Here is a 251,945-nt window from a genome sequence, read left to right on the forward strand (position 1 = left end):
AAGATCGCCATCAGGTGTACCTGATAACAACCGGGACTGATAGCTTAACGTGCTCTCCGAGGCACGATGGGGAGACCCACAAGAACTGCACAAACACCCAGACCACGTCAAACATCTGTATGGACAATACAAATGTTTTTCATTTGCGAGGGTCGAACCCGCAACCACCAGCGCAACAGCCACAAAGCAGTACTGTGACCGTTGCGCCGACGCTTCGTCATAAAAGGTAAGTGTCTAATCAATTTCACGTTATCATAATAATAGTAATAAGTTTAGAAAAATGCTATATTTTTTAATATTATAAAAATAATTACAATACTATCATAATAGATAGCGTTGTGTTACAAGCAACTAACTGACTGCTAAATATTATAACTAAAGCAACATACATTGAAGCATATTACTCTGAATACACTAGAACGATAATCTGAACCATAAAACAATTATCACGTACTGACTTAAGATCGAAAGACATCATCAGAGTTAAACGTATAGTGATCTATCAATTATTTTTTGTTCCTTAGGGCGCATGTGGAGGGGTACCCTAGCCGGCAAAAAATTTCAGTAACGTTGAATAAAAGTGTAAAATTCTTATGTGTAGTCATGTATGATGACTACGCAATGTTTAATCTATAGTCTAGTGACGATTGTTACTATTATTGCATTTTGTTTATTCATTAATTATTTTCTTTATACCTCGAATAGAACTTGAAATCAATATTTTATCATAAGGAACTTCATTACTATCTGGTATCCCACGACATCACACTTTTTTTTCTTTTTTATATTGATCAATCTCGATAGATAAATTAAACAAAGAATGTCTCAACAGAGTGTAAAACCAACACAACGGTTAGAGCATTATAATATTTCACTTACTTCAAATAACACTTTCTTTTTGATATTTCGAAATGAAAAAAATATTGCGTCATTAGCAATGAATTCACCCCGTTAACATGATTATCCCATAATACCAAACAATTTGCCACAGACTGACATCAAACCTGCGACCCCCTGCGGGACTGGACACTGCCGACGTAAAAACTCATATAGGAATAACACATAAACACCTTACTCGTTGAGTGTTATGTATATAAATTTATATGGTAAATGAACATTTATAAGCAGCGCAGATCGTATCCATATCCTATGTTTAATTAAATTAACTAATACATGGATGTGGTACTTATATTGACTTATTTATTTTTTACTAATATATTTGGCAATTTTTGATACACCTCGTAATGTAACATAAATTAAATACTAGCACAAAATTTAATTATAACAATTAGAAATATTAGAAGATACATTAAAAAATCACACATTAATTATATTATAAATTAATCATTTACTTTAGTGGTACTATTGCACTATCAAAATTAAATATAGAATTTCCAAATTATGTAAAAATATCATCAAAATTTCAAAAACCGCTCCCATAAATAAAATCCATAATAAAATTTATAAATTCCTTGTTGTAGAGAGATTATTAATTTTCTTTTTAATTATAAGAAATTATTTCAAGCATCGTTGTTTATTTATAATAAAGCTACAAAAACGTAGACTGATAAATTCTTGAAAAATAAGTCCTAAAATGGTCATAATTTTATACATTAATTTATGGACATAGTCAGAATCCTTTAAAATTTAATTCTAAGACCAAATGACTTCTGACTACACAACTTTTCGTTGCACTAGGAGTTGCAGGTTCAATCTCCACAAATGACAAATGTTTGTATCAAATATGTGTATTTGCGGGTGTCATGAACTGGATACTAGAAATCGTTTGTATGTGATTCCAGACTATGAACATAAATTCACGTCCTATTCAGGACCGACAAGTGTGAGACGTTTATACCGCACATTAAATGCCGCATCAATTTCTTATTCTCCATGTTTCAAAAAACTAATAATTTTTTTACATAGAAATTCTCAGGCAAAAATGTCGGTTTGTTTATTTATAGGTGAGAAATAATGATCGAACAAATGCGTAGTGTTTTTAGCATAATTAATTTCCGTAATAAGATGTAGAGCGACTCTATAAACTAGTCCTGTTGTGTTTTTATTGAAATAAAAATGGCAGTACAGTTTTATGATCACATCTTCAACTTCGTCATAATTTTTAAAATTTATTTAAAACATAAGTTTTTGTATTTGTATATGGATATCGTATGAAGTAATTAATATACATTTTTATGTTCGGTGTGTCAACCCTAGTTATATATGTTTTGCATTTTAAACTAATTACTCAAAAAATATACACTTGCAACTATTTTTTAACTCTTGAAATTCAGTGAAAACGATTATTTGTCACAATTTATTATTTGTCATTGTTTTTTGTTAAACACATTTCTTGTATCATTTTGTTTGTAACATTTTTTTTTTAATTTTCACTAATTTCTGTCTAGTGAATTTAACAATTTAAGAGCTGGTGCATTTTTTGCCCAGAGAATCGGCATAGCGATTCAACTGGGAAATGCAGCCAGCATTCTTAGCACAATTATACTAATATTTAGTTCCTAAGTTGTGAATTGTAAATATATATAGTGTTTAATAAACTATTGTTATACATTTAACATCATATTTAGTTATGACAGTAAAATATAGCCATAATATACTGTACTTTACTTGCTTGTATAGCCATGGAGTTTTTCTGAAAAGTTCATTAATAGCTAAACCTGCTACTCTACCCTTATTTAGATTAGCAAAAGTACATATCATTTATTTATTTTTTTTTTTTTTTTTTGAAATATTCGTTTTTGTTCACACCGCGAGAATCACTCCGTAGCCGTATTAAGCATATAAAATATTTAAAAAAAATGGTTGTCTGTACAGTTGCTTTACTGACGATAGTTTTACGTGATAACGTAATTGAAGTTCTCGAAAATTCTCGCTTGGCGGCGTTCCAGTAGCAGAACTGTTCGAACTGTTAGCTCCGACGTCAAGCGAGAAGTGAGAAAAATGTGTCACAAGCAAACGCTTTGGCTGATCGTGCCTCTCTATCGCTTGTTCCGCGATCTCACTTGCGCGCTCACGCCCTTGCGGAACGTGACACTTTTTCATGCGTGCAGCCGGTGTTCATTGATTTATAAGACATTATCACATAAAAAAATAAGATTTAATAACTCCGCAGTTTTTATTGGACCTACGGTGAACAACGTGTTCTATCCAACAGTACATTTCTGTTCAATATATTGTATATCATCACAAACATCACATTCACAGTAATTTATTAACAAATAATTTAGTTATACAGCTGTAAATTCAGCTTAGAGTTTGTATCTCTTTCACTAGAGACAAGCGTGGCAAAATATGTTACTTAGATTCAAGTGAGAAGTGCGAGGGTCGAATTGTAGTTGCAAATAATGTACTGAGTGTGCACGATATTCCTGAGGGAGTTGAGATAATGTGGATGTAATGGAGATTTTACAATGGTATTTGTATTGAAAGTCATATAATTATATATTTTTTGGACTTAGCTCCTATAGCAATGTAGAGACAGTGGCAGGTGGCATGGAAAAAAATTGGAGAATGAAATTAGGCGTAGTAGGTGTATTATACAAAAACGTACCAATACAAAAAGCAAACGTCAAATAATATTTTGATTTAAGAGTTTTAATAATATTTTAATGACATATAATTTCATTTAGGCGTTTCAGGCGGCGTTGGCGCAGCGGTCACAGCCATGGATTGTACCTGTCCCCCCACCGTGCCTTGGAGAGCACGTCAAGCGGTCGGCCCCGGTTATTATCATGTACACCTGATAGTGATCTTTACTCATAGTAGCGTATATATCCGCCAACCCGCAGTGAAGCAGCATGATAGATTAAGTTCCGATCCTTCTTCCTACATAGGGTAAACATAGCCATTTTTTATAATAAATTAAATTTACTCAATTATTTTTTAAGGAGTAAACTCCGAAAATTTATTCACTTAGACCAGTGTCAAAGCACTGTAAGCAATGAACAAAATCTAATAATTCATTTAGCGAAGCGTGTTCCCGCTAAGTATAACTCAGGCAGCAGGTAGCTGCGTACGTAGACCATTACTCACGTGAGACACTTACACCATCCATCGAGGTTAATATTTTATATAGTTGTCGAAGTATTTGAGGACTTGCTTTATAATTACTTATAAGAATACGTTTCTGTAGGAAAGTCTCATAAATGTTAATTAATATAACATTTACATTAACTGACGATGCGTTATCACAGCGGTCATACGATTGTCTGATTACTATGGTGGTCGCATATTTAATTCCCGCTCATGGCAAACATTTATATAGGCCACAAAAATATTTTTAGCAGTTTAGGATCCCACTTCAACCTGTAGCAGTCAACTGCTGGACATAGACCTCCCTAAGTTCGCGTCAAACATCCGAACCCCCGACAGAGGAATAAATATTGGGACCATTGAGTGCTATCTATTTCATTATTATCTGAACCTGTAAATATTCCAATGCTAAGGACTTCTTTTATATGAAATGATATTTATAAGAAAAGGGAAAAGTAGAAAAAAAAGTGAATACTGGTCTACTGCGGGTTCATTTATAATTTACAGTTCGATTTGCTATAAAAGCGTGTTTTTTTTGTTTTTTTAAACTGTAATTATTTTTTTTTATTTTTTAGTTCGATTTTTCAATTAATTATTTGCGGACATGTGATAGTATTGAAATGCCTTACGAAATATTTCGTAATCTAGTCATTTCGTCTAAAGGTTCACTGTTGCATGGGGTTTTTCCTGTTAACTTAGAGCAATCAAGTTCTTCAATCCGAATAGAATAACTATTCCGCGCGGAGCGAAGCCACGAACTTACGCCACGCAAAGCGGGCGGAAAACAGCTAGTAAGGAATAAACAAGGTAAAAATGCAACTAGCCTGAAAAAGTATCTGCCTCCGTTGTGCTGTGCCGAGTGCCCGAGCGAAAGAGTAAGTCCGAAACTGCAGGCATGCGCAGATAGTGCGCTAGCTTTATCTCTCTTACTTCCTTTCAGAGGATCCACGAAAGAATTTATTAATCCTGGCGATCCTAATAAGGATATTGGTTAAACTGTTATTGAATTATTGCATTCTCATCGGTCCTTGATACGTGTGCAAAGTTTCAAATTAATCAATCTTCTGGAAATTGGTAAAAATTATGCTCAAAGATTCCATTACATACATACATACATACATACATACATACATACATACAACCCAAGCTAACAAAGGCGTGACAAAAGAAAGAGAACAAAAGGCTTAAAGTAAAGAGCATAAGTAAGAAATTTATAATATTTTTTTCAACATTTTATGTAACTAAGAACCTTAAATGTATAAACATATAGTCTTAAATATTATTAATCAATCAATAAAGATACACATTATTATTATTATTTATCAGAAACTTGTAAAAAACTACTCACATAAAACTTATAAAAAATTATAATATATGCACTTTTTAATTTTATTTATTAATTTTCGTGGAAACAAACATCATATAACATTTTTATTATAAAAAGCAATGTTTCCAATGATTATTTTACGCATAATAAAGTACGTGGCGTGCGCCTTTCGAAACCAAGCAAAACTTAAGTTAAACAATTGAGATTACAGAGAGATGGTGAAATTATTCAAATTGCCGATTAACATTTAAAAACAATAATGATAAATAATTGTATCAATCAACAATAACTTTGTATTATTATCTATACTAACTAACTATATGTACTAATAATTATATTCATCCTCCTTTACGACAATTAATTTTCACGATCAAAAAAAGTTTAATTCACAACGATACACGAAACGTGTATTTCGACAAAGTGGAATAAAAAATTATATAAAGTGCCTTCACACGGGAACTGTAATCAACGCGTGCGCATGCATTAAAGCAAAAACACTGCAAATTGAATGAACCGCCATTATATATCTTGCAAATGACAGATACAGTTTGAGCATGGCGATGACGACCCTTAGAGTTAATACTTTAGAAATGGCATTAAGTAATGTAATTGATGCACTTGTAATGTAGTATACTCCTAAGTCGGTTTTTTGTCAAACAACTTCGTTCATGTAAAAATACATAGAATATCCCTAATTATTTATATAAGTAATGTAGTAGTGATTATATTTATTCTTCTGTTTTTCTATGCCTCATCCTATACTCAAAAGCTGTCTGGAATAAATCGCTCTTGCGCTAAGACCGCCTTTGTACCTTGCTTGCTTCAACCTGTAATATCCCACTGCTGCATAGGAGAAGGATCAGAGCTTAATCCACAACGCTATTCCAGTGCGGGTTGGCGGATATATTCCCTTTTATAAGTAACGATCACTATTAGGTGTACATGATAACAACCGGGACCGACGGCTTAACGTGCTCTCCGAGGCACGGTGGGGAGACCTACTAGGACTACAGAAACACCCAGGCCACGGCAAACACCTGTATGTCCAATACAAATGTTTGTCATGTTTGGGTATCGAACCCTCAACCGCCAGTGCAACAGCCACAAACCAGTGCTGTGACCGTTGCGCCAATTTTCCTCTAATTCTACTACTTTTATTTTTGTATCTTTTAATGGTGTACAAGAAAGAGTATTAATATTATCATGTCTTCTTGATATGCTTTAGCGAAATTGCTCGTGCTGTTTTGTCACTTAGTAGATATAACACTTCTAAAGAAAACCCTCGTCTGAGGTGCAATCAATCAAACGACTGTCAACTTTAAACATAAAATAAATCCGTGTAACTAAAAACTAAAATGTTATTTTTATTACAAGAGTTATTTAATATATTATGTATTTTTACGTAATACTACTGATGCGTTGCATAAAATATTTGTATCGCTTTGTTTATTAAAATTTAATAATCAATATAAATAAGACTTGAATAGCAATAGTCTATCATAAAATATATTTATTTACAACTTAGCTAAAATTATTTTGCTGTCTCCGTTTTGACAAAATTATCACTCCTATGTTTATATTAAAATACGTAGCCTTACAGAAGATCACAGCGAAGGCTACTGCTCTCAAAAAGTTTTGTGTTCCTGTATTTAGTACGGTAGCTCCTGGGGAGTGTCAGGGGTATGGTCAGCAACGCGTTTGCAATGCTTTTGGTGTTACGGGCGTCTACAAGCTACGGTAATCATTTATTATCAGATGGACCGTACGCTGGTTTGCCATCTTAGTAGTAAAATAATTGTTTGCTCAGAACGAAAAAAAAACAGACTTCAATTACATCGACTAGTAATACAACGTAGGTAGACGAAAAAATAGTCAAGTAAATACGCATTATCAGAGATAACTCACCAAGTCTCAATTAAACTCAAATGGGACCACATGACAAACACCGCCTTTAGATTTAAAGAATCAACGAAATTGGTCCTCTTGATAAAAAGTTATGAACTCCGCCCCCGCTTCATATATTAAGTATGACTTTTAGTTGCCCAATAAAACGAAGGCAAGATATAATAGAACAAGGAGGATATGCTATAATAGAGCTAGTTATAATAGAATTAGGACAATTGTAAATTCCTGACGAGCCTTTAAGTCTAAGACTTAAATGTCAAACTACGAATTATTTCAGTGGTTTTAAGTTTCATTGTTTTGATTATGAATTATTAAATAATATAAAGGAAGCATAGGATTCTCACTAAGACTATCTTTTTTTTGTGGGGCCTACAGTTAAGTTTTTTCAAAATACTTGAGTCTGATTTGTCGACCCCTTCACGACCAATAAATAGTTTAAAAAGTTGTTCTAGAAGTCAAGTCAGATTTTCTTAGACTTTTCACATTCAACCTATAACATCCCACTTTTGTTATAGGCCTCTTTCTCTATGTAGTAGAAGGATTAGAGCCTAATCCAACGCACTGTTTTACTGCGGGTAGGCGGATATGTTATATACTTAGGGTAACGATCGCTATCAGGTATTTATAATAACAACTGAGATCGACGGCTTAACGTACCCTCCGAGGCGTACCCACCGTGGGTAGACCCACAATACAAATAACCGGGAATCGAATCCGCACACGAGTTCATGCCAGTTTTGGCTCAAATTTGTGGAGGCGTATGTCCAGTAGTAGACTGTGATATGGTGATGTGATGTGGTGATGATGATGATGTGATGAATCCGCAAACCCTCGATTACTCGCACTACTACATTAGAGCAGTTGTTTTAAATGAATAATTTTCTTTTAATCGTTCTTAGAAAATGAAACAAGAAAATATCATAGCAAAATATAATTTCAAAGGTTTGGTTTAATAATATACCTGTTACTTTAACAAGTTAAAATACCTTATAAAGAATCAATTTATGGATAAATAACACACCGATAAACAGATTGTCCCGTGGGAAATTGCAAGTTTTATTTTTACGATTTACGATTAAAAAAAAATCGATTCGGTAGTTCTTATAAAATTTACGATTCTCATCACTCTTGTTTAAAGAGACAATAACAATTATGATTTTTTTAGCGGACAGCTTAATTAATTGCATCAAATTTAAAAACATTAACAGGCTAGTAAAAACATGCCCCATAAATGCTCGTTAAATATCCTTAACATTTACAGAGAATGTATAAAATCGGTGCTCAAAACCATGTTAATGTCTCCCATACATCATGGGTACACCAATTTGTCATATCATTCTGAACCTTGTGTTTTATAACTTAAGAACAATGATGTGAATGAAGAGAATTCTCTACATGAAAAATATCGGCTATTTTAGCAACTCGTTACGTTTTCGGGTGCAATAACCGTTATGGCGGGAAATTAAGTTAAAATGGCCGCTCGCAAATTTTCTGATAATTTTGGAATTCCGTTATACAACATATTATAGATTATGAAAATATTTTATATGAACACAATTCATTTACTTTTTACTGAACCTCAAGTTCAGCTTTAATGACAACAAATTTTATTTTTTTTATTTTCATTGTTCGAAGATTTTGACGAAAATGGGATTTTACCAAAATAATGACATAGAAAGGTTAGCATTGATCTTTCCTAGAATATGTTTATGCAAATATACAAGACTTTATAGTGCAACAATAACTTTTTGTTATTGTTACAGCTAAAGTCTTAGTAAGAAATAAATTCCGTCTCTTCCGACCAGCGTTTTTAGACAACGTTTCCTTGTTCCTTTTGTAAGTCATATTACACTATAGGAAATAAAACTGATAAATTCTGACAATTTATAACTTCCATTCAAACTATCCGCCAACCCGCAGTGTAGCTGCGTGGTAGATTAAGCTCCAGTCCTTCTCCTACGTGGAGAAAGAGTCCTATGCCCAGTAGTGGGATGTTCCAGGCTGAATCGTGATTTATAACTTCTTTTTTTAATATATAGACTAGCGTGTGACTACGATCTCACCTGATGGTAAGTGAAGATGCAGCCTAAGATGGTGCGCGCTTGCCTAGAAGATGCTTATTCACTCTTGATTTAAAGCCGTAGGAAGGGTACTCCAAATGTTTGCAGTGCGTATTAGGAATGAGGAAGCAAAGCGCTTAGTGCGAGATCGTGGGATTTTTATCACGTCGCGGTGCAAATTCATACGATTTCTTGTGGTTCAGTGGTTGAAAGGTGATGGCGGAACCAAATAGTTCTTGAGCACACTCTTCGAAATATAACCTGTGAAATAACAACAAACAGGCAACTTTGCGCCGATGTTCGAGACTTCGAAGTCTAGAGCTACCCAGCGATTCGTCGCCGATGAGTCTTCTGGCGCGTCGATCCACAGAATCCAAAGCAGCAAGCTGGCACTTGGCAGGGCCATCCCATAAATGGCTACAGTACTCCATGCACGATCGAACTTATGCTTGGTACAAAATAAGAAGCTGTTCCGGTGTGAAGTACTGCCTGAATTTATTGAGAATACCAAGTTTCTTACCAGCAGTTTTTGCATTGGATTCTATGCATTGTCCGAAGAAGAACAACCAATAATTGGTACAAAAAGTTACAGTTTAACATTAACATGTACAGAACCTTTTTGGCTTTAAATATCAGTCAACTGTAATCAAGGCTAATGCGTTCTTCAGGGTTTTGGTTCAATTTAAGCAGAGTTAAGTCACAAATCTTACGTCAAAATTAATATTATGACCGCGAACTTTTAAAGGGTCGTTTTGGCCGTCGAATGATTAACCGAGATGAATGTGGTATATAAGTCTTTTTGAAATTTTAAAGACGTTCTTTTAAGGGCAACTGGACAATCACACGCTGATTGCAACATATCACATCAATAAAGTGAGTAAATTTGAATTAAATATATAGTTGATAGTATCTACTTGATTAAACTTTACGAGTATTGAGCAAAAGTAAATCAGAAATTAAGAAAGCAATAAGAGATTTAAGATTTCGATAATAAAATTAACAAATAATTTACAATACATAATGCCTCTGATGACACGTCAATTGGCTGTTGCGGTAGCGGTCTAGATAAAACATTATGTTGGCAAAAGTTTCAAATAATTTATATAGATAAATATTTTGGTTGGTTTGAGCATTTGTGTTTTATGTTTGTCTGGATTATTGAGAAAAGATTTAAGGGGTTAAAAGCGTTTATTTAACTTTTAAGAAATGCGACATTAAATATTGTCTTTGTCGTTATTTTGTTTAATAATGTCTATAATTGTTTTTGCAGACAAACGAAAAAAAACCGACTTCAATTACATCGACAAGTAATACAACGTAGATCGACGAAAAAATAGTCAAGTAACTACGCATTATCAAAGATTACTCAAAAAGTAGTTATCAGATCTCGATAAAATTTAAATGTGACCACATGATGAACATCAGCTTTTCATTAAATTAAAAATTATCAAAATCGGTACACCCAGTAAAAAGTTGTTGCGGATTTTCGAGAGTTTCCCTCGATTTCTCTGAGATCCCATCATCAGATCCTGGTTTCCTTATCATGGTACTAAACTAAAGATATCTCCTTTCTAACAAAAAAAGAATTATTCAAATCGGTATATCCAGTAGAAAGTTATGCGGTATAATACAACGTAGGTCGACGAAAAAAGCGTCAAGTAAAAACGCATTATTAGATATAACTCGAAAAGTAGTTGTTAGATCTCAAATAAATTTAAATGAGACCAATTGGCATACACTACCTTTCGATTAAAAAAAAATTGTCGAAATCGGTCCACCCGGTCAAAAGTTCTGATGTAACATACATAAAAAAAATACAGTCGAATTGAGAACCTCCTCCTTTTTTGGAAGTCGGTTAAAAATGTTTTTTAAAGTACTGAAATGATCACTAGTTGAGGTTTTTCTCATTTCAAAATCTCTTACTGGAGTAGGAATTACACCCCACACACATTTTATCAATTTATCATTATTTACTTAACAAAGTCATATCAGCTATGGCTATGTTGAATTCTACATAACCTGTGCTATCAATAATGTAGAATATAGATGCAGATAGACGTGGCCATAAAAATACTCTCCACAAAAAACAATCTAAAAATGAATCAAATTATATCAAATAAATGTAAAGGTGACCTGATTAAGGTTTCTTGAGACTATTTTGTCTGTCAATTATATGATTATTTCAAATATAATCATATTTATTGCCTCATCAATAGACTAAGCGAAGATTAAATATCACTTTAGTTAATGGAATAAGAATATTTGCATAATTTTATGATAAAACTAAAAATTAATCTACTTTATATTGCAAATCTCGAAGTTATAGGTGAATTATACAGCTGATAAACTATGATTCTGACCATTCTTTGACTCAGATAAAGTTTAGTAGAACTAAAAAAATGTCTTTTTATCGATTTCTAGGATGAAAGGATGCAATTATGTTTGTATATTTATAATTAATTGACAACACTTATTACTTATACTTTATTTATACAGACTGTTTAAATATTGCATTCGATTTTTAAGATTTTTTTTACGTCTATGACGTCCATTTTGAAATACAAATCTCAAAGACAAACACAGTCCGACTGATGGTCAGCGGTTACCATAGCCTACGGACGCCTGTAGCACCAGGAGCATCACAAGCAAATAGCCAACCCTATCTCCAATGCAGTTCAACCCAAAAACTCCAGCTGGATAACCACAGGAACACAATACTAGTTGAGAGCAGTATTACTTACTTCTGTGTCTTCTTTAAAGTACTTTCCCAGTTGGACTGCTCCATATTTTGATCTAACTAAATATGAAGTAGACCGACTGGGGTAGTACCTAGACCTCACAGAAGATCACAGCTAAATAATACTGTTTCCAAGCTGTGTTGTGTTCCTGTTGGTGAGTAAGGTGACCAGAGCTCCTGGGGAAATTGGGGATAGGGTCGCCAAAAGCTTGCAATGCTTCTAGTGTTGCAAGCAGCTATAAGCCGCGCTAATCGCTTACCATCAGGTGAGTCGTACGCTTGTGTGCAGACCTAGTTATATAAAAAAGGTCACCTCCTAAATGTAGCAGTTCCCTACCTAGCCCTATGATACTTATAGTCTAATTCATTTCACAAATAGTTTAAGAATTCAGATATCGAAGTGACCAATAACATAGTCATAAACATTTCGTCATAGCGTGACAACACGAGATAATATCTATCTATGACGAGATAATATCTATCTATAACGATATATGATCGAAGTTAATATTATTAACTTCAATCATATAAGCGAGTCAGAACGCCCATAAAGGTACATTATTTTCGTATTTATCTGTTACTTTATGTTTTCTTAAGTTGTTAAAAATTATGACAGTTCAAATTAAGGTGGTCATTAAATTTATGATGCAACGACCAGTATAAACAGATCTGATATAGATAAAATTATATCGCCTTTTGGTTGAGTTTTCGATACGATTATTTTATGCAAAACATGTAAAGTTTGTGTAGGATTTATGTTTTGAGGGTTCCGTTATACAGTTAAGAGTCTAGTTCATATTGGTAGTTGTATATTTTTTTATTTAATATAATGTCTATATAATAGCTTTTCCACTTTAAAATATGATAAGAAAAGTCATGGTTATTTTCGCTAATCATAATTTAAAAAAAATGTTTGAATATTTCTACATCATTTATATTTTATCCTTGTTATACATAGTATAAAACAAAGTCGCTTCCCGCTCTCTATATGCTTAGATCTTTAAAACTACGCAACGGATTTTGATGCAATTTTCTTTAGTAAATAGAAGGATTTCAAAGGAAGGATTTTTTTGGTCTCTAACTAAATAATAAACAAATAATATCTGTCTATGACAAACTAAGATTTTCTGAAAGAGATTGCTATTAGCAATAAGACACCCTTGTACATTATAATGTATGTTTGAATTACTCTTTAATATAAAACCTTTTTCTAATTATATAAATAGTACTTTTTTAAACGTAAATTTTATTTAATAATACATTGCTATGTGTAAGAAGAGAGTAAAATTGCGAATGCACGGTCAAGAGGTCAGAGACATAACTCTCGGCACCTCGTCCTGAGCGCATGTAAATAAGGCATATTTCAAACTGAGGTCACAGTGGGCGCATCTTTGTTTAAGAAAAGTCAAAGGAATAACCTAAGACTGCATCATCACTTTGAATTTCGAATAAAACATTTTTTCGCTTTTCTTAATTCTCAAAAATGTCATCGCTTTGAATAAGCATTTCTCAAAGTACATATTACTTGTTCTCCTGGTCAACTTCGTACCGCTTTTTTCTTGTGAATATAATAATTATTTATATCGAAATAAAAAATAGACTATTTTCAATTTTTTCCTTTATTGCATCAAACTGCACACGGTGTGCAAATTTGATTAACATCGGTTAAATAGTTTAGGAGTCCATTGTGTTTATATATATTAAGATTAAACAAAAAAAATCTGATGCTGAAGTTACATTATCTCATTTTCGTTAGGATTTTCGTAGCAATATTTTAACTATACAATTAAAAACTCATCCATTAACATGTGTTCAGCTATTTTATTATACTGTTTTTTTTTTTGTTTTTTTTTTTTTTATTTAGTTTACACTGAATCTTTTTACGTATTCGTTTATAATACATCTGTTGCGACACTTCTTTGTACGATAGTCTTTATCTTAATTAATGTCAGACAAACAAATTGATGCATTGCAATTATTCAAAATATGCAAAGAAATTAACCTTTATCGGATTGAAACATTTATGAATCCTTGAATGAATAAAAGAATCATAATTAAAATCAAAATCAAAAATCAAAAACAGCTTTATTCAATTAGGCTCCAAGAGCACTTTCGAATCGTCATTTTACGAATTAAACTTTAAAAATAAATTATTATATTTGTAGAAGTAAAGCTACCACTGATTTGGAATGTAGATTCTGCGGAGAAAAATCGACAAAAAACTCCGCAGTTACTCTTTTGAAAAATAATATATATAAACTGTGTTTTAGTATAAAATTAGTAACATGTTGCATAAAATACAGCGTCACACATCTTTATCAACTATGTAATCCTGCACCGGGCTTTATCAATTTTTTTTTTTTTTTTTTTTTTAATTTTATATACATGACAATTCCAAAATTGTTTGTGGGATTTTATTATACATGCGAATACCATGACCCAGAAAGGAAACGTTTACTTTGCGCAGTCGGAAACTTGGAGTTACAATTTTGTTATTTTCTCGTGTTTACAATGCGACTATTACTATTTATTTCAAAACAATGAATATTTTGATAAATATACATAATATTGTTATAAATGTTGATCTTAAAGATCGCTTTTGCTTCATCTTATCATCAAACTGTTCTAGTTAGTATTTACAGGGAGTTAGAAATAAATAAATAAACGTTTCACACTCAATGCCCCCCCCCCCCCAGTAGGATTCGCTCATGTGTGATCCGCAAACACACGCAATACACAAACACAAACGCCCAGACCACGAGAAACATCTATATCAATACAAAAGTCTTTCGTGACCGGGGATCGAACCCGCGACCGCTAGGTTACATGTAGTTATGAATACCAAATACTCAACGACTCCTCTATTATAAAATCCTGTATCAGTAATTCTGAAAAAGAAACACAGAATAAACAGAAACGCACAGACCACAAATACGCTTCAGCCTGTAATATTCCACTACTGGGCATAGGCCTCTTTCCCCACGTAGGAGGAGGATCAGAGCTTAATCCACCACGCTGCTCCAATGCGGGTTGGCGGATATATTCCCTACTATGAGTAACGATCGCTATCAGGTGTACGTGATAACTACTGGGACCGACGGCTTAACGTGCTCTCCGAGGCACGGTGGGGAGACCCACAAGGACTGCACAAACACCCAGACCACGACAAACACCTGTATGGCCAAATACAAATGTTCGTCATATGCGAGGATCGAACCCGCAACCGCCAGCGCAACATGGCTGTAATCGTTGCGCCGACGCGGCGTCAGACCACAAATACCATCTGTATATTCTACATAAATGAAATACCCATTTGAACCACAACCTACTGTCTCCAAGTAGGAACTCATAACTCAGGGACTAAGTAAGTCCTAATAACATTGACCTAGCCTAGATCATGAATATCACTTCCATTGAGAGGCTCTATTATTCTTTAATTATATAATACAGAAGAATGTGATAGGATTGAGAGAACTTAAAGCTATACATACATGAAATCAGATCATGTTTCTTGTGAGTGATCCATTGTAAACGAAAGTTGGTCTATTCAAACGTCTTGAGGTTCTTCCAGTGTCACATTATTAAAATAATAACCACGGCTCGTGCAACTAAAATCCCGAAATCAGATTATAGCTGACAAACTCTGAACTGAAGTTGACTTCAATATGTCCAATAACTAGCAATAAAATTAACTGATAAATCATTATAAATTGTCACAGTAACCTACAAAAACGTCGCAAATGTGGCACCGCACCAAAAAACACCAATAAAAGAAATTTCCCAAAAGCAAAAACTTTTTTGTTTCAAATATACTGACAAACTCTTTACAATATATAATTGTATTAGTTAGTAAGTTGAATAAGCAAAAAGTCCACTTCATTATCGCTAAAAGAAATTCCCGTCATGCACCCTCTTTAACTGTAACTACCTTCTTCCCATACTTAACACAATTAGGCGAATATCGCTATAAATTGAACTTGTTATGAAATGTTATTAGAATTCCGTATATTTCTTAGGCTTCATTAGTAATGGGTACAGTTTCGCAATTATCGTGATATATCTTGCTGTATTTTTTTATCTCTTTCATCCGCTCATTGATAATGAGAGATAGAAAAGTAATACATTTGAAGTAAAGGTGTCGTTATACATACTTGTTAAGTTTCAAATTCTTTTATATGTTTTTTATGCAATCAATAACTTGTGTAAATAAAAAAAAAATCACAATAATCTCTTCTTTCCGAAGCAGTGCTTGCTTTATAAACTATTAATTAATTTTAAGATTGTATATTTGGCAAATGTGTACCAAATTATGCCAAGAAATTAATTTGATTTGATTTAATTCAGACATCGTATATTTTCACAATTGTTCGAGGGTATCCATAACGAAATAATATTCAAATAAATTTAAAAAAAGGTTTATACAAAATTCAATCGTCTGAACAACCATTAAAAAACCAAAGAAGACGAGATGTTATTTCAAGCTAACTGCAATCGATACAGATATTTTTTCTAATGAGGACTTTTCTAAGAATACTAGAAAGTTAAACATTTGAACTAACAAGCATTGTGGACGATTAGTGAGTTAATTGAGATGCGGCATTCCTCTGGATTTAATTAGCGGCTTTTTTCCTCTTAATAAAACGAAAGTGCTGTACTGTTATGTCACGTATTGCGACCCGTGCCGCATAATTGTTTACAGCGAAACATTGCAATTGTGAAGATAAAATTATATCTTAATTAAAAAATAATTGAATTCCATATACGAAATAATGACAATATTAGCTGTGACTTAGTCGTTTCTATTTGATTGAATTTGTGTTTAGTGTTGAATGTAATTGTACTAATAAGTGTAGCATAAAAAATAAAAATCGAATAAACTTTCTATCAATATTTTGTTTACAATTTATAATTTTAAATCAGCAAAAAAAGAACAGGAAAAACAAATAGCAAATGTCTGACTTCAATCTACAATTAATATTATAAAAAGCGAATAATTTGAAAGACTTAAGAAACATATTTATACATTTTATAACGAAGGCCTTGTTTCTTACATAATTCGTCGTATTTTCCCTGCTGTTTCCTGTCGTCTCGACAAATGATTGAAGCTAGTTCGTATCGGCCGATCTTATCGATTCAGATGGTCGACATATTGTGCGCTCCCACATTCATTTGAATCTTGATGCAACCTTGTTTGCAATTTATAAATAGATTAAAGATTTATTCGACACTAAAGTATGAAAAATTAATTATAAAAAGATAACAATGTCAACAAACATAATTATGTAATTTCTAAATTATCACGATCATTATGGAAACTATTACTTACATCGCGATTGTTATTTTCGAAACCCCGATATATCGACGACGTTGTACATGGTCACCAGTGACAGATAGCGGATTCGATCCCCACTTATAACAAAAGTTTGTATGAACCAAAAAGTTTGTCATGATTTGGGTGTTTGTGCGTTTGTCATGTATATAAATTCAGACATTTACGTCGACATAGGATTTCATTCCTAATTGGACACGGTTGAGTATGAAGCGTTTATATTGATTCAATTAACCTTCCAGAACTATATTTCACCTAAGTTATTACTGCCAAACTATTGACAGAGGCTAGCTTATTTTTGACATTAGGATCCTTTATTATGCTTCCTAAACCATATATATATATAATAGCCCTATTATTCCAAATTTTCTCATTTCTAAAACACATTTTTTACCAAAAGAATATACAAACTAGTTATAACAATGTCTATTCGAAATTCATATGAAACAAAACATAAGACTTACTTTCCTTAAATCTTTTTCCTATCTATACATATCCATACAAATAAATAAAATTGGAGTGTCTGTATGTAATATTAAAATAACCGCTTTTTACTAATTGCATATGGCTATATACACGGTACTCATACCAAAATAGCATTTTTTACAATTTTTGTCTGTCTGTCTGTTTGTTCCGGCTAATCCCTAAAACGACTCGACCGATTTTCACGAGACTTTCAGTGGCCGATAGCTGATGTAATAAGGAGTAAGTACTACTTTTATTTTAGAAATTTATTTATTTTATAACTCTGCGAACTGAACAATAACTTTTTTGTTCAATTCCACACGGAAAATCGCGGGCACAGCCAGTCCGTCATATTTCGTTAGTAGTATTGTGTGGTTTGTAACAGTACCGACCTGTCATACACTTACCTCTGACAATAGCTAAAAGATTGCAACGTGGTAGCGTTCGTTCTAGAATCGTTTCTGGAATAGCTTCTCACGGTCGCTCTGCCATGGGTAATGTTGTTTATGTCACGTGTTCAATCGGTTGGTTCATTCGTATACATCGATTTAGTTACCGTGTCCATTGTGATTCGATGTAAAACTTTGTATTGTTGTACATTATAAAAGTGAGTGAGGGACACTTTCTCGAACTTTCGCCAAATTTCACATATGATGTTTGGGATTATTGCCTTTAATGTACAAATTGTAGCGCTATTTTTAATCCTATGTTGTTAGTGTTTAATAGATTATCATATTCGTGACATGACATTTACAAAACAGATTATAATTTACTAATCATTCATAATCGTCAATTCACAATCATTGCAAATTTTTTAAGACTTATATCGATTCTGTGTAATAATATGTAACTATCAACAGATTAAAAAATAAAACTTAAAAAACTGAAAATAAAACTTATGAAACAGAAGAAGAAAATTTATTGTTATTTGTCAAATTTTGTATTATTTGCATTACTGATGGGTTCCAAGATAAATGCTTGGCATTCAGTTACAATTATTAACATATCTCTCCCATTCAGTTTAATTTATGACCATCCATTTTACAAGACATACAAAAAAAATTTTACAGATTAAACACACATTTTTCAATTTTAACCTGTTCTAGATTCACCTCCTTGATTGATTGTTTGATGATGATTAACGTACTTAGCAATAATTTAATAAATCAAGTAAATTATAAAGTTAATAAAAAAATAGAAATTAATTTATTTTACATACCTATACTCGTAGTACCTCGCCCTTATAGAAGATGACTGCTTTCAAGCAGTATTGTATTCCTGCTGATGAGTAAGGTGACCAGAGCTCATGGGAGGAATTGGAGATAGGGTCGGCAACGCACTTGCGATGCTTTCGGTGTTACAGACATTATATACAGACATAAGCTACGGTAACCGCTTAGAATCAGATGAGCTGTACGTTGTCGACCTAGATATCTAGGTATAAGGGCGAGGTACTACCCACTCACGCTGCTCCATATTTTGAGCAGGAAAATTTCCGCTTATACCTAATGAAAACGTAGCAATGGAAACAGCACTACTTCATCTTAGCTTCCATTTTGTAAATTCCAAGCTATTGGCGTCAAACAAGAAGGTTACTGGGAATCGAAATAGTATTCGTCAATGGAGACATTGTGCGGACTCTAAACCAAAAACAGTTTATTAAGAATAAAACTTTTGTGTTGTTTTGGCAATCGTTCGAAAATTATTCACGGACAAACATTTTCGGAATAAGTAAAATAACTAATTAAGGAGGGGAATCTTGTATCACATAAAATAATAAAAAAATTCTCTCGATTTCTCCAGAATCTCATTTTTCTTAATCTATATTTGATGTGCAAGCTAATTCAAGTACTATTATCTATAACAATTAAAACGTTTCCATAGCTAGCAAAAAATCCAGTAATATAGCTATAAAAAACATCCGTTATCCTAGGTCTTAGACACTTCATATATTCAGATACTATCTATAAATACCTCCAATAACACAATAGTGCATATATCAAAAGCCTAAGGCATATTAATTTGATCTTACTTTACAGAATCCGAATTCATTGCAGTATCTCGCTAACAATGCGGTGTCTAAACACACCATAACTCTCAATACTATAAAGCGCCTTATCACAAATACCTATACTGAGAAATGTTTAAGTATTTTATGGGATAATATTGCAAGCTTAGATTAATACCTGTGACAGTCGATTCGCGTAAGTTTTATAGGAATTATTCTCGCCATTAGGTGCCGCACTAAGTATTCTGTTTTAAAATTATATAAATATAACATACACACACGGTCGTCTGTTTCTATGGTAAGCAACTTAATGCTTGTGTTATAGATAACAGCCGACTGTTGAAGCTAAGCATTTTTTGATAATTATAAATAGAAATAATACATATACAGATATATAAATACACACATTAGACCCAAACTCAGGTGGGAATCGAACCCGCAGCCCGCGGAACGGAAAGCAGGGTCATCCTACTGCGACAATGGGTTACTCAATTATGTACTATATTTTATATTTGGATACAGATGTGTTATGAATTACTTTCAAAATGTAATTAAAGTATAATATATAAATATAATGAGTTAATAATAATATCTACATACTTGTGAAATAACTTTGTTTAAAACAAGTCAAACAAAATGGCAATGTAGAAAATCACTAGCTATGTTATTGTTATGGGTTATAACAAACAAATGTATATGTATGTATTATTTTAAAGTTACAATCTAAGTTTAGGGAGACAAAGGAGTAAAAAGCAAGTGATGTTTTGACACGTTTATGATTCATTACGAAAATATTTATCTGATTGATTAATATTTCATTTAAATACTGCAATATTTTCTGTCTACGATTCATCATCATCATCATTACAGCCTATACAGTCCACTGCTGGACATGGGCCTCCACAAGTTTACGTCAAAAATAACGTGAACTCATGTGTTTTGCCCATAGTCACCACGCTGGGCAGGCGGGTTGGTGACCGCAGTATTGGCTTTGTCGCACCGAAGACGCTGCTGCCCGTCTTCGGCCTGTGTATTTCAAAGCCAGCAGTTGGATGGTTATCCCGCCATCGGTCGGCTTCTACGATTAATCTAAATAAAAACGTCAACATATATTTTTGAGCTAAAGAACACGTAAATAAGTATTTTGGGTTACGGAAAATATAAAGCGCTAGTATATTTAATCATGTTTCAATTAACCCTATCATCACTACTGTTTTATATTAACCATTAATCAATTTAAACATAATTATTTTAAGGTAACTTCTCCTGACATGTTTATTAAAAAATAGCTAGCAGTAGATAAAGTTGATATCGTCGTGCAAGTATTTGCACATCCTGTTAACCACAGATTACGTATTCAATCGCTGATTAATGGTAGATAAAGGAGCACCTTATCGCAAAGAAATAAAGTTCATTTTCGTTTAATTTTCAATGGATTAAGTTATAGGACTGATATATTGTATTTGACTATAATCGCTTTGAAACGTGTGCCTTAATATTTCGCTCGAGTAAATCGGATTTGAAGTTCTGATTTATTTAGTAGATCTTATAAAAGCTTGTGTTTTTTTTTTGGTTTAATTTTGGTCAGAAGACTTGTTGCTTCAAAATATATATTTTTTATTTTGCTTGTGAGAGCTTCGTTTTGACGGCGCTTATTCAAACCTTAAAGAAGAATGGGTATTATAAATAATAAATATGGTTTAATACAAACGTGGTCGTCTGTTTCTAATATAGACTTGATGGCTGAATTCTTCGTTATAGCTGGTGTACATACAAATTACTTTCGACGCCATGTCTAGCAGGACCGGGTTCCCATCCCGGCCCGACATGGGCACAGGGGCGTTACTAGAAAAGCATTAAGTAGCGCCTCCTACGCACCCCCGTTCGTCGCCTGCGGACGGAGGCCTCGTCGGCGGCCCCCTCTCTCATCCGCTCGTCGTTCTCCTTCTGGGACATTACTGTCTCACAGAAAGAGACCATCGCCTTCCAGGACTCGTCGTCGCCGAGCATCGCGGTGATAATGCTCGGCATTGACAAGTCCCCTCCGAGGATTGTCGTCAGATCGCGACGTAGCGACATACAAATTACTTATATCAAACAGATATAACCAATTAAATGCATTACTACGAGTTTTTTAATAATTTCTTTAAAAAAAATAACCTATAAGAACACAGCTTATATTATGTGATACAAAAACCACAGCAAAGATTGAAGGGTTAAGGCTATTGATAGATTAAACATAATGTATTTTCCATTTTGTAACGACTTTTTTAGTGCAATAACTGCGTGTAAGGCAATAAATAAATAAATTCGCTATTTAATATACAGCTAAATAATACTGTTTTCAAGCAGTATTGTGTTCCTGTTGGTGAGTAAGGTGACCAGAGCTCCTGGGGGGATTGGGTATAGGGTCGGCAACGCGCTTGCGATGCTTCTGGCGTTGCAGGCGTCTATAAGCTACGGTAATCTCTTACCATCAGGTGAGCCGTACGCTTGTTTGCCGAATAGTCACATAATAGAAATATAAATACAAGTCCAATTATAATTTATATGAGCAATGAATGAAGCACTACAAGCCTAATGAGTTAAACATTAGTTTAAATAAAATAATAAATCTATTAAGTACAGAAATGTAATGATCGCTACAATAGCCACCGTTAGCGGTTTCAATACTCGATCAATATGATTTATATTGATCTTACAGATGTACGATATGTTTGATCCAGGTGCTGCTATGTGTGCTCCATTTTTCTTCGCAACATTTATACAGAAAATAAAATTAGGTTTCTAACTTACAATCTTGTTTTATGCTTTGGTATTATAGACTATACACGTCCCAATGCTGGGCAAAGACATTTTTGCAGTTAAGTACTATTGTTAGATGTGAATTAGCATCGCTCCTGCCCTGTATGTTAGCGGACAATTGTACAGTCAATACTCTTCTTTAAGAAAGGATTTGCAGCTCATTCCACCACTGCTCAACTACTGGTTGCCATTTACCAATAATTATTACTAAATCACGAGATACACAACTATCAAGTATTAATAATAACGTCAAAGATAATCACTTTATCGTTGTCTCCGAGATAGGTACGATCAGAAGATCTAAGTACTCATATATCAGAATTAATATTATCGAATCGACGACTATAAGTCTTATTGTAATTTTGTAAACATACGAGTTATATAAGTAAATCTATCTGGAATTTTAATTAACCTACACCTAATCGTTTTATTCAAACACTACCAATAATCAGTAGCTACACTAACTTACAACTGAACAATAGTCACAAGTAAAATAAAGTGCGTAAATAAATAGAAATCTTAACAAGATTCAATTATTTTCAGAAGCGAGCCCGCTCGGAGCTGCGCGTCGTAAACATGATCGAGATACGTCGGGTTCGAACCAGATCGAACAGAAGACTAAATATAAAAAAATGGAACGGATTTTTAAAATAAATGCTATTTTGGAAATTTATTATATGAATGGATATTTTAATTATTAGGCTTTTTCTAATAAAAGTTTCTTGTTGATTCTTGTAGGCAGAATTTATTTATTTTATTTATTTTATACTTTATTGTACACCACAAATATATTACAAACAAAGCATAAAGATAGTTACAGACAGTGAAGCACAATGGGTGGACTTATGGTTAGCCATTTCTTCCAGACAACCCAAACATAAAAAGGAAACTTATTATCAAAATTAGGTAGGTGGGAATTTACATTCAAAATAGTAACTTCATATTAAAAACAATTAATTTATTTAAATATGCATGAAAAGTAAAATGACAATTGAAAATTGTTTTTGATAAAAAAAATGATCAAAGAAATACATTATAATATTTTTTTAAATAGAAACATATTGAAAAACAGACAATAGAATGTAGCTTTTATATTATGATTATGATACTTAATTAGGGTAAGGCTGGAAAGCCATTACTTATAGCCTTAGACAACACGGTGCATTCTCAAGATCATTGACTACTCTACTTTTTTAAATATATAACTAGGTTGGAAAATAAGCGTACAGCTTACCTGATGGTAAGCGATTATCGTAGCTTATAGACGTCTGCAACACCGCAAGTATCACAAGCGCGTTGCCGACCTTATCTCCAATCCAGGAGCTCTAGTCACATTACTCATCAACAGGAATACAACACTGCTTGAAAACAGTATTATTTAGCTGTGATCATCCTTAAGGTCGAGGTACCCCAGTCGGGCTGCTCCATATTTTGAGTGCCCTAAAAAGTACCATAGAAATAGGTACAACAATACTTATGAACGGTATTATTTCAGTAAGATAGAGCTACTACCACAGTCAAGCTAAGCTACAGATTCGAGTTTGGTATCGCCTAGTGTGGTCTGATTCACACAATACTCGTATTATAATAAAACTTCAAATAAATTCATTTTAATTTAATTTCTATAGGCTAATAAAAATGCAGTAAGTGATTAACAGAGCTCCTGGGAGGACTGGGGATAGGGTCGGCAACGCGCTTGTGATGCTTCTGGTGTTGTAGGCGTCTGTAAGCTACGGTAATCGCTTACCATCAGGTGAGCCGTACGCTTGTTTTCCGATCTATTTACATTAAAAAAAACTTGCTTTTATGCATGGTAACCGAATTTTACAATAAAGCAATAAAATAAAGTTTAAACGTTGACGCGGGTGCAACCGCAAGGTACGTCTAGTGCACTACGTAATAAACCTTTAATAAACCACCACTCGTATCTCCCATTCTCGTATATTTCAATATCGATACACATATAAAACGAAGGACATAATTTAAACCGGCGAATAAGAAAAAACTGTTACTTTATACATGAATGAACAAATAAATTCACTTAAGCCGTATCCCATGAGATAATAACCTTATTTTGACGCTGAAAAATGCGTCCGTGAGACGATATTTTGTTAAAACAATTGGGCTCTTAAAACGGGGTAAGTTTTTTTTTATCGTTTCAACTGACCTTTAAAAATGATATACACGTCCGGGTAAGACTTTTCTTGAATGTCGTGTAATGTAAATAAGCTTTATTTATCAATATATAATTTACGTGTTGCCTATACAATAGTAGTAATAGTAAATTCTCCGTTATTTGAGATTAATGTATAACTAGTTTATAATTATAATTTGATCCGCGTTGGTGCAACGGTCACAGCCATGGATTATACCTGTTGCGCTGGTGGTTGCGGGTTCGATCCCCGCATATGACAAACATTTGTATTGGCCATATAGGTGTTTGCCTCGGTCTGGGTGTTTGTGCAGTCCTTGTGGGTCTCCCTACCGTGCCTCGGAGAGCACGTTAAGCCGTCGGTCTCGGTTATTATCATATACACCTGATAGCGATCGTCACTCATAGTAGGGAATATATCCGCCAACCCGCATTGGAGCAGCGTGGTGGATTAAGCTCTGATCCTTCTCCTATATGGGGAAAGAGGCCTATGTCCAGTAGTGGGATATTATAGGCTGAAGCGTATAATTTATAACATTCATAGTAACTGGTATGTACATTATTTTTAATTAATTACTACTCAGGTCAAAAAAGAAGTCAAGTGTCATTAACTACAATCTTAAAAATATTTATCTAAAATTGAGTAGATAAATTAAAATTATTTAAAGAAGAAATTTGTTTGTATATATGTAGAGAACGCACTAATAATAAGAAATGAAAAAGGTGAGACTTAATTACTACTACAAATGTGAGTATATGGACCCTCCTAATATTTCATACGCAACAAATCGTTAGTACAGCAGTGTGGTGGATTGTACTTTGACTATTCGTCTACGAAATGATGCATCCTGCATTGGGAAATTTCGTTGTTTGTAGTGGATAGTTTCGGGTCAAACTATACCTTCAGTTCAGTTCAGCCCATTGCAATCCACTGCTGGACATAGGCCTCCCGAAGCTCCCGCCAAACATCCCGGTTTTCCGCAATCCTAATCCAGCCTACACCGGCAATCTTACAAATAAAAAAAAAACAAAGTCCATACCTACCTACTAACAATCAACATGTTATTAAATAATTAAAGTAGACAGTTTATTCTTGGCAAATAATAAACGTTAGTTTTGCAGGAGCTAATCAATTATTTATGACAAAAATAGCAAAAGAGTTACAGCAAATAAACTATATTGCTGCATTGATGAATAATTCGCGAATGCATTATTATTTTATTAAGTTATATTATGAAAAAGAATTATTATAGGTATACATACTGACAGAATAGTTGCTATTTGTGAAATTTTATACCAGGGCTAGATTGAATCAATTACTTAGTTCTCATTTTCTTTGTAAAAATTACAATAACACCGATTCTTTTGGGTTAAAATGTATGACTAACTCTTTGATGACATTTCATACTAAAATTTGTACATTTTCCATATTTTAAAATAACACTTATTGTATTATTAATATATCCATAAAATATAATGGTAAACTTGACACAAAACAATGCAAGATTTAACGTTAAATTTTACCAAATTAGCAATAAGCGATGCCATAAACATTGACTTTTAAAAGGAATCCAAAATCTGAAATTGAACACCTCGCTTCGATACGTATCGATTAATGTTCAGTTCATTTAGTGCATAATATATAAATATAATAAAATAAACCTACACACATTGATTTTTAATAATAAAAATAATAAAATAATAATAATAAAATAATAAAATAAAATAAAAATAATATAATAATAATTTCTATAAAAAATATTTGTAATTGTTCAAGTGACATCTTGTTTTATTATTATTACTTGTACAAAAAACATAAAGCTATACATACAGTCTTTATATACCAGACAAGTACAAAAAAATATTGTAGGCTAAAGATGGTTACAAAAATAAAGCAGGGAGTCCGTAAACACTAACACAAACATTTTTTTTTAATTGGAACGGATAATTGGAATTAAACGGATCCTAAAAAAAATGAAAGTATAGGTCAACTTATTTATAACATTAAAAAATATCACTCGAAGGAAAAATTGAGAGAATAACAACAAATTGCAAATAAAGGAGACTTCACAATGAAACGTAATCTTAAGACTACTATTGAGACAAACAATCGTAACGTATTTTTGTACTCCAAAGCATTTCTTTTTTAAAAGTTAAGCCAATACTTTAGAAGTAACAGCATGCAAATCGGATTAAATTATTATTATTTATATAACATAGGCTTTGTGAACATTTGGTAAAAGAGAAATAATTCTACGTGTCGCAAATTCTCTTCGTAAGAAATAATGCGATATTACTGTCGCGCGACTGTCGTGTCTAGCTTACGGTTTGTCATTATGACAAAGGCTAGTTAAAAAGGGAGCAGTCAAAACATTATTTATACATATTCCAATTAAACATCGTCCATCTTAAAATAATTGTAGCTTCAAACGATCTATTAGAAATGTAACAGTTAGGAGTGTTAAAAAATTTATCGGATTTTAAAAGTTAATTGTATCAATTACCGAAACTATAAAATATAGTTTTTTGTTGGCATTTTAATTAAATACCAGGAGTATTTAGGCGAGTATAACAGTTCGAAATAATTTTAAGAATCGCCTTACGAAATACGAAATTGTTGTGTTCGTTTTTGTAATTGTTTTTTATCATCCTAACTTTTAAATCAACCTTCAATGACTTTAAAATATTGTGAGCAACATACGCTAGTTTTTATTTTTGTATACGTAATGAAGTATTAATCTCTGGTAAAAGACCTTAGAAAATAATATTATACTTTCGTTCACACACGTAAGAAATAAATTGATTTAAGCTTCCCTATAGGCTACAGTTTTTTTTATACCATTAGTGCAGCAAGCGGTTACCGTGGCCTACGGATACTTATCACAAGTGTGCTGCAAGCCCTACACAACAAAGTCACATCCCTAAGAGTTAATACAAAAAAAAAAAACTATATTTCGATATAATTACTTAATGTCAACTTTGAACTCGTTAATGGTAATAGATATAGACGATATTGTGATGAGAGAGATAAGTATTTTCAAATTAAACTTTTATATTATAAGATTAACACCGGGTTGGAGTGTTGGCTACTGAAACCGACTGGCAAAATTGTGGTTTATGACTCATAATATAAAAATATGTTTATAAGTGTCAATAGATATACGTTCTAGTCTTTAAATTTGTGTTTGCATCATGCAGATACAGAAAGTAACAAAAGAAATTAAGTCAATTCTGCAACAATAAAACAAATATAACAATAAAAAAAGGCAGAAATATTCCATCGATAAAGAAACCGCAAACTCACCAACTTGTTCGTTAACTGACATATTTATTCCTCAAACAAATTCTTTTAAAAACGTAAGAAAAAAAAGATCACTCTGAATGATTGGACTCGAATTGATGATACTTAATTTCACGTTCGAACACAGTGAGGCGGTAATATATCATATCGATACAGGTTAAAAATCAGTGCCCTTTCGCTGGCACAGATCGTGAAATTAATTACAGGTAGATTGTATTAACATGCATGTTGATGTTCGTTATGTGTGATGCGAGTTAATATGTGACGTTGTGTTAATTGTTTTATCATTTTATCATCGAAGCTGAGAATTGACATCTGTGGTTGTCAATGTAATATCACTATTAATGAAAAAACGGTAAAATGTAAGTAAACAAAAGAGTAAGTGATTTTGTAACTGTTTTTATTACATAATTGTGTAATATTTTTATGACAAATGTTAGTAATATTATGCATTATGTTAAAAGTATTACATAATCATACTGTTAATATTATATATAATGCAATTTTTTATTATATTTTCTTCTTAATAGTTATCACAGTATTTAACTAATATTTCGTAACTTTTCCAACTTGTATTCTCTATTACCTCCGTTGAGTTGCTCCTGTTTTAAGCAAGATGCCTCTAACACGATAAATTGTAAGTATACTTTATTTAATCGTACCGTATAGCAAAGGAGCAGTAACGAACTCTAGGTAAGAGAAAACGAATGTGACTTGCTGTTAAAATATAATAAAACCAACAGAGCAACCGAGAAAATATTGTGACAAAACCTTAATCCCAATTAATTTCCAACTGTAAATTATTTACTACGCCTCTTTGCAGTAAAGCGATTAGGTGATCTCCGATCTTCCAATTAGTCAAGGAGTTATGGCATAACTGCTGGAGCAATAAAGCGCCATAGTAACACCAGGAGCCAGGCTCTTAATCTCGGATTACAAACCGCAGACCGCATTGTCCTAGACCCCCATGGAATATAGAGAATATATTAAATAAGGTGTCAATTTTAATGCCTAAGCTAACGAAAGCTCGTTGAGGACAAGAAGAACTGAGTCATTGAAATTTTCTAATTGACTAAGCTATATTGATTGACGTTGCATAATATAAGTCTATGGCAAAAAAAAAAACTGTTACACGCAAAATTTTGTTAGTAATATTATGGTTAGCTTCATTTGATTTTTGCACATTGCATTACCATACAATTTCACTAAATTATTATTGCATAGCAAGAATTTATTTTATTTTTAGCATTGAAATCCAAGAAATATATTCAAGTTTATAAGAAAAAAATCTACACTTCAAATTATTATACCATTAATCTCTTATTCTCTCATTTTCATATTTCATTTCAGGTCAAGACAAATTTAATTGCAATAGTTGATTGTTATTTAAAAAAATGTAATTAAATAATCATTTAAAGAATTTGATTTGATTGTCTTTTAAGCATTTATTGTTAATGTATCTAATTACCTTACAATTACAAAAATACAAGATTTTTTGAAAATTGTTTTACCGTACTAAAAAAACGAATTAAAACGAATAAATATTTCCAAATATTCTTTGACCATTATTATACTAATAATATATGAGATGATTCGTCATAACCGAATAAGTGGCCTGCAATAATTCAAGACCCTTTGTGTACTGCGGCCAGACTTCCGGTCATAATCTTGGTACTGGCTTGTTATACTTTATCATTGAATGCGACATATATTACCGTGGGCTTATGCGATGCACTATTGTAGTGAAGAAAGTTCATATTTTATACAGTCATGAATATTGTTAAATATTTCTAAATGACAATTTTAGAGTTATGTTTTTTTAATCTTAGTTTATCAAATGAGACTTTATATGAAATTAGTAAAACAAATTGTCTAATATACAAAACTGAATATATATATATATATATATATATATATATATATATATATATATATATATATATATATATTTTTTTTTTTTTTTTTTTTTTTTTATTATACAACTAGTTGTCGGCAATCGGCAAACAAGTATCGGCATCATTTAGCTGTTGTCTTCTGTAAGGTCGCGGTACTTACCCAGTCAGGCTGCTCCAGATTTTAGACCAGTCAGTAAGTCAGATCTAATTAAGAAAACTAAATATAATATAATTTGCGTTATATTAATTACCTAGCAATGTCGTATTCTAATTTATATGTGTGTGGTTTGACATTTTAAAAACACGTTCATAATGCGTGTATCGACATTTGAAAAATCAGGTATTTGCCTAGTGGTAGCATATTTCTTTTCTTTTATTGGTCCATCTCATGGTAAGCGCTCGCAAGCAATATGTCTACCCTACCAAACACTATTGACACAACAGATACCCAGGTGTTTTCTCTGCCTTACTCACCATAGGAACACAAGATTCTTTGTGAGTTCAGTATTATTTGCCTGGATATCCTGTATCATGTATATAGACTTCGTGCCACATAGCGACATATTCGATGTATGATGTGTGGCAGTACGTCTATGTACGAGTTCGTGCCACGATAAAGCCACATAAAGAAATCGTAACGTCGTTTATTTACCGTAACGCTATTTATTTATTTATTTATAATAAATAAATAAATAAATATCGTATTTATTTATTTATAATAAATAAATAAATAAATAAATATCGTCGACTGCCGTGGTGCCGCTACCCGTGTACGATGGGTTAATGTGTAGGTAGGTGTAACGTCACCTATGTTGTGTACTTATAATATTCTGATGTGACACTACGAGCTTGGAACTGTTTGTGTTGTGGCAGTAGGAACATATTTTAATATATCTGCATCGAAAAAAGGCGCCTATCTACGTGGTGGTAAAGAATTGAAAAAAAAAATGAACGTAAATATTCGTTGTGTCGAATCATGTATTCACTAAGTCACGCAAATAGTTGTTGGATGTTCTAGAGTTTGTGCACGAGAAAAGCTATAGAATAGCTTTAACATATTTCTCTTTCATTTTAGTCGATCCCGAAAATCCAGCGATTGGTCAAATATAATCCGAAAATTTTACGAATTGAAGTGTGAGTGAGTGATTCCGGATCGAATTCTCTCGGTTCTATTTCAATAATCAACCTCTAAGTAAAATAACGTTTAGATATGATAAACATAAAATCACAACTTTCACACACTTTCATTTACAAACACAGAGCCGATACCGATCTAAATTAATAAAACTCGACCACGATTAACCTTTAAAATCCATAGATTTAGCGAAACCGTTAATTAGTTCAAACGTAATTATATCGGTTCTATAATTAAAACCGATATGAATGTTCTCATGTTAACTACAGTAATTAATCTACATTTTGACAAGTTCATGCGTTTTGTATGTCTACGATTATTATACATCGTACGATAATATGTAGTGCGTGATTAGAATTTTTTTACGAATGTAAATTCTAAATTGGTTTGTTACTTATTATTTATTTTTTTATTAAATATAACTTATATTTTTTTATTAAATCTTTATTTAAGAACTAATAAGCTCCACAGTTACTCTTTCTAAGAAAATAGATTGTGTTTCAATACAAAATTGGTAATATCTTGCATGAAATACGTGCTTAAAATGACAGTTTAAAAGTATTTTTAAAATTTCCTTCACAAAAAAAATTGTTTTATTTTTATATAAGTAAATAAATTTAATACATAATGAAATATTGAAAATCAATTTTGTAATGTGAATTTAATCTTCCGTTGCAAGTGATTAATTTTAAGAGTAAAAGATGGTACATGCCTTATTTTATTTTATTTTTGGTACAAAAAGGAATTTTCTTTTGTTATTCATGAGTGATTTAATATATATTTGCATTATTAAACAGTAATATAAATTTTTATCAGTGAAAATTAGCTACTAAACTTTTGCATAATTTCAGTATTAAATTAAGTTAAAATTAAATTTACTCCTTACTTTATTTTCAAGCGCATACTAAAAATGTTTATGTTTCTATTCTTCTATTACTTTCAACCTTCGATCAAATTTTTATAAATTGGCAGAATTATTCCTAAACCAAAAGTAAACTTTACAAACATTTCAGCATTTATTACCGGCCAAAAATTTTACGGCGCCCGACAAAGTCTTACTCAACAAGAGGATTAATTAGTTAATACAAAATTACACTTTTATTCAACAACCAGTTTTGTTTTATAATGCAATTAGCATTATAACAAAAGTATGTGTGTATGTCAGTTCTGACGGACGACTGGAATTTACTCCTTGAGTTCGACTGTCTAAATATGCACAAAAAAGGTAGTCTAAGAAAAAGATAAACCATATCACATGGTAAATAAACGAAACAAATAACGCCATCTATCGACGATGATCTACGATGGCGTTGTTAGAAAACGTCGTCGTCTATCAGAACTCTATTGGGTTCAGATAGATGGCGTTACGAGAAACGTAACGAGTGTTCAGTGGATTTTACTCCTCATATATTTTCATGTGCTGTGTGGCTACGGTACTAAAGAATATAGCCACCCCCTCTCTTCCCGTGGGTGTCGTAAGAGGCGACTAAGGGATAACAAGGTTCCACAACCACCTTGGAACTTAAAAAGCCGACCGGTGGCGGGATAACCATCCAACTGCTGGCTTTGAAACACACAGGCCGAAGCCGGGCAGCAGCGTCTTCGGTGCGACAAAGCCAGCCCGCCTGCCCAGCGTAGTGACTATGGGTAAAACACGTGAGTTCACGTTATTTTTGGCGTAAACTCGTGGAGGCCTATGTCCAGCAGTGGACTGTATAGGCTGTAATAATGATATTTTCATACCGGAAACCTTATATGATAATAGATTATTAAGGAGTATACTCCAAAAAGCAATTTAATTTATAATTTCGTTTAAATATAGTCATCATTTAAACGTCTTTTATCTGCTAAAAATCTTAAAGCCGTTATAAAATTAAATATTTTTAATGTGCAATTTTGTTTTATAATTGATATTGCATCAATATAATAAAAAAAAAAAATTAAAACAATTTAATTTATAATTTGTTTTAAATATAGTGTAAGTGCTACTTCAAAAAACAATTAAAGCTGATATCGTTTGTATTAATTGCAACCCATTACAACGATGACAGTTCCTATAAAATCGACAGCCTTAATTTAATAAGCGTGTCATGTATGGGTGCAATTCAATTAAGCGAATGAATTTTAACATAGAGGTCATAATACCAAATAAAGTATAGATAAACAATACTCTATATTCCGAGGCGTTGCTAAGAAATAAATCAATGTTCGGAACGTAGGTGGTCGAGGAACCGGCAATTACCAATTAAACGCCTCGTATTCGAAATTCAAATCCATTCCGCCGCCGCCCGTCGAATGAGATACACGTCAAAAATGGTAGCGTGAAATTGGCGATGTATCAAACTTGACATTAAATAATTTGATAATATCGTTTTTATTATAGTATGGAAAATTTTGGTGTAAAAAGAAACAAAGTTTTCCTTTCGAGATTTTTATTAATACTTAAAATTTTCAAAATAATATTTGTGTATTATAGTTTATGTTCAAAACTCTTGATATAACATTGATAATATATGTTACATATATCTATTTACATACATAAACACCGATGAGCAAGTATTTGTCACTACATTATAATATTGTTAATACTATAATTGTTAAGAAAAACGTTTAAAAATAGATAACATAAAATCGTGATATAACATTCGATAAAACTACAATCAAATAAATTATGTTTTTTTAAACAATTATAATCAAAATAATTAAAGCTATATTGTCAATGATAGATTTAAGGGGCATTTAAATTAAATAAATAATAAATAAATAAATAAATATCTACACAATACAAACACGGTCGTCTGTTCCTAAAGTAAGCAACTCAATGCTTGTGTTATAGGTAACAGCCGACTGGTATAGCTATATTTTTTTTTTAGATAAACATACTTATAGATAATACATATATAAATAAATATTTATATTACAACCAGACTCGGGGTGGGAATCGAACCAACAACCCTCGGAGCAGAAAGCAGGGTCACTACAAACTGCGCCAACGGGCTAGTCAATTATCGTATATGTCATTCAAATCATATTTCTTCATGTGATATTAAAAATCTAGATACTACAAGATTTATCAAAAAAAAAAAAAATATATATATATATATATTCGGTTTTGATTTCCTTCTCAGTCTCATCTTTGTTCGACTGATTGTTAGTTATACATAACCGCACACCTTAACTTACTAACTCTTTAAGTTGTTAACCAAATCTACTTTATCTTTCAAATGATACGTGATATTATCAATTGGACACACAAAAAATAAAAACAAACGTGCTTTAGACCACATGACTGAAGTAAAACTTCTGCACAATAGACCTGTACTATATCATAGATATACGAAACGTAACTTGCTATGAGAGAAAGAGAGAAATAAAATGTGTGCTCGCACTTGTCTCCCTTACTCCGTTTGCATCGCCCGATCACACTTTTCGTAACGATCTCGTCACGCATTCACCTGATTACTAACCAAGTTAAGCGTACGTAAAGAAGTTTTACTTCAAAACAACTTTAATAAATATTTAACCTTTTGAGAACCTTATTCAATTACATAGAAACATTACTGGCGCTTACAAAACTATTTGACATGTTCTATCCACTCAAACACAGTTTGACAGATATCTCTTGGATATCTCCTTTGTAAGGGCGCTGTGTTAGTTCAAATGATTCATTCAATCTTAATATTAAAGTAAAACGCTTACAAAATCTATTATCATAATATGTTGTCTTGGATATCGCTCAATAATTAAATATCTAATTTAAAAGGTATTTACAAAAATAATTTTGTTAAATGCAAATATTAATTTAACTATTTATAATAAATTCTTCATGTTTTTTTTTTTATTAGATAAACTTTTTATTCATTTTAAGGTTATTTTATTTAGTATAATATATCCTTACAAACTTTATATGAAGTAATAATATTGTTGTCTTTTCTGTTATAATCGTGTCATTGAACTAATTTAAATATAGAATCACTTACACATTCGTACACTGCGCTTGTGTTATCTGTATCAAGTGCCGTGACGTAATTAAGCATGTTCAGACAATCTCTATCCGTCTCTTTTACACACATTTCTTAAGAGCGAGACAGAGATAGCTATATGTTTCTACAATTACATTATAAAGCAAATAATTCTTATTATTAGTTATCTGTAATATCAAATATTGGTAAAGCCGCGTCAACTTTTAGAATTGATACTCGTAAAACAAACACATTGGACTTAATTAAATCAAAATTGTACAGCTTATGTTTTAAATAAACACATTGGCGTGTTTTTTTTTATTTTAATTTTATTACTAACTTAAAATAATATTTGTGTAGAAACAATTCATTTATCTATTCTCAGCGTGAACATATTCAATTTATTAATAAATATTAAAATCACAACGCAAACTATTAATAATACTTTATTCTAAAAATAAATTGCCTATAACTATACTAAAATTATAAATTTAAAGTTCATTGTATTACAATATAACATGTAAAGAATAAAATAATAAATAGCAATTTTGATTATTTATTAAATCGACATTATTATATTGAATGCTAAATTATTGGTATAGTCCACTTTACGGTCACTTTTAGTTTTATATATCTGGTTTTGCTTACAAGAGACACTTTTGACGTAACTAAAAAAAATAGCGTAACTCCAAAAAAATAGCGTAACTCCAAAAAAATAGCGTAACTCAAAAAAATAGCGTCAAAATCCCTACCGCTAATAAGCAAAAACCAGAGACAGATGAATTATATAGATATGGATACATATTGGAGTACTTCAGTACTTGAATTGTAACTAACGTTTCTAGTTAAACTAAATATAAATTTGATATAGTAGTTGTAATGATTTGTGACATCAGAATAAGCACCAATATTACACTCAGAATAGTATAATATAAAACATTTTCATAAATTATATTTACAAATGACAGTTCTTAGGCCTTGAAAGAACTAACTTCAAAAGTCTAGAATCGTAAAATATAAATACTACAAGTTGATAAAATAATTCAAAAAAATTCTATATTGTCGTACACGTATTTAATTTTATTATTAAAAATATGTATTATTAAACACATTTATTCAGAAATATTTTATATTCACAAAGCTTAAGATGTAGGGCTTTGTGATAGTTTAAAGCATTTACAATTTTCATAGTAAAGTAATACAAAGAGAAATAATTTCAACTATAGTAATTTTATCTCATCATAGTCCACCTCCAATGTTTGGCGTTTTCACAAAATACGTAATTAACGTTCCTTTGCCCTTGACAAACGTAGGTCCGCGACACTCACATGTGTAACCTGCGTTCATGAGAACTCTGAAACATAAAAAATATAAAAAATGAAAATATAAAAAATCAAAATCAAAATCAAAAAAAAGTGTGTGTGTCAGCTCCGACGCACGACAGGAGTTTACTCCTTCAAATCAACTGTCTAAATAGGCACAAAAAGGCTTAGTTAGACTAGTCTAAGAAAAATATTAATACTATATTATTCAAATAACGCCATCTATCGGAACACTATTGGGTTAACAACAGATGGCGTTAACAAAAACGTAACGAGGTCATTCGTTCAGTTAATTTTACTCCTCGTTTTCTTTTAATTCCGGGAGCCTTATATGAAAATCGATTTTTAAGAAGTAAACTTCAAAAGAAATACACGGCAAACCAAGATATATTAAAATGTCACGGTAATCGTACTTAAAATGTTAGCTACAGTCGCGACATACTTTTTTTTAAATTGTATTTTAATACTGCTATTACATTTCGAAATCTATATTTGATAACATGGAACAAAATAAAAAACTTGAAACAGTTCCTTCATGTAACAACAATGTTATCAAGTGATAAATTAAGCCGACCTAGAGACCTAGAGAATATATATATATATATATATATATATATATATATATATATATATATATATAATTCGTGCGTACAAAGTACACATGTCAGAAGTGAAACTTCTTTGGTAGCAATCTAAAGCAATAAAAAAATTTGAACACTGTTGAACACAAAATCAACAACAACTTTATTCAAATAGGCCTCAAGAGCACTTTCCAATCGTCATTTTACAAATTAAAAATTTAAAGTGATTATTATTTTTAAAAGTGAAGCTACCACAGATTCGGAAGGTAGATTCTGCAGATAAGAATCGGCAAGAAATTCCGAAGTTACTCTTTTGAATATAATATATAAAATTATTATTAAATCAAATCTTATATTTAAAAGGGAAAAAAGTTCCTAAATCATTTCGTACTATATAAAAGATCATCATCATCATCATCACATCAGCCTATCGTAGTCCACAGCTGGACATAGGCCTCCACAAGGTCGCACCAAAAATGCGTGAACTCATGTGTTTTGCCCATAGTCACCACGCTGGGCAGGCGGGTTGGTGACCGCAGTACTGGCTTTGTCGCACCGAAGACGCTGCTGCCCGTCTTCGGCCTGTGTATTTCGAAGCCAGCAGTTGGATGGCTATCCCGCCATCGGTCGGATTTTTAAGTTCTAAGGTGGTAGTGGAACCGTGTTATCCCTTAGTCGCCTCTTACGACACCCACGGGAAGAGAGGGGGTGGCTATATTCTTTAGTACCGTAGCCACACAGTACATGAAAATATATGAGGGGTAATATCCACTGAACACTCGTTACGTTTCTCGTAACGCCAATTCTGCCGCTCGTATCTGAACCCAATAGGGTTTTGATAGACGACGACGTTTTCTAATAACGCCAACGTAGATCATTGTCGATAGATGGCGTTATTTGATTCGTTTATTTAGCATTAGATATGGTTTATGTTTTTCTTAGACTACTTTATATCCTTTAGTCACCTCTTACGACACCCACGAGAAGAAAGGGGGTAGCTAAATTCTTTAGTACCGTAGCCACACTATATATAAAAGACACGTTATCCATACTTAGCGGTATCCTCGGTGACGTGTATCCGGCCCATGAGGCCCGTGGAGTCCATACGAGAGGCGACATTGACCGTGTTGCCCCAAATATCGTACTGTGGCTTCTGCGCACCCACCACTCCGGCTATCACGGGACCGTGGCTCAGACCTGGTGGATAGCCGTGTGTTTATTTTAAAACTATTTTAGAAAAATATTACGAATTTAATTATTATTTCATCTCATATGTGATACTATTGAATATATTATTTATTTTATTTACCACATAGAGTAATTTAATACAGAATTGTAAAGAAAAAAGAGTATAATGCACAATGAGACGGATCGCTCAATAGCGATTTCGTCCAGGCAAACTTAGATTATCTGTTTTTGTTTTTGTTTTTCTTTAAATATTTTCTCTAATACTAGAAAAAAATTGTTTAGACTTGTGAATTTGTCTGCTGTTTATTATGTGTAATTATGATTAGAAGGACTCTGTGACTCTTATGTCCACCGGACAAAAGTGAAGAATTGGTGACCAAATTCTTAATAGAAGAAACTTGGCTGTGAACTTAGCTTCACTTATAAGCCTATTAAAGTTTGCTGAATACACTTTTTGAAGGAAAACTTCTGTACGCACGCTTGATTTGGAGTAAGCTGTTGAATGCGTGATGAGAGCGTTACGAAAGGTGCGATCGAGTGTGGCGAACGGAGCAAGAGAGAGAGGTGTGAGCACACATTATCTTTCTCTCATAGCCAGTTACGTTTCGTATATCTAAGACACAATGCAGGCCTATTGTGCAGAAGTTTTACTTCAGTCGTGTGGTCTAAAGCAGAATGTTTTTTTTTTCTTCTTTAAGAAATTAAAATTACATTTTTATAATTATAGTCTTCTGTACTAAATATCAAAATTATCTTCTGAGTTTTCCAATTTAATTTTAGCTTTAGCTTTAAAATAAGTGTCAAAAATTATTTTCTTCTCTCACCTATCCTCAGTTTGAACCTCTGGAAGGACTCGCGATTGATTTGATCGAGTATAGTCATGAGAGCGATTGCGAACTCCACCAGTATGGCTACTGTGTGCTCTTCCTTGCTGTTGCCATCCTGAAAAATTATATAAATATAAATTTTAACGCAGATAGGGCACAGCAGGAAACTTCCTGTTCAAAATATGGAGCAGCCCGACTGGGGAAGTACCTCGACCTTACAGAAGGTCACAGCAAAATAATACTGTTTTCAAGCAGTATTGTGTTCCTGTTGGTGAGTAAGGGACTAGATCTCCTGGTCTCCTGGAATTTGGGATAGGGTCGGCAACGCGCTTGCGATGCTTCTGGTGTTGCAGGTGTCTATAGGCTACGGTAATCGCTTACCATCAGGTGAGCCGTACGCTTGTTTGCCGATTTCGAATAACAAACTCTTGTTTTCATCAGAAATATTTTAAGTAATAGTTATAAATTAATACGTAATACTGCTTGAGATGGTAAGATTGGCGTATTTCAACATTCTTGTTGTACTTTTACGATAAAAATTCTCTTCAAAGCTACTTACAATCTGTTCCTCTTTCCCAGGTCTCAAGCCCGAAGCGATCATGTAAGTGCTGCCGATGGTCTTAATCTTCTCTATGCCACTGAACTTTGGCTTTAGAAGTAGCTTTAGATAAAGATATAATTTATATTAGATATTATAATTTAACAACCAGAAAACCTAAAAATATAATTGTGTTTGCAGGCAAACGAAGAAAAACCGACTTCAATTATATCGACCAGTAATACAACGTAGGTAGACGAAAAAATAGTCAAGTAAATACGCATTATCAAAGACTACTCCAAAAGTTGTAATCAGATCTCGATGAAATTTAAATGTGACCACATGATAAACATCGGCTTTCGATTGAATTAAAAATCATTACAATCCGTACACCCAGTAAAAAGTTATGCGGGTTCTCGAGAGTTTCCCTCGATTTTTCTGAGATTCCATCATCAGATCCTAGTTTCCTGGTACCAAACTAGGGATATCTCCTTTCCAACAAAAAAAGAATTATCAAAATCGGTTTATAAACGACGGAGTTATCCCCGAACATACATAAAAAAAATATTTTTTTTGAAGTCGGTTAAAAACGAGTCGATAATGCTTTTTCAGTAGTTTCAAGTTTTAGTATAAAAATATATTTCTAACTTTTTAAAAGTTTTTTAAGACATGTTAATTTGACGCCGCGTTGGCGCAGCGGTCACAGCCATGGATTGTACCTGTTGCGCTGGCGGTTGCGGGTTCGATCCCCGCACGTGACAAACATTTGTATTGGCCATACAGATGTTTGCCGTGGTCTGGGTGTTTGTGCAGTCCTAGTGGGCCTCCCCACCGAGCCTCGGAGAGCACGTTAAGCCGTCGGTCCCGGTTGTTATCATGTACACCTGATAGCGATCGTTACTCATAGTAGGGAATATATCCGCCAACCCGCATTGGAGCAGCGTGGTGGATTAAGCTCTGATCCTTCTCCGACATGGGGGAAGGGGCCTATGCCCAGTAGTGGGATACTACAGGCTGAAGCGTAATTTGTCTCCGACCTATGGACTATATATTTTATATTTTAAATAGCCATGAACTGTACAATAAATATAAAAAACGACTGTGCTTTAGACCACACGACTGTAATACAACTTCTTTAGCTGCACCTCACTTATATATCCCTCTCAATTTCCGTTCGCCTCGCCCGATCACAATTTTCGTAACCCACTCGTTAAATCACCAACTTAATCCCCAAGTCAAGAGCGTAAAGTAGTTTTACTTCAATTAATGTATACAAACAGATATGATTTGATACCTTATCGAAATCGCATATAATTTCGTTCAGTAGTCTCAAACACTCGAGTCCCTGTTTGTTGACATCAGTTTCGTCGTAGAACTCCTTGTAATTGGGGATGGAGGCGAACATCACAGCAATACTAGAGTACCGTTCGTGGTATAACTCGTCCTGTAAGACATATGCGTCTCTAAATAAATGTATTAAAAGACGGAAATCTTATTTAAAACAGGTCGTTTTTACCCGCATTATAATTTAAAAATAATGATATTTTTAACCTATCGAGAAACAAGAACAATAACTAGTATAAATGTGTTTGCTAGCAAACGAAAAAAAACCGACGTCAATTACATCGACTACGTAAGTAGACGAAAAAAATTAACAAACGCACTAGTCGCCACTATTATTTTCGAAGGTTCCCCAAGATTTCTCTGGGATGCCATCATCAGATCCTGATTTCCTTATCATAGTACCACCCTTGGGATATCTCCTTTCTAACAAAAAAGAATTATCAAAATCGGTTCATAAACGACGAAGTTATTCCCGAACATACAAAAAAAATACATGTAATTATATACGGTCGAATTGAGTTACGTCCTCGTTTTTTGAAGTCGGTTAAAAAGACTGAAACCTTATTTAAAATAAGTCGCTGTTACCCGCAAAATTTAAAAATAATGTTCTTTTTAACCCATTGATATAATCGAATCGATTTCATTCAGGACATATTTATTTACATTATACCTATAGGCAAAAGTGGATCTTAGAGACATATTTAGGTATAGGCAAAAGTAGATCTTATTAGAAAGTGTACAAGGAATTATTACGAGTACAAGATTTAATTTAATACTCCACTTATTCATTCTGTATATTGAACATTTTTTCGAAATAACGATTGCTTCGTTTTGTGCGTGTATTACCTAATATTTATTTTAAATAAATCTACTAAACCTCTTCTATAAACGAAACATTTATATAAAAGACGTAGCCGTGTTTCATACGATTATGAAGAGTGCAAGTGCTACATTATATATCATTAGAAACAAGACTAGCTGCTGTAATATCAACTTATGTAAAAAAAATCACCATGTATTCATTAATGAAGGAAAATCTTATAAAAAAAAATTAAAATGGTAGTCACTTCAGCCTATCGCAGTCCACTGCTGGACATAGGACTCCATAAGTTCACTCACATGTTTTACCCATAGCCACCACGCTGGACAGGTAAAATGGTAGTAATTTATATCAATACCTTGGATGCAACAGATGTCAGAAAATGTTGAGCCACGTGAGCCGGTAGAATATTTTCCAGTAATATCTGAAATTAAAGTATATTTTATTTTATTTCATTAAAATATAAGATAGTATAATATTAATGAAAAAATGCGTGAATGAAGTATAAAAAGTTAGTCTTTTAACAAGTTTTAATTTCATTCGAAATAACGCCTTATGAATTTTTATAGCAAATTCGTGTCGCTTATAAATTACGAAGCATAAATATTAAGATTGTTCGGACATAAATGCATTTATAAAGATTAAAAGCTAACTTTCTGATATGTTATGAATTACTATCACTGATCTGAGAAAGGGTTACGTCGTTACATGAATTATTAAAAAATAGTATTATAATTTTATTTATACAAAATATTATACATATTTACAATTCACAACTTAAGAACTAAATATTTACAGATAGTTTTGGTATAAATCATGTCCGCGTGGAATTGTGCCAAGAATGCTGGCAGCATTTCCCCGTTGAATCGCTATGCTGATTCTCTGAGCAAAAAATGCACCAGCCCTCTTGTCACCAGTGGAGGCAATAAGGCGAGGTGTTATTTCATTTAAAAAAATTTTAGCACTGCTACTCCAAGGTCCAAGTGCTTCGACTGCAAACGGCACAAAGATGTAATTTGGATTTAGTGACGAATATTTGTGCCGTTTAGTCATTAAGCTTTTTCCGCTGCGGCTCCCGCTTTTAAGGCTGTTTCCCTGACACGAGACGGAGCAAGTGTGAAAAAAAAAATTGATATTGAACATGTAGTCTATAGAGAATATTGGCGAAAAGCACATATATCGATTTATGTGACTACCTTTTATAAATATTAAAATACAAAAGACTTTTTTCGATTAATTAACTTTCGTGATTGCTTCAGCCTGTAATATCCCACTGCTATAGGCCTCTTTCCCCGTGTAGGCGAAGGCTCAGAGCTTAATCCACCACGCCGCTCCATGCGGGTCGGCGGATATATTTCCTACTATAAGTAACAATCGCTATCAGGTGTACGTGATAACAACCGGGACCGACGGTTTAACGTGCTCTCCGAGGCACGGTGGGGAGACCCAGAAGGAACAAGAATGTATAAACACAAATATCCACTCCGAGCGGGAGTCGAACCTGCGATCAACGGTGTTTAGGCGGCGCCGACACGGCATACGTACAACTTTCGTAAAATACGTTAGAAATAAAATGAAAATTTTCTTACAAATGCTTCTAAAGATAACTGCAAACGATAAGAAATCTACGAAAATATCAATCCATAATACTTACAAAATAAATAAACCACGTCATTCAGCGTAGTGTGTCAACGTTTTATTTATATAATTAATCTAATTCATGATAATGTTAGGTAGAGGTTACATTAAGCATAATAAGGATTTTTCGTATTCAAATTTTTAATATTAATAAAAAAAAAATAGATTCTATTATCACTAACGGGGTACTGTTCGTGTAATAATAATAATAATAATACTCTTTATTGTACACCATTAAAAGAAACAACAGAGAAAAAAAAACATAAAACGAAAGATGTACAAAGGCGGTCTTATCGCTGAAAGAGCGATCTCTTCCAGACAACCTTTGGGTATAGGACACGAAATAGAAACTGCAGTTAGGAAGTAAACAAACGATTGGTGTGCAATTAGAATACTCGAACAAAGTACTAATAGACAATATATAATAATAATAAACATACATAACACTTACATATATAAAATACACATATATATATATATATATATATATATATACATAGTAAATATATATTATATCATACAAAGACGATATAGGCCTTAAAGTAAAAAAAGTGCGTGCGTACAAAGTACACATGTCAGAAGTGAAACTTCTCTGGCAAACTCTTAAGTCTCGTTTATATTTATACAGATCTAAAGCTTTAGATTTCCGTTCCAGCGCCATCGACAAAAACGTTCCCGTTTCATCAAAACGTTGTCGTTTATTCGTAATAAATTTTACCCTCATACGCTTAAAGAAGTATTTACTTATTTTTATTTTAAGAAAAATTACAACACCTTATTGATTCCTCTCATCGTCTCCACTTCTTCCTGTTCGAACTTCAGCTTATCTTTCCACAGGAAGTCCGTTCTCGAGGTGAACTCTATCTGCCGGTCTAGAATATGTAACAATAAAGCTAGGAATACTAGCACTAGACCAGCTTTAGCGGCATACGGGAGCGTCGAAAACCTGTAAAAAAGTTATTTTGGCAAGATTTCATACTGTTCTTTAAATAATACCCACAAACGAAGTGTCGTGGAAAATCCTAAAAGTAGTTAATTATCAATGTTCATATCACGTGAAATTGGCTTCAATTAGCAATATATGCTTAGTCTACTAAGCTTTTTCCTTTTAGACCTAAAATTCAATTTTTATCGTTGTTCGTTTAATGAGGTTAGCCTATTTTTAACAGAATAGACATTACCATAATGGTATGTATTGATATTTGTAGTGTTTTTCAAATATTAAATAAATGAATGAATAAACCAAACACTGTAAGGTTACTACTAGGTCACCCTGCGTTATTGGTTCATCTATAATAAATAAAAAAAACTTAAAATCCAATCAGGATTATTATTAGCGAGGAAAGATCAAGCAAAGAAGATATTTTTTGATAATGATCTAACTTGTACATCATCATCATCATCATCATCATTCCAGCCTATTGCAGTCCACTGCTGGACACAGGCCTCCACAAGTTCGCGCCAAAAATGGCGTGAGCTCATGTGTGTTGTCCATAGTCACCACGCTGGGCAGGCGGGTTGGTGACCGCAGCGCTGGCTTTGTCGCACCGAGACGCTGCTGCCCGTCTTCGGCCTGTGTGTTTCAAAGCCAGCAGTTGGATGGCTATCCCGCCATCGATCGGCTTATTAAGTTCCAATGTGGTAGTGGAACTGTGTTATCCCTTAGTCGCCTCTTACGACACCCACGGGAAGAGAGGGGGTGGCTATATTCTTTAGTACCGTAGCCACACAGCACGTACATGTACGAGTAAATACTCACTCGTTATCAATGTCCTGGATCTGATATTTAATAAAAAGTTCCGCATATGCAAACAGAGTGATGTGTTCTATTAACGTCAACAGCATCAGAAACAACTTGAGCACAAAACCCGCTCGTAGAAATACGGATATCGAGGCTAGAGTTAGTACTGAACTGTAGAGGTAGCTCTGAAAGTAAAACGGGTAAAACTATTAAAATTATAAATGGATTGAATAGTTATGAATATAACTAAGTCGGCATACAAGCGTACGGCTCACCTGATGGTAAGCGATTACCGTAGCTCATAGACGCCTGCAACACCAGAAGCATCGCAGGCGCGTTGCCGACCCTATACCCAATCCCCAGGAGCTCTGGTCACCTTACTCAAACAGGAACACAATACTGCATGAAAACAGTATTATTTAGCTGTGATCTTCTGTAAGGTCGAGGTACTCACTCAGTCGGGCTGCTCCAGATTTTGCGCTGAATATTTCATGCTGTGCCCTATCTCAGTTAGATAGTCTACAGATATTATTAGATTTTTCAAGCTTTCACGGCCACTATTAACGCTTATACTGCACGAAATGGAGAGTGCTTCTGCAACGTCGCCAAAATATCGGCAGTTTTTAAAATAATAATTGCGGCGAGTCGTCATAATTACTTAATTTTAATCTTTAAAGAGTGTATAGTAAAACTTAGTACTTACAGGAGCAGAATCGACGTCGATATAAAGCGGCATATCAGTGATAGCCGTCCCATTCAAAATGCTAATATTACTTCTGCTTTCAGACGGAAATTCTTGGATAATGTATGCTTGGAACTGAAAAATTTATTCAAATTAAAGTCGGACGTCTAAAAAACATAATAAATCTCGATAAAATCCGAAAAAAAAAATTGTTTCATTACAATATCAGAATTACAGAATTATCTCTAAGAAAGCTATAACTAAAAATGTTAACATTAAAACGATAAATGAAAGTTCGAGAAGTCAATTATAGAAAATTAATCAAAACAAGAAAGCAAGCGATAAAGTGAATTACCAAATTGATGACGGCGCAAGTGCTAATGAGAAGTACGGAGATCACAAACATTGTTAGTCTGATGTAACAGTTGTTGGCTACCACCTGAAAAATGCAACACTTAAAGTTGAGCCAAATATCAGAATAACGCGACATTTCATGATAGACAACAGAGAAGAGATATTAAAAAACAATGACTTTATGGAATGTTATTATATAGCTTTTAAAAAATTCGTAGCCATTAAAAATGTTATAAGGTAAGGTATTATTATTATTATCTTACTGAATTTCACTCCGCCCGCCCAATACATAATAGATACATATATTATAACAACTACTTATATATTATTATTATTATTATTAAGATCTTAAGACGTGTCCAAAGTCCCATCGTCACTGATACACTCAAAATGATAATTGAAAAATATGGTAAATCTCGAATTTTACTTTTTTTCTGGATTTTGACCGATAACGTTGTTTCTTTATTTTTAAAAACATCTTCGTAATCGATTATTATTGCAATTGATATACTCGTATTGAAAACCCTAACGATGTTTGCTTAAGATTTCAACTTTCTAAAAGGATGCTAATTTGAATCAGAACTTGAACTTTAATCATGATATGCTTATCAAATTCAAAAAAACGAGTGTGCTTTAGACCACACGACTGAACTCAAACTTCTGCACAATAGCCCTGCACTGTGTCTTAGATATACGAAACGTAACTGCCTATGAGAGAAAGAGAGAAATATAATGTGTGCTCACACCTCTCTCTCTTGTTCCGTTCACCTCACTCGATCACACTTTTCGTAACGCTCTCGTCACGCATTCACCAGCTTACTCCCCAAAATGAGCGTGCGTACAGAAGTTTAACTTCAACATTATGTCATATCTATTACACTATGATTGAACCTACTTGTCCTGGCTTACTGCAGTTGTCGACATACAAGTCGTCGGGAACATCGGAGAGCAAAATCCCGTCGCGTCCGTCCGACCACGACAAGTAGACAAAGACCAGAAGTGTGATCAACGTTGGACCAAACGATGCATAAATTATTACACTTCTGTAAGAAAAGATTATTTCGTTCTTTCATCAATTTCGGTTATTGGCTTCCAAAAGCATAAATAGTGATTTTATATTCGGTCTCAGCGACCGTGGTGCCGTCTATGGTGAGTCCTTTACAGCACTCGTAACTATTCAAAGTTTCACATTACAATGAATTCTTTGACAGGAGACGACATCATACTATTTTTAATTTGTACAATTTATTTTTGTGTTACCCACACATTAGGAAATTCTAAACAATTTTTTAATATCATATCAAAAATCGACCGTTCCAGCGGGGATCATCTCCGACTTACCGTGTCGGTGCTTTAGTTTTTTTTTTAGGTTGTCAAAGAATTCATAAATAGGTTTATAGAGGGAAGATTTGATTTTCTTTTAAAATAATTTCAAAAAAATTTCACCAGTAGGTAGTAGTTCTAACGTTATATTATCATCATGATGTTGTGATGATGATTGATGTAGGCTATATTTTAATAGAAGAAAATAGAATCATCATATCATACAACGACACAGCTAAAATTAATTTAGATTATAAAAATGTCAATGAAATCAATACTGTTGCGTAAAAGATTTCAGAGCCGAAAAAACATTTGTTGACTAACGATTTGGAAATAATGGCACCATACGATTTTTAACTATAACCATTATCATCACTTCTGAAACCCGAAAGATAAAATAAAGATTTCCTTTGACGACAAACAAAGGGATAATTTTGAAGGATAACTTTTTTCAGCTTAAACATAAAAAGTGTAATATTTAACAAAGCAATGGCTATAGATTTTTTTAAATTATTATTTCCCTTATAAATTAAATAGTGTTGTCACAAAACTATCTCTATTTGGCATATTAATAAAAAATAGTTATTAAAGATTAGCAAATAAATATCAGCTGAGTTTCTATATAAAATTTACCAATTACATTTATTAAATTATACTTACTTAGGAACTGTCAACAACTGTATGAAGGCTAGCAGAACAAACAAGGCAGCGGCGCAAGCTACGTAATATTTAAACTGTGCGTCCGCCTGATTCCTATACTGTCTTTCCTGTTCTCTGTTCTTAAATCCTAGTGTTATCCGTCCAAGGCCCTCAGAGTTATTGCTGAAATTTGCAAAATCTTAAACTATGACCAAAATGCAATTTCTAAGTTAAATTTTGAATTTAATTTAAATTACCTGTAATCACAGCAAGTCCGTTGTGGTAGTAAATGTTGTTCGATCATTGCTAAACTCTAAAACGAAAATACAAGATAATTTTAAATAAGCCTTTTAACGATTTAATAAAATCTCCAATTTTTAAGATCAGATCAATATAGCAGTCTTGTAATAATGGATACTACTTACTGATATTCCTATATTTTTAGCCAAAGTAGAGTCAGTTATATTTGCAAATGGTTTGTCAGCGCCCCAACACTCGACGTATTTAGTCATCTTGCTAGAAGGTCGAGATCTTGTAGGCACACCAGGAGTGGCTAAAATTGATAAGATGGATGAAAAATATTATAACCAGAGATATATAACCAGAGATTTATGGTTAATCGGAGGCTTATAACCACCAGGAAAATATTTTGTCAACCTTTTTGCAAATATCTAAATTTTATATTTAAGTGGTAGTTCAACTACGAGTATATTTTATATATATTTATCTGTTTCCACTTAAATCTAGTAAATTCCTTTTCTTTTATATCACTAGTTCGGCAAACAAGCGTACGGCTCACCCATGGTAAGTGATTACCGTATCTTATAGACGCCTGCAAAACCAGAAGCATTGCAAGCACGTTGCCGACCCAATCCCCAATCCCCCCAGGAGCTCTGGTCACCTTACTCACCAACAGGAACACAATACTGCTTGAAAACAGTATTATTTAGCTGTGATCTTCTGTAAGGTCGAGGTACTCACTCAGTCGGGCTGCTCCATATTGTGAGCAGGAAATTCCTGCTGTGCCCTACCCATTACAAATTTATTTTTCAAAATGAATTGGATAAGGTACGTTTCTAAACAGAAATTAACAACACGTGTATATAAATGTAGGTATGCATGCGTTACAATAGGATTTGGAAACTATATCATGGTATTTTCAAGTAACAAAACCACTACCTATTTTTAGTCAAATAATTGTTTCTTTGGAATTTATGAAGTAACGTCACGGGTCGCTATTTAAGTATCATATTATGGTGAACTAATTCACAATCACTTCATTTCAATGGTAGTGCTAACATGCCTATGGGGGGGATTATTAATTTGAAACTAACTTAAAGACTCCACCGACATAGTACTTAGCATCCGAAGATAAAAAGGTTGGACGATATCCTTTGGCACTGGTGAAGTTTCTGTATCAAGTTCTGAAGAACAAAGTCAAATAAGTAAAATATACTACCATTTGTCACTACTACTCCTAAGATATTATTATGCCTTTTTTTTATTAACTATACTCTTCTTTGGTTGGCTTTTGGTAAACATATACGTTTTCTTTCAACATTATTTATCGCTATAATTACGACTATATTAGAATTGACAGGTTTCTATATTTTATTTCCAACGTAAATATTAATAACAATATATACGTAATTTCCAACGTAATTACCTGTTCCCATAATCGGACTAATAGCTCCAATGATAGAACCACTTCGACTTTTTGGTTTGCTCACGACTACTCCATTTCCAAGAGCTTCGCCGGGACTTGCGGCGTTATTGTTATCAAATGCCACTGTTTTAGGTCCATCTACCTTAACTGATGCTCTTCTGCTAAGATCTGAAATTTGAAGATTAAAACAATTACCTCGATTTCTGAAGTTTAGTAAGTTTTTAACTTAGGCATGGCATAAAATTTTATTATTGTTAACTATTGTATGTTTTATACAATCGTACTTTCTTTTATACTATCAAAGTTTTCTTACAAATGTTCCTCCTAAGAAATACTACTCACTAAAATACTTTTTGAATAATAAAACACTACAGAAAATACCATAGATTCATAAGTGACTTCTTCTTCCTTATCTTACCTCCAGCATTCCTCATCGACTCGACCCTCGTCACTTTAGGTCCTTCTTGATCAACGAAGCTATGCTGAGATGGACAGGGACTAATGTTCTCTTTGGGCTTTGTCGGTGACACGTCCTGGTATATTGAAGACACGATGCTAGACTTACGGTCCACGGTGCAAACTGATAGACGTCCATTCTCGGATATCCCTAGTCTCTGAAATGTGGCAAACAAATAGGAATACTGTAGTATATCTAAACAATTTCTTAATATCTTATCAAAAATCGACCGTTCCAGCGGGGATCGAACCTGCATCTCCGACTAACCGTGTCGGTCGGTGCCTTAGCCAATTAAGCTATGGAACGATGTACCCGTTAGATCGAGATTTTTAATATAATGATTTTATATTCGGTCTAAGCGACCGAAAGCGATGTGTAGTATATCTGCTCAAAGAAAACAATATAAGTCCAGGAAGAATTAAAAGCGAACTACAAAACTAGTCTACCGTTTAGAATGATGTATATCACAAACGGACATTGAACCTGCTGCCATTACTCTGTACACACATGGCAGCATAATTTTAGTAATAGGATTGTTAATTAAGCTTTAGTTGAAGCAAATATTTACATGACAACAAATAATTATTTCTATATCAAAATCCACAACGTAATAATTCTTCAACATTAATAAAAGCAAACATGCAAATAAAGCATATTTCCCAGATGGTTCCTAAATCACTAACTTTCATATTTGATTACACGCCATGCCCGATATTGACGATTTGAATTTCACACATGCAAATAACTAACACGATACGTGTTCGAATGTTTGCGAAGCCAAAGCTATTTCCAGGTTACATCAACGTTGATCCGATTTGCATTGCTTGATGAGGCATAATACGCATTATCCCATTGTGTCAAATTAACTAAGGTAAGCTATGTAAAGTTAAATAATGGATACGATACAAAAAAAGAATAGTTTTCATTGTTCTAAATCATTTCAATTAAAACAGTTAGTAGTAAAAGTTTGTAATAATTAGGAATTGATAGATTTTGAAATATAATATTATAATGAAAATTAAAATGGACTTAATGGCTTAATAAGTGTAATCAAAAAAGAATTTTGCAGGTCTGAATTTTTGATGAGATGTGATATTGTGAAAGTCTGTGATAATTACAAGGAAGAATAATTACGGTGTTCGAATAGGAGATCAAAGGATGACTTATTTTATTTCGTACTTTGTAATTTGAGTTTAAAAAGTTACTCTATCTAAAAAAATAGCTAAACAAACAATTAACAGAGATTAAATTCATTTATTCGTTAGATTAATGGCTTTTACTAGTGTCAGCCAACAGTCTTTATATTGTAATCATCAAAAAAAATATAAAAAATATGTTTCAAGCGGTGAATCGAAGAGCTAGGCGTTTATGCTAGCCAACAGCAATCATAAGCAAGGCCAATTATTATATACGTAGCACTAATATTTTTAATTTCAGCTAAAGGCGTAAAAATACACGCTTTAAACCCCCGAATTAAATATTTATCATGTATTTTCGTTATTACAGTCATACAACATGTGTTTTACATACAAAAGCCCTGTGATAGATAAATGGATAGAGAATTTTCAATGAAAATCAAAATAAATTTAATATGTGTACAATGTAGGGTCGAAACGCTAGCGCGTAAACCCAATTACTATCGTATTCCCAGTACGTTATCAACTAGATATGAAATTTCATCGATATGCCCATAATATTACCTTGATTCGATTCCACACGACCCGACATTAGGATCAACATTACATATACTCAAAATATACGTATATATATATATTATAACTTACTAAATAACTGATATTAAAATAAATTTAAGTTTATAACTATAATATATTATGTAGATTATTTTTTAAGCTTTTCCAATATGAGATCTAAGCCACTTCAAAATTTTTTCATAATTTAAGCAGCAGTAAGAGGTTCACAGGCTGATTCAAGTAATTAAGCTAACAGCGTCTTTCTTATGATTTGTGTGTAAATTAATATTGTGTAACTTTAACTATAATTGAAATAACTGAGGTAGGACACAACACAAAAAGTATATTGCACAAAATATGGAGCAGCCGGACTCGACCTTACAGAAGACCACAGCTAAATATTACTGCTTTCAAGCATTATTGTGTTCCTGTTGTGAATAAGGTGACCAGAGCTCCTAGGGGGATCGGTATACGGTTAATTGTATGTAAAAAAATACTTTTAAACAATATTCATGACAGGTATAGATAATAATAGACCCGATATATGATTAGAGATAGCCAAGTTACTTACCTTTGGCGGTACAATCAAATACGTTTCAACTTTGTGGTCAGCCAGGTAGCCTTCCCGTGACGCACCATCACCAGGCTCCACTTCAAATTTACCACCAAGTTGGAGCATTGTAGATTTAGTTATGTGGACGCGACTGTAAGAAGAAGAGAGATAAACATCAAGCAAGTATGCCTTAGAGTTTCCAGACAGGGGGTGTATAAAAAAAAACACTCTTAATCTCGAACTTAAACTAGTACTACAGCCTATCTCTACTGCAGCACCATTTATCAGTTTGCATTCCAGGTGAAGGAAGATGTTAAGTAACTCTGCATGTTCTAAAGAGTTAGTCGAGAATTTTTCATACGTATGTACTACCGCGTGTTGGCAAACACAGGGTGGGACGTCTTCCGACGATACACTTAAGATTGCCGTTGTAGGCTGGATGAGGATTGCGGAAGACCGGGATATCAGGTGCAAAACATGGGGAGGCCTATGTCCAGCAGTGGACTGCCATAGGCTGAACTGACTGACTGACTGAAGTATACTACGATTATGTAAATATTAATTTGCAAAGGAAAAATTTAAACTACCTACTATATTTATATAATAATAAACTTAAACTATCTATATTATATTTTTGTTGCTTATTTCGTACTGTAAAAGCAACCTTAAAAATAAAAAGTAAATTAAATATTTTCACTTTCACAAATAAAATTGATTTTGCTTAACAGATATAAAATAACTCTTAGGTAAATCGTTTCTAAGTGATGTATATAATAAAATTCAATAGTAAGTTAAGTAGGTTTCTATTTCATACACGCCACTAAATAATTTAATAAATTTTTCATGACACGCCGCTTTTAACGATAAAAGCTTCCGCAAAAAACATGACACCAAAAAACAAAAACAATGTTATGTTTAAAACTGGCCGCGGTGTTTCAATTTGAACCCGTTTTTGTACTTCATGACAGGGGATTGTTTCATAAAACACCGTAAACGTTAAATATATACATAAAATATAATGTTATTTTATTACGTGCTGGGTTTTACAGATTTATTCATTAGAGTAGTCTAAAATTAACAGTTGTGAATTTTTATTTATAAATAAAAAAATCCTAAAAGAAGCAAATAATTCTGTATCTGAAGAGTTTTAATTTTACGTAAGATTATTTATTTAAAAATAAAAAAGAAGTTTCTATCGAATACATTACACAAAACATAAAATTAGAGAATTAAAAACTTCGCATACATAAGGTCTTATTTAACTATTTATTTCAAATTCTGAAGATATTTCGAGAAACTCAAATTATTATATATATATATTTAAAACATGATTGGCATTCTTTTAGAAAAGCCGCTTCGTAACGTTGGCATATAGCACTGTACAAGGTATACCAACGTATAGTACGACCTCAATATTCCATACTTGATGTGAAAATGCACGCTTTATGCATATGCATAAGCTGTAAACTGAGTTTATGCTCACATTTCATATGCCATATTTCAATACTCCCGTCCGTTTCAATCTATTTGTGATGAGTACGTGCTCGCTGGATTATCGTTAAAAGTGCATACGAAAAAAATTTAATCTATTATTTACTGTACGTGTTACATGCGAGTGTTTGAATAGAGAATTATGACAAAGTTGCATCGATTATAATCAATATTCTGAGTTCAGTTTCCATTTCACGTATGCATCTATTATTTCGATATGATATTGTTGAAAATAAAATTATACATTTGCTCCTATAATTTTTTTCAGTTGATTTCATAGTAAAATGTATATCACTTCAATTAAGAAGTGATCAGGAATTGATATATATGTAATAGAATTTTAGGGCCATTTAATCGATCGCGCAATTACTACGCGATTATTGTTGGATTGACTATTTTTAGTTAAAAGATACGTCACTTGACTGCTGTCAAGTGTGTTGCTGCGTGTATGTTTCTAGTCTCAGCGATTTAAGCCCAATTTCTTACATTTAAGAATCATCATTGTAATCAGTTAATTTCAAACATGATATTCGAAATTACTCAATTGTTAAAGGATTTTTTTGGAACCTTGCGTACTTATAATGTAATAAAAAACAATGTGTTACTTACCCAGCAATACCACCAGATTCCATGTGGTTTGCTAGTGTGACGTCATCGCTCCAGACATCGAACTGCCACTTTCGTAGACCAAGAACCCCACACAGCACATTACCGGTATGTATTCCAATCCTCATGTCAACGTTGAAGCCAGTAGCTTCCCTTACAAACCTGTAAAGATTAATTGTTATGATTGGTAGTTTTAGATACAGAAACATAGTGACTTGGCCTCTAATTCCACATTAAGGACGTCTATATTAAAATTAGCTGTATGGCTACAGCAGTAAAGAGTATAGCCACCCCCGATCTTCCCGTGGGTGTCGTAAGAGGCGACTAAGGGATAACACAGTTCCACTACCACATTGGAACTTAAAAAGCCGACCGATGGCGGGATAACCATCCGACTGTTGGCTTTTAAATATACAGGCCGAAGACGGGCAGCAGCGTCTCGGTGCGACAAAGCCAGCCCTGCGGTCACCAACCCGCCTGCCCAGCGTGGTGACTATGGGCAACACACATGAGTTGTGGAGGACGCTTGTGGAGATCTGTCCAGCAGCGGATTGCGATAGGCTGAAGTGATGATGATGATGATGATATTAAAATATATTTTTTAAGCAATCGTTGTCTCTAGGTATTTTTTGTTCTATTCTAATGCAATAGAATAAAAATACCTAAACACGTACACAATTATATACTCAAAAAATTATCCCTCTGTGGCTATTTCCAAATACTTGATTTAATGACAAAAACAAATAATAATACGCATCTAATGAGCTCGACTCAGTAACTAGCTCAACCCAAAACTGTGTGAACTTTACTACAACTAAATTATTCCTTACATAAAAATATTTTACTTCTTTGATACGAATATACTACAAAAGAACGACTGCTTTAGACCACACGTCTGAAGTAAAACTTGTTTAGCTGAATCTAGCTTATTACTCAACTTCCGTTCGCCTCGCCCGATCACACCTTTCGTAACGCTTTCGTCACGCATTCACCAGCTTACTCACCGAGACAAGCGTGCGTTAAGAAGTTTTATTTCAATAAATGTTAGGTACATATACAAAGATATTTCATACCTTATTGCTTCTATCATCTGCAGGCCCATGTTGACGCAGTTGTACGCATGGTTGGGCCTCGAAACGGGAAGTCCGGACACGCAGTAATAACAGTCTCCGAGGATTTTGATTCGCATGCATTGATTTTCCTAAAAATAAGTAAGTATTTAATAAAGAAAGTAGGAAGAAATATATTAATTTGGGGAAATTACGTAAGTCATAAACATCAAAATACATTATAATCATGATAGTTTTATAACTGAATAGAATACTCACACCTTAAATTTTACCAAAGCTTTTTTCTATCATACTCAATGAGAATAAAAATATTAAATTTTCATCCTCATTGAGTTGTTTTGGTAACATTTTAAGTTATTAACAGATTAACCCTTAAACCGGCAAATAATGAAGGCAATATTGTTTTTGTTTGAAAAAAGGTAAAAAACGAAGTGACATTTAGTATGTAATTTAGAAATATTATAAAAAATATAAAATTACCCGGAAAGTAGGGTTTTTTAATGTCCTATAAAGCGGATAGTAATGCTTACTCAATGATTAAGTTTCGTTATCAGTTGTCCAACATAGTGGACAACTGAATAACTTTTAAAGGAATTTATAAGCTGGATATTTTGTAAATTGAAAATATTAAAAAAATAAACAACCCTACAATGTAAAATACTTTTAAACATGGTTTAAGTAAAACGTTGAATTTAATAAATATACAACTATTTTATAAAAAAAAATAAAGGCGAACCCTATTTAGGGTATGTTGATATAGAAAGAATACAAATAAAAACCCTTTATTAAAAACTAGCCGAGCCGTGCCCACTTCGTTGGGCGTTAATTGTTATTATATTAACCAAATAACATACTTTAAAGAACAAATTTTATAGCACTTAAATAAATAATATGTTGCTCCAACGCCATCTGTCAAAAATCGAGAAAACGTCGTCGATAAACTAAAATAAGACTAAATTAATAACGTCGAAAGACTAATAAATTGTTTCCTAATAGCGATAGATGGCGCTAGTTTATTTACCATTTTGATATTATATTTTAATCTTTTTCTTATTTACTGAATTTTTTGTTCAATTTCAATAAAATATAGCCTATGTCACTCATGAATAGTGTAGCTTTCTGTTAGTGAAAGAATTTTCATGATCGGATCAGTATTTGCGAAGATTACCCCCTACATACAAACAAAGTTATAAACTTTACCTCTTTATAATATTAGTATAGATTAGTAAGGATTTGGTTAATAATAAAAAGTAGATCAATAATACCTAACGGATCGGGACCGACCGATCTGGGTGCTATTCAAGGCGATCTTATAGACAAACTAATGTTTGTATAAAAGCAAGTGACCTCTAAACGGTAATCGAACATTTAGGCGTTAATTGAACTTTTCATATCACTACACCAGAATGTTCGTCATCGATAGCGTCGTTAAATGGTGATATGTAAATTTAAAGCCAATAGTGTCGTGTACTCAGAGACTTGTAAATTAAATTGATTAGCTAACTCATCAAATTAGAAAATCAATCACAATTCTATTTCGAAGTAAATTTATTAACGATTTAAATACGTATCTGGAGGTTGCTGACCTTTAAATAATTAAATAGCCAGATGACGACTTATTTAAACGAATTTCAGATTGGTTTTTACTCATTTAATTCCAACAAGAGAAAACGGTTCGCGTTGATAACCTTATAAAAATTCAGTGCTTTTCTATTATTTACATAAAAATGTGATCGGTTCATTTGTGACTTCTGATAATAACAGTAAGTAAAATTCAAATGATAATCGAATTTTGGTGACGAGTGTTTATGTCTTTTTAATACAGTTGCTCAAAAATTGGCGTATTGCAGGGACGTATAGCGTTGGGGATGTGGGCTAAAAAAAGCACGAGTATGTAACTCGTGCTTTTTTTTACCTTTCCCGAACTCATGCGTTCTCTTTTCCAACTGTCAAAATAATGTCTATTAAAAAGAAAAACCAACCATCAAGTTTTTACAAAAAAAAAATCATAGAAGTTTTTATGATTCATGCAAATACGTATTTTTCTAAAAAGAAGCTACTAATTTTTTTCAATATCAGATTTAATGATTTGATTGAATGAGTTTGGTTAGGTTTCATTTCATTTCATCTCATCAAATTTCATTTTCATTTCATATCAATAAAAAACTTCTACTGAAGACTTGGCTGTATGGGCATAGTTCCCTTTGCCTACCAGAATGGGTCAAGAAAAAAAAACTCTGCTTATATTCTACGGTTGGCGCCATTTTTCAGAAATTTTCTTTATTAAATTGCTTCATTTTTTCGCAACTGTATTAAAAATAGTCGTCCAGTACACGTGCGGAACCGTCATTGCAACTTGTTCCGACTGTCAACCCTCGCCTTCGGTTGCACCTCGGCTCGGGTAGACATTTGTCGGAACTCTTTGCAATGACAGCCTTTTTCACACTTGTAATCAAATATACTATTTCAGACACAGTCGTCTTATTTGTTAAAAAAAATTACGAAGCATAATTTCTTACAAATATATGCAATATATGATAATTAATAATTCTCTAATATATATTACTATATATATACTATTTCTAAGTAACTTATGAAATGAAAAATGCCCAACTTTTTCAGAAACATTTTTAAAGATTCAACCGTGTTACCCATTTAAAAATTTTACAATACTTTTGTATTGTAAAGAAACTAGCATTTACACATAACTACTAAGACTGCTATGAATAATTTAATTGACCTGTGTTTTTATTCTTCTTTCTATAGAGAACGTTCCAGTAAACGCCCGCAACGATTGCAACACTCTCTGTATCGTTCCACATAAGGCTCGTGGTCGTCGCGAGCGATCGCTCGACATCATAGATAACGTCACTGAACGTCGCGACCAAATTGCGCCCACTTCATCTACAAACTTTTGGTGGGTCAGAGAGGGATTTCACCAAAAAGTGTCAGGGGTACTGTGAGGCTACGGCACCAAAGAATATAGCCACCCCCTATCTTCCCATGGGTGTCGTAAGAGGCGACTAAGGAATATCAAGGTTCCACTACCACCTTGGAACTTAAGAAGCCGACCGATGGCGGGATAACCATCTAACACACAGAATTGAAACGCACATGCCGAAGACGGGCAGCAGCGTCTTAGGTGCGACAAAGCCAGCCCTGCGGTCACCAACCCACCTGCCCAGCGTGATGACTATGGGCAACACACACATGAGTTCGCGCATTTTTGGCGCGAACTTGTGGAGGCCTATGTCCAGCAGTGGACTGCAATAGGCTGGAATGATGATGATGATATTAGGGGTTCGAAAAAACGACGATAGCGACGAAACAAATACTATTACAATCCTGAAACTGACAAAACCGCAACGATAAATTTACGTGAATCCATGTTGAATTAAATTTTACTCCAATCCATGCGCCTCACACTCTCACATTTTGCACGTTTTTGACTGCCGCCATATTGAGAGCACGCAGATCTCAAATATGCGTTCTATTTATAAAATTGCCCTACAATGCCCGTGACGTTTTTACGTTAGTGGAACGACAATTTCAGCAGTCATGGTCGATAGGTAAACATACCAAAAAAGATAGTTCTCTTAATCTTATTTTATTAAAGTTTTTCTGAACAAAACTTTTAATTTGCGTATAATTCCGTTCAAGTGGAAAATTTGTAAACTGGCGAACTCAAATTTTCTTAGACACCTACGCCACACTACTTAAAACTTACTATGATACATTATAAGCTAGCATCTTAAGTCAATCTTTTTGACTAGCCCGTCGGCGCAGTTTTTAGTGACACTGCTTTCTGCTCCGGGGGCTGTAGGTTCGATTCCCACCCCGAGTCTGGTATATACATAATTATGTATTATTTATACCTATGTTTATGGAAAAAAATATAGTTATATACCAGTCGGCTGTTACCTATAAAACAAGCATTAAGGTGCTTACAGTAGGAAAAGACGTTAGTGTGTGTGTGTGTGTTTGTACTCAGAATAGACCAGATATATCTCATAATACTGGACATGTTTAAATGTGAAAGTAATGAATACATTTATATCTGTTCTGTTAGAAATAAACAAATCAAGTCCAGGTACTTCCCCAGTCGGGTTACTTCAGATTTTGAGCAGGATGTTTCCTACTGTGCCCTATATCAGTTAACTTTACTTTCAACAACACTACCCCATAGTAATATTCATATCTGCTTATCATTTTGTTGACACATATTTTAATAAAAATTTATATTAATTACTTTTGAATTGCGAATAAAAAAAATGTTATAAAAACTCTGTTCTGAACGCAGCATACGATAATGTTCAAGCTATCTTTCCTTTACAGAGAGAACAATACTGTCACTCATCGTGTGATAGCACAGAGCACTAAACTTATAGAGAATTTTACAAACGGGAACCTTTTCAAGAATATCATAAAACATGCGTTATATTCATTATATATTGTCTAATCCACACAGCATCGTATCTAGCCAAAACTATAGGAAAATAATAAATAGAATATGGACTAAGCGATGTTAACAAACCTTTGTTCTGATACACATTCCTAATGAAGAGAATAACTCCTATGCGCATTAAAAATTTAAAAATAAAATATTATTAAAATTTATTACATCGAAAAAAGTTGTAAACTAGTAAATACTTATTGGCTCTACAAAACACTGTATTTAATGTGATAATATTAAATAATTGGTGGTTGGTCCAGATTACTTTCGACTGTCAATACCAAATCTCAATATCTCTGTATTGTCACAAGTCTGCAGTAAAACTCAGGCGGACAAAGACGTATTGTACGTTGAAATGAAAATTGATGGCCGATAAAATATTTTTAGACCATTCGTTTAATCACGAACTAATTGCTCTACAAATCTATTCTAATTGCACTTTAATTAAGCAAATAAAATAAGGGAGATTTATTTTACTATGTAAATTGCCACAAGTTTAATTATTTATTTCTAAATTCTAGTTACAAATCCTATGAGTGTACTTGAAGCTTAAACTTTTGAGTTAATAATCCTATTTATTGATAATGCTATAGGAATATAGGGGGTCATTCAAGTATTACGTAAACACCGAAGGGGGGTCTATGTTTTGCTTATTTTGATGACATGGGTGCCGGGGGGTCTAGATGATGGTTATGTCAGTAAAATTTATTTATTATTTCTGAATAAATTAAAAATATACATACCAATGTTTACGTAAGCATAGGGGGGAGACGGTAGGGTTTTGCTGATTTTCTAACTAAAAGTAACTGCGGAGTTTCTTGGCAATTCTTCTCTGCAGAATCTATATTCCGAATCGGTGGTAGCTTTACTTCTACAAATATAATAATTAATTTTTAAAGTTTTAATTTGTAAAATGACGATTCGAAAGTGCTCTTGGAGCCTATTTGAATCAAGCTGTTTTTGATTTTGATTTTCGCTGACAAGGATAGGAGGAAGTTAAAAATTACTAAAAATCTGCTTACGTAGGTAATACTTGAATGACTCCTAAGCAGTAAAATAAAACTCACAAAAGCTAAATTGTAACTGTTAATGACGACTTGATTAATATTAAATTGATTTCAAAAGCGTGAGTGAAACTGCCAAATCCGTCTCGTTATATACACACGCCTATATCTCCCTAATATTTTAAGTGCAAAAGTTTGTTAAGATGGATGGATGCCTGTTACTTTTTCATATTAAAACCAGTGCTGGTTGTAATGAAACTTGATACGTTGATAGTTTGCAATCTAGAATAATAATAATAACTAGTGGTCGCACAGAGGTCGAAAATCGACCATAATTAAAAATTTAAATTAAAGAAAACGCAAAAATTATGAAAATAAGGAACTTTTTTTTGAGTTAATATGTACGATTTTATTTTTGTGTTACCCACACATTAGGAATTCTAAACATTTTTAAATATCATATCAAAAATTGACCGCTCCAGCGGGGATCGAACCCGCGTCTCCGACTGACCGTGTCGGCGCTCTAGCCAATTAAGCTATGGAACGATGTACCCGCTAGATCGAAATTTTTGATATGATGATTTTTATATTCGGTTTTCGGTTTTTTTTAAGTTTTTAGATTTGACTACAGACTTTGACAATCAACAAAAAAGTATAAAAAGCGTGTGTGTATGTGTCAAATACATTGTAGTGTGTATAATGGTTTTTTAAATTAATTTAATTTTTATGCATAATTAAAAAAACTATTAGCATTCTGCACTTCTTCTTTATATAAACTGTAAGTGTGCGAAATTTCATATTCCTCCGTCGGCGTAATTTTCGTAAAAAGGGGTACGAAGTTTTTGCTTCACGTATTAATATATAGATACTTTTTATCCTAAGATTCTTAGGGGATCGTAAAGCACGCGTGTTATCACACGACATACCTTTTTTTTTTCGCTGGAAAATGCCTTTACGCACTGACCCCGCCGCCCTGAAGCGACGAAAGTGTGGGGCTCTTGACGCAGACAGAATGCGCCAGACTACCCACTAAAAACCAGCCTGACCTCATCGTCCTAGTGGGATGCCACGAGATCGCGTTAGCATGCACCGCGACGCCCCGAAAACCACGACATACCTACTGTGTGACATGTACTTCATACACACATACTCTATTCATACATTAATTCGTCTTCATACGTTCATACTCTAGCATTCCAAATGTATTGTTTGCTATGTTGTCATTTATTGTTACAAGCTCTATTTTGTTGCACGGAATTCCGGATAAACATATCTCAGCCGACTTACTTATAACAACTGTATTTCGATGTTTTTTTCAATATAAGAATCGATCTGGGATTTTAGGTTTAAATCCGGGTATCTACTATTTGCATAGAAAGTTTTATCGCAAAGAATTTAGAAACACGATTCTTGTTCGTTTTTTCTTATATTATTCCTAAACATATATAAATACGACATATTTTCTATATCATGGGTACTATCATTTTGTTTGCACTTTTGTTATAGAAACATATTCCAGATTTATATTAATTACTTATGAATTACGAAGACAAAATAATTATTATCTTAACTTGGGGAGGCCTATATTCAGCAGTGGACTGCGATAGGCTGGAGTGAGGTACCATCATCCTGTCCTCGTAAAATAAACACTTGTACCTTATTAATATTATATGCGTTACATCTTATTTATATCAAAAAATTGATGAAATAATATTATAACTAAAATTCTAGAAAAACATCGAAAATCTCAGAAATATATCTCAACAAACTTACCTGTAATGTTAATACGTAAATCTCTTACTTTGTTAATATTACTAAAACTTCATAACATCAACACAAAACTTTAATATTTGGCTGTAAATCTACCAGTATACACAAGCTCACCGGCAACAATGTTATTTGATGTAGGGAATGTATCTTAAGCAAAGTTTGTCTGAGAACATGAGAATTGTACCAAACAAGGCATGTCGTTCGACAACGCTTGCCTTAAATTTAACACCACAATGACGTATAATTATCTGAGAGAAGATCTTGGAATTAACTAGTTTGTGATCATATCAATTCTGTGATTTATAGGAACAAAATGCTGGTCTGGTTGCCTTAATAATTCAGGTACTCATTCCTGTATATGACAGGTGATAACTCACTCCCAATTCTCTGAGCCCTAGAGGAATAACACATATTCCAAGGCAAGTAACTAGAGTACAAGTAGAGTTTTTGTATCGTTACTGCTTGGTCAAATTTCTTAGAACGACTTCGGCTACAAATAAGGATAGCATGATTATATTTCTGAACCCTGTACTTCTAAAACAAAATATATTTGTCTCAAATAGTACTTAACCGAAATGACACAGTTACCGAATTTTATTTTTATATTTATACCTTAGTTTTTTATGGTTATATAAGTGGGCATAGAAAATCTTTGATTTTTCCACAGTGGTTTTGTTTTTTTTTTTTTTTTTCTTGTAAACAATAAAGTTGTAGGTAATATGATTGTGATATAAGGCATTGATCTTTTACGAGACGTTATATGCTAAGATTTTTTACTCGTATGTATTACTAGTGGCCCAGACAGACTTCGTTCTATTTAATTGTAATTTTTTTTTAATTTTTTAAATATTTTTTTAATTTTTTTAAATTTATTTTTAAGTATTAAAACCTTCCGTGAGTCTTAAGGAACAACAAAAAATAAATTAGCCGAATTGGTCGAGCCATTCTCGAGTTATGCGCTTAGCAACATACATTTTTATTTATACCTATAATAAGATATATAGATTATAATTATAATTGGAATACCAATACAAGCGCGAATGCAGTATCGCGCAGTAGTGCGCGAATGTGAGTACACGTGAAAATGCTAGAAAAACGAGTAATGTTTGGTAGGAGACTTCTTATTACCCAATAGTCTTATACTCGATTTACGAATAAACATTAAATAATTTTTACTAACTAAATTTCAATTACAATATACTTTATATATATTATACTTGTCTTTAATACCTATTTTCTTTTTTGTAATATTTATTTCGTAAAAATCAATTTTGGAAAAAAACTTTTTGGTATTATATTATTTATTAAATCACATCTCTAGAGAAATAGTGTACATACATCTAATCAAACATAACCGATACCGATACGGTAAATCAATTTGACAGTACCTGAGCAATTTGATCAAATCGTCCGAAGAGTTCGTTCAAAGTCTTCACGAGGTCAGAAGCGCTCAACCTCTCTGAGAGGGGTGTGAAGTTGACGATATCCGCGTACAAGATGCTGACGTTATTGTGACGTTGTACATGCATCTCGTGGAAGCGTGTCTGCTTCGAACTGTCCACACAGGATTCCGCCATCTTGAGCATGATGGAACGTTTTACCTGAAACAAAAAAAATATATTATTACTAAAAATTTTAGACTATTATACATCTTTACAATCCAAAACTTAAGCACTAAATGTTTATAAAACGTTGCGGTATCAATTCTGTGTGCGTGGAGTGACGAGAATGCTGGTAGCATTTCCCCGTTAAATCGCCATGCCGATTCTCTGGGCAAAGAAGAAAATTTGAAAAAATTTAAACTTCATTAAGCTTATAATTTGCAACTTTATAATTATTTAGTTTGTTTCTATCATATTTGTATAGGATGATAATTAATTAGGATACAAAACCTTCTGTTTTTATGTAATAACAAAGTACCATCTGTAACAAATATAGCGATCATAATTTACTACATTTAAAATAATGAAAACGGTCTAAGCGGAGTGAGATACGAGTCGGATTATTGAGAATATTTAATACAATAGATTTAATAGATTATCAGCATAGATATAATAGATTATCAGCATGTAAATAAATCACCAATACTTAGTAGTAACAATGGGAATTAAATGACAATCAAGTCTCGTATGGTGAAGAATCTCTAAATAAAACACTTAGGGATATAAAGATTTCTTTAAGACTTCTTCTTAAATTAAATTTAAGACGATTTTACTATTCATTTTGTCGTTGATTTTTTTTTTATGTCACTAGGTCGGCAAACAAGCGTACGGCTCACCTGATGGTAAGCGATTACCGTAGCTTATAGACACCTGCAACACCAGAAGCATCGCAAGCGCGTTGCCGACCCAATCCCCAATCCCCCTAGGAGCATGGATGCAAAATGTGTCATTTCAATCATTCATTTCAAATTCAATCAATATAAATATAATCAAAAGTATGAACTACATAATTATAAGCAGTTATAAGCTTTGCAGTTTGTACCTGTTTGGGTCTGTAGCAGATCAGGGACTAATTTAAAGAAAAGTTCGTTATAGATGAATACGTGTTATCAATTTTTATAAAACCTCGTCACATAAATCTATTACGTTACACAAAAACACAAAGTAATCAGTATATCTACGTATAGTAAGTGTATGCATAACCACGTTGCCGGACTAATCCTCGCTCTCGTACCCATTTAAAAAAAAATTTAATCAACCATTGGCCACCTGTTACAAAAGCCTCTCCTGTTATATAAAATTGGCTCTAACCCATGTTTCACTGACTGTAAAAAAAATTTACAAATTATAATTTTAAACAAACAAACACGAAGTCAACACAATATAATCTCATACATGTACTAATATAGCTACTATATGTACGAGTATAATAGCAATAATGACAGCAGTCGACTTGCTATAAAATTTTGTAGGAGTGAAGACTTCATTTAATGCAAATTACATGGGTGACCGAGCTTAGGTCGGTATTTTTAGTAAATCGTGTTTTTTGACAATTATATTTAAATACTAATTATATATTGATAAAATATGAATAATATTTTTTGATCTTACGGACATGATAATAAAAAAATATGAACTGGTAAAAGCTAAAAGTTAAGAATTTCTTAGTCTAGAGATTCATCTAACAAAGAACTCCACTCATAAATTGATATTGCATAATTGTTACGAAATTTTTGCTTAACAAAATATACCGACTCCGAGCAAGATAAAAGGAATTCTAATTTATACATAGAAAATGACGTATCGCTCTTGAAATAACAAAAGTATACTCAAGCAACAATACAGGTGTCAGAGTCGACTCTAGCGCGAACAAAGTAACAAGATTTCTCGTTACTACATCGTTATCATATAAACAAACACACAATCAACGTTCTAGATAAATCTTGTTTCAATTATCGTTGACAGATGACGTTTGGTGTGCGTGAAATTCGCATGATTCAAGACTGTTTACATAATAACCTCATAATTGTTTCACGCAAGTATCAAGACTACGTGACTAAGGACAGAGCGCCTTTCCGGTGCGGTGGATTCTTACACCACTATGTGATGACAAACGTAATGTGGGTATAATTTTAATAATTATAAGTAATATGCTCAATTATATACACGACCAATGCATCTCATAGAGATATACCAAATATCTGCCTATTGTTTTTACGCATACAAATGAAATTTTTACAACGAATATTATCAATAGAAAAAATCACAATTTTTTCTATCAAACATTAATTTTATAATCATTATTAAGTTAAGCTACAATTCATAGAAGTAGAAAATTAGCGATAGTGATGATAGAGTGGCCAGAAATAAAATCAAACTTAAATCATAACTGCCATCGCTTGACAAAGATGTAAGTTAATTATAGTGGCACTGCCAAGTATAAATACAAACGTTTGAACTAGAAAAGAATACATTTGAGTTTGATTTGAATCATCTTTTAGACTCGTGAAGTTTTTTAGTCACGCATCCAAACCGGTTCATTAACAATGACCCAAATAATCACAGATCACGTACGCTCGGAATAAAACACGTTTGTATTTCATCTGAACAAACAGCGAACTTCAATGCAAATAATTGGAAACGATGTTTTGATCATCTTTTTTATTTTATTAAGTTACGGTTTTTTCCTTTATTAGCTCGGTTTGAGTTCAAACACCTTTTTTTATTATAAAAACGATGGAATTTATTTTTGACAAAAATTGTTTGCGGTTTTTTGGAAGAATATTTTTTGAACTATCGAGTTCACTGTGATGTCATGATTCTATTCACGTATTATAGACAGTATTAAGTTTCTATTTATTAAATTTGTTTAAAACACAGACTGTATAACGGTATTAACATAAAATAATAATAAATAATCAATGATTAAATAACGTTTTCCAGGTTCTCTTATAGTAAACAAGATTATCATTTACTTGTTATTAAGATTTTGTAGGTTTATTTTGGTAATTCAAAAAGTCATTTAATGAATTCAAATTATTCAGAACATTTTTAATATTATTCTGTAACTATATTTATCATAGCTTACAATAATTTATAACCCAATTATTAAAACTAATAATTTTCAAGTTTATTAACTCCCATCCTTGTTTTATTTTGGCATTGGATTTGTCGATTACAAATTATAAAAAGGTATCCTTAACGACAAATGTCGACTGTAACAAAATCTTAAAACGATATTTCCTATCGGACCGAGAATATGCCCCTATAAAAGATGGCAGTGATTGAGCGAAGAGCTTATTTTGTTACCATTGTGATATCCTCAATATAATATATATACTAAAATATAATGATAATGACGTGATTTTGACGAAATCATCTGTGTTTTTCTGTCACTACTATAAGCCAATAAGCCAATAGAATTTGAAGAACAGCTCCTGAATACTATCGCATCTATACTAATATTATAAAGCTGAAGATGTTGTTTCTTTGTTTGCTTGAACGCGGTTATCTCAGTAACTACTGGTCCTTAATTAAAATTAATTATTCTTTCAGTGTTAGATAGCTCTTTTATTGAGGAAGTCTATAAGCTATATATCATCACGCTAAGACCAATAGAACCGGAGCACCAATGAAGAATTGTTCAAAATCGGTTTTTTTTTTCCTTTTGAGAGCTTAAGAATAGTTTGAGTGCGGGTTACAAGTTAACGTTAGCCCAAATTAACTATTCCACACGAACGAAGTCACGGAAACTCACGGGAAGAAGCTAGTTCGTTAATAAAAACATTGTTTCAATTTAATTATTACTTGTTCTTTTATCTCCTTTTAAAACGCAAAAGACCAGATAGGGCATACAAAAGGGCTATCTGATATTGGCAATGACCTTACACGTATAATAAATAACAGCAGTTACAAGGGAACTCAATGTGTAAAACTATAGGTCAGGGTGGTAGGTATAGGTGGGTCGAACTAAAGTTCATGAAAATCCTTCTTTTCGACCGACTTAAAAAAAGAGGAGTTTACTCATTTAATGAAACAAATTTTTCCGGATTTTATCGCGGTTTATTATTAACAGATTAAAGACTCAATTAGCACATTCTGCGTAGATAGGAGTATATAAGATATTGATGTATGTCGGGTAGTTTCGAATAACTTTGTAACGTTGGGACGTCTGACACCTCAGTCCTCCCGTGACCATGGTTGCTGCAAAGTATCCGAAACGTCAGGAATCAAAAGTTAATAATAAACCACGATAAAATCCGGAAACATTTGTTTCATTAAATGAGTATAATTCGCGTAAACATTAGAAAACAATAGGAGGTTACTCAATTCGACCGTATATATATATTTTATTTTTGATAATTATTTTTTTGTTGGAAAGGAGATATTCCAAGGGTGGTACCATGATAAGGAAACCAGGATCTGATAATGGACTACCAGAGAAATCTAGCGAAAATCGTAGTGCGTTTGTTAATTTTTTTCGTCTCCTTACGTTGTATTACCTGTCGATGTAACTGAAGTCGGTTTTTTTCGTTTGCTAGCAAACACAATTATAGGATGTTACATATATCTAAATCAACTCTATGAAAGATTATCAGATCAAATTGAGACAATTACTTTGGCATTTGTAAGTGTTTAGAAATGAAAAAAGATTTGAACGAATTAAACTAGTTCAATAATGTTTCTGTATGGACCTTTGAAAACGAAGGAAATTTTCGAAAAACAGCAAATTTTTTGGATATTATGATTAGCTCGTTTTTAACTGTGTGTTGTTTTTGATCGGTTGTTTGCAGGATACGCATTTCCTTCAGCATCTTTTTGAGAAATGAAAATAATGCAAGATTATATATACATTAAATAGACATATTATTTTTCTGGGTTTTCTTCTGAGGCGTTTTATTTACCATTTGCGAAATTTAACTACCTCACTTGTATGTGATGCTTCTAAAAACATTAAATGTCATCTTATCAAATGAATCGAAAGATTAAAAATTGCACCGGAACCCAATAACAATCGAGTATTTACAAAATTAGAGTACTGATTTCCTGCTTCATTAGATTAGGAGCTCAGATATGATGCTCAATCAGCGTTATGGGTTTATGACTATCGTCATTGACTCATCAAATTTAACATTAAATACTGATACGTAATACCTCTGACGAGATAACTCATTGTGCTATAATTTCTTGCCGAAGATAACATTAAAAGAATTTGATAATACAAATAAAATATATTTTTTTGTTCAGTAGTATTTAGAAGCATTTTTAAATTGTCGTTGGTCAAATTGTAAATAATTAATTAATTTAACGTTAATAAATTAATTTTTGTCCATTTAAAGCTGCCACCGATTCGTAATGTACATTCTACATAGAAGAATAACCAAAAAAATCCGCAGCTACTCTTTGTTTATTAATTTTTTATTTTTATTTTTTATCATATATCTTATATATAAAATTCTCGTGTCACAATGTTAGTTAACATACTCCTCCGAAACGACTGGACAGATTTTTATGAAATTTTGTGTGCATCTATGTCATATGTCTGATCTGAGAATCGGCCAATATCTATTTTTCATACGCCTAAGTTATAAGGGGGGGGGGGGAGTTTAAGGGTTCAATAAAATATATCGCAAAGTAACGTTTGCGGGATCAGCTAGTATATATGTTGCAGTCAGAACTCTTAACCAGTCAAAAGTACTATTGACTAGCGAAATCAGTCAAAAGTACTTTTGACTGGACAAGTTGGTCAAAAGTGGTTTTGTCTGAAAATTATTGGTTATTAGTACTTTTGACTGCAAATTCGCGGTTAAAAATACTTTTGACTGACGCTCTCCGTCAAAAGTAGTTTTAACTGCAGAAAAGCGTCAGTCAAAAGCACTATTAACTCGTTAGCTGTGAATAAATTTAGTCAAATGATCCTGATAAACCATAATAAATTTATGCCCGCGATCTTCTTGCGACTGCATGTCAATCAGATCGACTTGGTAGCGGCTGTTCATTTCAGTGTGCAGGATCGGTTTTTAAACCTGACCCATCCTTTTCTTGCTTTTCTTCCTTTGGCATACTTCGCACATTGATAAATATATATTAATCATTTATTTTGTAACATTAGCGTACTTTTTTACCGTTTCATTCTTAAGTCTATCGCGACCACCATGCCCTATAGAAATATGAGCAGCATCAATAATGTCGTAGATTTCCTCGGCCAGCAATAATATTTGACAGGTTCTGTGTTGGTAACTAATTTTTTTATACCACAAACTTCAATATGTTAAAGCGTTGTAGTCTAGTGTACTGTAATGGTGTTTCCTTTTCATTAAATTTCGCGTCTTCCACATCTATTGCAAACTTTTCAAATTTTTCTTTTGTCATCACATTGAAATGACTATCTTTCATATCTTCCATCGTTAAAATTCTTTGCAAAAAGCCTTCTTTCTTTTCGTAGTCACTCATTTTTGTTCTAATGTCAGCACGTTCTCCACTAATAATGAGTAATATAAAAGTTTATATGTGCGTTTGTCGTTATTTTTATCGACCACATAACTTTTTAAGAGTTTTGACTGCTACAGCCAGTCAAAACCACTTTTGACGGAATCATTTAGTCAAAAGTACTTTTAACCAGCTCCATTGGGCAAAAATACTTTTAACTGTTATTTTAGTCAAAAGTATTATTGACTAAAGCAAACGGTCAAAAGTACTTCTGACTGATTTTGCTAGTCAATAGTGCTTTTGACTGGTTAAGAGTTTTGACTGCAACATATATATAACTAGGTCGGCAAACAAGCGTACGGCTCACCCGATGTTAAGCAATTACCGTAGCTTATAGACACCTGCAACACCAAAACTGGTTGAGGAAAATTTCTCCTGTGCCTTACAAAAAACTTTTAAAAAACTGTCAATATACCCAAACATCTTTCTCTTTAATGTAATATTGAATCGAAAATATGACTATAGCTATTACATACTTATCAATATAAACTTTTAATAACTATTTCATTCTACGAGTATGTCAAACACCAATAAGTATTTGTTCAGTGAGTTTTGGTGTCCTGTCGGTGTACTTCATAACTTTGTTATTTTTAAAAGTTGCATTATAAACATTTGATATAAATTACACTCTTTAATACCGATATGACCTGCATAAAATTTTGTAATACTTTAAAGTCTTAAAACTTATCGCATTTTATCAAGAGCGATTGTCGCCCTTAATATGACGGTTATATTTATAAAAGCTATAACAAAGTAAATAAACATAACATGATGCTGTAACCGGGTTACTAATTTGTTTGTTTTTTAAATTGCTTAGGTTTACTTGACACGGTTTTTTTAAAGTTATCTACATTTTGATGTACGAATACGTACATGCCTCCGTTATCATTTAGGCTAGCGTGCAAACTATCTCGTAGATATTATAAAAGAGGTTCTTATCGGCCCATTTAACGTTTATTTATGGACGTACATCAATCACATTTTAGATAAAAAACAACTTAACAATTTACTGTATGAAACAAGTTATAGTAAAAATCAATAGTAGGAAGTGAAAAATAACAAATTATATGATAGCATTTTTGCGTTCTTAGAGTGTATTTGTGACCGCGTTTGACGTTCAAACGCAGTGTGGGACATCCTCCGGCCCGCTAGGCCAACAATAAACGTGAGGTCGCCGGTGGGGCTTGGATGAGACTGCGAAGAACTGGGAAATTTGGCGCGAACTTGGGTAGGCTTACGTACAGCAGTGGACTGCAAGATGCTGAAGAGGAAACCAGAGAGTGCATATTTGTAAGTATGTAGTGCAAGTACGTGTGCATGTAACTATTAAGTTTTTGACGTCTTCTTCCAGCATACCGATTCATAATATTTCTAAGACGTTAAAATATTTGTAATTGAAATTCTTTGAAAAAGCAAAAAATATACTTGCACAAACTACTGAGTATATGCGTAAGTACATAATATTATTCAAAGTGTTCAAGGATTTAAAGCAAAATGTAAACTATAATTTTGAAGTATTTAATAACTTATTTTTCCTCTATTGTACATTGTGTGTGCGGATGTTAAAAACATGTTGTAGGCAACTTGTTACAACAACTTGTATTTTTAACAGAATAGTTGCACCTCGTCGATTCACCCACATGATTTCCGATCCCGTGGGAATTTCCGGATGAATAGCCTATGCATTATTCTACGAGTATACATTAGGCTTTCTACATACTAAGTTTCATTACAATTCATTCAGTAGTTTATTTATTTATTTATTTACACTTTCGCACACTAATACAAGGTTTTAACAGCATAACAAATGGAATATAAAAATAAAATTTGCATCAGCTGCAACAGGCGGCCTTATCGCTAATACAGCGATCTCTTCCAGGCAACCTTTGGGCAGAGGACTAAATAAGAAGTGTGGGATGGGTAGTTTTTGCGTGAAAGAGTAACAAACACAAATGTATCCATTCTATCAAACTTTAACATTTATAATGTAAGTGGTGTTGTCAATACTTTATATTAAATATATAAATATATTCAAACTTTAAAAGGTACTTCTGTCGTAATATTAATTATTATTAATTATTTGAATCCCTACCAATTCAAACATCAGTACAGCCATTTATCAAATAAACGTTATGTTATCAGGTAATCACTATTGTTATCGATAAGTATAATCTTTGTAGCACTTAAAGAATCGATAAAATATAATCAAACAGAGTCGATGTAATTTTGCAAATAAACAATAATGCAGTGTTAAGTCATTTACACGAAACTGATTCGAATATAACCTTCGCAATTAAATGATAAGAAACTTGATGATAATTGTCGCGGTACTTTTAAAAACAATAAAATGTTACATTTTTAGTACATGTTATAGAATTCCTGATCCTAGTTAATAAATGAATAACGAACTCAAATCATATTCATAGTTTTCGAAGTTATACTTCTTATGGGCGCGTAAGGGAAAAATTAGAAGAGAAAATTTTTACGATGCGCGCGCATACCGTCATGAAAAAAAACGACACCCTGATGTTAGCTAGTCAACGAAGAAGAAGTTAGCAACGTAAAGTTAGCTAGCCAATGACGTATAACTTCTTACGTGCGTACATAATTACACGCACACTTTTTTTTAGATACGACAAAGTGATAAGAAAGTAGAATAAACTGTATTATTGCTGCAGTATTATAAACATAAATCAAGGATAAATAAGGTAATATTGATAGTGAGTGAAAATAATGGTTCACGTCATAAAATACATAAATCGATACCAAAATATAAATACATGAATGGGTACCAACCCGAAATTAAAATCTACATCTTCTGGTTAAGTCTGCAGATACCAAATTTGTCTAAAAATCCATAGAATATTGCGTTCAGTCCACGGTAGAGCAGGGAAAAGTCCAACTCTTCGAATCCACAGGAGCAGAGGCCTTCGTCCAGTGCCAGGACGCTTAAAGACTGTCATATTGCAGTGCAATACGTGTATTTATTAACATGATTAGCCTAATAGGTATAATAGCCTAGGTTGTAGTAGATTAACAAAGCTATGAACAAATAGTTTTAAAATATTTTACAATGCTCATAATATAATCCTGACTAGTTTTTATAGTGTCTGTTTATACGTAATATTTAATTAAAAATGGGATCTTGTAGGCTGATATGATCTTATCACTAAATAGCGATCTGGAAGAGATCGCTATTTAGTGATAAGATCACCCATTGCACTATATGTATCTAATGTTAAGGTTTGCTATGTATGCTATTTTTAGTTGCAATAAGTTGGTTTATTATTATTATTAATTTTAACCCAATTCATACTAAAGCGATATTATATAAACTAATGATAATGTCATTACAAGATTATGATAAATGATGATAATTTTAATCTTCATTTAAATTGTCAAATAATCCAAAGAAGCGAACAAATTCTTAAGAATGATCGCAAGCAAACAGTAATAACCTCTTTATATCTTGTTATTACACAATAAGATAAAAAACTTAAAAACTCCTTATCAATTGGAAAAATGTAAAAATAGATTAAAATCAACACGTTGCACTTGATTTACATCTAATGCGTCAAAATAATTACGACAATTTAACATATTAAGCTATTAATGTAATGACAAAAATATAAAAAATGTTTTTAAACAAGCACCTAAACTTTAAATAACTATGACGAAAATAATTTAATTTAATTAAAAAACGAAAACTTTCTTTTGTAAATGGTTCAAAAATAAAATAAAAAATAAAGCAACTTCCTTGAGTGATTCAATACTAAAATTTATCACAAGCATCATTTAAAATAATTTCGGATCACGATAACTCATATTACTCTATATTATAAATAATTCTCAAACAATGCCTCCGATAAAAAGGATAAAATTAATAAAGAAAGACTTCCCAATGTACTTTTGCGTAAAGCAAATGTGAGCGAAATACCAACAAAGAGTACTTGAAATCATAATAATAATCTTTAAAAAAATCAGTGCAACTGCAACAATAGTAGATAAAGGGCCATCACTCCCCACTTCAGGCGACGCATGATACGAACGAGACTCAGTTGAGTTGAGCTTGCAAGCAATCATAATCGTTGGACGCATCGACTCGTGCGCACGTGTGTTTATTATACTTATGATCCAAAATTGTGCCTTGCGGTATCCTGTACTCGGTTTCCTTAATATGACCATATTTACGTTTTCATTGTGAGTGTGTGTTAAAATTTTATTGTGTTAACATCGTTTTTTATCAAATTTTATGGAGTATAATTACATTATATTGTGAATAAAGTGAACTTCAAGACAAAATGTTTCCGAGAATTCAAGGATTGGTAAGTTGAAATTTTAAATAATTAAATGTTAAAATTTTTCTTCTCTTACATGGGGAAAGTGGCATATACCCCGCTGTGGGATATTAAAGACGAAAGCCTAGGAATTTCCTTTCAAAAATTAATATAACGTCATTTAAAAATGTATTTATCGTATAATTTTAACGTTATGCTCGTTGCATTAATTGACCTGACTTGTTTGCCTTGCTTGTTGCAATATTTTAAAAATATATTGCTTAATGTCCAGTCAAATTATGCAGTAATTCAGAAACAGGATATAAGTTATTAATAATTATTATTATGGACACCAATACAAGATAACTGTTAAGTAAATACCTATTTGGACGAATCAAATAACTGTGTAATTACGACAGGAGATCGTTAGTGTAAACGATATTACAAAATACTAAATCAATTAACAAGAAATTGCAATATTTATTCACTAAAACTAGATGGCAAAGTACAAAAAGTTACAAATTTCTCAAATAAGGCTAAGTATATCAAGTCTAAGTATACTATAGTATCGATCATAGATTAAAAATAATAGAACTAAGTACTAGACAACGTTAACAAATTCTCATGTATTATATGAAGTATGTGCATACTTATTAATATAACCAGTAGTAATAGTTATATTGTTTTTTAATGTTTAAGTTTTTTAGATGCCCGACGTTTCGAATACTTTACAACAGCTTAATAAACCGCGATAAAATCCGAAAAAGTTGTTCTAATGAGTAATATTACCTGTTATTATAGCAAGAATAATTTAATTGTAATCATTTAATAATGACTCTGGTCACGTCCAAATTTCTCATTTCCAAATACAGTTTTACGAAGTCGAATATTTTAGTAGTGAGTAACAGTTAAGATTAGTTAAATCAACAGTAACAGTCCTGACCTTAACCCACCATATAAGTTGTAGGAAGTTAATAATGGTGATTCATTAAAGTAGTCATAGAATATTTCAAATGCATATCATGCATAACTATTTGCAATTATATAAATGTAGCAAATATTGAATTATAATAAAATTTAGGAAGACTGTTGAACCTGGGGTTTACACGTGACGTCGTCTACGTATGTAATTTTCAACTGACTTCAAAAAAGGAGAACGTTTTCAATCATATTGTACTTTTATATGTGCTACCATTTTAATTGTATATATCGATTTGCTGTCGGTGCTTTTTGTGTAGTCATGTTTAAATTTTAGCGTAATCCTGGGGGGAATAGGGTCGGCAACGCGCTTGCGATGCTTCTGAGGTTGCAGACGTCTATTAGCTACGATAAGCTACGGTAATCGCTTACCATTAGGTGAGCCGCCACAAAGCGAAAAATGTCTATAATTGGAATTTAACGACCCGTAATTTGATAACATGAATGACCTGATGACTTATGTAATTTGCAACAACTTATTACTCGTGATTAAGAAATTGAATATCATGGGTCACAATCTTGAAGGGCACATGCCACTGTAAACCATATGGGTGTACAATTAAGTTTCGATAACTGTAATTAGCCAATGACATTGTATCGACACCTATCCCAAACATTTTTATGTCTAACATTTGCGGCGAGTTTTTACTGAGTAAAAAAAAATGTTTAAACCTTCTTTCTAAAAAATATATTTATTTGAAATTAAATATATAACCTTACATTATGATAATTAAGACATTCGCAAAAAATTGTAACACTAGCAAATACCTTGAATATTGCTGCATGATATCAAAGGAGACCACATATCGTAACTCTAAGTGTGTCAATTGTAATTTAAAATTAATTCATTTAGTCATTGTATTTGGATACATTTTTGTATCCTTTGTATTTAACTATATCTAAGACATTAAATGCCAGGCACACAAACTATTTTTGATCAATCCAGCCTGTAACATCCCACAGCTGGGCATGTACCTCTTTCTTCTTGTAGATGAAGGGTCTTAATCTACCACGCTGCTCCACTGCGGTTTGGTAGTTACTAATATACATCAGTTAAGGATTAGCTTGTAATTTTCGTAATTGAATTCGAAACGTATTTACTGCGAAGTTCAACAAACTGTGATGGTAACCCGTTTGAATCTTTAACACAACATAACACACAACTATCTCCCTCAACTCTCAAGCATGTGAAATACAAGATATTTATTATTCGTACTTACATAAATAAAAAAAAAATAACAATAATTGTCAAAACAAGTTCATATATTTAAGACCTGTATCCGTCCATATTTTTTTACTCGATAAGTAATCAATAACACATCACAAAATTATATTATAAGCTTCTCTGAAACATGCTGCATTTTATTGTATAAGTATTATTCTAATCGGTTCAGTAGTTTTTGCAGTATAACCGAATAAAAAAACCTACTCTCCATTTCATGGTATAGATAGATTAGCTCGCAAAGTTAGTTATGTACTTCTGAGTAATAAAACAATTACTATATCTCAACTCATTACGTATTGTAAGTGCTAATGCTAGGGAAGTCTAGCCTTTTAATATTATAATTAATTATTGTAATGATACAAATCGTATTCTTGATACATCGGCAGACAATAATAATTAAAACGTCACAGATTAACTCCGACTCGTACTTGTTTTTTATGTTAATAGTAATAATAAAGATTAATAGTTTTTTTGTCTGTCTGTTCTTTGTGTTGACTCGCTAATATTCGCTGTTCTTCGAGGTCAAATGACTATACATATTATTTCAAAATAATAATTATGACGTGTTGTATCAATGTTGTTGAGGAAAATACCCACTAATAGTAAGTTTTAGTTAATATGCCAAACTTGAATAGAACGCAATAATTTTACGAAACTAACAATCATATAATAGTTATATTCATTATGAAACATCTCCAATTAAGGTATGAACGAGGGTAAAAACGCGCGTGTGAGTTAATCTGCTATAAAAAATAGAAAATATTTCAACTATACTTATTTTTTATAATCATTAATTTGTGGTTATATTTATGTTTGGTTGCATGGGAAAAAAACGGAATTCAATTAGATTGACAAGTAATACAAGAAACAAGACGAAAAAATCGTCAAATAAATACGCGTTATCAAAGATGAGGGTTAAAAAGCAAAGCATCATGAGCATTGACCAATCAACAAAAATACAATGAAATATTAATTTCTCAAGCAATTACCAAATGTATTTAAATTAAATAGAATGTAATATGAAGTGAAATTAGAAAAAAAAAAATATGTGTACTAAGTTATGTCCATAGCTGTGTGGAGTAGAGCTAAGTCTGTTGTAATAGGGCCCGACTCTATGTCCCTAGGGGCGAGGAAAGGACGATTCTTAAGACAATTTCATACTATACTGCTCCATTAATAAACAGACAGTATTAATATCGCATATAAATTCTAAATGTAGAGCAAAAGTCTCTACGACAGAATTTGGTCTAACTTAGGTCACTCACCTGTGACGGCCTTCGGAGTATTCATAATATTATAAAGTTATTATAGTTGTTTTGGCAATTTAAATAAAAAGTTTCTGGTATGATATGATTTATGATATCGTGGGTTAGTAGCTCGTATGTCTCAAATTATGTAGTAGAGCTTCGGCCTGTAAAATCCCACTGCTGGATATATGCCTCTTTCTCCACGTAGGAGAAGGATCAGAGCTTAATCCACCACGCTAGCACCACGGGTTAGTGGATATATTCTCTACTATGAGTAACGATCTAATTTAAATTTTGTTTGATAAAAAAAAATAGTTAGACTGCTTGTAGAACTGACCTAGGGTTAAATTTCAGGAAATAAACAATGATATCATAGTTAACTGTATAAAATACAATCACTCGGCTAAAAATAACTGCTGATTAGAACACTAAAGAGATGACTAACCTCAGTATTTGAAGTGCCACCATAGATTTCATTTTTAGGAAAACTGATTCATTTGAACTCATAAACGTTTTTCCGAGAAGTTAAAAAAATTCCCTTTAACAGAACTTTTATTTGCGTTGAATGATAACAATATGCTTATTTTACGTTCTGTTTATTGTATGGTAATCTTTTTTAAGCTTACATTTAAAAATATTCTAGTGTAGAATTATTTTTGTAATCTGGCATCGATAATATCTTGATATTTAAATTAATTTGATTTTGTTTTTAATTTCAAGTGCTTACAAAAAAGTGTTGTGTACTTATGTACGTACGTAAGAAGTTTTACTTCATTGACTAGCTAACTTCAGAATGTCGGTTTTTTTTTAACGGTGAGCGAGCGTATCGTCATCGTGACGCCGCGTTGGCGCAACGGTTACAGCCATGGATTGTATCTGTTGCGCTGGCGGTTGCGGGTTCGATCCCCGCACATGACAAACATTTGTATTGGCCATACAGGTGTTTGCCGTGGTCTGGGTGCTTGTGCAGTCCTTGTGGGTCTTCCCACCGTGCCTCGGAGAGCACGTTAAGCCGTCGGTCCCGGTTGTTATCATGTACACCTGATAGCGATCGTTACTCATAGTAGGGAATATATCCGCCAACCCGCTTTGGAGCAGCGTGGTGGATCAAGCTCTGATCCTTCTCCTACATTGGGAAAGAGGCCTATGCCCAGTAGTGGGATATTACAGGCTGAAACAAGCGTATCGTAAAAATTTACTCTCATCGCTTATCCCTATCGCGCCAAAAGAAATATAACTTCAAAAGTGTAGAAATTATCAAATGAAATTTTTTGCTTTATAGAGTGAGTTTATAAATCTATATTGACAAAGAAACGAGTTAAATGAAAAAATTTATATCGGCCCAAACGAAATTACATGAAAAAGTTTAATAAAGAATGACTATTATGGTGACATTTCATCGAATACTTATCAATTGTATAAATAACGTACTTGACTTATTTACATGGGAAGTGCAATGAACTATTTTAGTGATAACAACATAAAAATACATCGAAATAAATGATAATACATTTATATTCGGTTAGTCGATTCGGAAGAATAAGCCAAAAATATTTTACAATTTTTTTAAAATATTTTCCAAAAACTGTTCAAAATAACCCGTATTATCTTGAAAAGAAATATTTCACAAAGTAATTGTTAAAATACGTGGAAGATTTTAAGAAGCGATTAAAGTGAAATGGTAAAATGTTTTCTTCTTCAGCCTTTTGTCTGATTTTAAGGCTAACCATTAATAGCAATTAAAATACGGGTGTCCGGTGTATTTTGGCTTACAATGCTATTCGCTGCCGTAAAGTCTTCCTATCACTACAAACAACTGATGTAAATCCTAAAAAGGCTAGAATAACATAATTTCTATTACGTGAGTATTTCGTTTTAATAACTAGTTTATTGAAACTAAATAATAATAATTTTTGATTACGTTTTTGTTTACTTGACTAATCATTACTTAATTTTAACCCGGGCTTATTTACAAAAAAAAAAAAAAACAATGTATGTTACTAACGACACATGAGATTAAAACTAAGGTTAGGCAATTTCCTGCTCAAAATCTGGAGCAGCCCGACTGGGGTAGTACCACGACCTTACAGAAGATCACAGCTAATAATACTGCTTTCAAGCAGTGTTGTATTCATGTGGTGAGTGACCTGAGCTCCTGAGGGGATTTAGAGGTAACGGCAACGCGCTCGCATTGCTTCTGGTATTGCATTCTAGTTGTATACAAAAAATAATCATAAATGTAGTAAGGGTTCCTTTTTTTCATTATGGGGTACGGAACCCTAAAAACAACTTTAATTGTACAAAATATCAACAATTGTTTCGTCTATATAACAACGATTATTCAGTATAATTAATGACGTCAATGAAATAGGAAAACGGCTTTAATAATACATTGCACGCAGTTACAATAAAAAAAAATACATTATAACTTAACCAAAACTGTAAAATTGTAAAAATAATTGTGTTTGCTCGCAAAGGAAAAAAAACCGACTTCAATTACATCGACGAGATATACAATAACGTAGATCGACGAAAAAATAGTCAAGTAACTACGCATTATCAAAGATTACTCAAAAAGTAGTTATCGTATCTCAATAAAAAATTTTTGTGACCACATGATAAACATCAGCTTTCGATTAAATTAAAAATTATCAAAATCGGTACACCCAGTAAAAAGTTACTGCAGATTTTCGTGAGTTTCCCTCGATTTCTCTGGGATTCCATCATCAGATCCTAGTTTCCTTATCACGGTACCAAACTAGGGATATCCCCTTTCCAACAAAAAAAGAATTATCAAAATTGGTACATCCAGTAGAAAGTTATGCGGTTTTAAATTACTTATATTTTTATACAAACAAATTTACGTTTACGATTCAGCCTGTAACATCCCACAGCTGGGCATGGGCATGAGCATGGGCATGGGCAGCCTCTTTCTCCATGTAGGAGAAGGATCGGAGCTTAATTCAAACACGCTGCTTACTGTGGGATGACGGATATGTTCGAGTAACGATCGCTGTCAGGTATTTATGATACTCGTATAATATGAGAACCGCGACTGTCGGCTTAACGTTTTGTCCGAGGTACGGACATTTAAGTTTACGTTACTTATTTGAAATTAAATATAGTTCTATGTTACACCGAGGGTATCACAATAAGGTTATCACAATGGCTCTAAAAGTGTACAACAATTTTTTGTCAATATTATTCGCGAATCGAATATTAAAACTAAAATAGATCATTCCAGAACAAACATGACGTCTAATATTTACCAAATAAGAGAATATTTTTTTTTAAACCAAAAACATTTTAATATTAAATTATTCAAACAATAAATAATACCTCTGTATTCAAAATATAATAACAAAATTAAGTAATTTTCAAGTCACTGATAACGTTGTATAACTTGAGGCTTGCGTAATAATTATCTAAGGTCAAATTTGTTTATAAACGTTTACCGGTGATCGTTTATTGCTATTTATTAGCGTTTTGGTAATGACCTACTTCATTTTTATACTAATAATTGATTTAAAATACGCCTTTTTACATACAACCATAGTTACTGGTTAATGTTACTGACTATTGTTACTCTATCATGAGTCGGTAAGTACTGTTCTTGTTTATATATGGCTTGTAATCTTCTTTAGTTTAACAACCTTAAAAATATTGCAAAAAGTATAGCATATCAGGAAATATCTTGCGCAGAATATAAAATAACCAGGCAACGGAATTGCCTTTTTTAACGTGGGTTAAATCGTAAAACACATGAGTTCACGTTATTTTTGGCGTAAACTTGTGGAGGCCTATGTCCAGCAGTGGACTGTATAGGCTGTAATAATGATGATGAAATCGTAATGGATGATGGGGGTACCAGAGTGGTTATGCTAGACTCTTGTGGGGCTAGATGGGGTCGCATTAGTATTCGCCACCTTATCCCGGCGGATATTGGAATAACAAATCTTAACCTTATGGAAGATCGCAGATAAATAATATTAGTCTGATGTAGTGTTGTGTTCAGAGTAGGTAAGCAATGGTATGAGGTCGGTAACGAACTTGTATTGCTTCTGGCAGGTGTTCATACGCTATGATAACCGCTCACCATCAGGTGGGGCCGTACACTTGTTTGCCACCCTAGTGGTAAAAACCTGGCTCCATAACTTCGATAATAATAAAACCCGTTACAAAACAAAATTATTGCAATATCTATTGTATATATGACATTTAATTTTAAAAGAACAATTACAACTAATTTAGTAATAATATTTTTAAATTAATTTCTGCAATATTTTAATTGTCATAAATAGATAGTCAGCCAATTTTATTCGTTTTATGTTTAGATTTTCTACTAGTTTAAGTCGAAAGATGAGACTTTTTATGACCTTACCAATACACAGAAAGGCCTTATGAAAGTCGTCAAAATCGAAAAAAAAAATAGGTTATAGTATTGAGGCCTTAAAACACAATATTTATAACTATTACAGTTAGTAGATTAGTATAAATTAACACGTATATTTAAAACTGATTTATAAAAAAAAAAAGAAATAGTCTATAGCGGCGTGTTTGTAACGTATTTTTGATCATATAAAATAGTAAAATATACAGTCAGTTTACGCTAATTCTAAATGCATATGTTATTATTGACCTTTAAATATTTTATCTAAATATTATTATAATTAATTATTAAAATAATCACAGAATATTTTAAGAACGTCTATGTAGTTAATGATAATGACTATTTACATCTAAATTATAGATTCTCAAAAATTTTAAAATTAATTTTTAATAAGTATTATTTAATGATACTTTATATTTTAACACAACAAAAATATTATTTTGTATTTTGTTATAACTTGGCAGTTTTTTTTTTGAAGTTAAGTTTATTAGTTTTTTTTATATGTTATGAACATAACAACTATGTACATATATGTTCATATATGTGAACATATATGTTCATATATGTGAACATACGTGACTTATATAAGTCAAAGACCTGTTACAAAAACCTACTAATTGACGTATATTTTATTACTATTTAGAGAAACCTCTTTTCGTACAGACGGTTTTATGTAGGTAAGGGCAGAAATAACGATTGATCCTGTTAAAAATAAGATTTTAAAATCTTAATTAAGAAAATAAAACAAAACAACGAAACACTATAAAAAAATCACTAATTTTAATGAAGCAGAAAAATCATTGAAAAAAATAAAACTTACAATAATAAAACACTATTAAAATAAAAAATCTCTATTTGTAAACAACAAAGTGTGAAACTATGGAAATTCATTTTTAATAAACTTAACCGATACGAACTATGATACCCATTACACAAACTAAACTTTGTTAATAGAGAACTTAGTTATTGTAAAGTATTATGTGAAGATAGTTTGAAAACTTTTTATATTAAAAATTAATTCACTCCCCGATAGTTGCGAAGGAGCTTCTAACATCGTTTTAGATTTGATACTATGGACTGTTAACTTAGTTTAAAAAAATGTATTTTTATGTGTAGCTATATTTTGGAAAAAGAAGGCATAAAATATTTTTAATACTTTTAGCGTTTTTTCTTTTTTTTTTTTTAAGTGACGTACTTAAAAATATGCACAGTTTCATCATTTTCTTTATATAAAAAATACAGTTTTATTAGAAATATATACATGAGTCATATGTCTTTTGATAAGCCAGACTCATTGACATTTGAAGTCCTCAAAATTAAAATCAAAACCAACTTTATTCAAATAGGCTACAAAAGAGTTTTCGAATTGTCATTTTACAAATTAAAATTTTAAAGTGATTATTATTTTTGTAAAAGCTACAAAGAAGTATCGGTAAGAAACTCCGCAGTTACTCTTTTGAAAATAATATATAAAATGTGTTTTAGTACAAAATTAGTAATAAGTTGCATAAAATACTAATAACTATCTTTATACAAACAAAAAAGCCATTCATAAGTCTAAGACTATGTTTTGGACAAGATTATATAAATATTGTGTAGGTTTTTTAGGCATGGCTGGTTTTGTTGGGTAAAACCTTATGAGAGTTCTAGTAAAGATATAAGGAACTCGAATAAGCATAGTAATAATAATAATAATAATAATAAAAACTCTTTATTGTACACCAAGAGTGAGCAAAATTACAAAAATAAAAACAGGAGATAAGCATACTAATAGTTCGTTTTACTTAAACCGGTTATATACATGTTTTGACATATTATTTAAATAAGATATTGAGGAAACAAAATTAATAATATTATTATTTTGTATAAAAATAAATGTCTAGAAGCATCAAACAATTTTTAATGGAACTGAATAAACCTGTAATTAATAAAAAATTAGAGCTAGACACAACTTCGTAAGCTGTGACTCTTAACGTCAACACGAACGAAACCGAGTGGATTGGATAGTCATATTATAACCCTGGTATCAACTTCGTATTGTCCTTTGCGGGTCAATAAAACTAATTTAACTTGAAAACAATTGAAGTTAGCATTTTTTAAAAAATATATAATTTTAACGCACATAAAATTTACATTGCATAAGAAAAAAAAAATTCGCAAAATATGAATTATTCATTAATGTTTTTAAATTGAAGTTTTTAAGCAGTGTTGTGTTCTTGTTGGTGAGTAAGGTAACCAGAGCTCTTGGGGAATTGGGGCAACGCGCTTGCGATGCTTCTGGTGTTATAGACGTCTATAATCTACGGTAATCGCTTACCATCAGGTGAGGTGCTTGTTTGCCAACCTAGTTATATTACAAAAAAAGATTAAAGGCAAGTACGATAATTTTTTATAGTATTTCTAGAAAAATCTAAAATAGGTACTGGGTAACTTGTTTGTAACACTTCATAATTATAATTATATATGAATTATAATAACGTGTTATTGATACTGCATTTTATACATCGTTATTTACTAGTATTAGATATCTATTTAATGTGGAAAAAACATACCGAAGAGCATACACAAAAAACTGACTTCACTTTACATGTAAACATGCAGACATGTAAACAAAAAATACGCATTATTACGTACAATTCCAAAACAACTAATCGGCGCAACAGTGCACATTGTATAAAGTAATTAGTAAATAACACAAATAAATAAAAACCAGTCGAATTGAGACCTTACTTCATAATTTTCTTTAGATTTGAAAAAGAGTTTTCATGTAAAATTGATAAAATCAAAATCAAAAATAACTTTATCCAAATAGGCTTCAAAAGCACGTTCAAATGATTTTACATATGTAAATTTATAAAGTGAATATACTTTTTATGAGTGAAGCTACTACCGATTCGTAATGTAGATGCTACAGAGAAGAATCGGCAAGAAAATCCGCAAAACTACTCGTAATATATATACTGTGTTTTAGTACAAAATTAATAGCTCGCATTTGATACAGCATCACTAAATCCACACAAGCAAAAGAATAAAATAACTGAAGTCTATTTCTAAAAAAATATATATGAAGCATAAAAAAATCGAATACAATACGAAGTTATTTGAATATATTTCATTAATTTCGCCCGCGACATCAGAAAATTGTATACGTGACCTGGCTCTTTATTATAAATATACACAGAAAAATACTCTTTATACTAAGCAACAATGTAACGAACACGTATTAATTTTAAACATATAAATGTTTTTTTGGATGTTATTCTTAATTTTGACCTGTAATAACTCACTGCTATATATATACTATACTGCTATATGCTGTGTGGCCACGGAATCAAAGAATATAGCCACCCCCTCTCTTCCCGTGGGTGTCGTAAGAGGCGACTAAGGGATAACACAGTTCTACTACTACCTTGGAACTTAAGAAGCAGACAGATGGCGGGATAACCATCCAACTGCTGGCTTTGAAACACACAGGCCGAAGACGGGCAGCAACTTCTTCGGTGCGACAAAGCCAGCCCTGCGGTCACCAACCCGCCTGCCCAGCGTGGTGACTATGGGCAAAACAAATGAGTTCACGCTATTTTTGGCGTGAACTTGTGGAGGCCTCTGTCCAGTAGTGGACTGCCAAAGGCTGCTGTGATGTGATGAACTCACTGCTGGGCATATACCTCTTCCTCCATGTAGGAGAAGAGTCATAGCTTAATCCACCACGCCGCTCAACTGCGAATGTCGAAAAAAATATTTCGAGACATATAAAATGCCTTAAAGTCTCTAAAAATAAGGTTCCTTCAACATCAGTCTTATAAAAAAATTTCTTCTCAATTGTTTATGACATCGACCACTTATGAAAGTCCTCGCAAAATCAGTCGCCATCTCAAAGTTATTCTGACCAGAATAATGAAGAGAAACTTTATTCTTTTTAACCGACTTCCAAAAAAGGAGGAGGTTCTCAATTCGACTGTTTTTTTTTTTTTTTATGTATGTTACATCAGAAGTTTTCACCGGGTGGACCGATTTCGACAAATTTTCTTTTAATCGAAAGGTAGCGTGTGCCAATTGGTCCCATTTAAATTTATTTGAGATCTAACAACTACTTTTCGAGCTATATCTAATAATGCGTTTTTACTTGACGCTTTTTTCGTCGACCTACATTGTATTATACCGCATAACTTTCTACTGGATATACCGATTTGGATAATTCTTTTTTTGTTAGAAAGGGGATATCTCTAGCTTAGTACCATGATAAGGAAACTAGGATCTGATGATGAGATCCCGGAGAAATCGAGGGAAACTCTCGAAAATCCGCAATAACTTTTTACTGGGTATTTCGATTTTGATAATTTTTAATTTAATGAAAAGCTGATGTTCATCATGTGATCACATTTAAATTTTATCGAGATCTGATAACTACTTTTTGAGTAATCTTTGATAACGCGTAGTTACTTGACTATTTTTTCGTCGATCTACGTTGTATTACTTGTCGATGTAATTGAAGTCGGTTTTTTTTCGTTTGTCTGCAAACACAATTATAAATACGTCGGAAACATTTCTATTTAGATTTTTTTTTTATTTATTTTTTTATTGAAGTTGCGGTAATGGAAGGACGTGTGAAACCACTTTTCTCTTCCACCTTCCTGTATATAATTCCACACTTTAATGAGGATCATATTACGTTATTACACATCACACACTATAAATAACTTATAACACTTCAAGTTCTCAAGACTAACAATAATATGAATAAAGTTAAAGCGGCATAATTTTTTTAATCAAACCGGTTTATACTAGAATAAACTGCTTTCGATCGAAATCACATTTAATTGATATTATTCATAATTATATTTATATATTGCTGTTATGCTCCTGTTAGTCAGGATCCGATGACAATCTATAATGTTTAATGTGGTAGATTTTTTACAGACCAATTATCGTCAAAACCGGCAAAATTCCGGTTGTAAGAGTAACGAATATTTAACAACATAAACAAGCAGAAACGTAGGTTTTTATTTAATTTCCATTTTTACAACAGTGTAACGAAAATATAATGTGCATTTTTCCAGCATTAAAAAGTTTTCCTAGACAAAGATTTCACTTTATAAGTAAAACCTTCAAAGCCACAAACAAACCTTCATTCCACTGCTGAGGTCTTTTCCGTGTCTTTATAGAGAATTGAAAGAATATCAATATCACGCGCCTAATTAGACTTGTTGGATTTTTTTTTATTTCTAAAAGATATTCTATTTATATCAAATTAATTTAACTTATTTAGTATTATAACTGAAATAAAGAGTAACAAAGACGACGAATTTCAATTAATATTCAATATGTTGAAATAATTTTTGTAACCGTTTTGCTGGAAATTTTATCTATTTTATTGTCTTTCACGGAAACCTAACTTATTTCTATAGATTTTTTTCATAATAAGCTAAACATGATTGGGTCGGCAACGCGCTTGCGATGCTTCTGGTGTTGCAGCCGTCTATAAGCTACGGTAATCTCTTACCATCAGGTGAGCCGTACGCTTGTTTGCCGATCTAGTGATATATAAAAAAAACATTAAACGTAAAAAAAACTTTTTTGATAAATTCAGATATCAATTACTTCTTTAAGATATAATTATAGCTTAAAACACAAAAATATTTCAAATTTATAGCAATATTAATATAAACTTAGTTATAACGTGAAATTAAGTTATCTTATTAAAATTTTTGGAAAACCAAATTGATGACAGCGATGAACTCACCTGACCACTTAAAAATTCAAAAAATTAAAAAAAATTAAAAAAAAGTAGTATAGCTTTCTTTCATATAAACTAATAGAACTCTATTAATAGAGCCTCGTTCAAACTTGTCGTATAATTATCATTTACACGTAATTCTTAAGCCATACAGTTTTTGTACCGTAAAGATGTCACAAAAAGTAGCATAGACAAACAAGGACCACAATGTAGGCTAGACTGGTTGGTCATTTACAAGTGTCCTGAAATAAACTAAACTAAAAAAGTTACAGTTATACTTAATTAACTGTTGATAGAAGCATACTAGTGTTATCTCGTTGTTTAACTTGAATCGTATTTTTTTTTGCTTATTCTTAATCATTGTTTATTTAATAAATAAATAAATAAATAAATAAATAAATATATATATATAATAATTTCATTAACATATAGACCTAAATAAATGTAATTTCAAACTAATTACAGTGTTATCAGCAAACAGTGCAGTTCAAATAATTAATTATTTTGTTATGTAAAGTGTGTCCCCATGCATATAATTTAGTTGAAATTTTAATTAATTTATGCATAAAACCTTGAGATATTAAGTTTTCTCAAAACACTTTTTTTAAAGTATTGTAAGTTATTTTTTCAGGTATTTCACACAGCACAAAACTTTATTATACATACACATTTTATTAAAATATCAAATAACAATAAAGCCTAAAATAAATAAAAAAGCTCCGAGAAGCCTTATACACATCATTTTTGTTAAGTATGCACACAGCGGATGCGCGGGCGCAGTCGAGTCGAAGGCAATTACTGACATCCTGCGCCGACCAGGTGCTTGTGTAACTTGGACCGTAGTGATAGGGCTCGAATTTTTTTTCACATAGGCTATATTCTTATTATAAAATAAAATAAAAACAAAAGCAAATTTTAACCGGCTTCATAGAAAGTAGGATGTTCTCAATTCAACTGTATTCTTATGTATTACCTCATGCCTTTTACTTCATGTACCTACCGGCTTAAAGATCACTTTATATAAAAAAAAATATTTTTAGATTTCTGTGCTATTTACGTTTAATGAGTTTTTAATAAAATTTCATATTTTTGTGTAACGCACACGTATAACAAGCGGTCACACTTTTGCCTACACTTTTTTCTTTTCGTTCTGAGAAGTTTTGATTATATGTTTTACACGAGAGTATATTGATCTGGTCCCAAAACAACGATAGAAACAGAGATACTTAAGAGAGATACAGTAAATTACAAACAAACAAACAGACGACCATCGTCTGTTTTTTTTTGTACAACCTGATCGTCAAAAAAGCGTATTGCTTACCTGATGGTAAGCAAATACCGTAGCCTATAAACGCCTGCAACACCAGAAGCATTGCAAGCGCGGTGCTGACCCTACCCCCAAACCCCTAAGAGCTCTTACCACCTTACTCTTAAACAGATTCACAACACTGCTTGAAAACAGTACCTATTATTAGTTTAACTGTGATCTTCTGTAAGATGCCCTCAGCTAAAAAAATAAATAAAAATTAAATTTATAATCTGTCTTCGAATATTATTATAAACTAGCTGAGCCCGCGACTTCGTCCGCGTGAAATTTAACAAAAAATTATTGTTCAATTTGCTAAGTTAACAGACAACGTACAGACAGACAGACCGACAAAAATGGTACAAAAATGTTATGTTGGTATATGTACCTGTATACATCCATGTTCATTTAGTAAAGAGTTGTTATTTTAATATTACAAACAGACACTCCAATTTTATTTATTTGTATAGATATATAATCTATAACACCAATAACTTTTTAAACTATTTCCACGCTCCTACGTAAACGGGAGAGAAGTTAAGTATTCGTCTTTAGTTAACATATGTAACAGTTCATTCGCCTTTCACATCAAATCGCGTTTCAAAATGTCGTTTGAGTCACTTAAATATTGTGTACAGTAGCGCACAACAGCCAGTTATGAAATAATATTTTATCTACAGTGTTTTAAAGAGAAAATATTTTTACCTGTAAGTAATTTGAGTTAAAAAATATCATATATTGATATAGTTACATTATTCATAAGTGTGACACGCTACACACAGCTTCCTATGACTCATAATAGCCGTTTCCACAAATTACAACGCTTGTGAAATCGTGAGGATTATTCTAGTTCCTAAGATAACCAAGTTTTAATAAATATTATGACAGCAAATAAACTTAAAGAACAAAAAAATACTGTTAACATTATTTTCATATTTCTCAGAAACTTGTAAACTAAATTACAGTACTTCCACGTTGTAACGTAACTTGCAATAACCGAAGCGAAAGTTGTACCATCATTGCTGTCACTTAGCAATTTTAAAGCAATAGCGATCGATAGTGCTGCCTCTAGTGAGCTCTTTATGTATTAACTCGTCTCCATTTCTACATGAAACGATCCGTGAGAGGTTATAATTTATGTAGAGCAATGGATCAGTAAAACGGTTTTAAGTAAACGTTATTTGGTACGCTTATTTTAAAACAAGAACCAGTTATTTTAATTTATTTTTCGATGCAAATTAATTCGTTTATGAATATTTACAGAAGCAAAATTACATTTTATCTAATTAGTCCAACAGTTCGGTACTGTAACATTTAATGGAAACTTTTATTTACCAGATAAAGCTATCGTTGAATTAATAAAAGGTATTAATAAAAAGAATGCTACCGTGGGATGATTGGCAGCTGTGAATGGGTTACGTTTTTTTGCTTCAGTAGCTACATACTAACGACGTTGGCGGTATGTTATCTTTAGCAAATGGTTGTTGTGCGTCGTTTACGAATCGTATACGCCATATTATATAAAAAAAAAAATATTATATGGAAAATAGATATGCCGACGGTACTGTCTGGTGTTCAATAGCTACCGTCTCCCATTGACATCTGCAACGTTACAGAAGTTGCTTAGCCGGCCGTTAGGAAAAAGATGTCTGTACTGACGAAGTTTGAAAACCCCTAAATTACAAAAGTTTGATACATTACATTCACTATGTATAATTATACAATAGAACTATTTCCTAGATATTCCAAATAAAATAGATATGCATCTTTAATTAGTTTCAATACATATGTATGTAAGATATCCCATCCATAATCAAAGATGAGAGCAGACTCACCCAAACAGGAAACACTCATTACCGTCTTGAGTCATCTCGGTAAATATTCAAATAAAACGCCGTACACATGGTAATGATCCGGAGTCCAATACGGTACGTTTGATAGGAATGCGAACTAAACTATGTTGAATTAGCGCAGATATACATTGTAAGAAATTTAGTTTAAGAATTCTATACACTTTAAAAAAAATTAAGTTTTGTGATTTATAAATACTATTTTTCGTAGTAATTCGTAGTAAAATCTTATTTTATGCTAAGCGTGTTTATCAAATAAGTAATATTTATTCGTGTAAAATGTTGTCATCTAGAAGTAAACGAAATATTTCTAGCCAAATAAAAATCTCGTCTCGATTGTAATCATTTGCAGTAAACCTAGTACACGTTTAAAAACTTTTGATATTTAAATTGAATATAATTTATATATGAAAATTAAGGAATATTACACAGTTTAAAAGTTTGACGTTCATTTTTAAATTTAAGCAAATTATTATAAGAATATGAAATAAAGATCATTGTGCTGTAAAAGATTATTTAAATAATTAACAGTTACAAGGCATCGGTCTTAACGTTAAAATACCATTCACACATTCGAGGTACAAATATAATTCATTAAAGAATATACAATTGACTTTTTTGTCCGTATCATAAAGGTTCCACTTGCTTATTCTTTTAATTATGAGCCGAACTACAGTTCAGGTTTTATTTTATTTTATTTTATATTTAATAAATTTTAATTCTTTCTATTGCGATTGGATAACGCTATTAGACAGTGGGTATAGACTTGTCATGGCTAGTATGAAAATAATTGAGAAGCTAAGAAGAAAATTTCAGATGTTCTATATTTATTTTTTAATTTAACCGGTTTTTTTTTTTTGTTGATTATCTTTGATACGAGTTTTGTTTTTTTTTTTTCTTTTTTTATCATTTATACTGACTGTGTATTATTTTTAATTGTTTTTATCTTGGTTAGTTTATGTAATTGCTGTGATTGTGATAATTTAAACAATATATTTCTTATTTATGACGAACTTATATACAAATCTCGCTAACTGGACTGAATTTATTTTGAAATTCAAAATGAAAGAAGAAATTTTTAAACGTACAATGCATACAATGTGCTCTCAGTTTATACGAATGAAACATTCGTATGACTAATACGAACCAAAATACTCGTCTGCCACCGTTTAAACCTAACCCTTTATACAACATATAGCCATAGCGCTGTCATAGCAACCACTCCTTTAAACTTTACGACCGCTTTTCATTTGAGTTGACTTGACAATGTATTTTAGTGTAATATTAATGGTCTATTAAAATGTAACGTTCCGAGTTTTATTGTTAGGTTAATGAAGTAAACATTATTTGCTCAAGAACTTCAATCTTTCTATAGAAATTATAATGAATAACCGAAATGCATATATGCGTATATATTCTAACGACAGCTGCACTGAATTGCACAATATTTTCTTTGTTTTTGTAATACAAGATCTGTGTAAAAAAAAGTATATCGCGAAACGAAGCTCACCAGGTCGGCGAGTGAAGAATAATTTTTAAAAATAACAAGATATTTAATGTAAAAGTTTGCCATGTATTAATTTATCTGTGCAATAAAATTAATAAACCAACAAGCCATTATCTAAAATAGAAAATTAAAAGCAGAAAATAAGAATTATAATTTAAAATATTTATCTTTCACAATAAGATTTTTTTTTTAATTATTACACGAACGAGAAAAAACAAAAAAACGAGTAAGCTTTAGACCACACTGAAGTTAAATTTCTTTAGTTGCCCCCAAATATTTATATTATACGAAACATAACTCTCTCTTTTTCTATCTTCACTAAGTTATATATCTCTCTCCACCTCCTTTCGCCTCGTCCGATCACACTTTTCGTACCGAGTGCCTAGTGCGAGTTTTATTCACAGAAACATAGATAAACGCGTTTATACGTGAAGACTATTTTGCATGGGAATTAAAACACTGCAGCCTAAACGATAAAGAATAGTATACGATACAATCGATACAGAGTCATCTAGCGGCAAACGCGATAACTAGGTTGAAATGCCGAATTTCCTATACAAAATGAAGTTAAAATTTACGCCCGTTATTGCGAAACGGATTAAACAAAACTCGCACTAGGCACTCCGTTTTCGTCGTACGCATTCACCAGCTTACTCCCCGAGTCAAGTGTGCGTAGAGAAGTTTTACTTCAAAAACATTCTTTAATGTTCTACTCCACTTCTCAGGACTGATAAATGGAAACGCATTCGTGTGTTGAAAAGATGAACTGAAAAGTATATCTACGGAGTTTCGTGTTACGTATAAATTGCTTTTAAATTTCATACTGTGTTAAAATGTTTTTACGAAGTCATTGAAAGAGATAGTATATTTTACGAACTTCGCACATCTTTAAATTGAAATTAGTTGATCTGCATGGTTTCACATATATTATTCTCACTCTTTTGTTATGAATCGTTGCGTGAGGTAAAAAAAAAAACTAACCTTTATAATATAATCATGAACAAATTTTTTATGTTTAATACCTGTGTCTAATATTTTGAATGTTTCTGAATTTCGTTCCCAGCTCAAATGGTTTCTTATACGCCTTCGCTGGAACCTACATGTTCTTTCTCTGTTGTACTGTGTGCTATTTAATCCAAATTCTCCTTCTTATTTAAAAGAAAAATTTATATATCTCGGCGAAGCTTCAAAATTAAGAACATCTCGAAGACTTATGCTGAAGCTACCCGTACATAAGTCCAAGTACTTTAGTCAGTCATTTACTGTTCAGGCTATTAAATTATGAAATAGTCTGCCCTTACACATTAAGGGAGGCTAAATCACTCTTGACTTTTAAAAAACACGTTAAAGATTATTATCTTAAGATGGAGACGATTTAGTGTAATAATGGTTCAATCTCTTTTCCTTTTTTTTTTTCTCATTTTGTTTATAATGTATGTATATTTATATTTTTATCATTTCATTTAATTGTTATCTTCAATTTACGTTCATTGCTCAAATACTTTATTATATAGAATATATATTATATTTTTATTCTTATTTTTATTTATTTATGTATTTTTTATGATAATACTAATAATAATAATAATAATTTTTTTATTTTATTATAAGTGTTAGAATGTAGACATTTGTGTGTAAGTTTATTATACATCCACACCACCAAACCAATTTTGATAATAAGTTTCCTTTTTATGTCTGGGTTGTCTGGAAGAAATGGCTAATTAGCCATAAGTCCGCCCATTGTACTTCGTAATTGTATCTTTATGCTTTGTTTGTAATATATTTGTGGTGTACAATAAAGTATAAAATAAATAAAAAATGTCTTCGTAATGTTAGTGCAATGAACTCTCAGCCTTATTTTGTGCAACGTCTGACAGTGGTCTGCTGTTCTAATGGTGGGCGTGTAATGAATCATCATTTATAAAATATACCTATTTCTCGTATCTGTTTATTGTTTTAAAATACATAAACGTAAACACATTTATTTATTTGCAATCATATTTTACTGAGAATGAAATACTTATTTTTGTATAATTTGATACAATATAAACACTTAAGAAAATAATTCTTACTCTATGACATATACAATTCGACTCATAACTGCATTCCTTCAAAAGTAGCGTTCTGTAAGTGTAATAAAGGATCACGTCGTGTGAAAAAAAATTGCTAAACTTCGTTTAAATAAACGAGCTACTTTGATAGACTCGTTCTCCACAATACCACTCGTGAGCTCGTAAACATGCCTTAAGAGGGAAATTATTACCTAGTACCGAATACAACTAAAGAAATGCGTAGTGGAAAGAATTTTTTTTCTCGTAGAATGTTATTTATTGTAAATTAAAGCCGTGTTTACGCGCTCATTGGACGGTTGTGCAGAAGAACCTTGCCAGAGAAGCTTGTATATTAAGACAAAGTAAAATTTAAGAAAGGGTTAGAATTTTTTTTTACTTGGAATTTGATCTATGACACTTAAAGAACACCCTATTTGAAGGAACGTAATTAAAAGTCGAACGCCCTATATATAAGTTTACTTTATTAATTATTAAATATAGATGCATTATCAAATATATTATAAGAGTATTAAAGCTTCTTTCGTCTGACAACAGATTTTGGCAAGAAGTATTTATAAATTCCTAACTAATGGCTAACACGTCTGTTCGACAGAGACCATCTGAGGAGTGCTATTTATGATGAACTTGATAAACAAACTAAACGGCTCACGATTGTAATAAAAAATATGTTGTCCACGACTTTGCTTGAATAACAATTTTTTATAGTCGAAACAGCCCTATGCATACAACGGGCAAATTTAACTGAGTTTAGAAACTTGAATTTTTAAGTTGAGTTACTTGAGTTGAGTCTAAATTTAGCGGTTAAATTTTGCACAATATTATTTCGTATTTATGTCGATGAAAGAAATGAATGAATAAACTAATAATTATTCTTAACATATACCCAAGCCTGTCTATTCCTAATGTAGACAGCTTTTTGTCTGTATTTTAGGTGAGGATATTACATCCACACTCGACGTGGGCATCGAAACCACAACACTGGTGAAGAAAGAAAATTAAACTCAGTCTAATGACATATAGCTCCGTCTGTCGACTAAGTGTTAAATTAGGTATTTTAACTGAGTTAAAATTTAACGATTGAGTTAAAAAAAAAACAAACATTGTGAAACAAATTATTTATGAAGTTAGAAATAATTACAGAAGTTTTGTTGGTATTACATCAAACATCAAAGAGCGCGCCAAGGTTCAATGACCTATGTGTCGTTGATTTAATGCTGCAATGTAAAAGCTTTTCAAATAACTTAAGTTCAACATTTGCGTCAGGTTCTAACTAATTGTTATTAATATATTCGTTCTAACAATAATTACTATACTAACTCTATTTTTGTAACTAAGCTCTTAAACAATACAGAAATATTAATCTTATGCGTGGCATTATCAATCTCAGCTTTTAAAGCCAGGGTCTGCCTTCCGATTAAAGCTACTCCCCTTTACGCGATTTTTTGCATCCTTCTGGGTCTGGGGACCATTAGCTCTCATTAACCACATCCATTCTTAACCACATCTGAGAGGTCTATTTCTGTCTACGTAATACACAGACCGACGCGCAGCATGGCTTGTCTACGGCCCCAGGCACTACTCTTGAAGCTTATCAGCTATGTCTCGGATACCAAGACTGGATCGGATAAAGAAGTTGCGTATGCGGTCAACTCGAGTTACAAACATTCATAGCAGTATCTTAATTTCCGTTACATGTCATAATGTGAAGCTCTTGAATAAGCCGAGATAGTGATGATCTGCGCTCGCTTCCATATAAGGGGACCGGCCGAATTATGCTCATAATTATATATGTGTCCCTTGTGCTTGATCTGTATTCTGCGATAACAGACAACACCTGTGACCTCTCACCATTTGACCCAAGCAGCGCTTATCCAAGCTTGGACGATTAATATTTCCGAACTTGTGCAGGATGGATCCAAGATACCTAAATTCTCCAACTTAACGGCTGGTTCAGGCCCTATTTTAATCATGCTAGAGTCCGGACTTACGCAGTCCATGAACTCGGTCTTCGCCACAAAAACCTATACCCAAAATATTCAACAATGTAATTTCACGTTACCCAGTCAAAGGGCGTTTTTTCAAAGGCCTTTGACAGGATCGCTATTTTACCGTGGTAAAACAAACTTTGACAATAATGACACAATTTTGATAACAAGTTTCCTTTTTATGTCTGGGTTGTCTGGAAGAAATGGCTAATTAGCCATAAGTCCGCCCATTGTACTTCGTACTTGTATCTTTATGCTTTGTTTGTAATACATTTGTGGTGTACAATAAAGTATAAATAAATAAAAAATGTCTTCGTAATGTTAGTGCAATGAACTCTCAGCCTTATTTTGTGCAACGTCTGACAGTTTGACAGTTACCCAGTCAAAGGGCGTTTTTTCAAAGGCCTTTGACAGGATCGCTATTTTACCGTGGTAAAACAAAAATAAATAGAAATATTAGGAAAGATTTTGTATTGAGCTGAAAAACGTTAAAAAATACACTAAAATAGAGTAATCTGAACACAAATAACTGGTTGAATAAATAGAAAGTATCGCAGTTTGCGTATAAGTATGATGTTTTCCTCCATCGATGAGCTCGAAATTAAAAGACAAACTATGCCAAATAATTGGTACTTAATAAAACTTATTAAAAAATTAAACTATTCACAGATAACCAGATTGACTAGCCCGTTGGCGCAGTTTGTAGTGACCCTGCTTTCTGCTCCGAGGGTTGTGGGTTCGATTCCCACCCCGAGCCTGGGTGTAATATAAATATTTATTTATATATGTATGTATGTATTATTTATAAATATGTTTATCGAAAAAAAGTGTAGCTATATACCAGTTGGCTGTTACCTATAACACAAGCATTAAGTTGCTTACTTTAGGAACAGACGACCGTGTGTGTATTGTGTACATATTTATTTATTTATATGAGCCCTCAAGCATCTGGTACTTCATCTGCAATAAACTCGACTTTGCAACAATGACACTGGTCTTTACACTAAAAACGACACTAAATGTTACCCAAATCAAAACTCAAAGTATACAGGGAAAGAGAAAGAGAGTCTGGTGTTTCAACTCCAATAAAGTCAGTTTAGTATAAATGTAATCGTCTCGATATAAACACTTAATTCAAACAAGGAGCCATTAAAGATCGTTTCAAACCTAATCGCTCATAAACTTGTTACGACACAGTGAACTCGGGATGTAGGTCGCGTTATCATGAACGATAAGAGCCGATATAGTCTAAATTAAGCAGATAACTTCGTTAAGATAAAAAAAATATTAAATTATCTATCGTGGGAAATATCATGTAGGTGATTTTTATTGATTAATTTTTAAAATATAGTCTAGGAACTAACATTTGATAATACGTTATGATAAATCTTAATTATTTTTTGATAGCTTACTACACTAGTTGTAATCTCTACATAGTACTTAAGACCTAACTAAAGACTAATGACGCCGCGTTGGCGCAGCGGTCACAGCTATGGATTGTGTCGGTTGCGCTGGCGGTTGCGGGTTCGATCCCCGCACATGGCATACATTTGTATTGGCCGTACAGATGTTTGCCATGGTCTGGGTGTTTGTGCAGTCCTTGTGGGTCTCCCCACCGTGCCTCGGAGAGCACGTTAAGCCGTCGGTCCCGGTTGTTATCATGTACACCTGATAGCAATCGTTACTCATAGTAGGGAATATATCCGCCAACCCGCATTGGAGCAGCGTGGTGGATTAAGCTCTGATCCTTCTCCTACATGGGGAAAGAGGCCTATGCCCAACAGTGGGATAATACAGGCTGAAGCGACCTAATTATTAATATATTATGAAATAGTTTATACTATCTTTATGTAGGTCACAGATCTTTGAATCTAAGACTACAATAATATCCAGGTCTCAGACAGATATAAGCTCTAGATAAGAACAGTTACATAACTTCATGAACTTGCTTCAGTCAGCCTCAATAAGGAAATGGCTCTATATAGATAAACACTTAGTATTAAGATAATATAATGTATAAGTAAATATTCACGTTAATGTACACAACTAACACTTACACGTGATTTTATTAACAATAAATATATGTACTTAATACTTTGTCGAAAGAATTTACATTATTGACAACATTAGCGTTCACGCCACTAGCTCATGACATCCGCTGGCGGTTGCGGGTTCGATCCCCGCACAATACAATAAAATACAAATATACTTTATTGTACACTAAACGATGAAATTTTTACATCGAAAAGAAAAACATAAATATGTACAAAAGGCAGTCATATCGCTAAAATAGCAATCTCTTCCGGACAACCTCAAGCATGAAAAGGACATGACACAGAATTAGACGGCATGGAGGTGTACATACATATACATATATACACATATGATATTATGTGTAATACACATAGATATAGATACATATACATTTTTACTAATCCACAATAGTATAAGAACACGAAACGCATACTAATTGCACCGATTTTGATAAAGACCTTTTTAAATTCGAAAGATTTTTTTTTTTAGATAAGTTGTATGTACTTTGTCTAGCAAATAATACCAACTGAAACGTCTCATATTACATCAAATACACCACACATTGACTGACAAAAATACAAATCACAATTAGTCTAGTGTAGTCTTAGTGTCTGCATATGTATCGTATACGTTAAGCATACGCTTGGCTTATACAAATATTCGTCATAAGCGACATAATTAAAACAATTCATACAAAACACAAGAAATCAAAGCACATACACACAATAGACAGTGTAAATAAAAAATCTGTCACAAATTGCAAAACACAACAAATACTCTTGCAAATCTGTTGATGCAGGAAACTGTGTCAGGTCAGTGAACCTTGATGCTGTAACCGTAGGGATTTGTATTCAGGCCATGAAATGTCACTTTGTAAATTAAAATGAATAAATGTTCCGTACAGTCCAATACGTTTATGGTAACTATTCACTGTTATCATTTAATCGAAATAAAATTGTTGAAGGAGTGAATGAACTTGACCGCTTTTTTTTTTTAATATGAATGTGCTGCAGACAAGTAATATGAAGCCTAAATAAAAGTCTATCATTCTAATCATAGCAATTTATAAAACATTATTTTATTTTTTATTCAAGCATCGCGAATTACAGATATAGGTATATAAATAACGTATTGACGACGCGTTGTCCATTTTTACAGTCGCAGACATTATTTTAGGCGTTTGTCCTTGATTGGTATATTTTTGGAACCCCGATAAAGGGTGAAATTCTACTGAGGGCCGTTTAGTGCAGAGCGTTTATTTAATTATTTATAACTAACTGCCTGGACAGACTTCGTTCTGTCAAAAGTTAATAGTACCTAAACATTTTTTTTTTTTTTTTTTTGTATTAAAACCTTCCGCGGACCTTAAGGAACATGCAAAAATTAATTTAGTCGAATTACTCGAGCGATTCTCGAGTTATGTGCTTAGCAACATTCATTTTTATTTATATAGATACATAAATATTTCAAACGGTCTTTTTAATCTTTTTATTATGAAAAAAAAAAGATTTAAATTCAAAAATTCTTGACAACTGTTGTAAAATTGTTAAGTTAATGTATTTGTTTCTTGTCTTGAAAGCCCTTATAACATAAATATATTCCGTGTTAGATACTGTGTTAAGGAAGTCTGAACGACTATTACGAGTCAGAAATATTGAAGGTTGTCCATACAATCTTAATTAGACTAAGTTTAAAACCTAAATTTGAACCATTTGTATGTTTTATTATTTTAATCATTTGTAAATTTTATTTTAAACTTATCATTAAAAATAATTATTAACATTTTTTAAATTTAATATTAAAAATTAAATGAAACATGAAGAGTATGAAATAAATAATGTTTTTCGACTTTTCATTTCTTTTAAATAACATCTTTGTTAAATAATAAATGTGGCCATAATTAAAACCTAATTATCATAATTCAAGTTATAATCAATTAATTAGTATTTTTCGTTTACGCATATCTGTGGGAACAAGCATCAGCTTCATTGGTTCCCATGTTGCGTCTAAATAAAAATAACAACCATTGTTTCGGAAACAATGATCGTGGCGTACATTTTTATTGCGTATCTATTGTTAAATCTTTTCTTCAACGGATAGTTTACCACAGATAGCAAGCACGGCTGGTTGTGTCCAGAGGAAAAACTCACAGCTAAATCGACGAAAATTCGTTTCTCATTTTGATGGCCTTGACGTTTTTGTGCGAGACTTTTATTTTTAAATTGGAGTTCGATATTTAAATTTGATTTTTGTCGTTTGTGTTCCATTGTTATTTGTGCGATAATTCAAATGCGTAGACGCGTGTATAACGTCGGTTCGGACGAGATGGAATGTTACGGGTCCCGAGAGTTCCAAAGTTTGAGGCGGGAATCGAAAATGCTTTTATTTGGAAGGATGGTAAGATTAAATTGCCAATAAAAATTATTTTGAAAATTCTATTGCCATATACCTACAATATACTGTCGTTATAATTTTTATTGGTCTTACTAATCCCTACTAATATTATATATTTTGTTTGTTACGCTTAACTACTTAATATGAAACTTTAATAATGAAACTTTGTACACATATTCTAAGAGGTATTAGAAGTATCATACGATAATTTTTATTAAAAAAAATTCAATGCGAACAAAGCCGCGAGTAAAAGCTAGTTAAAAAATATATAGAACTTACTTTTAAATACAATACGATTAGCATTTTAAAGTAATTTTTGTATTAAGGACGGCTGTAATTATTTTTGATAAGAATGTATAGTTTATATTTAGATGACTTTTTTTATATAATTGTCCTCTACCCAGTCAATAAACTACCTCGTTAGTTTATAGCGTCAGCTAGCTAGTGAATCGTAGCACAAATACACAAAAATATTTATGTCCGCCCAAAATTTTAAAGATTTTTAAGGCAATTAGTGTAACAGTGCAATCTAATAGCTATATATTACTAGGTGTAAATATATGTCTTACCGCTGATAAAAAAAATTATGTTCCAATAATTGTGTTTGCTTACAAACGACAAAAAAACCGTACCGTACGTATAAGTAATACAACGTTAATAGACGAAAAAATAGTCAAGTAAATAATAATATAGTCGAATAAATACGCGTCATCAAAAATCACTCAAAAAATAGTCATCAAATTTCGATCACATTTAAATAGAAATACAAGACAAACATCAGGTTTTGATTCAAACAATAATCATCAAAATCGGTATATCCCGTCAAAAACTATGTGATATAATGCAACGTAGGTCGACGAAAAAGTAACCAATTAAATATGATTAAATTAGATATAACTCGAAAAAACTTCGATCTCAATTAAAATAAAAGGGGATCACATAACACGCAACACTTTACGATAAAAAAAATATTCGAAATTGGTCCACCCAGTCAAAAGTTCTGAGGTAACATAGATAAAAAAAAAATACAATCGAACCTCCTCCTTTTTTGGAAATCTTAATCAACTACGCTGTCGGTTGGCGGATAATTCACTCACCATGCAGCCCGACTGGGGTAGTACCTCGACCTTACAGAAGATCACAGCAAAATAATACTGTTTTCAAGCAGTATTGTGTTCCTGTTGGTGAGTAAGGTGACCAGAGCTCCTGGGGGGATTGGGGATTGGGTCGGCAACGCGCTTGCGATGCTTCTGGTGTTGCAGGCGTCTATAAGCTACGGTAATCGCATACCATCAGGTGAGCTGTACGCTGGTTTGCCGACCTAGTGACATAAAAAAAAAACATATGCAACAATCGGTGCCATGACAACCGGGAACTGTTGGTGTTTGGTGTCTACGCGCACCACTGTATCAGAACATTGTCAACAGTAACATGCACTCATAAGATTATACCGAAAATTTTGTTTATATGTTTGAACAGTTTAAATAACAATGTACAAATTCTTTTACGTAAAGCCTATTTCTTGATAACGTTTATTGGCTATAAATCATCACGATACGATACAGAGGACGGTGCCTTAAACATATACAAAGATAAGAACATTGTAATGTATGCTAATGTTTTTATTACAAATAAAGTAACAGAGATATATCACGTTTTGCAAATATAATAAAGAAATTGTTTACATTTGTCGTTAGTATTGTAAGGAGATGGTCGTGCTGGTGTAGTAGCGGCAAGTTCTATCTCAATCCAAATGGTAAAAGTTCGTTTTGCGCTCGAAGCAAATATATATAGGTGTTTTTGTATATATACATATATATTTGGTTTGGGTTCTTTTTCTTAACTGTCTATGCTATAGAAGTAGAGAACAGCAAGAAATATCTTGCTCACAATCTGGAGCAGCCTAACTAATTAAACTCCTCAATTGTATAGAAATCAAATATTAACTTACATATGGTTATAATGAAACAACTTTTTCGGATGTTATTGCGGTTTATTAAGATGTTTAGATGCCCGACGTTTCGAATACTTTACAGCCACTATGGTCACGGGAGGACATAATATTACGTATCGTTTGTAATCTTAGCGTTTACAAATAGCTGATCGAGTTCAATCGAATGACCTCATAATGATATTAATTAAGTATTATTAGTAGTAGTTAGTCATTATTAGTAGTTATTACTGAAATCCGTTGATCATGAACTTTTATTACAGATTGCTTGATTGGACGTATTAATACATACAATTCGTACGGTCAACCTTTTTTCGTAGGGGAACCCATTTACGGGTGATAACTGTATGTCGGCTTCAGCACTTGGGGGTGCAATACCGACCAACGTCAACCTACGTCAATGTATAGGTAATCGATAGAAATTTTTTCGACTTATTTTTAGCTTACAGGTCCAAATTCACGTTCTCTTCAAACAACAACTTGTTTTATTTCAACTATCTTTATTATTACATAGGCTATTTAACATCGAAATTTTACACAGAAAAATATCATTAAGCTTGGTACATTCGTAGATTTAAAAAAAAACATATTTTGAATACAGAAACGGGCGTATAATATACACGCAACGGTTGCTTAGCAACGGCTGCTTAGCAACGATACCTTTGATAGAAAACAATTTGTTGATATCTTGGCGAATATTTGTTGCTATATAGATATCTGCCGTGGTCTGAGCGTTTGTGCTTAAATCTAAGTGAAGGCCATGGAGTATGAGCCGAAAACGATATCCAGCGAACCGCAAACGATACTTAATTCCCATTTAAATGACAAACGCTAATAAGACCTATAAACCACACTGGTGAGAACGGTGACAAGTTCATAATCAATAAAAACCGGGTTTTACTAGTTTAATAAAAGTCCAGTTTGATCCAGTTTCGTTAAAATTAAACGCATCTAACAAAGATTAACCTTCGGTACGTATCTTCCAATTGTATCAATGAAATCACGTGAATATATTTTACTTATACAATCAGAGTTAACGTTGTTTCTATATGAGATCATTTGTTATCGACCGATTCAGCATGTTACATGCCATTTTTGAGTATAGGCCCTTTGGTCCATGTAGGAGAAGGGTTGGAATTGGCCGATATGTTGCCTACTATGAGTAACGATCGCTATCAAGTATTTATGATGAGAAGCGGGACCGACGACTAGTGCTCTCCGTGCTAACGTGCACGGTAGGGAGACTCATAAGGACAGACATTCAAAACAGAAGAAACATTTGTAGAAATACAAATAGTCATCCCGAGCGGGAATCTAACCCGAAAACTGTCAGTTGAGGACTAAATACCAACGACACCAGACTATTTACATTGTAATCATGCTGTAACTTGAAATTATGCACACGTGAAACACATTTATGTACATAAACTCATAAAACAATAAAATAAATCTTGATGCTAGGTATTGCTATAAATTAACATTTTATACGTCAATAGTATATAATTTCGCAAAAACTAATTAACATTTTAATAACTGTAGACAAAAAACTATAATTGCGTCACGTCTTGCAATAAATAAATAAAAATATTAATAATAAAAACTTGTATAAATTAATAATTATAACAATCTTGTACATCAAAATCTGATAAATAAAATCAAGGTGTCTGTTTGTAATATTAAAATAACCGCTTTTTACTAAATGCATATGGATACACGGTATACACGGTAGATACATATAATAAAATTATGTTTTTTACGATCATTGTCTATCAGTCTATCTGTGTATCTGTCTGTTTGTTGCGGCTAATCTGTGAAATGGCTAGACCGATTTTGATGGGACTTTTACTGCTAGATAGCTGATGTAGTAAGGCCACTCTTATTTTAGAAATTTATTTATTTTTATAACTCTGCGAACTGAACAATAACTTTTTTGTTGGATCCCACACGGACGAAGTCGCGGGCACAGCTAGTATCTACATAAAAATGAAAATACGTTAATAATTGAAAGCGTGAGAATTTTGAAAATAATTTATGTGGTCTAAGTTATTTAAAAAGTTATTTTTTTTATCAATAAGTAATTTCTTGAAATATTTATAAATAGGAATAAAATATAGCAGCGCGAGGTTGTTGCATATAAAATAGCCATTAACGCTGGCTTCAATCGGGTTAAATCAGGAACAGAGTAATTTAGAATTAATAATTGTTATATATTTTTATATAGGAATTTTATAATGGATACCACGTTTGTTTATTACGAAAATTGCTCGAAAATTTGAAAATTTTCAGAAAATCTTGATGCAAGTAAATGAATATACATATTTTTAAGAACATAAACGGATGCAAAAAAACTTGTACTGTTTTTTCGTATGGTTTTGATAAGACATATTATTTACATTTTAAATGTCATTATTCGAAAATTTGGTCTAAATTACATATTTTGGTTTATTTTAGCAACAATAATTAATGTATACTTTTTTGTTCACAGTTCCAATCAGTGACGGATAAGAGATCACAGAATAACGTCTGCGGTGAAAACAGCATGACGATAGTGACAGAGAGGAAAATAGATGATGACGCTTCTTCTAGCGGGGAAAATGTAGATATAGAAGGTAAGGGGCATAAAAGACAGAAGAACATACAAGACTCAAAATAAAAACCAAATATTAGGCTTTGAGGGTACTTTTATATCATTTTACAGATTATAATTATAAAATATATACCTACGTTATTTTATGTTATCCTCTATATTTCCTTCCGAAACAACTTAGACTTGTTTGCTTATGTTTTAATCTGCGACCCTCGGTTGATCATCTCGGATAATCTTATAACGTTTTACTACAAAATTAACTTATAATAATATTATAAACATAATCTCGAAATTAACCAGTTTGATCACAAAAAAAAAATATTTTTACATTTCTTCATATACAATCACGGATGTTTACAGGGTATGAAATATCACATTTTAGACCTGGACAACGATAAATGCGGGTAAAACAAAGCGGACCGTTTTGTTTTAAATAAGGAACTGACTTGAATTCAGTGTCATACATTAAAATTCTTAGGAGACACAAACATTTGACGATTTAATATCGAAGTTTTAGCTTTTGTATCTGATTCGAATTTTAAAATGTTATGATAAAATTATTATTTCGTGTGGGTGAATGACATTTAACAAAAATGTTAGTGTTGCTTTTAGGATAAAAATATTATAATATTTAAAAATTAAATGCATTCAAATTTTCTCTATAAAGCAGCAGGTTTAAGCATTATTACTTAAATGTTTCTAACAATTTTATTTGGTTTATTGTTCAGCTTACGTATACTTTATATGGCCTATATAAATGGTTAAATTAAATTGTTTCTAATTACAGATCATAGGCGGTAGTTATTTAATTGCGTGTTCTCAATTCTCTAATACCGATTACACCGCAAATAATCAATAACATTTCAAAGGTGTGTGAGTAATTTAAAACTGTGTGAAAATATATACTAACGAAACTTAGGTTTTTGTTACGCTGGTTTGAGTTTATGTTTATGTTTCAATTCTTGAAAATCGTTCTGGTTTAGTTGTGCCTAAAGTTTTAAATTTCACTAAAAATATTTAATTGTGTTCTAAATGTCTTATCTTTATAAATCAGTATTTTGATAATTTTTAAGATAGTTGATCTCGGTTATTATCATTAGCATCTGATTACGATGAATAGTTATTTCACACTGGCACAGACACGCAATATAACTGTCAAACAATACTGCTTTTATTTATGTGGTGTCCTTGAGTGCGTGTGTGTATGTCTATGGGTGCATGTGCGTGTGCATGAGCGTGTGCGTGTGCGTGTGCGTGTGCGTGTGCGTGTGCGTGTGCGTGTGCGTGTTCGTGTGCGTGTGCATGTGCGTGTGCGTGTGCGTGTGCGTGTGCGTGTGCGTGTGCGTGTGCGTGTGCGTGTGCGTCGTGCTTATTCATCTTTAATCGTCGTGATTATTGTGCATTTCGAACGTTCTTGAGGTTATAAATTCGCAGTTCAAGAAAGAAACATTTAAATTTTGAGATGTGGCACAGTACGGCGCAGTACCGTACCACGTCAATGACATCGCGCGATGACGAAGCCAATCTCTCGCATTAAAACCAGATTAAATCACGCGTTTTTATATTTTGCATTTTACTTATAAAATTGTAAATTCTTTTATATAAGTACCTACTTTATTGAAATTATCTAATTTACTCATTTTTTTGGGTAATTAACGTTAATGTTTTAGATATAAAAATTATTCAATAAATCAAATAACTCCATCTATCGGAATTCTATTGGGTTAACAAAAGATGGCGTTAGCAAAAACGTAACGAGGTCATTCGCTCAGTAAATTTTATTCCTATTTTTTTTCCTTATATGAAAATCGATTTGTAAGTGGTAAACTTCAAAATAAAAACTTTTTTATGATTATGTCAACAGATCATCCTCAGATAGACTAGCAGGTAACTTACAAACACGGGAACACAACTATAGTTGATTGTAGTCTAGTTTGGTTGTGACTTTATTTTATAGTTGACGTTCTTTCCTTGTCAACTGCTCGCGAGAACCTAAAAATTTACAAACCAAGACAGAGAAATGAGCTAGTTAAGCACAAAACATTCGCAAACATACACATGTTGTGGTCAACCTTTTAAATATGTCAAATACATTATCATTAACATAAATGTGTTTTGATACTAATCTTTATTTGCTTTTCAAGCAAGTTTTTTAACTTTAAAAACATTTTCGTATTCCAGACTAAAACAATTTGCTAAACTTCTAAAAACAATAAAATTCAAACGTTAACAAAGCAGAAGAGCTTATTTGTTTATGTTAAAACGAACAGATTCTACAAATTAGAATTAAAAACATTAAAAATATATAATACTAGCTGTGCCCGCGGCTTCGCCCGCGTTAAAATCAGTGTGTCACAAAATTTTCCCGGCAAACTTCCAGTGAAACTCTCATCAAAATCGGCTTAGCCGTTACGTAAACCTTCCTCTTAAACCGCATGAAAATCCGTTCAGTAGATTTTGAGGGAATCTATCACATACCTACACTTTTGGAGACTTTGTTTTATAATACACTAACTGTTGCCCGCGACTACATCCGCGTGGTTATAAAGATATGCATTACTATTAAGATGTTTAACGCAAATTATTGTTTTATTTCAGTTACTTGAAATGCTTATCACACTGAGTAACTTTTTAAAAGGCACAATTTAGTATAATTTAATAATTGTTTTTATAAAACCTCTCTATACACCACATTCTTAGTTTTATTTTCAGGCAGCAGTATAAATAACCTATCAGGCGAACTTATATGTTTCTTACAAACTATCAACCCCAATTAAGCCCCTTAGCGTTGGAATATCGCAAAATCCGTTCTTAGCGGAGGTCTACTAACTATAATCTACCTCCCTGCCAAATTTCATCTTTGTCCATCCTGGATGGATGAACCCTCCAGCGGTTTTTGAGTTCTCGTGATGAGTGAGTCAGTGACCTCTCTCTTTTATATATATAGATTACGATGAATTATTTGGACACCATCTCATCATCTATAGAGCACACATTTTACATTTCAAGTCTCTTACTTCAAAAATATAGAACTTTCATACAAACTTCCAACCCCCGTTTCCCCCCCTTAGGGGTCGAGTTTCGTAAAATCCGTTCTTAGCAAATGTCTACGACCTATAAGGAGCCTACTTGCCAAATTTCAAGTTTTTAAGTGTTATAGTATCTGAGATTTCGTGATGAGTGAGTAAACCTACCATCCCCCGTTTTAACCCCAAAAGGGAGTTGATTTCTAAAGATTCATTATTTGGACACCTCATCATCTATAAGGTATACATTTTAAATTTCAAGTCTCTTACTTCAAAAACATGGGACTTTCACACAAACTTCCACGCCCCGTTTTATACCCTTAGGGGTCGAATTTCGTAAAATCCGTTCTTAGCGGATGTCTACGCCTTATAAGGAGCCATCTTGCCAAATTTCAAGTTTGTAGCTGTTATAGTTTCGGAGATTTCGTGATGAGTGAGTAAACCTACCATCCGCCGTTTTAACCCCAAAAGGTGGTTGATTTCTAAAGATACATTGTTTGGACACCTTTTCATCATCTATAAGGCATACATTTTAAATTTCAAGTGTCTTACTTCAAAAACATGGGACTTTCACACAAACTTCCAACCCCCGTTTTACCCCCTTAGGGGTCGAATTTCGTAAAATCCGTTCTTAGCAGATGTCTACGCCTTATAAGGAGCCATCTTGCCAAATTTCAAGTTTTTGGGTGTTATAGTTTCGGAAATTTCGTGATGAGTGAGTCAACCTACCATCCCCCGTTTTAACCCCAAAAGGGTATTGATTTCTAAAGATACATTATTTGGACACCTTCTCATCATCTATAGAGCATACATTTTAAATTTCAAGTCCCTTACTTCAAAAACATAGGACTTTCATACAAACTTGCAACCCCCGTTTTACCCCTTTAGGGGTCGAGTTTCGTAAAACCCGTTCTTAGCGGATGCCTACGTCTTATAAGGAGCCTACCTGCCAAATTTCAAGTTTGTAGGTGTTATAGTTTCGGAGATTTCGTGATGAATGACCTTTCGCGTTTATATATATTATAGATTATGTTAAATAAAAATATTCACTCCTTATAAACGATTATATATTTATTCAACTTTATTGTAATTGCACAAATTTTGGAATTTAAGTTTTAGCCTGGTCTACCAGTCGATTCTAAGACGTATGAGAAACATTGTTATTTATATGTTATCTGTATAATTTAAAAAAAAAAACAACATTCTAGGCCGAAAACGGCACTCTGTGACTAAAATAGTAAATGGTTTCTTGTCGTGCAACAAATCAACGAATTCTGTAAGAACTTTCGATACCTCAAGAAAAATTATTTCTTTAAATTAAAAAAAATTAAAGGCAAATCGTAATTTATTTTATAAATTTTGATGTTTTTAACGACATCATACATTTACATCCGTAGAAACGTTTCCAATAACAATAAGAAATAAGAAAGAAGAAATAAAGAAACACCTCTGACATATTATGGACCTACTAAATAAATTATGCACAGGCACAACTAAAGGTCCTACAGAAAATAATTGCATTTTAATAAATAATAAACCCAATAGTTTGATAAAATCAAATCGCGTACAGACGCACAAAATTGCGTGTTTATTACGATATATTTACGGTAATTAGCTGTACAAACAATTAAACAGAGAAATACAAAGAGATGTGACGTGACGAGACGGTAACAATTGTAGAGTTGTCTTTGTTCATTTTAAACACCCGTATCCTTACAACTATGTTTATAAAATATATATAAGGTGCAGTTAAGAAGTCTTTACTATAACTAAATACTCAAAAACATATATCAGACACATCTGTCACTAACTGTGCCCTGCGGTTTTACACGCGTTTATTTAAGGAAAAATAGCCTATATATAGCCTTCCCAGGTAAGTAGGCTATCCAATCCAAAAAGAATTATTCATATAAAAAAAATCAGCTTTATAATATTCGTATAGATATAACTCGTGAACACGCACGGTTTTACTTGCATTGGCGTTCAATTTTCGCAGTCTTAAAAAAACATAGCCTAAACAGAAAGAGTTCTGTGTAAAATTATTTATTAAAACGGTCACATACTTACGAGTAATTAACTTAAACTAACGAATATATTACGATATTTGAGCTTTAAAACATTTGGAGAGTCTTAATATTCATACTCCAGTAATATATTAATATTAACAATATTAGGAACTATTAAACTCTATTAAACACAATATGGGAAAACACGAAACATTTGTGAGAATATACTTGTGTGTTTGTATAAAAGGATTTTTTTCCTTTATATCCATAAACTACATATTTATTAATAAGCTGTGTGGCTACGGCAGTAAAGAATATAGCCACCTCCTCTCTTCCCGTGACTGTCGTAAGAGGCACTAAGAGATAAATAACACAGTTCCACTACCACCTTGGAACTTAAAAAGCCGACCGATGGTGGGATAACCATCCAACTGCTGGCTTTGAAACACACAGGTCGAAGACGGGCAGCAGCGTCTTCAGTGCGACAAAGCCAACCCTGCGGTCACCAACTCGCCTACTCGGCGTGGTGACTATGGGCAAACAATATCAGTACACACACATTTACTACTACTGTACATATAAAATTACAAACAACAAATAACGTCTTTATATGTGTATACAACATTTCCAATAAAACTAAAAAACAAATAAAAGTTTTAAGCATAAATTAGAGATAAAACGCTAAAAGGATACAATAAAATTAAAGCAAAAAAAAAAATTAAAAATGGAACCACATTTAGAATATTAAACACTAATCATTGTTAGAGCGGGGCTAAGCATGTAGGTACTATTTTAAATTTTCTTTTGATAAGTCGTTGGAAGTCGCTATAGAAGCCGATGATGACATCCATGATGATGATTTTCTAATGCTTACGCCAATTTCACTCATTACAATGAAACAATTTTTTCGTTAATCAGTCCTCCCGTGACCATGGTTGCTGTGAAGTATCCGAAACAACGGGCATCAAAAAAACTTAATAAACCGCGATAAAACTCGGAGAAGTTGTTTCATTGTAATGATGTGGTGATTGCTTATAACGTATATTCGCATACATATGTTAACGGGGAAACATGATACACACCTTAAGGTCCAGAATAACATATTAGTTATTTCAATCTTGAAATTCTGTTGATATGATATATTATGTAAGAAAACCCATGAAGCAAGCTAGTATGAATAAAGAATAATATATAATTATGACAAGTATTTGATTTTAGTTTCAGTTATTGTAAGGATCACGTTAACCGCTCTTATGAATCATAGATATTCTATAATATAAAAATGAGTCGCTGAATGTGTTGCTAAGCGCAAAACTCGAGAACGGTTGGACCGATTTCGCTAATTCTTTTTTTAAAATATTCCTTGAAGTACGAGGATGGTTCTTACGGAGAGAAAAATTCTAAAAAAAAAAAATTTAAATTTCCTGAAAAAGTCTAAAAACAACACTTTTCTATACTCCCATACAAAAGATTTGTGATAATACTTATAAGTCAATTTGAACTTTAATACCATACGATAAAGTTTGTGTTAGGCGATACGAAGTTCGCCGGGTCAGCTAGTTCATAAATAAAGATGATATGTACTAAAAAACATAATCAAATTCGTGGCTTCTGTTACAGAAACAAAGAATTTATATTTGTAATAAACGTTAAGTAATCCTTAATTATAAAACTAAATTTTAAAAAATATAATAAAATTGAACTTAATTTTACTTACATATAATTTATATATTTTCCTAAAACGAATACGTGACCTTTTATTTGTTTTTATACATTCAAGAACAAGACATCGTGACTTTTATTATTACTTGATTTAGATATATATTTGCATTTTATATTCAAAACATTTTCTTGAAATAATATTATTGTATTAAGCAAAAAATACAATGCATAATATTAAAAAAATAAATACAACTAGTTGATCCGGAAACCTTAATACTTACTGACATTTTTTTTGTCGCCACATTACCGATTTTTTCAAATGACTTATTTTTAAAATATCAGTTAAGAACACACCGCCGCGTTGGCGCAGCGGTCACAACCATGGATTGTATCTGTTGCGCTGGCGGTTGCGGGTTCGTTCCCCGCACATGACAAACATTTGTACTGGCCATACAGGTGTTTTCCGTGGTTTGGGTGTTTGTGCAGTCCTTATAGGTCCCCCCACCGTGCCTCGGAGAGCACGTTAAGCCGTCAATCCCGGTTGTTATCATGTACACCTGATAGCGATCGTTACTCATAGTAGGGAATATATCCGCCAACCCGCATTGGAGCAGCGTGGTGGATTAAGCTGTGATCCTTCTCCTACATGGGGAAAGAGACCTATGCCAGTAGTGAGATATTACAGGCTGAAGCAAAGCGAAAGAACACAAAGAAAATTGATGAGAATTTTGTATAGTCGTTCGAAAGTTACGTTACATTTACATTATAGTTTGAAAATTTATTTCTATTTAAATAAAGAAAAAGAACCAGAACCTATAATTTCCTTAAACTTCTGACGAAGCTTAAAATAATTTTAATTAAAATTACGATGGATTTCTGGAAATATAAATAAGATTTATAATCTACAAGGAAATTTTCGAAATTGTTATCGCAATCTCGAATCAAATTAGCCTTTATCAAAACTTTGATTGCCGCTATGTAATTTCAAAATTGAAGATAAAGTTTTATTTTTTATTGACCGGACACAAAATATTAACTGTAAAGAAATGGCTATACCTAATCTAAAAAAAAAAATTAAAGCTTTAGTAGTCAGATAAAACGACTTATTTATACCACGTTTGTATTCTTAATAATTGCTTCATCGTTATGAATTGTGGCACAATGTTTTAACCGTTCCAGACATGATCTTTTTTTTTTTTGTTAAAGTGCCTGCCAGTGTTTTTAGTCATTAACTGAAATTTAATATAATCAAACAAGCGTATGGCTCACTGGTGGTAAGTGATTACTGTAGTTTATAGACGACTGCAACACCAGAAGCATCGCACCGAGTTGCCGATCCTACCCTGATCATGCCACGATGTTGTAATCGTTCTAGACCTGACTTTTTTGGTTAAAATACCTGCCAGTTTTTTTAATAATTAACTGAAATTTAATATAATGCAATTAAATAGCATTAGCTGAAAAAAATATCGCAAAAATCAAACTTTTCTTTATATCCTCAAATGTGGACATTTATACAAAACAAAATAATACTTCCATCTAATGTTATTTTTAGCTGTCAGATAGTCAAATGCCTCATTCATCGAAGATTATAATGTCTCAAAACCAGGCTTTGGTGTCGACTTCCGCTATTAGGATTTTATCTTTTTAAGAGTTAGTACAGTGTGTGTATTAAAATTTAATCAAAAAAGTTTTATTAAATAAAATATGTAATTCGAATCTTCAGAAATTCACCGACAACTTGTGAAACATTATTTTAATAGTTAACAATGATGTCACGATTGGCATTGTTTGAATGATAATATGTTTAAGCGAGGACAACTGTATGTTGCTATATAAAAGTTATTTTTTACGATAAAAGACAATAATCGTTATGTTCTCAAACATGAACACAGGGTCTAAAACCCTAAGTGTGAAAGGTGATGGATGAAAGAAAGGTATAGTATGAAGAATAAATGTACGAGAAGCATGAACGTGAGAACTGGTATCAATAAGTAACAGTAGACAACGAACTCCTTCCCAAACGTGTGTTGGAGGAAAATATTAAAAAAAGCTTGTAAAATTCGCCGATTAACAAAATTCCATGATTTTTTATATCGCAGGCGCATAATAAGGCGGTTAGAGAAAAAAGAAACAAACAGCATTTTAATATAAATTTTAATATTTGTGTATATTCATAATCAAATACCCAGTATCTAAAAATTCAAGTAAAACTCAAAAATCATATGAAAAAAAAAACAAGACTAAATTAAATTAAATCAAACCACCATACAATCTTAAGAATCACATAAATATGGGTTACGTAATTATATTTAGGAAGTACAGAGCAGCCCGACTGGGGAAATACCTCGAAATCACAGAAGATCATAGCTAAATCATACTGCTTTCAAGCAGTACAGTGTATGTATAGTAATGGCTTACCGCTGGTGAGCCGTACGCTTCTTTGCCGACCTATTTGTATAAAAAAAAAATATGATTTATACCAATGTTAACGTTTAAAATAATAAACAAAATAATATTAAAGAAAATAACTTTTAAATATAACACAGGTAAAGACATTCAAAAAGATATTGCATACATGCTTGCACAATTAATGTAATAGCTTGCGATCACGAAAGGATTCTACTTTTGCAAAGAAATTACATTTTGCCAAGGCTGTTATGACGTTTGAACGACCTTTTAACTGTAAGGTTGGTACTAATACCATTGTGAAAGTTACCTTGTCTTCTATGATTTCACGGTCAGACCATTAAAATAATTTTAAGCAAATGTAAATATTTAACCTTTCTGAAGGTCAAACATTAATACGGAGACTACTTAAAATATAAATTTTAAAAAGTAACACTAATTTCTTTTTAGCAGAATCTACATTATGAATTCGTGGATAACTTCGCAATACTACATGCTTAGTTAATTTAGGATTGAAAAGTGCTTTTATAACGCCTAAAGCCTACTTGAATAAAGATTTCTTGATTTGAATTTAATCTATACTAATATTATAAAGCTGAAGAGTTCGTTTGTTTGCTTGAATGAGCTGATCTCGGGAACTACTGGTCCGATTTGATAAATTCTTTTAGTATTAGATAGCCAATTTATCGAGGGAGGCTATAGGCTATATAATATTTTAATACCCCTTTTTTTTCTTAAATTGACGTGGATGAAACCGCGGTGCAAATCTAGTATTTTATGTATGTTCGCTATTGTACTTTCCTATTTAGTAAAAAAAACGTTTGTAGATTAAAATCTAAAACGGAATAGCAATAGCGCTTAACAAGTTGAATAAAAATGTTTGAACTATTTTTTTTAAATGTTTTTAAATATAACTAACTTCAAATAACTCAATTACGTATTTTATGGGTGCAATGCTCGAACAATGACAATAGTGTTTTGACAGACATTTCGACACAGTTTCCATTTTCCCTCGCAAACCAATACTAAGAGTTGACAGTTATAGAGATAAAAAAAATGTTCTGTAATCGTTGTAAACGTTACAAAACCTGTCACCATTTTAAATGTAAAACTATTTAGGAATGTAATACAAATTCTATTAATTTTTAAATACTTTGTATATTTATGAAAATTGAAATCAATATGTTTAACGGTAAAAGATTCATGAAAACTACGAGCGACAGTAATACTAATATTATAAAGAGGTAAAGTTTTTAAGTTTGTTTGTATGTAGGGGGTAATCTTCGCAAATACTGATCTGGTCATGAAAATTCTTTCACTAACAGAAAGCTACACTATTCAGGAGTGATATAGGCTATATTTTATTGTTATTGAACAAAACATTCAGTGAAAAGTAAAAAGTATACTAAATTAAGTCGGAGAAATACGAGCGAGACGAAAACTTTACTATATATTTGCATCACAAAAATAATCATTAACGCCCAACGAAGTGGACACGAGTCGGCTAGTGTATATAATATCTACTACATTTATTTTATAGTCAGTTCATATTTGTTTGTTTTTTTTTTTGTTTTTTTTTTTTTTATATATATAATACGAACTCAAAAAGTATTCACTCATTTAATAAAACATTTTAATTTCAAGCATCATGGTATTCGTTCTAAAGGAGTACACTCCAGTCGCAACTTTGCTTGGAGCTAAATTTAATTATAAAAAATAGCAGTTCTTAAACAAAGTCAAAAACAACTCGCTTATACTCGTAAGCTACTGATGATAAAATGAAAAAAATTAATAGTCATCGCATGACTCGTTTACTTCATTGAAGGTATAACAAAGATTGCATAGCGATTATATATCATTAAAATGAATCCGTCGCATTTACCAGCCATTATTACTATATTTTAACAAAACTTTTATTACGTTTCAGACATTTTAATGACGTGTTTATAAGGAAATCACGTGTTGAACTGATTCATTTGTAATTTTATTAATTATTTATTTTTGCATTACGTATTCTAGATTGATGTAATAACGCTGATAATTTATTTGTTTATCTGTTCGTTAATTTTAAAAATTATTAGCTACAAAAATATTTTTGAATTATTCACCTTTTTATCACGAAATAATAGGCTTTATAATATAACTCTGACTATAAATATAATTTGCAAGATGGGTGCAGTAATCATATATACCAACCAGCCAACGAACTAACCAACAAGCCAGCCAACCAGCCAGTCAACCAACCAACCAACCAAGTAATCAACCAACTAACCAACCAATCAAATAACCAAACAGCACATGAACCAACCAACCTATCAGTTAATTAGTTGGTTGGTTTTTTTTTTCAGTTTGGTTAAATGTTTAACTGGGAGAGAATATCACTAGACATTAATTTAGCTTTTTGTTCCATAAATTTTAAATTATTAGTCGATAGTGTTTCAATAAATAAATAAATTCGAATGATTAAACAACAAATAAAGCAGTGACTTAATAACTAATATTTCATACTGATCAACTCATTTATCACCTCGTATAAAGATATTAGAAACTCGAATCTTCGAATGTTCGAGTTATGTTTCGAGGTCATATTTCTAAACACGTGTTGCAAATTTATTTATCTATCAATAGCTGTCTCCCACAGTTTTAGTCACGTTCATTTGAGGGAAAAATAGCCTTTAACCTTTTTCAGTAAATGCGCTATCCAACACAAAAATAATTTTTCAATTCGAACCAGTAATTCCTGAAACAAACTTTTCAGCTTTATAACATCAGTATAGGTGTATAGATTTGCTCGCAAAAATTCTCGTATTGAATAGAAATCGGTTGGTTATTTCATATAGCTATAGAGACGGTAAGAACTCGCACACGGTAAACGCGTTTTTTGACGTAAATCCCTATTTCGCGGGAATTCCGTGTCAAAAAGTAGCCTATATGCTGCTCCACAATCTTCTCTATCGTGCAGAGAAAGTCCAATAAATATCCGTTCAGTTGTACCGAAGATTATCTCGTACAAACAGTAATGTCAGTAAGTCTCGTACAGACAGACAGACGAAAATATTAAAATTGTTTCTTTATGTTCTACCATTATGTAAATAACTAAATGCACTAGATAAAACACAGTTATTTTGAAATCACAGACAGATACTTAATTCTATTTATATGTAAATTATTAATGGTAAATAATACATTAATACATTAATACAATACAATAATAAAATATATTAATACATGTGAAGCAAAAACTTTGTACCCCTTTTTACTCCGCCAACGGAGGGGTCTGGAAACTTGCACACTTATAAATTATATAGAGTCGGAGTGCGGAATGCTATTTTCTTTTAAATTATGCATAAAAATACATTAAATCATTTAAAAAAAAACATTATACACACTACACTGTATTTGACACACACACGTATATTATATTCTTTTGTTTATTATTATAGAAGTATATTCTTGACACCAACTTTAATAATGTTCAAACTTATAATTGGTCGAATTTCGACCAATTGGGGACCACTAGTAATAACAAATTGATTTCGATCAAATTTAGATATTAATCGATTCAATTTTTCCCTGTACACATTTTTGAAGATAAAAATATAAAAATGTTTATTTTACATAAATTTAACGCCAATAGACACACATCCGTTTTAAATATATATTTTAATCAAAAAAAAAATGATTTATAAAAATAGTTAAAAACACTATTTTAATTAAGTCAAATTCTTGTAATAATGCTTTTTCATTTAAAGAAGGCTTTGAACAACTATCAATGTCAAGATGAAGGTTCTTTCTATTATTATTATTATTATAGCCGTAAAGCGCGTTTCACGGTCAAAAAGAACACATTTTCTTTCGTAATACAGACAGATTGACATTTCTTAAAGATCATTAAAAGAACGTGTTTTCGAAAATAACTGTATAACCGCAGCTTTTTATATAGACTAGCTCTCTGTTCGCGACTTCGCTCATTTGCATTATATGGTTTTGGTTGATCCATTTTCTACCGTTAAAATTTGTTACTTAGTGATGATGTACAATTGTATTGGTTAAAAAAGTTTCAAAATCAATAAGTTTTGAGTTTATTAATTATAAATACACCAACGCCGACGCCGCGTTGGTGCAACGGTCACAGCCATGGATTGTACCTGTTGCGCTGGCTCAATGTAACCTGTTATCATACAAATTTAAGGTCAATTTGTAGATCTATATACATTTTATATTGTATTATTTTGCAAGAGATCGTTAAAATAAAAGTCTCACGATTCATTCATTTTTGTTATTTTTTCTTAATAAGCATTTCCAAAAAAGGAATTATTGCACAATTAAAAATATTTACAAGGTCCGAACAACATTTTTTATGAAGATCATTTTTTAATGTGGGCGAAAGAAAGAGAAACCAGATATCATTGTCTCTCTCTCTATCAGATAGAATATTTAGTCTTTAAGTCTCAAAACGAAGAAACGAGTAATTGCAACCTCGAAACCTTTCACAATTATATAAAGCTACTACATTACGTTTTACGTTGCGACATTGAACTTTGATTTTTTATAAAAATGATTGTTTTTTTTTCGTCTCCGACTCTTTAAACCGAGAACGTGTTACGTGACTGCCCATAAAAGGAATGTTATATTTTCAGGGTTTATATATTTATCAACCATATGTACCGCGCGAATTCGCGTTGATTTTCAAGAATAGTTTTCGTAAATTAAGCAATCAAAAAAGGCACTAGTCCTTTATTTACGAATGTTGAACTACCATCATCACTTCAACCTATCGCAGTCCACTGCTGGACATAGACCTCCCCAAGTTCGCGCCAAAAATGGCGTCAACTCATATGTGTTGCCAATGTCACCACGCTGGGCAGACGGGTTGGTGACCACAGGGCTGGCTTTGTCGTACCGAAGAAGCTGATGCATGTCTTCTGCCTGTGTATTTCAAACCCAGCAGTTGGATTGTTATCCCGCCATCAGTCGGCTTTTTAAGTTCCAAGGTGGTAGTGGAACTGTATCACCTCTTAATTCCTTTTACGATACTCACGGGAAGAGAGGGGGTATATTCTTGTTGCCGTAACTACACAGCCCTACTGTTGAACTACCGCGACGTTATAACTTAAGATCGTTAAGTATTTTGTTCGCGACACACCGCAAGGCTTAACGTCGTGTCGCCCACTTAAAATTAGATCATCTGGCTGTATTAAATTTTTTTTTTCTACAAGAAAATTAATTAAACTTTTTGATCCTTGAAAAAAATATATAAGTTCTTTTCAAATGTGAATGATAAATGCGTACGATAGCGCATTAATTCGTAGCGTAATTTGTTCGTCTCACGATGCAACGTTCCGCGTCGTGTAGCTTACTTCAATCAAATATAACCCCATACTAATGAATTTATTTCTCTTTTTCAGATAAGTCTCTGCCAATAGTGGAAGCACCTCTCGAACCTCCGGAGGAGTCGCACGCAGCGCAGTGCTCGTGCCCAAACTGTGACGAAGTTTTGTCGAGATTTTCAGAATGCAGTATATGCTTGGAGCCATTACAGGTAAACTATTATATTACTACTATATTACTATCAGTTAAATAAATATTAATTATATGAAATTGCCCACTGTTGATACATATTGAAGGAGTTATATCAGAGAAAGTAGTTTTGTAAAATTTTTTTTTTTTTTTTATTACATCAGAAACAGATAAAAATTACATATTTTTAAAATTTCACTCATAATATTACAGATAAAGAAGTTTGCTTATTTTTTTTTTTTTGTTAATTTAAATTATTCTTAAGCTACTTATTATTGTTTTAGTTAAACTTACTGAGATAGAGAATAGCATAGCTAAGGTAGGGCACAGCATAACTGCGTATAACTTGACTAGGAATGTGATGCTTCTCGTGTTGCAGGCGTATATAAGCTACGGTAATTGCCAAGCATCAAGAGAGCCATACGCTTGTTTGCCGACCTAGTTGTTTGAAAAAACAACTTATTTTTAATTTTTTTTTTTTTATTTTCCTCTGGCGAAAGAATAAAATATATTTTATTTAATAGTATATAAACTATTTGATATTATTTAAATAAGCATAAGTGCATCAGTATGTAACCAAGTGAGTTATCTAGTATTTAAATCTAAAGTTGATTGTATTTTGTCTACCACAAGCTGTGGATTCTGTGAATGTCAATTACTTTCTATAATCCCTAAAATAACAAATAAAATATTTTTTCATATCATTAAATTATGAAATTGTGAAATTAATTTTATGTAATTGATTAAATTGTGTAAGTAAGCTCTTAAGCGTAGATAGTATTAAATATATTTGAACAAACTTAATTGTATGACTATTGTAACGACGTTATTTACATAAACGTATTTTTTCCCTATTTAACAATAACTGTATAATACCGTAAGCAGTCACAAAAGACATTATCACGATTATCTCAGAGACATATTATCCCACGAAAATCTCGAAGCTGAACTAAGGTCATCGTTTCTTGTTAATGGCAAGGATATAAGATATAATCATTGTTTTTTTTTTTTTTTTTTTTTTTTTTATTTCACTAGGTCGGCAAACAAGCGTACGGCTCACCTGATGGTAAGCGATTACCGTAGCTTATAGACGCCTGCAACACCAGAAGCATCGCAAGCGCGTTGCCGACCCAATCCCCAATCCACCCCAGGAGCTCTGGTCACCTTACTCACCAACAGGAACACAATACTGTTTGAAAACAGTATTATTTTGCTGTGATCTTCTGTAAGGTCGAGGTACTACCCCAGTCGGGCTGCTCCATATTTTGAGCAGGAAATTCCTGCTGTGCCCTACCTCAGTTAAAATGAATATAATGTTTAAATGAATTTAAACAAGACATGAACGTTATCATGCAGAGCTACGTTTTAAAATGTCACTCCTGTCTGTATGATATAAAGATCACGCTACAGTATGTGCTGCACGTACCTACGTATATACATATAGATAAGTCGTATCTGCATGGACAGAACAAACTTTATGCATTGTTAAGCAAAACATGTCCCTATTTTGATATAATACATTCGTCAAACTGAACACGTACACAGGATTACGCTGATCGTCAAAGTAATTCGCACTTCTAATGCATACGTTCTGAGATGCGATTCTGCTATGAATATCGTGTTATAATGGCATTTCAGTAGCAAATGAAAAGCTTTGTAACGAAAACTTTTGATAAGTTTTATGTAACTAATGCAACACCTATTACGAATTAGCGTTATTTTAGCGTTCTTTCTGTTTTATTTATTATTCATGTGATTGGCGAAGCCATTTATATCAAAGTAGCAAATTTTAGCACTATTCACTTCTATTTAATTTTTAAATAACTTTTACAATAAATAAATTTAATTCTAAATAATTGAATTATTAATTAATATTGAAATGTCAATTGAAGTCTTAATTATATTTGATAGCATTTCATTAAAACTATTTTTTAATACTACTAGGTCGACAAACCAGCGTACGGCTCACATGATAGTAAGCGATTACCGTACCCTACCGTAGTATAGACTCCTGTCTATCCTACAAGCATCACAAGCGCGTTGCCGACCTATCCGAAATTCCGCCCAGGAGCTCTAGGGGCAAATTTATAAAAAATTATAACAAAATCATATCCCATAATAAAGCTCACTGATCAATAGAACACGATAAGTAGCAGAACCGCATTCCTGATTGACAACTTTGTATACATGCAATTTGCGGATGTTTAACGCATTGTCAGCATTCGGCGTTACTACGCATGACGTGGGTAAAGAACGCATCCTGTTTGACTGAAGAATTAATCTTTACGTTTTCGGTTTATTTTTTCGGAAAATTTCATGATTTCATTTTATTTTTATTGTGAAGTTATAATTAATTAAAAATGAATTCGTACATTTTTACGATACCCGGATTTACTAAATTCGATGAACAAGTTTTATTATTTAAAAAAAAATCTAAATATAACGTTTTCAAAAAACTTAATTTAATATGTACATAAAATTGGATACATTTTTCGACGAAACTTTAATAAACAAATCTTTTGTTTGTAATAAAATTTATGTTTTCTCAAGGAAAACCTCGGCCAAAAAAAATTAAAGAGGTAAATGTCACCTACGCCTTAAGCTTTCAATCGAAGACAATAACAAAAATTGCACGTGCCAAAAAAAATGATAATTTAGTTATTTCCGTGATCTTTTTTTCATTATCTATGTATCTACAAAGTATTTACGATAGAAAAAATGGTTAAAATTTAAAGACATTTAAAAATGACAAAGTAGCTTATATTTACACTAAGTATTATCTATACTAATGTTATAAAGCTGATTTGTTTGTTTGTTTGTTTAGACGCGCTATTTTATTTACCGAGAAAGGCTATATGTAGGCTATTGAAGGTAATTTAATTATAGACTAGCTATGTCCCGCGGCTTAACACAAAAATAATTCTTCGATTCGAACGAGCAGTTCCTGAGATTAGCGCGTGCAAACAAACAAACTTTTCAGCTTTATATAAAATATTGTATAGATGTAACTTGGCTAAAAATATCCCTCATAGAATTTTATTTCAAACCAATTGCGATAAAAACATATTTTGACATCAGGACTAAATCTGAATTTAAAGCAAGTACCGACGGTAATAATACATTTGTCCACAGGGCTATGGGCCTTGTGTCTGCCCGTGCTGCGGGGGTGTGTGGTGTTCACGCTGCTCAAGGAAGATGTCGCGTTGTGCGTGGTGTAGAAGCACATTACGCGCGCCCGCCGCACCCTGCCTTGCACTGCAAAGACTCATCAACGACCTTACGTTGCCATGTCGAAATTATAGGTAAGATTTAAACTAAATTATTGCTGCTCGCGAAGCTGGCAGCGGGCGCTGATTTAGATAAATGAGTGTGGCCGTCGACAATGCGGTGAATTAACATTATAGAGCATGAAGATATGTGATAAATATTAATGTAATGTATAAAGCATGTAGTGTGCTATAAATAGTAATTCATAGAACATGTAGCGTGAAAAAAAACCATAGTCGTAAAAACTTATCTGAACTATTAACCTACATACATATAAATATATATTTTTCACGATCAGTTTTAGACTCACCATCGGATTAGAGACAATAAGCTTTAATTTGTAATTTGAAGAATGCAGTGTTATAATACACCTCAACGTTTTGACTTAAGAGCCAGTGGATGTTTAAAATAAACGGAATTATTTAATATCCTGCTATGGTAAATTATCTCTTTTCTATATAGACGGGTTAGAGCGTGATGTAACAAAAATGAATTTGTAGTTACCATTCAAAAGAGCTTATGGAACTTGAATGATTCTGCTTAGCTAGGTTTGCAGATAGTTTCCCAATCATGAGAACCAACCGGAATTTACAGCTTTCAGTGCTTTTCGAGTTACAATAAGTTCAATTGCAAAAATCTGCTCAAAATCAGCGAATGTGGAAATGAGGCAATAACTGAACCAGAACGATACGAGTAAATAAAGAAAAAAATGCTAGTTTTATACAACTTATACATGTATAAGAGTAAGTACTAGGCGTATTTTTATCATTGCATTATATGAATCAGCGATCTAAAATACGCTGGAAAAATCTTATGCTGATCATAATCACATTTTTACCTAAAATAAAAAAAAATGAAAATTAGGTAAATATAAATTAATATATTTTATGTTGACAAACCAATTGACAGTGTAATATAGCAGTCCGACATATTATTATCGGCATATTATTATTTAATTCAGGTAATGGATATCTAAATTACAAAGTAATATGACATCAATTACGTCAATAGACAATAAAATAATTAATTTTATGGCCTGTCATGTTTCACGACTACGAGTATAGATAATGCCTTCGAGTCTATGGACAAATATAGGCACTCTACAAAATTACAATTTAAATAATTAATAACATAGTCAAGCTTTTAAGGTCAGTTACACTTGATGTAATATACTACATAATTCCATTCACAACCCCTAATAGTTGTGAATAGAAATATCTGCCAGATGGAAAAGAATTAGTATTATTATCTTTTATCGTTTGGATACTGCAATGTGTAGGATAACTATAAATTTTTTATCGCCAACCAAACTTTGTTACAAGAAAAAAAATGATATTTTTTGCTCAAAACATATTCTCATAATCTTTTTCGACATTATAAAATGTTTTACTAATGTTTTTATTATACCGTGAAATAAAAAATATATTTTTGTATACCGTTTTAATGTACGACATTTCAGGAAAATATAAAAAATACTAAATGTAAATATGCCAGCTACAATGTTGTCGTTATTTATATCTCTTGAATTGCAAATCACGAGATACATTTGTTTATATTTATGTAGAATTTATTTAAATTTTAGTTTTAAAATGTGCCACAGATAAAAAACAAATACGATTTTTATTTTATTTTTGAAATACCTAATTAACAATTTTAGAATATTTATTTGTTATTTCAAATAATATTTAATTTATTCATTAAATTATGCATGTCTATTCAATATTAATTTATGACTTTAAAAGCACGCGTACATATACTTAAGCACGTGCGAAACTGAGAATTAATTCGTGAAATTATTTTTTCTCGAATTCAACCGAAGATTAAGATTTATTCTTCCGAAAAACATTATTTTGTAATTTGTTTTTAGTAGTTTATTCGTACACATTTTAATTGCTTATTAGTAAGTTTAATATACTTATTTACGATATTTATAACCTATTTTTTTTTCAACATTTGTATTGGCCATAGAGATATTTGCCGTGGTCTGGGTGTTTGTGCAGTCCTTGTGGGTCTTCCCACAGTGCCTCGAAGTGCACGTTAATCTGTCGGTCCCGGTTGTTATCATGTACACCTTATAGCAATCATTACTCATAGTACTCGCCAACCCGCATTGGAGTACATTGTGTTACATAGGCGATGTAAGACCTATATTACAATTTTTCACATCGTAAAATAAATAGTTATTTCATCAGTATTGGTTACAAGCGATAAAAGTTTACTGTGCGACCATAAACGTAACGAAAAGATTTTCACTTACGAAAATGTATTCAATGTCAGCATTGGTTCGATCTATAAATTTTTTACTGTATCACTATCGGTTAGCAAATAAGTCGTTAAAGTGACGATAAAAGTTCTTGGTTGACCGCAGACCGGCGACTTTATATTGGGTAATCGTTCTTTGTCCGTTACAGTTTTTTTGTTTTTTTTTTTTTTTTTATAGAATAAATCATTACTTGGAAATACAACAGGCTATATAGAATTACGCAGTGATTCTTTAAAAAAAGAAATGCGGATCAGTTGACGAAACCACGGGGTCGGTTAGTTATAAATGCAGTTTCATTACATTAAACCATGTACATAGCAGCGCCATCTGTAGATTAAATATGTACAGATTTAATGTTTTTGTACGATTCTCGTTAGTGTTCAATGTGACCTATTCGCCTATTTATATTTGCGCATATAAGATTAGTCTATTTTAATTTCAAAAATATTTCTAACACCCTGTAAGTACGAAGTAATAAGTACGAATGCATAGACTAAATATAGCTGGTTGTCATTTTTGTTATTCTGACAAGTATCCAAGTCTAGATGAATATTTTAGCAACGTCTAGGGCTGACTAAGAAATTAATATTTAATTTTAAACTACGATGTTTCCCGACTTTTCACAACATTGATAATGCTCAGGATTTGTTTAGTTTAACTTGATTAACTTTTGTAGATTACAATTCTGAATGTCGGTTTAAAATTCATAGAAAGTCTACAGTCTGAGCGTGCGATAAGCAGTTTTATTGTGGGTCTGAGGTCGGTTTTGTAACTAAGCAATCTCTTAATTAAATCTGCTTTGTACTAAGTGCAATCCTTATTTCCTTTCTAAGTTATTTATAAAAGTTCCTTAATTGCGATTCTCGTATGTCCTTTACCACGATACGGAAATTCGTTTTAATTATCTTTTACTTTTGTCTGCGTAGTGATAATTAAAATAAATCGTAAAAAGCGTTATTGTCGTATCTTATAATAAATATATCAGATTAAGGGCATATTTCATCAGTTGTGGATAACGCTATTTGATATGGATAATGAAATAAAATCGCCATATTTTACATTTCTTTTATAAATAAACTAAAAATTAAATAATGACTGATGAAATGCCATAACAGTTTAAAACATAAAATACAATTAACAAAACATTTCGTATAAGGCACCCTCACGAATTCACTAAACTAAACAAATGAGTAACAATTTTAACAATTCGTTGACCTCTCCGCACGCCTTATTTTCGGTGATCAATAACACGGACAGTATCGTAACGGAAAACATTAAGTTTTCTAGGACATAATTAAATATGTAACAAACCATAGTGATAACCTAGATAGTTCAATAGCTCTTGAACGTCTCCAGGGCATGAAAGTCACACCGGCAGTTACCGCACGTCACGTCTAACATTATCTTTGAAATACTTGACACGTTTGATATTCTCAAAGGATTGTATAGTTTTGTTTCGAACTTACCTGGTGTATATAGTCTTATTATTCATTATATTTCAAACATTCATATACAAATAAAAAAAAATGGGATTCAAAAGATTTAATCGTCATTTTTCAGATTATAATTAAATTATCTCTTGAAAAATTAAATAGGTTAATAATTTAATTTGAAGCTACAACGGATTCGGAATGTAAATATTGCAGAGAAGAATGTAATCATGTCATTATAAAAAAGCCATCTCTTCTCTCTCTCTTCATTCTTGTTTTAAATACAGCGTCACCAAACGTTGTTCTAACGATCTTAAGCAATATAGATTAGACGCGGTTTTCATTAATATGTTGTAGTAAGCTTCACTTAACATTTGGTGTTTGTTTTGCCTATCGGTTAATTAATAAAAAAGTTATGCCAATTTAAAGAATCACGTTTAATATGTAAATACACAAACGACGGTGGTTTTCCACAATAAACCAAAAGATATATAAAAAAAAATGGTGTCCAAATGTGTCACTATTCCTTGCGGACGAAGTTATGGGCACAGCTACTCAGAAATATAATCTTACTTAAAGGCTTATTTGAATTGTTTTAATAAAATATCGTTTCGTTGTCCACAGGCGAGGCTGCACAGAACTGCTAACGTCCAACAACAGAGCAAAGCACGAAGAAGAATGTAAGCACGACACAATGCTTTGTCCTATCACATCCGCCTGCTGCACTGTTTCCTTCGAAGAACTCTCAGCACATTTACAGTCTAAGCACAACATCATCGCCGTCTACTCTCAGAAGATCAAAATCTTAATAGAAAACTTCCAAACGAAACTCAAGAACACCGCCTTTTGTAGGACTAAGTACAAAATTGTCTTACTGTACCAGAAAAGCGCATTCGTAATCAAAGTGTGCATATACAACTATCATCTGAAAGTTGAAGTTATGCGACGGAAACTTGGTTATACCGCGGAAGTTAAAACTCCGAGTAGATCTAGAAAAGGTGAATATTGCGCTCTTATTGAATTTCAAAGTAAGTCGCTGTGCACAAAATCTGCCATTCAGATTGAGAATGGAACATACAGCAAAAAAGCTGAACTGCAGTGGAACAACGTAGTGCTTAAATCTGAGAACGATGAAGCGATTACAATTCACGTTAACATTGCAAGTGCAGACTTAGATCAAGATAGGAAAGAGTCCGCTGAATCATGATAATTAGAGGATCATTTTCTTGTGTTTGAAAATAAATCTTCGAGTTCGTGTTAGACATGTGAAAGACATAGTGTTTGAGTTCGAAGATGGTTTAAATACCCAATGCAAAACGATCTCCGATGTATGAAGGCCAAAAACTTAAGATGTGTCCAGTTGGACTGGACTTACGTACTTTGTAATTTTATCTTTAAGAGTAACAAGTAGGTTATTACTTTTATGTTTAGTAATCTTAAGAAATTTAGGAACGATTTTTCATGACTATCACTTATAATGTGTACCTAATATTGATACTTGAACGGAGTTCCTACGTGTCTTTTTATATTAATTTGTAATGAAATGTAACTAAAGACATTCCGTTTAATTTCGATCGATATGTGATTTAAAGTTAAGTGTAATTTATGTGTTCGCTATAAAATGACTGATATAACATTTAATAATAATTTTTGTGATTGTACTATAGATATTAAAAAATAAATTACGATTTTCAGACACGATTTATTCTTTTATTTTTCTGTTGGTTTAATACTGTATAGATAATTAACTATATCAATTATAACAAAATATACTTTTATAGCCCAGCGCCAATCCGCAGTATCCGCGAACTCGCAGTGGAGCAGCGTGGTGGATTAAGCTCCGATCTTTTTCCTACACGGGGAAAGGCCTAGCCCAGCAGTGGTATTTACAGGCTGAATCATGATACTTTTATATTTATGTATTAAAACTAAAACTTTTCTAAATTTTTGATAAGTACTCGGAAACAAAGAAGTTCACTACTTGAATTTGGATTATAATCAAATTAGGTTTTATTCTTTCTTCTTAAAACAAGGACATTTTCTAACGGTAGAAAAATAATAAGCTCTAATATAGTTTTGGATGTATAGAAAAATCTTAAAGTTTCTAATATTTATTATTCCATTCTTAAAATAAAATCTATATATGTATAATAACTATTTAACAAAAAAAATCAATCCGCCGATAAAACTGAAAGGCAAAAAATAATAAACCTTTTTTATGCTCCTGAGGGTGATTGGGGATAGGGTCGGCAGCGTGCTTGCGATGCTTTTAATTTTGCAGGCGTCAATAAGCTGGTAATCGCTTACCATCAGGTGAGTCGTACACTTGTAGTCGATCTAGTTATATATAAAAGAAATCTATTTTATATTATTCATAGGCTATCATTCTCCTCACGTTCTCTGACATCTTATAGAATACTAATCACAGAGAAAGGATTGAAAGCCGTCACGAAGGATGAAACAAATATGGCTGATTGCTCATTAACTAATATTTGATATTCGAATATTATTTCTAAGTGCTTGGAATATTAGATTATAGTTTACTCCGTTTCTGGTTTTTTGGTTCCGTTTTTGGTTTTCACTTCGCTATGAATAAATAATTGTTTGAAAACAGACCTAGTGTATTCTATGATTCGGCTTTAATCAAACAGCAAAGATTCACATAAAGATTATGATTTCCGATTTATATGAAAAATATAAGAAACTAGCTGTACCCTGCACGCGTTGCTAACATCCTTTTTTTCTGAACTCAGAAACCTTTGGGAGCTCATGCACAAGACTGCTGAAGATCATGACATAATCAGGACATATAGACAAACATTCATTTACATACTACCCCCCCCCCCCCCCGAGCTTTGGACCAGTCGGGCCACTCCATATTTTGAGTGTTTTAAGTTTTTAATATACATCGTACTATTTGGGACAAAAAAAAAGTATAGAACAAAAAATATAACTTCAGGCGTTCAATTTGGAATACGAGAAACGTACGAGAACGTATTCTGTTGTAGAAAGAAGAAATACGATTAAAACCTCCTTCATATTGTTCTAAGCATTCGGTGTTTTCGAATTTTCTCATGTATCATCCGTACAGAAAAGAGCGAGTGATCTTCAAACATTAGGGTTGACATTTAAATACAGCTCAAACAGTACACATACGTATGTATATTGTGTATACATAGACAGACTGATAATAGTATCAAGCTAAGCTAGCACGCCCTTTATGTGACAGACTTAAAAATGGCCAATAAAAGAAACGGTTCACCTTTACGAGCTCAATTCAATTACGAAAAACTAGATTACCCAATCGAATTTCTCTCTGCATTTGTAGTAAACTTTCACATACACAGATATACGATGCAGGAGCATGGGTTGACTACATGTAGACAATACAATAGACCAAAATAACAATTATTCCATATTATCGGCCAGTCAAAGTTGCTCTAAGTTATTTAATTTATATTTTTACAATAATATTTTTATCGATTCTGTATTTAAAATTATTACTTACACTTTATGGGCAATTTTGTTTGCAATAAATGATTATTATTATGTACATTAATAGATGATATAAAATAAATTAATTGCAACATACCATAAATCATTGAAGAATGTTTCAACATCCGTTGGAAATAAAGTAGATACGATTACGATACTTAAATAAGAAAGAATAAAATATATTTTCGCATGAGTCATGTTCAGTTAATCCTAAACGGTAGATTTAGAGTAGGTCAGTGATTATGGGTACTTAGAAATGACACCAAATAACTGTCGAGTAATTGGCATTCAAGTCACGAAGTTTACGTCTCCATTGTCATTAGCATCACTTTCTTTTTGTGAGTGGCGACTATCGCAGTTAATTAGCACATATGTGTAAAATAATGGCTATATTTGTTTTCAATTTAGATATTAAAATTTTACTAATCTTTCATGATAGAAGTCTGTAACACAGTCAGGCCGAACAATATAAAGTATTATGTGATTATAGTCACCTAGAAAATTCTCATGTCACTAGGTGTCGGTGTGATCCTTTTGTTTATTTATTCACTTGAAAAGAAAGCAGGCGAAAACTAACAAAAGCGAAACAGTTACCTGTTTTCAGCAAGCTACATGTCAATCTACCGCAGAAAAGTTTCATCCAGCTACAGTAGAGCTTAAAAAAAAGTGTGTATTTTCCAAATGTAATCTATTTTTTTAGAAGTTCCTAATTATATATAACGACGTCTTTGACAAGACATATAATAAAACAAAGTCATTATTTTGCAAAACTTTGATTTCATATTATAATTTAAATGTAAGGTACAATCTTCTGATCGGATTAAATAATGGAAATGGTTTTCTTAATTGTTATTCACAGTCGCTGCCTTTAGTACTATTTTTACTAACCACAATTTCATTTTCTCGGAAATTAATTTATTAACTGTTTCCCCGAAGAAGCCATTTTTAGAAATTGTTTTCCGATTGGTGACATAATTCTCCTAATCCTATCCAAGAAAGCGGTATATGATATGTACAAAAAATATTTTTTGAAAGTAATTTCTATATATTTTTAAAAAGGTTCCCAATTCGATAGTATTTTTTTATGTATGTTACCTCAAACATTTTTAGTGGGTGGACCAATTTCGATTATTATTTTTTTTTATCGCAAGATGGCGCGTGTCATTTGGTCCCATTTAAATTTAATACTTGAAATTTTTTTTTGCCGACCTACGTTGTATTATACCGCATAACTTTTAACTGGATATGCCGATATCGACGATTTTTATTATATTCAAAAGCTGATGGTTGTCTTGTGGGGCCCATTTAAATTTGATCAAGATCTGATGACTACTTTTTGAGTAATCTTTGATAACGCGTATTTACTCGACGATCGATGTAACTGAAGTCGGTATTTTTTCGTTTTCAAGCAAACACAATTATCACTTCAAAAATCGCGTCCTATAAAAAAAGTAATAAAAATAATTTCGTTACGCTATTTTACAACTTATATCTACCAAAAAAAATATAATTGTTTTGAATTTGTCCCAGATGTAGGTATGTGTTACCGAATCCGAATCCGAATGTATAAAATTTGGACCTTCGATGATTAATATAACTTATAGCGCTCTGTTCTTATGTGTCATAACGTGTAAATTCCTTCATTCCTAGAAAAAAGTGCTCCCAGTTTTTTAATTTAATATAATCAGTAATATTATTATCAGTTTTTAACCGACTTCAAAATAAGGAGGAGGTTACTAAATTCGACCTATATATACATATATATATTTTTTTATGTATGTTCGGGGATAACTCCGTCGTTTATGAACCAATTATGATAATTCCTTTTTTGTTGGAAAGGGGATATCCTTAGTTTGACACCATGACAAGAAAACCAGGATCTGATGATGGGATCTCAGAGAAATCGAGGGAAACTCTCGTAAATCCGCATAACTTTTTACTGGGTGTATCGATTTGAATGATTTTTAATTTAATCGAAAGCCGATATTTATCATGTGGTCACATTTAAATTTCATCGAGATCTAATAACAACTTTTGGAGTGATCTTTGATAATACATATTTACTTGACTATTTTTTCGTCTACCTACGTTATGTTACTTGTCGATATAATTGAAGTCGGTTATTCTTCGTTTTCCTGCAAACACAATTATATATAGGTATAATTATTTATTCCAAAAGACGTTACGTATGACAGTATACTGTCAAACGTGTGAAGTTCAAAAAATCACCGTTTTCTGAAAATTTCCGATTTTCTGCGAAATTCCTTATTTTTATTCCGTAAGGACTTTCTACAAAATATTGGGAGACTAAAAAAAAATATTTATGACGTAAATAAAGTGGTTTTTAATTTATTTTATAGCAAGACCACGATAAATAGGAGATTTATATATACAATGATTGATAAATAAATTTGTAACAAAAACTCAATCTCTCGAGTGATTTCGACCGCATTGATTTTCGACAGCCTGCATATGGTTGTAATTTTCGCATTAAGTAAATATTTAATGCCCGCGAAAACACCGAGTAGGTCGTAAAGATTACCAAGGATAACTCTTTCAAACAAAGACATACACAATGACTGCCTCAATACCTAAGTTTCACTATATACTTAATGTTAATGCTTATCTAAGTATGAATGTGAGTAAGGATTTATTAATTATCTTATAGTTAAAGAAATTTTGACATATATATAAATCAACATAATTGAAAATGTCTCGCTATAATTGTGTTTGCTTGCAAACGAAAAAAAACCGACTTCAATTACAATGACAAGTAATACAATGTAGATACACGAAAAAATATTCAACTAAACACGCATATTAATTTATTTATTGGTTGGATTAAATTTATTTATTTATACTTTATTTTACATCAGAGAGTTACAGACTGATAAAATGGGCGGACTTATGGCTAGCCATTTCTTCCAGACAACCCGAAACTAAAATAACTTTAACCTAAATTAGGCGATTTTTTTTTTCAAGTATATAGTGTATAGTGGTTATAGAAGATTCTTATGATAATGAAATGAAGACAGTTGCACAGAAAATTGATAATCAATTCTTCAATTTTGTATTAATTCACTTTTATAAATGTGGCTCTTAAGTTGTATTTCAACATAATATTTAAAAAGCGATTTAGGTACCACTACTAACATTCTGTGTCAGACAGCACATTATATTCTTATTAATATGTATAATACTTTTCATTATATTCTTATTATTGTGTATAATAACTTTTTCTAACCCGAAAAATAAAGAGAAAGTATTCGAAATGTGTAAGGAAAACATAACAAACACGCTTTCGTAAAAATGATATACTTTAGAACCGTGACTGTATATTATTTACTTAACCGATCAGCGAAGTAGGTGACCGGGCCTGATAATATTGTTCTCATAACGGAATAAATATTTACGTCAAACAGTTGAATGTGAGTCACTTGAAAACGTTTTCTCATTATACCTTATCAAGCTTAAACAGACTGTGTAACGCCATATTTTAAAATGAAAATAACTATTTCACATATTAATTCGCTGTTATGATTTCATTTAATTATTTTTATTGTACTCATGGCGAATTCGTTTCAAATATTTGGTAATTGTATTTCTTTCGCCATAAGAAATAATTATCCAAATTGAATTTTATGATCTCTCTTAAGTGTGTAGAAATAAAAACTGAATAATTAGAATAATAAAATTTGAAACACAAATCTATTTAATACATTATATTTAATGATTTTGTACAAACAGATATCGTGTCATGTCGAAGTGTTTTTAAATATAAGTATTTATAATATCAAAAATAAGTATAAGTGTCCCTTGTTGTTCTTACAGCATTTTGTTACTTGAAGCCTTGAAAGCGTGTTGTTGCCTTATTATCGAGTCTGGGTGTAACGTTTATATATGTACGTATCCATATATTTTATAGAGCAACCGGTTGTAACACCGGATAACATAATATAATAATGTAACTCTTTGTATTGTCAACTTGTCAAATGACTCATTAGTTACAATTAAAACTTTACTTTTTAGTATCTTATACATTATTTTCGTTTCAAATTAATTATGACATATAAAACTAACTATATTTATTTTGTGATAAAATCAAAACAATATTTAATAATATTATCAGGAGCGGATAAACGTACAGATTCACCGATTTAATGCTAACGCCTGCTTAAAATAAAAAGCAATGTGGCAAAAATAAAGATTTGCTATTAAAATAATAGACTTAATATTTCGTGAAGTTTATAAAATAAACGAACTGTAACCATTAGGTACTTCCATTAATTTACGTAGCTTTCTCGACTTGAAAAATACGTTCGCGTTTCGAAATATACGATTGCATGTTACATAACAGTTCAAATAGAAGTAAGAACGCTAACAAAACCTATCAAATACGTTACTGTGATAATTAAATGGAACTTTATTTACTGATACGCGTAACTAATGCTTTGTTGTGGTTCAGAAATAAATATAATATGATTATTTATAACTTGTAAGTGGGGAAAGAGGCCTATGCCCAGTAGTGGGATATTACAGGCTGAAGCGATTTGTAACTTGCTTATCTTATGTGGATGACAAGTTTGTTTCTTTTAATTTTTGTTGTATTATCTGGGGGCACGGTAGTGCCCCCGCGAAGACGAGCCAAAAAAAAGTATAGTACTTTTCTGTTATACAATAGTTCTATTAAAGAAAAAATAAAAAAAATAATAAACAGTGAATACATTTTTCACCTTACGCCCACGTGACGGTAGCGAAACGGCCAAGCCACATATTTTGACTAAGGTGTAGAGTTTGTGAAGTTAGGGCTTGTAGAGTTGGGACGTGTAGAGTTAGAAGCTTGGCTCTACATGAGATCTAATAACTTTTGGACAGTGCGAGCCATACGATCTCGTCTTGGCAACATTTTACATAAAAATGTTTTTGGTGGGATTATTTATTTACTAAGCATTATGAAAACAAACAGTCTTTTACGAAATTCAGAAATAATCAACAAATCGTGAAAAATAAACGTTTCCGATGGTTAATTAATAGATAGAGATGAGGATTAGATCCACAAATGCAATTGAGTTTTGAATGTAAATTTCAGAATTTACTGAACCATTTTTGAACATACATTAGGTTATATAACACTCTGAGGCAGACTGTTTACAATAGAGATCAACAATTTTTGATGTTACTCTAAGCATCTTTGAAATTATCGTAAACACAGTTATTAGATAAGGGAAAAACTAATAAGCCAACACAGTTAATATAAATACACCAAAAATAGAAGAAAAGTGAAACAGCACTACATCAGTACAGGTTACTTAAAAATACATTTCTGTCTTAACTACACCATAATATCTCAAGCAAATGTTAATTACGTATAACTTTGATAACTGTACCGTGGAACTTAAATTAACACATGCGCTCAGCAAAGTCTGTACTAACTTGAGGCTTAACTGCACTTTAAATCAGCTATTTAACGTTGGAAATAAATAAATTATTTATAAGTATTAGATTGTATATTTTGAGTTATTTATGCAAATAAACTTTTATTCTAAAGATGTACAGTTTGGAGAGTAAAAGAAGGTTGACTTAAACTAAATTTTTAATTAAATATCTTGGTTTCGACAAATGTTGTACACTGTGAAATATTACCGATGGATGACACGTTACTACCACAAATTTTATTTATTTATTTTATTTTTGTTTATTTATACTTTTTGCACACGAATACATAATTGACAAAATACAGAATTACAATTATAAGGCGGTCTTATCGCTAATGCAGCTATTTCTTCCAGGCGACCTTTCGGCTCTGCCGATAGACGAAGTGAATGAAGGGGAGGATGTGAAGAAAGGGGCGAAAAATTATGAAAGAAAGAAAAACAAATTAATAAAATATATCTAAAATTTAGTACAGTTTTAGAAATGTGACTGACATTCAAATTGTATACAAGCGAAATCGCGCTTTGTGTCTTGTTAAATAATATGAACGAAACAAAAGCGACATTAAATAAGACTAATTTCTTATAACTAAACCCGCTCCAATTTAAATTATTTCATTTACCAAAAAGCAAAACAAAGTTGTGACTTATCGAATAAACTTATGGAAAATGTCGACATTGTTATCGTTAATAATACGATAACAATACAGTTTAAACAAAGTCCCTAACCTTTCTATTATGCTGAACCAAATTCGGTATGAAATTAAGGTTATTTTTTTCTTTTCATATTATGTGTGTTAAATATGATCTGTTTATAAATAAATTGTAACAATGTGATCAAATCAGGTGAGAAGATTCTTTTTGTTAAAATATTTATTTTATCAATCTGAAATAATAATCAATTAAGGACATCTTAACCGACTTCAAAACAGGAAGAGTTTTTGGAAACCAGTCAAATTGTGACTGGTTTTTTGTACGTAATTTACCTCATTACTTTTTACTGGGAGTATCAATTTTGATGGTTCTTTTTTAAAACTGGTGCTCGTCAGGTTTTGTAAACTTAAGTAAGACCTAACGGGTAGTTTTTGAGTTATGTGTATTTAATTTACTTCGACTATATACATCATAACAACAACAAAGCTAGCCCTGCGGTTACCAACCCGTCTGTCCAGCGTGGTGACAATGGGCAAAACACGTGAGTTTACGCCATTTTGGCGTGAACTTGTGGAGGCCTATGTCCAGCAGTGGACTGCGATAGGGTGTGTGTGTGTATGTGTGTATACCATCACATCCTTTTCATAATATCACTCGACGAATCAAATTTTATTGTATTTTACAACAACTTACCTCAGCAGCGATGTAAGCAGGTATGACTGATAGTAGAAGGCTCTCTTGTTGTTCCCTCTCACATTCCAGTTTCACACGTTGTTCTAGACACGTTCTTGTACCAGCGAACGTGTTCCGATGGGCTCTCTCGGTAAGGGCTCGATAGTAGAGCCCAATACCACTTGCTGATAACAGCAACGCCAGTTCACAAATAAGCTATTAAACAAATGAAAACGATTATTTTATTAACCGACTAAAGAAGAAAAGGGAGAAGTTCTCAATACGACTCTGTTTTTTAATGCAGGATACCTCATAACTTGTGTTGGTGTACCAATTTTGATTACTCCTTTTTTAATTGAAAACTTGTTTGTGTATATTTTTGTGTGTCGTAGAAAACGAGACTTGTAAAAATTTTCGATATATCTGTATTATCGATATTCGTTATTCTATATTCGTTAGTTATGGACATTCGATATTCGTTAATTATGGACATTAAGGGTATTATTACTATTCAATTATTATGTATGTAAATCTTCACTCCAGACTAATATCCCATATACAATTCTGCAGATTAATATTTATAAATCAAAGAATTAATTTAAATTAAAAATGCGATTACGAAAAATGTATATCAATTAATTTTTATATTTATAACTTATGAGACTTCATAAAAATATTCCTAAAGAATAAATTAGGATAAGGAAAACAATTTTCAGCAAAGATAGATTAAAGAACATACGTAAACCAGGCTTAGGTATATATGAAGGTTATTTATATTTAAGCATATTAATATTGTTATAGCAATTGGAAATGTTCTTTTTGCAACTGACAGCTTGTCTATTGCTACAAGGTTTTTTAATAGAAAAATAATATTTTCTCTCAAAGAATCCTGGACAGCGTTTAAAACAATTTCGTACGAATAAAATTATTATTATATTTGAAAAGATATGCATATGTATACGTGGGGTTCATTTTATATCTTAATGGTTAACATTTTAAAATTATATTAAAATATTTAGTTTCTTTAATTACAATATATAATGAGACTTTGATTCTGAATCTTTTAGTTAGTTTATGTTTTTTATTTACATTCGCTTTTAATTAATATAACGATTATAAGAATATTAATATTACGTTTGTGTTATTTAAACAAGCGCCTGCTACAAAACTAATAGCAAAAGCATTTATTTCATATATTGCGTTTTAACACTTGGGAACTTGGAATTTACGCTACTTGTCACGCGATGCAGGAAATTTTATTAGTTAGAAAAATAACTTTAAGGAAAAATCAAAAAACTGTTTCCTATTTGTACTAATTAAATGGAGGTCAAGATTTAAATCTAAACTTATAGATCTAAATGTAGGTTTATAATAAAACTATAATTTGTAAAAATAATATATTTCATTGTATTTATATTTTTAACCGACTTCCAAAAAAGGAGGAGGTTCTCAATTCGACTGTATTTTTTTTTAATGTATGTTACATCAGAACTTTTGACTCGGTGGAGCGATTTCGACAAATTTTCTTTTAATCGAAAGGTGGTGTGTGCCAATTAGTCCCGTTTAAATTTATTTGAGATCTAACAACTACTTTTCGAGCTATATCTAGTAATGCGTTTTTACTTGACGCTTTTTTCGTCGACCTACGTTGTATTATACCGCATAACTTTCTACTGGATGTACCGATTTTGATATTTCTTTTTTTGTTGGAAAGGAGATATCTTTAGTTTGTTTTTAATTTAATCAAAAGCGGATGTTTATCATTTTATTTTTATATCATTTATTATCACATTTAAATTTTATCAAGATCTGATAACTACTTTTTGAGTAATCTTTGATAACGCGAAGTTACTTGACTATTTTTTCGTCGATCTACGTTGTATTACTCGTCGATGTAATTGAAGTCGGTTTTTTTTTCGTTTGCGAGCAAACACAATTATTTTCTATCAACCTATCTACTGCTGAATGTATGTATAAATTAAATTTGTCATGATTTAAGCCCTTACAAGAGCTATGACACTGGACACTTCTTATCCCGTAATTTAGTTCGGTTCCCTTGAGAAAATCGTATGTCCAAATGTATAATTGCAAGCGAAATAGCCGGTACAGATAATTAACAATAAAAATGGTTATTGTGGAAGTATCATTAATGAAAATATTTTAAGATATATTCTATATTTGTTTTATATTTAATTAAATATTTAGTTCTATAATGTACATGTAATATTTAGGGACTTTGAAACAAGTTACCATTACGTAAAGGTAAACGTAATTAGGTTTGTAATAATAACAAAGAAGAACTGGTAAAATGGTTATGATTTCTGGCATATTGTGGCCACAAATATATATAATAAAGAATAAATGAAGAAAATGTCTATAAAATATTAACAATAACCGTATTTTCGACTTATATTTCACAATTACTTGTAATTAAACTAGCAAACAGATACAAAATCATTAAAATAAATGTGCACCCAAAGTTATAATTATCTCTTATATTTCAAAGACATAATTCATCCGGGCGACCGCTTACGTCTTTACTTAGCGTATTATGTGTTCACTGTAGAAATACGATAACATCCCACGGGAAAAGTTGTTGCGGAAAGTTAGATACGATACTTTTGTAGACAATCTTAAGCTATGCTAGTCGCCAACTATTAATCCGAATCTATTATAGATTCATTACCATTCAAGCTACTAAATTGTAAATGATATTCTTGTCGTTGAAAACTATATGGCCATGAAATCACACAAATGAATTAATCATATAAGTATTTGAACTGGAATAAAACAATACTTTCATCGTCTAACTTGTTATTGTACTTTTAGTTTTTTTTTTTTTGGAATGTTAATTAATGTGAATTATTTGAAATGTTAATTATTTTAATAAAGAATAAATAAATCATATCAACAAAAACCCCAACAGCTTTGTAATTTGTTAGAGAAAAACTGTCATAAAAGACGCATTATCTCGAGAGATAGAAGTTTGAGATGATTAAGAAACTTTTCCCTCGAAGTTGGATGCATTTAACCGCATTTCTTGAAACTTATAATAAAATCAACTAAACTTTACTTTATAAGAACTACGAGTACTACTGATGACTTATTTTGTTTATTAAGCCATAATATTTTAATAAACGTGTACTTATTCGTGTCTATGTATTAAATAATATACAATATGAAGACTATAATTGGACAAAATTCCGTTATGATCGTAGTGACAATGAGGCATCGTAAAACAACATTTGTTAATTGTTTTCACCAAATTAACATTATTAAAAAATAATATATAACTATGTAAACTCATTTTATAAAAGGTATTTAAGATGATAATAATACTTCAATACTTGTATAAATACCAAAAATAAATAAATAACCAGTACCTATATGTAATGGATTAATTCTAAAAAGCTTAGTTGCTGCTATAACAATACTTCCATAATTGAAAATCTACTTTATATCACTGACATAGGCTATTTTATATTACGTTACGGTTCATATTAAAGTGATATAAAATAGCCTATATATAATATATAATGCTACATAAAACGTGATAAAATTTATAAACATATAGATTACCTGTTGATAGAACTGTCCTTCCTGGCCAGCCGGTCCTAAACCGATCGCCAAACCCATGTAAGCAAGGGTTAGAGCCGCAGCCAGGCCAAGGGCGATGGATCTTGCTATGGGCATCATTGTGTGCACCATCTACAAATAATACAAAAATTTATATGCTTATAGCAACTCACTACCAATGTTTTGGGTAATGATCCACGGAAACAGGTTTTTCAAGTAACGGATCCGCAACTCTGAACAGAATGTAGGTTTACTACAATCTGCGCTAACATTACAACCAAAATATCACTAGTGAAATATGCGGAGAACACATGATTTCATACCAAACACGAGCAAATGCAAATCAGAACGGATGGACCGATTTTTATGAAACTTTGTATCGGGCATATCGGGTATCGGTCGGTTACATCTATTTTTATATCCCTAAGTTACAAGGGAAGGAGATTAAGGGTGTTAATAATATGTATGGCATAACAACATTTGCTGGGTCAGCTAGTCTTATATAATTTCACTGTAAGAGACCCCCGCCGTGAGAGAATCAGTTATTCTTTGAAGAATTGACACATATTTACAAATTTATTTATTTATTTATTTTATTTCCGTATTTACACAACATATTCAAGTAACAAGTAACGAAAAGGAACAATCAGTTTCTAGGTGTAATTTGAACGTAATTACTATTATGATATCTACTTATCCTAGCTAGGTAGCTGAGCTATCTGAATATATTCTTTTACAATATAATCACAGCATCTCACACTTACAGCAGACAAGTTTATCGATAAACTTAATTACTAAAAAACTTCTTACAATTAACGCGCTCGAGTTGGATGAAAGTCTGAGTTAGACTCACAACATCACAACACAAACAAACGATCGGACCGGACAAAAACATTTGTATGGCCAACAACGCCTAAGTATAAAACGTGAAAGGAAATATTCAAAGTAGATAAAGATTTATTGCTGAATCGAAGTAAATAGGTAAGTATATTTATTTATTCAAACTTAAATACACAGCTAATCATAATATGTTGCGTAAAGGGCGGACTTAGATAACAGCCTTATTGACCTACCTATCTATTTATCCTAATACAGACAAAAATAAAACATAATTTAGGTAGGTTTATGAGATTAATAAATAAAAAAAAACTGAAAACATTAGTAATAGTAAATAAAAGAAAATTTTCACTACGCTTCAGCCTGTTATATCCCACATAGATGGATGGAAGATAGTTGAATTGATAAAAGTATTTATTCAGAATATTTAAATATTTTAAAGTGATTTCAGACATTTCATTTGAGCTATTATATATGTAAACATAAGTTTATTTAAGAAAAAAAAAGGTGTGTATGTGTCAGCTCCGACGCACGACTGGGATTTACTCCTTCGGATCGACTGTCTAAATAGGTACAAAAAAGGCTTACTAGTCTAAGGAAAAGATTAATACCATATCAAATTGTAAATAAACGAATCAAATAACGTTACCAGAAACGTAACTCGGTTACACTTGTTCATTTTTGCCTCAAAGTATCCATTTAGTATAATCAACTATAGCTGAAAGCTTATAATATTAAAGACTTTTGATATATTTAGCATTAAGTAAATCTACATAATCTATATATTACATTTACCTACCTATTCACAAATCCGTACAAAATTGTTAAAACTGTCTTTAATACGACTTAAAATGGCAAAGCAAGAGAAAACTTTTCTATTAAAAGCGAATTGCATCAAAGAAGTATTATTTAACGTACAGATGGACGTAGAATTATACAAACGCATTTAAGTGCTATGACTGCGGGCTTAACGAACAAAGAAATTTAGATAATCCACAACATAGAATTTCAGTTATTTAAGCTGAGAGAAAATTTGTATTAAAAATACCGTCCTTGAATTTATTTCATTTTAATTTAAATACTAACTGAATTAATTGTGTATTTGATAAGGATCATATAACAAAATCAAATCATTTTATATTAAGTAAGTAAGAAAATCGTTTCAATGGGAACTACGTCTCTCTAGTCGTTTCAAAATTCCTGATCATGCGCGGTAGTCTTTCTAGATCGTTCCTTTACAAATACTTTATAATGACAAAATAAATGTCAGTATAAAAATCACGCTAATGTCAAATCCGCCGTATACTATGGGTATCTTGCGGATATGCTTGTTTAATAAATATATAATATATGATAATATTTTATAAATTAAATACTAATAGTTAGTATATGTGTAATACATAACACTCAACGAAACTGTGTGGCTACGCCATTAAAGAATATAGCCACCCCCTCTCTTCCCGAGGGTGTCTTAAGAGGCGACTAAGGGATAATAAAGTTCCACTACCACCTTGAAACTTATAAAGCCGACCGATGGCGGGATAACCATACAACTGCTGGCTTTCAAATACACAGGCCGAAGACGGGCAACAGCTTCTTCGGTACGACAAAGCCAGCCCTGCGGTCACCAACCCGTCTGCCCAGTGTGGTGGCTATGGGCAACACACAATGAGTTCACGCCATTTTTGGCGCGAACTTGTGGCGGCGTATGTCGAGCAGTGGACTGTAATAGGCTGAAAAGTTGATGATAATAATAATATAATGATAATAATAAATACTAAGTAGCCTACATAGTTTAACTTTTTATGTTTATTTTAAGAAATAAAATTTATTTTGTAATCACAACCCAAAACTTAAATAAAAACTTGAAGAATGAAAATGAATAAATCATCGCGATCTTCGTCCCGCCATTTCTTTTTCTTGAGTATATTATGTTTTTTCCTAGTCCTGACAATAACGGAGAGAAAAGAAATATTAAATTTAATGCAGTCGTTCTAAAATTACACGCGTACATACATTTTGGATATTCATTTTTTACATAGATTTGTTTTTAATCTCTGTCCATCGTATAAAAAATCATATAATATTTTATATACGTAAAATATCTCACGATCGTTTCGGTGTAATGGTGCGTGTGCCGAGTCAGCGGCGCCAAAACACCGATATTCGCGGCTTCGATTCCCGCTTGGAGTGGATATTTGTGTTTATACAAATATTTATTTCCGGTCTGGTTGTTAGTCCTTGTGGATCTCCCCGCCGCGCCTCGGAGATCACGTTGAGCCGTCGGTCCCGGTTTTTATCATGTACACCTGAGAGCGATCGTTACTCATAGTAGGGAATATTCGCCAACTCGCATTGGAGCAGCGTGGTGGATTAATCTCTGATCCTTCTCCTGCATGGGATAAGTAGCCTATGCCCAGCAATGGGATATTTACAGGCTGAAGCAAGAAAATATCTATGAAAATTAAAACACTAAAAGAAATTCATACTAGTTGAACGAACGAGAAAATAAAACAATAATACGGTAATGTTATGTGAGATGGGTATTTGAAACCATATATATATAGAAATTGTATTCAGTGGTTTTATAAAAGTTCGTCACTAACAACATTCAACAAAGAGATTTTATGTTAATTGTGCAAGTGACGCCCATAAATAGATCTACATTAGAAGTTCTTGAGATAAAAAATGGTCTGTGCAACACTTAAATTTCGAATACCAAAATTCAGTCATCGCGTCTAAAAAAATAGAACAGCTAAAATTTGTGTAATATATGTTTTTTTTTTTTGTCATAATATAGTCTAGAACGCTACTAGGTATATTTTATGAGAGAAGTCTGAATAACGTATTATAATAATTACTTATGGTCGATAATAATAAAACAGTTAAATAATCCTTTAAAAAATGTTCATACAATAAATTCTCGTACATTTGTAAAAATCCCATTACAAATCCATACGTGATTTGTCTCGCAAAATCGTAAAGGAAAAGAATTTTCGTTGAGTTATTTTTCAAATGTATCTCTACTCGTATTGCTTCCATCGACATGTCATTAGTGAAGAGATCGTGAACCCTACGTGGGGAATTCAATTTCGAATGGAAAGTGTTATTTTTCTCGCTAGCCCCGTTCAGTAAATTGAACAGAGGAGTGATTGTGAGTGACCGAGGGCCACAGAGTAATTATTTGAGAATATACTCGTATACCTATATTTTTTTGTTTTTAAACGAAGATTTCATAAAAAAGTTTTTATTTTTAGTTACGGTCAATCAATTTAACAAAGGCAGAGGACTTATAGTGAGCAAGGACGTTCGAATAATTTGTTAAAGAAATTGGATTTGTTTATCAAAATCGAGAATCGTTTCTTTTTTTAAATTTCATTCAGTAAAACGGAACGGAAAACTGATTGTGAGAGCCGCAGAAAATTTGTTTTTTGAATAGATTTAAAAAAGGAGGAAATCCTCAATTCGTCTGTATTTTTATTTACACTTCAGCCTGTAATAATATCCCACTAATGGGCATAGGCCTCTTTCCCCATGTAGGAGAAGGATCAGAGCTTAATCCACCACGCTACTTCAATGCGGGTTGGCGGATATATTCCCTACTACGAGTAACGATCGCTATTAGGTGTACATAATAACAAGCGGGACCGACGGTTTCACGTGCTCTCCGAAGCACGATGGGAAGACCCACAAGGACTGCACAAACACCCAGACCACTATAAACACCTGTATGGCCATTACAAATGTTTGTCATGTGCGGGGATCGACCCCCAACCGCCAGCGCCACAGGTAAAATCCATGGCTGTAACCGTTGCGTCAACGCGGCGTTTTGTTTTACTCGCTTTTTATTAGCTTCACCTGTATGTTTATAACTGACTCCTTTGGACTTAATTTTGATCCACTTCAAACGTTCAGATTTCATTTAAACTTAGTAGACTTATCGAGGACCGATGCACAATACACAAATATGATAAGATTATTCCTTTTTATTTTGATTTATATATTTTTTAGTTCTATTAGTTTATAAAGAATACTTATACGCACTTTTTTAAGTCCGTACAACAAATTCAACAGCGGACTAATTTCAAGCAATCAAAATATTATATATTAAAGCTTACTATTATTTAAAAGTAACATCCTCGGGCTCTAAAATGCCCATGCCTTTTGTTGGACGTCATGTATTATAATACCACAGGTACAAAAAAAGTTATTATAAATCATTACAAATAAATAAAATTGGAGTGTCTGTTTGTAATATTAAAATAACCGGTTTTTACTAAATGCGTATGGATACATATACCAAAATAATATTTTTTATAATTTTTGTCTGCCTTTCTGTTTGTCTCTCTGTTTGTTCCGGCTAATCTCTGAAACAGCTGGACCGATTTAGACGGGACTTTCACTGACAGATAGCTGATGTAATAAGGAGTAACTTAGGCTATATTTTAGATTTTATTTTTAATCGGCGAACTGATCAAAAACTTTTTTGTTGAATTCCACGCGGACGAAGTAACGGGCACAGCTAGTATTATATATGGAAATAAATAACCATTTTCTTATTATTAATATTTGTACATTTAGATAAATTACATTCAGTTATACTTTCCTTAGAATAGAATATTAGAATAGAAAAGCTGTTTTTCATTCTAGTATTTTCTAGATTGATTATGAATGTCCGAATTCACTGAGTAGTAACAATAGATAAATTCATATAAATCTTTTTTGCTATTCAACAAATTTATCAAAAGAAAAAGTTTTATTTCTCGTTCGACCCATAAATAATAAAGAGAATTGATTGTGAGTCAACGAGAGCCACAGATTAATATTTACACAGACAAAAATGACAACGTGTTGAATTTAAAATACTGTGTTTAGTACTAAACGATAATTTTTTATACCATTCGCTGCCATCCTAGTGGTATAAAAAATAAGTAACAAGGGTACGGTCCGCTTTATATTAAATTAAAGGGTTGTTTGGTTAATATAGCGGTTACTTGAATTTGGAATCACATTAAATATATTTATTCCTCTTATCTGTAAAAAATGAGCTTAATAAAGTAAAATAAAGTTGATTTTTCTTCGTATTTCAAATAAATACATAACGCAAAATTTAGCTAATAATAAGTTTTTATCGTACAAATAAAATATATTCTTATAAAAATTAATGTTGACAGCCGACAAAATAAAACAATAAAAAGTATAATCAAGTTTTTCACTTCATTTATGCACTTTTGAAAACAATTTACAACGCAAACTTTGCACTTAGATTGCATCGTATAACGGAAAATTTATAAAAAGTTTAAGCTAACTAAATTTGTTGTACGCAAACTTTAAATTGTTTTTGTTTTTGTTTTTGTTAATCCTTTTGTCTGCGGGATACTATTTTATGTTAGCGTATTTTAGTAGTTTTATTTATATTTTAACTTTAGTATTATTAATTTTAATGAGCTGCGAAGACCTTGTGGATAAATTATTTGAATTTTAACCGTAAGGTCGCCACAAGACTGAATTTCAACAACTGGAGCAGACTGGGTTTCGAAATGGCTACAACATGGTAGACCACATCCATACTGTTTGGCAGATCATACACAACACTGAGGAGTATAATCATCCGTTGTGTATGGGATTTGTGTACGACGAGAAAGCCTTCGAGACCTGGGTTGTCCTGGACTCTCTGCAGAGATATAATATCAACTGGCAATATATCGAGTTACTGAGATGTATGTACATATGTACGATGCGGCGACGATGACCTTCCGAGACCAGTGAACAAGACCATTTTTCTTCGTCGCAGGGTAAGGCAGGGGGATATTATATCGCCGAAACTGTTTACCACTACACTGGAGGATGTCTTCAAGACCTTGGAATGGTGGGTACGAGGTATCGGCGTCAACGGCGAATACAGCTCTCACTTTCGTTTCGCCGAGGATATCGTTATATTTGCAAAGACACTGGAGTCCCGACGTGTCGATCACATGGGTCAGTCGGGTCATTGTAAGTATATAAAAATGAAATGTAGAAGCTATCCTGGCGAAAATAAATATGAAAAATTAAAGACCATACACTACTTTTAAAGTAGTCGTACCAACTTTACAGCACGAACGCTTTCTTGTTGCGTTGACACTGCTTTGCGCACTGTGGACTCAGGTTCGGCTTCAGGAAACCGTTCGAGCTCGGCAGCATCGAATGCACCCTTTCGCTGGATGTACCGAGCTTGATCTGCCAGGTTCTGTTCCATGATAGTTAAATTTGGCTCAGGCCGCAAGAACTCGTCTTGCATTACAGCCCAGTTATATATGGTAGCCAGTCCATCCGGTTTCCCCTCCGACAACCCTATTGTACGCTCGCATGATATTCTCGTTAATTGAAGTCGTCGATTTCTTGCGGTGCACTCCACCAGCGGCAGGCGGCTAATGGTTGGTCCCTTGAAACTGTCGACACCAAGCCAACTAGCGAAGATGGAAAATTAGCCGACCGGTCAGGTGGTGGTGCCGGTCGGGGGGGGGGGGTGACTGACGGCCCGGATGCAGCCACTTATATCACAGCCCTAGACGTGCTTGGGCATCCCCCAGGCAGCGGTCCTTGTCCTTCCAGTTGCTCCTTCCATTTTTTTCGTCCTCCATCTATGTGATTGTTTGTCACTTTTTACAACACCCAAGGCAGAAGAAAGGGTGACCCTATTTAAAATGCTCATTTAATAGCTAATATTTAAACTGCCTGATTTTTTTTTTAGCTTTTCAGCACTTTTGTAAACCTAAAACCGAATAAATAGTAAAAATTATTTAAAATGTTTTTATTATATGGTGTTACTAAAAATTTATGCTTTTCACAATTTTTCCTTTATCTGTGCTATGATGATACGTTGCTTCGTGCCAAATTTCAAGATTCTGAGTTCACGAGAAGTACCCTGTAGGTTTTGATTCCCTTGCGAGTGTCAAAAATTTGCAGCATAAAAGGATCTTTTGACTACGTCGGCTTACAAATTTGATTTTTTCATAGTTTTAAGGGACAGTAGACCTAAGTATTTGAATTTCAGTTTGATACCTTCACGCGTTCTTATGAATAAAAGGTCTTGACAGACAGACGGACAACAAAGTGATCTTATAAGGGTTCCGTTTGGCACAACTGAAAGCTTTTAAACCCAAGAATAATAATAATAAGGAATGCGTTTTTTTCTTCTGAGGTACGGAACCCTAAAAACTTAAACATCGGCAAATTAAATAGATTTAATGTCAATTAATCATTGACCAAATTAATGTCATGTGAGTAGAATTAAGCAAAATGTTTTAGCAGTAAGTTAACTTAAAAAAAATTTAAAATGAAATAACTAAAATATTAGTTTTAAATTATATATTTCAAAAGAGAATAAAGACTCATAATTATATGCATTTCATAAAAAGTAACTATGTCAATGTTACAAACATACTTACCAATATAAGAGCAAACAGTGGCAACGGGGCGTGATGTGTAGCCATCAGTGTACCAGCACCAAGACATACTGTCACCAGTATCGACCCAGTTAACGCCAGCGCTTCCCACTCCGCCGCAGCTGGTAACAGCGCCATCGCCAGTACGGCCAGAAGCACGAATATAATCACTGACAGCACTGATATTGCTGTCACTTGGGCTGTTAATGTCTGTAACCAAAAACAAAATAATAAGATAAAATTAACAAATATTAAATAACTTATATAACAATTTTATTCAATAAATAATTTAGTTAAAAAAAATGGCTACTCGTACCGGTAGGCTGTACGGATATTTCAATCAAGGCGTTTATGTATATGTTGTGTGTTTTTGTATAATTCTGTTTCGAAGACATTTGATTATTATTATTATATTACATATTTACAATTCACAACCTTATAACTAAATATTAAAATAAATTAAATACAAACAACGGACGGACGGAATGTATGACAAACACACGCCCCTATTTGCCCTTAAAGGTATAATTTCTCAAACTCTATTCTTATTGGACGTCTTTTACAATAAATATGTAGTATTTATAGATAAGTGAAGTGACAGACCTTCATACAAACTTGTTCGAGTTCTCAAATCACCTTAATCCTGTCACAAAATCTGATCTTAGCAAACGATTACTGATTGAGATATCGTGATGAGACAATGGCCCAACGATTTTACATATATTATCTTTCAAATATCGGTGATAAATTAAAAACTCAAAAAGTTTTTTTTTTTTCATCAATTAAATTATGTAATACACTCTAAGAAACAGTTCTGTTATCAAGAAAATTTTTTTTTTAATTATAAGAAAACCCATCCGCCTCAACCTAAAGTGCAGTTATAAATATTTTAGCAAAGGAATCTCAGAAAGTTGAAAGCCGTGCAACATCTCTAGAGATCTTAAATTGTTGTCAGTTTTAGTAGTCTTAGAAGCACAATGAATCTTGGAGCATCACAAAAGCCACGCCCGCGGCGGTTGACCTGAATGGGTCAGTACCTTTGTCGTCTTTTATTACGCCATTTCCACTTAGAGATATGGTTAACTTGACATAAATACTTTAATATATTAATATTTCCTTCTCTTATGAAGAAGAAGTATCTGTTTACACAACATAAAATGTGTAAAAATCTGAGCCTGAAAATCTTGTTTTTGATACTTATGTACAAATTACAACAAATTGTTATCCAAGAGATAACATAACATTTTTGCACCCCATCCCATAGTTCTTATTTAGTCATCTGCCCAAAGGTTGCCTGGAAGAGATCGCTGTATTAGCGATAAGGCCGCCTGTTGCAACTGACGCAAATTCTATTTTTATATATCATTGTAATGCTGTTAAAGCCTTATATTGGTATGCGAAAGTGTAAATAAATAAATAAATAAGAAATGGCAAGAGATATCGTGGATGATAACAAATGCTCTGGAAATATGAGCTGAAACTTACTACGGGACCCAAATGGAGGAGATTTGCTCAAGACAGGAAGCAATAGAAACTACTGGAGGAGGCCTTTGCCAAAAGGCACACAGAGTTGAGAGACATCCTATACCCAAACGAATCAAACAGTACAGTTATAAAGATTAATCTCACCCAGTTTATCAGGCTAAAAAAAACAAAATATTTATCTACGCATTATTAGGGATTAATTTAAAAGTACTCGTCAGGTCATGATCAAAGTAGGACTACGTGATAAGCTTTCGAATCGAGAACCTTCTCCTATTTTTTAAGTCTGTTAAAAATACTCTAATTCCCTTTAAGACAGTTAAAGTTAGTTGTTTTATTATTTGCAAAATCCGTGGAATCCTGTTCAATTCGTGAGGCACGAGCTACCATTATCATTGATAGTAATTAATCGCTCGACAAAATCGCAGTTCTGCTAACACGCGGGAGCACATAATCACTTATTTATTATAGTTAAAAATAATTATGATTAATGTTATGCTACCACTTATTTAAAACATAGATTCTGTATGGAAGAATCGGCAATAAATTAAAAAAGGGTACAAAAATTAAAACACATAAGATTATAACCTAACATCTAGATAAATTATCAAAGTATAAAGACCTTCCTTAATCAGAATTACGCTCTTGGTGTCTAGGACGAGGGGAGACTGTCTGTTTTGTAATGCCATTGAAAAGTTATTACAGGCAATTCTTTTAGAATAAGTGTTCTTGTAGTCAAGAGGGGGACCTCTTCAATAAAGACCATCAAATGCATACTTCTTATACATTATTAAATTAAACTGTTCTGTAATTTATGTGTTGCTTGGATACTCAGATTTGTACAGGAAACATTTGAATAAATCAGAAACAATCGCTTTAATGTAGTGATGCGTGTAGTCGCCTAAAACACCAACGGTTTGCGGGATCGATTCAAAATCAAAATAAAAACAGCTCTATTCAAATAGGCGAAAAGAGCATTTTCAAATCGTCATTTTAGAAATTAAAATCTTAAATTGATTATTATTTTTGTAAAAGCAAAGCTACCACCGATTCGGAATGTAGATTCCCGCTCGGGATGGATATTTGTATTTTTACAAATATTTTTTTCCGGTTTAGATGTCTGTCCTTGTTGATCTCCCCACCGTGCCTCGAAGAGCACGTAAAGCTGTCGATCCCGGTTGTTATCATAAATATCTGATAGCGACCATTACTCATAGTAGGAGATATATCCGCCAACTCGCAGTAGAGCAGTGTGATTAAGCTTCAATCCTTCTCATACTACAACTACGTGGAGAAAGATACATTTGCCCTGTGGTGGGATGTAACAGGCCAAATCGTATCGTATATCGTATCGTATCAAAAAATACAATTCGTTAGTCTAATTTGCGTAAAATCAGGCGCTGTATGTGCGTGAATTTGTGTTGGATGTGTCAGTTATAAAAATCAAAAATTACAAAAAAGTGAACAATTTACGAGATATGAAGGTACGTACATATTATGTCTAAGTAGCAAAAGATCTTGATGGTGCCATTGATTATGTATACCTATCCGTTTTAATGGATAATTTATTTAATACATATATTAAAAAAATAATTTAAGCTTTCAACGTTTTCATTATACCTTGATCGATCTAAATCGAATGTCAAAAACATATGATATCAAAATGCTTTTTAAATGATAATTACTTGTTTTTAATATGTTTAAAAAATACTTATAAAATAAAATTAATACAATTCGACATTGCAATCAAATCAACTTTTCTTTATAAACCTTTCAAGTTTGACTTTTATTTAAATTATTTATTAGAAAGAATTAGAAACATCTCTTTCTCTAGTAAATTTATTTTACAATTAAACTTTTTGTGTGTATATAAGTTCTTTATTTTTTTTTTTTAATTTCTCTTATACAATTTTAAACCATGTTCTTTGTTAAAAAGCAAATGCCCTAATAAAAAATTGTATCTCAATAACGTGTTCTCAAATTAAAAATTTATTTTATAAATTTTTAACTATTAAGAAACGATTATTAAGAAACGATATTATACTTTAAAAATGTAACAAATATTAATAATTCGTTAAAAATAAACACCAAGTAATTCTGAAAGTTCAATTATGACTTAATTTAAGACAATCAGTCAATAGTAAAACAATAAAAACATTATTGGAATTACAAAAACGATTCTACTATTTGGACTCCGACGTAATTAATGTATTTTGGGAATCGTGAAAAATAATTTTAAATTTTCAAACTTTAGGTTAGGCTAAACATAAATATCGGGACTTCTTTGTTACCTTTAAGTAAATATGTTACTAGCATTAACACTTATATCAATCATAGCTTTCAACAGTGCCAAAATAGCACATGATGATTCAGCAAGAGTCACTTAGGATAAAGAGTACCTACACGAAGAAAATTAATCAGTGCGGTCGGGATTACAAACTTCGTTTAATTGTTAAGAAAATAAAGTATTGTTATTAATAAATTCTTATAAAAATACATTGAAGTTAGAGGGTTATTATATAAAATTACGTTATGTCTGTGACACGTATTTAACATTAATATTTATTATTCCGTTCTTGATTTAGAACGAAAATTACTAAACTCTTCGTTTATTAGCTTTAATGAAAGTAATACGACACTTTGGTCAGTCGGTCAGTCAGTCAGTCGGTTCAGCCTATTGTAATCCACTGCTGGACAGGCCTCCCCAAATTCGCGCCAGACATCCCGGTTTTCTTCAATTCTCATCCAACGTAGATCGTCAGTCCAGGGGGGACGTCCCACACTGCGTTTGCCAAGACGCGGTCTCCGCTCCAGGACGCGCGTCTGTTCCAAGGACCATCGGACCTGTGACACTAATGACCAGCCCACTTCCACTTCAACTTGCTAATTCTGTGGGTTATGTCGGTTACTTTCGTTCTCTCGCGGATAGTCTCATTTCTAATCCTATCTTTGAGAGAAACTCCAAGCATAGCCCGTTCCATTGCACGTTGAGCGACTTTAAATTTATTCACACTAATAAATTTATTACTAAGCCCAAGCAAGTTTTTTATATTTTCTGTCAAAAATATACATCACCAAGGTTTTTGTTTCAAAGTTAATAAAAACAATAAATAATAAACGTACTACATCATATTACATAGTACAGAACCTAACATTACCGTATTTCCCTCGGGAAACTGAAAATAATACAATAGCGCTTTACTAACGATTACTGTCTTATATCAACAATATAGTTTCATTCGCTCATCTAGCCTTCCGTACAGTGTTTGACAATATATATGCGCATATATACGCCTAGACCCCAATAATTTTTATAGCCTATACAAACATTTTAATGTGACGCTGTCTAGTTATAAGCTTTAAAGCATCACGGTATAGCGTTAATTACTTAGCTAACTAAAGAGATGGAATGAGGACACAGTATAAATATATTATATTAGACTAGAATAAATATATTCTGCAGATTTAGCAAAGTTTCTTTTTAATTATTTCCGTAATGCTGAGATATTCTCATAATTTAAAATGGTACTTTTTTGTAATGTTTACGCGAATTTAACTTAACTAATTATAATGAAACGAATTTTTCGAATTTTATCGCGGTTTATTCAGTTTTTTAGATACCAAACGTTTCGAATACTTTACAGCAACCCTGGTCAGGGGAGGACTCTAAACGAAACGTCGGGCATCTAAAAAAACTTAATAAACCGCGATAAAATCTGAAAAAGTTGTTTCATTATAATAGTATTTTTTCGTTAGAAGAAAAATGAGATCACTTAATAAAAATTAACAATGCTTACTTTGCATCAGAATCGAGGCGCTTTCTCTCGCTGTTTTAAATTTAGGCGATAATGAGCCGTAACCACGCAAAAATAACAATCATTTACATTATTTATCGTTTCTCCTTATTGTCTTGGCACTGCGAAAATAAACGATCTTTTGCACGCAATAATGTTTAGAAGCTATTCTTTTGATGTAAAATTTCCACACGCTGATTATTGCGTTATTTAATTCTTGAAGCATTTCAATGTCAAATGCTAAGCGATATTGCTTTCGACTAGGGAACGGCTGAAATAAATTTAAGCAGTGAGGCCTAAATATTTTACTGCTTAGAATCATAAAAGCTTGCTGTCGTTACTTGCTTTCCGAGACCCGGTTCTACGCACAGCGACATACACTCAGACCAGAAAAAAGTATTAGCAAAAACACAAATTTCTACACCTTGTGGAACTCGAGAACACAAACACTACTGACGTTTAGGCTCACGTACCACTACACGCCGAAGATCTCAAATATTTACATATAAAAATGTTGGGTCCAAATAATAAAAATCTATCTCCACTACATCAGAGAAGACGACGAGACTTTCAGAGAGCCTTTTTTAGTATTTACCAAATCGCTGTGCTAATATTGATAGATTGATGATATAGTTCTACAGATTTCAATATCAACATACATATAAGTTGTACCAGTAACTTTGTTCGCAGTTCAACATTTTATCTTTAATGTATTTAATGAAAAAATCTTGAATTACTTGATAAAGGTATTAATAAAGTAAAGGTAATTACCTCCTTATATCTTATATGGATTGATAATAAATAAACTAGTAGTATGGATTTAAATAATGAATTCATTAAAATCCATTCGATAAATAATACAGAAAGACACAAACAAGAGTGACAAAACAACATCTTTGTTTTCAGTATCAATTATAGGATACTCCCGAAAAAAGTTAGCTATGCTCCTTACAGTTTTATTATAAACTAGCTATGCCCGCGACTTCGTCCGCGTGGAATTTAAAAAAAAATATTGTTCAGTTTGCAATGACAAAAAAGAACTTAAATAAAAAAGCATAAGTTATTCCTTATTATGTCAGCTATCTGCCAGTCAAAGTCCCGTCAAAATCGGTCCTGCCATTTCAGAGATTAGCCGAAACAAACAGACAGACAGAGAGACAAAAAAAATTGTAAACAATGCTATTTTGGTATGAGTCCCGTGTATACGTCCATGTGCATTAAGTAAAAAGCGGTTATTTTAATATTATAAACAGACACTCCAATTTTATTTATTTGTATAAATATAGATTGAATATGAAATCAGAGTTATTCTATTATTTCCCTATAAGTTACATCAAAAACTATAAATATAGTTAAGTACACATAAAGTTAAGTGTAGATGGGTTCTACATTTGCTACGGGCTCACCGCTACATGAAAGTAAAGCTACGATCGTAGCGCTAACATTTTAAGATATTTACTTAAACTGTCAAACTTTCAATTCGATACGCCAGACTTTAATATTGCTAAGCTTTTCACTTCTAAGTCGAAATAAAAATGTAATAAAAAGTTCACTCAACTATATGTTTACAATAAAAGTTGCTTAATATAAAAATCTTGAGATACATTACATATAAAATAATTATATCAAAAAAGTAATATGATGCTTGTATATTTACTGATAAATATCAGCGAATTGAGTGAGTATACAAAAGATACATTTTATTTACATAATAAATAAACCTTCTCACAGGCAACGAACTCTCCTTAGAGTGAAATTCACATACAAGTTAAAGAGAAACGTGCAGACCATGTCTGTACACTATATGGTCAACAATATAATCGAGTAAAACGTGCAAATGAATAAAACATTGAGATTAATTAGAGGTACAAAGTATATTAGTTTTAGTAAGAGTAGCTGAGTAATTTCTCAGGGATTTTAACTTGTGACACTAATTAAACCGTAACATTTAGTTGAACTGTACTAACTTTTACCTCTAATCTATACTTATATTATAAAGCTGAAGTGATTATTGAGTTTATTTGCTTGTTTGTTTACTTTAACGCGCTTATCTCAAGAACTACTGGTCTGATTTGAAAAATTATTTTAGTGTTAGATAGCCCATTTATCGAAGAATATAAGCTACATAATGTTTTAATACCTCTTTTTTTTCTTAAATTAATTAGGCTGAAACCGCGGGGCATATCTAGTATTTTATATTTCAAAACATTGGAACAATTCAATCAGTCAATTTTTGATATGATATTCAAAAATGTTTAGAATTCCTAATGTGTGGGTAACACAAAAATAAAAATCGTATATATAGGACTCATCATCATTACAGCCTATACAGTCCACTGCTGGACATAAGCCTCCACAAGTTTACGCCAAAAATAACGTGAACTCATGTGTTTTGCCCATAGTCACCACGCTGGGCAGGCGGGTTGGTTTTTTTTTTAATGAGTAGAGACTGAACTTCCGGTGTCAAGTGCAACAGTCAATGGAGCGCAATAGATGTTGATAGCGTTGCATGAACCTTTTTCATACTACAAAGTTAGCAAAAATGCGAAAAATACGAGGCCTGATTTTAAGCGGATCAGTATGAATTCCAATAAGAAAAGCATAGCAAGCACAACCCTAGTAAAGAGATCTGGCTAGCTTACTCACTACAGGAATACAATAATATTTAAAGCAGTATTACTCGTGTGATCTTCATTAATAAAATAAGATTGTGGTTCTTCCAAAACCTCCAAGTTATAGAAATAGAGGCTATTTGGGCTACTTCGATTTCTAAGCAAAACATTTCCTGCTCTGACGTATCTCAAAACATATAGATAAATATATGATATTCTTTCCTTTTTTGTATGTACAAATATTCTGTATATTTATATGTCTTCTATATTATGTCTGTTATACTATGTCTTCAAAATCAAAATGGTTAAGTTACAACGTTACTTTTACCATAAAAAAAATTTTTACTGTACCTTTCTTTTACTACTTTTACACGGTTATTTTTGCGAAAAACAGGAAACTTTGTTTTATCCAACTAACCTGATGTAATTTGGTTTTGAAAGGATCTTTTCGAAACCGGACGTGAAGGTTGGATGATTATTTATTTTGTTACAAAAGAGACAATACATGATATTTCAGTAGACGCACCACGATATTTACGCTTCTGCCTTAATATCCCACTACTGGGCATAGGCCTCTTTCGCCATGTAGGAGAAAGATCAGAGCTTAATCCACCATGCTGCTCCAATGCGGGTTGGCGGATATATTCCCCACTACGAGTAAAGATCGCTATCAGGTGTACATGATAACAACCGGGACCGACGGCTTAACGTGCTCTCCGAGGCACGGTGGGGAGACCCACAAGGACTGCACAAACACCCAGACCACGGCAAACACCTGTATGGCCAATACAAATGTTTGTCATGAGCGGGGATCGAACCCGCAACCGCCAACGCAACAGGTACAATCCATGGCTGTAACCGTTGCGCCAACGCGGCGTCGCACCACGATATTTGTGAAACTGCAATACAAACGAAAGGACAGACCAATATATCTTTCTTATTCATAATATCCAACTGACTGTAGCAATAATATTGAGAGATTCGATACTAGCTTATGACAAATCTCATATAAACAATACCAATAATTTTGGCGGTGTCATTCAGTCAGCTCAGCCTATTGCAGTCCACTGCTGGACATAGGCCTCCCCAAGTTCGCGCCAAACATCCCGGTTTTCAATTTTGGCGGTGTATCACTTCCGTACATATGATGTACGGTCGGCCAAGAAAGTGGTGTACCAGTTTTGATTTAGTTTCCTGGTCATCAAAAATTACAACAAGGTTCATTATTAAAAGATATTACTGAAAGTGACATATAATAATGACGTAAACCGTAAGTGATAACTATTCATACGTCATTATTATACATGACATTTTAAACTCTATTAGGTATAAATAATAACGTTATCAATAATTAGATAAATACGGCAATAGAAGTTGTAAGACCGATTTGCATGCGAAACTAATTTTTATCACCTATGAATCTGCAAGCGGCATTCAACCTTAGGGTGGTACATCACTTTCTTGGCCGACGGTACATATAATCATTATTTTTTAAATTTCGACTCAGAATTTTACCCTTATACCTTTGAGTCGTTTGATATTAGTAACCGTACCTTATATAAGTTTTTACTGTGTGTCAATTCATATATATATTAAAATATTAATTATATAATTAACTACTTGAAAGACAAAATTTAACATGAGAGGTTCTTACCAGTTATTTATTTATTAATACTTTACTGCACAATACATTAAACAATTGTACAAATGGCGGGCTTAATGCTAAAAGCATTCTCTACCAACCAACCTTAAGACGTACAAGAGCAGACGTATGTAGGTGTGCGAAATTGAGTATTAGTAAAATTCACATTAAGATAAAAAAGGGAGGAAAAATAAGATAACGTTAGTGGAAATCGTTATATTATATACACGAGCAAATAAATCATATACATACTATACAAATACATACATACATACATACATACATACATACATACATACATACACGACAATAATCAAAACACAATTACATTGTTTATTGAATTCGCCCAATTAGCCAATTATTAATTATTAATTCTTCGTTCGTCATTCTTTATTCGCCAATTATTAACCCCTCAACTTGTCTCTTAAATGAGTCACGTAAAGGAGTTTTACGGATGGACTCAGGTAGCATGTTCCAGAGACGAACAGCAGAAACAGCAAATGAACTCCAGACCGCTGAATAGGTTATTGGTTACAGTTTATATTATTATTTCTGTTACGTTAAATTCCTCTATTTACATGATTTATTTGACTTAGCTTACAATTGTACGCATTAAAAATTGTGTTTGCTTATTGCGTGTCATGTCCCGTCCTTATCCTATGTACTATACTGACACGGTGCGTATGATTGAAATCCCCTTCAGTAGTCACTAACCACGTTCTGTCCCCGTCCATGTTGTTACGTATGCAGCGGCCTTTAATCTACCACGCCACTTTGTTGTGGTTTGACGGATATATCCACATGGAACAAAGGCTTCCATTAATGAGACGGATTATCGCCTAATCTGCCACAGTACTCCATTATGTGCTTGATGATATATTATCTAACAATTTCGTTCGCTCCAAAAGCTGTGAAAACATTGACCTCGACTAAATATTCAGCGTGTTTTCACTTTCTTTTAATTTTCATTGTTCAGAATGACGCTTCTATGACGAGCTTATGGCGTTTTGTAATGACCAAGAATGGTTATGCATAGACTTTGAAATGTTAAATCCTTTTTCTAATATCTATACTTTTATTAGTGAAGCTAATGGCTCTAAGCAATGGCTGGACCATTGTGTTGTGACCAAAGCAGCCGCTCAAACAGTTAAAAAAGTGTATGTAAACAATGATATGACGTGGTTGGATCACTTTCCCTTAATTGTTGAATGTAGCTTGGATGTTATTCCAATAATAAAAATGCAATCTAATATTCAACGCAGCAAAGTTGTGTGGGGTGACAGGGACCCACAACAGACTGAAACTTACCTAAAGGAATGTCATAAAAGGTTGAGTGTTATCGATTTCCCACTTGAGCTTCGTAAGTGTAGTGACATCAGTTGTAGTGATCCGAGTCACAGAAGTATCATAAGTAAACTTTACGAAAATATTGTAGCGAGTCTAAGTGAATCTGCCATTGTAAGTTGTGTACGTAGCAGGGGTGGCAGGCGGGTAGTACCGGGTTGGAATAAACATGTCGCTGCTGCTCGCGCGGATGCCAGGCTTAAGTTTGAGCTATGGTCGTTGCAAGGAAGACCGAAAAACGGTTATTGTTATCAAATAATGTGTGAGGCTAAAAGAAAATTTAAATCGCGTTTAAAATGGTGCCAAGATCATGTTATCAAATAATGTGTGAGGCTAAAAGAAAATTTAAATCGCGTTTAAAATGGTGCCAAGATCACGCGGAACAAATTAAAATGGATATATTAGCATCTCATCATACTAAAAAAGAATTTCGATCCTTTTGGAAGCATACTAACAGATTGCAACCAAAGCCGGGTATCCCTGTGAGCATCAGCGGTTTGACTGATCCTGAACAGATTGCTAATCTATTCATGGATCACTTTTCTGTAAAGTCACCATTTGGTCGGTCGAGTCATGTGTGGGATGGTGGGACCGGAGTGAATAGGTTGACAAAAATAACAACTAAAAGTATTGCTGAAACTATAATGTCAATGACCAGAGGTAAGTCACCTGGTCACGATGGTCTTAGCATTGAACATTTGCAGTCGGCTAGTCCTCACTTACCCCGTGTTTTATGTATGTTATTTAACTTATGTTTAAATCATAGTTATATGCCGGATGATATGATGCGTACGGTGGTGGTTCCTATAATCAAAAATAAAACGGGCGACAACGCTGATAAGAATAACTATAGGCCCATTTCGTTAGCAACTGTAATTTCGAAAGTATTTGACAGCATTCTTAATACACAGCTTAACGTGTACGTCCAACAGCACGACAATCAGTTTGGTTTTAAGCCGGGTTTATCAACAGAAACCGCAGTGCTGTGTCTTAAGAGTGCTGTCACCTACTACGTAGAGAGGGAAACGCCAGTTGTTGCTTGCTTCCTTGATCTCTCCAAGGCTTTCGACCTGGTCTCATACAATATTTTATGGAAGAAACTACAGAAGAGCGGGTTACCTGTAGATCTCATTAACATTCTTAAGTATTGGTATAGGAACCAGGTCAATAATGTACGATGGGAAGGAGCGTTGTCTCGGCCGTATGGCCTGGAGTGTGGCGTGAGACAAGGGGGTTTGACTTCGCCAACGGTTTTTAACATCTATATAAATGAGTTGATAGCGGAGCTCAGCAGTACCAGAATTGGCTGTTTCATAGATGGTGTATGTGTGAACAACATTAGCTACGCTGACGATATGGTGCTGCTGAGTGCGTCTGTGGCATAAGAAAATTATTGTCAGTATGTGAGTCGTATGCTAAGTCACACGGCTTAATTTATAATGTAAAAAAGAGCCAAATAATGGTGTTTAACGTCCGAGGCAAGTGTACGAAGGAACTACCACCGGTATTTCTAAATGATTGTATCCTAGATAGAGTGGATAATTTTAAATATCTCGGACACTATCCGTCTTCCGATCTCAAAGATGATGCTGACATTGAACGACAGCGGAGAGCATTGTCGGTGAGAGCGAATATGCTTGCTCGTAGGTTTGCACGTAGTTCACCCAATGTTAAGATAACATTATTTAAAGCATATTGTACATCTTTTTACACGTGCAGCCTATGGGCGAGATATACTCAAAAATCTTATAGTGCTCTCCGCGTTCAATACAATAACGCGTTCAGGGTGTTATTGGGGCTACCTCGATACTGCAGCGCCTCAGGGATGTTCGCAGAGGCGCGTGTTGATTGTTTTTACGCTCTCATAAGAAAAAGATGTGGGTCTCTGGTGCGTAGAGTGCGGGGTACTGCCAACGGAATTCTGGGCATGATATCCACTAGACTGGATTGCATATACATGAATCATTGCTGTGCCGTTGCAAATGGAACGGTGCAGCGGTGATTCATGTGTTCTGTAACATTTATTTATTTAAAAAAAAAATTGTAATAACTAAACTAACATAGTATGCAAGAAATATTGTTAACTAACCAAAATGAGTCACTGGTCACTTTAATAAAGAATATTATTATTATTATTATATTAGAATCATATTATCTCTAAAACAATGCTTAAGGTTACCGTCTCTATTAATGTTGACCTCAATATATTAATAGTACATAGTATTAATATAGATTATTTTGACAATGTCACTTGTGATCGAGTAAAGAAGATAGTGATTAATCAGTCTGATCAAAATTACAATTAAATTCGCTTGTTCCAGTAACATCCTACTGCTGGGCATAGGCCTCTTTCCCCGTTTAGGAGAAGGATAAGACCTTAATAAACCACGTTGCTCCAATGCAGGTTGGCGGATATATATACTATGAGTAACGATCACTATCAGGTGTACAATACAAATGTTTGTCATATGTTGATCAAACCAGAAACCGTCAGCGCAACAGCCACAAACCAGTGCTGAGACCGTGGCGCCAACGCGGCGTCAAATTAAATTAATTTTAAAAACGAAGTTGAAGTGTTCTTTTCTCGACCTCAAACTAGAATTACAAATAGACCACGAATACAATTACAAAGATCCACGCACATGAAAAACATTTCTATTGGCCACACAGATGGTTGCCGCGGTCTGAGCGTTTGTGTACATATGTGTATTGTGTGTGTTTCCGAACTCTCGACACAGGAGAAAATTCTACTGGAGAGCCGTTGAAGTGAAGCGTTTATTTGTTTATTTTCATAAACTTCAGAAAAAAAGTTCTCAAAACTTTAATCAAGATTAGATCCATTACATGTGTTAACAAGAACCACCGCACATTATATTAAAAGCATATACACACTCGTAAATACTGATATAACTCATTTATATCCACAATTAATTAATGCCTCATTGAATGAGTAATGTACATAGTTTGAATACCCGTCGGTCTCCAGATTCACATCATAACATACATATTATTTACAATTAATAAACAGTTTGCTGGCGTGACAATAGATCCAAAATTGTAATATATTTGCGCTTATAGCATGCCAGTGTAATAGTTATCTGTTTGATGAAATACTTAGGTTTTAAGCTAAAGGTCGAAGGTCAGAAGAATGCCACTTACAGAATTTTAAGATTGTTACAAACGTAAAACATCAAAGAGTAGCCTGAATGTCTCAGAAGTTTTTTTTTTTTTTTAATTAACTAGAATAGATTTAAGAAATTTATTGGTCTTTTTGTAACACTATTGCGGTACAGAAACAATTGTTCATATAATAAGACGAAGGAAATAAATAAAGGCTTAACCATAAAACCCAGTTTTCTTGGTTGCGGCTAATGAGCCATCAAAGCCAAACCTTTTGCTTGGTTTTTCCCACAACGGCATCCGTGGTATTACTATTTTATTATTGATTTATAAGACCAACTAAAGTTGTTTTTTATAATGTATTTTTTTATTATTCACAATTGTCTAAAACAACTACAAACAAGGACACAACCTATACAAGGAATAATTAGTTTTTAAAATGTTACTAATTTTATTGAAACTGCACTGATACCCTTTAACGAACAATGCCATTTGTGTATTTTCCATTACGTGACATTCGCAAAATCATCTGTGCCGTCTTGGCACTATTAGAAGGATACTTAAATAGCATTCCTTAATTCGATTAAGTACTCTCCTAAGTAAACAAAAACAACTTTATTACGAAACTATTATTAAGAAAGTTGTAAAAATTCAATAAAAACATTTTTATTAAGACATCATACAACCGTACTCAACAAAGTTTTTATAGACAAGACATATGTACATCATCAAAGATTATTAAATAACTTGTGATATAAAAACTACCAATAGTAATAAAGTCCTCAAAGTATTTGGCGTCAAAAGATACGAGTATAGGGAGGCAAGGGTGTTGCCACTCTAGAATCGTGTTTAAGCATAAAATTAAACAATGAAAGAATTATATATCAGTGCACTTATATATATAGCTCGTTTTTATTGAAAATGAAATATTAAAAGCACATATAAAGTGGAATTTATTTCACATACACATAAGATCGAATGTTGTTAAGGTAAGTTAGTCTTCGGTAACTATTTTTTTTTTTTTGGTATCGTTTATTTTCGTAGGGGAACCCATTTACGGGTGATATCCAGAATGCCCGGGGCAGTCCTAGACCGTACCGTCATTACATCTATTTTTACAGGTCAATCAGATGTATGCCGTGTTCAGATAGTTTGTGATTGTCCTGATAAAATAGTGAAAGCTGACACTTTTATTTTTTATACTATATCCCAGCTGTCAACTCAACACATATCAGTAACACTGCTTATCATACTTACTACAGGAACACAACACAACTTGTGATCAATATTATTTACCTGTGACCTGTAAAGTTAAGTTACTTGCCCAGTCGAGTTGCTCCAAATTTCGAGAAAAAAAAATTCCTGTTGTGCCCTACCTTGATATTATAAGTACTACAAACGTAAATCACTCCATTATGTGGTTAATAAAATCGTCTGTAATTCATAAACGAGTCACACAGACACCCATTGTGCTTAACATGCCAATAACAGCACCATTAAGTGTTCGGTAAGAGCACAAGGGTTGTCCTACCTCACTCTGTTGGGGCCCTCAGAATAGTGAGCGGTACGGAAGTGATAAATCATACATTTATTATTAATATTTTTATTTCCAAGTGAGTGTGGTTCTAGTGTAACGCTGTGAGGAATCCCAATATTTTTTTATCGGTCGTCTGTTCCTAAAGTAAGCAACTTATCCTTGTGTTATAAGTAACAACCGACTGGTGTAGCTACATATATTGTTTTTTTATAAACATACTTTATAAATAATACATTTATAAATACATAAATAAATATATATATTACACCTACACTCGGGGTGGGAATCGTAACCCACAACCGCAGAAAGCAGAGTCATTACAAATTGCGCTAACGGGCTAGTCAAAATTATGATACAAATTATTATTGTTTATGTATCTTTGAAATACACACACGGTTTTCTGTTCCTAAGATAACTTAGCCGACCATTAGAATACAACATTATCATATTCTTAATTCTAAATGCCGATTGTCGCGGATTCGATTCCTGATATGTATTTTTGTTTCTGTTGAGTCGGAGAGTAACATTTTTGTTATAAACATGTGATAAAGATTATTGCTCTTGGTTGGAAAAATATTTGCCAACAACAAATGAGCAGCGTGGCGAATTAAGCTCTAATTATTTTTATAAATGAATTGGATGTACTTGGTATCATACAAGCTCCCCATACTTTAAAGCTGGCTTAATTTAGTTAAATCTTAGCTAAGAGGCCCGTTAGAGGTAATAAATGTCAAAAAATAAACGTAAATAAAACTGAAAGTGATAAATAAGTTCCAGTTAAGAATATAGTCTGACATATGAAAATTAATTATAGAACTTTTACACGACAACATTCAAACAATGTTACGGAAATCACTAAACCACAGTGCTTGTACTCGTAGAAGTTTAAGCAATTAATCAAGACAACTTCTATAATTAGCTCTATCTACGATAATTTTGTTAACTTTCTCAAATGTACTTTGTACTACTATAATTTGAATAACCTAAGCTACTTTTTATTATATTTTTATTCATTTCATTTCCGAAATTCCATGTTCTGAGGTAATGTCCAATTAAAGTATCTCTAACGTTCCTTTCGTGATGAAAGTAAATTTGTTTCAAATAAAGCTCGCTTGGAACAAAGAATGATAGAAGATATTGAACCTCTTAACATTTTATTAGAGAATGAAAATAAAACGAAGGCATACTTTTAAGTGCATACACATGTTAGAAAAAAAGGCTTACACTTGTTTCAATTTATAAATTAGCAATGCCGACCGCCGGTAATTCGAGGAAAAACCTATTTAAATATTATATAGCCTATTTATACTCCCATTTGTTCAAATTTCCAATAATAATAAAAACAATGTTTAGTGTAAAAATAGTGCATTAATAATTGTGTTTGCTCGCAAACGAAAAAAAACCGACTTCGACGAGTAATACAACGTAGATCGACGAAAAAATAGTCAAGTAACTACGCGTTTCCAAAGATTACTCAAAAAGTGGTTATCAGATCTCAATAAAATTTATATGTGACCACATGACAAACACCAGCTTTCGATTAAATTGAAAATGATTTAAATCGGTACACCCAGTAAAAAGTTATTGAGGATTTTCAAGAAGTTCCCTCGATTTCTCTGGGATCCCATTATCAGATCCTGGTTTCCTTATCATGGTACTAAACTAGGGATATCTTCTTTCTAACAAAAAAAAGAATTATCAAAATCGGTACACCCAGTAAAAAGTTATTGCGGATTTTCAAGAGTTTCCCTCGATTTCTCTGGGATCCCATCATCAGATCCTGGTTTCCGTTGTTAGGTCTCAAATAAATTTAAATGGGACCAATTGACACACACCACCTTTCAATTAAAAAAAAATTGTCGAAATCGGTCCACACGGTCAAAAGTTCTGATGTAACATACATTAAAAAAAAATAAAGTCGAATTGAGAACCTCCTCCTTTTTTGGAAGTTGGTTAAAAAAACAATCAAAACCTTCTACTTTATAATATTAGTATAGATGACAAATAAAATCCTTTATTAATCCTCATGTATAACAGAGAATAAAAAATTGGCTGTTATAATTCAATAAAATAAGTTAAATAAATAGCATATTCTTTCTTTGAAAAATAATATCAGGTTACATTTTGTTAAGCTTTCGTGACTATCTTTGTGAAATAAATAGTCATTATTTTGTGTATTTTTATTTTTGTGATATATTAATGGCATTTTGTAATACGACTCTGAGTGACATACACGCAAAGATGACTTTCTAATAGTGCCTAGTCATTATGGATATATATATATATATATATATATATATATATATATATATTGTAAAAATTAATTAGACTAGTGGTCGCCCAGTGTTCAAAATTCGACCATAATTAATTTAAGTTATAAGTTTGAAATGAAGTTGAAGTTGTTTAAGATTATGTTGTCAAAGACTATATACTTATACTTCTATAATAACAAACAAATGAGTGTATATGCGTGTATGTGTCAAACACGTGGTAACGTGTGTAATGTTTTTTTATTGATTTAATGTATATTTTTGCATAATTAAAAAAATATTAGCATTCTGTACTCCTTCTCTATATAAACTATAAGTGTACGAAATTTCATACTCCTCTGTCCGCGTAATTTTCGTAAAAAGGGGTACAAAGTTGTTGCTTCACGTATTAATATAAAGGAGATGTTTATACTTGTGAACGTAGGAATTTTGAGTATAATTTAATTGAACAATGGATACGAGTATAAATTTCATCTGATGAAATATTGATTAATTAACACAAGTATTATAATAATGTCGCCGTGTAAAACTTTTAGGTACGTAATATTTGTAATGTAATATTTTGTTGTTTGTTACACGTGTAATATTCGTGCCAATAACTTTATTTTGTGTCATGGTCTCATCAGTTATGGATAAAATTTATTTTGTATATAAGTTACGGATAGACTTATACAGCAGGAGGTAGAATAATCCATTAGGACGCACCTCAATTAAGAAACTAAAACACTTAGATTCCCAATCACGAATTGAAAATATACCATAAAAATAGTGAAAATTGATGGTGAAAAAGAATAATGTATCATAAACTTCTTTATCCGTCGGATATCTGTCGTCCATCAAATAGAGTTAACGTCAACCTACCAACAGAAGAACGTAACACGTGGTCAAAGTTTCAATTTAAATGCATTGAGACTGCCTCAGCAGCTGTCCAGTTTGTATTAAGATGATATATAGTACGTAATCGCAACATATAAATCTGGAGATATACTATATAATATTATAAATCTACTCATTTATCACGATTTTTTTTTATTCTACATATAAAAATAAAAAAGGCTGGAATCATTCTACAACACTTTATTTGCCTAAATATAATTTACTAGGATGTTATTTTGCGTCTAAATAATACATGATTTCAGAAGAGCGCCTATTGGTGATATCAAATCACAATTGAAAGTTATGGTAACAATTCTTACATTAGATTTAGAGGAGCTTCTTGATCTCATCGTATAACACGAGTACGAAAGCACCACCAGTGCCTCTAAGAACGTTGAAACCCGTATTAAAACCTTAATTTAAATTATATATTTAATATTCGAATTCGCAAATGTTTCATTTCAATAAACTTTTTCAAGGTTATCAAACAAGTACAAATTTGACACGATTTAGAAGGAAAGTCAAACATTTCAATGTCTTAGAACTGTCTCACTAAATATTATGGTGTAGTTCGTGAACTGTTTGTAAAACAGGTACAATATTTCAAAACGCTGAAACATATTTAGCGTATATTTTGTTTGAATCAGTCAGTGCTAGTTACCACAATATGAATAAATGGTTAGAACGATTTTAATATAATTTGATAATAGTCGATGTATCATATCTGTGTGATTTTTCATTTAAATAATTATTCGTCTTAATGTATGTCAAGCAATTTTATTTCAATGAGTATTTTATGCTATGATGTTTTGTCTGTTATTTAAAATTTATCAGGTTTTTTTTTACTATTATTGATATATATGTATTTGTGTATGTATGTGTATGTGTATGTATATGTATGTGTATGTATGTGTATATGTATATATCTGAATGTATGTATATGTAAGTAAATGTATATGGTGTACATGTACGTTTGTGACTATGTTCATATGTATGTTACATAACATTTTTGCGCCCCATTCCACACTTCTTATTTAGTCCTCTGCCCAAAGGTTGCCTGGAAGAAATCGCTGTATTAGCGATAAGGCCGCCTGTTGCAGCTGATGCAAATTTTATTTTTATATTTCATTTGTTATGCTGTTAAAACCTTGTATTAGTGTGCGAAAGTGTAAATAAATAAATAAAATTACTTAGTCATAATCGATAAATTATACAAAACTTTTTTTTTACGTGGGGAAAATCCATCATGTATACTCTCCGGCGCGGGGGCGCCAGAGGGTTATGTCAGACTCCTACTGACTAAAAAACCAGAGCAGTCGTTGAGTAAGCAGATATGAGCAGTCGTCCGCCTGGGTGGGGCGAGATGGGGTCGCTCTAGCATTCGCCACCTGATACAAAACCCTACTTACTTCAGCCTATAGCAGTCCACGACCTCTCCAAGTACGCGAGAAAACCTTGCTGAATTCGAGAAAAAGCTTAATGAAATTTTATATAGCCAACTATCCAACACAAAATACATATAATTAGAACCAACAGGTTCTGAGAAATTAGCGCTTTCAAACAATCAAAAACAAACGAAATCATCAGTTTTATAATATAAGTATATGAATTAAATAAATAAATGGTAAACTGTTGGTTTTACTAAGTGTTCATATTTTTATTTCATATATTATTTCTTTAGAAACGAAGAATCCATTTGCTATCAAATATTTAAGCTGAAGTACGTTTGGCGTGAGTTCGTATTTTAGAGTGGTCATGTCAGATAGCGGCTTTGGCTGGCTTAGCTGAACTTTATGAGAGGACTTTACATCCAACACATGCTATAACATTGACACGTAAGTCCAGAATATACCCGGCGATGGATTAACAAAATGTTTCCAGCGGCAAATTATTGCTAATCTATTGCCGCAGTTTGTAACGACCCTGCTTTCTGCTCTGGGAGCTGTGTGTTCGATTCCCGCCCCGAGTCTGGGTGTAGTAAATGTGTTTTTTTATAAATTTATCATTTGTAGGTATTTATCGAAAAAAAATGTAACTATATCAGTCGGCTGTTACCTAAAACAAAAGCATTAATTTCCTTACCTTAGGAAAAGACGACTGTGTGTTTGTCTTAAAGATATTTAAAAAAATTAAAACGTTAAAATTTCACTAGCTGTGACGGATTTAATTCTCGATGTTGACACATATTCTTATAACATGTAGTTTTCAAAAAGATTGGCGAATGCATACTCTCTCGGGATGCAGAAATATCAAGGTCAAAAAATCTGAACGCATAAAAACTCTGTTTGGTTTTCTCAGATCAAAAATAGAAGATAATATGAATAAAAGTGAGTACGAAATTTGGATAAATAATAATTTAAAAAAAAATTAACTACCCATAATATTTTTTTTTAATCATGCATTTAGTAATAGATAAGTAAATAGTGAACTTTCTAGAAATATCATAAAGGCCACAGAAGCTAATTGCATGCGATATGACATTACATTAGCTGTCAGAAGTAACACGATTATCGTTCATGAGATTAACTGCTGTAGGTCACAAGTTGACTTCCTTGGCCTAAATAATGCGTTTATACTGCAGTGGATTTATCCTTCGCTTGATATTAACACGTACGATGTCAAAGTAGTATAAAATAATATTAAACTTATCAGATTCAACGCTAAGCTGTCGGTAAGGAATAGGTGTCATGGGTGCGAAAATACATATTACGTTCTTTTAGATATAAAAAGCATCTTAAGAAGTTAATTTTATTAAATTTGTGGAATTACAGGATAACTAAGTTATGTTCATCAAGATTTTTTTTAAATCTTATATCATATACAGACGTCGTCTGTTCCTGTGTGTCTGAGACCACGTTAAGCCGTCGGTCCCGATTGTTATCATGTTCACCTGATAGCGATCGTTACTCATAGTAGGGAATATAGCCGCCAACCCGCATTGGAACAGCGTGGTGAATTAAGCTCTGATCCTTCTCCTACATGGGGAAAGAGGCATATGCCCAGTAGTGGGATATTACAGGCTGAAGCGTTGGTTAAAATAATCACTTGTCTACTGCTAATCCCTAGCAAAATGTTTGCCCATGATTTAGAAAGAACGAAATATCTATAGAATTTTTTGAATAAACTTCTCAAAAAGTGTCACACAGAGCTGGAAAATTTGCCATTCAAAAATAATTCCTTTAATATTTTACGTAATTACTCACAATCATTACAACCTACATAGTCCACTGCTGGACATAGGCCTCCACAAGCCTACGCCAAAAATAGCGTGAACTTATGTGTTTTGCCCATAGTCACCACGCTGGGCAGGCGGGTTGGTGACCCCAGGGCTGGCTTTGTCGCACCGAAGACGCTGCTGCCCGTCTTCAGCCTGTGTATTTCAAAGCCAGCAGTTGGATGGTTATCCCGCCACCTGTCGGCTTTTTAAGTTCCGAGGTGTTAGCGGAACTATGTTATCCCTTAGTCGCCTCTTACGACACCCACGGGAAGGGAGGGGGTGGCTATATTCTTTAGTACCGTAGCCACACAGTACCCGTAGTCACACATTACTCACAATGAACATTGAAATTGAAAAAAAAAACATATTTAAGATTTTAAAGAACTGCTGATAAAAGACTCCATCTCCATTGCGATTTAACGTTAATATTAAACAATTTTTTCGAGAAATTAATCTGTACTTTATTGTGAAAATAAAAGATTTCGAATAGATATCTTAGAAAACTTTCTGGTACAAGGTTCTTCGCCTATCAACATAGCAAAAGCGTCCCAAATTAAAGGATGACGTTCCCTTACCAAAAAAAAAAGAAATATTACTTAGTTTAATGTCTTGTGATTATTCTTAAAATAAATGATTGATCTACTAAGTGTTCCTAAGCAAGGACTCCATTAGGGAAGTGCTTCTAAGCCAACATGCATCGAGAGTAATGCGTTCAAGTCGTATTAGATTATCCTTCAAAGCGGGTAACGAAATTATAGCCATAAGTCGTAGATCAGAATAAATGGACCTACTGCTAGGTACTGTTTCAATTTAATGTAGATTTCGTTTGATTGTTTTATGGTAATGTCTAGCAGTACTCAACCTTACTTATACGACTAACCCGTTGGCGCAGTTTGTAGTGTAGTGTTTTCTGTTCCGCAGGTTGCGGGTTCGATTCCCGCCATAGTCTGAGTGTAATATGTGTATTTATATATTTACAATATTTATCAAACAAATATATAGCGATCTATTACCTGTAACACAAGCTTTAGGTTGCTTACCATAGGGACAGAGGACGATGTTTTTTTTGTGATTAATTTATTTTTAACAATAACCTCTGCTTGCTTATCAATTAATATTTATCAGTTTCATATACCATTTGTATATGTGTACAAAATTTAAAAGAAAATATCGATACTCAGTAACCGGAAACACTGCCAGTTTTGTTAATTTTCTAACTTTTCCTAGATTATTATTTTTGCTAGTCATTTTCAAACAACCTACATGATTATTTATAAAGTTCCAATATAAAATGGCTTACGTTCGTAAATATCTTTACTTTCATTATTTTGGGTTTTTTGGACCTAATACAAAGGTTGTGTAATGTGTATTAAATCTGTAATTTCGAAACTAAAAAGCCTCAGACGTTTTTTTCAAACAAATAAATGAAAATAATAATTGGATCTCGACTAGAAATTTTAATGTGCGACCAATAGGGTTCTCTTTTTGCTACCATGTTAGGATCGATATGGGAATGGATGGATGGTGAGAAATTTAATGTAAGACCATTTGGGCCCTCTTTGGGCTACACCGTTAGCTTCTCCATGGGAATATTAGGCAAAGACATGTCTCACCCTGGTTGGGCCAATCCGAATAATAATCTTTATAAAATAAATGTCATATATCCTTTATATACTTACATACACAAACAAATTTTTTAGTGTGTTTTCTAAGCGTAGGCTTTTTCATTAGCATATGTAAGCCTTTTCGCATACATCTAATGGAAAATTTGATACTTAATTTTCAAACGAATCTCAAATATTAAATTAAAAAGGTTATATTCCTAAAAATAAACAGACAAACAAGTCCCATGTTTGAATAACCTAAGAACACTTAATATACTTGTATAATATGTGATATTAATGTTTTCATGTCTGAATTAATATTTCATATTAATAATACATATATACTTATACCGTCTGTAACAAAATAAACAATGATTAATATAAAGTAATGTTTACTTGTATTGCTTTCGTTTTACTATGATACGTAAATTTATTTACTCCTTTGAATATAATATAACATTTTATAAATTAAATACAAATAGTTAATATAATTATGTGTAATACATATAAATATAATATACGTAAATAAATAATAAACACTAGGTAGCCTACACTTGATATTACAGAAGAGCACAGCTATATACGAGTAATGTTGCCTTAAAGTAGTAATAATTTCATCATTGATTTGTAATTTAATTTATATGATTGCAACAAAATAGTTTGCCAAATGAGAGAAATAAAAAATCATTGTTTAATTTAACGATGTGATGTCAGGTGTCTACGCTTCAGCCTGTAATATCCCACTACTGGGCATAGGCCTCTTTCTCCATGTAGGAGAAGGATCAGAGCTTAAATCACCACGCTGCTCCAATGCGGGTTGGCGGATCAGATTGGCGGCGGTCAGGTGTCTATCAAGATTTTATTTATTTCCTATGTATTAGTTTGATATAAAAAAAAATGGTTAGTTGAAATATTCGGGAAGGTGGCACATTTAAAATTACCGCGGCTGCGTTAAAAGGCGCTCGGTGATTAGTTTAAGTTCTTTTCAAACGAATTTGAAATCAAAGTAACTTAATTACGTTTGATCTTTAAGCAGTCGTAATTCAGGGGTCAATTCATATTTGAAATAAGAATTCAATAATGAAATGTAAACAAACGTAACCTACGAAACCCTATAAAAATAAATATTTGCTACATTTTGCGTTTTAAATAATTTAAATTGATATTTTTAAATGAATGAGACAAAAAAATTTAAAGTCACGTCAAATTGAAGTTTTAACTTATAAAAAACTCACTTTTCCTCGCGGTTTTACCCTTCATTTTCTTGTAAAAAATTTGTGTATAAAATAAACGTAATCTAGCTATCTAAAGATACAGCATCATCGCAATCGGCTTTTTTTTAAAGTTAAAAATATCAATCAATCTATATTTTCATACTTTCTTGTAAATCACTTAGTAAAAATTCATACAAACAAAAAGCTAAATTGAAGATAACTAATATAAAAATAGTCACATTAAAACTAAACTGTATTCATAAATTTAGCGTTACGGACAAAGGCCTTTACAATTTTGCAACTGTCTCAAGATTAATTTAAATTAATTAATTTAAATTAATTAATTTAAATTTTTTATTCAAAAGAAATTTTGCAGGATTACATAGATGATAAAGATGTGTGGACTTAATGACGCTGTATTTCATGCAAGATATGATTAATTTATATATATAGATATGATTATTATTTTTAAAAGAGTAACTGTGGAGTTTCTTCTCCATCTTTCTTTTTTCTCTTTTTCTCCATTCTTCTTTGCAGAATTTACAATCCGAATTGGTGAAAGATTCACTTTTAAAATTTTAATTTGTAAAAAGACGAATCGAATTTAAAGACTTTTTGAATTTTGATTTCATTTAATTTCAACAACAAACAATGACAATTCTGTATAAAGTTTTTTCATTCCGAAAATAGAACTCACTTGCGACTTAAGGTATTTGTTAATTTTCAAATCCACTGCACGTGTAAAATGATTGATTAACAAATCTATTTTTGTTTTTTTTTTGTGTAATAATTAAACAATCAAAATTTAATTTAAAAAGTAAACATAAGAAGGTCGGAATAAGGCAACCGGATATGACTGACTGATACTGACACGTCATGTTATCTCAAACTTTGCTAATCCACTAATTTGTGATGGTGCATATTATAGCGGTTACAGCGCTGGCATTGCGCTGGCGATCGCGGCTTCAGTTCGCTCATGGCAAACATTTGTCTGGGTCATACAGATTTCTGTTGGGATCTTGACGTTTGTGTTTGTGTGTGTTGTGTGAGGCATTTATTAATATTTATTAGTATTATCAATATTTATACTTACAGGTGAGTTCAGAATACACACAGCACATAACAGTACCATGCTACAGAGCAGTGTGACGCACAGAGCTGACACGAACAACGCATGTTTCAAGCGTACACAGTATCTTCTGTACAGCGCTTCTAGTTCCAATTCTGTTCCTTCCTCCTCTGTGAACGAAAAAAAATCAAAATATTAATTACTTATTATGGTAACGTTGGCTACGTTGTATCGGTGTATCTAAAAAAAAAACAAAAAATATAATATAATTTGTACATATTTACGTTTTTTGTACGTTTATAAGAGATTTTTACCATTAAAGAGACCTAATCATATATATATATATATATATATATATATATATATATATAGATAATTTTATAGTAAATTTTACTTTAATTATTAACAAACTCGTTACTTTATAATAATAGTAAAAAAATTGCATTAAAAAAATTTCAACTACGAATAAATCTTAAAAAAATCTACAGTGAATACTTTAATCAAAAATATAAGCCACAAGGGTGACAAAACGCAACATTTCTGACACTAACTTCTAAGAAGTTAATAAGGTAAGGTGTTTTTCACCACGTTTAACTTAGGGACCTTCAATTTCCACTTCCGTCCGTCTCGTTGTGTGGTCAGGCATAAATCTATATATTTATTTTTTTACAAGACCCTTTAAATGTAAATCGAATTTCCACGTGATGGATTTTGTATCACTTTAATGATTAATAAAATAAAATAAGATTTATACACGGTGCATATCCCAAATTAACATTTTTTATAATTTTTTTCTGTCTGTCAATCTGTCTGTCTGTTTGTTCCGGCTAATCTCTTAAGCGGCTGGACCGATTTTGATATGGACTTTTAGTGACAGTTAGCTGATGTAGTAAGGAGTAACTTAGGCTACTTTCATTTTAGATATCTATTTACTTTATAAGCGGGCGAAGTCGCAAGCACAGCTAGTCTATACAAATAAATAAAACTGGAGTGTCTGTTTGTAATATTAAAATAACCGTTTTTTTCTAAATGCATATGGATGTACATATACCATAATGACGTTTTTTAAAATGTTTGTCTGTCTGTCTGTCTGTTTGTACCAGCTAATCTCTGAAATAGCTGGACCGATTTTGATGGGACTAACACATATTATTTATTATTGATTTAATCGAAAAGTATCGAAAATACACTTATTTCAAAGGAAAGCTTTGTTGCTAATTTTCTTTTTTAAACGGTTTTATTTAGCTCACCCCGTTTGTTTTATTTTTTATTCTTGGGTCAAATTTAGTAATTCAAATTTCACCCTCTTTCTGTCAACCGATTAATCTGAAATTTTGTATACACTTTGGATTTTGGTGACAATACAATTATGTTTATTCATTATCATTATAAATTCAAGATGGCCGCCGCTACAAAATGGCGGATAATTTATGTTTTATTAATCCCATCAATATGGGTATCAAATGAAAGGGCTCAACAAGTAGAATACAATATACTATAAAAAATTGAAATCCAAGATGGCGGCCGCTACAAAATGGCGGATAACGTAGGTTTTATCAATCCCATCAATATGGGTATCAAATGAAAGGGCTCAACAAGCAGAATACAATATACTATAAAAAATTGAAATACAAGATGGCGGCCGCTACAAAATGGCGGATAACGTAGGTTTTATCGATCCCATCAATATGGGTATCAAATGAAAGTGCTCAACCAGTATAATCAATGTACTATATAAAATTAAAATCCAAGATGGCGGCCTCTATAAAATGGCGGATAACTTAGGTTTTATCAATCTCATCAACATGGGTATCAAATGAAAGGTCTCAACAAGTAGAATACAATTTACTATGCAAAATTGAAATCTAAGCTGGCCGCCGCTACCAAATGTCTGATAACAATTTTTTATCAATCCCACCAATATGGGTATCAAATAAAAGGGCTTGACAAGAAGAATACAGTGCACTATACAACCTCAATATTTAAGATGGGCCTTGCAATAATGAAGCACTAAATGAATTAAACAGAATGCAAAATAAAAAGTAAAAACTAGAAAATAAAAATAGGTAAAAAAACTTTTTAAGTTAAACGGTTTTATGTTAAACATACATTGCAATGTTTAAGATAAATGTACTAAAAACCAAAAAATAATAAAATAGATACAGTCGTGGGAATTATAAACATATGCATAGACTAGACTAAAATAAAACCGTGGGGCACGTCAATTGTCTACAAATTATCGACTTAATGTGCGATAGAAGAATCGTTTAATTCGTCGTTAAAATAGGCAGTTGGCCCGCAGACGGTGAGGAAATTACTTACTATTTTCTTGCTCATGGAAATTCCAATAGTTATACACTCCATGTAAATAAAAGAGATGTTTCAACTAGTTTATCGTTGGACATTCACACTGCTGGCTGGCGAGGAACCGTTTCACTGCTCGTAGTTTGTCTTTAATCGACAAAACATATGATAAAAGTACTACTCGCTCACCACTATGAAACCCTAAAACTCGCTTATAATCGAGCTTGCTAGCTTGTTTCCACATTCTAGCCCTACTTATCACACGTCCATCGTTGTCGGTTGAACAACTGCCTAATTATAGTGTAACATTACAAAACAAACATTTTAATCAACGATTGTAGACAATTGACGTGCCCCACGGTTTTATTTTAGTCTAGTCTATGCATATGTTTATAATTCCCACGACTGTATCTATTTTATTATTTTTTGGTTTTTAGTACATTTATCTTAAACATTGCAATGTATGTTTAACATAAAACCGTTTAACTTAAAAAGTTTTTTTACCTATTTTTATTAATTTTTTAGTTTTATATTCTTTTTACTGGTATCGTTTGTTTTTATTACTGTTTAAACTATATCTATATCTACACAAATAAATAAAATTAGAGTGTCTGTTTGTAATATTAAAATAACCGCTTATTACTAAATGCGTATTACAGGTAACAGCCGACTGTTATAACTTTTTTTTTTTTTGATAAACATACATACTCTTTGAAATAATACATATATAAATACAAATAATATATTACACCCAGACTCAGGCGGGAATCGAACCCGCAACCCGCAGAACAGAAAGCACACAACTACAAACTACATACTGCGCCAATGAGCTATTAAATGCATATAATACACGGTACATTTACCAAAATAACATTTTTTACAATTTTTGCCTGTCTGTTCGTCTGTCTGTCTGTCTGTTTTTTTCGGCTTATCTCTGAAACGGCCGGACCGATTTTGACGAGACTTTCACTGGTAGATAGCTGATGTAATAAGGAGGAACTTAGGCTACTTTTATTTTAGAAATTTATTTATTATAGTAACTCCGCGAAATTGAACAAAAACTTGTTGTTAAATTCCACGCGGACGAAGTCGCGGGCACAGCTAGTTGATAATAATAATCATGTTACTGTGTGAAAATGTACAGTCACACATTACGGTTGCAAATAATTATAGTGACACAAATGTAATTGCTGAACAAATAAAAGTACGATCAGTTTTGTGATGTGTGGATGTTGTGACGCGATATATGTTAATATATGTATACACATTGAACACATACAGATATAGAGTTTCGCCAGACTTAGGTAAAAATGGGTAAATATTATTTACAATAAAATACACTGTCAAAAAAATTCAATATGATAATAATTTACTTTATAAGTTTTAATCCAATTTGAGTCTACAACAAAGTTTTGAAAAGGGATGAAATAAGTAAAGATAGAGAAGTCCGCAAACTTAAAAGAGCCTAAAACATTTTTGGAATAAAGGGCACAGTATTTTATTTTTAGTAAACTTCTTGTAAATTTATTTAAAACTAGCTTTTACCCGCGGCTTCGCTCGCATTGAATTTTTTTATTAAAAAGTATCCTATGTTACTTCTAATACCTCCAAGAATATTTGTACAAAGTTTCATGATGATCGGTTGAATAGTTTTCGCGTGAAACCGTAACAAACAAACTTACACATTTATAATATTAGTAGGGATTTATAACTTTAGACTTTTAATATATAAATCATGTCAGCACACAGTGGTGAGAACTGCCATGAAGGCTGTCGACAGTTCCCCTTTAAATCGCAATACCGATTCCCTGGGCAAAAAATAATGCATGATTTTATAATTTCATTCTGACAATTACATTTTATAGTCGTTATTTATGTTGTTTTTGTAGTCAATAAAAAATAAAGTAGTAACAGACAAAAGAGTGTAAAAAATCTTCCATTCTTCCATTTATCCTATCTTCCATTATTATTTATATCATCTTTCATTATTATATTTATTCCATTCATTCGTTTAGTCTATTCCATTAACATAATTTTGAGTTGGTACCCAAGATTTACTAATCAGTATAAGACTATCCTCCTCATTTATCTTTCTCAAGCAGGCTTTACAAAAAAAATATATTAAATCCGACCAGTATATCTTGAGATGCAACTGATCGCCTTCAAATTAATTACGCAGTTTTATATTTTGAGCAAAAAATAAACCATACATATGTACATATATTGGAGATATGTCTTAATAACAAACATTCGAAATTGAGGCTTATCAAGTTATGGTATGTTTTTCTGAGGTAGGCCACAGCAGGAAATTTGCTGCTCGAAATATACTATAACTGGGATATGGATGGGGTACCTCGACCTTATGGAATGTCACAGCTAACTAACACTGCTTTCAAGCATTTTATGTTCCTGTTGCTGAGTAAGGTGGCAGAGCTCCCGAAGGGAATTAGGAATAGGGTCGGCAACACGCTTGTGATACTTCTGTTTTTGCGAATATCTATAAGCTACGCTAATCGCTTACCATCAGGTGAGCCGTACGCTAGTTATATAAAAAAAAGTTGTAAATATTAATTAATATTTTACTCATAAAGTAGCAGTAGTAGATTCAAAATTAATTAATCTAATTAACACTATATTGATAAACTCATTACCCCTAGAGACTTAAAAGGTCTGTTTTTGACGTATCTTCAGCAGTATTTAGTTTATTTTTTATATTATTACTAGAAACTATAATTTAATAATTTATATTGTCAAATACAGCCGTACAGATGTTTGCCGTAGTCTGGGTGTTTGTGTAGTCCTTGTGGGTCTCCTCACCGTGCCTCGGAGAGCACACTAATGCGTAGGTCCCGACTGTTATCATGTACACTGATAGCGATCGTTAATCATGGTAGAGAATATATCCGCCAATCCGCATAAGAGCAGCGTGGTGGATTAAGCTCCGATCTTCTCCTACATGGGGAGGCCTATGCCAAGCAATAGGATATTACAGGCTGAAGCGAATACAATACATATTATTGAGGATAAGGTTTCTTCTCTAATCTCGTTCAAAATAAATGAGACCACTTGAGAGGCACCAGCTTTCGAATATAATTGAGAAAATCCCCCTTTTATTTTAGTTGGTTGAAAATTTAATGGTGATATTAATAATTAAATAACTAACTCCTAATAGTCAAGGGGCCCCAAGGAGAAAGAAGAAAGGTGAAAGGAAGGTGTATAGATTACATATGTATTTTTATACCCCCAAGAATTAGTGAGTTTATTAAATGTTTTAATAAAAAAAAAAACGGCGTGAAAGTTATGGACCCCCTCGAATTTTGCTGTACAGTCCTAATTACCTCGTTAAATATCAAGATAACAGATATAATTGAAAATTTTCTAATGAAATATATACATTTCTATATAATGATTTAATGTAAAGAGACGATATATTTAAAAAGGACAAAGCCTACGTGTACGTTAAACAAAACAAACGTACTATAACAACAAATATTGAGAAAAAGTATAGTTACGCGTCGTTCGATCTCGCTCCCATCCCGCTCAGTGTGTGTACAGCGTTATAAAAAACTTCGTTCCAAAATTATGCCATAATTTTCCTACATTTCTGTTAATTTTTATTGTTAGTAGCTAAAGATGTCATGAGAACTTAGCAACACTGCTAGTCTGTCATAAAACTTGAGGCCTTGGAGCTATTTTAAAAGCTCTTATTAACCTTGCAATGTATATACACTACATGCGCCTAATTAATACATACTTTCACACATAATTTATAATGAGGTAACTATTGTCTATAGGAAAATCTTCTGAAATCGTATACAAAAGCTTATTTTCTGCAGAAAATGTCTTTATTTCTAAGATTATGTTATTTTAAAATGTGATATTTTATCCCAGTCGAGTTCGTTATACTAAATAGCCTGTTATGAGTTTTAATAACAAGCTTATTGGGCATTATTATATGCAGGGTATCCAATATTCTAGATAGAAACTAGAACTTATTTATTATGTAACTTGACTGTTATGTATACTTATATAATAAGCGATGTTGTTAAATTATATATACACATACATTTTATGTTATTTTTCCTTAATAAATGAAACAAATATTTGTTTTTTTTTTTGAGTAATACACACACTAATACACATTTTTAACGGACGGATTTTTTTATGTGTTAAGTTATAACTTTTCACGGGAGTACCGATTTGTTTTTTTTTTTTTCTTGTGCTTTTCATGTAATATTTAAAATTTATTTAGATCTAACGAGGTTTTGTTTTTATTTACCTCTAATAAGGCGCACTTGCTAGATTATTTTTAACCAATCTACCTTCTTTCTTTACGCACGCTTGACTTGGGGAGTAAGCTGGTGAATGCGTGACGAGAGCGTTACGAAAAGTGTGATCGGATGTGGCGAATGGAGCAAGAGAGAGCGGTGCAAAAACACATTTACTTTTTTTCTCTCGTAGCCAGTTCAGTTTCGTATATCTAAGACACAGTGCAGGGCTATTGTGCAGAAGTTTGACTTCAGTCGTGTGGTCTAAAGCACACTCGTTTTTTTTTTTCGTTTGCGAGCACATAATTATTTATACTACTAAGGTATTTGTCTTACGGTTAATATAAATATCTATTTTTCCTGTAATCATATAATCGTTCCAAGATATTTAATGTTTGTATAGTTTTTGTTGTATATTTTCCTCATTCTTTATAGTTTATCGTAATGCCTGACAATTAAGGATGTACTTTTAAAAAAAAACATTTTCTACGAAACAACCATGAAAGGAACAAGGAAATGATATCTAAAACAATTAGTCTCGACTGAGATGCCAAACGAAGCGGCGATTAAAGTCGTTGAATTATATTCATAATGTTACAGTTCATGCGAGTTCCGACCTTAATCCGTCTAAATAAGGAACAGTCCGAGCGTAAATAGAGCAGGTCAGTTTGGTACATTGCCAAAGTCATTCATTACGTTCAGTAACTATTTTCACCTTGGGCGACAATTGCAGTGTCAAAGTTAAGAGTCAATGTTACTCCGAATTATTTAAACTAATATCAAAAAGAGAATTGACAATACTGGTTATTGTAAAATTATAAGTTCATTTACTTTCTAATTCCTGCGGTTTGTCTTCTGTTGAACTGCAAGATCATCATTTTTTATCAAAATGTAATTTTTTATTCAACATGTTACTTCTGCCTGCACCCTTAGGTTTGTTTAATATAATACTATAATAATTTAAACTAATAATATATATATATATATTGTATAATAATGCAAAATTTCGTAAATTTTGCTTCAGAACGACATTAAATGGTATTGTACAAATTAAAAGAAAACGGATTTCTACTTTAAACAAAAAGATGAAAGTAACAACTTCAAGAAAAGGAAAAAAACACCGAAAATGTTAGGTTCCTTCCACAATATTTTTCTAACGAAATTATATTTATGTGAAATTTTACAAAAGAAATAAAATTATATTGTGAAAAAAACGAACGTGTCTCAAAGGCTGTGGACCTTTCACTTAACTAGGATTGTATTCACGTGTAGACAATAGCCTTATTTTGCAGTAATATTAATAAAGAATTATAATTTAACTTTTAATAACCCTTACTTCATTTCTCGAAAGTTCGAAAATTGCCGAATCATGACAATGATATGGAACGGTTGTTAGTAAAAAATATATTAATACATTTGATTATATTTTTAGAAGAGATGTACGGTGTCGTAGACTGTTTTGAAGGCATAAATTACAAAAAAAAAAACATATACGTTAATGCGCATTAATAAAAATATTTGGGTAGTGTAACAAAATTTCCGTGACGTGAATATTGAAACTAATATTTCCTGTAATATGAATTTAAATGTACAAAATGAATATTTTTTTTTTATGTCACTAGGTCGGCAAACAAGCGTACGGCTCACCTGATGGTAAGCGATTACCGTAGCTTATAGACACCTGCAACACCAGAAGCATCGCAAGCGCGTTGCCGACCCAATCTCCAATCCCCCCAGGAGCTCTGGTCACCTTACTCACCAGCAGGAACACAATACTGCTTGAAAACAGTATTATTTTGCTGTGATCTTCTGTAAGGTCGAGGTACTACCCCAGTCGGGCTGCTCCATATTTTGAGCAGAAAATTCCTGCTGTGCCCTACCTCAGTTAAAATGAAATATGAATATAAAATAAATTTTGAACGGCCTTTGAACTTTTAAAGTAAGTAATAATTTATTAGCCCTATGCCCTATACCCTAGCCCTAATATAATTTAACCGGAAACACACAATAGATACGCCCAGACCTAAACAAGCACAGGTATGTCCTAAAGGTAAAAATGTTTGTCATAAGCATGTGTCTCACCCACTCACTAAACAAACGTCGTGTGATGTTTCTGGTCAATAAATGAGTTTAGACCTACGATCAGTAACAGTAAAACTTAAACAAAAACGATGAAGTAATGGAAACTCAATTGAAGCAAGTTGTTTTAAAAATGAAATACAAAGTCCTCTTTTCTCTCGCATGTTTCCAACATCGATTTCTCTAAAGAGGGTTTCTTATTATCCAACTAATAATACGGAAAATACTTAATTCAAGGTTGTTGACATTAGTTCTATCTCTAACTGAATAGACCGCTATAATAGCACGTTTATCTGAGGCGGAAAATTCGCTTCCGGAGACAGATTATTCCAATAATAAATTGTTAACTCTTGTCGATTTAGCGATTTTTCCTTACAAAATAATGCTGATTTAGCTAAACTTATATCGGTATAAAAACCGGAGGTAACCATTCCTTGTCTGATTATGTCAAAAAAGTTTTAATAGCAAAAATTATGAAGGGAACTATTTAGTTGGTTGCCATGTTGTGTGTGTTTACAAATAGTGTTGGTGATTTTATAACCGCCTTTGTACAGTTTCTATCAATTCTAGTAGTAAAGTTTGTCCTTAATATGATAACAAGTTAGCCTAGCCCAACGACCTCTCAAAAAGTACAAGTTTGCGCAGACTAAAACTATTTGTCCTGGTCGTAATGGAAGGCGTTATATTTGCGTGTTAGATTAAGCTTTGACTCTTCTCCTACATAGAGAAATAGGTCTATGCCCAGCAGTGGGATATTACAAGCTGAATCATTATCACTTTTTATTATTTCTATTGAATGAATGCCCGCAAATATATTGAAAATGAAGGAATTGGATGGACCACGATTTCCATTATTCAACTCGTTGCAGGCTCCATGACCACGGGTGACTGAACAGACCAGAGTAGGTCCCGTAGAATAAAAAAATGTTTATTTGTGACCGTGAAAGTTTAAAATCTTGAATTATTATTAACCAAAGACATACTGTTAGTGATATAGATACTCTTAAATGCCGCGTCATATTAGATGAATAAGTAAACGCCTCACACTCAACGGCCTCCAGTAGGATTTTCTCCTGTGTCGGGGATCCGGAAACACACACAATACACAAACCTAAACGCCCAGAGCACAAAAAAATCTATATGGCCAAGACAATAGTGTGAAACGAATATGAGTGAATGGGGATCAAATCCGCGACCGGCAGCGCAACCGCCAGTGCTGTGACCGCTGCGCCAACGCATCGCTCAATTAAAATAAAATACTCATACTGGTTGCTAACGTCCTATATAACTGAATGGTCTGCGCCTAATGGAATGGGTAACGGCTATTAACACGCGAAGCTATTATTACCTTTTGCTTAGACGCAGCTTTTTAATATAAGCACTTAATTTGCATAAAATTTGTAAACCAAAGTAAATAGCCCAGTAATTGTCACCAGCCACAACTAAAAGTTAAATTAACAATTAGGATTGGGAAAAAAGTCGCAAAAATAACCAAGAATATCGTTATTTATCTTTTACTTCTTAATTAGCTAAAATCTTTCCTCATCTTCACAAAAGGAGGGGGGGGGGGTTCATTGCAAACGACCGATTTCGAAATGGTATTTGTGATCCTTTTTAAAATTAATCGAGATCTGGCAAGTATTTTTGATTTATCTCTAATAATGCGCACTTACTCGAATATTTTTTTCGTTTACTACTTTGTATTACAGTTCCATGTAAATGACGTCGGTTTTTTTTCGTTTGCCAACAAATACAATTATTAATGCGTGTATTTTTACAACTAAAACATATTTTTTTTGTCAGTTTTTTTCCTCTGGCCTTCATTTCTATATTTTCTGTATAAACTAACTACATACTCGTAATTTTATAAAAAAAAATAAGAAACATCTTTATGGCCTGTTTAGATCTTTATTTGCCAGATTCAAGGTCGTTATAGTTCATTGTGATCATATTATTGTTTCATTTGCCAAAAGGAGTGTCGTTTTGTTCATTAAGATTGTTTTATTACCGTCCTCTACCATCTTTGGAAAAGTACGACTATTATGAAGTGCCTTATCCTTATCACAAGGTCTTCAGGCCTTCTGATTTGAAAGCATATTAGTTATAACTTGTGTTAATTATTTCAAAATAGATTTTGAAAAATCGAGTTCGTTTTATGCCAATAACGTTTTTTTTTTTTTGTATTCTTTTATACGACGGTGTCAGATATTAAGCGTACGGCTCACCTGATAATAGTAGTAGATAGTGACAATTGTTAAACTTAATTGATAAGTAACAAAACTTATTATTTATTATTTAATTGAAATCTGATAAGCAAGGGGTCTTATAATGCTTCATTAGGCTCCTTATTTAATTTAATTCGATATTATATTAATTCTGAGCTCCTAATTGATATAATTCTAAGAAATTCTGAAATTTAATTGCTTATTTTACCTAAAACAAATGCCAGGTGCAAACATTGGTGATGGACAGTTATTTTGGTATTATTGTATTTGCTCGCAAGTGAAAAAAAAAACGACTTAATTACGTCACGTCAAGTAAATACGCCTTATCAAAGATTATTCAAAAAGATTTATCAGATCTCAATGAAATTTAAATGTGACCATATGATAAACATCAGCTTTCGATTAAATTAAAAATCATCAAAATCGGTACACCTAGTATAAAGTTATGTGGTATAATACAACGTAGGTCGACGAAAAAATAGACAAGTAAGAACGCATTATTAGATATAACTCGAAAAGTAATTGTTAGATCTCGAATAAATTTAAATGGGACCAAATGATACACACCACCATTCGATTAAAAAAAAATTGTCGAAATCGGTCCACCCAGTCAAAAGTTCTGAAGTAACACACTTAAAAACAAAAAAAAAAAAAAATTCAGTCGACTTAAGAACTTCCTTCTTTTTTGGAAGTCGGTTAAAACTCAATCTTAATACTATCATGAACATCATTAAGAAAAATGATACTATCGCAACTGATACAAAATGTGATATAAAAATAAATTGAAACAAAAAACTTTGTGATAAAATCCTATCTACGAGTATGTGACATTGACGGAGGTCAAAGTAATCATAAGCCCAACTAAATTCGTGTTAAGGTAAAATTTGCTATCAAAAAAATTGCTATCGGCGATCATCACGCGGCCGCCAGAACCCAAATTTTTCAACGTAAATGCGAAATGTAAATAGCTTCTCATACACTTTGATTCAGATATTAATAATTTTGAGTAACGGGTATAAATAAATACGATCAAATGTAACAATTTTTTTAAAAATAACAATATTAGGTACATCTTTATTTAATCGACTTCAAAAAAAGGAGGAGGATAACTTCTTTTGACTCAATTCGACCGTATTTTTAATTATTTATAATATATTTTTAATGTATTTTCGGGGATAACTTCGTCGTTTATGAACCGATTTTGATAATTCTTTTTTTGCTGGAAAGGAGATATTCCAAGGGTGGTACCGTGATAGGGAAACCGGGATCTGATGATGGAACCCTAAAAAAAAATCGAGGGGAACCCTTGAAAATCGTAGTGACGACTAGTGTGTTTGTTATTTTTTTTTTCGTCAACTAACGTTGTATTACTTGTCTGTGTAATTGAAGTCGGTTTTGTTTCGTTTGCGAGCATATACAATTATATCAGGTAATTTCGTACATTAAATGCTCTGGATAGCATCAAAATATATATTTCAAATCTTTTAGCATTGTGATGAAAAATCCCCTTTATGTAAATAGTTGATTTTTTGCAAATTTGTTTTTAAGTGTGTTACTTCAGAACTTTTGACTGGGTGGACCGATTTCGACAATTTTTTTTTAATCGAATGGTGGTGTGTATCATTTGGTCCCATTTAAATTTATTCGAGATCTAACAATTACTTTTCGAGTTATATCTAATAATGCGTTTTTACTTGTCTATTTTTTCGTCGACCTACGTTGTATTATACCGCATAACTTTATACTAGGTGTACCGATTTTGATGATTTTTAATTTAATCGAAAGCTGATGTTTATCATATGGTCACATTTAAATTTCATTGAGATCTGATAAATCTTTTTGAATAATCTTTGATAAGGCGTATTTACTTGACTTGACGTAATTAAGTCGTTTTTTTTTTCACTTGCGAGCAAATACAATAATACCAAAATAACTGTCCATCACCAATGTTTGCACCTGGCATTTGTTTTAGGTAAAATAAGCAATTAAATTTCAGAATTTCTTAGAATTATATCAATTAGGAGCTCAGAATTAATATAATATCGAATTAAATTAAATAAGGAGCCTAATGAAGCATTATAAGACCCCTTGCTTATCAGATTTCAATTAAATAATAAATAATAAGTTTTGTTACTTATCAATTAAGTTTAACAATGTCTAATCTCTTCTAAGTATCTTATCTTTATTCTTAGAACTAATTAAGTTCTAACACGGTGTAACTGTGAATAATTACGTGCATAACTGGTAATATGCTAGTTTTCGTGAAAAATTAAGTAATCTATACAAATAAATAAAATTGGAGTGTCTGTTTGTAATATTAAAAAACCGCTTTTAATAAATTAATATATATGTATACATATACCAAAAGAACATTTTTCATAATTTTTGTCTGTCTGTTTGTTTTGGGTAATCTCTAAAACAGCTGGACCGATTTTGATGAGACTTTCACTGGCAGATAACTGATGGAGGAGCTGAGGAGGAACTTAGGCTATTTTTATTTTAGTTTTTTTTTATAACTGCGAACTCAACAATAACTATTTTGTAAAATTCACAGCTAGTAAATAATAAAATTACTAATTGAAAGGATCTTTGAAACGAGTAATTACTGAGGACCTTCATATTTTTAAGAAAAGTTTTATTCCAAACAGATAAAACAGAAAAAAAGAAACGTGAAATGGAAATTTATTGAAATTCGTGAAATGCAAGTGAATTCTTTTACCTTTGTAATGAAATATAGTGTACTCAACTATGACACGGTACAAATTAAACCAGTGAGCCAACGAAAACACTTCTACCGTTCATTTGCTACTAAACGGCCTTCGTGGTTTGACCTATACTTAAATTACCATTTGTCAGATTGATTACGTAACAGTAATATATTCGTATTTTTGTATTATTGTCCCTAGAAGATTTAGCGAAATATTGATTATAAGGCTACACGAACTCAATTTTTAAAGAAAACGACTCCCGAATATCTTTAATTGTTTAATATTATGTTCTAAAAGGATCATGAAAATATTGAAAAACTCAAAAGTTTTTAAATTTACATAACTTCAAATAAACATACTTTTGAAATTTACGCCGTACCTATATGCCAAAAGAGTTATCAAAATCGGTTCGTAAACGACGAAGTTATCCCCGAAAATACATTAAAAATATAAATAATTAAAAATACGGTAATAAACTTGCATGAAATAATTTTAACGCTACATGCTTCCCACACAAATCGGACTGCTTAATTGAAAATGAAATTTGATTAAATATCAAACGACCTCATCGAATCGTAACATATTACTGTTAATTAAATAGTTCTAAGAATAAAGATAAGATAATTAGAAGAGATTAGACATTGTTATATTTTATTAATTAATAACAAAAATGTAGTAGCTATCACCCACTCAAGAAAATATATTTTCAAAAATTAATAAAAAAAATCTTATTTTACTAGATAACGTCTTGATGTATTGTAGATCTATTTCTTAATTCAGTAAACTTAAACACAGGTTTATTTTTGTATGGCACATCATTGCAGAGCATAATAATGAGAAAAAGAAAAAAAATACAAGCATTAAAAAAAACAAAAATGTCTAAAACTTAGAGATTATTAAAATCCAATTAAATTTAATAGTTTATTTATCTGAGATCCATAATTTTGTTAAAAAAGTTTTTTATCTTTTTAACCATAAACAATAGTGTATTCCGATACAAGAAATGGGTAATGTCCATATTCTGCCGAATTTTATAACAATATTTTGTATGTGAATGAAAGGTAAATTCTTAGATGGTTATAATATTAATAAAAATGCCTAATGAATCATTCACAATAACGGTCATCTGGTAATTTCATAGTCCATGAAACAATACCTCCGTCCTGCACTTAAGAGCACAATAACGTGAAAAGAACGACGTTGTGTAATTAGGGACACTCAATGCGATTAGAAACTGATGTTAAGAGCAGACCTCCACAAGTAATGCGTTGGTCAAAACCACGTCTATAAGACCACATATACACACCTTCTTAGAATATTAAAAGCTGAATTAATACATTAAAATATTCCACAACAGGTCAAGACACAAGGTATATACAGGTTGCAGCTTATACTCTCACTTTTAGGCAGAGATGAGCTTAAAAGATTGAAACAAACTACTGATTGGTTAAGAAGTAAACTGTCAAAGCCAACCATCATTTATTTATGATAATAACTTCAACTTTACGTGATCTTCGAGGTACAATACAAGATGACCAAATAATTAATCTAAAAAGAAACATTTGCGCAAACGCAAATATCTGTCCTGAACGGGCATCGAAGACGTAATTGTTGGTTGGGAGTATAAAGGAACTTTCATCATTCCGGTACTAGAGTAGTGGACAAGATTAATAAACGCAGGTTTAAATAAATACACATCCAAAATTATTTCTAGTAGAAACTTTACAACTTTATTACCATATTTAACTCACATAACAACAAAACTCAATAAACAATATGTATAAACTTGTTAAATTGCCAGCATGCTGCTCTTATACTACAATGTAGAAATGTATGATGAATTTATTCTATATGTAAATAAGTTTCTCAGTTGTTCCACGGTTCAGTTTCTGGACTGATGTATAATATTTTTCATTTTTGTCTTCCTACCTTGCCTTGGAGAGCACGAGCAGAGTTAGCGATCGTTACCTGTAGTAGGAAATATATATCTGCCAATCCACAATAAAGCTACTTTCTGATGAAGATATACCTTTACATAATAACAGATACATATTTAATATCGTTATAACAACGAAAAGCTGTCAGTGTCGGACAATTCTAGCAATTCTAGACAGATTTAGAACTGCTGATCTGAAGTGAAACTATGATGTAATAAATATTTTATGTAGAAAAAATGACATGGGCAACTAAGAGCCCATGGATGTTGTTTATATAATAATTAAAAAAAACAAACACCACAAGTAAATAAAAACCTCATACTCATTAGTCCGAAATATACATATACATGATATAAAGACAAGCATTCACACGAAGACAGCGAACTCACGATTATTAGCATAACAGCTAGTTGCTATAATCACTTAACCAATTTAACGTCATGTATTATATATTGTATAAATAATAAGTAAACATTTTGAATACCATTTTGACCTCAAGAATAAATTAGCAACAGTGCGTAACTTGTGGGTCTAGACGCAAAAGTTTGTGCAAACATTTGAACATTGTTTTCAGACTAGCCATTTAGAAGAATGTTTGAACTTAAAGATAGACCTGAAGGCTTTCAATAGCTGAGTTGACGTTGCTCGCCGTAATGTTTTTGAAGCGAGTGCTTTGTTACAGATAGTTTCGAAGGCGACGTTTTAAGTACATTCCTAGACAAAATTTTGTCCAACTCTGCTTGATGCGAGTAATTAAAAGTATACTTACAAGTATGCAACTTTTGAAATTTGCTCCTTAGCAACGGTATGAGGTATGAAAAAATTATGAGGTGTGAAGTCGTGTGAAACAGTATCACAGAGCAGTGACGCTGAACATGATTTTGCGAAAAAGAGAAATAATTATATTTTTAAATATTACAAGTAATTATTATCAAGGAGTAAATTATTATTGCGTGTCTGACTTGACATGCCCAATTTTTTGTATAATAATGACGTGACATTTAAAGTCACTGACCAGATAGACATACACTTATACAGAGTACAGCCAACAACAATAAAATTTAACATTTTGATACACAGCTGGGTATTACACATACACAAACTCATGCACACACACATAGGCACACATACACACTCATACACAGAGTACAATCAAAAACCATAAAAACACATATTCTGTAATATTATTTTACAAGAAAAATATGAAATTGAAATGTTCAATAAGGCATTAATTGAAACGCTGTTACTGTGGGTACACAACCTTGACTAACACAAAAAAAAACAACAACGCGCCGTAACAACTAGAATCTATTCCTAATTAAGGTGGGGCCAGTGATAACTCAAATGGATAGCACATGCGACAACCGAATTTTCACTGTTATCTGGGTGATATCACTATATAGTATAAAACAAAGTCGCTTCCCGTTGTCTGTATGTTTAGATGCTTAAAACTACGCCACCGATTTTGATGCGGTTTTCTTTAGTAAATAGAGTAATTTTAGAGAAAGGTTTATACATATAAACCTCATACATAAAATACATGCATAATATAGTAGAGGAAAACTGATAATTTTAGAGGTTTCTAATGTGATCTCGTAAATTAACACATTTTTTGCGTTTACATTGCAAATATTTATCTTATATTTTATATTTAGTGCCAGCCGGGACTGGTCGCTAATTTGTTATATATATATTAATATTGATTATTACTTTTACTTTTAATTCTTTGTACTTATGATCCAAACTGTAATACGTCTAAACACAACACGAATATTTTTTGGCGGACAATATTATAATCGGTACTGAAACCAAAAACGTGTCTTTTTCATTTTTGATTGTTTGTCTGTACCTAAATCGTGAATAATAGGAATAACAAAAGTCATCCCTCAGTAATAAGACTACATGGTATATGTACTTTATCTTAAGACATGATAGAAATAACAGTTATAATAAAATGGTAATAAACATAACAACTCAAACAGTCTAAAACAAATTTCCAAAATTAAAAATATTTTTTCAATCAGCTTGGAAACGCACTAGAAAAGGGCTAAAACTCAAAGAAATACGAAAACTTTATTATTAAAAATTACACTTAATTATTTCAAAGTCCCTAAAGACCTACCGATAACTTCTTGTGGGTAAAAAAAAGCGTAAAAGTCCTGGTACAACAGGAAAAAATGTAGAAAAATAATTTATTATTTATAATTTAATTTTTTAATATAAAAAAATTAAAATAAAAAAACTATGATAATAAATTTCGTCAAAGTTGTAAATTCAAAAGTAGAAGAGATCATTCTTAAAAAAAATTACATAAATCTTAAAAGTGGAACAACCATTACTACAGATAAAAATTAATGATTAATGATAAGAATTATTATCAATATTTAAAACGCCCATTACTATTATTAAAGTCCTTAGACTTATTTAAAACGTAAATCATTTAAAATTAAAAGCAAGCTTAGTACATAATTGCACTTTAAGTACCTTCAATATTATCTTCAGTGTCCTTTACAGCCATTGTATAAAACTTATTAAAACCTCTTTACAAAAAAACTTTACATCAAAAAAAAATCATGATCTTTTTTTATAACCTGTATTGCTATTTAAAAAGAATTATTCGTAACGTTAATATTTCGCGAAGTTTTGGAGGGAAAATTCGTCTAGCGACACGACCTCTCCCTACCGTGTTCACATGGATACTAACTTGCTTTGTGAAAATTTTCACAAGCAACAGAGACGCGGGAAACTTGGAAAATTATCACTTTGACAGATTATAAATTTACTTGTTCTTTTTTTAACGTTACAATTTCATGGCACGTGTATTCTATCTCTTTGTACTTCAGTGCCTAGACAAGAAAATATTATTATTATACCTGCCAAGCATTGAATATTTTTTTTTAAATGTTTTTTATTATAATTAAATTTAATGAACAAATGTCAGAATTTTTAAATGACTAATTTTTTTTTTAGTCACTAGGTCGACAAACAAGCGCACGGCTCACCTGATGGTAAGCGATTACCGTAGCTTATAGACGCCTGCAACACCAGAAGCATCGCAAGCGCGTTACCGACCCAATCCCCAATCCCCCCAGGAGCTCTGGTCACCTTACTCACCAACAGGAACACAATACTGGTTGAAAACATTATTATTTTGCTATGATCTTCTGTAAGGTCGAGGTACTACCCCAGTCGGGCTGCTCCATATTTTGAGCAGGAAATTCCTGCTGTGCCCTACCTCAGTTAAAACTAACTAACTATTACCTTTAAGCATACTAATGAAGAATTCAAAGTACTGTGACAGCTTTTAAATCACTCACTTCATCACTTCAGCCTATCGCAGTCCACTGCTGGACATAGACCTCTACAACTTCCTGACCGCAGGGCTGGCTTTGTCGCACCGAAGACGCTGCTGCCCGTCTTCGGCCTGTTTATTTCAAAGCCAGCAGTTGGATACCCGGCCATTGGTCGACTTTTTAAGTTCCAAGGTGGTGGTGGAACCGTGTTATCCCTTAGTCGCCTCTTACGACACCCACGGGAAGAGAGGAGGTGGCTAGATTCTTTACTACCATAACCACACAGCAGCCGTAACTACACAGCAGAATATCCTTTAGCTAAATAAAAATAGTTCTCATAGGACTGTTCAGCTAAGGGATAGGGATGACACATTATTCTACTACTTATAAACAGGGACACATGTTTCAGATTTTAACCTACAATTTTCAATGGAAAATCTATTAGGCTATCGAAAAATAATTATGGCAAGATTTTACCACACTTGGACATATTTTCAAGCCAAAATCACGAATGATTAGTAAAGTTTTGTATTGTAAATATACACAAGACTATAAATGTTCAATAAAACTTCTCTGTTTATAAATATCTTTGTCGGCTTTGATAATATGTTTTTCGATGCACTATTAAACGGTAAATGGGATTGATTTAAGCAAGATATACGGTGGAATCCGAAAACCTTTTACCATTTATTTCGATTTAGAAATACATATTACTGGAAAGGAGAAAACGATATTACATACGCTGTTATTTAGTTTAGTGGAAGTATAGTATTTTGACAGCCTTTTTTTTAGTTTGTTCCTTAAGAAACAATATAAGGCCCGTGAAACAGATAAATATATCACAGCGTTTTGGCTGTTTATGTTAGACTAGCTGTGCCCGCGACTTCGTTCACGTGGAATTTAACAAAAAAGTTATTGTTGAGTTCGCAAAATTATAAAATAAATAAATTTCTAAAATAAAAGCAGCCTAAGTTACTCTTTACTACATCAGCTATCTGCCAGTGAAAGTCCCGTCAAAATTGGTCCAGCCGTTTCAGGGATTAGCCGGAATAAACAGACAGACAAACAGACAAAAATTGTAAAAAATGTTATTTTGGCATATGTACCGTGTATACATCCATATGCATTTAGTAATAAGCGTTTATTTTAATATTACAAACAGTCACTCCAGTTTTATTTATTTGTATAGATTAATTATAGTCAAGTTTCAACCACTGGGCGATCACTAGTTACTATAAAATATATGTATTTATATATATTCAAACCCTAACTAATTGAATAGAAATAACATTATGAGAACATTTTATTTACATATTTCATTTTGTTATGTCTACTACCTTAATACGAATCATGAGTTCTCTTATTCGATGGAAACTTTCTTCAATAAGAAATTTAATTATCTTCAAATACTTGACATTCGTTATCCTTAACGGGTGATAAACACGATACGTAAGGTATTCGAAAAATTTCAATTTGGAAGTTCTTACATTCCTTAATTAAATCAGTGTCACTTGAAAATCTTAGAAGGAAAACCAAGCTTGTCGCAAGATTTACCTATGTAGATAAACAAGGAAATTAATCTAATTGATCGGATTGATTTTATTTTTAAATTTTTTAAATTAAGTTTATCATACGAATTGTGTACTGACTTCATTTTGATTGTAAAAGTTTTAAAGGGAAAGCTTATATTATTCTTTTTAGCGCATTCAAATTGTCCGGATAAGCTCTTGTATGTCCGGATAAGCTCTTGTGAGTTTTCGTGGCAGGCTTATGTATAAGTTTTAACTATGTGTTTTTTGTGTTTTGAACAAATAAAAAAAAAAAAAAAAAAAAATGTATGTTTTTAACCGACTTCTAAAAAAGGAGGATGTTCTCAATTCGATTGTATTTTTTTTAAAGTATGTTACCACAGATTTTTGACTGGGTAGACCGATTTTGATAATTTTTTTTAATCGAAAGGATGAGCATGTCATTTAGACCTATTTAAAATCAATTGAGATTGACTAATTTTTTGTCGACCTAAATTTAACTTTTCACTAAATAATCCGATTTTGATGATTTTAATTCTATTCGAAAGCTAATGCTTGTCTCGCAGTCCGACTTAAATTTGATCCAGATCTGATCATTACTTTTTGAGTAATATTTGAAAACGCGTATATACTTCACTATTTTTTCGTCTACTTAATATGTTGGTTTTATTTTCGGATGCGAGCAAACACAACTATTTTCTTTTAATTTATTTATCTCTTGCTAGAAATCTTTTGTTATGACGCTTTATCTGTTGTGATGAATTTGTTTTTGTTTGAGTATTTCCCAGGAAGCTCTTTTGATTTTCTTGGCTGATAGAGCATTTTTTTGTTTGTTAGACAATTACAAACTGTCAGTTATTAACTTCATTTTACAATCATAGTATCTACCAATAAAGTGCCGTACCTTTTTTGTGGCATTATTCACATATACATATAACATATTACTATATTTTTTTTTTGTCTGTCTACTGATTGTGAATTTCAAACTTTCTTTTAAAAAAAACTCGTAATCTTAATTCTTATGACCGTATTAGAAGTTATAAATTCATCAAATATTTACTTCTTTGATTTCATAAAATATTTCTTACCTAAACTAGCAGAACTCACTCAACCATCATTCTCATTATTAAACATGTAAACAATTTATTTAACGTTATTTATTATTGATTTTTTCTCCTTAATGTGTGCACACTTCTAACCGCTGCTACTGTATCGTGTCCAGTACCCAAAGGTTATCTGGAAGAAATCGCTATTTAGAGATAAGATCGCCTTTGTACATCTTGTATTGTATCTTTCTTTATATGTTTCTGTATTTTGGTGTACATTAAGAATAAATAAATTAATAAATAAATAATATTCTCTATTTTATTTCCGTTTCAGGGTGAATTTCCAAAAGCATTGAATTTCGGGTGTATTTATATTTAAACAGTAAGCGGTCGGTCGGTCGGTAAAAACAGATTTGTGTTGCCAATTCATGTTAATAATAAATACACACCTTTTATACTATGAGTTAGCTAGATACTACGGAAGCGTAATATCGCGAAATACGAGTATTACCGCATAATTAACTAACTAAATTACATTACGAGTCATGATTCAGTCTATGGCATCCCGCTACTGGGCATAGGCCTTTTTCTCACCACGCTGCTCCACTACTGGTTGGCAAATATATTCCGTAGTATGAGTAACGATGGTTATCAGGTATTTATGATAAAAACTGAAGCAAGGTGGGGAGACCCACAACGATAGACATCCAAATGGGAAAGGAATAATTGTACAAAAACAAATATCCATCCCAAACGGGAATCGAAACCGCGACCGAAGTTAGATTTACACCAGAGCAATCGTCTACTAACTACAAAAACTAACTGCAAAAATAAGCGTTACATTCTAAATGTAATTACTTATCTATATAAATAAAAATGATTCGTTAAGTGTATTGTTAAGCGCACTCGAGAACCGCTGGAACAATTCAGCAAATATTCAGCCCAAAAGTTTTATACAATTTTATAGAAATTTCTTACGAAATGAAAAGTTAAGAAAATTATGCAGAAAAGTTTATTTAAATTTCACGGGTTTAACAGTTCGTAAGACAGAATAACGTCTGTCGAATTATATTATTTTATCGATTCACTTTTATTTATGTAAATTGACTACAGATAACTGTTAGATTGTCAGCGTTGCTTAGTATATGTGTTTACTAAATTACTTTGTTGTTATTACACTACAAATATTTATTGACTACATAACAATTCTATTTCCAGACATTGTATCAAACCTAGACCAATTTTTTTTTAAATGTATAACTAGGTCTGAAAACGAGCGTGTCTCAACTGATGGTAAGCGATTACCGTAGCTCTTAGACGTCTGCAACACCAGAAGCATTGCAAGTACATTGCCGACACTATCCCCAATTCCTCCAGGAGCTCCGGTCACCTAACTCACCAACAGGAACACAACACTGTTAGAAAGCAGTATTATTTACCCCAGTCGCGCTGCAAAATATTTTGAGCAAAATAATGTAAATTTTAAGTTAAGATAACAAATATAAATTTAATTGGCATCTAATTTCCTTTAGAAAATTTTTGTATTATGGTTGATCATACAAACTAACAAATAGTAACTTTATGAGTAAGTGTATATACAATCATCGGTAGGTTATAATTTTATTGTATGTATGAAAATAACAAAGAGATAATTTTAATCCTTACAAATCCAGTATTTGTAAGGATTGAACGCTTATACAAAGTATGAATGAAAGTGATACTAATCGTAATATGCAATAAATATTAAATATAAAGCGATACAATAAAACATGTAACAAAACAACATTCAAGAGAGGAAATGACAAACAAATGACAATAAGCTCAGCTATACAATCAGACGAGATAGCTGTAGACGAAAAGCAGATAAAACGAGGTTAATACCTTTGACTTTGAAATTACGCAAATTTAATGAGTTTCTCAACTCCAGCCCTTTGATAAATCTCGCAAAATGACAGTTCGTTTTGAAGCGTGGCTGCTAAATATTTAAAAATAATTTTGTATTTAAATTAAAGAAATATTCCTGACAGTAAAAAAATTGTTAAATCGTAAACAAGTACTCAAGTGGGTAAATAAAATTAACATCACATTTGACTAGCCCGTCGGCGCAGTTTGTAGTGGCCCTGCTTTCTGTTCCGCGGATTTCGTGTTCGATTATATCGTTCATTATAGATGTATGTATATATATATATATTATACTACAAATAAGCTGACTGCACCGATTCCGAGTAGAAAGATAATTTTCGTTACACTGTTAAAAATTTCCTTTGTAAGTTTAGTTTAAAATGTCTTGGGAGTAATTACGCACCACGATTTAGTAATTTTAAAACACAGTTTTGTAAATTTACTATACTATTTATATTCTAATATAATATAAGAAAATTACAATATATTTATTGAAATTTACAAAACATTTACTGAAAATAAGTTTATTTAAATTCCTATCACGTAAAATTACAAATATGTAATTTTACTAATCAAATGATACCCAAGATGTTGTAGAATCCTGCTCAAAATATGGAGCAGCCCGACTGGGGTAGTACCTCGACCTTACAGAAGATCACAGCAAAATAATACTGTTTTCAAGCAGTATTGTGTTCCTGCTGGTGAGTAAGGTGACCAGAGCTCCTGGGGGGATTGGGGATTGGGTCGGCAACGCGCTTGCGATGCTTCTGGTGTTGCAGGTGTCTTTATGCTACAGTAATCGCTTACCATCAGGTGAGCCGTACGCTTGTTTGCCGACCTAGTGACATAAAAAAAAAAGAATAAAGTATTGTACTTATAATATACATACATGCCATCTACATTTAAGAATATTAAACAAAATTTGCAGTAAATTTAAATACTAGAAAAGAAAATTACTAAATTTTCAATGACGCTATTGTAATTTCTATAACAACTTTGTTTTGTAATTTTATGAAAATTTCTAGTAAACCAAATTACGATTCGACGAACAGTTCCGTAAAATCACGATATAAGTAGATTTTTTATAACGATTGTAAAATTACAACATATTCTACTAAAACATATGTCAACATATGTATAAGTTTTCTGACATCTTTTAAAAAATTACCAGAATTGTATCATAATTTCGCAGTGGTAAACATCGATTTGTAATTTTACCTTACCTTTGTTTTATAAAACGATTGTAATTTTACAAATATTTTAACAGTGTACAACAAAATACTAGTATACAAATAATACTTAAAGATTCATGGGCGTATATCACTTCAAAGGAAACCATCGAGTGAAGTGGGTGTAACATAAACATTTCTAGAGATAACTTAATCAAAGTCAAAGGCATACCACGATCATCTTTTACCTTAAAAGCAAGAATTAAAATATGTGTAATTATTTTAAGCAAAGTATGTATTTTCAAGATTTATCTGTTAAATTTAACGTTTCATTGAGTATCCATTTGTTTTTTGATTCTGATCTTGAAAGTTTGTTCTAGGAAATTTTTACTCACTTTAAAATGCAGGAGTCAGTATGTTCCTCTATCTACTGTTTTTTTTTTAATGCAACTAATTATATCTGTTTATTGTGATTTTGAAAAATATTTTTTTTAATAAAGAGCGACTTCAAAATATATGTGTACCACATATTTATCACTGTATTTCAAACATTAGAAACGCATGAATGAAAAATACAATAGATAAACTTAACAAAATTCAATTATTTTTACTAAGCTGTTTTTTTATTATTATTTTATACTTTGAAATGTAATAGTTAATTTAACCCGAATACAAATTTACAGTCATTCGACTAGCCCGTTGGTGCAGTTTGTGGTCGCCCTACTTTTTTTGTGCCGCGCTTGATTCCCGCCTAAGTCTGGGTGTAATGTTTGTATTTGTATATTTATATATGTATTATGTCTATGTATATTTATCAAAAAAGTTATAACAGTCGACTGTTACCTGTGACACAAGCATTAAATTGCTTACCATAGGAACAAGCGATCCTGTGTGTATGTTATAAGATATTTATAGGATGTTTATTTATATTTATACTAAAATTTTATGAGAAATAGTAAGCAACAAAGTTTTAAAGCGATGAGAACGTTATAATTATAGCGCCTATTTTTCGGCTTTGTGAATATTCTGAGTTTGCGACTATCGCTCAATATGAAGTAATCTTATATATAAAATTCTCATGTCACAATGTTAGTCAAAATACTCCTCCGAAACGGGTGGACAGATTTTTATGAAATTTTGTGTGCATTTCGGATAGGTCTGAGAATCGGCCAACATCTATTTTTCATAGCCCTAAGTAGGGTTATTAACATATACATATGGCAAAACAACGTTTGCGGCGTCAGCTAGTTTTTCTATAAAAGTTCTAAAGCTGTGTACTTATAGATTGTAGCACGGAATGAATAAAATAGCTCGCAATTAATCAAAACATATTTATAAATTGTTAATATAGTTATAATTACATTTAATTTGTGGTAGATTAAAACAAACCACAATTAATTCGCTAAAACTGAATGGAATTTTAATTTTAATTTGTAAAACGACGATTTAATAATGCTTTTAAAGCCATAATAAATAATGATTGAATTTAATTTCTGACATCGTTCACAATACACTACAAAAAATAAAGTTACAATAAATAAACTTTTACAAAAAATACAAATTAAAAATTTATTTTCATAACAATAAAATAAATAAAATATATGTGTATTAATTTTAATTATTAATAAAGAAAAGACTTTTCCCAATAGTGGGACATTAATAGGCTCTTTCAGTTATCTTTAGGAACTTGTATCTCTAGAATATAAAATAAGTTATACTAGATTTAATACGGAGTCCTTAAGATGCTTGGCATTCTTCCGTTTTCCGTGTTGCCTTAGACACATAATTAGAATATTCAACGCATATTGACAATATTTAGGTAGATGGGCACTATCTCAAATCTACGCGCTCCATAAAAGGTCCAAGTTTACGCCATGATAGTACACAATGTACATAAACATACAATGTCAATGTATAATCAAGTTTTAGTGTGTCATCAACAACGTTGTATACATCCTTGTATTAAATTTAATAAGCATGTGTACAGTGCTGATATTTTGAAATAAACGAATTCTTAAATCTTACCTTGATAAATAAATTGGTAGAGGTCTGTTGTGCGCCCATTACGGAAAAATTACTGGATAGATTTGAATTGAATTTACCACCTTTTTTTGTTTCAAGATATTTAGCCTTTGTGTAACAAAAACATTGCAATATATTATATCAGTATTCAAAATAAACATATTATTTTAAGAAGCAACACTTTTTTAAAAGTGTGGTAAAAATAATATCGTATACAAAGAAATTTCGTAAGCAAACATGTTTGCTTTCGACCTTTATAATTTTGCTAGACGTTGCAGGTCAGGATTTTACGATATTAATTATGTATACGCAAAATTATTTACTTAAGTCATTACTTCAGCCTGTCGCAGTCCACTGCTGGACATAGCCCTCCACAAGTTCACGCCAAGAATGGCGTGAACTCATGTGTGTACTTATGTAATATTTTATATTAAAGACTTTGATGATGACGATGGATGTAAGCAGTGGTCACAGTAGCTCGTGAGATACTCGTTGACAGATAGATAATAATAACAATAGAAACACAATACACAGGATACACAGGAGAGGACAAATAGGAAAACTATTTACTTAGGTCAAAGAGTTATTTTCGTATTCGGAATATTGTATAAGTATTTTGAGTGTTACCAGAACCACACATGATATATTACACTGTTGAAAGCAATTAAAATAAGGCGATTTCACAGTTCGCAAAAGACTACGGCTGTCGGGTTAACTAGTTTGAAATAAAATCAATCAATAAACCTTCTGGAAAATCTAAAGAATGTGTCATTAGCTATCTATCAACAGTGAACATCTGGCGTTCATAGACTGTGTCCATGATCGCTGCCGGTTCCGTATCATTAGACGCGAAATTTATTTCAATACCACTTATTTGCGTCGTCCAAATTATTTGTCTTATTTTGTATATTCTGTTTAACGATCGTCGCTTAAGATAATCGTTGAGCTAATTATGCAAAATAATATGATAACTAATTAAACTCCCACTAAAAATTTCATTATATTTTATTATTTTGTAGAGAGATCTCAAGCCAGTTCTAATGTTCAGTGTGCCTGAGGATAATTTTATAATCTTCTCGTTACTAAAAGATTTTCTCACTCCGGTGAGTGTTATCACTGATAAGAATAATGTTGAGCTTAATGATTATATGATAATAGTCTTACAGCTGAACCTTTTGGTATCATTTTACTGTAAGGTTCCGACAGCCTTTTAATTAAAGTGCATTTTTTCATCATTCAACACACACACACACACACTTCAGCCTATCACAGTCCGCTGCTCAACCTATGTCCAGCCTTCACAAGTTCGCTCCAAAAATGGCTTGAGCTCATGTGTGTTGCTCATATTCACAACGCTAGGCAGGCGGGTTGGTGACCGCAGGCTGGTTTTGTTGCACCGAAGACGCTGCTGCCTGTCTTCGCCCTGTGTATTTCAAAGCTACCACTTGGGTGGTTATCCCGCCATCGGTCAGCTTTATATGTAAGTTCCAAGGTGGTAGTGGAACTGTGTTATCCCTTAGTTACCTACTTACGACCCACGGGAAGAAAGGGAGTGATTATATTCTTTACTGCCATAGCCACAAGTATATAGTATTTTTCATACTATACTTTTTTAAACTCACATTTTGTTAAACAGTTAACTTAAAAATTAATGTTCTAACAAAGAACTTCCCGACTTTCCAGCAGTGAACTGCGATAGGCTGAAGAAAGAGAAAGAGCCAGTAAGAGAGACCCTTTACAATACCCTATACTTATACAGTTTCATTAAACATACCACTTCTTTTAAAACCGATCAACAAAGTGATAATAAATACTAGAAATAAACAAAATAATATGACCGTAAACAATTCAAAGTAGGAATGTAAAGCATATGAAAATAGCCAAACACGTATTTACCTTAAAACACGTGGAGTGAGTTTTATTTATAGTTTACTAAAGTTGTAGAATTTACGTGAATACGTAAATAAAAAAATGCGTCGTTGTTGCTCATACTAGCATGTTGTTATCACTAATCACACACAGACATATCAGTATTACTATACGTAATTAGGTACATTTTTTTAAGTTAACGTATTAACAACTAAGTCTATGTATGTCTATTACAACTTTCCATTTATATATGCCATGTACATACATATACTTTTTTTTACATTATTTATTCGTCTAAATATATTGTATGTGTTTAGATAAAACTGTACACCTAAACTATCTTCTTCTAACTATTTCCTCTGCCCAAAGGTTGCCTGGAAGAGATCGCACATTAGCGATAAGATCGCCTTTTGTACTTATCACCTGTTTTTATTTTTGTAATTTTGCTCACTCTTGGTGTACAATAAAGAATTATTATTATTATTATTATCCATCAAGTTACAGTAGTACAGCTTGATAATTTAATTTTGATTCGAATAAAAGTGCCCTTTATATGAAAATAGGCCGGCGCCCAGTACAGTACAGCTACAAAATTGTCTATAACTAATTCCTTACTTATCGTGGATACCTTAAAATGTTTGAATGATTCAATTCCGGTTCCTGTCTTATATATTAATACGCTAAGGTAAAAAAAAATCTTAAAAAAATAATTATAAAATAATAATATTAAATAATTATAAACATCTTAATGTTTGCCTCCCTTTTTAGAAAAAACCCTCATAATTACTTCACATAAATTATATATCATTTTATAGTTAATGGCTTGCTCTACCGGCATCAACAACAAAAAAAAATTTAAACAATTAAAAAAGGAATGTAGGTATACTTTAAGAAGCAGGAAGGCTATTTTTGTCCTCAAATCAACGTGGTTAAAACCGTTTGACCCAGCTAGTATTCAATAATTGTTTATTCTCAAACGAAAAAAAGACGCAAAAAAAACATCTACAAGACATTTATTTCTATTATAATTGAGAATATATTCAAAAAGAATCATCAAAATCGGTACAACCAGTAAAAAGTTACGTTGATACTCAAATATCATTTCAATAATCTGTGTTTATTAGTAAGTCTGTGTTGGAAAAAAAGAAAGAAACTTCAAATTTTAGAACCCAGTAAAATAACATATTTTTCTTTATAAAGTGCATCACTACAAATGCAATTACGACAAAGTCCAACTTGTGAAAACAAGTTAATGGACTAATTACTCGGTGTATGAAGATTTTTGTCAGAGAACTAGATATGAGATTTAACGTTTAATTATTGCGTCAGTATTTAATAGACCATTCACGTATATAGTGTTTGTTATTGACGTAGAGCACAGCAAAGTTTCATATATTCTGCCCAAAATCAAGAACAGCAAGTCTGGGTAAGTACATCAACCTTACAGAAGATTGAAATAGTTTTATGTTCCTGTAACTATGTAAGTGACAATCTCTGGTAGTTTTAAGTCCATTTAGGCTCAGAATTCATTTACGTATTTCGTATGTTCAATGATAAATAGTTAACTTCACTAACGCGCATATCGAAGTTGGAGATGTCTCGTGAATATAGCTTAAGCTTGATAAAATGATTCTTATTTGGATTTGAATATTTGTGGTGCGATTTTTGATAGTGATTTACGTCACACTCAAGCGAACTCCATGATAGAACTTCAAATAAAATGAATGGCACCTTTAAAACAAATAAATCTCTATTTAAAAAAACACAAAAAAAAACTTAACCGACACGTGTCTACTAACCAACAAGTAATTATAATGTTGATATAAATAAACACTATCAATATTATTACATTCATAAATAATTGTAAAAAATATATAAAGTTATGAAGAATTATATTCGAATTAGAATTCGACGCAGGCTGACTGGAAAAATTCCCTTTATCTTACAGTACACATTATTGTTGTATTTCAGTGGTGAAGAAGGTAGCCAGAACTCGGACGAGCATCAAGCTAGGGTTCGCAACGCAATTGCGATGCTCCTGGTTTTGCAAACATCACAACACGTTTACGTTTGGTTGTCACCCTATTTACGATCAGATGGATCCTACGCTTGTTTGCCACCCTAGTTGCAAAGACAAGGAGTGAACTTTCGTAAGCATTTCCATCTTATGTGAATATATTTTAGCGAATCTGAATGCTTCAAAGTAATATAATTTATAGCGAAAATTCGGAACTGCAAAGCAGTTATATCAAAGAAAAGGAAACGAGAATAGAAGATTAAGGCAAATGAACATAATTCTATCCGCGCTCGTGGCGCACCGTAATATTATACAAATTCGCTCTTTTATTTGTAATGGTATTTTGTTTTTAACTTCAAATGTTGAGCTCATTGTTCACTTTATGAAGATTTTATACTTAAAAGTAGGTTGACTTTTGAAATAAAACTTCTTTACGCACGCTTGACTTGGAGAGTAAGCTGGTGAATGCGTGACGAGAGCGTTACGAAAAGTGTGATCGGGCGATGCGAACGGAGCAAGAGAGAGAGGTGCGAGCACACATTTCCTTTCTCTCTTTCGCTCATAGCCAGTTACGATTCGTATATCTAAGACACAGTGCAGGTCTATTGTGCAAAGGTTTTACTTCAGTCGAGTGGTCTAAAGCACACTCGTTTTTTTATTTATGATCTGTTTATTATTGTCTTTTTATGAGAAATCAACCGCCTAGCGGTACTGAAGAATGTGCTCACTTCCACAATAGGTATTTTAAATAAACTTATATATATGTTTAGCATATATACACGGTCATCTGTCCCTACGGTAGGTGACTATAGTTGTGAAATGTATTTTAGGTAACAGCCGACTGATACGTGTTTTACGATACGATTTCGTACCCAGATGCGAAGCTGATATCAAGCCCATCAGCCTGAAGCGGAAAGCAAATGGCAACTACTCAAATAAATTGGTCACACATGTGCTATGTGTTAAAACATTATTTATTTTTGGAGCAACAGAGACCCAGACCATTCTACAACGCTTACTAATAATTATAAAACTAAATCAAAACAATAATTATAATTAAATATGCTTTAAAATGGCGTCCACTTTTATTCAATATTTATAAACGTAGGAACGTTAAAATCTTACTTTTCCAAATTAAAATCTTAACGCAAACCATAACAGCGAGTAGAAAAGCAATAAAACTAACTAAAGCGCAGCTGTGTGGCAACGTACCTAACGTACAGTTACAAACAAAGGCGTTTAAATGAAAAATATTATAATATAATTAATTTAAGTGTAACATTTAACGTGATTATATTTTAATTACAATTATTATGTTAATTACAAACGTAAAAAAATTAGTAGGCGGGCCTGACAACTTTTGAAATGTCCCAGACATTCCTACTCTACACACAGATTAAGTGCGACTTCAGTACATTATACGTAGATTTCCCTACAATATGAAATCCATTAAAATATAAAATGTAATGAAACACGATTAACAAGTCTCAATAATTACTATTAAATAATGGCGATTAAACGTAATTATTATGAGATATTACGATAAAAAATATATATTCGTAGATTAATAATAACTTATTCAATACTAATTCTGTGCCAATGTTGCGAAAATATACGCAAGACTGTCCCAAGCACTAAGATAAAGATGTGGACACACTGTGGAGCATATCAGAATCACGGAAGCGTGCCAGCGGCGGAGTTACGCCAGCGTGGCTGCTGCCGGGCCAAACCAAAATGCGCAAAAATACGCGGCCCTGCACTCTATAATTGTCTCCAAAAAAAGACGATAAGGAGACAGGAGAGGAGGTTCTAGCAAAAGTTAGAAAAGCAATAGACGTCAAAGAGGGGTGGGTTAAAGTAGAAAGGTTTCGGAAGGCAAAGGATAGAAAGATCATTATGGGGTTTGAGTCTGTGGAGGAAAGAACTGAACTGAGGTAGGGCACAGCAGGAATTTCCTGCTCAAAATATGGAGCACCCCGACTGGGGTAGTACCTCGACCTTACAGAAGATCATAGCAAAATAATAATGTTTTCAAGCAGTATTGTGTTCCTGTTGGTGAGTAAGGTGACCAGAGCTTCTGGGAGGATTGGGGATTGGGTCTTCAACGCGCTTGCGATGCCTCTGGTGTTGCAGGTGTCTATAAGCTACGGTAATCGCTTACCATCACGTGAGCCGTACGCTTGTTTGCCGACCTAGTGACATAAAAAAAAGAAAGAAAGTCAGAGAGAGGATGACCAACGAGCGAACGGGCCTCGAGGTCGACGACATCAATAATCGGGACCCACTTCTGATCCTCAGGGGTGTCCTCACAATACACACGGACGAGGATACTAAAAGCCCTGAGGAATCAGAAAAAAATGAAAAAAAAACTGCTGAGCATAGGCCTCATCCTCCACTGCGGGTTGGTGTATGTTTCTATAGTATAAGTAACGATCGCTATCACGTGTTTATGATAGCAACAGGGATCGACGGCTTAACGTACTCTCCGAGGCACGGTTGGAAGACCCACAAGGACATCCAAACTGGAAAAAAATGTTTGTTCAAATATCCATCCCGAGCGGGAATCGAACCCGCAAACCGTCGGTGTTTTAGGCGACTACTCGCTACTGTAGTGACACGACATTTATCATATGCAGAGATAGAACCCGCGAATACTATTATAGCAGCCTGTTGTTGTAATAGCTGTGCCGACGTGCTATGGATAATATTTTTACAGTTGCTTTCTAGCTACTTAATTAAAAGTGGCAAAACGAATAAATATTACTAGTATTTAAAATATTACCAACTAGCGACCCACCCCAGCTTCGCACGGGTGCTATACAGATACTAAATAGACTACTGAATGTCTTTATTTATAGTGTGAAGCTAGCTTATAGCATGGTTACTAACATAATAACAATAACATTCAAATATGCGTCGTTAGATTACATGTTGTTACAGAATGCGATGAAGAAATAAAGGTTCATTGCTCGTTCCCCGTATAGCGTGATAATTTGTAGCCTATATGTTTAACCGACTTCTTAATAATATTCGTGCCAAATTTGAAGTAAATCCATGCAGTACTTTTTGAATTTATCCTGGACATACATACAGACAAACAGACAAACAGACAAAAATTCTAAAAAACTATATTTTTGGCTTCGGTATCGATTGTAGATCACAACCCAAGTATTATTTTAAAAAAATATTCAATGTACAGTTTTGACTTTCCTACCATTTTATTATATTTATAGATTCTTAAAATTATGCTATTATATAATTGTTTTAATTATTAACAAGCGCGTTGCCTAAACTTTGATCGTTTACAAAATCTAAATAGTTATAATAATTTGGTATTAGTAGAACCGAAATTTTCAATAAATAATTTCATCGCTTATTTTTACTATCCTCTCTTAGTTTTCGAATAAAGAACAATCTTATTACTCAAGATAGTATATAGGATGTTTTAATTTACAAAAGACTATAGTGGTTTAATTTTACGTAACTAGCCTTAATAAAAATTAATTAGGGCTCGGCGAAGATGAATCAGTCATTTAAGTCAACTTGCTAGCAATTAATAGGTTAGGTACCTAAATAAACCGGAATTTAATGTCTCTAGGCCTTGAGTAACTTTTCCTGTTACAATAATTGTCTTTGCTTGCAAACGAAAAAAACCGACTTCAATTACATCAACCAGTAATATTACGTAAGTACACGAAAAAAAATAGTCAAGTCAAGTAAGTATTGTAAGTAAGAAAATACACATTATACGCGTATAGTCCAGTAATACGTACACGGCAGATCTCGGTCAAACATAAATGGTAATAAAACGTGAAAAGCATTAGCTTTCGATTAAAATAATCGAAATTGGTTCAACCTCAAAAAAGTTATAAGGTATATTGTATTGTTGTGAGCTCGGTTTTCCGCATTTAGACACAAAGGTGGTCCGTTATGCGTGAGTTATGAGGTATAATACGCATTATTAACGATAACTCAAAAAGTACTTGTCAGATCTCATTTAAATTTAAATGGAACCACATAATACGCACCGCCTTTCGATTTCAAAATCATCAAAATCAATCCAGCCTGTCAAAAGTTCTACACATAAAAAAATAGAATCGAATTGAGAACCTCCTCCTTTTTTGAAGTCGCTTAAAAAGCAGGAAAGCTATTTTTATCCGAGATGCTTTACTGATTTCTTTATGGAAAATATCCTTATAACAACTATTTAGGAATTTGTAGTATTTGTTATTTGACAAGATGACATACATACATAGATATGATATTTGAAAAAAAAGGTTTTTAGTTTATAAAAAGGTTATTATTTATTTGTATTTGAATATATATATATATATATATATATATATATATATATATATATATATATGTGTGTGTGTGTATTTTATATAGTATGTATATATTTGCATGTAAGTTTATTATATAACTTCACTTTTGCCCTGTCTCGAGCTAAACGTAAATTTATCCTTCCTTACTTGAGTTTTCTGGAAGAAATGGTTAAATAGCCATAAGTCCGTCCATTATACTTCAGTCTGTAACTGTCTTAAAATATGTTTAATGTGTAAAATATAGTTGTGGTACACCGCAACTATAAAGTATAAATGAATAAATAAATGAAATCATAACGTGCACGCCTCCAACCCTAGTACCTTCCTCTTGTAGCTTCTTTAGAAATTAATGATCGACCATACAACGATTATAAGTTCGATTCGTTGATTTGGTTCTTGCAGCTAACCATAGATGGCTCTACTTCTATATTATAATGATAGAAACGTTATTCTCAGTTTACAGTTTTCTAATATAATAAAAAAAACAGCTTATGTTGTCAACCAAAACGTTGACGTCCAACGCAACGTTTTTTAATCGATTCGTTTTACTGTAATAATATTCTAAAAAGGCTTCAAATGATATTTCATTTATAGTTTTATGTATATTCTGTATAATTGTGTGTATATTATAGCATATTTACATATATAATTTCATGAGAATATAGCACAGGCGGAGGCGTGAAAAAGAATAAACCACTCTATTTTTATGCAATACAATGAAAAATTTTGAAAAAAAATTGGTTGTTTGTAAAGTTGGCTTACGGACGACAGCTTAACGTGACAACGTCATAGCAAAACATTTCCTCGGCCACATAAGCCAATCGAGTGGAAGAGAGATAGTTGCGGCGCAAGCGTACAATGAGCGTCACGGGACAATGAGTCATCCTTTTTCGTGCATGCAGCTGGCGTTTATCGATTTATTAGATATTGTCACGTCAAAAATTATTTGAATTATTTGAGGACGTTTGAGTAATACTCAACTAACGTACAGGGCGTTGGCTAAGCGTCACGCCAAAACTACGAAATAAAAGCGAATGACATTTGATATGTCTTAAATCCATACAACGTGCATGTTACCATGAAAATTTTTTTCAAGAAGTCAAAGGTTTTTTTTTCTTTTTTCTTTGAAATAAATTATTTACACAACACACACACGTTGGTCTGTTCTTAAAGTAAGCAACTTAATGCTTGTGTTATAGGTAACAGCCGACTGATATAGCTACATTTTTTTTTGATAAACATATTTATAAGTTATACGTATATAAATATATAAATGAATATTTATATTACACCTAGACTCGGGGATCGAACGGGGGAACCCACAACCCTTGGAGCAGAAAGTAGGGTGACTACAAAATGCGCCAACGGCCTAGTTGAATTATATAGTATAGTTTAGATATACATTTTAGTCATTATGCTTAGACTCATTTATAGTTTAGATAAAACTGAACATGTCAATTCAGAATGATAATTTTAACATATAAAAGGTACACAAAGAAAAAATATGGCTGTACGAAAACCACCAGTACATTTGAGTTTTCAACGCAAATGTACTATCATAATACTTTATGATTTATCATACCAAATATCTTTCGGTAGCGAGTATCGTAACTCGTAAAAAAAGTAAACACATCGTTCGTACAGACTGCCACCTGGAAAGTATAAATCTCAGTCGTGGGTTGAGTATCAATCAAATTGACTAATTTTAAGAATTTTCTCGTTCAAGTACATAGTGGGCTAACACATGTTGACTGTATTGTAAACAGTTAAATTTAAAAAATATATATTTACCTTTGAAAATTTGCTATAAAAATTAACACGGAACAAATGTTAGAATACTGACATAATTAATAAATGTATAACTATAATAATAACAAACATTAGTTGGCATTAACTGATTATTTAGACTACTTAAATTGAGATGACGAAACAGAACATTACCACTTGAACATCTCGTTACTATTTCAATATTAGGAAATGGTCACTTTTCTTTGGGTGTTAAATATTGGAAGTTAACCCTCATGCTGTTTGGAGATCATATAATTCTTACAAATAATCAATATCAAGCTTAGATCTTATTTATCTCCCAGAACAAGATACATTTCAAAAACAAATAACACCTGTAAAACTAATACTACATTGTTAACCCGGATTTTATTCCGAAACTGTCTATTTTGCTTTCAGCATCCCTATTCAATATGATTTCGCCGCGTTGCCGCAACGGTCACAGCCATGGATTGTACCTGTTGCGCTGGCGGTTGCAGGTTCGATCCCCGCTTATGACAAACATTTGTATTGGCCATATAGATATTTGGCATGGTCTGAGTGTTTGTGCAGTCCTTGTGGGTCTCCCCACCGTGCCTCGGAGAGCACGTTAAGCCGTCGGTCCCGGTTGTTATCATGTGCACCTGATAGCGATCGTTACTTCTAGTAGGAAATATCCGCCAACCCGCATCGGAGCAGCGTGGTGGATTAAGCTCTGATCCTTCTTTTACATGGGGAAAGAGGTCTATGCCCAGTAGTGGGATATTACAGGCTGAAGCGTAAACTCCTATTCAATATGCCATTATAGCTCAAAAAAATCCAAAGTAGCAGACCAAAAATATTTATACTTCTCACATAAATTCATGAACCAAGAAATTTAAAAAAAAGAAAAAAGCTTACACAGATTAATTGAAATTGTATGCAAACATATTCAAAAATAACTGGTCGATTGCTAAATGATTGTGGAGAGCTACATTTAGCGGACCGAATGAATTGTCGTTCCATTCTCACGGAAAGTAATGACAACCTTTTATTCACTTTCATTGGGAAAGAATGAAAGTGTCATTAAATAGATGATATTGAGTGTTTTCATAACAACCTTACGAAATGGAACACGTCATGATCAAATACGACAGGTATGTCGAATTGAGTCATATACATCTTTGTAACGATGTAAATGTTAAAAATAATCTATCACAAAAATTTCTTTACAAATTAGTGTTCAGTTTCACATTATGTGATTAACTCAAGTAATATTTATTGTGCAATACAATAGTTAAACAAAAGCTAAAACGACGACAAGTGTAGCTGCCAAATTTCCATTCGCTCCAAGTATCACAGTTTTAATTACCGCTTGGAGCATTTGTATCTATATAAGTATTTGTTTCAGGTATTTCTAAGTGTTTCCTTGTTGTCTCAACGAGAGCACAGGTGTCGATCTTGGTTGTTACCTTAATACCTCAAAATGTAAAACCATCAATTTGGCTTCTAATTTTAACATCTGATAGTAATTGCTAGTCTTTCATGACCAGCGTTTCGGATTCAAATCCAAAACATCATCAATGTTACAATATCAGTTTAGAGTGGAAATAGTCACCACAACTATCGACTCTAATGGAACTTTACCACACCACTACACCAGAATATTTCATTAACATACCACATAACACTTACAGAACACACAAATTACATACAAATATAATAAACTACCTGCAATTCTTACAGATATCGTACCTAACATCTCAGTTACCCCGTTACATAGTAACCGTACCTACCTATTTCTAAGCAATTGCCTGACATTCATACTCAAGGCATAAAACGCGCTGAGAAACAATTTCACGGCTGCTTAACAAGGAAACTGCCAAACGGGAGACGATTGTTACCGCTTCAATTGCATTGACATATCTTTAAATCGTATGATTTAGCTTGTAAAGACCTTTGTCGTTTCATTCATTGGGTAATTGTGCATTTAGTATCTAGATAATCGGTACACCAGATAACTTAACGATTTAGTAAAACATCGTGAGGAAAAATACATGTCTTGAGATAAAATCTTAGACATATGTCTACAGGTAAATGGCCATATACTGTTAAAACATTGTTGCAGAATTGCTCTAAAAAGTCAAGTATGTCCAGTAGAAGATACCAAGAATCACATCCTTCTAAACTAAATTTTTATACTTAAAATTTTAACATTTTGGATTTAAATCTATGGGCTCATAGTACTTCCTCTAGTATTAAGCAATTAAATATATTTAAATTAGATCCAAAGTTCATGATTCACGTTTGATTATTCAGAAAAAATGATAACAATATTGATAATAATTATGACATTGCTACATACATATATCTATCGTTAAGAATTCATTGATATATTAATTAACTTCTGGGTAAAGCTTTAGATTAGGAAAAACCGAATTTCGGGATCGTGGGGGGAAGGGGGAGGGGGGAACGCTATCCCTGGTACCACTGTTACTCTTCGAAACCCCATGGTTATGTAATAATTAAAAATCAAAAGTCTTAGACCTTTGCCTTTACAGTTATTTAAACAAAAACAATGAATTTATGCTTACATTACTTTGGAGCGAAACGATAAGTGGCGCGCCATTTTTTTAAAGCATCTATATCTCAGTCATTAAACATCAGTTGTATCGTTTGTTAAAAAACCGTGTGAAAACAATAACTTAACGTCTTAAATGTTAATATCAAGTGCGAAATGTGAATATAACATGTGAAAGCTACGGAACTAAGCATGGTTACCGCAAGTTGTATCGTTTGTTGATCTTGGAGTCGAGATCGTTTTTACGTACATTCGAAAACAACTTATAAAGTTGCGAAACGGCACATGGATTGTACTGCCCGCAGCGCCGGAGCTAAGGTGAAGTCAGAGTAAGTGAGTCAAAGGTAGGTCAATAATAGCTTTAAATTCTTCCTCTAATCTCAAAACTTTCACCATGGATATCTCCATAACCATGGGGTTTCGAAGTGTGGCAGTGTTACCTTGTATAGCTTCCCCTACACCCTCCGCCCTCCATCCCCAAAAACCCCATAATTCGGTTTTTCCTAATCTAAGGCTTAGCCAACTTCTGAAATATTAATACGTCTAAAAACGACACATGAGTAAACTATATACGACAAACAGACAAAACACAACGTTCAACATTTGTCAGTACAAAGTAAAAAAAAATAGATTATTTATACAGTGACGTTAATAGACTTTGACGCATAAGCAAATCGAACGGTTTTTGAAAAAAAACTATAAACTGATTTCTCCTAGGTCAAATCATCGACGTGAAACAGAAGCCACAGAAGCCCGAGGTGACAGGCCAAAGTAGATCCATACATTTTTTGTATATCACTCACTCACTCACTTCAGCCTATTGCAGTCCACTGCTGGACATAGGTCTCAACAAGTTCGCGCCAAAAATGGCGAGAACTCATGTATTTTGCCCATAGTCACCACGCTGGGTCACCCGCCCGTTTTCGGCCTGTGTATTTCAAAGCCAGCAGTTGGATGGTTATCCCGCCATCGGTCGGCTTTTTAAGTTCCAAGGTGGTAGTGGAACTTTGTTATCTCTTAGTCACCTCTGACGGGACCCACGGAAAGAGGGGGTGACTATATTCTTTACTACCGTAGCCACAGAGCTTTTTTTGTAATGTAAGCAATAACAAAATTCAAATCAATTAAAAACTTAAGTACGTAAGAATTATTTTTATTTTTCGAAGTCAATCAGATAGGTCTTGCGTATTAAGCAAACACATCGTACATTTTCTGATTCTATTTCCGACAAGTAGCATTCACTGAGTCAGTCAGTCAGTTACATATTCATATTTTAAATCAAACAACGCATAAAACGCACATAATTAAATCATAATGGGGACTTAAGATTGATCATTTAAGTCAACCTAAATTATATTAGACGTCATCTTATATTCAGTCTAATCCCGGAAATATCATTAGTTGGTCGATGACGGCAACGCAACCATCATTGTATTATATCGAAAATATGAAAAATTATTTTATCATATATATATATACCGGTTATTAAAAAAAATCTAAAATTAATTATTATAAATGGTAACTGTATGTATAAATTATAAATGTGTATAAATTATACGATCACGATTCAGCCTGTGATATTGAGATGTAAAAGAGGCATATTAGAGGTCTAGTAGTGAGACTACTAGGCCTCTAATAGGCCTCTTTCTCCATGTCGGAGAAGATTCGGAGCTTGATCCAGCACACTGCTCCGCTGCGGGTTGGCGGATATATTTGTTACTATGACAACAACTGGTACCAACTGTTTAACGTACTCTCCGAGGCACGGCAGGGAGAGCCACAAGGACATACATCAAAATTGGAAACAAATATTTATACAAATACAAACGCAACAACACACGGGACGGGGAAAAAAACGTACGGGATGGTGCGGAAATCGAACTCGCAAACCGCCGGTGTTTACGGTACCAGCAAACGCACCACTAGACCAGAGCGATTGCTCTAGTGTAATGATGTACGGTGATAAATTATACAAATTTACATACTATTTTTAAAATTAACCGTCGAAGGCGTCATGAGATCAGGTAATGCGATAAATAACGCGTCAATTAGCCGTAAATAATTTAAACTTAAAAATATTTCGCAGTAATAAAAGTAAATCGTCTCTCGGGCGGTAATATTTTAAATTATATCTATAAAAACGTCAATATGTCTGAGTCACTCGTCGTATCTTTTTCATTTCTAAATTTAAACTGTAATCATTATATATGAAACTTGTATTGGATTTTACTAAATTAGTTTTAGACTTATTTGAGTTTATATGCATTTATATATACTGCGTGTAATTCGATCATGTCAAAACCACTGCGGTAATTTTAATTACGACGATACGATATTTTGAAATCCTCCGATTTGCTCCGGGTTAAATTCCACTCCCAATCGTTAACGTTCTATTTGTAAACGCACCGACAGATTAAAAAATAATTTGTAAAAATAATTTATCGATTGCCAGTTACTTAAAATAAAGGCATTAAATTGCTTATATACAAAATAATAGGAACAGACGACAAAAGTAACCTTCCGAAAAAAGAGTTTCTACTTAATTGGGTGTCTACTAAGGTGAAACCGGCTTTATTCCCTATAATATTATATTTTAAGGCCATGATGGACTATCTTTTTTTGATGAAAACAGAAACCAGACGTACTAATAAAAAAATAATTATTTATCGATCAAGTCTATGTCAATAATAGCTTATCTAATATCACTTCTTTCATTGCTTAAATTATACATTTGTAAGTAATCATAAAATGAATAGATCCATTTATATACTGACGTCAAAGGTCAAATCCTTTCTATGTATCCGTGATTTATTAATTAAGTAAAGGGTAAATTGCTTTCTTATCTCGATTGAACTGAACTAAAACAGTCTGTAGACAACCCACTTCTGAGAGAAGGGCAACTCTCCGTGGACCGTGTTACAGAACGAGATATAGAGATAGATATAGAAACTTAAATTAACCTAATCCGTATAAAGATTATTTCCTTAGTAACAAAACAGTTTTTAACTGTTTTAACAAAGGTAAGGCACAGCAGGAAATTTCCTGCTCAAAATATGGAGCAGCCCGACTGGGGTATATAGTATCTCGACCTTACAGAAGACCACAGCTAAATAATACTGTTTTCAAGCAGTATGTGTTCCTGTGGTAATCAAGATGACCAGAGCCCGTGGTGAGGATTAAGAGTAGGGTCGGAAACGCGCTTGCGATGTCTATAGGCTACAGTAATCGCTTACCAACAAGTGAGCCGCACCCTTATTGGCCGACCAGTTGTATAAAAAAAAATCTTCCTAAATCAAAGCTATCTAACGTTTTAGTTCTAACAACTTTCCAAGTCGAACAAGCAAAGGTGCAAACTGTCTGCAACATTATTGTGAATACTTTTTTCAACCCGTGTTTTAGGAAAATGTTTCTCAATAATTTAAATTTACAAATTACCGCAAATTGCCAGACTCGTGACGTCCTTAGAAATGAACGTCCTTAGAATGTTGAATTTAGCTTGATTATATGTTTTACATAAAAGCACCTCTTCTTACTACAAAACTATTAATATAAAACACTGTTGTCTATTTGCGGCTTCATCTGTGTAACAACACGATTTTAGCTCCGTTTTCCGTTCTTTTTTACTCCCATTAAAATAATTATAGCCTACGTCCCTCAGAAATAACGTAACAGTTTCTTGGGTTTTTTTTTAAATCGGTCTATCATGTTTTTGAGTTTACCCATTTCACCAAGTAAATAACTATTGGTTGATGAATTTCCTTCAAGCGTATACGCTTTTTATTTTAATAAGCAGTTAGCGCAATTAGTAAAAAAGAAAAAAATAAATCAGTAAAACCCATCACTACACGTTACCATGGTACCGAAGCTGCTTGGATATTCGCCAAGTGTCAAAATTCGATTAAATAGTTGTTATTTCTGTAACGTACACTCTGTTGTTGCCCGAATAAATGTCCCCGAACGGTACCAATTTTACGATTATTAATTTGAAATATGTTCGGACGTTGAAGAAATCAATTTATGGTATAAATATTTATAAATCTTTGTACTTTTTACAGTTGAAGCAAGTTTACATTAAAACGTCTTATGGCAATTTTAATGTTATTTTAATAAAACTGATAATACTTTGGCGGATTTATTTATTACATAATATGGAAATAAAGTTGAAATCTTAAAATAATATTTATAAATATAATATACAGTGTATACAGAATATAGTATTCGTAATACTATGTATTAAATATATACATGTATTTCTTTTACTCTAAAATTCTAGACATATAATTTTGTTTGGCCGCAAAGGAAAAATACCGACTTCAATTATATCGACAACTAATACGACGTAGATTGGTAGTCAATAAAACAGTCAATTAAATACGCATTACTGCAGATAACTCATAAAATACTCGTCAAATGTATGTTCCTGTGGTGAGTAAGGTGACAAGAGCTCCAGCGGGTTTTTTTTTTTATGTCACTAGGTCGGCAAACAGGCGTACGGCTCACCTGATGGTAAGCGATTACCGTAGCTTATAGACGCCTGCAACACCAGAAGCATCGCAAGCGCGTTGCCGACCCAATCCCCAATCCCCCCAGGAGCTCTGGTCACCTTACTCACCAACACGCGGTATACGCGCTTGCGATGCTTCATGATCAGGTGATCCGTACGCTTGTTTAAGGATCTAGTTATATACAAAAAAACAAACATGTGACTGCATTTGCTTACGTACAAGCAGACTCAGACAATAAAAATGAAATTCCGTTAAAGTGCCTGTGTTATTAATTTAAATATACAATATGTAAATTGTGGGATCAAATTATCCAAAGATAATCAAAGAAATCATTTTAACATCAAAATAGCAACAATTCTTAATACACTTATAATGTATTCAAAGTCAATAACCCAACAATGAACTGTTTGAATTTATTTAAATTTTAAATAAAAATTTATTTAACCTTCAATCGAAATTAATCGAATATTTTGAAGCGCATCGCAATTCGTTCGCAAATAAACGGATGGTAGCGGTTGGGAGGGGGCCTGAGGTAATGTGACATACGCGTGCATTCATAAGATTGGGAAGCACACACAACACTAGCAGAAACGCTTAATCACATGGCCTAAGTGAATAGAAGATTATCATGTGCGGATATCGAATCTCAATCACTATAGCCTATCAGTCAGTTGTTATGTTACTAGTCAGCTCATTGTTATTAATGATTTTTTACTTTAAAGAAAAATCATAAGATATAAGATAGACATATACATAAGATCTTTACGTTGCCGAATCTAATGACACTAAAACGATATCCAACATTATTTTTTCGTTGTCATTTAAATATTAATAAATTTTAATTCGGAAGGATTTTGAAGTTAAATTTCGATAATCGATATTTTTGGCGTCGATAGCCAACGTCACTACCATCAGTTTTGCCGTCATATTTTATAACCATAAAAAGGGCACATACAAAATAATATTTAATACTTAACAAAACGTAACCTAAACGTTTATATTTTTGTCCACGAGTTGAATTAGCGGTCCCAAATCATAGCACTGAGTTCGATCGCCACCCATTGCAAACGTTTGTATTAGCCATATAGATGTTTGCATAGGTCTGGACGTTTGTGCTTGTATATTGCATTTTTGATCTCCCGACACAGTAGAATTCCTACTGGGGCCGTGTGAGGCGATTATTTATTTATTACACAATAATATAATATTATATTTCAACATATTCGAATTCAACATCAGAAATCGAAAACCTTGCTATCATAGATGAAAATTATATTCATGAAATTTTGTAACATATGTATTTTTCATTTAATTAAATAACGGTAACTATTTGGCAGGCGTCCCGATGTCCGTTTTGATCTATGAGACGCCCATTGTCCACTGTCTGAATCCTCTGTGACTAATTTTTCAAATGATTATCTTGAACTTGTCAAGTTGTATACATCTAATGCAGTACTTGCCGTTTCACGCGCTTTGTTCCGTGGTATTTGTCAAAATATTAATCAGTTACGTTTTATTTGCTCGAATAAAAGAACAGACCCAGCAGATGGACATTTATAGCTCGTTTTAGTTGAGTTCAGTTTTATCACCATTTATTTTTATACACAAACATAATACTATATGTATACAATATGTCGAGTGGGATTTGCATAGTAGTTAGTAGTAGTGGTAATGTCATGTATTTTTTTGATGGATGGATGATATCAGATTATCAGCTGGCCATCTGTTGATCAAAGTTGCACAGACAGTAACAGAGAGAATTGACAGAGCCCAATAGAAATTACTGGACGAGACCTGTGCCAAGAGATACGCTGAGATTAGGGACATTTTATACATACACTAGCTGACTCGGTAAACGTTGTTTTGCCGCTAAACGCTATTTAAAAATAGGGGTTGGTGGTAGAAGGGTGAAAATTTAGGGTTGTATGTATTTTTCAACGCCAAATCATAATAAAATATAAAATAATAGTTTATCTAAAAATTTAAAAAATCAGGGGTGGACTACCCTTAACATTTAGGGGGATAAAAAATAGACGTTGTTCGATTCTCAGACTTACCCAATATGCACACAAAATTTCATGAGAATCGGTCGAGCCGTTTCGGAGGAGTTAAACTACAAACACCGCGACACGAGAATTTTATATATTAGATTTGCTTTGTAACTTTTTTGTGATTTTCGAAAATATAACGTTTTATTATTATCTATTATTATTACAAAAGGTAGTCATGTAGTATTACGAGAATATTAGTAATCAATAATCTAATATAACCAAATTTAATCTGAACTTCAGTACAAGTCAAGAGTATTACTTCTTTAAATCATTTTAATCATTTTTGTTTTATGTTAAATGCCTGATTTCATTACCCTGTAAGTATATGAGTACATTTGATAGCTCTCTAAAGGTTGAGTTTTGACTTCTGTTTAAGCATGCTTCGACAGCAACTACTATTACCACGTTTGGTATCGTATTGTATCGTGTATTAATACAAATGGCAACTTAATGATCACTGCCCAATCCATGCCACCATAGCTGTGCCATCGTATTTCTTACCATCTCTTCACGCACAGCTAATTGTATCAGAGACAATTAGTCACATAATGCCTTATTTTAAAAACACGTTGTTTTCAAAATCGACTTTTAAAAGCTACAAGCAAAATTTAAAGAGTTCTACTGAATATTACTAGACTTCGTCATCAGTTGAATATAACCCTACACTTTTTTTTCAATAAATTTTATTTTCACAGTACAGCGACAGATATTTTTTAAAGATTTTGTATAAATACGATAGATCCGGATGCTTCTAAGATCAAAGCAATAAATCTATTAATTACAGAAATCACCAATTTCTCTCCAATGTCAAGTTTACGGTCTATATTCGACCCAGAGCATATATAGCGTCCTATTAAAACGTCAGTTGTACTGTAAATAAACGCAGTATACGTGTCTTTGATGTCCGATATACATACTTCAAAGCACTTCGAACTAATGTGTTAAAAGGTGTAAGATTGATTTTTTATCTTTATTTCGACAAGTGAGTGTGTTTGATATGGTTTTATTAACAACAGGAATATTAGTGTTAGGTTTTTAATATGAGCATGATTACCCTACCCACATTTTTTTTTAAATATATAACAAGGTTGGAAAACAAGCGTACGGCTCACCTGATGGTAAGCGATTACCGTAGCTTATAGACGTCTGCAACACCAGAAACATCGCAAGCACGTTGCCGACCCTATCCCCAATTATCTCCAGGAGTTCTGGTCACCTTACTCACCAAAAGGAATATAACACTGCTTGAAAACAGTATTATTTTTATGTGATCTTTGTAAAGTCGAAGTACTACCAATCGAACTGCTCCAATATTTTGAGCAGGAAATTTCCTGCTGTGTTCTACCTCAGTTAAGTTCGTATCTACTTTCGTTTATGGTCATGTTCAATGGTTAGGCTTTCTCACAAAGCAAAAAATACTTTCAATAAAACTGTTATATTCATAGATCAGTGGGATTAAACAAGCAAAAATCTCATATTGTAAATATACACTATAATTTGGAAGGGCACACGATCCAGTTCATTTAGTCCAGATCTACGGATTTACCGTGTCGAGTACGGCAAATGTAAAAATATTTTATTTCTCAGAGTTCAGAAGATATCTAATGTTCAAAAAAAATATCAAAAAAAGCAAAGTTACAATATGAATATCATATCGATGTAGTTCTATATTTATTTCGTTACAAATGAAACTGGTTTAAATGCGATCCAACTATAAATTATTATTTTTTCTTATCTGACCGAAATAAAGAAAACAAAATTGTGTGTGAATTAGAATTATAAAGGTTTTCAGTATTCAACGGAGATTCTCATTTTAGTTGAGCTAAAATGCCGGACTGTTGGTTTTAATTCTGCACAATTTTTGAATTCAAATATGTGCTTAAAATCAAACTCGTGCTCTACGTTAAAAATTAAACTGCATATTTGAGAAGAATTTTTGAAATGAAATGTCCAGGTATACTCAGTTACGGACAATGTTTGATATTGTGACAAATTATATGAAAAAAATGAGAAGTATATTTGTAAACCAATTATTATTATTATTAAGTTCTTTGTGAGTATGCAGTATTTCATTATTTTATGCAAGCGTCATTTGTGTATTACCTACTTTTACATATCACCAGCAATGATTTCCAAATTTCAACACAATCAGACCTGTGAAAGCTTACGTCATTAAAATACAAGCTGTTGGCTCAAGCGGCTAAATAGTTTTTTTTTTATGACTGTTAAGAAAACACGTTTATAGCCCCGCATTCTTATCATTTCACGTAAAAATAATCCTAAAATTATTAAGTGGCAACTGGAAAGATTTCTTTGCCATGTTACACAATTTTGTTCAACATAAATATCAATAAACTGATTTATATATTAAAAATTTTGTCTATGTATTCATAGTTTAATATTTCCCGGAAACTATTAATATTTTATGATTTACGTATCACCGAAATATTAATGATTTGGTCTCATTTAAATATAGCGGTAGCGTCGAATGATGATAAAGATTTCTGGTAAATGTTGACATAGGATTATATAATCTTATATGGGTTGTCTGGAAGAAATGGCTAATTAGCCGTAAGTCCGCCAATTGTACTTCACTGTCTGTAACTATCTTTATGCTTTGTTTGTAATAGATTTGTGGTGTACAATAAAGTATAAAATAATGTTCAGCAATTTACGTTAGCATTAATAATTTGTGTAACGTAAGGACAACTTCTACACATGACTTATTTTAGTTAATTGAAGAGACATTTGAAGAAAAAAGGTATGTTATGTAACATAATTAGATATGTTGTACGTAATGTAACAACATTACGTACGTTACGAACGATATTTCATTTTTCTTACACATTAAAGGATATTCGCAATTAATGAACAAGGTTTTAGAACCGAATATTTTTCTAAGTAATATCAAGTATAATGTCACTCTGCTATATAATAGTTGTGAATTGTAAATATGTATAATATTAATAAAGAAGAGGGCATGTCTATTTATGTCCATGTTATTGTTAATTACGAATTAATGATTAAAGTGACATTTATGTAGGTTAATAATTTATTAGGATAAGTATTTATATTGGATAAGGATTAATGCTATATTGCTTAAAGTCGCTTCGTAAATAAACCATTATTTCCCATTACAACAATTATTTGTACATTTAAATAAAAGTGACAATAATTACGTTTGTTTGTGTAAAATTTGAGGCATTTATATTTAATTTTAATAGAAATTAACAAAATAATTGACGTAACTCGTTGCAGGTAAAACCAAAAATGACACCTAATTAAATTGAAATTTTTATTATTTTTAAATAACTATATAAACTTTATAATTATACAATTTCAATCGCTATAGCTACTATTAATACACCTAAAAATTGGTATAGACGGGTTGACTGGTGATGGTTACAACAGTGGCTAAATATAAGGAATTGACAATGACACACATGGCGAATAATAATTTACGTCTTAATAATTCAAATTAAATCAAACTCATCTATTAATATAACACAATAACCGTAATTAAACCGTAAAAAAATAGATATTTATCAATCCTTAATATTTTTAATGTAAATACAAAAATTTTCGTCCATAGGTCGTCGTGTCGGATGGTCGTCATCTTTCAGCGAATCTGACATCAAAGCATAGTACATGCAAAGAAAAGAACAGCTGCTGCAGTTTTCCTTTAAATTTTATTTATAAAGCGACCACACCTGTGCTAGATTTAACTACAAGTTAAAATTAAACCCGCCCGAAGAGAATTAATCATTGGAACTTGTACCAACTCATGTTAAATTCATGACTAAAGCTTGCGTACACCAAGATAGGCCACTAATGTCAAATCAGTGTTGGTCAGTGGACAATTTAACTAGTAAAGTAGTAAATATTATCTTTGTCTAAGAAGTTGCGGTTATGGTATTGTAATGGATAGAACACGTTGATAGTGGCTTGTACTGAATATTTCTTTAAATTTAGTGCTCGAACAGAGAAAAGGTATGTGTGTGAAACGAGTGTGATTAAGACCACACGACTAAAGTACCTATAACCTTAGGAAAGTAACTCTTTTATCTTCTCTTCCGTTCTTCCGTTCGCCTCGCCCGATTACACTTTTCGTAACGCTCGCGTCACACATTCACCAGTTTACTTTCCAAGTCAAGCGTGCGTAAAAAAGTTTTACTTCGAATACAAAAAAAATTACAATGTTGCGCGCGTCAATTATGCTTGAATTTAGTTTAATGACCTAAAAATTATCACAAAAGATAATCTCACTTTACTCAAAATACCAGCTCAAAACATTACAATATATTACCGATCCCTTAAGCATTCATAGTAAACTACACTACCCAACATTGTTTATTCCTAAAATTTGCTTATAATTGATAAAAATATTGCAACAAGGATTGATACAAATAACGTACTTTAAAATCACTCATACTGTGACGATAAGTAAAGTAATACGGGCTAAAACGTCACGCTATCACTTATAGCAGTAGACTGTGGAACCCTCGAGGGGATTGTAGTTCGTATATAAAGATTTAACAATTTCGTACAAGTGCAACTTCCTGTGCTCAGAATTTATTGCTGTCTAACAAGTGGTCAATCTCTAAGGGGACCGATTTTTAATTTATCTATTTAAGAAATAGGATATAGGGAGATCAATTTATTTAAAAATATAAAAATTATATATATATACATCTTTTAGTATAGACTTTATTTTAGACGATAATCATGATCTAGGCATTTGTGATTTTGTGTGTTTGCTGGACCCCCATGGACACATGATTCGCATCAACTGGAGGCCGGGTTAAATGAAAAACTCGTATATATTTATTTATTTGGGCTGATAACGGTGATAACAAACGACTTTGTTTGGTATATTTAATACCTATTAATTTACATTTTTTTAATTTAACTTTGTTATTTATATATTTGTCATTGTAACAATAAATTATTATAACTGCGTCACTGTAGATACAGTTCAAGTATTATAGTTATTGCGGTGAGACGATTGCGTACAATTTACGTAAGCTTGTATTTTTTCACAAAATTGTTTTAGTATTGTTTTCATTTGAAAGCCATTTACAACTATGTCTTGATTTTTTTTTTTCTATGTTTACCTAAATTTTATGCTTGTTTATTCTATCTATACCTACTAATATAATGAAGCAGAAAATTTTAGTTTTTTTTGTTTCAGTCAGTGTATATGTTTAAAAAAAATACAAGCCTCTTCCTTTTTGAAGTCGGGTAAATTTTTTTACTCTACGCACAGTTTAACTGCCACTCCAAAAAAATTCTTAGGTGACTTCATTATAGCAACGTATGTATATTCTACATATACTCTGTCTTCGTTTCTCTAGTTATCCTATCAAGTTTAGATTTAATACATTATGAGTTTTAACAAAATAATATCTCTTCACTTTAGCCTTTTCAAAACTGGCGTGAATTAATGTGTGTTGCCCATAGTCACCACGCTGGGCAGGCGGGTTGGTGACCGCAGGGCTGGCTTTGTCGCACCGATGACGCTGCTGCCCGTCCTCGGCCTGTGTATTTCAAAGCCAGCAGTTGGATGGTTATCCCGCTATCGGTCGGCTTTTGAAGTTCCAAGGTACGGCACCCACGGGAAGAGACGACGTGGCTATATTCTTTACTACCGTAACCACAAAGCAAAAGATAATATCTCATCAGCCCAAAAACAAAGCAAACGAATCTTGAATATTCTTCAGGACTAAAAGAAAATGAATTATATCTCACATTAAAAATCTATTATAAGGAACATTATATATTTACACTTAAATCATTTTCTTATCCCATTATTTCTATACAAATCAATGATATTTTAATTAAATAGTTATTACAAAAATTTGTATAAAATTTTTCCTTTACAGTCGTAATTACTGCCAAGTTGTTTATCCACGTTTTCGATTTATATCAAGATAGAGAATAGTACGTGGGTCGGTCTTTGTGTCTATTTCGGATACAGTCCAGTCATGACTCGACCACGTTCAAGTGACTAGCTGTATGGTAATCGTAAACTAAGGTTTGGCTTCGGAGTTCTAGCGTTATATGTAAAAAATGTGTATTTAGTAAAAAAAGACACCAAATATATATACTAGCTGACCCTGGAAACGTTGTTTTGCCATATATATTTTAAACCTCCTTAATACCCTCCCCCTTATAACATAGGAGTGTGAAAAAATGTTAGCCGATTGTCAGACCTACTCGATATGTACACAAAATTTTATAAAAATCGGTCCAGCCGTTTTGGGAGGAGTATTTATATCTAACATTGTGATACGAGAATTTTATATACATCACTGGCTCTACCTACGATTTCATCAGCGTAGAATTTAGCGAAAAAAAATTGTTGTTCAATTCGCAGAGATATAAAATAAATAAATTTTCTAAAATAAAAGTAGTCTAATAAGTTACTTCTTATTACATCAGCGATCTGCCAGTGAAAGTCCCGTCAACATCGGTCCAGCCGTTTCAGAGACTAGCTGAAACTAACAGTCAGACAAACAGACAGACAGACAAAAATTGTAAAAAATGTAATTTTGGTATATGTACCGTGTATATAACGCATGCTACACAACAACTAACAATATATTTAGTAAAAAGTGTGAAAAATGTCGGCCTAAGTAGATTATTATTAGGTCTATTAAAGAAAAATATTATAAAGTATTCAGTGTACTAATCTTGTAGTATAAAATCATATTCCTCAGCTATAAATATATGATAAAGTATTCAGTGTACTAATCTTGTAGAACAAAATCATATTCCTCAGCTATAATTCATATAAACTCGTTCAGCGATTTGGGTGTGGTGCGCGGCAAAGACACAGCTAGAGAGACGGACAAGAGTCAATAAAAATTACTATGGTTTCACCGTTTATAATAGAACGGCTTTCAACAAAAAGTAGCATTTCAAAATATAGCGTATCAGTTTTATTATAACTGTATAAGTACAGTCAATCGGGGTAACTTTCACAGATCATTACTATATTTTTTTAGCTTTATGACAAGACACGAGAGTTAATTTAATATGTGCTTTCATGTTGATTTTCATACTCTCAAGTTATTTAACGTCTATAAAAATCATAATATGTATCAAAAACTGCCAATTTTGTTGTGTGTCAAAGTTATATACCCCTTTATGGGTAACTTTGATACAGATGAGACTTTAAGATAGATATAATAAAGGTTCTTCTTTCTTCTTCTTAAGGGTTAATGGCTTTCAATAGTGCCAAATGAGTAAAAATGATTTCGCCAATGTCACGTAGAAAATATTAAAGGGTGTATTATTTTTTTACATATCTTGATAGTAGCAAAATTCTCCAGTTATCTAAAAGTATATCACTGAAAAAAAAAATTGCGCGCGGATGTTTTAGCAAAGTTTTTATCATTAACTTCGTTCGAAATCTTCTTTTTTTTTAGAGAGAGTTGATTAACGAAGTTTGTTAAGTAAACAAATTTAATTGTACGCACTAAGTGTGGACCACATAAAAAATAAAACATAATTTTGTGATTTGACTGTCAAAGTAACCTTGTCAATCAAAGTTACCTCGAGTGACCGTAATTAACAAAAATAATCAACCATCGTAGCTTCTTTTATTTAACCGACTTCAAAAAAGTATTCTATATTTTTTTATGTATGTTCGGGGATAACTTCGTCGTTTATGAACCGATTTTGATAATTCTTTTTTTGTTGGAAAGGAAATATCCCAGGTATGGTACCATGATAAGGAAACCAGGATCTGATGATGGGATCCTAGAGAAATAACTTTTAACTAGGTGTACCGATTTTGATGATTTTTTATTATATCGAAAGCCGATGTTTATCATGTGGTCACAATTAAATTTCATCAAGAATTGATTACAACTTTTGGAGTAATCTTTGATAATGCGTATTTACTTGACTATTTTTTCGTCTACCTACGTTGTATTACTTGTCGGTGTAATTAAAGTCGTTTTTTTTCGTTTGCTAGCAAACACAATTATTTATTAAAGTGCTTTTACATTTTTCCGGTCTGCCAGAAGCAAAAGCGATTAGCGTTAAAAATAACAAACAAATTGTTCTAGGAAAAGTGGATTTTACAAAAAAATAATTGATTATTATTGTATACAGCATCGGTATTTTTATCGCAGTCTTATTCGAACCGGGCGCTTCTATTTTAAACTAAGTATTTTTTTATAACACAATATATACCAGCATTAAAGAAGTTAGAATTTTTTTTAAAACCAAATGTCAACAAAAAATACTTTTAAATAATATCGTTTTTAACTCTATTTTAACATTCTTAAAAAAGCGAAGGTCCTAAATTTGTCTGCCTATTACGTTTGCACTCATATAAGCAGGGCACTTTGGGTATTTTGGTTGCCCAACTTGTTCCCTAGTCCCCCAACTTCGATATTACTAAGGATCACAGACAATTAATACTGCTGTTAAGTAATTATGTGGTTTCTGGTAAGTAAAGTAACCAAAGCTCCTAAAGAGAATTAGCTTAGATTTAGAAGTTAATAAAACTTTGATTTGTGATTACGAAATAGCTATATTGACAATTGTTCAATTTATTTATATGTTGGCTATATCTTTTCAGTTTTTAAGCTTTAACGGCCACTGTTAACTCTTATACTAGTACTTATATTACTACTTGATTAGATGGCGATTGTTGATTTGAACATCCACGTGACCATGGCGTCCAGTCACCTATGACAATAGCATCTGCTGCGTAAAATGACAGCCGTGATAAGTCCAGTATAAGTTTTTTTTATACAACTAGGTCGGCCAACAAGCGTACAGCTCACCTGATGGTAAGTGATTACCATACCCTATAGACGCCTGCAACACCAGAAGCATCGTAAGCGCATTACTGACCCTACCCCCAATCTCCCCACTACAGCGCTTCTCAATATAGAGAAAGAGGCTAAGCTGCAGAATATATGTCACATAATACAATTTTTTCGTCTCTTCCACTACAAGGCAAAGCTTTTTTTTATTTTGTGACACGAAATATGACAACATCACGAGACCACTACGGTGTTCCACTAATAACGACGTCTCGTAAAATTTCAGTCAAAATATTATTTTTTCCACGAGACATTCCTCACACCCCAAGGATAACTTGATTTTAAAATAAATGAAAAAAATAGACTAAAATGTTTACATATGGTAGATTCTTACCACTAACGGGATCACCGCCAACAAACAGGTACTAAATATTTTAGCAGAAAGCAGTCAATTGTATCAAAACTAGATGCGCGGTAAAATTCCTACCGCTATTGTTTTTATTTTCTTGAAAACGAAATTGTCAAATTCGTTTACAATTTTATCGAAAACTAGCTGTGCCCGCGACTTCGTCCACGTGGAATTTAAAAATAAAGCTATTTTTCAGTTCGAAAAGTTATAAAATAAATAAATTTCTAAAATAAAAGTAGCCTAAGTTACTACTAAATCGGTCCAGTCGTTTCAGAGATTAGCCGGACCAAAGAGATAGACAGGCAAACAGACAGACAAAATTTGTAAAAAAAAATATTTTGGTATATGTACCGTGTATAAATTTAGTTAAAAGCGGTTATTTTATTATTACAAACAGACACTTCAATTTTATTTTTTGTATAGATGTATGATTTATCTCTTTTCCAAATTTATGCGTATCGAGAATAAATATATACGAGAACTTGTTTATTATTATAATATCAATAAAGTTCTCCACAATATTTAATAGATTTTTGTACTAATCACGAAGATGTGACGTAATCGCTATAATAACGCAACATGCTTGCGAATAAATCTTAGTATAATTAAATAAAGGAAATCTACCGGTCATAGAGTTAATAAAAAATAATATTATATGTATGACACATTAACAACAAAAAATTAAATAAGTAATTCATTTTGACCAATACTCGACTTGCTTTGCAGTTTTTACTGCGAGAAAATAGATAATTTTGTAATTTTAAAATGAATTTAAAATTTTTTATCAAAAATAATTTAATAGCTAATTTTATAATAAACACATATTTCTTTTAGAAGAGTAACTGCGTAGTTTCTTGCCAATTGTTCTCTGCAGAACCTACATTCCGAATCGGCAGTTTTTTTTTATACAACCGAGTTGGCAAACAAGCAAGCGTACGGCTCACCTGATGGAAAGCGATTATTGTAGCTTATAGACGTCTAGAACACCAGAAGCATCGCAAGAGCGTTTCCTAAAACCTACGCCCAATACCCTCGGAGCTCTTGTCACCTTACTCACCAAGAAGAACACAACACTGCTTGAAAGCAGTATTATTTAGCCGTGATCTTCTGTAAGATCGAGGTACTTCCCCAGTCGGAATACTCCAGATTTTGAGCAAGATATTTCCTGCTGTGCACTACCCCAGTTAAATAATATAAGTAGCTCCGCTTTTAACTACAATTAATTAATTAAATAATTTTAATATTTTTAATAACGATTCAAAAGTGCCTTACAAGTAAATTTTAATTTTGTTGTCTCATCAAAGTTACACTGAAATAATAATTTTCAAACATATTACTCATATACAGTTATAATATAACATACACATACTCATGGAAAAATGTTTGTACGTCTAAATCAATTCTCAACATCAATGTGTGTCAACAAACACTATTAACAACGTGGAATATAATTATACTCGTAGTATGTTTGAGGATTTGTTTATTGATTGAGATATTGATTAATAAAAAAAAAAACTGTTTTTATGAAATGTTTCCTGTTTGCTTTTCTGATCTTTGGTGACGTATTAATTAATGTAAGTGATGCATTGTAATGGTTCTAATTAACAATAAATAAAACATATAAATAAAATATATAAAACAGAACATATATAGTTCATGGTCATTAACTGCTGAACACTCTCGAAACTACTCGAGGATATGTCGACGAAGTTGGGCTTTGTCGACACTGGGATTATCGATGCATAATTTCGCTATCACTTTTGAACTTCAATAAGTATAGGCTAATTGAACTTAACGCCCAATATTACTTACAATTGTTGAAAGTTAAGCTTCATACATTGCCGTTTTTTTACGGGTTTTAATGACTGCACTAATCATCGTAAGTTCGATCATCGCAAATGAAAAATGTACCGGAACACACTAGTTTTATCCTACTGTTGCGGTTCGGTATCCTTAGATATTGTTCATTCAAACAAATAACCTTATTTTTTGGTTATAAAGTAAAACGTCGTCAAGAAGATCCATGTCCACGCCTTTTTTTTTAAACATCTTTCAATTAATATTACTTATTATCAATGTGCAATTTATTATTTACTATTTCCTTCACTTACATCAGATCAATTTCCTAAGACTACGTAAAAAAAAATACTCATCGTGTTATACTAAATATTACTAGCAATACCCGTGCAAATAATTCGCACTAAATAATTTTAGTAATTAACTAATTTACAAAAAAAGGTCATAATAAATTTTTTTGTTGTAGATGCCGATAGAGCAAGCAATTATCTATAAAATTATATATAATTTATGGTGAGATTTTTTTCTAAAAAGGGATGCCTCCCTCCTATTAACCATAGCGAATTAATATATATGTTATTATTTGTATTCTTGTTTTGTTTTAATTCTAGCTACTTAGTATTGTGATGAATAAGGTCCGGTTGTTATTAGAGAACAATAGACTGCGATTATCGCGTGTCATCTCGATGCTGTTTGTTACTATCATCTTTTTATCATAACACTTACCTTCTGCAACTATAAATAAACATTAATTGCGACATAATTATTATGACTAATAGCGATACATCGATTAAATGAAAGATTAATTCTAGATTTATTAATGTGTTTCAAGTTTGTTTAGATTTGAAATCACTTCAGCCTATCACAGTCCACTGCTGGACATGGGCCTCCCCAATTTCGCGCCAGAAATGGTGTGAACTGATATATTTTTACCACGCTGGGCAGGCGGGTTGGTGATGCAGGGCTGGCTTTGTCACACCGAAGACGCTGCTGCCCGTCTTCGGCCTGTGTATTTCAAAGCCAGCAGTTGGATGGTTATCCTGCCATCGGTCGGCTTTTTAAGTTCCAAGGTGTTAGTGGAACTGTGTTATCCCTTAGTCATCTCTTACGACACCCACGGGAAGATGTTAAGTTTCAAGATGGCTATATTCTTTACTGCCGTACTACGCAGCAATTGAAATTGTTTCTGGTAAAAGAACACCAAATACAATATTTGAGTATTTTCAAACAATAAGAAATGTTATCTACTTATTTGTACACACGTAAGATTTGTCATGAGGTCACATTAGGATATATCCTATTCAAAATTTGGAGTCTGGAGAAGTACCTCACGCTTACAGAAGATCGCAGCTGTATAAAACCGTGCTCAAGTTGTGTTGATTTCCTGTGGTGAGTGAGGTAGCCCTATAGCTTCTGTAGGGTCAGGGGTAGGGTTAGCAACTTTTAGCAACATTCCAAAAACACGTTTTTTGTTTAACATGAAACGCAGTATTACTACTTTACTTAGTAAATATTACTTTTGCTAAAAAGATCTGCACCATTAAGCATGTGCTAGAAGATTAGGCAGTACTTGCTACGTTTACTGTATATTCATTTAGCATATAACTTTTTTTGCAACGAATACTAACTAAAACCAAACGCAGTACGCAGTTTAAAAGTTATATAACAGAAATTTCTCGATTAGATATCAAGAGATATGTTTATCGCGTGTATCTCCAAACCGATATTTTGCAAGTACTGCGTTTGCAATAATGAGGGCAGATATATCAACATATTTTTCCTCTTTGTGGTACTAAACATACACATAAAAATCTCGTACATATAAATATACACTGCTATTAACGTAAATGACACTATAGTAGCGTGATGGCTTTAATAACATCATGTGAAAATGGTAACTGAGTGGTAGATGTCATTATATAATTTTGCAATGGTTGGTTTTACTGGGATAAAAAAGGTTTATAGAGTATTAGAATAGTGTAATAATTATATTTACTACTTGAATGTTTTAACGTCACGTTGGTGCGCCATACCCAACGGCCTCCATAAATTTACTCCTGCATAGGGAATTGAGAAATACACGCAATGCACAAGTGCAAGCGCGTAGATCATGGCAAATATCTGTATGACCAATACAAATGATGCCGTGTGCGCAGATCGAACCCGTGACCGCTAGTGCAACAGCAATGAGCTAACGCTGTGACCGTTACGTTGTCAACAATGGATGTAATAGAAATATATAATAGTACAAAAATATACATACACTAAATACTTTTTATATCTGAATACACACATATTGCAACCGATATAATTGTGATTGTTTGCAAATGAAAAAAACTGGCTTTGATTACATCGACGAGTAATACAACGTAAGTAAATTCTTATAGTCAAGTAAACACAGCATTATCAAACATTACTCAAAAACTAATTATTCTATGTCGATAAAATTTAGGGACTTTAAGACAAGTAACAACTGTCGATTCAAATAAGAATTATCAAAATCGGTATACTCAGTAAATAGGGTAGACCGAGGCGAATCGGATCACTTTTTCTTTGAGGTTGAGCAAATCATACTAAAGTGTTATATAATATTATTTTTATTGATAAAAACGTAAGAAGTAACAATCAGCTATGAAATAAACATTTGAAAACTTAAATCATACATATATTCTCTTAATTAGCTATTAAAAACTAAAAAAAGAAAAATATCCGAATCGCCCCAATTTTCGGGGTGAATCGGATCGTACACAAAATGTAACAAAATTTTAAGTTTCTTAACACTATAGCTTTGGAATCGCTGAAAACTTAATGATGAGATCAATTTTAATTATGGGCACATAATTCACATATATATGGTCCCCTTTCCCCCCCCATATCAGCACATTTTTCGTGGCACCATTCTTCGCAGGCATTGCACTGAATCCAATCCTCTGTTGGTGGATGAACGAATATTTCGGAACAGTAAATGCAGTGCCACTCTCTCTGTTTTGCAGATGGACTCTTAATTTTTATCGCAGGCTTTGCTTTATTCTTCATCTTCTTTAAAGTATTTTCTTTGCCTACAGCCTTTTCCTTATTTTCCTTGATTTTATTGTCTACCTTAAATTTCTTCTTTGTTTCTTTTTCAAGAAGAGCAGTCTTACTCTGAGGTGATGTTAAATGCAAGACCGGTTTTGAAACTTTACGAATTTTTTTAGAGGGAATTGGCGACTTTAACGGTGATGGAAGAATTTCTTTAATTATTTCTGCACAGGTGGGAGGCTGGGCTTCGTGAGCTTGTTGCGAACTTGTGAATGGCACTATATTATCAAGTGGTTTTGTATTTGTGGCTTGGACTTGTACCATTATTTTTGACTGCACTTGTTCTACACTTGAGGATTGGTCTTGTGGCTGCACCTGTTGAAAACTCTTGGATTGGACTTGGGGCACTTGACACTCTCTCTGTTTTGTTGAGGAACTCTTAATTTTTATCCCAGGTGTTGCTTTATTCTTCATCTTTTTTCTTTCTTCATCTGCACAGGTGGAAGACTGGGCTTTGTCAGACTGTCGTGAACTTGCCGATGACACTGGATCAACTACTGGTTGTGTATCTGGGGTCTGGACTAGGGACTCTACAATGTCCGACTTTTGATCACCGATGAACTTGTGGTCAGGTATTGCATTGGCGTTTAGTGGAAATATTCCGGTCTTTTCGAAGCCTTTTGTAGCATTCCCAACAGTGGCAGCCTGATTCCAAGCTCGTTGGAAAAGTGCTCCGAAAGCGACTTTTGTGATTCCTCGATTCGGATGTGAATGTTGCCATGCTGTAGCTTGTTGGTGATAGTAGGTTTTGAGCGGTTTGAAAAACGATAAATCGAGCGGTTGCAGGGCATGTGATGTGTGTGGAGGAAGAAGTACAAGTTCAATTTCGAAAGAATCACACAAGTCTACCACTGAGTAGCTGGTGTGAGACGCGTGCCCATCCAAAATTAGAATTACTTTTCCTGGGGTCCGGTAGCGATTGAAATGTTGCAGCCACAACTTAAAAGCTTCTTCGGTGACCCAGCCCTTTTCTGTCATGGCAACTTCAGTGCCAGGTGGCATACCTAGGAGAAAATCGTCACGTTTACGCACACCTTTGAATAAAACAAATGGAGGTATGTACTGTCCTGCTGCATTCATACAGGCTAGAACGGTTACATTTTCACCTCGTTCAACAGTGGTCATGCTAACAACATCTTTAGCACCTTTTTGGGCTATAATGTTGGGTGGACGATTACTAAGCGGCATCCCTGTTTCATCAACATTGTATATACATTCAGGTCTTCCTCTTAAATTGTTGTTATCTACTATTGTTTCCAAAGTATTAAAGAATTCTGCCACTTTTTCTTTCTTCATACCATCAATCCTTGCTCTAGATAAACCCTCCGGCTTCCGAATAGTTAATTTTTTATTTCTTCGCATGAAGCGATGAAACCAGTCCTGGCCAGCCATTCCAGCGCTTCTGTTAAATTTGTGTTGTATATTTTGCTTTTCTGCGAATTCAAACGCGTACTTACGTACCGCTTTGGGTGTGATTCCAAAGCCACGACTTGCCAAGTGCAATAGCCGGTCAGCTATCTTCTGTTCTGCTTCCTCATCTAAAACTGGCTGTCCACCTCGACGTTTAATAACGCCTCTGGATAAATTAACTCTTCTTTGTAAGCTCGTGTACGGCACTTCGAAAATCTCCGCAGCCTTACGTAAGGTCAACACCTTATTCTGGACCTTATTTACAGCCTCTGTCATTTTTTCTTGAGACCACTCTCCGGCGTTAGTCTTTTTTTTGTACGTGCGAACCATCTAGAATGGAAAAAATATGAATCAATAACCTCAAACATGTAATAAATCAATTTAAAAGTGTGATCCAATTCGCCCCTGACGATATGATCCGATTAACCCCATAATCAAGACTTTTGAAATAAATATTTTAGACGTTAACCTCTAAGATCATACTTAAAAGCGAATTGGTTCTCTAATATAGACACCTTGATTAACAATATAAACCAATGTAGTTGAGTTTTAACACAAATCGTAATGTGACACAAAGAAATCGTAAGTACGTACCTTAGATGAGCGCAAAAATTGCGACACGCACAAACGACCGAGTCGCTGATGAACGGCGTCGCTACTGATTCACAAGCGCGATCGAAATACTGTCTATGTCGGGAGGTGCGGGGTGAGAGGAGAGGCGCAAACCGCTGGTTGAGTGCGTTTTATGCGAATGTGATATTTGAATTATCAATAGATTTCTTATTTTGATCCGATTCGCCCTGTGATCCGATTCGCCTCGGTCTACCCTATAATACAAGCTAGGATGATAAGAAAATAGTCAAGAACGACGAATTATTAAATATGACTTAAAAAGTAGTTGTTATATGTATTTCAATTAAATTTAAATGGAACCACATAATACGTACCCCCTTTCGATAAAAAAAAAATCAAAATCGGTCCACCCTGTCCAAAGATGTGAGATACATAACGAACATACCATCGAGTTGAGTGAACCTCCTTATTTTTTAGGAGTAGGTTAAAAATAAATAAATTAATACGTTAATATGGATGAAAATGGATTAATGGATTTAATAATATGATACAAGGGATAAAGCAAATAAAACTCTCGCCTTTAAAAATTACAGCTTCAGCCTGTAGGTAATATCCCACTGCTGCATAGGCCTCTTTCCCCATATAGGAGAAGGATCAGAGCTCAATCCACCAAGCTGCTCCATTGCGGGTTGGCGGATATATTCGCTACTATGAACAACGATCGCTATCAGTTGTACATAATAACAACCGGCACCGACGGCTTTAAATGCTCTTCGAGGCACAGTGAGACCCACACCGAAAACACCCAGACCACAGCAATCATCTTTATGGTCAATAAAAATCTTTGTCATGTGCAGGGATCGAACCCAACACAAACCAGTGTTGTGACCGTTACGCCAACGCGTCGTGAAAAAAAATATATAATATTATAATTAACATGTCTCCTAGTAGGTAAGAAGTTACAGAAATATATTATATTCGAAAACAAATTTTATTAAACAGTTTTATAATAAGAAGCTATTCTTATGTAAATTGTTATCAAATATTAATTGTTAATTGTTATAGAAACATGGAAACAATTGATACTGTACATCGTAGGTACATCCGATCTATTATATTCCTAGGTCCTTTGACCTTTTTAATAGAACAATATTCGATTGACAATGCATCTTAAGTGAGGACAATGGGGTCAAGAACCTACATTCACAACATTCAGTTGTTGTATTTTGATAAAACGTAATGAACTAATCTTCTATATCTATCTTATGTGTAAAATTCTCGTGTCACAATGTTAGTTAAAATACTCCTCCGAAACGGCTAGACCTATTTTTATGAAATTTTGTGTGCATAACGAGTAGGTCTGAGAATCGGCCAACATCTATTTTTCATACCCCTAGAGGGGGGAATTAAGGGGGCTTATAAATATATGTATGGCAAAACAACGTTTGCGAGGTTAGCTAGTAATCTTTATATATAAATTCTCGTGTTACAATGTTAGTTAAAATACTCCTCCGAAACGGCTATATCGATTTTTATAAAATTTGGTTTGTATATCGGGTAGGTCTGAGAATCGGTCAATATCTATTTTTCATACCCCTAAGTTACATGGGGAGGGGGGATTAAGGAGGTTAATATTATATATGGCAAAACAACGTTTGCTGGGTCAGCTAGTCTATACAAATCAAAAAATCGGAGTGTCTGTTTGTAATATTAAATTAACCGCTTTTTACTAAATGTATTATATGGATGTATACACGATACATATATACCAAAATAACATTTTTTTTAAATTTTTTCTGTCTATCTGTCTGTTTGTTCCGGCTCTGACACGGCTAGATCTATTTTGACGGGACTTTTATTGACAGATAGTTGATGTAGTAAGAAGTAACTTAAGCTACTTTTATTTCATATTTTTTTTATTTTAAATTTATTTATTTTATAATTCTGCGAACTGAAAAAGAAGTTTTTTGTTAAATCCCAGCTAGTTGTTGAAATAAATACTTCACGTATTGCCTCCAAAATGATATTAAATAGATAATGAAAAAGTTTCTATATGTCTTTGAAACTGTATGGCCTTGCAATCGTTATTCAAAAAGAAAATCGTTAAAAAAAACACTAATATCTCACTCTTTTGAAATTTTTTTTTTTTTTTTTTTTTTTGTTTATTATTCATCATTTCGTTACATGAAATATTCCTATATCTGACAAATGTAAATAAGTCTGACAAAAGTCTCGAAAATGATATTGTACAAGCATAGCTGATATTTATGATCACACGATTTTTATATAGATTGTATAAAAGAATATACGAGGAGAAATGGTCTGATATTAATAGCTAAGATAAAGATGTGGAAGATTAAAATATATCCTGCCAACAAAAAGGTCATTCTCATCAACTGAAAAATTAAAAATGGTATTTTAAAGAAAAACAATTTAGTTTTAACCTTAACTTTTTTTTTACAATATGTGGTTGAAATTTTGCGGATGTTTTTTATTATTAATTTTAATAGACAAGTTTATTTTGCTTTTGCCAGTAATAAAAGTAAAAACCGGTAAAATTAAAAGATAAACAAAAAGTGTGTAATAATAACACAAAACGACGTTTGAGATAATATTTAAATTCTAACCTAATAAAATGGTTTATATGATAAAAACATAGACTTACACATATAGTACAAGTACATATAGTAATTTAAATTATTTATTTAAATATATACAGGTTCTCTTTACTTAACACTTGACTAATATATGTAATTATTCTGACATTACAGACCTGGCACGTCCTTTTCTACGTTGTTTTCGTTATCAGCCATAATATTTTATTATAATTTCACAATAAATAAAATCACTAACGAATTATGAACTAAAGCACCTATTTTAAAACCACTTGCTATAAATTGCCCCTAAATTGACGTTGTCGCACATAACTTACACACATAACACACAATAAAGGATTTAGTAAAACTAATAAAGTAATCGTAACACTAACTAGTCTTTTAAAAATTATACTAGTAAAATAAACTTTGTCGATTTTTCCCGCTACTTCACGATATATTTTTTTTTTTTTCGTGAGACGCTGTCACGCGTCTTGATGCCACGCGACTCGGTCACAAACTGTTCTATTTTTGTTCTGAAATAAAAATAATATTCATGTGTAATTTTGTGGGTATATATAATTTGTGTTCGCTTTAATTACATGACTGTAGTTTATACTAGGAGCAACTCGTTCAACCCATCGCAGAAATAGCTCAAAAATATAAAAATAAAATATTCAACTTCATAAGTATATTACTAATCAGCGGTACCGAAACGAGGCGTATTAAAGCTTGATATTTTTCCCTTGTTAAAAAATAAGTCATATATTCGTTAGAACGACAATTTTAAGTACAAAAAATAACATTTTTAAAAGCACAGATAAAATATTAAATTCAATTTGCCATACAGGATGTCAAATGAGGTCATATATCTAGAGTCATAGAAGATGGATTCATGTCTTCATAAAAATAAATGTCAAACCTCACTGTAGTCTGTTAATAAATAAGTACTATTGTTTGCTGTCAAGGAATGGAACACTAATATTTGATGTCTAGTAACTTACGCTGTGCCTAGTAGTCCTCGGGTAATCTCACACCTTCAAAGATTTAAATATTTAAACATAACATAACATATACACAGATTAATAATATTTCCATTGAATATTTTTTATCTTTATTTTACGAGTACATGCAATAATAGTTTCTGAGAGTTTTTTTTTTTTTAAGAATTTACACAGGTACTAAAAGTTCACACACAGGTATTTCGTAAAATAAAATACGATTTTCAAGTCTGGATATTGTCTAAATTTTAATTAATTATATCGTTGATTCGAACTGATTGGAAAAAAATCGTAAAAATACTAGCATGAGTCGATAACCATTCTATTCCTATATACGAGTAAGTAAGAATTTAACATCCAACCTTTTTTACCATAATGGGAAAGGAGATGTTTGTCAAACAGTGGACAAAACGATAAAACAGAATACAAGTAAGTTTTAATACTGTGAGAAATTCGGTATGTAAACAAATTTATGTGTGAGGCTGAATCTTAAACTACCTATGTACTGAATTAAATTTGCAAGCGGTTAAGTTTTGAAGTAGAAGAACGAATAAAAATTTATCTGTACAAATAAACAAAATTGGAGTGTCTGTTTGTAATATTGAAATAACTGCTTTTTTCTAAATTTACAATTTTTGTCTGTCTGTCTGGTTGATGCGGCTAATGTCTCAAATGGCTGCATCGATTTTGACGGCACTTTCACTGGCAAATAGCTGATGTAGTTAGGAGTAACTTAGGCTACCTTTATTTAAAAAAGAAAATGTTTATTTTATAATGTTATAATTCTGCGAACTGAACAATATTTTTTTGTTAAATTCCATGCAGACGAAGTCCCGGGCACAGCAGTACATTTATAAAATTTTACTAGGCCTATATTAAGGGGTAGGGGTCGAATTTCGTAAAATCCGTTCTTACCGGATGTCTATAATCTATAAGGACCTGCGAAATTTCAAGTTTTTAAGTGTTATAGTTTCGGAGATTTCGTGATGAATGAGTCAACCTACCATCCCCCGTTTTAACCCCAAAATGGAGTTGATTTCTGAAGATACATTATTTGGACACCTTTTCACCATCTATAGAGCATACATTTTAAATTTCAAGTCTCTTATTTCTAAAACATAGGACTTTCATACAAACTTCCAACCCCTTTTTTACCCCCTTAGGGGTCGAGTTTCGTAAAATTCATTCTTAGCGGTAGTTTACGTCCTATAAGGAGCCTACTTGCTAAATTCAAGTTTATAGATGTTATAGTTTCGGAGATTTCGTGATCAGTGAGTCAACCTACGATCCCCGTTTTAACCCCAAAAGGGAGTTGATTTCTAAAGATACATTATTTGGATACCTTTTCACCATCTATAGAGCTTACATTTTAAATTTCAAGTCTCTTCAAAAACATAGGACTTTCATACAAACTTCCAAGCCCCGTTTTACCCCCTTAGGGGTTGAGTTTCGTAAAATCCGTTCTAAGCAGATACCTACGCACTATAAGAAACCTACCTGCCAAATTTCAAGTTTGTAGGTGTTATAGTTTCGGAGATTTCATGATGAGTGACCTTTCGCTTTTATATAATGTATAGATATAGATATAGATATAGATATAAGCGCGTTGCCGACCCAATCAAAGCAAGAAAGCAGTATTATTTAGCTGTGGTCTTCTGTAAGGTCAAGGTACTACCCCAGTCGGGCTGCTCCATATTTTGAGCAAGAAATTCCTGCTGTGCCCTACTCAGTTAATCAAGTTATCAAGGAATATCAATTGTGCACAAGCTAATTTGTTCTTATTATTTAATATACTTTATTGTATTAAACGGTACATTTTATTTTATTTATCGCTGTAAACAATCACAAGATATTATTTTTATTTGTTAATGGTTGGTTTGAAATAAATAACTAACACAAAAACCATAGTATTCGTAAAACAAAACAAATTATTAGAAAATTTACAAACAAATTATCCAAAAAACCCACTTCAATTACACCGATAAGTAACACGACGTAGGTAGGCGATAAAACAGTTCCTAAAATGCGCATTATTAGGCATGACTCAAAACAAACTTGTTAGATTTCAAACAAATTTAAATGGACCCACTCTTTTCGACTGAAAAAAGAATCATCAAATCACTGGACCCAGTAAAAAGTTATGAGCTAACATACACATAAACAACAGTTGAATTAAGAACCTCATCCGTGTTTTTGAAGTCGGCTAAAAATATAACAATTATTTAAATATTAACTATCACGTAAAAACGTAACTTGTTATGATATTATTTATTAAAATTGTTAAATTTGTATTCATAGATTAAATTTACCATAACGATCGATTATTTTGTCTCTGCCAAAACAAAACTCATGGCTATCGATATCTACTCGTAATTCACTACCCGCAGTACACTCCACCGATGTCCATTTTACTAAGACCTCTTGTTCGGATAGCGTACAATTATTTATTTCGCTGTTTTTTTTTTCTTTTATGAGCTATTCGTGACCTCCAAAGCGTTTTCTTGAAACTTCGAAATCGTGTCATATACAGTTCAAAAAATGTTGTACTTGTTATTATTGAGTTTAGTAAGTATATTTATATGGTGTTTTTTTTGTCTCTTTGTAAAATAGTTCTTCGTACGGAAAAAATGTTTATAGCTTCTATTGATTGTGATAATTATATCTTTACTTTTCTTTAGTTATGTTTAATTGTTTGATCCCCTCCCTGTTCGTTTCATTATTTCTGGACGAAACGTAAGATTCACTTAAATTCAGTGCATTTTGTTACTTGTTTTTAAAATACGCAATATTTATTGATATGTGTATGTTGATTAACAGCTACTACCCGCAATTTTAAATACGTGAGAATTATATTTAAGTTAGACCACCTGGAGCACAAATATGAAACCGCATCCTTTTTCGTGTAGTATTTTTGTTTGATATGAGAAAAAAAACATGTATATTAATAGGGACTTTATTCCGCTATCTTGACACACAAAGAAATGGCCTGTAGTAGTGTAAGTATGATTGGCCGCGTGGCTCGGGTAGTTAAGGAACTACCGGCGGCCAGGACCTCAACCTGCCACCGGAGGAGTACTATTTTTTTTTTATAATTTTCTTTTTCTTTTTTTTTTTGAATATGTTAAAAATATAATAGAGTTTTATCGAATATGTAATAAATATGTCATAAATAGAGATACATAATTATATCGAAATAAAAGAAATACATATTTAATTAATTCGCCAATTTTAATTCGTTGATTGACAAAAAAAAAACTATTTTACATACAACTAAATGCTGTTCTGTCTATTCCAGTTATATATTTTAACCTTCTGTATAACTTTTTCAATTATCACTGTTATCGGTGTATGGTATCAAGCGTACATATTTTTCACCCCCTACGGAATTAAGTATTCTTGGAATATCAAGCCTTATATTAACAAAACAAAACAATATTTTACGGGCCGTGAACACTTTGTTGAGTATGATTACCAACAACGCAAAAAATACCCAGGAGAAAGGTGGGTATCCAACATATCATTTACTAATCTTCACTAATACTTAGGACTGAGTTGAATTTGATTAAAAATACTTATATTACAGATTCATTGGACGAATGGATCGAATCGAACCTGTCATAGTGCTGCAAGATTTGGTACTAATTAGAAAATTGACTATAAATAACTTTCATCATTTCGTTGATCGCAAAGTGTATACCGACGAGTTTGAATCATTTATGAGTAGATGTTTGTACTTCTTGGAGGGTCTGTTAATTGTACTGTCTTAGTTTAAAGCATTTACTGTACCGATATGACTAGAACATTTTATTGTTTTAATAAATTATAATTTGATTCATTTGATAGACAATCTGAATGTTTAAACATCACCGTAATCTTTTTAAGGAATAAACTCGAAAAATTACTGAGAAAAATGAGTGTATCGGTACACCCTTTTTATACAATATTTTATTTTATTTACACAATATTATTTATAGATAAGAGATGGCAAGACATGCGTTCGACAATCAGTCCAGCGTTTACGACCTTTAGGGTAAAACAGATGATACCCTTCATCGTGTATGTGGCTGAGGACGTAGTAAATTTGCTTATATATAGAATACTAAATGATAGCGGTAAGTCAAGTACAATTATTGTAATACTATTTATGCTGTAGTTGTATGCCTACTATCTTATACTATTAAACGAGCAATTCTTCTGTGTCTATATATATATATATATATATATATATATATATATATATATAATAATCATCATTACAGGCTCTACAGTCCACCGCTGGACATAGGCCCCCACAAGTTTACGCCAAAAATAACGTGAACTGTGTTTTGCCCATAGTCACCACGCTGGGCAGGCGGGTTGGTGACCGCAGTACTGGCTTTGTGGCACCGAAGACGCTGCTGCCCGTCTTCGGCCCGTGTATTTCAAATCCAGCAGGATTTATATTTAGGAAATGTCGTTTTATCTCAGTTTTTAGACAATGACAAAATATCGTTAGAATACGAAGGTAAATTTCGCAACTGTTAGTAAAATTGTAATAGCTCAGGTAGAAAATCGACCGGCCGCGATCGAAAAGACCACGGTTCAAATCCTCGTTCCATTATTATTTTTTCTTTTTTTTTCCTAATTGCACTCGTTATTTTTATTTAATAATGTATGTAAAATTAAAAAATATTATTCATATTTTATAATAATTATTTAATAATTTTGATATTTATTTATAATTTTATCATTGTCGGTAAAAAAATATTATTCATATTTTATAAGGAATGATTTTCAAGAAACACGATTTACTAAAAATATCGAGCTAAGCTCGGTCACCCAGGTACTTATTATTTATAACACGATCGATGTAAAAAAAAACAACTAGGAATTTAGGATTACAGTTTTGCAAGCAATACAGTATTAGCAACGTTACATCTTAGCAGAAATAATTGTATTTGCTGGCAAACGAAAAAAAAAACGACTTCAATTACATCGACAAGTAGTACAACGTAGGTAGACGAAAAAAATTTCAAGTAAATACGCGTTATCAAAGATTACTCTTAAAGTTGTAATCAGATCTCGATGAAATTTAAATGTGACCATATGATAAACATTGGCTTTCGATTAAATTAAAAATCATCAAAATCGGTACACCCAGTAAAAAGTAATATGGATTTTCGAGGGTTTCTCTCGATTTCTCTGGGATACCATCAACAGATCCTGGTTTCTTAAGCATAGTACCACACTTAGCGTATCTTCTTTCGAACAAAAAAGAATTATAAAAATCGGTTCATAAACGACGAAGTTATCTCCGAGCATATATATATAATATATATATATCAATTAATCTAAGAATACCTATAAAAAGTAGGCTTTTGTCTAAATGCCGATATTCACTTTTGAAATATTAAATTAATTAGATGTTATACTAGATTTTGTATTACTAGAATTTTTATGTATATGAATAAATTTTAGATAATTGTCTCGAAATTGATGCTCGTAAAGTGGCATCATTTATGGTTAACGACGTTATTGCCAACTGCGTATATGGTCTGCCAGTCAGTACAATTAGAAATGAGAAAAACGAATTCTATGAAATGGGAAATATAATTGCCAACGACAGGAATAGTTACGTAAGCAATATTTGAGATTAATTTTTGGCAGAAATTTGCATTTTATATAATCAGATCATCTAGACTGTTTATGAAATTAAAAGATTAAATACTTTAAATCAATATAATTTGGTTATTTTCAGTTCCATTTTGATACACCCAATATTGATGAGGCTCAAAACTACTTTGTTCTCTTAGCAGTGGAAAAAATGAACACAAGACAATTTTGTTCCTCTAGCAGACCTGACATGCTTCAACTTCTCGTGCAGGCTAGACAAGGTTAAAATGTTTTTTATAACTGTACACGAAAACAAAAATTCCTGAATTTATATCTATAATAAAATATCTTTAAAAACTTTCTAATATAATTATCAGCCAGTTAATCAGTAAGGTCAGCCTATTGCAGTCCACTGTTAGACATAGCCCTCACCAAGTTGGCACCAGACATCCTGGTTTTCGGCAACGGCGGCATCATATCAAAGATTGCTTCTCAGAACTCTCAGCATCATACAGACGATAAACAATACACAGTCAGCCAACGTTTCTCTTTATACTTAAAGGCTCTCAACACACAGGCAGCCAACGTTTCTCTTTATACTTAAAGGCTCTCAACCGTCCGAGAGATTTTTTTTTCTTTATTTTTTTTTTTTTTTTTTTATTCTAGACCCCCACACTATGGTGTGAGACTGTGCTAATCTACTCAAACATACCAGTTCTCGCATTTATTCCTCTCGTACTTTCATTCATCATACTAGTTCTTTCTTTCATTCTGTCCACATTCACACACTGGGTGGGTTCCCATCTATTCTATTTCTTACTACTGTTTTACTAAAACTAATAAACACTTGGGAAATGAGTGGGGTTTGGGTACAATATTTTTATTTACAAGTTTTCTTAATACTATTTTACTTTATTACACTAGTTGTACATTCATAGGTTTTCTTACATACTTATTATTACTTCTAATAAAAATTAAACTAATTTTACATTTGGAAGCTATTCTAATCTCTTATTCTATTCCTACTTACAAATCTTAACTACTTATGTTATACTTAATATACAATTACATTTAGAAAACATTGTCTTATTTCTTATATTTACAGCTTTTACTATTTTCTTACAATACTGTAGGAACAGTTCTCTGGTTGTCTTATTTTTAATTAATTCGCACAAGTTTCTTTCAATCATTTGTACGCCTGTTTCGTTTTCTAAACGTAGCCTCTCGTAGACAAATGTTGGACACTCCAGGAGGACGTGGAGGACGGACTCGGAACATCCAGGGTCGCAGACGCACGACGGACTCTCCTTACAATTGAAGCGGTACAAGTATTCGGAGAATCCGCCATGCCCCGTCAACGCCTGGGTGACGAACCAGTCCACCCCTATTTTGCTCGTGATTCTGTATGCGGCTATCGCGTCAGGGAAGAACACCCTGGTGACACCGGCCGTTTCGCCGGCACGATACCGCTGGTTCCATTCATCAAGCGATTGCATGCGAATGCTCCGCCTGATGAATGAAACCGGGCAGCTGTCGTAGTCAAAAGCGCGTTTAGACTTCAGCGCAGCCTCCTTGGCCAGATGGTCGGCACGCTCATTGCCCTCTAGCCCTGCGTGGCTTTGATCCAGAACAAACTAACACGTTTGTCCCGGAGCAGAGCCCTTCGCAGGTGTCCCCGCGCTTCAACGGCCAGGGGATGGGGGGCTATCGGGTTCTCCAGCGTGAGCAGTGCCAACAAGGAGTCGGAGTAGATCCCGACTGATTCAGCCAAGGTGTCTGCGGCCATCCGTGCCGCCCGACATATCGCCAAGAGTTCCGCCTGGTAGACCGTACAATAGGACGGCAAAGCAAGCTTGAGGGTTTTGGTTTCGGTGGTGCCGGCCCATACGGACAACACCGCGCCCACTTTGCCCTCAATCTTGCTGCCGTCCGTGAAGATCTTAAAAGCGTGCTCGCTGTTAGCGGTGAACTGTTCTTGGTCCACCAGGCGCTTGAACTCGAGGTCAATATGAGAGGCGGGGTGCGGAGACCGCAGAGCCGAGGACATCCGCTCCACCTCTCGATCCCCTATCACCCGCTGGGGGACCCCCCGTCTCGCCTCGTACAGATTCGCGGCTTCGCGGACGCGGAGGTCGAGGGGGAGTATCCCAGCGAGCAACAATGCGGAGTTCAGAGAGGTGGTTCGGTATGCCCTGCAAAGCTTCTGCGCGAAGCCCCGCTGGACCACGTTCAGCTGCTTGCGAATACCGAGCTTGTCCACGGCCGGTGCCCAAACGGCAGCCGCATACAAGATCACGGGCTCAACCACCGCCCTGTAAATAGTGCGGATTACTTCAGGATGGAGACCCCAGCTGGCCTTAGCTGCACGGGCCAGCTGGTGGTAAAAGGCGAGCGCGCGCCTGCAGACGTTCGCGACGTGGGCGTTGAAGGTCAATTTGTGGTCTATGACGACCCCCAGCAGCTTGATCTCGCTCGCCAGGACAATGTCGACCCCGCCCATGTGAAGACGCGGGGTGTCATACTTCAGCTTGCGCGTCACAACCATAGCGTTTGTCTTGTGGGGCGCAAACCGAAGTTTATTAGATGCTCCCCACGCTCTCACACGTTCGAGGGCGGCATTGGCCCGACGTTCGATCTCGAGGGCCGTCTTACCCTCGAACACCAACACCACATCATCGGCGAACGCCTGCGCGTAATCACCTTTGGCCTCCAACTCCTGAAGTAGTGGATCCAGGAGCAAGTTCCACAAAATCGGCCCACCGATAGCTCCCTGCACGCAGCCCTTCCTGGTGTCTCTTATGTGCTCCTCCCCCAGGTACCTCACTCTGGCACGTCTGTCGCTCAAGTAGCTGCCCAAGAGCCGCCGAATGTTTTCGGGGCACCTTTCCTCAGCCAACCTTACCCTTAGTTTAGGCCACCAAGCGTTGTTGAAGGTGCCCTCTATATCCAGCGAGATCAAGACAACTATCTTCTTTTCTTCTAATTTATTTCTGATATATGTACTTAACTAGGGTATAGAGGGCGTCCTCAGTGCTCCGCTGGGGCATGAAGCCAAATTAGCGAGTACTAAGCTTGGGCAGCAAGTGGTATTTTAACCTGCCTACTAGCATTTTCTCCAATATCTTCCCAAGCACCGGAAGGAGACCGATTGGACGATATGATTTAGGTGCTGTGTAATCGGTCTTCCCGGGTTTCCGGAGGAAGATGACCGTCGCCTCCTTCCAGGGCCTAGGAAAATATCGGAGCTCGAGGCACCTTTTGAAGATGCACAAAAAGAGGTCCGGGTCCGATTGGATTGCGTGCAGACATATATCGGCAGTAAAACCGTCCGCACCTGGGGCCTTCTTCGGGTCAAACGACCGACTAGCCAACTTCAGTTCTGTGTGAGTGAATGGAGGGTCAAGTTGGCTCGAAGAAGTCTCGATGTCGGTCCGCCCGGCCAAGACCCTCACCTGGCGGTGCTCTTCGGAGTCATCCTCTTCGGAGTCCTCCGGGTAGAAGGTCTCAGCCAGGAGTCGGGCCGAGTCCCTGGCATCTAACCCCATATTGTTTACCACCAGCGGTGGGTCCACGTCCCTCCTGGAAGTCCTGCCGAGGACCCTGTAAATCCCTCCCCACATAGATTCCCCATCCTGGCGTTCGCAGAAGGCAACCCAGCTGCGCGTCTGCGCGTGCCTTACCTCGGTCGCGTACCTTTCCCTTGCCTCCAGGTACTCTCCCACAACCTTGCGACGCCTAACCGGCGCCGCGCATCTGATCCTACCTTTCTTGGTGGCCACCTCGCGCTTAAGCACTGCCAACCCCTCGTTCCACCACGGCATCGCAAGGACCTCCCTGTGTTTTGTTGGCGGTATTGTTTTTGTGCATATTTTTTGTATTATGTTGTTTAGTTGAATTATTGCGGAGTCTAATTGTGCTTGCGTCCGAGAGTTTGAGATCGTCGACGTCGTCTCAGCACCATATGTTAATACAGGCAGGACGCATTACTCTAAGACTTTTGTCTTCAAGCATTGCGGAATCTTCGAAGTGAAGACTCGACAAATCCTACCAAATGCCGTCCAGCCCAACCGAATCCTCCTATCAGCTTCCTTCTCGAAGTTGTTTCGGCCTAGTTGAATGGAGTGACCTAGGTAGGCATAATCCTCAAAAACTTGGAGAATGGTACCGTCGACCGATACCGGTTTCAATATGACTTGGTGGCTAAGCAAAACGGCTAGGCTTTAGATTAAGAGAGATTTTGAAGTTAGATAGGTTAGGGTTTTTGTTCCTTTTTTTTGTAACGAAATTGTCGATAAACGGTCTAATTTGGAAGTTAGATAGGTTAGGGTTATTTTTTTTCCTAACGAAATTATGCCGATAAACGGTCAAATTTTGAGCTGAAATAATTTGACGGTTCCTAATCTAAAGCCTTACCAGCAAAACTTTCGTTTTATCCAAATTCGCCGAGACCGACTTATCGGATAGCTCATTTAAGCTGTCCAATATTTGGCCTAGCTCCTCTGACCTCTCCACAAAAACGACAAAAAAAAATTAACGAAATAGACCGTATTTTGTTGTTTAACCTAATTGAATGTTCCTTTTTGTATACAACACAATGTTAAAAACAGGTAAGCTGAAACACGACGACAGAAGCTCTGATGACAAAAAAGAATTTGGTTTCGCATCTGCGCCAGAATTAAAGTCTGGAAAAAAGAGAGGACAGACAGGTATGTGGCATACTTAATTATTTATATTTACGTATATACTAGCTGTGCTCGCGACTTCGTCCGCTTGGAATAGTGACTGTTCATCGTGATTATTTCAGTGGGCATAACTTTTTTATGCAAGAAGCGATTGATATGAAACAAACACTAAATGTTAAGCCAAGCTCCTAAAATATATTTGCGAAAATCTTATCTATATCGGATTAGCTGTTTCTGAAATTAGCGTGCACAAACGCATAGAAAACAGACAAAAATTCAAAAAATATTGTTTTGGGTGCTATGTGCGTTGATAAAGATCCCAATAATATTTTTTCTCATATATCTTCCATGTACAGACAGCGATCCGTTACATTTTTATTAAATGTATTGATAATGGAATATACACAGTAATTTCCATGCATTATTCTCGGAAAAACTATGTATTACTTGACTAACGTAAAATCTGCCCGTCCTGTGACTATTTACGCTTGGTTTCATTATTTTTAGGACACACGCCGATCGAAAATTTCAATTCAACGTATAGTCTAAGATCCGAACTATACGTGGTCTCCACCCATCTGCTTAGTGAATAAGAAATATTTCATACTTTAGTGTATTAAAGAGATACAA

The 251,945-nt window shown here is 32.7% G+C and overlaps 2 protein-coding genes across 2 annotated transcripts; both read right to left on the reverse strand.

The window, feature by feature from the left end:
• Positions 1-36,231: 36,231 nt before the first annotated feature.
• LOC123660016 (adenylate cyclase type 2-like) lies at positions 36,232-150,208 on the reverse strand. The gene is made up of 24 exons (XM_045595158.1): positions 150,043-150,208; positions 141,779-141,907; positions 138,221-138,415; positions 64,281-64,493; positions 55,669-55,796; positions 54,599-54,757; positions 52,517-52,649; positions 50,216-50,411; positions 49,798-49,965; positions 49,466-49,555; positions 48,557-48,684; positions 48,389-48,444; positions 48,153-48,314; positions 47,065-47,212; positions 46,171-46,254; positions 45,837-45,950; positions 45,152-45,318; positions 44,167-44,338; positions 42,113-42,178; positions 40,885-41,034; positions 39,612-39,713; positions 39,050-39,167; positions 38,090-38,234; positions 36,232-36,488 (listed from the first exon to the last, which is right to left on the reverse strand). The coding sequence occupies exons 1-24, from the start codon at positions 150,175-150,177 to the stop codon at positions 36,374-36,376; spliced, it is 3,273 nt and encodes a 1,090-aa protein (XP_045451114.1). The 5' UTR covers positions 150,178-150,208; the 3' UTR covers positions 36,232-36,373.
• Positions 150,209-235,205: 84,997 nt separating this feature from the next.
• On the reverse strand, positions 235,206-237,203 carry LOC123659815. The gene has a single exon (XM_045594986.1). It carries the CDS (start codon positions 237,201-237,203, stop codon positions 235,206-235,208), a length of 1,998 nt encoding a protein of 665 aa, XP_045450942.1.
• Positions 237,204-251,945: the final 14,742 nt, after the last annotated feature.

This window comes from Melitaea cinxia, chromosome 14, assembly GCF_905220565.1.
Source record: "Melitaea cinxia chromosome 14, ilMelCinx1.1, whole genome shotgun sequence".
NCBI classification, from domain to species: Eukaryota; Metazoa; Arthropoda; class Insecta; order Lepidoptera; family Nymphalidae; genus Melitaea; species Melitaea cinxia.

Excerpts from the sequence above, each read along its gene's own strand:
- LOC123659815 (XM_045594986.1), bottom strand. The coding sequence starts at position 237,203 with ATGGTTCGCACGTACAAAAAAAAGACTAACGCCGGAGAGTGGTCTCAA.
- LOC123660016 (XM_045595158.1), bottom strand. The coding sequence starts at position 150,177 with ATGGCGCTGTTACCAGCTGCGGCGGAGTGGGAAGCGCTGGCGTTAACT. Across the intron at positions 141,908-150,042 it reads CACTGTTTGCTCTTATATTG|ATGGTGCACACAATGATGCC; the intron begins GTAAGTATGTTT and ends TATTATTTGTAG. Across the intron at positions 47,213-48,152 it reads CAGTTGTTGACAGTTCCTAA|AAGTGTAATAATTTATGCAT; the intron begins GTAAGTATAATT and ends CTTTTCTTACAG.